Source organism: Hippocampus zosterae, chromosome 9 (assembly GCF_025434085.1).
Source record: "Hippocampus zosterae strain Florida chromosome 9, ASM2543408v3, whole genome shotgun sequence".
NCBI classification, from domain to species: domain Eukaryota; kingdom Metazoa; phylum Chordata; class Actinopteri; order Syngnathiformes; family Syngnathidae; genus Hippocampus; species Hippocampus zosterae.
In genome coordinates this window covers 17249561-17468795 of record NC_067459.1, presented here as the reverse complement: position 1 = coordinate 17468795, position 219235 = coordinate 17249561, and the positions used below count along the sequence as shown (strand labels likewise).

General features: G+C 42.4%; 14 protein-coding genes and 1 long non-coding RNA gene across 37 annotated transcripts; 7 read left to right on the top strand and 8 right to left on the bottom strand.

Annotated features, from left to right (window-relative positions):
- The first annotated feature begins 7843 nt into the window (after window positions 1-7843).
- LOC127608016 (G-protein coupled receptor 61-like) lies at window positions 7844-9516 on the top strand. Its single transcript, XM_052076834.1, has one exon. The coding sequence runs from the start codon at window positions 8069-8071 to the stop codon at window positions 9458-9460; it is 1392 nt and encodes a 463-aa protein (XP_051932794.1). The 5' UTR covers window positions 7844-8068; the 3' UTR covers window positions 9461-9516.
- A 3479-nt stretch (window positions 9517-12995) lies between these two features.
- Window positions 12996-34160, top strand: LOC127608009 (AMP deaminase 2-like). 5 transcript variants are annotated; one of them, XM_052076817.1, is made up of 19 exons: window positions 13077-13228; window positions 14753-14822; window positions 25727-25857; window positions 26612-26742; window positions 27084-27152; window positions 27866-27977; window positions 28049-28235; window positions 28983-29124; window positions 29205-29294; window positions 29448-29577; window positions 29705-29899; window positions 30007-30138; window positions 30827-30990; window positions 31176-31302; window positions 31378-31541; window positions 31632-31752; window positions 32279-32452; window positions 32545-32655; window positions 33288-34160. In XM_052076817.1, exons 1-19 carry the CDS (start codon window positions 13124-13126, stop codon window positions 33501-33503), a joined length of 2571 nt encoding a protein of 856 aa, XP_051932777.1. In that variant the 5' UTR covers window positions 13077-13123; the 3' UTR covers window positions 33504-34160. The 5 variants fall into 5 exon arrangements, with proteins under 5 accessions (XP_051932778.1, XP_051932777.1, XP_051932780.1 ...); XM_052076820.1 differs by lacking the exon at window positions 13077-13228 and adding an exon at window positions 14391-14532; XM_052076818.1 differs by lacking the exon at window positions 27084-27152 and having other exon boundaries at window positions 12996-13228.
- A 1123-nt stretch (window positions 34161-35283) lies between these two features.
- eps8l3a (EPS8-like 3a) lies at window positions 35284-47886 on the bottom strand. 5 transcript variants are annotated; one of them, XM_052076829.1, is made up of 20 exons: window positions 47820-47886; window positions 47638-47727; window positions 45769-45845; window positions 45330-45403; window positions 45187-45251; window positions 43982-44140; window positions 43701-43850; window positions 43011-43051; window positions 42863-42933; window positions 42645-42787; window positions 42415-42520; window positions 42228-42301; window positions 42000-42074; window positions 41256-41401; window positions 40239-40389; window positions 39980-40153; window positions 39781-39900; window positions 39109-39194; window positions 38630-38765; window positions 35284-38524 (listed from the first exon to the last, which is right to left on the bottom strand). In XM_052076829.1, the coding sequence occupies exons 3-20, from the start codon at window positions 45831-45833 to the stop codon at window positions 38513-38515; spliced, it is 1848 nt and encodes a 615-aa protein (XP_051932789.1). In that variant the 5' UTR covers window positions 45834-45845; window positions 47638-47727; window positions 47820-47886; the 3' UTR covers window positions 35284-38512. The 5 variants fall into 5 exon arrangements, with proteins under 5 accessions (XP_051932789.1, XP_051932787.1, XP_051932790.1 ...); XM_052076827.1 differs by lacking the exon at window positions 47638-47727; XM_052076830.1 differs by lacking the exon at window positions 47638-47727 and having other exon boundaries at window positions 39793-39900.
- Window positions 47887-48725: 839 nt separating this feature from the next.
- On the bottom strand, window positions 48726-53889 carry irf6 (interferon regulatory factor 6). The gene is made up of 8 exons (XM_052076833.1): window positions 53676-53889; window positions 53339-53519; window positions 52438-52633; window positions 51893-51991; window positions 51509-51778; window positions 50733-51125; window positions 50493-50611; window positions 48726-49645 (listed from the first exon to the last, which is right to left on the bottom strand). Exons 2-8 carry the CDS (start codon window positions 53510-53512, stop codon window positions 49415-49417), a joined length of 1482 nt encoding a protein of 493 aa, XP_051932793.1. The 5' UTR covers window positions 53513-53519; window positions 53676-53889; the 3' UTR covers window positions 48726-49414.
- Window positions 53890-54529: 640 nt separating this feature from the next.
- On the bottom strand, window positions 54530-77060 carry LOC127608007 (myosin heavy chain, non-muscle-like). Of its 5 annotated transcripts, none has more exons than XM_052076810.1 (4): window positions 76934-77060; window positions 66613-66713; window positions 58173-65838; window positions 54530-55473 (listed from the first exon to the last, which is right to left on the bottom strand). In XM_052076810.1, exon 3 carries the CDS (start codon window positions 64800-64802, stop codon window positions 61755-61757), a length of 3048 nt encoding a protein of 1015 aa, XP_051932770.1. In that variant the 5' UTR covers window positions 64803-65838; window positions 66613-66713; window positions 76934-77060; the 3' UTR covers window positions 54530-55473; window positions 58173-61754. The 5 variants fall into 5 exon arrangements, with proteins under 5 accessions (XP_051932770.1, XP_051932772.1, XP_051932769.1 ...); XM_052076812.1 differs by lacking the exon at window positions 76934-77060 and adding an exon at window positions 68111-68699; XM_052076809.1 differs by lacking the exon at window positions 76934-77060 and adding an exon at window positions 67122-67270.
- LOC127608010 (uncharacterized protein C6orf132) lies at window positions 67161-76879 on the top strand. Of its 3 annotated transcripts, XM_052076823.1 has the most exons (6): window positions 67333-67384; window positions 70417-70505; window positions 71363-71403; window positions 72721-72808; window positions 73317-75369; window positions 75450-76879. In XM_052076823.1, exons 3-6 carry the CDS (start codon window positions 71365-71367, stop codon window positions 75544-75546), a joined length of 2277 nt encoding a protein of 758 aa, XP_051932783.1. In that variant the 5' UTR covers window positions 67333-67384; window positions 70417-70505; window positions 71363-71364; the 3' UTR covers window positions 75547-76879. The 3 variants fall into 3 exon arrangements, with proteins under 3 accessions (XP_051932782.1, XP_051932783.1, XP_051932784.1); XM_052076822.1 differs by lacking the exon at window positions 71363-71403 and having other exon boundaries at window positions 67161-67384; XM_052076824.1 differs by lacking the exons at window positions 67333-67384; window positions 71363-71403; window positions 72721-72808.
- Window positions 77061-77201: 141 nt separating the features above from the next.
- LOC127608017 (methylosome protein 50-like) lies at window positions 77202-80639 on the bottom strand. The gene is made up of 10 exons (XM_052076835.1): window positions 80255-80639; window positions 79589-79774; window positions 79361-79502; window positions 79236-79285; window positions 78726-78796; window positions 78555-78612; window positions 77901-77972; window positions 77709-77817; window positions 77551-77619; window positions 77202-77468 (listed from the first exon to the last, which is right to left on the bottom strand). Exons 1-10 carry the CDS (start codon window positions 80337-80339, stop codon window positions 77324-77326), a joined length of 987 nt encoding a protein of 328 aa, XP_051932795.1. The 5' UTR covers window positions 80340-80639; the 3' UTR covers window positions 77202-77323.
- A 493-nt stretch (window positions 80640-81132) lies between these two features.
- Window positions 81133-95492, top strand: pbrm1 (polybromo 1). Of its 5 annotated transcripts, XM_052076803.1 has the most exons (29): window positions 83699-83848; window positions 83950-84047; window positions 84123-84270; window positions 84671-84820; window positions 85577-85693; window positions 85764-85832; window positions 85933-86031; window positions 86119-86204; window positions 86303-86388; window positions 86495-86711; window positions 87146-87287; window positions 87369-87463; window positions 87541-87820; window positions 87902-88007; window positions 88907-89546; window positions 89625-89836; window positions 90386-90571; window positions 90683-90840; window positions 90933-91202; window positions 91275-91420; window positions 91736-91893; window positions 92001-92184; window positions 92493-92691; window positions 92785-92983; window positions 93068-93220; window positions 93922-94068; window positions 94383-94426; window positions 94735-94939; window positions 95025-95492. In XM_052076803.1, exons 1-29 carry the CDS (start codon window positions 83708-83710, stop codon window positions 95186-95188), a joined length of 4899 nt encoding a protein of 1632 aa, XP_051932763.1. In that variant the 5' UTR covers window positions 83699-83707; the 3' UTR covers window positions 95189-95492. The 5 variants fall into 5 exon arrangements, with proteins under 5 accessions (XP_051932766.1, XP_051932767.1, XP_051932763.1 ...); XM_052076804.1 differs by lacking the exon at window positions 93922-94068 and having other exon boundaries at window positions 93068-93136; XM_052076805.1 differs by lacking the exons at window positions 83699-83848; window positions 83950-84047; window positions 84123-84270; ... (4 more) ...; window positions 86119-86204; window positions 86303-86388 and having other exon boundaries at window positions 86562-86711; window positions 87129-87287.
- Window positions 95493-95706: 214 nt separating this feature from the next.
- cse1l (CSE1 chromosome segregation 1-like (yeast)) lies at window positions 95707-103743 on the top strand. 4 transcript variants are annotated; one of them, XM_052076813.1, is made up of 25 exons: window positions 95710-95804; window positions 97296-97388; window positions 97516-97658; window positions 97746-97847; window positions 97933-98078; window positions 98211-98301; window positions 98408-98515; window positions 98647-98739; window positions 98838-99005; window positions 99079-99208; window positions 99316-99381; window positions 99581-99783; window positions 99880-99964; window positions 100486-100547; window positions 100625-100761; window positions 100849-100952; window positions 101038-101135; window positions 101230-101380; window positions 101498-101706; window positions 101999-102096; window positions 102193-102278; window positions 102416-102497; window positions 102627-102773; window positions 102945-103176; window positions 103248-103743. In XM_052076813.1, the coding sequence occupies exons 1-25, from the start codon at window positions 95747-95749 to the stop codon at window positions 103335-103337; spliced, it is 2982 nt and encodes a 993-aa protein (XP_051932773.1). In that variant the 5' UTR covers window positions 95710-95746; the 3' UTR covers window positions 103338-103743. The 4 variants fall into 4 exon arrangements, with proteins under 4 accessions (XP_051932776.1, XP_051932773.1, XP_051932774.1 ...); XM_052076814.1 differs by having other exon boundaries at window positions 95747-95878; XM_052076815.1 differs by having other exon boundaries at window positions 95757-95878; window positions 97299-97388.
- A 151-nt stretch (window positions 103744-103894) lies between these two features.
- LOC127608018 (retinol dehydrogenase 10-B-like) lies at window positions 103895-106628 on the bottom strand. The gene is made up of 5 exons (XM_052076836.1): window positions 105972-106628; window positions 104998-105096; window positions 104473-104618; window positions 104272-104403; window positions 103895-104170 (listed from the first exon to the last, which is right to left on the bottom strand). The coding sequence occupies exons 1-5, from the start codon at window positions 106419-106421 to the stop codon at window positions 104050-104052; spliced, it is 948 nt and encodes a 315-aa protein (XP_051932796.1). The 5' UTR covers window positions 106422-106628; the 3' UTR covers window positions 103895-104049.
- A 1232-nt stretch (window positions 106629-107860) lies between these two features.
- On the bottom strand, window positions 107861-146646 carry LOC127608012 (potassium voltage-gated channel subfamily B member 1-like). Its single transcript, XM_052076826.1, has 3 exons — window positions 145922-146646; window positions 143377-144031; window positions 107861-115107 (listed from the first exon to the last, which is right to left on the bottom strand). Exons 2-3 carry the CDS (start codon window positions 143926-143928, stop codon window positions 113359-113361), a joined length of 2301 nt encoding a protein of 766 aa, XP_051932786.1. The 5' UTR covers window positions 143929-144031; window positions 145922-146646; the 3' UTR covers window positions 107861-113358.
- Window positions 146647-148288: 1642 nt separating this feature from the next.
- LOC127607369 (prostacyclin synthase-like) lies at window positions 148289-159660 on the bottom strand. Its single transcript, XM_052075600.1, has 10 exons — window positions 159512-159660; window positions 159296-159419; window positions 157055-157230; window positions 156041-156184; window positions 154957-155084; window positions 152805-152986; window positions 151044-151197; window positions 150321-150502; window positions 148666-148817; window positions 148289-148576 (listed from the first exon to the last, which is right to left on the bottom strand). Exons 1-10 carry the CDS (start codon window positions 159577-159579, stop codon window positions 148429-148431), a joined length of 1458 nt encoding a protein of 485 aa, XP_051931560.1. The 5' UTR covers window positions 159580-159660; the 3' UTR covers window positions 148289-148428.
- Window positions 159661-160700: 1040 nt separating this feature from the next.
- Window positions 160701-166857, bottom strand: thumpd3 (THUMP domain containing 3). Its single transcript, XM_052075573.1, has 9 exons — window positions 166669-166857; window positions 166510-166587; window positions 165164-165595; window positions 164100-164230; window positions 163502-163571; window positions 163314-163429; window positions 162167-162271; window positions 161595-161718; window positions 160701-161158 (listed from the first exon to the last, which is right to left on the bottom strand). The coding sequence occupies exons 1-9, from the start codon at window positions 166855-166857 to the stop codon at window positions 160970-160972; spliced, it is 1434 nt and encodes a 477-aa protein (XP_051931533.1). The 3' UTR covers window positions 160701-160969.
- On the top strand, window positions 166725-167622 carry LOC127607358 (uncharacterized). The gene is made up of 2 exons (XR_007964068.1): window positions 166725-166872; window positions 167511-167622. It is a non-coding gene; the product is annotated as an uncharacterized LOC127607358 (long non-coding RNA).
- Window positions 167623-170839: 3217 nt separating this feature from the next.
- srgap3 (SLIT-ROBO Rho GTPase activating protein 3) lies at window positions 170840-218378 on the top strand. 2 transcript variants are annotated; one of them, XM_052074988.1, is made up of 22 exons: window positions 170840-171313; window positions 184873-185068; window positions 193287-193449; window positions 194945-195007; window positions 198324-198509; window positions 200542-200670; window positions 202220-202441; window positions 203203-203304; window positions 203963-204160; window positions 204307-204391; window positions 207003-207030; window positions 208239-208341; window positions 209684-209744; window positions 210305-210382; window positions 210490-210624; window positions 211556-211661; window positions 211843-212070; window positions 212183-212256; window positions 212639-212819; window positions 212917-213066; window positions 213151-213466; window positions 213858-218378. In XM_052074988.1, the coding sequence occupies exons 1-22, from the start codon at window positions 171250-171252 to the stop codon at window positions 214305-214307; spliced, it is 3318 nt and encodes a 1105-aa protein (XP_051930948.1). In that variant the 5' UTR covers window positions 170840-171249; the 3' UTR covers window positions 214308-218378. The 2 variants fall into 2 exon arrangements, with proteins under 2 accessions (XP_051930948.1, XP_051930949.1); XM_052074989.1 differs by lacking the exon at window positions 208239-208341 and adding an exon at window positions 208807-208837 and having other exon boundaries at window positions 170841-171313.
- The last annotated feature ends 857 nt before the right edge of the window (window positions 218379-219235 follow it).

Sequence of the window (219235 nt, the reverse complement as noted above, 5' to 3'; positions counted from 1 at the left end):
TCTTGAAAACAAACAAAAGTAAAACATTCAGGGGCAGGGGTAGGCATAAATCGTGCTGCACCGCCATTACGTTGCAAGCAATGACGTCCGTGTCATGATGAAGACCTTCCTCTTGGCGCATCTGTCGCCACTGGGGTGAAGGCCGCGGCGAGTGTGTGTGTTCACTGCAGCAGCCTTTGCTTGGACGTGATGTGCATGCAGCTATGTGGGATGGATCAGGGTGATCGCAGAATGGCCATGGAGGGGGCTTATTGAAAATGTCAGCTTTATGGTCTCGTCCCCACCGACACACTGACTAATGGTGGCTTGTGTCGTGAAGGGCATCTGGTGTGAAACCTGTGCCGAACACATCATGCGAGCGAGCGACTTGTTGTCAACCCATCACAGGACAAAGCTGCTTCTTCTTCTTAGAAAGCGTTGGTAATAAAGTTATACATGGGCGGTCCGGTGAACCAGTGGTTAGTGCGTCGACCTCACAGTGAAGAGGTCGTGGATTTGATCCCGCTTCCGACCTTCCTGTGTGGAGTTTGCAGGTTCTCCACGGGCCTACGTGGGTTTTTTCCGGGTACTCCGCTTTCCTCCCACATTCCAAAAACATGCATGGCAGGCTGATGGAACACTCTAAATTGTCCCTGAGTGTGAGTGTGAACATGGATGGTTGTTCGTGTCTGTGTGCCCTATGATTAGCTGGCAACCGGTTCAGGGTGTCCCCTGCCTGAAGACGGCTGGGATAGGCTCCAGCACCCGCCGTGATCCTTGCGAGGATAAAGCGGTTCGGAAAATGGATGAATGTGCAGTATGTGGTAACCCATTTCTTGGTAGCTTTAAAGGTCTTGGCTTGGTCCTCTATGAACCCAACGGCGGGTTGACTATTTCACCCAATCTGGGTTTCTAATGACGCCGAAGCTTTTAGAGTGAATGCAAATTTATTGGATGGAGGCTGACGATTGGAGCTCATTAGATTATGCAGGTTACACAAGTGAACGCACGACCTTGACAGGCGCTAACACCTTCGGCATCTCTCACACACTGATGGCGCTGAAATGCTGCTCAGCTTGTTAAAGTGTTATGATCAATACCAAGGTTGAAATCAAAGGCGACTGTAGAAGCACCAAGGAGATATTTGAGCCTGTCGCCAGCCAGAACCCGAGCGGTTGTTAATGTGACAGCCTAACCGCTTGAGTGACTGACGACCGCGAAAGCCCCGCAGTAATTAGAATGGAGGGAAAGTCTCATTATGAGAGTATTGGATGGAAAGCAAGACGCAGCGAGGCAGTCTTTAAATTAAAACATCAAGATGTCTTTCACACAGTTGGAGGATGTTAAGATATTGAAGCAGACTAACAAGTCGACCACCAAGGCACCGCCCAATAATAGTTTAATTAATTGTAGCTATAAATACAATTTTCCAAAGTAAAATGTTTCCATTATTATTATTATTTTTAATTATATAAATTTTTTTTCCAGTCCTTCAGTCCAAATGTTTTCCTACCCCTGTTAGAGTGGAACCCCGTGAAGCTGGAATGTGACTAACTCTACACCCGCACACTTGTTAACGTTAATTTCATCCGTGCTGCATTTGTTGTGCATGACTACATCCAGGATTTTAACTGTTCTCATGCAGTAGGTGTTGTGTTGCAAATGGAATCGAGTGTGTGGAAGGTGATGCATCGCCCACCATTAATAATGGAATGTATTCAGCATCGGGGCATTGATCTTTCTTCCAACTCCCATGGAAGGCATAATGGTTGTCAATATACAGGAGAGTGATTGTGGCTCCACACTCACCACTAAACTGCTTATTTGTGGAACTGTGACTGATGTTTATATGTGCATAAAAGTAGTCATCCCTTCATTTTGTATCTACGGTTGCGATTTGAAGACGTACCGGTGTGTTCGACTGAATGACTGAGTTCATTTAGTCAGCGGCCTTCCAGAAGGACATAACGCCAACAGATGTCTGCTCCGCCCATGAATTATAAACGAGGCGGTCCAAGTGGGTAAAAGTAATATCCAACGTGTTGTCAGGGCTTCTCTCTGGAAGGATTACTCACAACTTGTAAGATCTCTATTCTTGTCAAACATCTTTTTGCCACTCTCTCACCACTTTAAGGGACAGTATTTTGCAGTGTATTGCAAAAATACTGTATACTGACGCAGTACACTTCTACACCACTGTAAACCGCGATTGTTGCAGCTCAAACAGGGTCGATCAAAACTGATCAGTATTATCTCAAATTCATTTGAATAATGAGACACTGAACATATTTTGTCTTAATCCCTGACGATCACGACTGCATGGGTTTGTAGGCGGCTTTATGTTCAGTATAGAGGAAACACTGCCACCATGTGGCGTGTTTGGGGAAGTTCGTTGTTTTATTAGTTATGTTTTCATTTTTAAGTGACTTTCACGTCACTCAAGCTCACCTCAAAGAATAATAATAATATGATTGATAAAAATACAAAAATTAAGCCATTTAGCAAAGTAGTCTAAACCACAAGAACCACAAGAATACAAATCAATGAACAGCATTAGATAATCGACAGATCATTCAATAAGCCTGTTAGGCAGAAACAAATGCTTAATTATCATACACATCAAGTTATCAGTAATGAGAATCTTATTTTACGTGACTTTATGTTATACAATGACGCCATTCTCCGGTTTAGTTAAGTCATGACATTAATGGGGATCATAAACCGCGCGTCATTCGTCACATGTATCATTTGTGACCCTTTCAGCTGTTTCGCTGCATTACAAACCTTCACACTAGAAAGTCACCAAGGCAACTTACATTGCTCTACTCGATCTCCAGCAACACATGTTTACATTTCAACAACCTTTATTATGTGACACGGCTCCCGGTCGTGTTTGTGCGTGCTTTACATTTATCAAATCATAAACAACAGTTATCACGCGAGGTTTCCTTTGGTGCAAAATGATTTCATCAAACAGGCATGTCAATATTATCCCACTCAGGGCGTATCAGGGCTGGCTGTTTGTGTAGGCGTCAATAAATCCGTTTGACTAAATGCTGCAATGGGAATGAGCTGACAAGTGAGTGCAGCTGATATCGGTTCTCCTAGTGATCGGTGGTGGCGGCACTCTGGGGTTCGAGCCGCCGTCCTTTTGCTATTTCCGAGTGTGAATGTGGAGTCTATTTTCACGGTTGCTACGGAAACCATTGTATTTGCGATGACAATGATAGGTGCTCCCAGGCGAGTGAGGAATCCGCTATTTTTGTCATGAGTCAACATTGCACCCCTCGCACTCGCTCACGTGCGGTCACACACACATCCACGCACACACTTGCTCGCTCAAATGAAAACGTGCACGCCAACTGATATTGAAGTAACTGCCCTGTTAATTTGGAAGGGCAGTGATGTCCTGGTGCAGTGATTCAAAATATGCAAAAATTTTGCGTCATGCCTGATCATGCTTTCAACATCTTGTGTTTGACTCTTGAAACGTGTTTTTCCCAGAAAGCATTGACTGAACTTCAAATCTAACTCCAAACGCCTGATGACTTATGAAGAAAGGCACACAGTTTAACATATTGCGTTTACAGCATGTACTGTATGTTGACGCCTCCTTTCCTCATCATTACCTGACATCCTGATACCATGACAACCATTGTAATGACAGTCTACTCTAATGCCGCATGTTGTGTTTTCTGCTGTCTGAGCTGAGTGTGCATGTGTGTGTCTGTGGGGTTACTTGTACGACTGATTAGTCATTTTATAAAGTGTTGAATGTTGAAAAAACAAAAACAAAACACTAAATGCTGTTTTGTTTCTACTGGTCTGGAAATTGTTCGGTTAACAAAACCAAGTGCATGTCGAGTAATTTATTCTGATGTTCTCACTAAATGATGTTATTAATACATGTTTTTTTTGTTACGGTAGTCAGGAAATATGGTTAGCACAATTCCCAGACCGCTAAAAGATATCCACAAAAAATATGTTGGCAAGGACTTTTCATCTCCTTTATTGATTGTGGACGCCCATCCGCATATTTGTGCTTTAGTACAATCACCTATTCACCAATTTATGAAAAAAAAACCCTCATAGCTCTGCAACCTGGCAAAAAAAAAGTTTGAAATGAGTTTTTTTTTTTCGAGGCAATACTGCATGCTTTATGTGTGAATCTCAATATGTTGCAGTGTGTCTTAAGACAACACACAATACTTTTGTAACCACACCAAAGCAGCATCACTTGTCATCTCAACCGAACTCGCATTCAGGCAAATGCTGAAGGAAAAAGTTGAATTCTGCCTGGACATATGCTAACTCACTCCATTCCTGACTCATTCAACCAATCATAAATATAGAATCTAACAGCAATGACGTTAAATTTGTGAATGACAGTCAAGTGGGAGTAGCTAGCTAAAATGGGGTTGCCCATGTCTGTTTCTCGCCTCGAGATCGTCTAACTAGGACTGGATCAAACACAGCATCAAATCCAGTCCGATCTGTCACAATAGCTTAGCAGAACATTGCTAAACCTATTGAGCTGAGTTGTCATTCTGACATTATTCAAATCTGTCTATTAGCAATTTAATTTAATCAGTCAGTGCACGTGAGGTGTTACATGAATGGTTAAGGAGGTGTGAGGGGGTGATTGGCATTAAATGCAAATGGTTGGGCAACCTTACAAATGCAAATAAAATGGAAAAAAAAATATGTTGATAGGAGTCTCGTTGTATCCATAATCGTCCAGATTTCATTGTCCTTCCGTAGACAGCAATGAGATGGACTGTACAGTGTATGGAAAGGATCACCGTGGCAACAGGAGCCCCACTTTGAGAAGCTAAGATGATGGGGGCTGAAGGCTGGCCTCATCACTTCCCAAACCTTCTCTCTAAATCTTGTGGCGGAGGCTGCAGTGATCCATGAAACTGCTCAAATCACTATTGAGTGACAATAATAAACAAACATGGAAGATAGTGAGAAAAGGAAGGATTTCAACATGCAGGAGTACAAATATAGGACTGTTCACATTAACGCCACTGTCAAAAAAATGTGCATTTTTTCCCCTCCAATTCTGCATATGTGAACAACACACTAAGAGTACAATTTTTATTGTATTGGAATCTGTATGTATCTGCATATGTATAGCAAAGTGTAATTTTAATCTATATATGCCAAACCAGTGGTTAGCACGTCGGCTTCACAGTGCAGAGGTACCGGGTTCAATTCCAGCTCCGGCCTCCCTGTGTGGAGTTTGCATGTTCTCCCCGGGCCTGCGTGGGTTTTCTCCGGGTGCTCCGGTTTCCTCCCACATTCCAAAAACATGCATGGCAGGCTGATTGAACACTCTAAATTGTCCCTAGGTGTGAGTGTGAGTGCGAATGGTTGTTCGTTTCCGTGTGCCCTGCAATTGGCTGGCAACCGATTTGGGGTGTCCCCCGCCTACTGCCCGAAGACAGCTGGGATAGGCTCCAGCACCCCCCGCGACCCTAGTGAGGATCGAGCGGCTCAGAAGATGAATGAATGAATGAATGAATATGCCAAACCATATATTTTTAGCCCGTTAGTCCAGTGGTTAGCACGTCGGCTTCACAGTGCGGAGGTACCGGGTTCGATTCCAGCTGCGGCCTCCCTGTGTGGAGTTTGGATGTTCTCCCCGGGCCTGCGTGGGTTTTCTCCGGGTGCTCCGGTTTCCTCCCACATTCCAAAAACATGCGTGGCAGGCTGATTGAACGCTCTAAATTGTCCCTAGGTGTGAGTGTGAGCGTGGATGGTTGTTCGTCTCTGTGTGCCCTGCGATTGGCTGGCAACCGATTCAGGGTGTCCCCCGCCTACTGCCCGAAGACAGCTGGGATAGGCTCCAGCACCCCCCGCGACCCTAGTGAGGATCAAGCGGTTTGGAAAATGGATCGATGGATATATTTTTAGTGGGGTTGTTGGAACATGCAATGAAATGGTACACTCCGATTGTGGTCATGTAATATATACTGTATGGCTTGGCACAGTTAAGGTTTTTGAAAAAAAAATGCAATTCAAATGTTTTGATGGAGCGTTTTTGTTCAAATACTCATCGATCAAAGGGTTACAATACCACAACTATTGACATTCATTTGCCCATCTACGACATTTAGCATTGTGTGTTAGCATTAAGCTAGACGAAGGCAAAGTTGCCCTTGCAATTCAAAACGTGTAATTCTCTTTGTTTTATGTTTAGTTTGACAATTAATTCACCACCTTGAAGCCTCTTTGTAAAGAATTGTTCACATTTGTACTGAAATGAATGGAACTTTTTGATCGATTAAGATTGATCGCAGCGCCTCGGGGTATACTTCAATTTGGAACTCAAGTACTGTAGCCACTTGCACTCACGACGTCGTGTAATATCTGTGCTGTGTTCCTAACAGTTCAAAATGAACGCGACATACACTAGGACCCAGTGGAGAAATGACACAGAGGTCCTCTTCTGCAACCACGGGAAGGAGGAGAGGAGGGGAAGAGAGGAGAGTGGGCTGCCTGCCCTGTGTCTTTGCACGCATTCCCATCAGCATCTATTGGATGGAACCACGTCTGTAGTCAACCAGGATGCGGAAAGCAGAACAAGGGCCGGGAAGACGAGTGAAGGGGGCCGCGTTCCTCGCAGGTGCATGAGGCTGCTTCAGTCCAAGATACACCACATTCTCATCCTTCAACCCCAAAGCAGCAGTGCGAGGAAATATTCTTATTCAGGTACATCATGCTCTCTGCCCCCCCCCCCACCCCACCTCTTATATTATAATGACGAGGGAGGAAAAGAATCAACTTAATGTACGGCGAGAAATGTACCGGTAATGCCTTGCTTTACACATCGGGTGTAATGTATTAATGATTAACATACAAATGAGTGGGTGGTAAGACATGACTAAACCTGGCAGGAGGGTAAATCTGAATTGGGGCACCCTGTTGTTTGATTTAGACTCAAAGTACTAACTGGAGGCAACCATTCAAGGATTAAGTCTTCATTTAATTCCCGGTGTCATAATCAGAAAAGATCCAGGTTATCCCTATGCATCTTTGCGCTCCGTGAGTTTGGAAACAGAATTGTATGGGCATGCAATGGAAAGTCCTTCCAATACACAGAGTACACACTCTTCATTAGGCACTGGATAAGAACATCCGATACGTGAGACGTAGCAAAAGATTCTGCCTTTACCATCATGCCAATGTTCATTTCTGACAATGTTTATTGTTGTGGCTGCAGTCAACAGAGGGCTGTGAAGAATTGCACAGAATACTGCGAGCTGTTCCTAATCATTTGGTTCTTGACCGAGTACATCAAGATCTTAGAAATACTACAGGGATCAGGCAGCCTTGTTAACACATATGTCATTGGATTGTGGTAAGATTGTGGCTAGCTAGTACATAGAATTCTTAGTGGATGAAAATAAAATAAAAATAAAAGATAAAATAAGGCTCCCTATATATGTATGCATGTAAGTTTGAACACACACACACACATACACTTCACAACTGCAAGAGCTTCTCAAAGTGGATCTTTATGATTTTTATGTGGACTGTGTACTGCGGTTTGGGTGTTTAGCCAAAGTGTCCAACGGTATTGCTTCACATGAATTTTCAATTTCTTGTCCAAGAGCCACCGATATAGTTGTGTGTCCTTTGATACATGGTCATCCTTTCGGGTACCTCCTGTATAGGGGCGGGGGGTGGGGGGGGGGGGGGGTGAACAAATGAAAATGTGTGACTCAACTGAGATCGTGTTCTTCATTCTTTCTGCCATTCAGACATTCAAATGAGTTCTCTTGTCATCGTCGGTTCATCTGAGGATTGACTTTGGATGATCGCAGAGAGAGTGAACGGAGCAAACTCACCGCTCACTGTGTTCTCTTTCTTCATGGGTGCTTGTGACATCGGGCAGAAGTGAGGATTTTGTAAATGAAAAAGACTGTTAAAACCTTCCCCGACCATCAGACCAGCATCACAACGACAGGGCGGCTCCCTACCTAATTCCCAAGCCTCTGTCCTGCGGCCGTACTTCCCGGCTTTGAAGCATGGGTGATGGGCCGGTGAGGGACCCTGCCTGCCCGCCTCATCCCACCCTCCGATGGAGCCAGCGTGGAACTCCTCCCTCCTGCCTCCGCAGCTCCTGTCCAACATGTCTACCTCCGTTCTGGCTGAGGGCTGGCCTCCGTCCCAGTGGCTAGCCCTGGCGGCCATGCTGTTCATGGATCTGCTCGCCGTGGTGGGCAACGTGGCCATCATGGCGGTCATCGCCAAAGTCCCGCAGCTCCACAAGTTTGCCTTCGTCTTCCACCTGTGCTTGGTGGACCTGCTGGCCGCCTTGGTGCTAATGCCCCTCGGCATGGTCTCCAGTCGGGCCTTCTTTGGGGAGGCCCTGTGCCGTAGTTACCTCTTCCTTAGCGTGTTCCTGGTCAGCGCCGCCATCCTCTCCATCTCGGTCATTAACGTGGAGCGCTATTATTATATCATCCACCCCATGCGCTACGAGGTGAAGATGACCGTCGGCCTGGTGGCGTCAGTGCTCGTAGGGATATGGATCAAAGCTTTGGCCATGTCCGCTTTGCCGCTGCTCGCCTGGATCCTCCAAGGTGCGAGGACTCCCCTTCTGGAGGGTAGTGGGGGAGGCGGAGACGTCTCATCTCCCCCGGCTCAGGGTCAGAGGCGCTGCTCGCTGCACTGGACGGGGGGCGGCTCGAATCGTTTGGCGTTCATGATCCTCTTCACGCTGCTTTACTTCCTCTGTCCGCTGCTGGTCATTTTCGTCGTATACTGCAACATGTTCAAAGTCGCTCGAGTAGCCGCGATGCACCACGGGCCTTTACCCACTTGGACCGACACGCCGCGGCGCCAGAGATCGGAGTCGCTCAGTAGCCGGTCCACAATGGTTACCAGCTCTGGGACGGAGACCGGGACCGGAAGGGAGACGCCGGCCCGGCCGTTTGGAGGGGGGAAGGCGGCGGCGGTGTTGGCGGCGGTGGGCGGACAATTTCTGTGTTGTTGGCTGCCCTATTTTTCGTTCCACCTGTATTCCGCCCTGGCTGCCAGCTCCCCGACCGCATTGGCATCTCTGGAGGAGGCGGTCACCTGGATCGGTTACTTCTGCTTCACCTCCAACCCCTTCTTCTACGGCTGTCTCAATAGACAGATTCGGGATGAGCTGGGCAAACATCTACCATGCCTGTTTCGTCGAGCGGGGCTCGAAGTGGAGGACAGGCTGCCGAGCCGCGAAGGCTCCATTGAGGAAAATTTCCTCCAGTTTCTTCAGGGCACCGCCTGCAACTTGGAACCTCAGAACTCGCACAGCACCTCCAGTCCGAAGGCGGAGGCCTGCCGCCCCTTGGCTCCGTCTCAAGCGTCTGAGCCCGCACATCCTCTACCTGTTGATTTTCGAATACCCGGACAAATCGCAGAGGACACCTACGAGTTTGCGGATGCTGATCAGGCGAAAAACAACCACATAGATACGGACACTTAACTCGGTTTTTTTCCCCCTCGCAACATTGTAATTGCAGACATCAGGAAAGTTGTTGATGACATTATTATTAACTCATTCAGTACCAGCCAATTCTGGACCAAGTCTGAAAAGACGTTTAACCCTTGGGTCCTTCAAATGAAAAAAACCCTAAGTTACGCATTTTACAATTTTTGTAATGATGTATCTTGTGTTATACAAACATTCTTTTTTTTCTTTCAAACACTCAAAATGTTCAGAGGCATCTGTGCTATCCATTCATATATAGTTTTTATTAGTTCTTCGGGATTTTTTTTCTTTATTTTTTGCAAAAGGAAAAAAAAAAGGTCCCAACCAAGCCCTACTAACCATCCCGACCGGACGTGTTCATGTAAAATGCATTGGTTTGAAGCCTCCTGCAAAAAGGCAAACTAATTTGCGATCCTCTGGCGCCACCTAAAAGTTGCGTAATTGGAATGACCTCAACCCAACAATGTGGCATCTGTCCAAGCAAAAACAAAGCGATTGACGTAAAAATCGCGTGAAATACATGTTTACACATTAGGTTTACGATGCATTCAAAAATATGAATTATAATGGGTCTCTATGGTGCAAATTATGTAAATTGTGAAGATTACGGAATCAAAACCTTTTTTATTATTGCTGCAATGCCTGAGAATTATCAGCCAGTGACGTCATGAAATTTAAGCCATTTTAGAACCCCCCCATACGTTTCAGCTCTCTCGTGTTTTTCCGAATGCCTTTGCCTTTGATTCAAAGACATAATTTTACATTTATCGCAAGCGGTGGACTACGAGGGTTAAAAACGTCTTTGGGAGTGAATGAGTTAAATGAGTGAATACAAGAGATGGATGAAAATATTCTGCCTATCCTCACAAATTAATGTTCACGTTTGATTTTCCCAGTCAGGGAGGTTTGCCCAGCGTAGTCAGTCCTTTGCTTACCGCAAAATTTCCACTGTCAGTATGACGCAGTGCATTTTTTCACCACTGAAAACTACAATCAAAATACGAGCATACTGTTAAATGAATACCTCGCTGACCGTATCCATCAAAACTGAGCATTATCTTGCAAAAGCAGAATTTTTGGAATAGTTCATGAACTTGTTCTCCTTAAAGTCCCTGTAAAGTGAAAATATGTCTTGCAAATTTCACACCACAGATAAGAATGTTAACAAACTGCTGAATTTGAATGATTATAAACATTGTCGAGTTCGCAAAAATGGGAAACAGCAGGCGGATGCGTTCGCAGAGTGCGCTGAAACCACATATCACTCAACTGTTTTTGTTTTGTTTTTTTTGTCAGTCAAATACAACTGCTTGATCTGGAAAACGTGTGTCATGGTAGGGCTTTTCCACACCATGACAACAAGGCGCTCTAAAGCACACACACCAGCATAAAACCTCGTCGACACACTGACTGTTACATCGGATGTATTTCTTTCTTGTCTCTCACACTTCCGCCTTCTCTCCATAACGAGTGCGCACTCACTGCCAACAACGGGGCACTCTAAAGTTGCCACACCGACGGATTATCCAAAGAGAGGATGTATTTTTTTAGGGTTCAGGCATAGATAACTTCACATTGCAATTACGCCAGTTAATCGCTGATGCGAACCAAGGCGCTCAATTTCAACTCATGATCGAAAGGAGGCCGTACTGTGTTAGCCACACCCACCAAAAAAATCTGGAAAACTGAAATTATTTAAAAAAAAACAAACACTGTAGCTCCATGACTGAGTACTACATAGTTCTCAAACTTTGCACATGTTTTCAGCAATTATTTTGAAATGTGGATAAAGCATTTAGAGAAAAAAAAAAACCCTTGACATTCGCTTTACAGGGTCTTTAACTTGCCCGGGTGTACCTAATGTGTAGTTCTCTAGATTGTCTCGCACTTTGCCTCATCGGTTTTCCTCTCTGTTTTTGACAGTGTGTAAAAACAAGGACGTACCGGTAGTTAAACAAAGGAGTTAGAAGTGGATTTAACAGTTTTAAAAGGTTTTCATTCATTGAAATATTTGGGGGAAAAAAACGTTTGGGAGAGTTAGGGGGGGTAGCTGCTTTTGCTAAACATTCAGCTTTGTAAGGTGAATGATGATTTTTTTTTTTTTGGTGAAAATCTTGAAACGCTGGTCTCAAGCTTGATATCAAGCTGCGCTGTTAGGCTTTGATCACCAGCTTTGTCCCAATGGATTATTCATTTTTTGTGCTGTGATCTTCTGCCTTTGGAAATCACAAATGAAGAGTGCAACGCTGTAGTACGAATGGGAGTATTTATTTTGGCTTGAGTTTGACAGTTGGGGCTTTCATTCAGAATAAAGCCTTTCTGAATTCTTGAAATCAGCCTGGCACACATCATGTAAGCTACAGGTTACTGTTTTTTTTATTTTTATTTTTTATCATTTCCTGTCAGCGAGCAGGTTGTGTTATGACTATAAGCTAACTCTTGAACTCATCTGTTTGAGGAAATAGAAATCTGTACTCTCTTGAAGCTCAACATTTGATCCAGGGTGCTTACGTCCCTTTTCCGATTCTTTCACTTGTTCAATTATCTGTTTGGTAGACTTGTACTTGTGCTTTATGTGTACTGCGCTGCTTTACTCATCCTTTTTATTTTACGTTTATCCGTGAGTGTTAAGTACATGTTTTGAAATTGATTGCAAGGGGCCTGAAATGTTTTAACTTGCCGCTGCCTTCTTTTTTGCGAGTCGTGTTGGAGATGATCCTCGCGGAGGAGAAATGTACTGTATATAGCGGTTTCTTTGACTTGCCTCATCAGGTTTTATGTACAAGACAAACCTTGAATATGATAACTACATGCAGAAGTAATCGAAATAGCAGGTTTACTCACGTGGAATACAGGGTTACCATGATATTCTATAGTTTTGGAGTGAGAGAGCTGAAATCAGCTTGATGTTCTTTCACGTATACCCAAGTGGTGAATGATGTGAAGCATTTTCAATTATGGGTTTAGGTTGTTGTTGTTTTTTTTTAATCATCTTTAAAATGAAAGAATGGCTTGCACATGTGTAGAACGTTCACAGCTAAAAGTTCATTGAGGAGCTATGGTTGTAATAAAGAGTTTCTATGTTTTTAAAAGAACACATCAGTGTTCTCATGATTGCACAGGAGGAATGCAGGAGATGACAATCCCGACAGGGTAATTTCTTCTAATGTTCTTATCCTTTTGGACATGATCCGAAAGCCGACTGGAGTTTAGGAAAAGAACCTGGATGGACCAGTTAGATCATAATGTTTGCCTTCTGTGCTCACCTTTCTTCATAGCAACCAAATGACTGTGGAGACTGTGCCACTCCAGCTCTTGAAACTCATCATTCAATATTCTTTGCATGAGGCAGAACCAGGAGTTTGTGATCCACAAGGCCACGACTCCCACGATACAGAGTAGCTTCTCAGACTTGTCACAAACTCAAAAGCAAAAACACAAACAAAAAAACAAAATAAAACTGTAAAGACTTTTCACAGAACGATGCAGCTTCTCTGTTCCAGAATGGAGGATGGTGGAGCGTGGCAATCCTCACACCCCTACGATGGACCTCAGTCAACTCGCCCCCAGATCCGCCAGGATGCGCCATCCCCATGGCAATTATTACCTCGTGACATTTTTCAGTGCCGCTGTGGGTGGTGGGAGGAGCCTGCTCGAATGGGAGTCCTTATCTGTGCGTCTTCTCTGAATATATTACAGACTAAAGCATACAACTCCAGAAATTTCTTTTGGTTATTTTTAAGACGACCTGGGACTCATAGTGTGAGTATTTGTTCAGTTCGTTGATTGACATTGCCACTTCATTTGATTAAACAAAATTGAATCTAATATATAATATTATGCAAACTCCCTTCACACTCTGTGAAAACACCTAACATAAGATCGAGAATCATTTTTAATGTTTAATTTACACTTTGAAAAGATTGAACTGTATTTAAACTGTTGAAAACGCGTCACAGCAGTTGACAAGAAAATAAAAGCGCAGTTGTAGAGAAATGCATGAAAACGATTTGGCGTGGCTCGTACCTGAGGGAAATTATTAGAAAACCTGTTACAGAAAACAAGTATGAACGCGTGCTGCTGTCGTTGTAAAGGGAAAAAGAGTCACGTTTTCAAGTTAGTGGTTTGCAGTGACTGCTTGAAGGAGGGCAAAGGCCATTGAAGCTGAAGTGCTATTATGCGAAAAGACCCTGTAGAGTGCGGGGGCGGATGAGAAGCGTGAAAAGAAGATGAATTTCTTCAGAAATACGATAGGAAAGACATTTCATTGTCTGCAAGCTAATTTAAGAACATAGCGTGGGTATAGTGTAGATCAAGGACGTTTTGGACAGAATTCAGCCATACAGACAGTGTGGAATTTCAGTCCAACAGAATGGACAGTAAGAGTGGCTCCCCTTTCTAGTATACGGATACAGATTGGGTCTGTTTGCACAGTAGAGTTCGACTACATGGAGCATAAGAGTTACAGCTGTGCTTTGTGTTTTTCATTGTTTTGTTTCATATTTATCGTCTACATTTGTAAAAAAAAAAAAAAAAACATTTTACAAGGGAGTGGTTTACAAGAAAAAAACTGATCAGCATTTGTCCTTTTTTTTTTTTTTTAGCTCATCAAAAGGGCACTTTGGACATGAAGGGAAAAAAGTGTCTTGACAGCCACCCATACCACTGCCTGCACTACAGTCTACTTATTTGTTAATAACTGATAGCTTCTCGTTTCAAAGGTTCACGTGGTGTGTAAAAGTGATGGACTTCCGTCTTCAAAGTTACAATGTGGCAGCACGTTATTGCGGCTATTACCTTTTTATTGTTTACATCTCAGGACATTTCTATGAATACACGTGTTCAACATTGTGCTAGAGAAAACGACTATTGCTTTTAATTAAAAAAATCATACTGCTGTATATTAATTCAATCGTGTCTCTAAAAGGGAAGTGAGTCAAGAGGGACGCTGGGGTGCGACGGAAACGATTTGTGGTTTAGTTGGAGTGCACGGCATGCAGCACTCAACAATAAAGACACAATTGCTCCTGTACTAACTACGCAAATGCTGACATTATAAAGCCAAGGTAAAACAACAAACAACGTGCTTATTTGGTGGTACAATAATTAATTAGACAATAACGGTCACGTTGCCATAAGAAAAACTAAAACACCAACAAAGCTAATGTGGGGGCTAGTTAGCTCAGCCATCGGGGTGTATGGCATTTAACTCATTTATACCCGAGCGAATGTTATGCTAAAGTGGTTTAAAAAAACAGTAACTATTGATTCGTCGTGTTTTGACAGGCAACTCAACTTCCTGTTTTAATGAGCTGCTTCCCGAATTCCGATTCATCCGCAACCATGTCGGGTGGTGGTAAGTAACCAATTTCTCATAGTATTGTATTCACCAATTGAGTAATAATATTTTTCGTCCGCATTTCTAATTTGTCTGAGAAATTATTTTTATGGTTTCTGTATTTTAAAATGTCTTTGCTCGGTTGTTTGCATCTTCCAGTATCACGATGTCACGTGACTCCCATACAGAACATTTTCTATACATCCACTTTGTCCTAATTACAAGGTCTTGGGCGATAGTTGAAGATGAAGAGTACAAGTAATGTGCACTCTCATTGTTTGACATGTATTCATGCAGTTGTGCTATTTAATTTTACCCGTACGTAATTATCATGGTAAATAATAGATCAGATAATAATGTTCATTTGAATAGCTGTTGTCCCACCAGCCTGTCTAACCATGGCTAAGGTAACGTATTTGTTTTAGTATTGAATTGTACAAAGTCATTCTTTTGGGTCAGGACGTACTTTTACAAATCAAGCGAATTGTTTGACAACACTGCTTTTGTCAGGTTTTAAGAGATGTGCAGTGTATTATAGCACATGGGGCACAGCGAGCGTGTAGTCGAATTAAGTGTTTTTTTGCTTTTTTACAAAACGTTGGAACTGTGAGTCATACGTGCTTACACGGGGATACCCTGCTGCCTGTATTTTATATTAATTTAAATATACATCCAACGACACAATAAATATTTCTTCAACGCTGATCATTGTCTATGTCCATTAAGGAATTTCACTGCAAGCTGCATAAATAATTGTTGTCACTAGGTGGTGCTGTTGACTGTTCTTGCTTCCGTCCGACTGCAAAAGCAGTTGGCGTTCCAAAATGTACTCAGTTATCATCTTTTTTTTTTTTTGCATCACACACCCATAGATTCTTTATGCTTGTAATAATATGAGAGATGAATATAACAAGAATTTTCATCTTGCTGTAGGAAAATCTTATTAATCTGCATCTATGTATGGTAATCTCAATCACAAATATTTTGAAAGGACAAAATAATAATGTCATAAACATTAGTGTTGCAGTGTACAAGGACTTAATTTGTGTTTAACCCTTGCTGAATGAAATATGAACGGCTAAACAATAAGAATCGCAAATCATGTGGTTGTTTAACATAGTTGCTTGTCACTGTTACTATACTAACAGTGACAAGCAGTCAACCATGACTCAAACAAACTCGTATGTTTGAGTGCCTCCCGTCACTTTCTAAGTGTTTTATTATTTTTTTGTCTGCCTTTTTGCGGTCTGGTTGTGTATCTGTGCTATTTTTAGACCATTGGAGGAAAAAAACTTTTGTCCTTCGCTCACCTTCCTGCTCAGCCCATTTTGTGGCAAGCTGGCTGTCATACAGCTGCACTCTCGCAACCAGTGTCCTCCTGCAGCTGGATCCCTTTACATTAGCTGCTTAAAGGTTATTTTCTGGTTGCTACAGCAACCAAGGAGGATGGCTCTCTGCAGGAGTTGGGCAATCCTTGCTTTTAGAGTTGCTCTTGACCTACGGTTGGCTGGGAGGAGGAGGAGTGAATGCTGCAGAGGACCCTCTCAAAGCCTCGCGTGGGTCCTGCTGCCTGGTTGCCCCAATGTGAGACGGAGCTCATGCGTTGGAGCCGCTCCTCCTCCCTCCCTCCCTCTTCTGGTTTGTGCGCAGCCTTAACTGGCTTTGCTCCACTCGCCGCATGAGTACAGGCAGCAAGATGTCAGCATCTTTCTCTACCAGCGACAGCTCAGGGAAGCCCAAGTCCCCGTTCCGCAAGAGGGCGAGCCTGCAGAGCACCACCAGCACTGGTGAGTGAGGATGAGATGGGGATTCTTTCCAGTGAGAAAAGCTAAATATTTGGCACTGTGAAAAAGGAGCGTGAAGGGAAGAGGCATTGACGTAGGTGGGAGGCTATGCCTTTTTGAAAAAAAGTTTTGTACACACTGAGAAATTAATTTCTTTTTCAAACGAGTTATGCAAAATGCATTATGCTCAGTTTGAATTTTACAAATAGACATTTACAAACGTGGCTCTTGGGTCCACTTGCCGTCCTCTTTGTTATGATGACTCTTATCATTTGGGCATGGCCAGGCGCCATCGTTATCTCCGCTTGCACTTGGGTGCCGCACAACTGTGCAGCCATTTTATCTTGTTGGTTTACCTTTGTCATTTATGTCACCATGAAGAGGTGATGATATTTTCTGTGCACCTTATGGCAAAATACGAGTATGTTTAGATAACGTAGAAATAATAATCACATTTCACTATCCTATAATTCCAGGTTTCTTCCCTAAAATTATGACACAACTTTTATTTCTGGATGTAGAGTACTTGACATGACAATGGACGAATGGTGAGCAAGTCTGCCTCACAGTTCATAAGTTTGGGGATTGAATCACGCTCTCCCTTGTGCTTGTGTTGGGTTTCTCTGAGTCCTCCGGCTTCTTCTAATTTTCCTCACCCCACAAAAGACATGATTCTTCTGTTCATGAAAGGCTTGAATTGTCCAAGTTTAAAATTTAATATACTGTTTTACTTCACTTTATTTGAAAAGAAATTGCATTTAAAACATCCCCTGTACCGTAACTAAAGATTTTAGTGTTGTGACAATTGGCCCTGGGGAGGTTTGGTTCATTAAATGATTTCTTTGAGGATTTTTTAAAGGTTTCACTGTACTGGTTTTTCACCACATCCATAGCAATTAACACAATATTTTGATTGCATGTCTGAGGTGTTGAATATGCTTTTCGATTAGTTAGTACGATGAGATGATTCCTGATCAAGCGGAGGCTTCACTGCCTGCTGGGTGGTTGAGGTAAAGCAGAAACAAAACCAGCAATTCAACTTTGAAGCAATTCCACATTTATATTGATTTCATCGTGGAACCACAGTATAGCAGTAGCAGCATGCTATGACCAAGTGCAAATGTGTTTCTGGAGCTGCTGCTGTAGCTACTATACCATATTTGCTGAGGAAACTCATCTTTGCTGCAGTCATAAATAACTTAGAGGTCTCTGCAGCCATTTTTGTGCTCTCAATTAGTCGCCCGGCTGAACCGACTGAATGCCCGGTCTGTCATGAGAGCTACACACGGACCACCAAAAGTCCTTGTCAATCTTATGGTACTTTTAATGACAAATTAATTGTCTTCCAGAAGCATCTGCTGCCTTGTCTCTTGAGCATCTTGTGTTTGAATTGTTACCAGTATAAAAATAAACTCAACTCTACAGCACCCTTAGCGCAATGTCGATTGATTTGAAACAATTCTCTGATGTGTGTTGATCCCCCCCCCCCCCCCCCATGGAAATGTGGATTAGTTTGTCATTTTCTACATCTGCAGGGGGGTCCATCCCAAAGGACCCTATTGACATCACATGAAGCAGAATATGTAATATAGCACTGTAGCAAAGCAGGCTGGTCTACGTGTTGTGATATAAAGTTGCTATTAAAGCGTCTACCTGAAAGGTGGAATGAATTTCTATCCTCGTCTTGAATTACTGCTTTGCGCTACCATGTAATCTTCAATGATCCCTCCCTTTTTCCATTTCCTTTTTCCACAAACCATTTTACAACAATAGTCTAATGACAACCAAAACAAGATCTGTATTTTTTTAAAAAATGCCTTTCACTAAGATGAATGGTACAGTGTTCAGTGGAGCACAGACAAGGCTGAACATCTGTCCAAGTTTGACTGAAAAAAAACAAGCTGCACACGTAAAATCCTGTGGGTGGCGATAATGTGCGTTAAAATGGGTTCCCACTCCCTGGTGCAACCATATTTTTTGACAGTATCGCCCTCTGCTGGAGATGGTAGGTCACTGTCCCACTTGGTACCTCCTCCAGACTTGGAAGAAAAACTCCACATCGAAATGGATTCTTCCTTGGAGCTGTGCCACCCCTTGACAAAGTTTTATGTGGGACTGGCGATTATGTTTTTTGCATAGTGAGACTACTAAACTAACAGGCTAACTAAAACATTTAACCTACCGGTATGTCAAGGCCGAATTGTTGCTCCAGCTCTTGTGAAAACAGCTGCAAGATGCTCATGCCAAGTGCCAGGTGTACTGTGGCTGTAGGCGACATTGTGTTTGCTCTGAGCCATGTTACCTCAGTGTAATTGTTTTTTTTTAAACAACCCACCTGAGTCGCATGCTGCGAACCTCCACTGATGCTGTCATCAGTCCCAGAAACTATTTGTAGATTTTATGCTGTTTGTTTTCTCCTCAGTCAATAACAAAGAGAACCTCACTGTCGCATGACATGACATACTTGCCATATTGCATATCCAATATGGATTATTGAAATTCAAGTTACGGTTAAGGGTTCGTTGAAGAGACTGTAGTTTTAGTACACTCACCTGTTACTCTTTTTTTCATCGCAAACTCTAATACAATTTCAGTGTCATTTAGATCCTGTCTGTTTGGGGGAAAAAATCTTAAGAGTAGTCTGTTTTTGTGATGAAATGACATCCAAAGACCACTCTGAAAAACGTTTTCAATGAAAAGTTTCGTTGCCATGTTTGCAGCATACTTGGAGTTTGAATGGAAAATCCAATGCCTTTCTGCTGCTACATACAGTATACCTCTTGTGTTGAGGTCTGTCAGTGGTGGGAAAGCGATTTTGGGAGGGCTTCACAAGCCATCACCCCAACAGGTGGGAGAGATAACACAAGGTCAAGCATATCCTCTGCAGGCTTAAATAGCCTCAGCTTGACACATGTTCCCAAAAAAATTTGGACACGGCTTTTTGGCCTGTCTATATATTACCGGATAGCAATTGCTAAGACCCCTTATAATGTCTTTATTCATTTACTTCCCACACAGCATTATAGCGTGTTTGAAAAAAATTCTCCTTGCCGGATTTCAACAAATAGCTGAGGATAGGTTCCCCAAGAAAAAAAAAGGTGAATTTGTGAATAGCGTACCGCGAATAGGCAGTAGTTTATTGTATTTCATTAATTTGAACTCAGGCGAATAAAGCCCAGTGAATCCAGACAATGATGTGAGTTAAAGCGCTAAAGTAGATTTGAAAATAATCTCTTAATAACTAAGTCAAGTGCAAGTACATTTGAGTGCGGCCAGAACAGTATTCTTTTTTTTTTATTGCTTCTACCTTTGGACTGAATGTCACTGTAATGTATTTTCCCTGAGACATGTCATAAAGCATGCCTGCAATATTCGCATATTGTAAAAGTGGCACTGATACGAAACAGACATTTGAAATTGTTTCCTTGGTTATGTACTGTATGATCCTCAGTGTGCATCGGCCCTGCATATGTCTGTGTGCAACATAGCTTGTATTTCTGTGTGATGAGCTGCAGAGAAGATAAGGGCCTTTGGGAACTCATCTGTTGGCTCCAAAGAGTTGGACACAACATGCACGTAAGGAGTCAATGTGTGCTATTTTGTGGTGAATTCACGTGGGAATTTTTGTGCAAGGTTCCAGATTTGCTCCTGACTGCAATGCCTGTTTTTATTCCTTGCACTGGGAAACAAAACGCGCAGCTACTCCCATGTGCCGCTCATTAGCTCTGTGAAAAAGCAAGTCTCGATCTGTTTCTCACCCTTATCCTGCAGTCAGCTTTTGCTAGTACATAGACATCGGTCAGTCACAGTTTATACATATGTTGTGTGTGATACCGGTGAGATGAGATCTCACCTAAGGTCACAAATGGGTTTTATGAGAGATTTGATTGAAATAATATATTTCTATAATTAACCAAAATAGCTGGACCAAACTCCCACTGCTACTCCTGTTGGGTGACAGGCACCCGCGGCTAGTCAAATATTTGTACTCACTAACCTGCTGACATGCAGTGCGCCACCCAACTACGATTGACTGTATGCTATTTTCAATTGCGAGGCATGTGTTAAAACCCTCGCGCCAAGAAATGAATTTCCCTTTAGAATACAGAGAGGTTTTATGTCCTTTTATGAAAAACATGCTTAAATTTCAAATCATCTTAACAAACTAGATAATTTGTGTTTGCGCGCCTGAGTCAACACTGGGTTGGTGCTGATTATGGTTATCCACTATAGACTGTTCATTTGAGTTCACATTATATAAACCGCTGATGGTGTCCTGATAGATTGAAAATGAGCTTCTGAACTGGTTGCTAGCCAATTACAGACAACATGTATACAATCAAGCATTAGGATGAATGAACAATGAATGAAAATCAAGGCAATATAGCACTAGCTTCCCTTTTGGGAAAAAAAACCCAAAACACCACCACCGCTTCAGTTTGGTCAGTTGGTAGGCTTAATATTCATACAGTATTAGTATTCACATCAGAGGAATATTTGGAGTCTTCAATGAATTTAGCATTCATGTTAATCATATATGTGCTCACCCTACTAATAGTAGAGTATGAAAAATATTTAAAACAATAATGAATCTAACGCAGTGAAACATCCTCTGGTGACAAGTGAATCAAAACATGAAAAACAAAAACATCCCAGAGTTATTTTTTTCCTGCAAATATCGCATACTTAAGATTTTTGCCTCCATGTTTGAAATAAAATGCCACGCAATCGTGACGCAACTTTATTAACAAGGAGGAGGGAAAAAAAAGGCCGGAGAGTGGGCGTGGCCACAAGGAAAGGGCCTCCTCCAATATCAAGCACAATGGAGGCTGAGGTGGTTCGTTCCGGTCCCTCCCCGCACCCCCCCCCCCCCCATTTTTTTTGCCCCATGGTATGTTCCAGTCCAGTATTTAAATCCGCTTGCTTAAAGTCTGGGCTGCCAATGCTCTGCAAACCGGTGGAAACCAGGAAGCAGCTGAGAGCCACGCGAGGAGAAAAAGAGAGAAAACGAAAACGAGAGAGAGAGAGAGGGAGAGAGAGGCAGAGGCTCTGCCAGAAAAGAGGGGGGAACCAGCTCAACACCATACTGACAGCACAGCAGCACGAGCCAAAAGGAAAAAGAAGGGACATTGTGAGATCGCGGCGCTAGAGCAGCTTACGCTGTAGAGGGGAGAATATACGGTCTCGTCTCTCGCTCTCTATTTTCTGTCATTCTCTCTTGTGTACCCGGCCAGCGGGGGAGGGTACTCCGACTGTCCCAGGCCTAGTTAAATGTCCCAGCATCCCGCAGGAGATCAGACCGGGCCACTGCGACAGTAACTGTGAAAGCAAGACAGGGCAGAGAGGAGGTATTGTAACTTACACTCATTCACATTCATTCACGATGACTGCTGCGTTGACGTGGAATACTGTGCTACAAGTTTCAACACCTTTATGGCCGGCACCGAAGGTTCTTATCATTCAAGGAAGGTTACACAAGCCCCAGATGATGTGTTGGGAAACTCTTGTTTGTGTGTGGTATGCTGACAGACTGTTTTTCTTATGGGGAAGGACATATGGAAGAAGCGGCTGCGTCATGCATTTTGCCAGGCTGCTCTGTTGCTATGATGCTGATCTTAGCAAAGCTTGATGGGCTTCAGTTTATTGCAGTGGGTGGTCATTCAGGGCATCTGCTATGGTGCTGTTACCCCCCCCCCCCTCCCATTGCACCCCCCTGCCTGGCTTAATCACTTTAGAGCATAATGAGAATACATGCCGCAAGAGTGTGCATTTCGTCAGTTCCTTATTATCTCAATGTCAAGATCAGTCTCATTAGAGATGAGACACATTAGGGGCGGTGTTTTTGTGTGAGCAGCTTGTCTTATGATTTTTGTGTTGTTATTCTGTGATGGCGTATGACAGACTGTGGTCTACTTGTTTCCTCATCGAGGCTGTCACGTTAGCTGAGAAAATGCTTCCTGCCAAACTCCTCTCAGTGGAATCATTGACGTCCTCACTCCTAACAACTTTGAAAACAATAGTTTCACCTGGCAAATGTCATGCATTTGTTTACCTAGAAGATCATGTTCAAGATGAGGACCCAAGTTGGAGGTTTATTCTCATCTTTGGTTGCTAAGGATCATCTGTGTCTATCCTTAGCCTCGAAGTGAACCAAGTGAAATCTGTAAATGGGGGGGGGGGGGGATCAATTATGAAATATATCCCCTGCAATTCCAAACAGTTTTAAATTAAACCGTGCATGTGCAGATTCAACTCTTTCTTTCCTTGTAACAGCTGTCATCTTCAGGGGCACAACATTGACAGCTTAAGCTAAGAATGTTGCTGTACAGTTCGACAATTCACAATAGGAAACAATTGTTCAACTAATATTTGTATGACTGTGTCAATGAGTACGATTACCTTTGCAAAGGAACATTTTCTCGTTATTAAAATGTACCCATGCAGCTCGGTTGTGGCGATAACGCAAGACGCAGTTTTCGCTGAGTAGTAAAATTGCAGAAATCTTGATTAATTAAAAAAAATTCAGGTATTCACACCTACCCTCTGAATATCCATTGTTGAAATGTAACCGAGTTTGTAATTTTTACAGTACCTTGCATAATATTGATTAAATAGATCATAATGATATGTTATGCATATTTGAATGAAATGGGAGAGCAGGCCACGTGAGAGCGCGAGGGTGTGTCACAAATTAACACCTAATGTGTGCCAACGTATGTACGGAACAAAAACATTGTTGTCATGCTTTCTTGCCTTTGCGTGACTGAATCGGTCATAAAAATGCTGTGGGCTTAGATGTCCTAGCATGACCCCGTCACTTCTTTTTTGTGTACTCGGGGTCACAGCCTGCCGGTGACACGGGGCTGAGATCGGCGCAGACGCAACGCTGCAGGGCTTCACGCTCTCAGCACTCGCTGTACTTATCTTGGTCGTTCTTCTCGAAGTGGCCATTAAGCAACATGTCACACTTTTGATAACCGTTGATTGAATCAGTCACCATAAGCCAATCGTGACCCAAAAGCGTGATAAGATTTCTCGTAACGGAATTCCTGTTTCTCTCTCTACACTGTTCTCTGAATCACTTTCATTCTATGTATACGTGCAATCATAGTAAAGTTATTGTCATATTTTGGCTTAACAGTGTGTGACAAAAAACGTAATATGAGCTAGATTGAGACCACTTGCTCATGCTATTGAATGAGAAACTTTAGTAAACAAGTGAACATGAAGCATGAAACCAGTTTTTAGTTGGCTTTGTGTTGGACTCGTAGACTCGATATAAAATGTGGGTTTTTAGCTTGTTTTTTTGTTGTTGTTGTTTTTTTTGGTCAACATTGCTTGAGTAAACGCATGAGAAAAATGCAACTGCCAAAACTGGTTGCCCTGGGCCTCCGAGCTTGAATATTCCAAAGGTTATGCTGGCAGAGCAAAGAGGATGGAGGAGCTTGGAGCATTTTGTTCCAAAATACATTCTCACAAACGACCAATGACATTTTTGAGGTGAGGCGCTTCCTCGACCCTTAGCAACGCATTCACACCAAGAACCAAAGAAATGCCTCACCTTTGCCGTGGCTGGAGCAAAAGAAGGAAACGAAAAACATTCAAGTCACTTGGACCCCTTTGTTGGGGCACCTCAACAAAGGGGTCCAAATGATACTGATGCCAAGGGCATCCCACACGTGTTGTTTACAGACCAGGCGACATCTTTGTCCACACGTAACTTGTCAACTCAAGCATTGAAAAACATCTACTTTAGATTGAGATTTGGACGCCAGTCATTATGATGACCAAAAACAAATTGTTGTTTTTTTGTAGGGCACCTGTTGCTGGGATGCATGTGTGTCGTCCCCTCCCTCTCCCCGGTATAGTCACATGATGCGACCGAGATAAATAGTTTCAGGATTGCTGGATTAAGAGTTATCTGGGGTGGGGAGGCTGGGGGATTAGGGCATGCTAAACTGAGGAGGACTGTGTGTGCGTTGACATGTTTTACGGTGCCTTTGCTCATCATTTCACTTGCAGTGAGTGAACATGTCACTTTCATAGGCTGCATAACAAGCTTGTGTCTCACGATGGAATAAAAACCTCAGGACGAGCTTTTTATTTAGTTTTTATTTTTTGGGGCAAACTTGTTTCTCCCTGAACCATAAAGACAGAAATTGTGCAGCTAGTTGTCTTTCGGCGTGTTTGCATCGGAGTGGAGTGGACGCTGCCATCTGTTTGCAGCAGGTCTCGATAACGGAAAACTCCTCTGTCAACCTCAGGTGCACGTACAACTTAATGCTTTGTGCGGACCTACCCATGAACAAATGTGACATTGAGGACACTTCATATGCACCATTGCAGCGGTTCTTAAACCTCTTGAAGAAGGCTTTTGAGATTCTGCTGAACATTCAACCATGAATTATATTCTCACGTTGATCACTGCCCACTGCGTACAGTCAAATTCAAATGGACGATTGTCGGTTATAAAACAAGGACAAGGAAATTGTGTTGATGTACGTATGAAATATGTGGATGACTCATTTGCGAGAAGGCTGTCGTTTTATGTTTTGTCCTTACTACTTTCAAAATGCCAGCCCAAATATTTTTCACAGTGACTCAAAACAAGACTATAATTTTAGTTTGTTGACGGAGCAGAACACACACTCTGGATTCTTGGGTCTACCACAAGTCTCTCCTATTTGTGTCCAAGACGGTACAGTTGTTTGTTTTGCCTGCTGGGTGAGTTGATGCACAATGTCTCTGTTTCAGCTGTTTCAACTTCAGTCCGAAGTGATTCAAGTGATTGATGTCATTGTTTGGGATTTAGCCATGGTCCGGAACACCCCGCACGTGGCCCGTGTGCATCCACACCACATTAGCCTGTACAGTTTTATTTACAGTCACTGACCAAAACATTGGACACGCAGCTTGCACATTGTCATGTGATCCATCAAAAGCCAGTCTTTACAAAGACGATGCTCCTCGGGTCGCTGTCTGTAGTATCAGTAGTAGTAACAAATGAGGTTTTGGGCTACCGCCTCTAATGTAACCCTTTCAGGGACGGCGATTCCTACAGTGGACATCTTATCATGTTATTAGGGTGCACGAAAGGGTTAAACTCATCAGTGACCAGCGTATCTGGTTTGCCTACAGATCTGTGTGGTGTGTCTGGGTCCAAACCACTCAAGCCCCAACGTTCCCTACCAGGAACCCCCGTCACTCTGAAACACCTCCCGGTTGACCTGCGCACCTCCATGGAAGAGAAGTACAAAGAAATTGCAGAGGTGAGAATGAATCTGCAACGTGTTCGTTCGTGGTTTGATTGGAATTTACAGGGTTCCACGGGTCCTTAAATTTCATAAATATCCATGAAAAAGTTGTAAAATTCTGTTCTTAATTGTCCTTAATTTTCAGGGAAAGTTTCTAAAATCCATAAAAATGTATTTTTATTTGAAAATAAATTGAAGTTTTATATTTTCTAAATGTTTGTTTTTTGAGAACTCAATTTTTTTTCATTTTACAGGTAGGAAAATGAAAATTTGACATGCAGTATGTCAAATAAAGGGTTAGCTGATTGCCCCTAAAAATAAAGATGTGCCCTTCCTTTGGCAGCAATGATTTGAACACTAGCTCGGTGAGATGTGGCTTTCTGTTCAGCCCGCATATTGCTAAGTGAGCATTAAATCCACCGTGAATCCTCTGTTGAATGGAGAAAGGTCCTTAAAAATGGCTAAATTAGCCCTCTAAAGTCCTTAAAAGGCCCATCAATAAAAAGCAAGTGGAAGAGTGGGAACCCTGATTTAAGGCTGTTAGGTTTCTGAGTGGGTTATGCGCTAACATTGCGAAATTCTGCATCTAGATGACACTTGAGCTCCTTGGATCTATACAAAGCTTGGACTCCCTGAACCATTGACTTTGCCAATGATAAATGATTTAGCCTTGGCCGAGGTCTTCGTTCTTGTTTGTTTTTCCGCTCCCAAGCACGAGCCCACATGTTTCCCCACATTGGTGACTTGTGTTTTTGATGCCGACGCCCAGGAGCTGTTCACGCGCAGCATGGCAGAAAGTGAGATGCGCAGCGCCCCCTACGAGTTCCCAGAGGACAGCCCCATCGAGCAGCTGGAGGAGCGCCGGCACAGACTTGAGAGGCAGATCAGCCAGGACATCAAGTGAGGAACTTCAAGCTGACGCGCATAAGTTGTACATTTGCATTCTCCGACAGAGCAGACCCAATAAAAAGTGTTGGCTTTCACTTGCGCTTACTCGCTTGGACACACACAGCACACAAGGAGATGGGTTGCCGCTTTGCAAATCCGCACGACTTAATCTGATGATTTGGGTGATCATGTCTCACCTTGATTCCGTAAATTCTTTAAGCAGTCTCTTGTGTGCGTGTGTAGTGCATATACTGTACCATTGTTCACAGTCTGTTCGTGTGCTTAACCTCAAATCTGCCCCCGCCGCCCTCCCCCCCTACACGCTTCCCTGCGCTGCCGCCTCGCACGCCAAGGCTTGAGCCCGAGATCTTGCTCCGCGCCAAACAGGACTTCCTGAAAATCGACAGTGCCGCAGACCTCGAGTGAGTGTGCGCCGCTTCACGTTGCGATTTTGCTCTTGAGTTTCGACCAATCGGTGAGTTCCTCACCATCGTGGCGCGCGTGTGACAAGAGATCATCCAGGTGGGCTGCGTGAGATCTGCCAATGTTATGTCACTGTGCTGACAATTATTTCCTTGATGCCAAATAATGCTTGCGATGCACGCTAACAATGACATGCTCCTCCACTAGATGGCGGAAAATACACTTAACTTGTTCAGTCATACAACAGATTAACGTTTGTGAGTACATCGGGTGAGAAGAATAATCATAATTTCAGAGTCCAGTATATACTTTTTGCGAAGTTTTGTTTGGTGTGCCGTGAGATTTTTCCAAATGTAAAATTTGCCCGGGTTCAATGAAGGGTGGGAAGAACCGCAATACTGTATATCCAGTAACTTCTGTAAATATTTTTGAGATGTGATATATGTTACTTCTCCTCAGTGTTTGGTTCGTGATTTCCTACGCAGCTCTTTGGCGACATTATGAGTGCAACGCCGTCTTCTTGCCTAAGCTGGGGACTTGAAAGATGCTCCGTGTTCTGGCTGAAAGGCTTCTAGAATAAACTTGGATGGCAAAAGAAAAAGCCCAAACTGCCAGAGATGAATTGAGCCGTTTCCTCATTTTTATGCGGTGGTATGAATCTCCGCTGACCTGATTTGAAACTCACCACTGTCTTCTCTGCCCCCCTATTAAGATTAATGAAGGGGAAGAGTCTTGATGCCGTTGATAATGGCCTTAAGGAGCGGGAAGTGCCAATGGAGAGGGAGTATCAGCGGGTTTCAATATCTGGAGAGGAAAAATGCGGGGTGAGGAAGTCTTCGTAGTTTGTTTCTTGTCTTTTGGGGGGAAAAAATAACAACCGGGAGTGTCTCCTCAGGTGCCCTTCACTGACCTGGTTGATGCTGCCAAGTGTGTGGTGAAGGCTTTGTTCATTCGGGAGAAGTACATCAACAGGTCGTTGCAGTCCTTTTGCAAGACGACAGCTCACGCCTTGCAGGACCTTGGCTTGAAGCTACTGGACTTGGGAATTTATGACAAATTCCCCGAGAACCCCGTCGACGCTGGTATCACATGCATTCAGTTGTGTCACATGCTATAATCCTTTCGTCAAACGCCTTCTAGTTTTGATGACACGGCGGCATTGTTTTGATGTAGCTCCTCATGGGGATTTGGGGTTTTAGGCTTCTCTGAAATGTCAGAAATGATGCCTCCGTGAACAACTGTGTAATTGACTCTCGTAGATCTCGGCATTTCATTCTGAAAATGTGTGCCATCAAGGGAAATATATGAGCATTCCAAATTCAGTCATCTGACCTGATTTCTTCTTTCCTAATCTGGACTCATCGGACCGCATGACCCCTTTTCCTTTTGCTCCAGACTATACAGTTTTTTTTATGCTCCCTAGCAAATTGAAGCTTTTTTTCCCCACATTCATCATCACCGATGGTTTTTGTCCCCTCACCCCTCCCTTTTTTAGGCTACACTGCAGATTTGTGCTGGTTTCAGGGTTCGACAATCTCACATTGTGATCCAATTCTGTATTTCTGTTTAGCATCTTTCAAAACTTTTGGTTTGTTACTGTTCATTTCTGGATCATTTTTAGGGGTTGTTCCGAATCGGGCAGTCTCCTGTGGAGCAAACGGAAATCGATCCCAAATTCAACCATGTTGTTTTGTGCACGATTAGACATTTTGACTCTCCTCCCCGAGGAAGATCTGTGCTGCCGTTTTGAACACAACAGTCAGCAGCTGAGATGATGCAACTTCTCCACTAGATTCTGATGACTATTTTATTCATTTCTTTTTGTACAGATGCTCCTGTCCACCCACCCGTCTCTGAGACGCACCCTTATGACAATCTGGACCCCAAAAGTCTGCCTTCAGATATGGGATATGGTTGCAAGATGATAGATGGAGTCATGCATGTTTATACCAAGAAAACCACCATGGAGAAGTATGCGTCCCGCATATGGATGACTGTGGTTAATCAGTGCCTGTGTCATCTGACTCTGTCCATCATCTCCACATTTACAGAAGTACCCTATTAGACCTGCCGTATCCTGACCTGAAAGAATATATCGCAGACATGAACGTCATGATGGCTCTTATCATTAATGGCCCAGTGTAAGTATCAGTAAAAAAAAAAAACACCCAATTGGTTCAGTTTTCGTCTTTTCTGGTGTCTTTTTATCTCTGCCATGGATTTTTTTTAATCCTCTAGCAGAGGTGGTCCAGACTCTGGGTGACAATAACTTTTTCTTTTGTCTGTTCTAACAGGAAATCTTTTTGCTACCGGCGGCTACAGTATTTAAGCTCCAAATATCAAATGCACATCCTCCTAAATGAGATGAAGGAGCTGGCAGCCCAGAAGAAAGTTCCTCACAGAGACTTTTACAACATACGTAAAGTAAGATCCACCAAACGGTGCTGGCTCAGCGAAAAGAATGCCACTTTTTACGAAAAGCCTGGTGTTTGTTTGTAATTGACCAAATTGCCTTTTGAAGATTGCAAACATGACGTGTGTATCAATGCAGGTAGACACACACATACACGCGTCGTCCTGCATGAACCAGAAGCACCTGCTGCGCTTCATCAAGAGGGCCATGAAAAAATACCCTGGGGAGATTGTTCACATTGAGCATGGCCGAGGTCAAACCCTCAAGGAGGTTTTTGAGACCATGAACCTGACAGCCTTCGACCTGAGCGTCGACACGCTTGATATGCATGCGGTGAGCGATTGCAGCAAGGAGGACCAGATATCAACGCCTCTGAGGATATAGTGATCATAATAAATTGGACTAGCTAACTTGTTTTTTTTTGTTGTTTTTTTTCACAGGACCGCAACACGTTCCATCGTTTTGACAAATTCAATGCCAAATACAACCCCATTGGAGAATCGATCCTCAGAGAGATCTTCATCAAGACTGACAATCATGTTGAGGGGAAATACTTTGCACACATAGTCAAGGTTTGTAAAAAGCATCTTCAGGCCCAATTTACCAAAGGTTTGCTCATGCAAAATTGGCCACAAGCTTGACTGTGCCGCAAGCAGATTTACTGACTGTCTGCCAAAGTGACTTCGCAACAAGCATCAGTTGAGCAGATGACGTCAGTCAACATTCAAATGAGAAGCTTCGAGCTGTTTCTTGCCACTTGTAGCTGAAGGCTGCTGTCAATCTAAGCACGAAACCAGAATAATTAAATAATTGTGTAATTAAAACAATCGCATAGCCTCCAAAATCTTAACGCTCACTTATAATGGAAAACACCATTGGCACACAGGCTAACAATTTGCATCACTCTGACCGTAATGTTATCATTTTAAGCAAGAGATTTCTGAAGACAAAATGTGCAGCACAACAAGCAATATTACTGCTGTACTGAAAATCCCAGAGGAGCTGAGTCACCTTTATATCCATGTCTGTCGTGCACCAAAACCAACATCACAATGATCATTTTAAGAAGAAATTGTGACAAAAACTCTTTTCAACTATATTTCATTATGTCATGTTTTTATTAAGTAATTCAATGTCCGCTAGTTAGGATTCCTGTAAATTAGAATTTCAGGCCCATAGATTTTTGAGTCTTCAAATCTGAATGATAAACCAACAAACGGCTCGAAGGAAGAAAAAAAAAGTGTTCTTATGTTCATGCAGGAGGTGATGTCCGACCTTGAGGAGAGCAAGTACCAGAACTCCGAGCTACGTCTGTCCATCTATGGTCGCTCCAGAGACGAATGGAACAAGCTGGCCCAGTGGGCTGTTAAACACCGGGTGTATTCTGATAACGTGCGCTGGCTTATCCAGGTGCCTCGTCTTTTGTAAGTGACACTTTCATTCCAAAAGAACCCGTTCACAAGTGGCATAGCGACTGCGAAAGTTTGGTGCCGATACCTACTCTGCTTGGCAGGGGTTTGCAGTTTTATTTGTGGACAGCTTCAACCCTTACGTATGTGTGTATTTATTTGTTTGTAAACAAATTCTCACAAGCATTGTCTTCCCACAGCGACGTGTATCGGACAAAGAAGCAACTGGCAAATTTCCAGGAGATGCTCGAGAACATCTTCCTGCCGCTGTTTGAAGCCACCATCAACCCCCAAAGCCATCGCGAGCTGCATCTCTTCCTGGAGCACGTGAGCGTCGATTTTTTTTCACCTTTTCAGCCACGACCTAGCAAGACTTAAATTCCCTTCCCCCCTGCCATACAGGTGGTGGGCTTTGACAGCGTGGATGATGAGTCCAAACCTGAGCACCATATTTTCAATCTGGATAGTCCCCTCCCAGCCAACTGGAGAGAGGAGGACAACCCGCCCTACTCCTACTATCTCTACTACACCTACGCCAACATGACCGTGCTCAACCACCTTCGCAGGTAGCGTTCTGTCCCAATGCTGCAAAAAAAAATATATATATATATTGACATGTCAATCATATATATATTTTTTAAATCTGTCCAAAACAGGAGGCGAGGCTTTCATACGTTTGTGCTGCGACCACACTGTGGGGAGGCTGGGCCAATCCACCACCTGGTGTCAGGGTTCATATTATCAGAGAACATCTCCCATGGTCTGCTGCTCAGAAAGGTCAGCACCGCACTTGCTTATCGTACATCATCAGCTGTTTTCTTTATTTTTAAATTTATATATCTTTTTTTTAATTCAGTACAGTATTTTCATACATTTACTGAAAACACTGTCAATGATTCCCAACCACTATGCCTTGGCACAATACTGTACATTGAGACAATCGTTGTAATTATTATACAATGCCAAAGTGTATTTGAACACTTGAAAATGGGAGTAAAACTATTTTTAAAATGTTTATTTACCTATTGCTGGTGTGTGCAACTTTTGCCCTGCCATAAATGGGGGTTCAAAGTAGTGTACGATGGGGTCCAATTGCTTCATCACCCAAACTGAGTAAAGTGGCCCAAATTAGCCCCATTAAAATCCGCAAAAAATATTATTATTGCTGGGTTTTTGTTTTTTTACGCAATACACAAAAATACTTGCAGGTTTTAGTATTTTATTATAAGAGGTTTTAAATTGGTTAAGCCAAATGTAAGACTCACTTTTATGGTCAAATATGTCTTTGGCATTTTCCCCTCAGGCCCCTGTGCTGCAGTATTTATACTATCTGGCCCAGATCGGCATCGCCATGTCCCCTCTGAGCAACAATAGCCTCTTCCTGAGCTACCACCGCAATCCGCTACCAGAGTACCTGTCAAGAGGCCTCGTGGTATCTCTGTCCACAGACGACCCCCTCCAGTTCCACTTCACCAAGGTCAGCGCGAGGACACTCCATCTAGCGAATCAGGACAGTTTGCGTAGTAGATGGTCAGACGTAACAGGCGATATGTGTGTGTGTGTGTGCAGGAGCCTCTCATGGAGGAATACAGCATTGCGACTCAAGTCTGGAAGCTGAGTTCTTGTGACATGTGCGAGCTGGCAAGAAACAGTGTTCTGATGAGTGGCTTTTCACACAATGTAAACTGCTCTCTTGATTTTTATGCAAGTCATGGCTTTGTTTTACACATCTATAATTGTGCAAAGTAGGGATGTGGCGGAGGCAGTAATGTTGGTCATGCGTTTGGGGACGCTAATTGCCTTCAGTTATTTTTTTCCCCCTCTCCTTCTCGGCACATAAGATTCCTGGGCAAAAAAACGGAGAAAAAGAGCTTTTTGTAAAAACATGCATTTCAAGCACGTGAGGTACCACCGCCACCTACTGGTCCCCTTTTTACATGATTTACAATGCAAACGGCTTATCGTTCATAGATTCAATCAGACCCTCCTCCTCTATGATGCAAAAAAAAAAGACAGAGTACAAGTCCGTCCTTGGTAGGCGGGGCCTAATTTTAAACAGACATACAAGTATGTTTTGTGGAATTAAAGAGTTTGTTTTGTTCTTAAAATAAAGAAAAAACAACAAAGGGGAGGGGTAGTGGAGGGGTAGTGGGAACATAGCTCACCCGTGATGAGACTTTCGAAGAAAATATAAAACAGAAGAGCAATGTTAACATGATTTTTTAAAAATGTTATTTATACTTAACATGATACATGTTTCATCTGTATCAAATAGTCCATAATTTGTTTCATATGAAAATTGTTATCTCCAGGCAAAAAGCTACTGGCTGGGCCCCAACTATTATAAAGAGGGCCCAGAGAGCAACGACATCCGCCGCACCAACCTCCCCGACATCCGGGTGGCGTACCGCAGCGAGACGCTCTCCGAGGAGCTGCAGCTCATCACGCACGCCGTGCGCACCGATGAGCTGGAAACGATCGGCGAGGAGGACACACTGTGCATGGGGCCTGTGCCCGGGTGCCGTTGAGCTCCCCAGTCAAAAGCACACCGGCCAGTCATCCATGTCACGAGACACCCGAGGTTGTCATAAGGAAGTAGTCCCCGCCTGCACACTTCAAACCTTCGTACACATTTCCAGCATCAGGAGGTCAGCTAGGGGGGGTACTGACATCCATCCCTTTCTCCATTCATCCATCCAGCCGCTTGGCCATCTATCCATCCATGTGTAGTCACTGTGATGCATCGTAGGCAGAGTCTTCTATTTTCTTGAATTAAGTCGAACAAGCAAATGTTTGCGTCTCAAAGCACACCGACAAGGCCAATTATTATTCCTTCACGCTTCTGGCAAAAGTCTGCCAACATTCCACTGAGGGAAAGAGAATGAAGGCATTCATTCTTGTGTTCTTTTGGGACTTCAGTACTAAATAAAAACGAGCATATGAGCAGGAGGACGAGAAGAGTTTCTTTACCTCGCTGTGGCCGTGAAGAGGGCTCCCTCTACAGTCATTCCTTATTGGCCTAAAATCCCCCCCCCCCCAAAAAAAAATCCTTTGCATACATCGCACTATCCAAATGCACCAAATGTTACAGTGCCTTGTTCATTCTTCATGCAGCATTGTCTGCATCTAGGATTTTCAGTGCTCAAATGAGCCACCTGGCAACATTCACAAACTAAAGGGGATTATTTTTTTTTATTTATTTTTTTTTGCATGCCTGCATGTTGATTCCATGTGTTTTGTAAGGCAGCATGTCCACCAGCCAGCGTTAGTTTGTATTGAAACGCACTACCGTTTAAAAAGTTTGGGCTCACTTCAAAGATGTTTTGTTTAAAGATAGCCTCTGACAACACATATATTTGAAAAAGCCATTATAAATTGGCTTGATCATACCACCTGCCATGACGTCCGTGAGTCAGATGCTGAGCTGCACTGCATTTGTTCACGGAGTAAACTAACAGCTATGGCATGTAGTTATTGTAGCGGAAAACTCAAACTAAAAATACATGTTTTGTTTTAATTTGCTCGCAGCCTCATTTTGGGTCCTGACCCAAATGAGATTCACTGGTCTTGAAATTATTAATGTGCTTTAAAAAAAACTTGTTCTACAGGAATATAAAGATTTTTCTAAGTGACATCCAAACTTTTTGAATGGTATATTTAGTTTTTCTGTCTGCTCATTGACCGCATATGAGCACACCGTGCTGGGTCACGTTTAGTTCTGTTGCTTGCCTCTTGCAGCGATTCCAACTTGACATGTCACACTTCAAATACTTGTGTGTCACCTGTAGGATGACCTATAACCTCTCACCCAGTCGATAATGTAATTCAGGCCATTAAGCATGTATGTGAAGGATTCAACAGCAAGCCTAGTGATACCTTGAGATACAACTGAGCCGACTTTTTCACATGCATTTAAAACGACCACCTAGCTTTGCCTTGAGTCCGCTTACCTTAATGGTAATAATGCAAAATGCAACTAGGGGCTAACAAATGGTGTCTGTTCGTTATAGAGATATGGTATTTGGAGACAAACTGCATCAGCACAAGTAGAGGCCACAATGCTCACCTATTCTTTATCCTCTGCGAAGAACAACTATTACGACGACAGCTTACCAAGTCACATACAGTAATCGGGAGAGTCTTCTTTGTTTGTGTCTTCGTGGCTGTATTTTGCTGCGTCCTGGTGGCCAAGTCACACACCCCATAAAGAACTGCGCTTAATCATGATGCACAAGCTGTTTGGTTCTGCTCTTTATGACTACATCATTTTACAAGGTACAATGTTCAAGAGTACCATCTTCTTAATTAAAAAGCTTTTTTTTCTGGGTGGGAGGGGTGGAACATTTGGGAAATATAATTTAAGATATGAGAGTTATGATCATGGGCACAGAACTAATTAAATTCAACTCAAGGCACCATTGTACAGTGCTCCCTCACTATTCGCGGGGCATAGGTCCCAAGCCCTGCCCGCACAGTAAGTGATTCCTCTGTTAAAAATGTTTGGTGCCTACAGATGCCACAAGATGGTGACAAAGCACCACTTTTCAATCAGACAGCCCCTTATGTCGATGTAATTTCTTGACACCAACATGTCACAAGATGGCGCCAGAGCAATACTTAAAATATGGCACAAGCAGATAAAGTCCGCATGAATTTGCGAATATGTGGAGGAACACTATACCGAATTTCAATACACTCTGCATCAATAAACAAGCACATATCATCAGACAGCAGGGAAGTTCAATACACCTCAGACAGTATTAATCATTGCTGATGATTATTGCCTTCGCAGAGTGGAAATCTTTCTTGTAGCTTTTAGAAGATGTGAAAGTGAACCAAAAGACGTGACCAGTTTCTCATCACTTTGTTTCCCTCCTTCTTGGCATTGAGCTGCTATGCGAAGCTAATGAGGCGCACTGCAGAGGTGAATCTGCCGCGAAGTATGAGACTGTTGGCCTTATATACAAAGTGTACTTTTAAATGCGTACATTAAGTTTTTTTGTCATCATTAATCTGATTGTTCATGTTCATCATGATTACGTTGCCACTTGGTCATTGTGATTGCTTAACTCTTATTTTTTATGTTGCTTGTTTTATTAGACGGCAGACGGGTTTCCTTGCAATGACAAACAGCCAACGGGATGACAAAAGTACATTTTCCATCATGCATGATTTCTTACCTCCATTGAGATGTCTCCTAATTTAGAATTATTTTTATATAAGTGTTTCCAAACATTTAGTCAGTAAAAGTGTATATTTTACATCAGAAAGTCATGTCCCAAAAAGTCGATAAACACGGTTTAATGATGCAGCTGTTGCCCTCTAGTGGAAGATCATTTAATTGTTTTGCCTGTCACTATACATAGCTCGCAATGAATACTTGAACAAAGACACAGTATTTGCAGTGAATTGATAGTTTTCGGTCCAGTTAGGTACATTTGTATAATTTTCCATTGCACGTCTGATAATCTCTTAAGCACTGGTTGTGAATCGCTGCTTTGAATCAATAAAAAATACTGTACAATATAGAAATAATATACAATTATTTTTTCAAACAATATTTTTAACTCATAAAAGATCTTATTTTGTGGTATCGAATGTAATTTCGGTTCTTTGGTTAGTTTGAAAACCGTCAATTTACCAGTAGGTGGCGACACACATGCATGGTTCATATTTGTGTTCCATTAGGCAACAATTAAATCAGTAATTATACGCGTTGTGGCATTCATTCAAAAATGCCTCTCGAGTTGAAAGTGTTTTAGGCTACTGCAGATTTCACCAATTTTGTAGCTCAAAGAGAAACAAATGTGTTCCAACAAGCCATCCTTCCAGGGTTGACCAACATACAATTTGTATAATCAAAATATAATATAATCAAAAATTTGTATAATCAAACCAGGATTTATCCCCCACCCCCAATAGCAAGAAGTGACAGGGATTGATCAATCATTTTAGACTGTCAGTAAAGAAAAGGTTCTTAAGGTAATGTCAAATTTTAATTTGATTGCCTATTGTCTGACGTATTAGGGGTTGCTACGGTCTGTGCTACGTAGAGTGAGTGGTGTGTTTTCATTTCCCGATCACTACGTAACACAATGTAGCTCGTCCTACCTCAGAATTCCTAATCCTGTAGTTGTCTTGTATTTTTCTCGTCACATTACACGAATCACAGTTTTCGAAAAAGAATTCAGATGTTAAATCCGTAAACCCGTAGTTTGCTAACCAAGTGTTCCGATGCCTTTATTTCTGCCCACTATCAACAACTGCAGTAGGGAAATTATCAGCAAACAATCGATTCGCAAATCTTTGAAGAGAGTTAACATGTTATGTCTGACTGCTTAAAATAAAGCACGTTTCTTCATAATGTACTGTTGTGATTGCTATGTTTTTTTTTTTTATTTCTCGGTTTCTCCGAAGGGGATTTTCATAAAATTGCAATTCTTTTTTTGTCCACCGGATGTCACCTTTTCGCTTTGAAGCGCTAAACAGAGCAGGCTAACGTGTTTTTGGTCTCCTTCCCTGCCAAATAGTTTTGCTCTGACCAAACAAGAAGACAGAAATTGCTCACATGCTTGTCGGTAAGCTTGCTAAAATATCATCCAAATCATTACTAATAATAATTTAAAAATCTACCGTCCATAAGATGAAAGCAGCATCAGGTAAACGCTTCAAAAAGAAGAGAATAGGCAATTCTGAGCAAAATAATACAACTTCATTGTACAAATAGGATTTAGGTTGCATAGTTAGTGCTAATGACAGCATTTAGAGAAGGCCTTGCAAGCCCTGACTGAAGGGAACAGATGGTCGAAAAGTCTTGATGCGTTTCAGGCATCCGTTTGAAACGAAAGCCACAGACACCCACAGGACTCAAGTTGAATAGCAAACATCAGCGATCACGTTGAACGTTGCTAACAATTTTCTGCCATGGGTGTATTGTACAGTGCGAATTTAAAACTGGCATTTACACCTGGAAGATGTGTCAATTAATGGAGTTGGCGTTTGAATACTTTCTCACTCTGAGGTCATATTTTGTTCTGACTGTAGATGAATTAAAAAAAAAAACATGTACAGTATTAGTAAACCCAGAGCAGGACTGTACAATAGTGGTTTGCACATCTGCCTCAAAATTCTAAGATACAGAGTTCGAATCTCAGGTTCAGCCTTTCCCGCTTTTTTCTGGGTATTCGTTTCTTCCGACATTTCAGAAACATGCATGAAGAGTTTAAATTGGTTAAAGTTGTGAATAGTTGTCCAGAGTTAGCTGGGACAGACCCAGTAAACTTAGTGAGGATAAGGGTTGTGCTGGATTTAGAAAAACTATGACGAACCAATAAATATACAGTATTGTTAAATTAATGCCTCTCTGGCAGCGCCAATCAAAAGCTAATGTGATCATCTTTGTAAATGCAACATTTTGAAGTCCGGTGAGAGTATAATAGTCAAGATTTTTAAAGTGAAAAGTGCCAGCGTAAAAATGACAGGTTTGGCTGTTGTGGGCCGCCTCTGGTGATGTTTTCCTCCATGACAACTCGCCAGCTCAGTTTGCAGCCTACGGTTGTGAAGAAAACGGAGAAGAAACAGCGTAATTGTCACACACATAGAATTTGTCTGTCATTCGTCTCCCTGGAAAATGAAGGAACAAGTTGGTACTCACAGCCAGGGCGGCAGAACGGACTGCTTGTAATTGGAAGAACACCCTCCCGCCTTCTTCTGGACACACTGTCTTCAGTTCCTCTCGGGTCATGCTGAGGAGCATGGAGCCGCTCAGCACACCCAAACAGCGCACTGTGCTGCACGCACAGACGAAGAACAAGAATTTATGTTAAAATCAGACGTGTGAGGCAACCAACACGGATTCAAATGCAATGTGTAAGTACAACAGTCCAGCTAAAGCTCTTTAGATTTTACAAAAAAATATGTTGCGCAAAAAAAACCCCCTAAAAAACAAAACATTATGACTCAAGACTAATACTTAAGACATGATCAGTGAAAAAAATTTGTCATTTTGCAAATCAAATTGGAGGCTGTAGTTTAGCATGATGCAGATTAACGATACGTCATATTGACGGTTGCTCTCGTTCGATGTACTGTTAAGTGTCCCTGCAATTGTTGTGAGTGACGGACCGTACTCACATCTTGGTGAAGCCCATGTGTTCAAGCCAGGCTTTCACCTCAGCAGGTTTGGACTTCTTGCCTAAGACAGGAGAGCTTCCGGTTGGCTGAGGAAGGAGAGAGAAGATTCAGTAACACTCTGTTTTGAAGTTTGACCTATAAAAGCTTGCGCGATATGGATTTTACCATGCTTTGTAATTTATAGCTACGTTTCAGGGAGGAAAAAAAAATCCACCTGTTGCTGAACCTAACCCTTAATTCATATGCAGTATATGACTAAATATACTCCTACTGTATTATCTTACTGTTATTATATTCTTATGAAAATCTTAAGAAATGAGGGCAGATTTGGAATGAAGGCAAAGAAATCATCTAGAAAAGTATACTCGTATCTCAGATTTAAAAAATGTCATAAACATTTGTTGACAAGTGTTAGTCAGGTTCCCACACAGATCATGTTTAATAAAAGTGTAACTACTTTGCCGTCAAGCTTAGTCTGTAAACAAACACAGTTCACTCAGTTTCTGGGAACGTCATGTTACATTTAAACAGCAACATGTAATGTCATATATGGCTGCATCGTTCATTCCCTAAAAAGAATCCATGTGGTTCTTGGTTGGTTTAAAATACAGTATAAGATAGCGTAGATAAATTATATAATAAGTGCAAATGTTGTATAAAATTGCAACGTGCCATTGCCGCCACCATGTCATCAGCTTGTTGTTCATTTTCCGTGAGGACGTTGTTGGGTACGAAACCTTCTTCTCCTCTGCTGTTCCTCACTTTCCACCACAGCTTGGACACGTCCAGCAGCTATGGGAATGCACCAAGCATTTTCTCGTTATCATTTCGTCTGAATTTGAGATTTGAAACAGTTGGGACGATGTGGCACCTCCACGACTTCGCCTTTCCTGATGGTCAGCTCTCTGTTGTTCCTGGAGATGAAGTCGTGCATGACGCGCATGCGACGGAGCTTCTTCTCCCGCAACTTGGCCGTGTACCTTACAGGTATTCTTGCAAGCTGTGTTGGTGTTGCAGGTGGCGACGGCATCTTCTTGGTGGTTGTCTACACACGCAAAGCAAATGCCCTCTTGGTCTTTTCTTCAGTATATTTTCCCCATCGACTAAAGAGAGGATGTATGAGGGTGCACCTTGCTGGACGGGGGCCGTTGAACCTCCTGCACCTTCACCGGGGTCTCCGTGGCGGCTGCAGGGGCCTCCCTGACCTCGGGAGGCTGCCAGCCGTCAAAGAATGCCAGAGTGTATGTCGGGATGTCCTCGTCATCCTCGGGCCATTTAGTGCTGTGCCAAAGTAAGAAACACTTTGAAGTGCCAAGATATAGACTGGCTGTTCCATAAGCTACCATTCACTTGCACAATCTACTAACCCTTTTTTTTTAAAGAAAATCATACATCTATGTGAAATAAAGTGAAAATATTGATAAGAAGGGCTGCAACATTTCGACCAGAATAAAATCTGAATTGTATGAAAATTAAATCAAGGACCAACATTAAAATAAGTAAATTCACACTTTTGATATACATCCACTGTAGTTTGCACACCACTGCATAAACGTAAGAATATTCTTAGAAAAAAATGAAAAAGTTGAAGTATGAGGTGGAAAAAGTCACAATGCTTATTCGGATAAAATTGTAATTTTGGAGGCTTGAAAAAATGTACAGCCTGTGTTAAGCAACGCTACCATAGTTAACGGAAACTAACAAAATAACTAAAACTGCAATTGGATAAACAGTTTCATGAACGAAAAAAAAAATTAACGAAAACTGAAACTACATCTTACATCAATACAACTAATTATCACTAGAACAAAAATTAAATCATACATCAGCTTTCAAGGTTTGTTTTTAATGCATATTTCGATGTTAACGTTTGCTTTGTGACCCTTTTTTTTATCTTGCACATGACAATTTATAATTTTTTTTTAACTATATTAAAAAATCTAATAAATCTAATACTAAAACTAATAAAACCTAAACTAAAAAACTAAGCATAAAAAATAAATCAAACCAAAAAAAAACCCCTAACAAACCTGCTCCAAAAATGAATAAACTGAATTCATGAAAAATATCAGGGTAAAATTCTTCAATATGTGGACTTCAAAAATAATCTGGCATTTCGAATACTGTCGGTCAACTACGTCCTCTACCTTGGGATATTCCACGCGTCTCCCAAAGATTGCCACAGCTGGTCCTCCTCCGCGGAGGCCTCCTCGCTCATGAGGCAGATACACTGAGGAGTCAGCAGGGGAGCAACGATGCTCGGAGGCACGTCCTCGGAGCACTGAGCCACAATCTGGTGAGCGCAAGTCGCAAAATGAGGTACGCCCGAGAAGGTTTATAAATATAATTAGAAATGGCCGCTTCTGTAAAAATTGTCATTTGTGTTCAAAATCTGCATGAAGGCGGGTGAGCTGAAATGTTGTGGAATGGATTTGAAATGCAGGAATTATGGATTAGGAGATTTGAGGGCAAGGGGGGTAGTGAGAAAAATCGTGTTATAGGATACGTTTGTAAAATTTCTCGTCATGAAAACGTGGACTCCTGTTTTTGCAGGATTTTGGGGAATATTCAACATTTTGAAGTTATTCAAATCAGTTGATCAATGTTAAGGGGTTATTTCAATTCTGCATTCATTTGAGATTTTCAAGGAAAATGTGCAATTCTTGCAAAATTCGCAATTTTGCCCATTTTGAGGTCAAGAATGATTTGAGAAATGTTGAATGTGCATTTTTCTCCGCTAATGTGTGGATGTCCTTTTTCTCTATTGTTGACCCCCGCATGCGGTTCGGCATGCGCAGGTGCGCATATTCGGCTATTTTTTTTTTCAAAATCTTTCAGGGGGAGTAGTTTAAAATATTTTCTTGTTTGTTTTTCTTTAGAGTGCAACTTACAAATGCTAACGAAGAGAAGAAGCAGTGCACAAATTCGGACACACTGGGGTTATCGATCTTTCCCTTCAGCTCCACCTGTGGACACAGAGACACAATTTCTTTTAGGCATCCAATAAAGAACCCCCCCAAAAAAAGACTTTTTTTCAGTTATTTTTGTTGTTGTTGGGGGTTTTTTTTGTGTGTGGTGAAAGCTGAGATAAATAACGGAATGGTGTCAAGGGCACACACCAGAAGGTTGAAACCACATTTGATCTTCTGGAGGCACTCTTCAAACTCTTCTGTTGGGGGCATGCCGACCATGACTGACAAACAAAACACAACCAAGACGCATTTTAGGCTTCTTTTTATTTTGAATATGCAATGAATCTGTAATTTAAAATGAACACGTGTCATCAAAACGTCTCTGTTCCCAAACCTTTTCCTTTGTTTTTTTTCTTCTTTTTCTTTGCGTTTTTCGCTGCGACGCCGGCCACCTTCCCCATGAAGATCTCAATGTCGTTGATGATATGATTCAAGATGTCCTACAGCGTCGAAACGGAAAGATGATGAACAGTTGTTCAAGTATTGAAAAAACACGGACGTGAGGTTTCACGCCAGAGCTGAGGCGGGGCCCTTGAGTCTCTTTTTTTTTTTTTTTTTACAGACCACGTTTCTGTCCAATTCCGTGTAAGGCCGTCGTGGTGGCAAAGTTTCTTCTCTGATGGAGGCCTCCTCCTCTTCTTCTTCCTCGTGCATCTCTTCCTCCTGGTCATCAACATCCCTCGGAGCTACTACCAGGTCAGTGTCCTCTAAATGGGCGAGCAAAAGCAGATTTATACAAATGCTGTGTCATTATTGTCGGTACAGATTCTGAATAAGCTCACCGTTGTAATCGGGAGGGGCCCACTCTTTGGGTTCAACTTGACTATGACTTTGCGCTTCTTCATGTCTTGCGCTGTTGAGTCAGAAGCGTCGCCATCAATTCAAAGACAAAGAGGGCTCGGCGGATTTTATGATGGTTGTCCCGCCTACCTTAAACGCGCTTGTGAAAGAGCCCTTTGGACGTAATCAGCCTGGAAGCAAGATGTGATATTTTATTATTGGGCTCACGTCATGGTGGCTCACAGTTGCTCTCAAAGTTTGTTTTTTTTTAATTTTATTTACTTGGGGCCCTACCATCTGGATTTTTTTTCAACCAATGTGTATCCCAATAATAGGCAGAAGATAATTCAATAATTGATTCATTGACAATGAAATATGTATCCATTTTCTAATCTGCTTGTCTTCACAAGGGTCACGGGGGTGTTGGAGCCTATTCGAGCTGTCCTCGGGTATTAGGCGGGGGTCACCTTGAACCAGTTGCCAGCCAATCAAAGGGCACACAGAGACGAACAACCATCCGTGCTCACACTCACAGCTCGAGACAATTTAGAGTATTTAATCAGCCTGCTATGCATGTTTTTTGGAATGTGGGAGGAACCTGGAGTACCCGGAGAAAACCCACGCAGGCACGAGGAGAAAACTTCGCACAGGAAGGCCAGAGCCGGAATCGAACCCACGACCTCTGCACTGTGAGGTCGGCGCGCTAACCACTGGACCACCAGGCGGGCAATAATATTTTTTGGCCCCTTAGCGCTTATGACAAGATATGAATTACAGGCGTCCTGGTGCAAGATTTTGAGAATCACTCCGTTAAAGGGTGTTTGGATGGTCTCTTCTCACCCTGACGTCGTCGCAGTGGAACAGGAAGACGCTCATCACGCGTTTCCTGCTGGGTTTGACCATCACCGCTAGGAGCGAGTTGGAAGCCGTCGTGTCCAACACAGCTTTTAGCTCCACGATGTCACACAGATGAATAGACTCCAGCACTTCCTGAGAAAAAGTCCGACATTATTTTTTTTATTATTGTTATTGTTCTTCATTCTCGATTAGCCCCGCCTCCCCCCGTCTATGGCAAACAGGCCCTATTGAACAAGGCATCCACATGAGCGGGTGTCAGCAACCTTGGTCTCGGTGTCGGTGAGCAGCAGATCGGGTCCGTTGACCTCCAGCAGCATGTTCTGGCCCCACACTCGACCCATCTTGTCGAGTAGATTGAGCCTGTCCACACAGTCGGTGAAGCCTCGCAGCTCCTCGCCATCCAGGTCGCATGTGAGTAGATGCTGACATGCAACAACAACAACAGCAGCAGCAGCACATTGTTAACCCCCTCGGACCTTTTTTCGATTTGACTACCCTTCCTCTTTGTGGTTTTTTTTGTTGTTGCTTGTTTTATTGCAGTAGTTTTGAAGCTTTTGACGAGCATCATCAGTTCTTCACTAGTATCAAATCGAGATATTTTTGAATGCTTCAAATTCCAGTTTGCTTGCACAATACACAGGCCAGAGAACTCAAAAGTGATTTTAAGAACTCTCTCTTTTCAGTAGCAGAGTTTTTCTAACAGCCATCAGCAGGAGTGATCACTTTTCGAATTCAAACGTTCAATTGGTGTCATTCATTTGGGCTGGTGGAGTGCATTAAGCCATTAAATGTGTCTTTGGGAAACTAAGAAAACGAGGTGTGCTCGAACAAATCCAGGACTGGAATCCCAAAAGACAGAGTATATTTCAAATCGTAACGACTAACTAAAAGTCCTCCCCTTCAAAGTACTCATGCACTTTCCCATCCTTCTCTGTTATGCCTTCATGAAACCCTGTCAGGATTATTCTCGGATTCGCCGCAGCTCCGTCACTGCCATCTTGATGTTGTCCACACGGAATTAGGTTGAGTGAGTAGGGAGGGTGCAACAACACGGCGATGTTATTCTCAGCCAGGAACTGTCAGATGCTCAAGGCACTCTGAGCAATTGTGAGGTCACGGTGAAGCAGCCTTGAATCGTACCACCACAACTGTTTTCCTCTCCTCGTGCATGAATTGAAACTAACGCCAGTGGATCACTTTGATGACGTGTCGGTCGATCGTCCGCCCCACTCAGAAGGGGGAAAATTCGTAGTTTGGGTTTGAAGTATACCTGCATATCTTTTGTGATGGCAGTCCTGGGATTTTTCTGACACACCTATTTCTTGCAATTGCTCCCTTGTAAATTGGACAAAAATCTTGGACAATTACATGACACTTGCATTAACGCTGCTGTAATAACGGAAATACTGTCAAGGTAGCGATGTGGACACAACGAGACCTTTGAAAATAAGCATAACTCAGACGGTACCTCCACTCTGTAATGGAAATACTTGATGGTGTTGTTCATCGAGGCGGCGTACTCCTTCCGCTGCACTGTTGAGCCGACAACACGGCGGTTCGTGAAACCGATCCGACAATTGCTCAAAAAATGGTACGGTATGGTGACTTAACGGTATATCGACTTTGCGCTGGGCCTCGACATAGATGACACCAGTGAAGACACTTCATCCCTGAACGAGTAGCCACTGTCACAACAAACAAGAGCAAATTACATAACAAAAAGATAAATGGAATACATTTATTTTCACTCCAATTTTTCCTGAGATGAACTCATATATTTTAGATTTTTTTTAAGGCACAGAGACCTGTTTTTCTCAAATCTTGGTCTAAATCTTTTAGTTAGCACTTCTCCTTTGCCGAGGTAATTCATCCACCTCACAGGTGTGGCTTATTAAAACACCGGTTAGACAACAAGATTGTTATGCAAGGCTGCCCGCAATAAAAGGCCTTTCTGAAATAGACGGTTTAGGCACGCATTGCTTTTCTTCAGTGGAGGGAGGGAGAAAAAAAACAAAAACAAATTCAACCATGTCGTGGATGACGAACATACTTGGACTGAATGGATCCTGCATAACTGCTGGTGTCATTCCCCGGCGGACTGTCATTCCGGAACATCCTCGCTCACACCTGCGGTGTCACATGAGTGTCATAAAACAAGGTAACTCGTATAAACTAAAACACTTTACTATACATGGTCGTTTTTTGGGGCTAAAAACGCCTTACTATACATGGTCGTTTTTTGGGGGGGCTAAAAATGCCTTACTATACATGGTCGTTTTTTTCGTCTAAAAACGCCTTACTATACATGGTCATTTTTTTGGGCAAAAAAACGCCTTACTATATATGGTCTTTTTTTCCAGCTAAAAACGCCTTACTATACATGGTCGGTTTTTTGGACTAGAAACGCCTTACTATTCATAGTCGTTTTTTTCGGCTAAAAACGCCTTACTATACATGGTCGTTTTTTTGTTGTTGTTAAAACGCCTTAGTGTTTTTTTTTTCGATTTAAAACACCTCACTATTCGTGGTCGGGTTTTTTTCGGGCTAAAAACGCCTTACTATATGTCGGTTATTTTCGGCCAAAAACACCTTACTATACATGGTCGTTTTTTTTCCGGCTAAAAACGCCTTACGACACATGGTCATTTTTTTCGGCTAAAAATGCCTTTCTATACATGGTCGTTTTTCTCGTCAAAAAACACCTTACTATACATAGTCTTTTTTTTTTTGGGCTAAAAACGCCTTACTATTCATAGTCGGTTTTTTCGGCTAAAAACACCTTACGATACATGGTCTTTTTTTGGGGCTAAAAACGCCTTACGACACATGGTCATTTTTTTCGGCTATAAATGCCTTTCTATACATGGTCGTTTTTTTTCATCAAAAAACGCCTTACTATACATGGTCGTTTTTTTTGTCTAAAAACTCCTTACTATACATGGTGGTTTTTTGAGGCTAAAAATGGCTTACTATACATGGTCGTTTTTTGGGGCTAAAAACGGCTTACTATACATGGTCGTTTTTTGGGGTAAAAATGGCTTACTATACATGGTCGTTTTTTGGGGCTAAAAATGGCTTTCTATACATGGTCGTTTTTTTGGGCTAAAAATGGCTTACTATACATGGTCGTTTTTTGGGCTAAAAACTCCTTACGACACATGGTCATTTTTCTCGGCTAAAAATGGCTTACTATACATGGTCGTTTTTTGGGCTAAAAATGGCTTACTATCCATGGTCGTTTTTTGGGGCTAAAAACGCCTTACTATACATGGTCGTTTTTTGGGGCTAAAAATGCCTTACTACACACAGTCTTTGTTTTCGTCTAAAAACGCCTTACTATTCATAGTCGTTTTTTTCAGCTAAAAACACCTTACGATACATGGTCTTTTTTTTGGGGCTAAAAACGCCTTACGACACATGGTATTTTTTTTCGGCTATAAATGCCTTTCTATACATGGTCGTTTTTTTCGGCTAAAAACGCTTTACTATACATGGTCGTTTTTTTGTTATTGTCAAAACGCCTTACTGTTCACGGTCGTTTTTTTCGGCTCAAAACACCTTACTATTCGTGGTCGGGGTTTTTTTCGGCTAAAAACGCCTTACTAACTATACATGTCGGTTATTTTCGGCCAAAAACACCTTACTATACATGGTCGTTTTTTTCGGCTAAAAACGCCTTGCGACACATGGTCATTTTTTTCAGCTAAAAATGCCTTTATATACATGGTAGTTTTCTTCGTCAAAAAACGCCTTACTATACGTGGTCGTTTTTTGGGCAATAAAAACCTTTTTTAAAAACACCTTACAGAGCTGGGCCAGACCAATTTTGATGACTGGGTAAGAGGTTGTTGAAAGATAATTGGAATGTATATTATTTAAATGAAAAACAAAATGACTACACAATTTACTGAGTTCTTACCTTGTGCGTCAAATCCAATTTCAATGCTCCCTTATGGAATATTTCAAATCCAGCACAAATTCAAGTCATAGTTTGAGTGACCACTTCCGACTACCCCATAAAGACACAAGACAAAGTCCAGCGTGCGTGACACAACGAATGCGAGAAAGAACACAGTTGTGTTTCTCGGTGTGGCATCCTACCTGAGCAAAGGTTATTCGATAGGGAAAAGTCGTGGAGGGACAAATGTTTAATAGTTGCCACCGCGATAAATTTGACAGGTCTGTGTGATTCATTGGGATTACGTGCGTGGAACGTTAAATTCTCAAATCGACACAACAGGGCAAACAATCGCCGCCTACAAGTCAAATACACTCGCAGGTGAACTAAAACACACGTGAAACAGTTTTTGCTTGGCGTTGGATTATATCTTGAAAAATTAATTGTTGCCTTGGTGAAATGAAAACTACAAATGCGGATGACATTTGTGAACGCATTTCTCTTCAAACGCCAAAAGTAAAAAAAAACAACAACAAAAAAACTGTCTGACCGCCCTGAAAACAAAAGCACCGGTCCGTTTATTATGCTGTCACCCACCAGCCAAGGAATCACTCTGTTAAACATTAATTGAAAAATATATCGCCGAGTGATGAAATGCACACTGTTTACAGTCTCGAGTCTACTGTTAACTGACGTGCTTTGGCGAGCATTAGATCCTCATTTTACACACACCCACACGAGGATGTCCAATACAACATTCAGAACAAGAAAAACAATGATTTTGATTTGCCACAAGCAAGAAATTAATAAATTTAAACGTAAATTACCACAAATGTTTGTATGAATGCAGTCACAAAGGGAATGTTTCAAACTGAGTATAATGGATATGCTGTCTATGATTTTATAGAGATTGAATAAAATGAAATTTAAACAGCTCACAAGTGATGAGAAACCGATTTCCTTGAAATGTTGAACCTGAAAATGTTAAAATGTAAAGACGCAGACGTAAACAAGTTTAGAGAGATTCCGGCAACAATTATCAGTCAACTTTCTCACAGTTAAACCAAGGCATTATGATGAAGTGAAAGTAATCCATGACCTCAAAGTAGCTCGTGTGACATTTTTATTTTACATAAAATCAGAGTAAAAGACACCACAAAACACAACTCAGCACCCCCAAGTGCAGGAGCATCCATCTCAAAACAGATCCATGAACCTGAACAATGGTTATTCAAAGATTTGCATACAATTAGTGGATTAAAAATATATGTGTGTATATACACTCACTCTAAATGGCACAATAGATGACAAAACTGAAGCACAGCTCAAAGACGAGCACATTTCTGTCTACATTTGCTCAATGTGACTTCCAAGCATGGTTGAATGGAGGATTTTTGGGGAGGCGTACAAAAGAAAATTCTCCCAATTGTTTAAGTCACAAGCTTGATGTGATGCTTTCAAAGTTGTGTCGTAAAAACGGCAGAATTTGGCTACTTGCTGACATGTTTAGGATACACAGGGCAATCTCTGTAAGTCATTAACTATGCGAAACTATCTTTAGCGGCAAGCAGGACTTTGGCCCGTCCATATCGTGCTCCTGCACACACATACACACACGCTGTACAGAGAAGCAGAGCACGAGAAGCGACTAAAAGTAAAATAAAAACACACCATCGCGAAATTATAGAGAGATAGTGATGGGACTTTTAAATAGGACTTAATGAGTAACGTCTTTGCTAGCAGGATGTGTAATCAAGCTCTAAATTGGACCCGTGCCTGCCGTTGCCCGTCAGGGTGCTCACTGGCCTTGCAGAGTGTGGACGAGGTTCAAGCCCGAGCCAGGAGGCAAAACCCAGCCGTCCTGGCCCTGGTTGGTGTGCAGCAGGCAGTAAAGCTGTTTCAGATGGGTCACTATGTTGTCTTTAATATCGGGGATGGAGATCTGGAGGCGCACGCTTCCGCTGTCAAAGGATCGCGTGTTGTCTCCGGAAAACATTTCCGTGATCATGCGAGCCACCACGGGAATGATCTGCAATGAGATGAACGTTGTCGGTTTAAAACAGGGATGTCAAACTCGTTTTTTTTAAAAAGAGGGGAGTCGATTGGCGGAGGGGGGTTGGGGGTGCAAGAGTACGTTTGTATATACATGCACGTGCGGTAACGGCAACGATCGTGGAAGGTTGGTTGGCTTGAAAATTTGATCTTCAGTTAAATTTAAAAAGTTTTTTGTTTTAAAGTTTAATGGAAAGCAATACAATTGGTCCTCAACAAATGCATGTATAAATATATTTTTTTAAAACAGTGACGCATGTCCTGATGGAGAATTTCATTTGAATTAATATTGGATCGTCTTTTCTTTCTGCCCCCAAAATCCAATATTGGTCGAGCTCTAGTTGAGGAAGCCAAAGGCCAATTCATTCATCGGAGGAATCATTATTCTTCCAGATGACAATAATTCATAATTTGATATGTGACTGGTGTCCTTGGCAAAGGATTATAATCGCTTACAGATGCCACAAGATGGCGGCAGACCAGACTTTTTCTATTAGCTAGGGCCACTTCCGTATAAATGAAGCTCCTACGCTCACAGTTGCATTTAGATGCCAAAGATTAATTTATTTTTTTTATGTCAGGCGGGAATTTGGCCTCAGCACAACAAACAGCAAATGGGTGAGTTTTTCAGCAAATAACAGGATGATGACCACCCCTGCCCCGGGCAAAAATAAAATAAATTTAATTAATTAAATATAATCGGCAAATAAGCAGAGTGGCAAATAGGCGATCAAGACTGCATGTCACACTTGTGATACAGTGGCAATATCTGATCCACGCTTGATATTGTTGCGAGAAGGCTTTCAGAAGAGTTCAATTCTCACCTGAACCATGATAAGTTTCCTCTCCGTTGGCCGTCCATCCGGCCACTCCTCCCCAAAACATAGGCTGATTTCAAATTGCGGGGGATTCGGGGTTTGGCCGCGCTGGTGGGCGATCACACCTACGCGACACATGAAACACTTTCGATTATAGATGAGGCTGCACCATCCAAAAAAGTATTTTCACATTTCGGACTGCGAGAGGATGAAGTACTTTGTACGATGGCTGCAAAGGAAACTCACCACTGAGAAAGGACTCCAGGCAAAACAGTTTGACCTTTGTCTGCCGCTCAATAGGATTTGGCGTGGAGGCATTTGGCGCACAGGGGCCGGACCAATACACCTTGCACTGGCACAGACGGACGGCGTAGATATCGTGGCCGCTCACCTCCAAGATCAGACCTCGGTCCATCACGTCCAGCAGGCGGTTTGTGAAGAGTCTCTGCTTGTCGTTGGTGATGTTCTCCGTGGTGGGGAAGCGCAGCTGTTCCAGGCTGACCGGTCCGAACAGCTCCTCCTGGTTGACCATGGGTCCGAGGTCGCCGTAGAAGAGCCTGCAACCCTGAGGGTTGCTGACGGTGATGGTAGGACACATCTCCCTCCCTCGGTACAGGAACTGCACCTCCAGGTCGGTCACTGAGTGAAAGACGCGTTCCATGTATGTGTGTGAAAAACAATTGTAAATAGCGCTGCGATTCATCCATTTTGGATTTATATTGCACTTAATTGAACTGTGTTTGTTTTTTGTTTTTCTTCTTTCTACCCACATTCTTGCTGCTGGAGGCTGTAAATGTCCCCAGTGTGGGACAAAGAAAGGATATCTTATAAAAATTGACATTTTTACATTGGATGCAAATGTAAGGTGCACTTGTTTTGCTAGTCGGCTTCCCTCTTCTACAGCTCTTGTTGTTGTTGGCACTTGATGAACTACTTTGCCTTCAGGATGCTGCAAGTGGGTGACGGTCACTTGGTGATAATTGTGCACATGCTTCGAGGAAGTCAAATTAGTGCAGACATACTTGGTAGGGAGCTGATCCACATCTCCGGAGAAGCAAATAAAGTGTCGGTAAGAGTAGGCCCCTGCATCGAGGCGTCAGCCAGAGCGGCGGCGGAGGGCATTTCAGCCAGTGGCGTGGGTTGCATCTCCACATCCGCAGGCTCCTGTTTTGGCCAGACTTTAATCGGTTCCTCTTTGGGCCACGCTTTAATAGATTGGGGACAACTTGCAGGCGGCATGGAGGACTCAGAGCCCATAGGAGACCACAAGTTGAGAGGAGGAGGACTTGTGCCTGGTTGGTGAAATGAGACGGCTCTGAGCATCAAACCAAGGTAAAATTTCTCCCTTTCTTTTTTTTGGTCAGTTTAGGGGTGTAATAAAATTTGAAGGTCAATTAAGTTCTCACCATTGGATGGGTATGGAGGGAGAGATTCTGGTGTGTCTGGAATGTCCTCTTCCGCGCCATCTTCCTCACCTGGAGTCCAAGAACCAGCATCCGAAGAACCTGTGGATTATTAACGAATGGCGGTCTTAAAACTATATTACACCACCCATGCATAAGAACCACCCCCACTGTCCAAAAAAAAGCCGTCATCCCCAAGCCATTCTGCCATTTGAACCAACCAGAGGCATGAATGAGGAAAGAAACATGATGAGATGTTCCGTTTAAATTCTGATCTTTTTTTTTTTTTATGTATTCAATGGAAAAAAAATAGTCAGCCGTGGTGTTAACTTTTTGTTCTCTTCCCATACTTCGGGAAATGGTGCTTGGTTCCCATTTATGTCAATTTCATTCTCTCGCCCAATAAGAATTCACAAGAGAGTTGGAACGATAAGTAGAATCACAAAATTGTTACCAATTGCCATCCCAAATTTTCAGTGACCCAAAACTCACAAATATCCAAACACAATAGTACAAGCGTTTGTCAAAAGACTCATTATTTCATTTACCTGGGTTGCTTAAGGGTTGTAGGATGTCACAAACGTCATATATCTTTAAAGGATTCATCGGGACCTCTTTGGTTCCGTCGTAGATGAGGTTGAATTCCCGGCTTTTGTTTAGCGCACATCGGAGCTGAGCTTTCCACTTGGCAGGATCGGGTTCATCAGACCCTTCTTGGAATTTCCCCGTCTCCACAGCCCACGCCTGGAGGAACGTAACAAAATGTTATTTTGTAGTGTCAGGCAGAATGCCATCGACCAAAATCCCTGCATTTCGGAAGTTTAAGGAAAAAATCTTTGCTTGAGTTTCCCATCACACCACCATCCCAAAAATGTTAAAAAAAAAAAAAAAAAAAGGGGAAAAAATCTAACACTGCCATTGATTAAAATGGCATAAACAGGGTCTGAGGTAAAATAATCAATGTTTGCATAATCTCAGCACTTTAAAATCATCAAACTAATTCACTTTCCCAAAACAAAGAGGAAAAGCGTTTCCTCAAGACCAGCAATGCACCCATCCGCCTTGGACACCACCATTACATGTTTACACTTTGTTTTTAAGGTCTAAGAGTTACTTTTTTTAACTGTATTTGTTCACTGCAGTCAGTCGTTGTCGTGCATGTACGACAACGATTGACACACTCTTCGCTCACGCCTACTGCCACAGCAGTCTCCTGTTTGTCTTGTCATGGCAGGACATGTTTTTAAAATCCATCCATTTTTCGAGTCGTTAATAAAAAATTAACATCGAAATGAGATTCAATTAGCATTTAATCGTTAACTTGAGCTAGTTCACATATAGTACATGAAGATTTTGAACTTTTTGTGGTTCGCGGGACGTGGGGGGACCCACACTTTTGACTAATTGAACCTAAAATTTCATGCAAACCCAGTTTTGGTGATCGCTTACCTTGAATATTGTGTCCTCGTCCTCGTGTTGGGGCGTGTGACGCGTGGCGTGCTTCCACGGGATCCTAAAGCGCATGGCGTCACGGTCGATCCACTCCAGGCCGGGATATCTCCCGCTGTCCACCTGGGAGACCAGCCACGGCTTCAGGCGGACACGTCGCGGCGTCACCGCCATGGCGAGACTGCCGCCGCGAAGGTGACGGAGGGGCGGATGGAACTAGGCTCCCAATTAATTCTGCTTCGAACATCGCCCAAGTTTGAATGGCATTTTACGGGGTAGATATAGTGCAGCCAATGCGCGTAAAATGTTCCACTCATGTGGAATAAAATAATCTCACGTACCTGCGCGAACCAGGAAGTCGCCGTTGCCAGTCGGCCTCTGGCCCAAATGAGTTGATTTTTTCCCCACTAAGCGTTTTCTTCTTTCGCTCCTCCAAACCAACCCTAATTGTGTAATTGTCACCAGTAGTATTCTTAATAAACCACTGCTTAAATGTGAAGCTAACAACAAGCCTAAAGTTTGTCCCCGTGAACTCTTCTTTCCTGGTGTTTTTTTTTCTCCCCCCTCCTTTCCTCGGCCTCACCCCGCCCACTTCCCTGAGCCGAAACTCAGGTACGCCGGTGACGTCATACCGATGACACACCTTTTCCTCGATGTCAATCTCATGAGTCGTGCACACTCTGAATATATACGGATTTTATTTTTGTCATTTTATTTTTTTATCTTCTTTGTTACATGTGTACATTGGGGGCGGGGGCTTGTTTTACAGGTCCCTTGACATGTTAATATTTGTTAAAAACTGATTGCTCCCATTTTTGTATGCTCCACATTGTCGCGACCACTCCCCAAATCATTTACATGCCCTCGAAAGTAGTGAATCTCCACTGCCATTACCCGGGGACCCATTTTCTTATTGTTACCAAATCGTGTCCCCTTTTACGGAGGTTAAGAAACATATATTGTATTGAATGGATCAAAACTAAAGTACCGGTACGTAGCCTTTTAAAACATACCACAAGTAGATCTTTTTTTAAAAAAACTTTCAGAGAGCCGTTCAGAGTTCCTTATTAACGAATATGATGAGCCATGTATAAAAATGAATACACGAAATATCAAATCCACAGTTGCAGCCGTCAAGGGCAACAATGCCTTCTCTGATGGCTTAAATACTAACAGAAGCACCGACCTACATTTACATTCGAAATTATTTTATTGGTTACATGAAATTGGATTCATTCATTCCCAAGTGTCATGTGCTGCATGTTTGGTTACATGCCACACTGCAGTATTGCTGGTCAATGAAATTCAAAATTCTACATCTAAAAAGATACAGTAATAAGATTTTTCCTCTCTTAGCTTTATCTTTAGAAACACGGTAAGCGTTATGTTAGAAACCCCGTCAGCATATATTGTACAGTGCAGTCCTTCAGAGTGAAAGACTGAGTGATGACATTCGCTTTCGTATTAATGACCAAAGCAGCTCTTGAACAATAACAGGACACACCCTGAAACTGCAGATTTATAGACAGATGTGTTTCCACCAATCAAGCGTGCCTCTGTTTGTTTGTGTAGTTTCAGCAAAATATGCATGTGTTTCTGTTGCCATTTAATTGTGAATTTGGAATGTTCATGACAGTTTTGCATCTTAACATGGTTGGATGATATGTTTTGTAAATCTATACATGAGAGTGTATCACAATATATAAAACAAGTTCAAGACTGGTAAGAACCCAGATAAACCTCAAGATAATTATTCCCTGGTTACAGAATGCATGCATTATGAAATAAGAGCTTGCTAAAAAAGTCTACGGTATGAAATAAAAATGGCTGAAGTGGAATTCTCCTCACCAAGCAGTTTCTTAGCAACTCCTGAAAAGTACTTCATCTTATTTGTTGGTGTATGACAGCAGTTTCTAGACCCCGTTTGAAGGTCATGGAGTTGGTGTTATCCATAAAATGGAGTCCTAATGGTCAGGGTTAATGAGGATCCATGATATTGGAATTTTGGGTGTTAGCAATCACTTTTCCTTAAATCATCTGAACGACGTGTGAGATGTCCAAACTCTTTGTGAGCATCTTCAGCAGCATCTCGTCATCTTGAACTCCACCCATCAACTCATCATTAGATAGCTCACCTAGGTAAAAAGACAATAAAACCAATGAATTTAAATTTAGTCAACAGTTTTAGCTAAATGGCATAGCAGAGCATGCGACTGGAAAAAAAACACTACTATGCTTACCATCCCCGTTGATATCAATCTTGTCAAATACCATGTTAGTAAACTCCTGTGCTATAATGTCATGAACTCCATTGATTGCATCAATAGACAAGCATGAAACCAAAAAACGTGTTTGGTGGAAGTGTACCACCCTTACCATACTTTAATCGACCAGTAGATGTCACCCAAGTGTCAGTTATACTTCGCACAAGTGAGACAATGTAGCTACTCCGGTCATATCATAAAGTTTGAAGTACGAGCGAAGTTTCTGATGTACTGATTGGATTGACATAGAAAAAAATCTGCCTCAGTGATAACGGGGAATGTCTAGCTCCTGGCTGTGACAGATTTAAACGGCCTGGTCTGAAAAAGCTATTGAAGGTTTCTTTTGTCATCATTCATTATGAATTTTCTGAAAAAAATGGCATAAAAAGCAAAATGAATAATTTTATCAGTGTTAGTATGCAATCATTTTAGGCCACAATGTAGGTCTGAACAGCAACAACCAGTATACAGTCTCGAACAAATATAAATAACACATTTGTCAAGAGAGCGAGCTATTCACAATTCTTGAATGTGCACATAAAATTTATATGAGTGAATTAATAGAATATTTTCTTATATCCAGTGAGTAAATAGCATCCTTGTTGGTTTCACAGAAAAAAAAATCGCAAGATGAGGTATGAATTAACAGCTTTCTCATGTCAAACAGTTAATCAGCAGACTAATGAAGATAAGAGAATAGCCTTATTTAACACAGCTGTCTTAAGATAACACCAGCACCAATTTGCCAGTGTAATATGAAATCACTTTCCAAATTAAACCCCAAGTTTGAAGGCGTTGGCTTTAGAGAAGACGCCGGGGTACTGTACAATACACTTTGAGAAACAAATACAAGCATTTCAGACATTCTGTTTTCATATTTTGGGTGGCATAATGAATTCCTACCGTGGAACTGGATGAACAAGTCTTGATTGTTTCCACTGACTTAAGGCGTGATAGAAGATTGCTGTCGAGCTTTACAGGCTAAAAAGGATACGCTTACCTTTATGTGTATAAGTCCAAATAAATCTTCTATTACATGATCACAATAATATGTTCTGAATTTGAGGGCCTTATAAATGGATTATAAATTAAATAGATATACTAATAATATACAATATGACGATAGAAAAGTATTCATTTTGATTATAAATACAAGTGGAACTACAACTATCTTTGCATCATATTCTTCTAATTGTAAACAGATATAGTAACCCAGTGTGAGCATGAATGGTTGTTCGTCTCCGTGTGCCCTGCGATTGGCTGGCAACCGATTCAGGGTGTCCCCTGCCTACTGCCCGGAGACAGCTGGGATCGGCTCCAGCACCCCCCGCGACCCTAGTGAGGATCAAGCGGTTCGGAAGATGAATGAATGAATGAATATAGTAACCCAGTGTATGAACCTGTTCTGTCAGGCTTAATGTCTGTGGTCAACTCAGTCTGGTCTTAGAAGTCAACAAGTCAACAGTATTTATAGAGCACTTTCAAACAGCCATCGCTGCATACAAAGTGCTGTACATGGAGCGATTTAACATGCACAATAAACAGTAAGACAAATCGGTAATAAAGGCGGTAGAAAGAACCAAACAGTAAAACCAAGAACAAATCTAAGTCATGCTGAGTCGAATGCCAAAGAATACAAGTGAGTTTTGAGGAGGGCTTTGAAGATGGGCAGTGAGGAGGCTTGCCGAATGTCCAGTGGGAGGTCATTCCAGAGAGAGGGACCAGCAACAGAAAAGGCTCGATCCCCTCTGAGCCTCAGTTTAGTTCTTGGTACTTTTAACAAAGTCTGGTCCACAGACCTGAGGCGCCGGGCAGGTGTGTAGGGGCGGATGAGCTCAGAGAGGTAAGGTGGCGCGAGATTATTCAGAGATTTGAAAACAAAGAGGAGGATCTTGAAAATAACTCTAAAATGAATGGGGAGCCAGTGAAGGGATGCCAGAGTAGGAGTTATGTGCTCCCTCTTACGAGTACCAGTCAAGAGGCGAGCAGCGGCATTCTGGACCAGCTGAGGGCGCTTAATGGAGGACTGTCTGACTCCAAAGTAAAGGGCATTGCAGTAATCGAGCCGGGATGTGACAAAGGCATGAATTACTGTCTCAAAGTGTTCATGTGAGAGGAGAGGTTTTATTTTGGCCAGCTGTCTAAGGTGAAAGAAGCTGGATTTAACAATTTGCTGATTGCGTTTGAAATCACTGTCCAGTTTAAGGCCCAAGTTTGAGACTGTTGACTTAAGATAAGGAGACAGGGGGCCCAAGTCTACAGGATGGAATGTACAAGGGCCACTGGGACCAAACAATATCACCTGTCTTCCTTAGCGCTAGTCCTCTTTAGCTAGCAGCTCTACAATAGAAAAAGGTCAAACTGATCCATGTGGTTGGTATCAGAATCAAAAACCCCGATTGTAAGACCTTTAATAATTATGATGAGAAAACCACACAAAAACATGAACCGCAGTGGGTCAAAACCATATCATTAGTTTCCAATCACTTTTATAAATTTGACAGACATTGGTTGAAAAAAAAACACAAAAACAAACGGCAAGTAGCAGTCTCAAGTTCTTTTGCTCATACCTTGCAGCCGTTGTCTCTTTACGAGCGCAGAAAGATGATTGCGCTCACTCTGTCGACGGGGTTTCGATGCTAAATGTTATCTGCCGTTAGTATTTCTTCCATGCGTTCCAACTTGTGTTGAAAGTTAAGAATTGATTGTCCCAATGTGATGAAAAGAGCGGCGTCTCCACGTTTGTCTCTCTGATTTATGTCTTTGGTTTTCATCGTGAACAAGTCATCCTTAAAACAGAGGAGGACAATTCCAGACTCCTCAATTTGGAGCTTGTGATCTTTGAATCCGGTCTTCAGTTGTGTAATATTTTTGGTCAGCAGATCTCCAACAGGTTTATGGGCTCCAAGTTTTACGCTAGCTACCTCATTCGTTTTTAGAATGTTAGCCTCACATTGGCTGTTGCTCAACTTTTCATTTTCCTGCGCTTCAGCAAGACTTTCCACATGATCTTGGGTCTTCTTCAAATCGCCCTGATCTTGCAAGTGAAACAAAGCCGACTCCGAGTCTGTCCTCGATTGAGGACTTTTGACGTTTTCTGTGTCATTGTGCGGTTCAGATTGCCACGAACCAGAAATTGCGGTCTCTGTCTCCTCGGTGTCTTTACGATACCCTATTTTTGTCTTGAACTCGTCATTCTTTGTCTCCATCTCGGCACGCCAAAATTCAAGATGGGCCAACTTTTCTTTTAGATGACTGTTCATCACAGCCATTTTGACCTGTTTTTCTTGAAGTTCCTTCAACTGTGCCCTCAATTCTTCATTCTCCGATTCCATGTTGAGATTTGGGCAGTCACACAAAGTCAAAGTGTGCTTTAAAAGCCTTTTTTGTTCAATATTGGGGTCATTGTTTCGATAAAGAGCTTTCAATGGCACCCTTGTTGTTCCTTTCCTCCCCACCCTGAAATCCACCTGATTTTCACCGACCTGCTCCTTGCGTGTCGTCTCTGCAAGGAGGATATTTTCCATCCGCCTGAGCTCCACTCGACTCTGAAGATCATGTATTGTTTGTTTCAAACTGGTCACGAGAGAGTTGAGCTCATCTATTTCCCCCTTTTGCATTGCTAACAACTGGCATTTACTCGAGATGACAAAATGAACCTGGTCAAGTTGATTCCGATGGTCGTTGACTGCCACCTTGAGCTGGGCAATTTGTTCAGACTGTTGGTCACAGAGGGATGAATGTTCTTCTCGAGCTCTGTCCTTCTCTTTTTTCAATACATTATTCTCCTCCTGAAGTTCACGCACTTTGTTGCCTAAACTTTCATTTTCTGCGCATGCCTTCTCCAGGCGGGATTCGGCATGATCGACCCTGCTCAATAGTTCATCTTGGTCTTGCAATTGACATCTGACCGTCCGAAGTTTTGTTCTCATACAATACATGTCGGCCTGGTCTTTGTCCCTCTGAGTTTCAGCGTGGGTCAAATTAGCCCTTAGGGTCTCAATCATCTCATTCATGATGTTCTCATTTTCTTTCAGAACTCTTACCCGTGCCTGAAGGTTTTCATTTTGTTTCTCGGTCATTTCACCCCACCTCTCGAGCTCGGTCACTTTCATCTTGAGGGACTCGTTCTGTTTAATCAGAATATCTTCATTTTCTTGAAGAAATTTGATGTGCATGCTCAAGTGTGTTTCCATCTTCATACTCCAGGATTCATAATGAACCAATTTTTCACTGAGGAGCTCATTTTGTTGAGTGAATGAGGCGTTGTTTTCTTCGAGGACTTGAACTTGTTTCCTTAACTTTTCATTGTCAGTCTCCACATTCATACTCCAAATTTTAAACAGTCTCATCTTACGGTCATTCACTTCGGTCAGTGCTGCCTTCGTCTGATTGCAATTTTTGACGGTCAGGTCTGCATCTGCCGTTGTGCCCGTGAGAGTCTGAGAATTAAGTTGACTCAAGTCTTCATTCAGGGAAATCTTCTGCTGTGTGTCCTGACTATCCTTAAGTAGAGTCCTGAAGTCCTTTTTCTCCCTTTCCATCGTGGCACTCTGGGATTCGAGATGAGCCAGCTTCTCATCGAGGAGTCTTTTTCGCTCAGTCAGTGTGGACTTTTTTTCCAGATCATTGTAATGGTCCATCAGACAGTCATTTGGTAATTGATGCTCTTTTCCGCACGCCATCATCGCTTGTCCTGAATTCTTATCCTTATCGGCAATTGGAGAAATTGAGACTGCTTCGTGCTCTTGAGAGTTCCGATGTATTCCTTTATATAATAGAAGACATGCAAAGTGGGCTGGTAGCTATCACCTTTATGATGCCAGATAAAAGGAATACAGTTGCTGCTGATGGATAAAAGGACTTTGTAGTATTGTGTCATTAAGGCCCTGCAGGGTGTACTTGGTAAATATTGTGCTTATTGAAATGAAACGTTTGACTGCTGCTTGCCCCCCATACCTTGTCCAGTTTTGGACAATTAAATTGTTACCCAATCTATGCATGTCTAACTAAGCATCCATCCATCCATTTTCCGATCCGCTTCTCCTCACAAGGGTCGCGGGGGTGCTGGAGCCTATTCTGGCCTTCTTTGGGCAGTAGGCGGGGGACAACACCCTGAACCAGTTGCGAGCCAATTGCAGAGCACACGAGACGAACAACCATTCGCGCACAAACACTCACACCGAGGGACAGTTTAGAATGTTCAATCAGCCTGCCATTTTCAGATTCAGAAAACTTTATTTATCTCCGTGGCGCAATTAGAGTTGCCATGCATGTTTTTGGAATGTGGGAGGTAAACGGAGTACCCGGAGAAAACCCACGCAGGCCCGGGGAGAACATGGAAACTCCACAAAGGGATGCCGCAGCTGGAATTGAACCTGGTACTTCTGCACTGTGAGGTGGACGCGGTAACGACTGGACCACCTGGCCGCCCTGTCTAAGCATCACACTTAAATTACCCATTCATTTTCTGATCTGCTTATCCTTACAAGGGTCGCCGGGTGTGCTGGAGCCTATCGCACCTGTCTTCGGGCAGTAGGTGGGGGACACCCTGAACTGGTTGCCAGCCAATCGCAGGGCACACGTAGACAAACAACCATTCGTGCTCACCATCATACCAAGGGACAATTTAGAGGGTTCCATTAACCTGCCACGCATGTTTTCGGAATGTCTGAAGAAAAAACATGCAGGGACAAGGAGAACATGCAAACTCCACACAGGAAGGCCGGAATCGAACCCTACACCGTGAGGCCGACGTGCTAACCAGTCGACCACAGGGCCAATCACTCCACTTATTTGAATCTGAAAAACATACCAACGTCACTATTCAATTGTATAAAAAATGTTTGAGGAAAAACTTGGGCTGATTACAAAAGAATTGTTTAATACAAAGCAAGCAGCTTGTTCAAAACATTTTGGTTTCTACTAACAATTTTAAGACATTAATAAAAAAAATGGCTCCCCATAAGAGTCTCGACATTCTTGTCAGGTTATATACAAAAAAAATGCATTGACAAGACACTAGTTAGTAAACAAGCTCAACAGTATTGTCATCACATGAACCTAAAATCCAGTGCCCTTTAAAGTGAAACAAGTCACATATGACCCAAGCAGCACTTTCCGAAGACAAGGAATTGTTGTCATACAAAGACCTAGCATTTGTGTAACACATCAGATATGTTTGAAGAGTCATCATCAATGGAAAGTACGTTTGAAAACAACAGACCTAGACAAAAGAACACAACCGCGATGACAAGTCCTCGAAAGGAAGATATGTTAAAAACTTTTAAAAGTCCTTTAAAAGGCCAACAGAAAATAGCAAAAAGTCTGCTCGATGCGGACTTCAGGTGCACCGCAACAGGCTCCACCGCACCTGATTTGTTCGCGGGGTCCTCCCGATTTGCAGTCTGAATGAGTTCTAACAGCCTTTGAAGATGGCAATTTTTTTGCTTCAAATTCAAAATGAGAGTCTTCATCTCCTTCGTGACTTCATTTAGCTTTTCCAACTCATCGTCTTTGCTATCGAGGAGAAATCTGGCCTCCTCGACCTGCAGTTCGTTTTCTTTTAACGCCGCCTTCAACTGGGCAATCTGTTGGTTTTGTTGCTCTCGAACGGATTTATGCGCTTCCATCTCGGCGCGAACAATGTCGTGCTGCTTTTTTAAACAGTTCTCCTTTTCTTCAAGCTCCCGCAATTTGTTACTCAACTTTTCCTTCTCGGCCACGTCCTTCTCCATTTGAGATTCTGCGTGATCCATCCTTCCCCGCAGATCACTTTGATCGTGCAGTTGCGACCTGAGCGTCTGAGCTTCCGACCTCAGACGGCTACGCTCGGTTTTGTACTGGTCCAGCTCAGCCATGAGGGTCTCTGTCCTCTGTTTGATTAGTTTCTCGTTTTCTTTGAGATCTTCAACTTGCACTCTTAAATCTCCGTTCTCCGTTTCGAGATCGGCGAGCCTTTCATTGAGCAGGTTGTTCTGCTCGGCGAGCCCGTCCTGGTTTTGGCAAAGCGCTTGGTCTTGCGCCCCCGCATCTCCATTTGCGCCCCAGGATTCCAGATGAGCCAGCTTTTCATTGAGGTGCTCGATCAGCTCTGTCAGTTCCAATTCGTTTTCTTCAAGAGCTTTTATTTGTGTCCTCAGTTCTTCATTTTCTGTTTCCATCTTCAGACTTGGAGAGTCACGCAAAGCCAAGGTGTGTGTTAAAAACCTTTTCGGCTCAGGCAAGCAATTGTCTTTTATTTGCATCCCCACGTCCTTTATCTCAGTCTTCAAACCCGATTGGTTTTCACTGACTGGCCCATGCTCAGATGCTATCTCGGCGAGGCTTCCGCAAATATTATGAGTTAATATTTCATCCATCTGCCTGAGTTCCAGCTGGCCTTTAAGAAAATGCATTTGTTGTTTAAAACTGCTCACGTGAGAGTTCAGCTCTTCTGTGACTTCATTGAGATAAACAATTTTCCTGTTTTGCTTCGCTAACTCGTCATCTTTACTGTAGAGTAAAAATTGAGCCTCCTCCAGTTGGAGTTTATACTCCTGTAAAGTCGCCCTCAGCTGAGCAATTTGCTCACACTGGTGTTCCTGAACACATTTGTTCTTTTCCAACTCAACACGAACAGCGTCATTTTGCTTTTTGACAAAGTTACTCTCGTCCCAGAGCTCACCGAGTTTGACGCTCAGCTTTTCCTTCTCCGCCCACTCCTTCTCCATGAGAGATTCGGCAACATCGATCCTCCTTAATAGTTCCTCTTGATCTTGTAATTGACTCCTGAGCGTTTGCAGTTCTCTCCTCAGACGATGAATCTCGGTCTGATCGTTTTCCCTTTGAAATTTAAAGTGGGACACGTCGGCCATTAGCGTCTCTATCTTCTCACTGAGGCTGTTCTCGTTTTCCTTCAGAGTCTTGACTCGGCTCCGCAGGTTTTCGTTTTGTTTATCTGTCCTCACGTTGCAGATTTCGAGCTGAGACACCTCATCCTTGAGCGCTTCGTTCTGCTTGATCAAAATGTCCTCGTTTTCCTGAAATCCTTTCACTTGTGCCCTCAAGTCGCCAGTCTGCGTCTCCATCTTTGCTCTCTGAGACTGAAGCAGAGCCACCTGATCATTTAGGGACTTCACTCTATCCTGTAGTTGACTGGTGCTTTCTTTAAGGGCTTTAACTTGTCCCTTCAATTCACAATTCTGCGTTTCAATGTTTGCACTCTGAGATTGAGCTCGAGCTAACCCGTCTTTCATGGATCTAATCTCATCGTTGAGACAGTTCTTGTTTTCCTGGAGTGCTTTAACCTGTGCCCTTAGGGCTTCTTTCTCACCTTCCTTCTTTACACTGTTAGTTCCGTCATCCCCTTGCAAGCTTTCCGTCACCAAACCGCCGGACTGAATCAGAGTTTTCTTTGTGTCTTGATGCCATTGTAGTTGCGACCTCAAGTCACTGTTCTCGGTCTCCAGCTTTTTCATTTTCATACTCTGTATTTGAAGCTCAGCCAAAGCATTTTTAAAGGAAGCATTCTGTCGACACAGCGTGTCCTCACTTTCCACAGGATTTTTAGCTTGTGTTTTTTGGTTTGCAATCTGATCTTTGAGGGCCTTAATGTGTTCATCCTGATCGGTAATAGCTCTAATTTGTCCCGTTAGGTCTTGTTTGTTTGCGTCCAAATTGAAATGTTGATATCCAAAATGTGCCCACTCCTGAGTGGCAAGGTTATTCGTCCCGGTAAGTGTCACCTTATCTCCAACTTGCATTCGTAAGCCTTTATTTTCTTCCTCAAGTTGAGCAATATGCGTCCTCATGTTTTCATCGCGTGTTTCCATCTCCATACACCGACATTCAAGCAGAGTCATCTCAAACTTAGCTTTCCCCGATTCCAGGTTCTCCGTGCGAGGTCCATACTGTACCATGTTAAAATTGAAGATCTTACTCTGCTCACTGAGGATTTCTTCTTTTTGTCGACGATTAACAAGCCCCAAGTCTTCTTTTGCCGTCTCCCTCATGAAACTCAAATATTGAAGACGACCCCGCGCTTGGGCCAGCATGTCTTGTTTTTTGGTTTCCGTCTTGATATTCTCAGAGTCCAGATGAGCCAACTCTTCGTTGACGAGCTTTCTTTGCTCAAGCAACATGGTCTTTTTATTTTCCAGATCTTTAACATGTTCCCTGTAATAATCATTGCTGAACAGTTGCCCGTTTATCCAGGACATTCTTCAATCCTTATTTAAAAAGTGGAGATTTGGTACGATCCTCTCATGCTTTGGATGGCTCCTTAACGGATGTCTTTGCAGGTAAAATGGAAAACATCCCAACTGATAAGCGGTACAGAATATGGCTGGCTGGATCCTTAGCAGGTTATCAAAATGCCATGATTCAACATGTTGGCTTAATTTACTCGAAATACAAGTTTCTTTTGACTTTTTGCGTATCATGTTTTGTTGAGTTGTCAAGATAAGAAAAATAAATAACAGTGTATGCAGAATAGCAAATTTCAGCTTTATGACATACTATGACACAGAAGGCGACTGTTGACGGGACACAACGGGTAGTTTGGAGATGTGGCTAAAATTAGTACATCAAAATAACATTACCGGCTTGTGATAATAGAGATGGAGTCATAAGCTCTATTGCAAAGGTGACACGTCGCTGACAGCGACCTAAAGTCATGACATCATCAAAGTTCCTTGAGGTAGGCAGAGAACTCCCCGTTTGGCTTCTTGGGACTAAAATAAGAGCTTAAAAAAAATAAAAATGTATCCTTAAGCCTTGCAGTAAGGAAAATTCCAATCACAGCTGTTAATTTTTGTTTAGTTTCATCCATTTATTCATCCTCTGATCAGTTGATCCTTCGTAGGGTCATGGGCATGCTGGAACCTATTATAGTTGTCTTTTGGTAAGAAGCAGGGTGCACCCTGAACTTAAATTTCTATATTTTGACATCCAAAGCAGGTATTTCATTGCTCATTGTACTGCTGCTGGTTCCACAAATATTTGTCATTTAAAGTTACAATTATCAGGAAATGGCAGCATTTTTGTTGTGTAATGTCACTTAAGCTGTAGTGGTACTTTCGCCTGACTTCAACCTCAGGCAGCATGGTTTCATTTACCATTCAGTGACGTTGTCAATGTCAGTCTGAATGGTTACCTGTTTCCATATGTGCCCTGCGGAACGCCTGGCAACCTGTTCAGGATGGAGTCTGCCGTTCGCCTTAAGTCAACTGGGATGGGCTCCAGCACCGCAGGTCCCTGAACAGGAAAGGCGGTGAAGAAAATGGACGGACGGATGGACAATGGGGTGACTATATTTTGGGGTGGTTGTTCTACCCACGTAGACGCCACCTTGAGCACAGAATTGTATGTTGATTTAGCCACCATATTGGTTGTGAAAAAGCAGCGTGAACGGTGAAGATGTGCCTTTCATCACCTGCTTGGAGATGTACCAACACTATAGACTTCCATTAACCTCCCATGCATGGTTTTGGAAAGTGGGAGAAAACCAGAGACCCAGAGAAAACCCACACAGGCAGGGAGAGAACTTGCAAACTCCACACAGGAAGGCCAGAATCGGAATTGAACCCTACACCTCAGCAATGTGAGGCAGCCTTCCAGCATCTTTTTACTGATGAATCAATTGTCCCTCCACTGCATATGTCCAAACCACATCAGCTGGCCTCAGCTAGTTTGTTTTCAAACCTAGTTTGCTCTCTCTCTCTTGAGCCGCGTCTCCTGTGTTGTGGTCATTGCTACCATCCAACATGGCTCGTCTTACTACTTCTGCAGTGATTGCCATAAATAACTAATATATAATATACAATAACGAATTACATTGATATTAATCACATAACAATGATTCATGAGAATCATCCATTCATTCAATATCCAAACCGCTAACCCTCACGAGTCTTGCAGGCGTGCTGGAGACTATGCCAGATGATGTGTTTTCGAGCCAATCGCGGGGCACCCACAACCCATTCACGCTCACAATCACACTAAACAATTTCGAGCGATCATATATCCTACCGTTCATGTTTTTGGAATGCGAGAAGAAACCAGTGTACCGACCCAGCCACGGAGAGGAGATGCAAAACTGCACACAGGAGGGCACAGAAGTTGTCTTCTTCCTAGGGGGGGTAAAAAAAGTGAGACGCACCGGTAAAATGTGCCACATCCACAATGGCGGACAGACTGACGTATTCCATCAACGGCCCGAGTCTCTGAAGTGATGTTTTTGCAGTTTGTAACTACTACGGCAGTGAGTATCCGATTTTTTTTCGAAGAAGTGTCACAGAGTTAGAGGAAGTCGCTTCCTTGCAGTGCTCGATCTTAAAAAAAGTTGAAACAGCCTTAAGTACTGTAGCGTCGGCTGCACCGCCAAGCGAAAATGTTCGGCTAGCTTTTGAGCAGTGAGTCCGACCACGAAGCAGTGGAGCTGGCAATTAAAATCCGAGATCTCGATAATAGGTGTGTAATTAGACAGACAAATTCGTGCTGGAATGTCGGCGCAAAGAGCCGAGCAGGTTGGGCCTCACCTGTTGTTAGGAATGTAATTTGAGCACGGGAGGCGGAGTTCATGCCATTTGTTTCCACCACTTTCCTCCCAAGTTTGCACCAATTCGCCTGAGTGTGCCGTAGTTGTCCTACGACGGAATCGCGAAGCATCTTATGAAAATGTGTGACTTGTGATCCTCGCACAAAGTAAAGACATTGCTCAAGATGAAGAGGGGAACCTTGGCCTTTTTGGGTCGGAAGGACCAGTCTCTCTTCGACACCAGCATCAAAATGAGGGAAATGGGTGAGTAGATTGCGAGCAGAGCAGGTGCATTGGAGGAAGAAGCATCTAAAGTATTTTCCTCGGAAGGATATGCGACCTTTGTACTTCGTATGTGACACGCACCAGATGAAATCTCGGCAATGAACACGGCATTCATGCGCGTATGCTTCTTGTCCCGCAATCTATGGCTATTTAAACTTCCGAATTGTATTAGACAGAGGGAGCAAAAGTGTAGAAGTACAGTAAACGTCAAATAAACGTAAAAAGACAGTCCTGATTTAACTCTTGTACTTTATTCAAAAATAATTTTACTGTCAATTATAAGGACTAATTTGAACACGTTAAATGATGTTGCTCTTCATTTTAAAACAAGGGCTAGCGTTGGCTTCACCTTGACGATATCAAAACACGCACATTCACATGCTAACTACGTAATAAATGAAAAATAATACAACAATACCATAATAAATATACATTAAGAATATAAAGCAAGAAAGGTGGTTGTATTAATACATTTGTAATAAGTATGTTCCCCGCATGACTTTAATATTGTCCAGCAAATGGACCGAAAACAACAGTTCAAGGTTTTAAATGTATGGAGTGGAAGTAAAAAGATTGGGAAAATAAATAATACAGGAAATATCTGAAAAATCAAATTATGGGCAGTGAAGAAATACTGTTTTTTTTTTTACGTCCTACCACTAATTTAATATCCATGCATCAATTTTCTAATCCACTTATCCTCACAAGGTTCGCGGGCGTGCTGGAGCCTATACCTGCTGGCTTTGGGCAGTAGGTGAAGTACACCCTGAACTGGTTGCCAGCCAATCTCAGGGCACACATAGACATACAACCATTCACACTCACACCTAGGAACAATTTAGAGTGTTCCACTAACCTGCCATGCATGTTTTTGGAATGTGGGAGGAAACTGGAGTACCCGGAGAAAACCCACGCAGGCACGGGAAGAAATTACACATACAGTACATTTGACAATAAATTTTATCCAATCCAATCCAACATGCAAACTCTACCCAGGAAGGCCGCAGCCAGAATTGAACCCTGAACCTCTGCGCTGTGAGGCCAACTTCCTAACCCATCGATCACCGTGCTGCCTAACTTTTATTATACGCTAGGAATTAGGACCTTATTTTTGGTAAGGCAACTGACCAAAGTTTCTTACTTACCCTACCCAGGAACACTCCAGTGGAGTGTCAGGGCTGGGATTTAAACTGCTGACCCTTCGTTCGCTGGATGACCAACTCTACCATCTGAGCCACAGCCATGCTACCTTATTTGTTCTGATATTATGAGACCCACAAAATCCAGCACATTGTGTGGCTAAAACAACGAAGCTAAAAATGGTCCACTAAAAGGTCAGGATGCCAATCTCATTCAGTAACACAGGACCTACAACAACAACACCTAATACGCCCCAGTACGTCACAAATCGCCAAAATTATCTGACCTGAGATGGAATAAAAAGTAATTGTACCGATAGCTAGCTTCGAACCTAGCTAACTACCTAGCTATCAGTATAATTACTTTACTAGCTAGCTTACTAGCTAACTTGAAACCTAGCTAACTACCTAGCTATCAGTACAATTACTAGATAGATAGATGGATAGATGGATAGATGGATAGATGGATAGATGGATAGATGGATAGATGGATGGATGGATGGATGGATGGATGGATGGATGGATGGATGGATGGATGGATGGATGGATGGATGGATGGATGGATGGATGGATGGATGGATGGATAGATAGATAGATAGATAGATAGATAGATAGATCTATAGATAGATAGATCTATAGATAGATAGATCTATAGATAGATAGATAGATAGATAGATAGATAGATAGATAGATAGATAGATAGATAGATAGACAGACTCTGACCTATTCAAACAAATATTTCCAGCCCACTAATGTGGCTATGGTGACATACAGCCATTGTCTAGTAATCATTTACTGTATTATTGCAGCTCGCCTTCTCAAACAGGAAATATCAGTCAATCCATGTTTATGTTACAGGAAAACAAACAATCCCATATGAAGCTGCCATTATTTCCTTACACTGTATTAGATCAATGATTTGTTATGTTCCTGCTTTTAACTTCTGCATAGTGATCTTCAGTTCTCACCACGCAAAGCTACTCGATGAGTTAAAAACCTTTTCATCAGGAAGGTGTGTTTTACAAGCCCTTGGTTAAAACATTACGGCGCGGTCATTTCGTGGTGATTCCCACGTTAGTTCAGTTTTACATTTTCTATGATGATATTTTGTCACGTGTTGAGATTATAGACACTACCTGGTACAGGTATGTGTGTGTGTCTGTCTCTTAAAACAGCATTGTCTTTGGGTGCTATGTGTCTCGCCTAACCTGGCCTCACGAGGAAAGTGTAAAGTCAAATGTTTGGCATAACGAGGCTAAGTGCTTTTGTGCGACATTTCTTCACTTCACGTCTCTTTCTTGTTTGACAAATAGTCTAAAAAAACATTGGAAGAACGTCAGAACACTGAGGTGACTTATCTCCTCCCATCACAACTATTTTATTGCTCCTTCCCGGTTTCGCAACATGATTTATTTTGTTTGTTTTAATGCCAAGTTCCTCTCCAGTTTAACATGATTATTTTTCGTGACATCCTGTATGCTTCTAAAAGCTGCTATATTTCAAACAACCCATCCTAAAAGCATTTCTTGACTTGATGCATTTTTCACAACCGAAAAAATATACATAACTCTCAACACAATCTGCTATCAATGTAAGTTGACATCCATTTGTTAGTATTGCCAAAGGGATGTTCCCCTCAGGAATAATTGAAAAACGATGTGTAATTAATTCCATGATAAGATCAAAATAGGACATGAGCATCAAAATTGATTTAGATTGCTATGCAATTGATTGCTGTCTAATCACAGACCATGCAATGCAATTCTATTATTGCCAACTATGGTCACAACAATACCTGTTGTTAAATTAATACGCTCTCTCCAATATGTCAAATAATATCAGTCTTAAAAAAGATTTGCCCTTCTTGCCCAGATAATGTGGACCTCGTGCTGAACTCGCCAACGTCTTCAGAGTCGGGTATTGCCAGCGTGCGCGCTCGACCCACTGTCAAGCATTACACTGTGAGTATGTCAACCTGCCTTGTTCATACTGTACTGATTGTTTTTGTTTCATGCAACGCTTGCTTTTCTGGAATCTAAAAAGTCTGTTACATAATAAGCTGCGCAGATGCCTTCATTTACAGTAGTGATGTTCAATACCATCGATTTCTGATACAAAACTATGCAAATAAATACACCACGTGTCCAATGAATCTAAATAGCGTATTTCAAATCATCAGACAGAGTAATATTCATTTATTTATCATAAGCTCTGAAGTATGTTGGGGTAGAAGTCAAACACATGTTGGTTTATAATACTGTGACTAAAAATAAATACAAAAAAAATCCGGTTGATATTTCATGAAACAAATAAATGCCACAATAAAGAAATAAGTTTGTTATTACCTAGATTTAAAATTATTCATATAAGGGTTAAAAAGATCATTGCATTGTACTTCTTGTCTCACAAGATTCCCTCAGCTCTCATTAAAAAAGTTCTGGAAGTCTGTTGGCAACTGCATTCTCCGGTCTTTTTAATGTGCAAAACATTTTTTTTAAATGAGCAGTCTACAGTATATGGCTGTTTTACACAAACAAATGCCTCATAATTCACAATGCATGACTAAACACTCCGGTTCACACACCCTGGTGCATGGGTGTGGTGAGTGTTTGCATCTGAGGCATGTTGGATGTGGCGCACCCAGCAGCGCATGGGCAGGAAGAACTTTTGCGTCATGAAAAATTAGAGCACAGCAAAAAGAACACAACAAATGAAACTGAAATGGAACTCTTGCCAACCTTAACAACACACCCTTGCGTTTTTTTTTAATCAATGGCCGCTTTTATATCCAATGTCACGTGTTGTATTTCCTCCAAAGACATGGCAAAGTTTGCTTCAGCAGTGGACAGAACCCGAAAGGTCAGACACAATCCGTTTCTGGCTGGTTGCTGGTCATCCTTTATTTTCATCTGATTTTGGAACACCCCCCCCCCCCAAAAAAAAAAAAAACAATGCCAATTGAAATAACTCCTTCCAGATCCAGACTACAGTATACAGACTGCAAATAACATAGCATTCTAATATTTCTGTCATCCCTGGGCAATGACTGCACTGTGTCGCTCACAACTGCTCTCTTGCACTAACTTCTTCATAAATTATCTTCTTGCCATCACTGCTACCATTCTGTGTACTGGTTCCCATTTCTTTTAGTTTTTTTGCACAGTAACAACATGGTAACCCGAAGTGGATTTTGTATTGTGGCAAACAGTTTTTGTTTTCTGATTATGATTAGTGGCGCTTTGATCAGAGCAGCAAATCGTTCCCCCTTGAGCACAAACAATCATGTTTCTAAGTGACAGCGAGCAAGTTGGCCTTACACTTAGCAATTTGGTGAGCAATAAAAGGCGGACCCTCTTTCTGTGATTCACTGTCTTTTGCAAGCGAGTGAAAGCATGCGAGGTGTGCGCATGTTTTCACTCGAAGACAATGCTCAATGGAAAATATGACTTGAACTGAGGCCTCGTGATACATTTCATATGCACCATGTTCAGGACCACCATCCCCACACATTAAAAGAAAATTGTTAAAATACCATAGTATGGCATAAATGTATGTAAATGTACTGACTGAAAATATGAGCTGTCATAGCGGGTCGGACTAACATCACAAGAAACATGATGAATATGTATCCGAATAGACCAATTCACACATTTGACAGAGTCACAGAAAAACATCACTTATCATCAGGATTTAAAAATAATTCGACTCACCATTGACATTTTTTTTTGTCAACGATAAATTCAGAACATTTCGTCCGAGATTTGTAACGCATGTGCTTGGTCTGTCAGGAAATTTCAAAGCCGTAGATAAAACTCTGAATTGCGTTCTATATCATCCGTCGTGGTGTATGTATGGTGGTGAAGTGAATAATGTGAAGTGAATGTCATGAAACACAGAAAACAGTGGTCCCGTTACCACTTAAAATGCAAAATAAAGACCCTTAATTGCATGAAAGTAATACGGTGAAAAATGCAATATTTTTACGTGGCTATAATACCGTCAGAATCTCACTAATGGGCCATCCCTAATACCGACAATAGAAGGGAATTGAACAATCATCTCGCAAGCACTGGACACGCTAACCTTTTTCCAAGTACACTCAACTCTTAATTATTTCCAGATTAGCATTGCTTTTCAGATAAGGTTGATATTTGCTTTCCCTTCCCCCCAACATAGTCATCCGAGAGTTTTCAAGGGTTTGCTGTTCCAACACCGAGAGTACCGGTCCTCCCCACTATCAGTGGTCCAAAGATCAACGGTGCAAGTGAGTGCCTTTTGCTTAAGGACCTTACACATGTGCTCTGTACCAGTTCGTATTCCACCTCAGGATTTGACTTTTCCTACCGTTGTTTGTGATTCACTGATAGAATCGGTTTGTTTCTAAAGTGCTGCAGTGCAGGTATATGTTGTGCTAGTCTGTTGCTCAGAAGCGATGAATGTGCCACCAACCACATGGCAAGTTTGTTGACAGAATGGGAGTGCCCTTGGACTCCAGTGAATGTCTTTCCTCTTATTTCACATTCCGAAACATTTCTGAATTTACAATCCGCTTTGGTTTGCAATGGTGTAGAACTCCTATCTGATCGTGTCTTGAAAGACGCGGCGGTCTTCTAATCAAACAATTTGAAGAAAGTGGAAACAGAATTAGTTCTCGTGCTCAGTGTTGTTGGTCTATGTCAGGATTGTCAGAACTTGGAAGAAGCAAAATTCTAGAGCTTTAAAATTCTTAAAGTGCTGCTTTTCTGTCTGTCATTCTGTCTTTTCTTTCATAGTGAATGGAGAGCGGTTGTCCTATGGCTTAGAGGAAGAAATATTGGTTCCCCCTCCTCCCTCTATGGCTCCTCCCCCGCCACCGGAGACATTTATCCTCCCTCCACCAGACTTCATGGGTTACCTCAGCAATTTAGAGATGGCTGCCGTTCAGCCTCCCCCAACGGTTGCTCCAAAGCCACCCAAGGAAGAAAAAAATCGCCGAATCACAAAATCCCAACCAATGACCCCACCGAAGCCTCCGTCAACAGGTTCCAATAGCTCTGCATCTTCCACTCCCATTTCAAAACCGTCCCCAGCTAAAGTTCCCAAACATCCAAATTTTGCACCACCGCCTCCCCCCGGTAAAGAGCATCAGAAGACCCACAAGACTCCTCCTCCGAAACCTATTCGCCTCTCATCTATGGCCAACCTCGACTCCCCACCACAAAATCCCGCCCCACCTCCCCCTGTGCAGAATCGTACACAGTCAACCTTCAATCCCCAAAACACAGCGAAGCTTAACAATGTGTCCAACACCTCGATCCTTAAGGGTTATGTGGAACAAGATTCTAGACCCAAGCAGATGTTACTCCTGGAAGATAGTGGGTCCACTTCGCCAGTACAAATGTTGGTCCCCGTCAATGGGAATATCCCCAAGCAGACACCAACCAAACCAATTCGCAAAGACCCACTTAATCACAAAGATAATTTACAAACCATACCAACCAAACCAATTCGCCAAGATGCATTGCACCATAAAGAGAATTTACAAACCGCACAACTCTCACCAACCAAGCCAATTCGCAAAGATCCGCTGCATCACAAAGAGAATTTCCAAAGTACACACCTCTCTCAGGCACCTCTACACGAGCCACCCAAATCAATTCCCTCTGATGGTCTTTATCACAAAGAGAATACACAAAGTATTCCGCCCTCACGCTTACCCTTGCCTGAGGTGAACACAAAGGCTGAGCCAGTAACAATGTCGGTCCAGAATGAAACTGTCAAACCACTTAGGGTGCCATACCAAATACCAAGAAAGCTTCAGACGGGGAACAAAACTCTACTGACTTCTGAGGATATCCAAGGAAAACATGGTCCAAAACCCCCCGCCGGTAAATCGGATCCATTAGTCGGTCATAAATTACACAACAGTGGCGAAAGCAGTGCGGCTCAAGAGGCTCCTGCAGCTTCCCCATTTTCTCTTCTCATGGCGGCTAAGGAAAGGGATAAGAATAAGAGTTTTCAGTCTCATGAAATTGGGAACATGAACAATGACCAGCGCAGAGAAAGCTTTCAGAAAATTAATTCTACTACTCCCCAAACTTTGCCGCCAATGTCGAGAGCCCTCTCAAGCTCTTCTCTCCTTCATCAGGATCACGTACAACCAAGTCCAACGCCCGTCAGTCCCGTGCAGTTTTGGGAAACAAAATCAGCAACCATTCCACGGATTAGTGATGGACCAACATACAGTTTGACAGAATCTTCATCTACAGACATGAGCAACCAACTCGTGCAGAGGAATGATTCCTACATTAAATCTGGAGGGAACAAGGAACACTTAAGTATGCTTTTACTCCCTCCACCTCCAGAATTCGAGGATTGCCAGAGCGTTACGGAGTCCCCTGTTTCCACTAGTCCTCCAAACACCTTCTCGAGAATGACATCACAAACAAGTCTAAACAGTATTCCACTTGGTCAGATTCCACCTTCACTGGTACCCAAAACCTCAAAACACCAATCTCTTAATGCCGGCGTCCAACTGAGGCCGCAGTTCCAGACTAATTCTATGGTAAATCTCGCACAACCGCCAACGCCTCTGTCGCCAAGCCAGTCTACGCTTGTGAGCATCTTACAAAGAAAGATGCTGGAGATGGACCATAAAATGACCGCCACAAATGAGGCAGACCATAACGCCGAAGAGTGGAGCGTCCCACTCTCTGAGGACGTCAGAGTCCCTGTCATCCCAAAGTCCACGTCGCAGGCCAAAAGTGTTTCTATCGTGACCAACCAAACGCCAACCCACCACAAGCAGGATGGCAAAGCGGTGAGAAAATTTCCAGACGTTAACAGGTAAGACCTTGTGTTGTTTCCACTTGGATCACATTTGGATCGATATCCCAGTCTAATTATCACTCTGTTGTACATTCCAGCAATGAACTGCAGTCAAGCCATCAATATGGAATGACGTATCGAATTCGGCCTGGATCCAAACAACCAATTACACTTATTAGAAAAGGGGCATCGTGAGTAAACGTTTTTGGTCTTCCTGTGTTATGTATACGGTCAATTTTGCCCATGACCTGCAAGGGTAGTTTCGTTTCAAGCCACTGTTCAATCAAACCTCTACTTTAATCAGTTCACATTTGTTCTCAGATGTCGTTAGAAGCAAAACAGAGTGATTGTGTTGCACTAAATGCTACCAGAAGTGACCTTGTTAAATCAGAAGGCACTGATAAACGAATATTAGCACTGATGCTAGTGCTAACAAGTTGGTCCAGGCTAGTCGTATAGCTTTTCCAGCGATGCCATGAAAATGACCCTATTCTAATTTTTACAGGATTTCAAAGCTAGTTTACAATTAAGTTCTCAGTATTTGGCACATTGTTGGTCGAGATTAGTAGCAAAAACACGATTTATGGAATAAAAAGTCATGGATAAAAAATTAGCAGAGAACAGGCAAACGGAAATAGAAATAAAGCTTAGTGCCATGCAGCAGTTGACAGCTTGGCATACTTTTATCTAAAACAGCACTGGCTTGACCCAAAATTAGTCTCAAGGCTGGCTGGCATGGTGGGAGTCTGCAAAATCTATTTTTCTGTCATTTCTATGTTGACTATAATCACACGGTACCAATCAACCAATACCCATTGTATATTTTGTAAATGTGTTACTTAAGAGTACTGAAAGAAAAAAAACATTGAAATTGGGAGTTATGTGCTACAGGGTCAGAATGTAACAGTTTTTCTAATGTTCCTAAGCATTAAAGATGAACTTTTAACAATGTGTTCAGGACAAACACAAATGTATAGGCTGGAGCGAGAGCCGCTCACGGGTGATTTGTGAGTTTTTCCCCAAAATTTTTCTTGACAAATGTTCAATGCGACTTTGTTCCTCCCACCGGTTTTGTTGCAGCCAAACACCATACAGTAAATTCACAATTTTTTGGGACATCAGCCATCAGATGTATGTTAATGATTGTTCATGGCAGATTTTTGTCAGAAACCTTGAATGTAAATTTGAATTGCTTAAAGTGAAATTAAGCACATGGCATACAATATACCCAAACTGTAATCTTCATTCACTGTCAAACTATATCATGTAGGGTCTTTCCAATCAGATTGCAATGTGCAGATGTTTGCTTTGTATTATCGCTTATTGTAATCAATGATGGATGTTTTATTTTTATAGTATGCAGTAAAAGCTCAAATGTATTAGTACTGACATGCAGCAATATTATATTTGTACATATATTTATATGGTAAGAGTATGATTGAAGTAGTCATCACCTAAGCAAATTTGATTGACCTATCTCACCAATCTCTATCTGGTTAATAAATTCTAATTGAATTGAAGTCTCAAATTTTGTGTGTGCGTCAAATGGTACCTCGGTTTATTATTTCATGTTTCTACTTACCTACAATCACTTCAGGGTAGGTCAAAAAGGTGAGGAACAAGCAGCACCCTGATAAGGAGTTCCAAATCCGACTGACTCTTGCAAAAGGCTGCTCAGGTGAGAAAAAAAATGTTAAGACGTGATTAGAGAAGCAAAGGGTTTTCACTGCACCATCCCACAATTCAGAATCACGTGCCTTAAATGGTCAAACACTGGAAGGGCTAGTAAACATCTGATGTATCTTTTTCACCACACATTGGTTCATATTCATAACGGAGGCACTCTTGAGTGCAGTAACACTGAAAAGCTTTTATTTTTCCATCATTTATTTTCCAAACATAACAAATAACTTCGAAGGATAATTGAATTTAAAGTTCTACAGAGGCATGAGCTTCGGAAGTGTATTTGGGCCTAAGACGAGTTGGGGGTGCCCCCTGTTGGCTCCACCGTGTGGTGAAGCACAAAGTGATCCCAGCCAACGGTGGTGAGGTTATTGGAGCCTCCGGGAAGCCAGCACACGCCCTTGATGAAGTCTTGGTGGCGTCTATCTCTGAATCTAAAAAAAGGGAAACGGGAAAATAAAAAATTTAACACGGTATATTAGAATCTCAGTAAAGCGGATCTGTGCCAACACTCACGTTTCCTGCAGTTCTGAGTTTAAAACAACTAGGGAGCAATCGTCGCTAATGGAGGCCAGGAAAGATGTGCTGCAATGAAAAGAAAAGAAGTCCGTTAAATACTCATAATTAAAATATGAAAAGAAGCAAACTTAGGAAACAAAAATATTTTGGTGTACCTGTGTGTAGAAAAGGCCAAGCCATTCACTCTGCGGCTGTGGACGCTTGCCACACGAGCTGGCTCTGTCGTGAGGAAATCCTTGACGGTCACTCTGCCGAGCTCGTCGCCTAAGGCACAAGGAATGTGACTTGGGTGTGGCAAAACACATGATTACAAAATTCAGACTTGTGAAAGAATCTGGGCTTGATACCAAAAGCAATGGTGCTTCTGTGCTCAGGGTGCCAGGAGACAGTGGTGGGCAAGCAGTGGGAAGCCTCTAAATCTAATGGGGGGAGGAAATACAGATAGAGTATACTATCATAGAAATTTAAGACCATTGTCACCTGGGGAAAAAAATTAGTTAGAAAATTACAACCAAATGTGTTCAAATACAGTATATATACGGCAAAACCCCATTTACTGCAGGGGAGGCATTCTAATCCTTAGGTGATAACCGTATAATTGAAAAAGAAAAACGTTTGACCTCTGCCACATGCTTTAACCACTTTTCAACTTACTAAAGGAGACTTTTGAAACACCTTATAAACACGTGAACACAAAAATGCTTTACAGCATCAGTGCATTAGATATCTGCCTTAAAGAGCCGGGTGCTTGGAGGAGAGTCATGCGACGCCAGTGAACTGGTTGGAGGTTGGCTCAAGCTCATGAGCTGTGGCCGACAGCATACCCGACATGTCGGTTCATTGCCTTCTTGTTTACAATTTCCCCAGCATTCAATAAATGTGAAGTGCATCTATGACCCTGACTCTTCATTCCCAGGAACGTTAAAGAGTTTCCGCAATATAGCAGGGCAACACTGTATTTCTAACATCAAATGTGCAACAAACTAGCGAGCGTTCCTTACCTATTCTTGTGGCCGGTTTATCTGGTTTCCGTGTGTCCCACATGAGCACACGGCCATCCTAAGAGATGAGATAAGACAAACCTTTGAGGGAATAGCTCTACGTTCCTCTGTATTCTGAAACTGTACATTTTTTAACACAATTTGACTCAGAATTGATAAACAGCATCTTACCTGACCACAGGAGATGAAAAGCGAATCGTCCGTAGGACTGCAGGCAACACAAGTTACCGGTTGTGTGTGCGCTGGAGGATGGACACGGTAAACAACATTCATTTTGTCGTAAACAACAATACAATTAATGGACTTTTTTTTTCATGACGGTTAGTATTTTTGGGCGATTGAGGAAAAAAAAGCAAATGGCTCTTTTTGGTTTTTAAATGTAGAAATAGAAGAGTCACAATAAAACTAGGTTCTCAGCTGTCAACGACTTAACGACTACAACCTGGAAACGTGGATGCTACTTTGTCGAGCTAGTCTTCACACAAATGCATGTTTGAGCTATCAAAATATATTCACTTAAAGATTCCGGCTGCTGGAATACATTCCACTAGGTCCGTCCATATGCTAGCTGCCAAGCCGAATTTAAAACTAATAACATTTATGAACTACACAGCACATTTTGACTTAATGGAGTCTAACTGTAGTGTATTCAACTATAAAAGAACACAATGTTGTCCATACCATTGTATGACGTGACAACCATCTCCTGACTCAGGTCCCACACTTTAATTCTGCAGCCAAACGACAACAAAAATTATTGTAAGAAAAAAAATCTCGCACTGAGAATCCGTTCAACACTTTCTTACCTGCAGTCCATGCTCCCAGTGATGGCACTGTTTGCTGCAGCTACGGTGCTCACAGTGGTGACGATATCATCATGCTCATGCCTGGTGAAACGGTTGACCAGGAGGCGCTCATCCTCAGCAAGTTCCCACAGCTCCAAGGCACCTGTCACAGTCAACCCATCACAGATTAGCTCATAATTCTCAAACAAAAGCATCATCGTTAACATCGTCAACAAGATCTGTTCTTACCTGAATCTGATGCCACAACAACACCCTTTTCTGAAATCCACTTGACGTCCGTTACACCAGTCTCAGTTTGCACGCCAGCTTTGCAGAAGCCCTCGTTGGGGGCCTGCTCAGGGTTGCTGTAGATCCACACTGAGCCCTGCCAACTCCTGCCAGTGAGGCTGGAAGACCCGAGCAACAAGGTGCCATCTGAGAGAGAGAAGATGATGGGAGAAAATCATTGCAGTTACATAAATCCCTTTCATACCAATTAAGTGTAATTTTCTGCCTTCATGCCACAACAATGTGCCACAGCAGAGTGGTTAGGCAATTCAAAGTCTGCGGCGGTTGCTGTATTAGGACAGTCGAGTTGGTTTACAGAGCATAGCTTTCACCCTCACTTAGTGAAAGGTTATGGATCCGGGTTCCGTGTTTATATAAAATGCATACAACAGAAACAAGAATGGGGATGGATTTTCAATCGGTTATTGTTTAAATGCTGAATGCCATATTTGTGAATGGCAGAACGCATTGTAGCAATGATAGTGGTGACAAAGCCTCGGACCATTTCTCTGCCGTACTCGCATTTTAGCTCAGAAACATTTTTAAGTTACATTGCTCTTTATACATGTGATGAGCACAATAAAACAAATTTGCGTGAACTCGTTCACCTTGCCTTTAGTCACCTACCTGCTCTGTACTGCGCTGCGCAGAGATGCTTCTCCATGCATGCTGGCGCATTAGGGGGTATATTCCAAGGATTATCCTTTATCATCGTAGTTTCCAGTCCTGTACCTTTTATCCAAACAATCACAGATGATGTTTGCACCAGTTTGAGATTACCCTCAACAACCAATACTAGTAAGCAATGCGGGCGATCACTAAAAATTGATGAACTTCGTCGGAAGTATCATTTCTAGGACAGAGCATACAGAAAACAGGATACTAAAAGAAAGAATGTTCATACATAAACACTATGCAAAAAAATCTGTGGCTGCTTTTTCTATGAGTGAAAGGAGAACCACGCGGTGGATCTTCTTCGGTGATTCCACTTCCTGTTTTCTTTTGATGGGAGCCTTTGAAATACTGCCATCCTTAGGGCAAATACGGTATGTCATTCAGCTAATGTTAGACGCCAACGACTTTAACCGTTACGAAAAGAACCTTGTTTTGGCTACATTTTTATTTCTCTTCCAATGTATGAATCAACAGAATATTCCTGCTTGTTATACGGCTTTATATTTTTGTGTGCAAAACGAGTGACAGCCGAATTTAACCATCTAAAAAACTGCACAGTATACGATGTTTTTTTTTCCTCCCTGTAAAGTTCACTTTATTTAACAGGAAATGAGTCGCGTGTAGTTTTCTTGCTGTATGATATGTGTCAGAAAGGTTCCAGGAGTGGTGTCACAAAAGTCATATTTCAAAGCCAAATTTAAAACTCCCAAGTTATCCTCTTTAATGTGGGCCGGATGATCAACCAGCACGTCTACAAAGAAATGTGGCATTTGCTTCACTCAGTGCGAGAGAACAGGCGAGTGTTGTGGCAAGATGACAGTTGCTTCCCATTGACAATACGCCTGCTCACAAAGTTCCGAGCATCTGACAGTTCCTGGCCAAGAGGAACATCACCGTGATGGACAAGCCGACTTACTCACCTAACCTGGCTCTATGTGACTTTTCGCCCCCTCGAAATGCTCAAGGAAAAATATTTTAAAGACGTGATTGACATCAAGATAAATGAAGTGCCGTGGATGATACAAGAATCCTCCCTGGAGTGGATGAAGACAGTGAGGTTTGGGAAAGTGCTTTACACTCCAGAACGATTATTTAATAGGGAAAAAAAACTTATAGTTTGCTTTAATCTCAATCTCTTGTGACAACAGTCCAAGCTTGATTGATTGATTGATCGGTCGGTGGGTTGGTTGTGATCTTGGGGACTATTGGGTGGAAATTAAACGTGATCAAAAAAGATTTGATGTTGTCGCCTACATATGTATAATTAGTGGTGTGTGTTGTCTTGTGCTCGTCTAAAAACCACCAGCTTTTGACATTTACCTTATTTTTCGTTGTTTTGTTTTGCTCATGCAGGACGTGAAATATTGTGCCCAGTAATTTTTCCCTTTTCAGTATGAACATTAGAGTAGAAGCATTAGATACAAGGTTAATAAATACAAGAGGACAATTATTTTGTGTGCAGAGGAATTCGTTAGTTTTGTGTGTGTGTGTTTGTGTGCAAATTTAGCAAAACGGCTTCTGGATATAAATTGAGATTCATTTTTACCTTTGACTTTTGTACTAAGGGCTTTTTAAAACCTCGATTTATTTTGAGCAGTTGAATTGATTTATTATTATTATTATTATTATTATTTAACACACATACCTGCGCTTCTTAAGTACAGATGTGAGTACCTATGACGTCTCTGAATTAGAAAGAAACGGTACATTTTAAAGTGCAGTTCCTGAAAAGCTTTTCTTTTGAAGGCAAAATGTGACGGAAGTCATCTTAACGTGAACGCCAACTTCACACTGCTGTCTGCGTATGTAAAATCGATGAGTGATTGGCTGTCTTCTGGGTCAAGATTCTGTGGGTCTTTAAACGCGAAAGGTAAACGCCAACCATGTCAAGTGGTCGAACTCAAATGATGTTCTTATTGCAAAAAGAGCATTCCTTGGTGCAGTTCACGGTGGCTGTGTGACGTTAACTGACACAGTACACGCCTTTGTCTCGGCTTTGGCGTTTTTACATTTTTGAAAGGCTAACCGTTTGAGTGTTTTGCTAATGTTTGTAGTGTTGAGCGCGCCTAGACAGGCACAGGTGCTGCTCAGGTGCGCGGACAGCCGCCATACGTGCAGGCGTGCCGGGGCCTGGAGGGCAGAAAATAAACCTCCATACGCGCAGGGGGATGAACGTCAAGTCATTCTTCAGTGACGGAACTTGAGGAAAAGGAAAAGACAAACTAATTCGCCTGACAACTGCAAATAACAACCGCGGAATTAATATTAAACATAAATTGGATCTTAACGCTGCAAACATGTATATTTGAACATTGCATCATAATATTAACATTTTCAAATGTCAAGGGTTGACGACATAATATATTTTATTGCTGAACCATGATTTGACCAAGCTCAGATAATAACAATATCCCCACGTTTATGTTTACACTCGATAAGTCTTTCTCAATCTACTCCTAACCTACTCTCAAAAAGTTTGGCATTGTTGGCTTTCAGGTGAGATTTCCGGATGAGCCGAAAATGTAATGCCAAGACCAACTGTTGAATGTTCTCATACTATTTGTACAATTTGCTGTTCTGTAAAACAGCTAATCGGTTCAAGTTCACAACAGTTATCATATACATGAATCAATCGATACATATCCGAGGGTGACCCCATCTGTACCTTTCGGTCACTCTTCCAGTCTCTCTGTTGCAATCTGCTGATGACAGGCTGTGACACTCATTCCTTACTAGCCACATCTCTATGAGGACATCCTGTTCGAAGCTTTCTAGTGACGTAGTATTTTTGATTAGTTGCTGGGTTTTGTCTCATGCTGTCATAATGACAAAAACGATTAAATACCAATTTTAATTGAACTCGAAATGTTTTGATGCTTGTGAATTTTGTTGTTCGGCAAACAAAAAGCTACTGAAACAAGTAGGACATGAGCATGAATAAGTTTAGATTGCAGTGCATTTTAGGATTGTCTTCAAATAGCACTAATTTATCCATAGCTTTTTCACAATATTTTATTTTACATTTGAAAAATTGAGCGGCATGCCACCAGATGAAATCGGTCACCCAAAAATAATGTATAACATAATAAAAAAAATATATATATATATCAATTAAAATAATGACATTGATGTCTCAATGTCATAATAAATTACTTACTTGGTGTGAAGTCTGGGCTTGTTTAATTGAACGTCAAGCACTGATTCTGATGTATACAGTAGATGGCAACAGGTGCAAACAGACCTTTGTTGGACCTTCTGGCATTTAGTATAGTGGTTCCCAACCTTTTTCTCATACTATGAGTCTTTCCCCACTCGTTGACGTTTCATTTTAGTGAGGCATGATCATTGTCTTGACATGTGAAATGAACTCATGATTTTACTTGCCCTTTGCTTCAGGGCTTCGTCATGGCCTTGAAAAGAAGAAGGGCGACTTCACCCTCTAGCAGTGTGAGTGGAGGAGATTTTGACGATAGCCATCCTTCATCCCTAATGTCTTCAAGTGGACGAAAGAGGAAAAAGACCTCAAACATCCCAACCGTGGATCCTGTAATTGTCACTTTTTGAATTTTTTTTTTCACAATCTGAATGATGTCATAGCTGATGTCTATATAATAGTCACACGTGAGCATTGATTTGTGGCCTTTCAGATTGCTGTGTGCCATGAACTGTACAACACAGTCAGAGACTACAAGGATGACCAAGGCAGAATGCTGTGCGAGCTGTTCATCAGAGCCCCGAAACGAAGGTGAGCGCAAGGTTGCCGTGTTATTATTTGAATGAACTAACCATGACCCCCATGTCATCCACTTTCCGTTTCAAGGAACCAGCCGGACTATTACCATGTCGTGTCTCAGCCCATTGACATGATGAAGATCCAGCAGAAATTAAAGATGGAGGAATACGATGACGTCGAACAGCTCACCAGTGACTTTCAGCTGCTGTTTCACAATGCCAAAACATATTACAAGGTCAAACCCCATTAGACACAAGTAGTTAGGCCCACTGCTTGAATAATTAATCGGGCTATTTCGGCGAGACGAGTGATTCCCAACAAGTGTGCCACAGCACATGAGTGTTGTGAGTGATCATAGGTAATCATTCTAAAATGATTAACTCCAAATAATCTATTTTTGTTGAGCTATCTATACCAGCGACACATCGAGAAAGGCTGAACATGGATTTAAGACAGTTTGGATCTAACTTTGTGCTAACAGTTGTTAGCCTGACTGTACCCCACTGTACAAAAGCAAGATCCATAAATAACAAAATAAATAATTCCAGGTATGGCCAGGTTTGGAATACATTTGTCCTTGTAATGTAAAATCACTCTTCAGGAAACTCAACGGTAAACTTGTATCTCCTGACCAGTCTGACAGCGCTGAATTCCGGGCGGCCTGCAAACTGTGGGACCTGTACCAACGTACCAAGAATGAATTTGTTCAGCCAGGCGATGACGACGAGGAAGACGAGGCTGGCTACGATGCCCAGGATGTACCCAGCGGGTCGACTGAGGATGAGGTGAGTCGAGTAATAATCATTTGAAGGCAATCATTTGTGTCAGATAATGTCATAAAATTTGGTAAAAACCTGCTGGCTCAAAATGTAAAATATGTCCTGTCGCTTAAACCTCACATACATTTTTCAATGCCTCATCTTGATGGTATTTTTGGAGTGATCCTAGTAGAGACTGAATGCTGTTCGCAGCCGTGTAGTGCCCTACATTTTTCTTGAGTACTTCAAACTTTAGCAATGAGTTCTCCAGAGTAAACAAAATTCCGAATGATTAATTTATGATTAAATAATCGATCATCATGACCATCCTCAATTCATTCGCAGCTGCTATTGTCTTTTTATGGGTATGTAAACCTCACACACAAACATGTCCATGAGTACATGAGATGGAAAGTAATGGGACAAAATTGGACAGATAATGATGAAAGGATTTTCAGAATTTTACAATGGCAAATGAGGTGTCATGTTACATCCATCAATCTTTTTTTTTTTTGTAGCCTCACATGTAAAAATAAAGCTGACCAACCGAGATGAAGCAGCCTTTGCGATTTGAAAATTGCATTTGACTACACTGCGATGTTGAATTGAATCCTATTAAATATTCAACTATAATTTGTACATGTGACTTCTGAACTATGAGCCAGGTGTCCTCGTCAGTCAGCCAACATGGCTCCCCAAATGAAAACATTTTAGGTTCAAATCCATTGAAACTTTTGCTTTTTACATTTCATTGTCGTAAATTGACTATTCGTATCCTGACAGAGTGCGCCGACCTGCTTAAGAGATGTCCTTGAGCATCTCCTCGATGCCGTGGTGACGTATGCTGAGCCCTCTGGTCGCCTGGTCAGCGATCTCTTTCAAAGGCTGCCCTCCAAAGCGGTACAAAACTGTTCAAAGTCATTCTTTCCATCTTAAATGATGGCGATCTAACGTGCAATGTTTTGTTTAGCAATACCCGGATTATTACGCAATCATTAAGGAGCCGATAGATCTGAAACTGATCGCGCAGAAGATTCAGGTATCACGCTTCTGCCTGTCTGCTGCTTCCGATATGCACTTGCCTCTTCTAGGTACAACCCCGAAAGATGTTAATGATCGTTAAATGTATTTGTTTTCAGATGGGCCACTACAGGAGCGTCCTAGCCATGGCTAAAGATATCGATTTATTGGTGAAAAATGCCAAAACTTACAACGAGCCCGGGTCACAGGTCTTTAAGGTGAGTGTGTCGCCGAGACTCTGATGTGCGGCCCATGGACATTCGAATGCAACCGTTTTTAATTTCTTGGATTGCATTTGCGTTCAGGATGCAAACACTATTAAAAAGATTTTTGCACAAAAAAAGTCAGAGATTGAACACGGAGATCCGGTCAAGTCCAGCGTTCGTATCAGGTATGAAACAACAACCAACAATAAGGTGAATTATGTGAAGCAATAATTCATTCTGTATTCCAAGTTCATTTTTATTTTTTAAAAATTTTCAACTCCAGGCATAGGAGGTATGCTCAGGGTGAGCGCCTCTCGGCAATTAGCATGGCTCTGCAATATGAAAGCGACGAGGACGGGATACTTTCCGGTACATGTTTGCATCATATCAAAGCGAACGTACGCATCATTTTCAAGATCGACTCGTATGCAAACAATTGCCGTGATCTGTTTGTTTCTTCCCCGCATTGCTTCAGGGTCTGTTCACTACGACGAAGGCGAGTCCGAGGCGGAGAGTCTGACCACTAACATCGACATGAGTAACCCGATCTTCCAGCTCTATGAAGCCGTCCGCGGCGCCAGGAACAGCCAGGGTCTCCTAATCTCTGAACCTTTCCTGGAGTTGCCCTCCAGGAAGGATTACCCCGACTACTACCAGCAGATCACTCAGCCCTTGTGCCTCCATCAGATCAAGTATGAAATCGGCTGTTACCAATTTTTACAGTTAAAAAAAATAAATTGACCTTGAAGGAATTGGAGTTTAATATTATTAGACATCATTGGGAGAAAAGAAAGTCAGGCTGCCAGTCACCAGAACATGACTTTTATTTGTTTAATTTGACTTGATTTTGGTCCTTGTAAAAATATTCAGAGAAGTAGAGAGTGAACTGACATTCAGAGGGTTTATGCGATTCACGCAGGAACTGTTCAAAACAAAAGTAGAACGTATCCAAATTTAGGCTCCACCCCAATCTGCATATTATTTGGACAGCTCTTCTTCACTGATTCATCATTGGTGTCTCTATTGATTGTACTGTCTACTCCTTAGGTGTCTCATACCACTCCCTTTGCCAGAGAGTAATTCTGTGCCCTCCTTCCCAAATGTGAAAGCCCTTCATTCCCCACAGGAACAAAATAAAGACCAACGAGTACGACAGCGTCGAGCAGATGGACTCCGATCTAACGCTGATGTTTGAGAACGCCAAGCGTTACAATGCTCCCCACTCCTCCATCTATAAGCGCGCGCTTAAATTGCAGCACGTTCAGCAGGTCGATCCGATTTTCCACATTTGGGTGAGTTCAGTTGATGTGAGACTTGTGAAAACTGAAAATCGAATCTGTTCCGACCAGATTAAACGAAAGGAGCTTTTACAGAGAGATGACGACGACGGAGACAGTATGCTTTCCTGTGCCAACTCCGATACCAGTAGTACCAAGAGAAAAAGGTCCTCACTGTCGCTCACCTGCGCGTGCCATTTCAATTTGGCAAGTACACGACGCCTGTTTGTCGCTCTCGTTTCAGTCACAAGAAAAATACCAAGAAAAACCGAATGAAAGCTCTTTTCGCTTCCGTGACCGACGCGCGGGAGGCGGGCACCGGCAGGCGACTGTGTGACCTCTTCATGGTAAAGCCCTCCAAAAAGGACTACCCCGACTACTACAAAGTCATCTTGGAGCCCGTGGACTTGAGGACCATCGAGCATAACATTCGTTCCGACAAGTATCTCAGTGAAGATGCCATGGTGGAGGACATGAAGCTGATGTTTCGCAATGCTCGACACTACAATGAGGAAGGCTCACAAGTTACGAGGGTTTAACACTGACATATTTTTTTATTTATTGATCATTTGTGGCTAAAGTGTGTGTGTGTGTTTTTCCCCCAGGTCTTTAATGATGCCGATGTACTGGAGAAAATAATGACAGACAAACGCAAGGATCTTGGACCAATGACTGATGAGGATGACATGGTGTCCTCAAAGATGAAAATAAGTAGGTGACTTCAAACTTTAAGCGCACTCTGACTTCCAACAAGGCAAATACTGGAGTCTTCTTTTGTACAGCACTAGTGTCGGGTGGGATCCTCTCATTTCCAAAACCATCATTTTTGAGGAGACGACCCCCCCCCTCCCAAAAAAACCCCTATGCTTACTGAGCCTTGTCATGGGAGCGAGCCAGAAATTTCTGAAAATATTCAATGAACTGAATTTGGACCTATAAGCTTTCTGACCAATGCCATTGATATATGAAACATTTCACTAGAGACCACATCTGAATGTATTTTGGATATATATATATTTTTTGGATTGGATTGGATATGACTTTATTGTCAAATGTGCTGTATATGTAACATAATTTCACCAGTGGATCAAAGATGTCATGCTGCTATGTGCACACGTCTGCTACAAGCTAAGCTTGAAAGCAACAAGAAGTTGTAGCATCCATTAACGAAAAAGAGAGATTGGCTCTCTTCTCCTGTCCTATGTAAATCCGCTTCAATTCCAAGCCGCGACTCCCATTTGTATTTGTATTAGTGGTAAACCGTCAGGGACAGCAAGGACTTCTCTGGTAGCCTGAGTACTAACGGAAGCACTGATCTACATTTACAACCTGAATTCTAATATTTACATATATGTAAAAGATATACTTGGCAGCAGTGTGTGCTTTTATGTTGCATTTTTATATCGTATGAATGGTTTGTATAGTTGCAATGTGATAGTGGCGATGACATGTGGCTTAATTCAGATAAGTACACACCGAAGGCCCGAGTAGCAAATGCACATTACGCCACGCTGATTTGTATGAATTGACAATTGGATTTTACCATGTCAAAAAATCTGTAGCTACCAAACACAACGTTCATTCCTTTCAATCAATGTCATTGCTTTCAGGAAAGACAAACATGACCCTGAAGAAATCCAAGTATCTCACACCCTTGCAACAGAAACTGAATGAGTTGTACGAGTCCGTCAAGAACTACACGGATAAGCGTGGCCGTCGCCTCAGCACGATCTTCCTGCGTCTTCCGTCCCGCGCCGAGCTGCCGGATTACTACATAGCGATCAAGAAACCGGTGGACATGGAGAAGATCAAGAGCCACATGTTGGCCAATAAGTATCAGGATGTCGATGCATTGGTAGAGGACTTGGTGCTCATGTTCAACAACGCGTGTACGTACAATGAGCCTGAGTCTCTGATTTACCGGGATGCTCTGATGCTGCACCGGGTGCTGCTGGAGACAAGGCACGCCCTAGAAGGGGGGGAGGACGCCTACGTTCCCGATGTGCCTCGCCTCATCCAGGAGCTCCTCCGCAGCCTCTTTGTCTCGGTGCTTGGCCACCAAGATGATGAGGGGCGGTGCTACAGCGATTCTCTGGCCGAGATCCCGGCCATTGACCCCGCAAACCCAAAGAAGGCCCCACTCAATTTCGAGATAATCAGAAAGAATGTGGAAGGAGGACACTATATGAGGCTGGATGTATTTCAGGACCACATGTTTGAAGTGCTGGAAAAGGCCAGACAGCTAAATAGGTGAGATATCGTCACCCAGTTCGGACCGAAACATGTTACGTGCAGTGAGGATTATTCTTGTGTTATTTGTCATGACAGGACAGACTCTGAAATCTTTGAAGATGCCGTCGAGCTACAGCAGTTCTTCATCAGGATCCGGGATGAGCTATGTAAGAATGGAGAGATTTTGATGTCTCCTGCTCTGAGCTATACATCCAAGCATCTGCACAATGATGTGGACAAAGAGAAGAAACAAAAGCTCCCCAAAGAGATGGAGGAAGACAAAATCAAGAGGGAAGAAGAGAAAATGGGTATTTAACTCGAGACATATTTCAACTTTCTCTACGTTATGTCCGCGTTTCTCAACCTTTATTGAGCCAAAGCACATACTTTATATAATAGAAATATCACAAAATGCAAACTGCCAAACCAAATTGTCACAAAAAATACAGTACAGTGGTACCTCTACTCACGAACGTCTCTTCATACGAAATGTTTATGTTACGAAATGCCTAAGCAGGAAAATTTTGCCTCTTGTTACGAAAGAAATTTCAAGCTACAAAAGGTAGCGAGAACAGCTGCGAGTTTCCCGTATATACAGTCCACTGCAATAATGTTGATCTCCTGCCATCTAGTGGAAGAGCATTTAATTGTTCTGCCTCTTAATTTTACATCGCTGGCATCACTTTATAAACGGATAGATTGTTCGTCGTTAAAAAAAAAAATGCACCGATTAGTTGAAATTGGCTAATTTACTGCAGTACACTACTATGGTAGGGAATCACCGTTTCAAGTCTTTTCTTACCATATCGCCGCACGTATGGCAGCTGTTGTCAAGAGAGCACGCTGTGAATTTCCAGAAGCTGAAAAGCGTGAGGAATCTGTTGGAGGTTCCTGGCAGCTGAGCACGCAGCGCACATACAGCCAAGACTGCAGCTTCAAAGACAGCATGTATTGTGTCGGAGACTACGTGTACGTGGAGCCTGCCAAGCCGAACCTCCAACCTCACATTATCTACATCGAACGCCTGTGGCAAGATGACACCGGTCAGTGCCTGCGAGCTGAAGATGATTCATGCAAGAAAAGCTCTCTCTTTATTTGCACCCGCTGTCCTCTTTATGTGTGCTTGCTTGATTATCGTCCTTCAACCATTTCAGGTGAGAAGTGGCTCTACGGCTGCTGGTTCTACAGGCCAAATGAGACGTTTCATGTCGCTACACGAAAGTTCTTGGAGAAAGAAGTATTCAAGAGCGACTATTACAACAAAGCGCGGATCAGCAAGATTTTAGGCAAATGCGTGGTTATGTTTGTAAAGGTAATCACTCCGTGTGTCACCCGAGCAACTGCTATTTAATGTCTTGATCCCAGTTGACATTTTTTCTTTCTAAATGCGGTGCGGGATTTCAGGAGTACTTCAAACTTTACCCAGAAGGCTTCAGGGCAGAGGATGTGCATGTCTGCGAGTCACGCTACTCTGCCAAGTCCAAGTCCTTCAAGAAGATCAAGTTGTGGACCATGCCCTTGAACTCGGTTCGCTTTATCCCAAGAGAAGTGCCTCTGCCCGTTGTACGGGTAGCGTCTATATTTGCCGCGAAAGAAGAAAAGGACGAGAGAGAAGAGGAACTCAGAGAAATTACAGACGAAACCAAAGTGATAGAATGTAGCAGCATAGACAAGGTAAAAGGACCTTGTCTGTGCTCATAAGTAACATTCACTTGCCTCTTTCAGTCCTCTATTTTATATCTGCAGGAGAGGGAAGATGTTCCACTGGAGATGGCCAACGGGGAAGCGGGATGCCACTACTATGAACAGCTCTGCTACAACAACCTGTGGCTGAAAGTGGGAGACTGCGTCTACATCGGCTCTCATGGACTAGTGCGCCACCGAGTGGGCAGGTGGGGTAAATGCGTCAGTGCGCGTTTAAATGCGATAAACCTCGGAAGCAATTCGGACACGTTTAACTGGAGGTGGGGGTAACACGTATGTGCAAGTCATAAGATGTTTCTAATGTAAACATGCAAGTGGTGTGGCTCAAGTGTAAATCAAGCCAATGCCAAATCCCAAAATGGCCGACTTCAGCCTGAGTAAAATCTAGTCATGTGACTTGAGTTCCCCTCCTCTCAATCTGAATCCATGTAAATCATGAACCGTTGATGCCAGGTACACTAAAAAAAATATCTCCAACAATAAACTTAAAATATGTTGTACAGGATTGAAAAAATGTGGATGCGAGATGGAGCCGGCTACTTTTTTGGTCCAATCTTCATCCATCCCGAGGAAACGGAGCATGAGCCCACTAAAATGTTCTACAAGAAGGAAGTTTTCCTGAGTAACCTTGAAGAGACTTGTCCCATGACCTGCATTATAGGTAACCATCATATCAACCGCCCGCCACACTGTATGAGCAATTCTAATTCATTGAATGAATTATTAATTTCACTGTCGTGCGATTTATGCAAATTTCTTGTCTCACAGGGAAGTGTGTGGTGTCATCCTTCAAAGAGTACCTGTCTTGTCGGCCAACCGAAGTACTTGAAGAGAATGTCTTGCTCTGTGAGAGTCGCTACATAGAAAGTGAGAAGCAAATGAAGCGGTTCAAAGGCCTGAAGCGCTTTTCATCGTCCGGAAAGGTGGTGGAGGATGAAATCTACTATTTTAGGTAAGACCACAGATTGAATACTTCATGGGATACGTTTGAATTGTCAGCTATCAATCTTCACAGAGAAACATGTTCAAGGGTGCTTGATATCTTAATTTGGGTCAAATTGCTTGTCCCTCTTCTGTGTTGACAACATTTTTAGTCAAATGGTGCAGTCGAAATTTTCCCTTAGGTTTGCATTATGCTGTTCAACAAGCCTTGATCATAGAGTCTCCTTTCATTTAGCAATAATTATTCCATATAATTGTGTTCTGTTCTGTTCTGAGTCTTATATGAATGTATTGGCCTCTCTATTTTTCCTCGCACAGGAAGCTTATAGTTCCTCAAAAAGAGCCGTCACCTTTGCTGGACAGGAAAATTGAGGAACTGGAAGCTAAATTTGCCGATATGACGGATGAGGAGCTGGAGGAGCTTGGGGATGATGACAGCGAGCTTGATCATTCTCTTCCTCGGATGCATTCTTCCATGTGTGGTGACATGGATATCATGACTTACACTCCCCCACAGGTCAGGCCTGTTACTTAAACATGTCAGAGAAGGACTTAGCTGTTACTTTGTGGCCATTTTTTAAAAGAGATTTTCTCTCCTATGCTTGCACAGTCAACCAAATCTCTAAAGGGTCTTTCCAAGAAAGAGGGCTCAAAGCGGAAGATCAATATGAGCGGCTACATCCTGTTCAGCAGTGAGATGCGGGCCGTCATTAAAGCACGCCACCCAAACTACTCCTTTGGCGAGCTAAGCCGCCTCGTTGGCACAGAGTGGCGGAACCTGGAAAGCTCTAGGAAAGCAGAATATGAAGGTGAAGAGGGCCATGACGAAATGTGTTCATTGATTGGGAAAATGTATCAAAGGAAATGTCACATTTGCATTTGATGCGTTGCAGAGCGAGCGGCTAAAGTGGCTGAGCAGCAGGAGCGCGACAGGACCCAGTACATGACATCCCCTCGAGCAGGTACCCCAATAGGGGCACTGATAGGAGTGGTGCCTGCTCCAACACCCATGGGGATGCTAAATCCCTGCTTGACGCCTGTGTCAGGTAACCCCTCAGAGTTACAGATGGATTCCCAGTGTACTGTTGAGGGCTGGAATAACAAGCTTCCCTGCTTGATTTACTCACGTCTTATTACATCAGCATGTTTGTTTTGTAAAATGTTGTCACACATTAAAAAAAAAATTGCCAAGCCAAACCATTTACTGGAGAGCTACATGCTCCACAGCTTTACTTATATATAGCGCATTTCATACAAAAAAGGGTCCAAGGACTGACCCTTGAGGGACCCCACATGTCATGACCATTCCATCAGATTCAAAATTTCCAATGGTCTCAACATAACTACTGTGCTACTGTCAGGTTGCGGTTTGAACAAACACGACAAAGTGATTTCTTTTTGAAAACCGCCAACTCCCTCTTTAAGGTACAAAATAACGATATTAACATAAAAACAACGGGCTGCTCTTAGGCCAATTCTGCATCCCTCTGCAGAGGTTTGTGATTGCTTAATGTGTTTTTTTCTAATGTCCTGCACACAAAATAACAATAACAAACCCATGGGAGTGGCAAGAAGGGCTTCAAAGTAGTGCTCGTGTGTGACTACCCAAACCCCGTGACATTTATTTCGCATTCACAGGAAAGAATACATGACTGCATATTGACTAACATGTAATGCATGCTTGTAGGGATGCATGATTAACCAATGCATGTTGCTGTGCTTTGTGTTGCTGCTCTTCATTCTTAAGAAGCTATGATGGGTGCATGTAGGTCAGCAGTGATACCCCAAGGAATGGTTAGTAAGGCTAGCATACCACCACATCTCATGGGGGAGCATTTACACCCCCGGCATCCTCTTCTCATTAAGCCTGGGATCCCTGGAATGGCATATTTTGGTAAGAGTGCTGTCAAGCCACCCTGTCTACCCCACAGTTGCTTCCTGTCTGCCAATCTGACTTGCTGGAGGGGCTACCTGTACCAATAGGCTGTGACCTTTATTTAAAGACTCCCGGCTGATTACAGGATGTGTCATTTACTCAAAGCAGAGCATATTTTGATTACCCCAATCTTAATACAAGGAAATGAATTGAGTAAGCATTATATATATTCATAATTGGAATTCCAGACATTTCCAGTGTTGCTCCAATGACATTGATTGAATTGCAGTAATGGGTTTTGTGAGTCCCTGTCTTTTTATTGAATATCTCAGGCATCAACGGTATCGGTGAAATTGGAGCAGGGAATGGATCTCAGGTAATGACTAATCTCTGAATGTAATATTGATTTCACATCATACTCCAATTTTGCTGAAATGAGTAAAGAAAGAAGGCTTTGTTTCAAGGGTGTGAAGGTCCAAAGTAAAAAAGTAGTCAAGACAAAAATATTAAATGTTACGTTAAATTGAATTCTTCTATCCTGTCTTCACCCCGACTTACTCATAGAGGCAAACAATATTCACATGCTTATTTACAAGCAGCATCGCGATAGGTTCAACATGCAAATGTGATCGTGGTAGTGATGAAATATTGTCTGTCCTCATTTGTTCATTGTATTCGTTTGAGATGAGTCCTGGGCAACCGGCTCCACCGCCATACACAGGACAAGGCCAGATGGGGCAGGCTGCCCTTCAACAGCCCTCCACCCCGTTGTTTGTGTCCCCTCCAGCCAAGTCCCAGAGGCTCCTCCACTCCGATGCTTACCTAAGCTACATAGAGGGTCTCACATCTGAATCATCTACTGTGAGCAAGTGGGACCAAACATTTTCAAGTCAGTCTTTTTACACGTTTACGTAAAACCATTTATAAATCGTGGAACTGAGTTGTTCTTGTTGACTGTGTTTTTTGTGTTTTAGTTAAAAAACAAGATGTGCGCCTGACAAAAGAGCAGGAAAGTAGACTGCCGTCTCACTGGCTGAAGAGTAAAGGAGCCCACAAAACAATGGCCGATGCACTTTGGCGACTGCGCGACCTGATGCTAAGGGATTCAGTGAATATTCGCTACACACACAACCTGTAGCGTGGTCATAATCTGAGCCTCTGTTCCCAGACCTGTAAAACAGGGGTGGGGTTATGCTCACTAAAAGTATGAACGTTGTGTTGTTATGATTAAAGAGATGTGCTTATGGGAACAGAGGTTGCTAATTGAAGCAGTTTTTCATTTAACATTTCCAATGTACTGTTCCAAGTGCAATATTGTCCTAACCGTCATTCTGTGATGAATGCCTTTGTGCTTTCATAAATGTAAAGCGTTACATTTGTCTTGTTTTCATTTCATGTTCGCTTCATTGAAGTGTATTAAAAACAATGTTGCCTGGTTGTGATGAAGTTGCAAGTTTTATTTGAATCAAATTCAAGGTGCATACTTATAATTCTAATTTGTGTCAACAGCGACATTTTTGTTTCACTAATGATGAATGTGGGAATTTGTTTCTCGGAGAGTCAATGTCATTACAGCTTCCGGTGATACTTTATATCATTTTAAGTCAAGAAACTTTTTGTGCTATCATCTTGATCTGGAGGAATCGTTCATTGTGCGCTAGGGGCGTCGCTTGCCACCGTGGTTTGACATGTGCGCATGCGCAATAGTGTGACCGCGCAGTTCTTTTTGCTCCAGACGTTTGAAAGCTGGCACGGTGAGCACGAACGTGCAGTCTGTGTGTTTGATCGACCGCTGCATCTCGCACTGACAAAAAGAGTCACTGTGACGGTAAGGCTGCATATTTCATTTCAGTAGGGACTGAGACTTCCAAAACACACACGGTGGTCGTCACTGGGATAAAAGGCGTGTCGCTGAGGAATGGGCTAACTTTATCCCGGCATTAGCAAGTTAGCGCTTTGGCTAGCCGTGATTCTATTTACAGGTGCTGACACTCCACGCTGCTTCAAAATTTTGTCTCGCGTCTCTGGGGGAGCTGTTCTAACATTACAAACCAAATTGGATGTAGTTTAAAAGATTAACAGGATTACACCACAGTGTGCAAAAAAAGAGCAGGTCCCTTTTGCAGTTTAGTTCATACTTGGACGTCAAACTGATCTGGAGTCAGCAGGGCGAGCTGAGTGACTGCATCAGTGTAGCATGTTGCTAGGTTAGCTGCTACCGAGCTACTCTGGGCTAAGCTCAATGTTTGAATGATAAGTAGTACAGAATCGATGTTTAAGGGTCAAAAGTACTGCACAACTTTGACCTGATCACTCGTCTAGTTGAGACGTGTTGTTTATTTCGGTTAAACTCGATCCGTAACGTTGAAGTGAATTAGCTTTGCCCATAGACGTGTAGCCAAATTCTCATTGATACTTTCTGCATTGTAACATGCATATGCTGTGCACCAATCCATTTTCTATCTTGCGGTTGAGCTGGAAGCCATCCCAGTTGTACACTCTGGACTAGTGGCCAGCAAATAGCCGGGCAGATGTCAACAAGCATTCACATTTACACCAATGAGTAGTTTGGAGTCCTCAGTTACACTATCTCCGACGCCTGAGAAAGAAAAGCAGTCCCCTGTATTTACACTGCACACAAAGACAGCTATACATGCTTACAATCACATCTTCGACCATTTAGAGTCTTCAATCTGGCTTAATTGACCTTTTGCCATCCCTGGTCAATTTCAGTGCACATAGAAACGGCTTTTCACAGCTAAGGACAACCCAAAGTTGTCAATCCAGCTGCACACCAAGTATTGCAGGCAATTTCGCCCAAACTGTCGCCAGGTGTGTGGGGTTTTGTACCAGTGGCCTACCATCGACATTTAGTTTTGCTGCAATTTGAAGTTTGAATCGCAGTTGAAGAGCTTTGCAATGTCTTATCAAAAGTGCTACGTTAAACCACATGAGCTTTCATATCAAATTGATGTTTCCGGGGACATTGTGAGATCCAGCCAGCTGCCACCAACCAGTACCAATATGATCCAAAAAGTATGTTTTGTGTTTTACATATTTTGACAAACCCTCAAAATATCCACACACACCTTTATTTTTCCCATGTTCCTTATTTTTGTATTGTATACTATATTTGCTTCATCCTTGACAATTGTGACATGTTTTATGTGGCTCCATAAAAAGCGCAGTGCATTTTATACTGTATTGTGCATGCAGTGACTCATTCGTGGTCTTCCCCTTCCCAGTAGCAACCATGGAACTGAATGATGCTAACCTACAAACCCTCACAGAGTTCCTCAGAAAAACGCTGAACCCAGACCCGACCGTCCGACGTCCAGGTAAGACGCCAAGACTGGTAAAAACACATATTTAATACTTAACGTGAATACATATTTCCTTTTTTTTTTTGTTACACTCAATGGGAATGACTCCTAACACCGGCTTTATACTTTTTCTCCGTCATAGCTGAAAAGTTTCTTGAATCCGTTGAAGGAAACCAGAACTACCCAATACTACTCCTCACGTTGCTCGAAAAGTCCCAAGACAATGTTATTCGTGTCTGCGCTGCTGTTACGTTCAAAAACTACATCAAAAGGAACTGGCGCATTGTGAGTTTAGACACCTGCATTGATTATTTTGTCATTGGTGGTGTCTGTGATGAAAGCTATCATTTATTGTATGAAATGTCTCTCAAGGTTGAAGATGAACCAAACAAAATTTCAGAACAAGACAGAACAACCGTCAAAGCAAACATTGTCAATTTGATGCTTAGTAGTCCGGAACAGATTCAGAAACAGGTAAGCCATCGCAATGTGTTGTGAGGAGTTTCATTTCTTCTTTTCTGTTTTCCAAGAAGGCTTCCGTTGTTTTCGTCTTTTTCAGCTGAGCGACGCCATTAGCATCATCGGACGGGAAGACTTCCCTCAGAAGTGGCCTGACCTTCTGACAGAGATGGTGACCCGGTTCCAAAGTGGAGACTTCCATATTATCAACGGAGTGCTGCGCACTGCACACTCTCTCTTTAAGAGGTAGAGCTCATTCCTGTCGCGTGCAGACTGGCATTCGGATCCTGTGCCGTTAGCAAAATCTCATTGCATCTGTCACTCCTCTTTCTACCGAAAAGTTTTTTTTTTCTTGACCTATTGGTTTATCCTTCCCAGGTATCGTCATGAATTTAAGTCAAATGAGCTTTGGTTGGAGATCAAATTAGTTCTCGAAACATTTGCCTTACCTCTGACGGAGTTGTTCAAGGTTTGTCGAAACTTATTATTATTGTTCGCATTCCGGCAAAGCGTTTGCACTTTTGAAACCATCATTGTCCGTATGCCCCGTTAAATGCTGTTCTTTCTGATTGCAGGCCACTATTGAGTTGTGTCAGACTCATGCTACCGATGTCAATGCCTTGAAAGTGCTCTTCTCCTCACTCACACTCATCTCCAAGCTTTTCTACAGTCTTAACTTTCAGGTCTGTTCTGTACATTAGCATATAACATGAAAATAAAAATTAAAGAAAGGCCAGAAATCAGCTGTCACCCAGAACCATCGTTCTGTGCTTTCTTACTCTTGAGGCTGCTCCAAATTCTGTTATTTCCACAGGACCTTCCTGAATTTTTCGAAGATAACATGGAAACCTGGATGACCAATTTCCATGCGCTTCTGACTCTGGATAATAAACTTTTGCAAACAGATGTAAGTATGTGACAAGATCAAACGTTCTGGAAGCTCAAATGCGTATTTTCATCCCTGTAGAGGAGACTTAAAGTGTCTTGTCGTTTTCGGTTTCATAGGATGAGGAGGAAGCGGGTCTCCTGGAGCTCCTCAAGTCACAGATCTGTGACAACGCTGCCCTTTATGCTCAGAAGTATGATGAAGAGTTCCAGCCGTACCTTCCTCGCTTTGTAACTGCCATCTGGAACCTTCTAGTTTCGACCGGCCAGGAAGTTAAATATGACCTGGTAAGTTTGCATGGTGTTACGTTTTCATGCTTGGCGTCAAGGGTGGCATTTGACCCATTCCGTTTTGTCGCAGCTCGTGAGCAATGCCATCCAGTTTTTGGCCTCGGTGTGCGAACGGCCGCACTACAAAAATCTCTTTGAGGATCAGAATACGCTCACTAGCATTTGCGAGAAGGTCATTGTGCCCAACATGGAGTTCAGAAGTAAGTGAGGGATTTATTTGTAGTCTTTGATGCTATGCGGAAATGAGCTCGAATTCCAATGCGCTCTTGGATTTCTTGTGACTCACGACGCTACTATACTTGATTAGGCGCGGACGAGGAGGCTTTTGAAGACAACTCTGAAGAATACATCCGGAGGGACCTTGAAGGCTCTGGTAATGTCGGATGATTTATTCAACTGTTTGAAATTCAAAATAGATTCATTTTTCATTGCCAAGTGTTATTTTTACTGCTAATTAACCTGCGTTCAAGTAATGATGCTAGATGAAAAAAAACAAAAACGCAATGCCTTGTTCGGGATATTTCTCATTTTGTGTTCTATATTATCCATGCGTGGCCTTCGTCTCTTCTCAGACATTGACACTCGCCGTCGGGCGGCTTGTGACTTGGTAAGGGGTCTGTGTAAGTTTTTCGAGGGCCCGGTCACTGCCATCTTCTCGGGATATGTCAACTCGATGCTGGCCGAGTACGCAAAGAACCCCGGCGCCAACTGGAAGCACAAAGATGCCGCCATCTATTTAGTCACGTCACTGGCATCCAAAGCTCAGACACAGAAGGTATTGCTGATAGTTTTGTTCAGACGATCTCGACCGGTCGCGTTTGCATCATCGACCTTTATTTATTTAATTTTATTTCTCCACCCCCCCCCCCAGCACGGAATAACTCAAGCCAATGAATTGGTGAATTTGACCGAGTTTTTTGTGAATCACATTCTCACAGACCTCAAATCCCCGAATGGTAAGACGTCTCCTCACTTTGCACTTGTATGTAAATACCGGTACATCCACGATGTGGCAAATGTCTGCAAGCATCAGTTAGGTCACACGAATACATTTTTGCAGCAGCTTTTCCCGCACACTGTTTCAGAAATCATGCTCAAACTAATCTGCAACGAGCGATAGGTTTTTATAAACAAACAATGGGAAATACTGGAGGTCGGTAACCCGTGGCCTCATGCGGCTCTTTAGCGCCGCCCTAGTGGCTGCCTTTGTAGCCAACTTGGTCATTTTCATAGTAGGCTAATATGGCTAATATCGATACATACAGCATGTGTTGACTTCATTATAAGGCTTTTAATTTTTTGCGGCTGCGGACATGTTTGTTTTTTGTTTTTGTTCTGGTCCAATACGGCTCTTTTAACGTTTTTGGGTTGCCGACCCCGGGTATATACAAAATGACGTGGTCAAAACGCAATTATCGTGTAAGGACTGTATGTCTTTTGACATGAATATCCAAGGCTCTTGATATTATCGTTGCAGTTAATGAGTTCCCAGTCTTGAAGGCAGATGCCATCAAGTACGTGATGATCTTCCGAAGCCAGGTATGCCGAAACTCGAGCAGTCCCCATGGCATGCGCGTATCCCGATGCCGAGCAACTCACTTGGGCTTCCCTTTCAGCTTCCGAAGGAGCAACTGCTGCAGGCTGTTCCGCTCTTGATCACCCACTTGCAGGCAGAGAGCACCGTGGAACACACGTATGCTGCGCACGCTTTGGAGAGGCTGTTTACTATGAGGGGGCCAAAAAATGCAACGCTGTGAGTGTTGAGCTGCAACTCATGTAATCTCCCATGTCCCGATATAATGGTCACGTCTCCTCTTTTTTTTGACTTCTTGTTTCTCAGCATCACTCCTGTGGAGATGGCTCCTTTTACTGAGATGCTCCTCACCAACCTGTTCAAGGCGATGGCACATCCTGGTTCATCCGAAAATGAATACATCATGAAAGGTGTGCTCGCCGTTGTCCGCTATATACGCTCACCAGGCAAGCATCTGCACATTTATTTGACGTTGCTTTTTTTTTTCTTCCCAAGCCATCATGCGCAGCTTCTCACTTCTCCAGGAATCCATCGTTCCTTACATTCCCACTCTCATCGATCAGCTCACTCAGAAGCTTCTTTTAGTCAGCAAGGTAACCCTGCACTCACTCGCTGTTAAGAGACTTGCGCAAAAATGCTCGTTCGTATTTGGAAATATGATGGAGTCTTCTGATTTGTCCCTCTCAGAACCCCAGCAAGCCTCACTTTAACCACTACCTGTTTGAGTCTCTCTGCCTGTCTGTCCGGATCACCTGCAAGGCTAACCCCGCCACCGTTGGCAGTTTCGAGGAAGCTCTCTTCCCAGTTTTCACGGAGATCCTCCAGAACGATGTCCAGGGTGCGTTTCCGCCATCCAAGTTTTTTGTTACCCAGATAACATCTTTGCAGACATACAGTTACCGTTGGCCGACTGAGGCGCGTGAGTTCATCTCCACTTTTCGACTTTGTTTTGCAGAGTTTCTGCCGTACGTATTCCAGGTGATGTCTCTCCTCCTGGAGATGCATTCCAACTCGATTCCCTCTTCCTACATGGCTCTATTCCCTCACCTGCTGCAGCCTGTTTTGTGGGAGCGCACGGGCAACATCCCGCCTCTGGTGCGCCTGCTTCAGGCCTACATGGAAAAAGGAGGAGCCACTATTGCTGCATCTGCTGCTGATAAAATAGTACGTGATATGGCAGTTTTGTACACAAGATAATGTCGCACTTGGTTACAATGTTTTACATTTGTCCTCAAAAAGAAAAAAGAAAAAAACAAAACACAAAATTAAAATTTTTTGTACTCTCCATCATCTAGTGAAGAGCATTTGCTTCTTACTAAACACTGTGATGAGCACCCTGATAGCGAAGCATTTGTATATATCTTATACCTATCATAAGTGTGTACTTAATGTTTTGAGCGCATAAATCAGTTCTTCGAGGCACTTAAATGTAGTTGACTCGATGTTTTCTCGTCAGCCTGGACTGCTTGGTGTTTTCCAAAAACTTATTGCCTCCAAGGCCAACGACCACCAAGGATTCTACCTTCTCAACAGCATTATCGAGCACATGCCCCCGTAAGTCGGCTCTCGTCTCAGCCCCTTTTGCACTTTGAGTGGTGACGACTCTGCTCGAACCGGCCATGATGTTTTACTTTCTGTTGTTTTTGCCAGAGAATCCCTCACTCAGTACAGGAAACAAATCTTCATTCTGCTCTTCCAGAGACTGCAAAGCTCCAAAACCACCAAGTTCATCAAGAGTGAGTACAGTCATTTCGCTTCACCTCATGAACCTTCCAAAGCGTCGTCAGCCTCGTCATGTCAATGAACGCAGCAGTTGATCAACCATCCTAAATGATTTTTTTCTTTTTCCTTTTTTTTCTTCTTATACTCACAGGTTTCTTGGTATTTGTCAACCTGTATTGTGTCAAGTACGGCGCTATTGCGCTTCAGGAGATTTTTGACAGCATCCAGCCCAAGTATGTCTCATTCGAACAAGTCACCATTACAATAACCTCTACTCAGCTTTTGATTAAAAATGGAATCTTAATCGGTGTCATTCAACGTATTGTGTCCCAAATTAGCTAAATCTCGTCTGTTTTGGACAGAATGTTTGGCATGGTCTTGGAGAAAATCTTTATTCCGGAGGTTCAGAAAGTGTCTGGAACAGTTGAGAAAAAGATCTGTGCTGTTGGAATCACAAAGGTCCTCACTGAATGTCCCGCCATGATGGACACGGAGTACACTAAGCTCTGGTAAGCGGTCAGCCCCTTTCGCGTTTACCTACCGTATTTATTTTAGTCCAAGTGTGTGCGGCGTTTTATGAAATAAATGGCTGGAGGATTACTCCTTGCTGATACTCTGGTTCTTACAAAATGACATTCCTGAAATGGCCAACCTAGTTAACAGATTATGTGTTGGGTCAGGCCCCCGCTGCTCCAGGCCCTCATTGGTCTCTTTGAGCTGCCCGAAGACGACAGCATCCCGGACGACGAGCATTTCATCGACATTGAAGAAACGCCCGGCTATCAGACTGCTTTCTCACAGCTGGCCTTTGCTGGGAAGAAGGAGCACGACCCTATCGGAGATGCTGTCAGCAACCCGAAAATATTGTTGGCCCATTCGCTCCACAAGCTTTCGACGGCCTGTCCGGGAAGGGTATGTTCATTGTGGAGGGCGAAACGTTTACGTTGAGGCTTCTGTAATTGATTGTTCATTTTTGGGTGCAGGTTCCATCAATGCTGAGTAGCAGTCTGAACGCCGACGCCCTCCGGTTCCTGCAGGCTTATTTACAGGGAGCCAATGTGCAACTGGTCTGAAAGACAATGCTGTTCGGTTGAAAAGGACGCCGTAATCTTTACACACTTGACCATCAAATCGTGGAATTCCCCCACAGGTAATCATACACATCTTTGGGTTTTCTCCGATTGCGATGATTTGTTTTTAAGTGTTTTAAAGACATGACCAAACGCTAGCCTAACACATGCGATTTTGCTTTCGAACTCTTGCGTTTGTCATGAGGCCAAAAGTCCATCAATCAACACCCCCCTCCCCGCTTTGGCAAAAGAAATGGAACAATTGATTTTGAGTTGGCTCTTTGTATGTTTTGAATTTTGTGTTGCATGTTTCCTGTAGCTTTATTCATGTTTAGTCTGTTTTGACACTGTTTATCATGTGAATAAAAAAAAGAGGCACTTGTATAGATTTGTCATGGCCTCCGCATCACTTGGTTGTCCTACCTTGGGTCTCTTCATCATATTCTCAAATGTGAATTATCATTTTATGTTCTTATATGTTGGGCTGCTCGAAGTCGGACATACTCAATTGCATTTTGCTGACTTTTCAAATTTGTTCGTTGTATATACTAGGCCAAAAATGGAAACCGCACGATTGTTGTTTTATTGCTGTCACGTTCTGAGATGTCATGTAAAAAATAGCTAGTTCTCACTTAAAATTTGTTGTAATCATACATTCCATTACAGCAAAAATAAGAAAAAGAAATTAAATAGTGTAGACACAACAAAGGTAGTCTCATGATGATTTGACATGGCCGTTGCATGTCCTCTGTTCAACGTTCTTGATGAAGGGCAGCATACATTTGTCTCCTCCCATGAAGCGATACGTGGCAAGGTTTGCGTCCCATGGTAATAAACTACGGAGGAAGAGAGTACAACACCATAAGTTGCCGTCGTGATCCCAAGGCGGTTATATTCAGCTGTCGAGGAATTAGTGTGAAAAATGAGCTGCACTTACGCTCGTGTCAAAAATGGGATGTACATAAGGCGAGGGATGCAGATCATTTGCTGTTCTGCCAAAATGGCTGTCATGGACTGCTGAACGGTGTACAGAGGCTCCAGAGGTGGGATTAGACTGCGAAGCTCCTTCCTGAAAATCCAAATGTATTTATAGAACTGTATCACCTTGAAAATAAAATCATCTCCTCTTGAATTTCACCTTATTTCGCAGCCTGCGAACATCCCTGTGTCCACGATGTAAGGACAAACTAGCGTGGTTTTAATTCCATCCAGATCCTCTGCCAGCAACTCATGGGTCAGTGACTCGTGGAAACCGACCGCCCCAAATTTACTGGCACAGTAATCCTGCAGAAAGTGTGTCAATGTCTTAAGGCAGTCCTGGTCATCGGTATCGTATTAAAAATGAAAACAATTGTGGGGCACCATCCATTTAGCTATGATTCATTAACCGTCTTCGTACGAATCACTGCTCTCTAAGAAATAACTTCCACCGCCTGATAAATTAAATTGAAATTGTGCATTGTATCTAAAAGGTAAATAACTACAACTGAACTGCGCTTAAATGTAATAACTGGGTTAAAAAAATGTCTTGACACCAATATGTACAGCTTGAACCTTTTTAAGTCTGTGACTCATGTACCACGAGGGCGATCCTGTGTAGTGCTACTTAACCACACTTTGAGAACGCCTACTTTTGAGAAGTCTTGAAACTCTTTTGTCTTACCTCCACACATGCGGTGCTGAAGAGGCCAAGGGCACTGGCAACGGTTACTATGTGACCGTGGTTCTTTGCTTTCATCTGAGGCAAGAAGGCCTTGGTCATCTGAGTTAGAAAGAAAATGTTACTCTTGTCGTGTGGTTTGAGTATTGCACTTAAGGTGTTCTGTGCAGTTTTGCTTATACCTTAGTGAACATGGTGTGTGTGAGGGATAACATATTAAACATGTCTCTTGCATGTCACGAGATTGTGCTGGAGTGCCTAATGTTATGATCGCTAAATCCCATTATGTGTGTTGTGCCGTTACAATGAGCTTTCATATTTTAGCACAAGACCGGAGCTGTAAGCGGATCATCGTTAGATTCACATGCTTTAACTGGATGTTTTGGTGAGCACCAGCGCCCCATAGAAAAGGTGGGCAACGTATACACGGCCCTTCGCATTTGAGCACAAGGATTTGCTCAGCCTCGCTGTACAGGAAACTGCCTCCTATCCACAATGATCATTAAGGCCTCACGGGGGATATGTTGGAGCGCCTGCTTCCTTCACACTCTAGTGCACAAATACCAACTGAATAGATGTTACATAACTCATGTCAAGCGAGTAGATGGTTCATATGGTTTCCCCAGCATGGACCCACATAAGAATGATGCATGTAGGTAGGTTTCTCATGTCAAAAAATAAATACAAAAAATAAACCAGACATACCTAAAAACTACTTAAGTACAGTAATGGCGTATTTATACCTCGTTTTGTCACACCACTGGTATTACAGTATATACAGGTAACTGATTGTATACTGACGCACATTGCAGAGACTGTACTTGGTTACTTGTACCTTTATAACATTTTAATTTTACTTGAAAAACGTTGTCAAGTTACATTTGACATAAATAGTTATATATTATGGTTTGGCAAAGTACGTTCGCCCACTCTGCTCGCAAGTATCGGGCTATTTGTGTGGCCGGGTCGAAACTCACCCAGAACAAAGCGTGGCAGTTGACGAGCAGGGTGCGTTCCAAAAGCTCGTCGGGGCATTCGAGTAGCCTCCTGCCGGCCACCACGCCCGCGTTGTTGACCAGCATGGACACGTCCCCGACCTCCGTCCTCACCCGCCCCGCCGTCTCGTAGATGCTCTCCCGCCGGGACAGGTCCACCGTGTAGGCGTGCACCTTGACACCCAGCTCCCGGGCCAGCTGGGCGGTGCGCTCGTTGGCGGCCGCGTTGCAATCCCACAGAACCAGGCGGGCGCCCTCTTTGGCGAACTCCAGGGCGAATAGGCGACCCAGGGCACCCCCGGCCCCGGTGATCAGGCATAGCTCCCCTTCGATGCTCTTGAGCCTGGGCCGCAGGAACGTCTGCACCACGGCGGCCAGGATGGCGTAGGTCAGGTCGATGAGCATCAGTAGCAGGTCGACGATGATGATCATGGTGCTGCCACCAGGGACAACTTTGTCGTGTGGCGTGGTACCGAAAGGATAGACGTTTTATATAACCGGATTAGGATTTAGCCAGACGCTTGGCGGCACCAATAGGTCAAGCTTTTTTGTCTGATGTCAGAAAGTGAGTGACGAACCCGTGAGCGTTCATAACTCTATTCAGTCGAAGAATTATGATTTGCGCAGTAGAAAACGTTGCAATTCCGAAACACCGACCCCCGTTATTCGCGGGATCAGGGACTGGGCCGGGCTGTGAATAGCGAAAATCCATGTATAGTTGACCGCCATTATAAGTGTTTTTGTTTTTTAGGGGGACGGGTCCGCTCGCGGGAAATGCACGGGTTGTGGGTTCCACACTCAACTCACAAATACAGAAAAAGTGAGATTTGTTAGATTTGTTGTGTTCTTTCAGTCTGCTCTAATACAGTACACACACAGGAAGTATGCTAATGGAAATTTCCCCAAATCCCACAAGTGTTGTCATGTTAGTGATACATACCAAATAAAATGTATCTTTTCCCATGACTTTACATCTCAAGCCATTTGCCTACATTGTGGTATATTGGGGAAAAATGTAACATTTCAACAACTACTGTATTATCCTTGACTTTAAATTTTAAAATGTCTTATCGATCAATTTGTGGCGTATATGTAATAATATCAATATATATGAATAATATGTCAAACATTTGTATCGTTTCACAGTCAAAACGGGCTTCTGAGGGAAACTGCAACTACCTTGTGGCCTGAGACAATTTTTACACAAGCAATCATTATGTGTGCTTTCCATGTCTGTTTTGTAAAACGTTTGGAGTTATGAGTTATGAATGATCAATGATGTAAAGCGGATTATCCCTCCCAGACTAAATATGTTAAGGTGATAAACGTTTTAGCACGTGGACACAAATCCCAAATATTTAGAATTTTTCTCATGAACACTTAGGAAAATGTGTACTTTTGTCATGAACAACAACCATAACCAGCAGTTAAGACCGTATGTTACCTCAGCGTGTTTGTGTAATCGAAGTCTATAGTTGTGACTTGAGTCGACAGTGTTCTTTAAAAAAAAGTGGGTCATGATGGGCACAACAATTCAAAATAGCTGTGAGAAAATCAGGATCATAACCCTTATTCTTATTCAACACATTGTCAAGTGAACAATTACTGTAACTATTTTTAAATGGTTAACTTAATTGTGTTTGTTTATCCACCCATCCATCCAATCGCGAAAGGTTTCATAACATGGGTGCGTTCGCATGTGGGACCACAAGAGAGTGCTATTGTTTTAGATTTACACTCACAAGCGGCACCCTTGACCATATGTCACTTTTTTGTGATCACATGCATTTTGAGAAGCTCACTTTTTAATTCCTTCCTTTAAAAAAACATGAAAATAGCTTTTGTGACAGAGTAAGATTCGTGAGACCCAGGCTGGTGTATCTCCTTTATTAATCAGTCATATAAAGAGACAATTGCTTCAAAATTGCTCACAATCAGATCATCTAGGACATGGGTGTCCAAAGTCGGTCCTCAAGGGCCGCTGTCCTGCCTGTTTTCTAGCTCTTCAAGGAGCAACACACCTGATTCGGATGATCAGCTCATCAGCCAGCTCTGAAGCTGCATTAGAACGATCCTGATCATTTGATTCAGGTGCGTTCCAAGGAGCAACGCACCTGAATCAAATGATCAGGATGATCTAATGCTGCTTCAGAGCTGGCTGATGAGCTGAGCATCTGAATCAGGTGTGTTGCATCCGGGAGAGCTGGAAAACAGGCAGGAGTGTAGCCCTCCAGGCCCGGAGCTGGACATGCCTGATCTAGGACTACATCTCCGACTATATTTACAAGGTAATTTTGTCAAACATCGCTACATGCCTCGAATTCGAACGTCGAAGATAACACTCTACAAAGTAAACCGAGTGCTACAATGCTTGTAAAACACACACACACACACACTCAAACGATTTTGTCAGACACAAACATGGTCCAAAACCTACGAACCCCTCAATTTACACAAACATGGTCAGTACAGCGATACACAATAAGGAGCTTGAAGAGGTTAGTGTCCTCCCTGAAGCAGAAGAAGGGTAATATTGGTTCTATTGGAACATGTGCTTGGATTTAGCCTCAACCTCTTGTGTGGCATGTTGTGCTTTGAGATTAAGTTACGACAGTCTTTTAGCTTTCAGTCAGTAAAAATACATTTTAAAAAATCGACTATAGGTAGCGCTCAAAAACAGGACGAAAGGGTAAACAAATGAGCAAGGACATTGGAAATTAATCCATATGAGAACGAATTAATCATTTAAGTAGATTATGTGTTGTTTAAAATAAATTCTGTTAGACTCTTGTCCACACAGATTTATCAACATGTACAGTTTGTGTGACTGTGGTGAATACGAATGAAACTTTAGTCTTTGGCACTACAGCCCTTTCTCATTACGACCACTTTCTCTGCTTGACGTGTGGACCAAACGAGTGGGACACCAATTTATTACTCCTACAGGAAGTGAATGAGGAAGACAAATATCGCCCTATGCAGCCACAGTGGATATAAAACGTCTTCACACCCCTGTTGAAATGCCATTTTTTGGGACAACATTTGATTCATAATTTAAAAACGTTTGCGGGATCATGTGGAGACTGTTGTCATCTTTATGTTCAAATACCAAACTTGACTATTCACTGTTTTTGGACTCTTTCTGAAATACCCCGTCTTGTGTATAAATTTAGTTTTGGCGCCACCTTGTGGCATCTTTGTGCACCCGGAATTATCCAGCCTTTCACCGCTGACTTCGGGCAGGAGGCAGACTATACCCAGAACTGGTCGCCAGCCAGTCACAGGGCACATATAGAGACAAACGACCATTCACACTGTCACTGAGTGGGAATCGATGCCGCGCGGCCCACACACAACTCAGGCAAGTGGACCTACCAAATCAGCGACCCCACAAGGAACTACAGTATGTTGATATAGGGACACTGTCTAATAAAAAAGTGCTTTGGCGCCATTTTGCGGTATCTCTCGTCACTGATAAACTTTCATCAGTGACGTGCCATTTACACGACTCTTGGCGGGACTCCACCTTGATCGCCAACTAGAGTGTTGTCACGTAAACGTTCCATACATTTCACGAGGTAAATGAAAGATGGGTCCGACCAAGGCCTTTGTCTCATTATGTGCAGCGATCTCCTATGTGCAGTTCATGGCTGAGCTGCCACAAATCTCCTTCATCAGTGACAGCTTGTATCATTTCCCGTGGGTTCAATAGTTCGCCGAGTTAGAAAGTTCGTTCCATGGAATTCCACGACACCCTTCGTCTAAAGACACTGGTGTAAACCAGCCCCCTCTGCCGTCCCAGACCATCCAGTTGCATGCCTGCCATGATATTTATAGAACGAACACGCATCCTCATAAAGGATGTCTCAACCCAGAGGCAATTTTTGCATTGCCATTCTGCACAGAGGACCCAAGCGGGTTTTGAACATGAAAAATAGAGTGCATGAGTGCTGTGCGTATTATTGAGCTATACTTCACACTGGCGGTACGTTGGCCTGCGTCTTTGTTTCCAAAAGAGCAGAAGAAATGCAAGCGATGTCCTAGTGATTCAAAGAAGACTTCACTGCACTCATCACGGACTTCAGTCGTAATCAGGCTGACGGCTCGCCTTGCTCCAGTCGCATTCAAATTTCACCGTCAGTACCTCTACGCAGTGAGGTAAATATTTAGAGTTTGTGGCTGAATATGCTGTGGTCATTCTTGATTGGTTACTTAAGATGATGACCTGTTTTGGATCAGATGTCTTATCCAATGTAACGTCATTGGTCCGAAAATTATATTCTGTTTGACTACCAGTGATGTATCTTTATCCAGCTAGACCAGAACATGAAAGACCCTGTAAAGTGAATTCTGAGGTTTCCTTTCCAAATGGCTCACAGCTTAAATCATTTCTAAAGACTGAGAACTATGTAGTATTAAGTAATTAAACAGTTCACCCAACCCAGAGAGGGATGGGGGCATATAAAACAAAAATCTGACGTGGCACCTTTGTTCTGGTGTGTGGCTGTTTTAGAGCGCCTTGTTGTCGCGGTGTGGAAAAGCCCTGTTCAGGTGGATATATTCCAGCTACTGGAGGCTTTATCTTTTCATGTCTCAAACATGTATTTGTTTATGTGTAGGCCTAAGGCGCTAGAGTCTAGCTCTAGCACCTACTAGCAGCTAGACAAAGTAGCATCCGTTTTGCTAGGTCATAGTGGTGTTTGCTGATATTTGAGTGGGGCGTGGTTTTAAGAGACAGGCTGCCAGAATCTGAGAGGAGAGAGTACGGCATGCTTTTTCCCAAATTTGAAGCTTGATTTTATATACGCGGTCATTTTTTTTAATCATTTAAATTTGGCAGTTTCTTAACAAAATTCTTTTATTTCTTTATTTTAAATGCTCTTCAAATTGATTGCAGAAGGTACAATGACTTGGTGTATCCATCATTATTTACATAGGTACTGTATGTACAGTATATTATTTTGCTTTGGTGGTGTTGGAGGTCTTCGTCACTGCCAATTAGATAGACTCTTGCTCGCATCAATAGTGAGCCACCCAGTCGCCATGGAAACAGTGATTGTCCACTTTAGAGTGTGTTTGTGATTGGAGCCACTTTCATTTTACTGTGTAAATGTTAAAACGCTAGTCAAGGCTACTCATTGAAGTCACTGGAAATTCCATATCGGATTTTAAAAAATCATTATTACTGTGTTGATAATAACAGCATGCTATTTTCTTTATGGTAGTGATTACCGACTGGGAGAAATCACATTATTTCTACTGCTTTACCCCTACTGCACGGAGCATAGAGTTTTATGAGGTGCCGTCCGGCACACAATGCAGCAATACCTCTCACACACCTGACTGAAACATACACATGCCCGAATATTTTTATATTCACATGCACAACTTCAAGGCGCTCAACAGCAATTTTAGTAATGTGTGGAAATGGTAATTGGGAATTATGTCCCCGATGGCCACTCATCTATTTGGCCTTAACTTAGCAAATTGGTTGCGTGCCATAGAAAAGACTAAGTACTGTACAGTATATGTGACGGGTAGCTATGAACTTTAAAAAAAATTGAAAATAAAACATCTTTCAGATTCCGAAATGAATACAAGGGAAGTAATGTAAGTTATTTATCCTTTCTGTTTGGGCCGGTACTAAATGACTCATGGACCGGTATCGGTCCGCTGCCCAGGGGTTGGGGACCACTGCTCTAATATATTTATTTCACTGATTTTGCGGCAAATAAATGAGCTCCCTGAAGTAAATCGTACCTTTATTCTACTGGATGTTGCAGACAAAGTCATCACCTTCAATGAGCTATCAGAGAGTAGTCTTTGGTTCTTCGTATTGCACAAAGGATAAAGGGAGAGACGTTTACACAAGGACACATAAGCAAACATTACAAAGGTATCTACTGTTTACTATCATCTGATCGATGCAAGTCCAAAAGAATGCATTTCATACACCGAAATGCACAACTATGAGTTTAGGACAGTATATCTAAGAGTCATTTTTTTTTTTAATAAAATCTCTTAAAAATATAAATTTTCTTTTCCTTGTACAATAAACAGGTATTGAATGTACTATCATACTTTTTTTTAAAGTAATACATTGTACAATATCCCCACAAAACGATTTCAGCATCGACTATCCAGCTAAAAAGTGGTGCCCTGCGTGAACGCGTACAGTTTTTCTCACGCTAAGGTGCCGTCTTTTCGGGGATAAGGGGTGTCAAGAGGCCTTGCCATTTTTCTAAATGTGCAAAACAAGTACAAACACAAACGGACAGAAGCACTCCTAAGGAACACAACTTGAGAGACCGAGAGCGGACATAACAGTAGGTACATTGTTTATGAAAGATAATTATTGCACACACTCATTTGCGTTGCATCTGTTCAACTTGTAGAGAGTCCCAAACTCTGGACAACATCAACTAAGGCCAGTTTTTGAGGAAAGAGGCGAACAGTGGCAAACTATACATCGGAACCAAAGTAATGCCACAATCAATCATTTCTAGAACGTCATATTTGTCATATTTCCCCAACGGTAGAAATCTGGGTCACTGTTCAATGATAAGTATGTCAAAATAATATACACAATTAATCCCCAAATGTTTAATATGTTTTAAAAAATTGCGATAAGATTCAAATGTATTTGATGAATGTGAAACTTGTAATTGTAGAGGACACTTAAAAAGTAACAAAAGACTGGTGGCCGTGCTACAGATATGTATGAAAATAATCAGCATTTTTTTCTCCATATTTTGAAATGATTCATATTTTGAGCAAACAATCTTCTGCCAAAATCCCAGCACAATCTAGAGCATTCCAATCAATTATACATTGAGAGTAAAAATGTTCACAAGGGCATTGCTTGTCTATTAGCACGTTCTCAGGAAAAATGTAGCAGAATAATGACAGAAAACGTTATGCACTGTTCCATTTGAGCTTTCATATGCAGACAAAGATAATACACAAAGAAAAGTTTCACAACTCACACTATATGCTGCAGTGATAATGTTTTTGCAGAGGATAAAGAATATATGCCTGTTGCTTCACCTTTTGTGGCCTGTTATAACGTTGTGACTATCAATGCCATTCGTTTACACGTCCGTCGAGTTTTGCTTTTCGTACAAAATCCTTCTAAATTCTTGTACAAAGACGGTGGCTCGGAGCTAAATGAACAAATGTAGAAGTAAGCAGAACATAAACGACATTCACATCATCCACAAGTCTTTTCACAGGATATGTTGTGCTCTCTCTTTCGACGACTCCTTCACATGTTTGAAATATCAGTCATTTGATAATTATTATTTTTAAAATCAGAGTTCACTGCACTTCTCCATTGTCTTGTTTCTGTGTGCACTCACTTGAGTCACATTTACGTTTTTGAATGACTCTTGTCTCCCTGAAGTGGCTGTACTTCAGCCAAGTGGTTCTCCTGTCCATCTCGCATCCACGCGCGATGACTGCCCAGCTTCCTCTGGAAGCCCTCCATGTGGTTGGCTCCCTTACAGCCAAACCTGGGACTGGCTCTGTCCAGGAGTCTCTGCGCCGGGCTGATGACCGATGCGTCGTGCAGGTGCTCCTCCTCGTCCGTGTCGGCGTCGATGAACTGGTGGATGGAAGCGTCGTGGAATGTGAAGATGTGTGGAGGTAAGTTCTCCGGACTCTTGCTGGGCGTCCTGCTGCTCGCAGTAGTATAGACGGACACCTCCGGGCTCTGGACTGAAGAGCCATCGGAGAGCACCCCAACCCCCGAATCCCGCCCTCCTCTGAAGGTCACCCTGACTGATGGGCCCTTGATTGGATTGCCACAATGGAGATCATTGGAGCCCCTTCCGCTCAGGGGTGTGGCACTGCCTTCATTCTCATTCTCCAAGGTGGGTTCCAGGCTCGGATTTGTGCTGACCCTGCCGAGAATATTGAAACGAGAGCTTTCGGGGAAATCGGTGGCGCAGCTGATGAAGCTGTCGATACTGGACATGCTCCTCACATCCGTTACGGCTCCCATCTCGAATTCCGCTCGGTGACGCCCGGCTTTAGACGGCACCTTTTCCTTGCTGTTGAGGTCGGGTTGCGACTGAGTCTTGGCCATGATGTCGTACATTTCCTCCAGAGTCTGAGCACTGAGATGTTGAGGGCTTCCCGAAGGCTTGGCTTGCTCCCGGTGACACAATTCCAGGCGGTGCTTGGCACTGCTGGGACTCGTTTCCGACTTGACTTGGGGTTTCCCTTTCTGCGGGCTATGAGATACATGATTCACAAGGACCTTCTTTCCCACTTTGTCATCCTTTTTTTCCACCATGATGTCCATGAGCTCTACGCTGCGGCCAAAGGCGTCCTTCATGTTCATGGAGATAATGCTGCCATTTCTCTTTGCCCTCTCCAGGGCCTCCCTCCTTTTGATGGCTTTTTCCTGCCTCTTTTGTTCTTTGTAGAACTCGGAGAAGTTGTTGACAATGATGGGGATCGGCAGGGCAATCACCAACACGCCCGCAATGCAGCATAACCCTCCTACTATCTTTCCCAGTAACGTTTTGGGATAAATATCTCCATATCCCACCGTGGTCATCGTAATCGTAGCCCACCAGAAGGAGGCCGGGATACTTTTGAACTTGGTGTCCTCTTCGTCCTTCTCGGCAAAGAACACCAGGCTGGAGAAGATCATAATACCCATGGCCAGGAAAAGGATCAGCAGGCCCAGCTCATTGTAGCTCCTGCGGAGGGTGAAGCCCAGTGACTGAAGCCCCGTGGAGTGCCGAGCCAGCTTCAAAATACGCAGGATGCGCATGATCCGGAAAATCTGCACCACGCGTCGGACGTTCTGGAACTGCAGCACGCTCTTGTTGGATTCCGTCAGGAAGATGGTGACGTAGTAGGGCAGGATGGCCAGCAGGTCGATGATGTTCAGGGGGCCCTTGAAGAACTTCCATTTGTTGGGGGAAGAGAGGAAGCGCAACAGGTACTCCATGGTGAACCAGGCGATGCAGATGGCCTCGACGTGGGCCAACTGAGGGTTGTCTGTGGGTTGACCAAACTCATCCGTGTCCTGCAGCTCTGGCAGCGTGTTCAGGGACAAGGCGATGGTGGACAGCACAATGAAGAGGATGGAGATGATGGCCAGAATCTGGAAGTAATGACACACACACAACACAAACAAATCAACGGGGAAAGAAGCCATATTCATTCCTTTTGTTCCATCAAGGACCCTGTTGGCTCATAATATAATTCGATTAGATCACATCGGAGCTGCACCGTGCCACAGCAGTTTGCAAATTTGCCTCACAGTTCAGAGGTACATTGACTTTGCGTGATCTCACTGGCATTCACATAATAAAAGTACTAGTTTAACAAAATGCTATTTTAACCCTTTCAGGGTTGCTACAGTGGACTGCTGATCAAGTTATCAGGTTACTGGGTGCAAGAAAAGGGTTAAAAAAGACTCTTCTTAATAAGCTGTTAATGTATTGGTGGATGACACTAAATAGTGCATCTGTGTTTTGGCAACTCCTAATTTTCAAGTAAACTGATCCTTTTCACTAGAGAATGAAAGTCACATGACCTTAGTCGGGGGCCATAATTGGTTCCTTGGACATAGACCCTTTTTGGTGTAACTAAGGCCCCTTCAAATTCTAAACTTCAAGTTTTTTAGTGTCAATGTACAGGTACGTCAAGGTTTACTTGCAAGTTAAGGTATTGTCATGTTAATATTAAATAATTTTGTATCTCTATTTTTTAATCTTAGTAAAGCATCAGCTGCTTTATTCATATTTCAAGTTATTTACACTTCAGGAAGCCTTTGTTGCTTTTGGAAAAAAATATATTTTCTTTTATCAGGTTGACAGATCTGATGAAATGTCTGCATTCAAATGTCATATTTGGCACCGCACACAAAATGCAAGGTCATAATAAAAAAAATGGGTTAAAAAAAACATCTCAGCTGTTACCTGCCATCTGTGTTGCGTTCAGCTCGTCCTTCTCAAAACCTTGAACCAGCGCTCTACAAGCTTACATTTTCAAAGCCAAATCATCAACACGAAACAAACAAGTATTGTCGAGCCAAGTTGCGCATCATGTCTGATAATAAACTCCTTGCCTCGTGTACAATTCACCGAGGGCATGGGCAAAGAATAGGAATCTAGGAGGGCCCAGGGATGTACTATAAAACGGTACGTGTGAGCTACGATAGTTAACAGATTGCAAAAGTGTGTGTGTGTGTGTGTGTGTGCGCGCGTGCCGGTAAGGGTAGATCCCGGGAGGTTAGTTGATCGAAAAGTAGATCTTCGGTCCTAAAAGTTTGGGCACCCCTGATATACAGAATAACATCACTCCTTCTTGTGTGACGTACATGTTGAAATGATGACAATACATGATGTACTCGTGTGGGTCTTGGAGGAATCAACTTTCAAATTTAGATCTTGAGCTGAAAAGGTTTGGGAAAATGTATTTCCAAAATGTTTCAAGAACGAGTCGTGGAAACCTTTTCAGTCATCATTGTTTGGATCTAATCTCCTGAGGACAATGGGGTACGGTCACAGCGCCAGAGGTTAAGCAGGTTATAGAGGCAATGTATGCCACGCCCATTAGTCCTCAATCTGTGAAATCCAGTACAAGGTCACTGGTTTGCTGCGATGGGCGGGATTTTTTCCGCTCATTAACACTCACACACTTTAATGAAACTTGACAGGTGAATCCTTTTGCACCCACCTTGTCCTTTGCAGGGAGTGGGCCTAAAAACAGGGGCATACCTTGCGGAATTGGGTAAAGACGCATGGAACTCAAATAGCCATCAAAGGGCCAGGGCAGCATTTAAATTCGAGCAGGACATTGACTGAAAATAGTTCGCTTTGGCTCCCAAGAGAAAGAGTGATGGATGAAAAGGCTCACATTTGAGTCATTAGAAGTGGCTCTCTCGGCACTGAATAATCGCACCCAATGGAATAAAACAAGTCAATGTGACACATTAACAGCATCCCGAAAGGTGACAGGCCAGACTCGGAGTCATCACTGTGGGCAATATGTGCTGCTATAGAAATCCAAACCCTGAAAATCCCTAAAGAATACACATGGAGTATTTCTAATTGAGAAACAACCACAACAAACAACCGAGCCACCTCCCCCACTCCCCCAATATGGGCTGCGTAGTGTATCGCTCGCTCACCCACATCGGCTTTCATCAAGCTGAATGCACAGACCAGGCCGTCAAGCTAATTAATCACGCTGACTACAAATGACAACTGCAAAACTGAACAGAGGCGTGTTTTGTGCAGAGAGAAGACCGAGCATGACGGGCGACAAAACACCTGAACATTCAACCTTTTCCATCCCCGCCCGCTTTGTTCCCCCCATGCTGGCAGGAGATGTGATAGAGATGTGATGACAGCCGTGAGATGCAGATAGAGACCAGACTCAACGTGACGTCTAATGTTCTGAAAAAGTGGGAATGAGGCACACCCTGCACTTTGCCTTAGTTGTGAATATTCTCAGTGAGGCAATAGCATCTGTGTGCGATTGTTGGCATCCGTGTGAATGAGGAAATAGCTTTTCATTCACCACATACGTCAATACAAACTCTGACTTTGCTAAGATGATCGTGCTCACTTTTGATGAGTTGATATCGCTATTGTCGCTATATCTTCAATGCCCTACTGATTTAAGAGATTTGTTTCTAAATCCTAAAGGGCTGCGCAACGAATGGGCGGTGACTCGAATTGACACGTGAAGTGACTGTTAAAAACGAACGCTGAATATGAATTTTCAGAGTGGGAATCAATCGTCTCATGCTGTTGACACCCATAAATGTCAGAATGTTTAGCTGGCTCATGAAAACTGGATTAAAACTGTTCAATAGTTTGCCAATAAATCCCACCTAGCTAGTGTATCGATGGCTTTATCGTTACATTGCTGTTGGCCTCTCACGCTGTCCTGGCACGAATGGAGTTTGCAGGTTGGGGCATTCGACCGGAGAGACGAACCATCCCAGGTTAGCTTAGCACTAGCTAGCTGCTACGACAGAAGACGGATAAAACTTCCAAAAGCAAAAAAAAAAAAAAACAAACAAACAAAAACACACGCATACCCCCTGGGTTCTGCCGTTGGCTAGAATGCGCCAAGGAATCCCATAGGTAAAAATAAATTATTTTAGATGAAAAGAGCACATCTTTCCATAGGAACTTTGAGCAAGGTACGGACACGTCATTGTCCAACATCTTACCTGATTTTTCATTTGCAAGAAACCTTCACGATGAGAAAAAAAAAACTAAACACAATTGTGTGTGCTCTTACAGTGTGTGGTGTACTCGAAATGACCAACACAGCACACATGAAGCATTTTGACCCCTTTAACTTGTGGATTTGTAGTACTCCATCTTCCATGACATCATCCATCCATCTCTTTCCTGCAGTGCTTGAGGGTCAATTAGGTTCACAGGTGTGCTGTGGCCTATTCGTGCTGACTTTGCAGACGCGGTGGACACACTGGACTGGTTGCCAACCAACCGCGGGGCATAAAGAGACAAACATTCACATTCATATACATTTGGGGACAATTTAGAGTCTTCATTGAACTTAACATTCATGTTTTTGGGACGAGGATAGGAAGACTGGGTGAGAAAACCCACGCAAGCACAGGGCCCTTGTCGAGATTCGAACCACAAATCTGAGAAGAGTAAGGCAAATACCGAAGTCCATCAGGCAAGCGTGTCTCGTGTCACTTAGCTAGTTGGCTAACGAATTAGATTTTGATGATGACCTCTTCAGACACAGGGAGAGCCTGCCTTGCTTCCTGTTTGCATAAAATGTGGTTAGATCTCCCGCCGATGCTAATAATAAACGACAAACACACAGCAACGTTCCCGCCCGTGCTAATTTATCCGGACGGAGCTAAGCATTGCCCTGGTGGCTGTGGAGAGTTAATATTTAATGTCCTCCCACCAGATATCGTGTCCTGGAAAAAAGGTGTAAAGAGCAGGCCTTGTGTTCTCTTTGCTTTTATTACACATGTGTGATGGAAAAAGAGTCGGACAAACGAGGAGAGGATAATATGCAGAGAACACGGCAGGATGACACCTCACGTTAGGATCCACATTTTCTCATTCTCCATTTTCCCTTTTTGTCATTCAACAGCAGTCCAGTGACTCTCAAGCTGGTTTGATAAAGAAGACGCTAATCACCGTCGAACGTGTAGCAAAGTACGAAAATGGCAGATAACCTTTCCAAAGAATAACCTCTCCTCCTCCATCTCACCTTCCTCGTCGGCTTTCATACGCCATCAAGAGCCCTCTCTGAAGGTTCATTTGTGTAAGGTGTCCGCTCGCCACTGTAAATTATAATTTGGCGTGGCATGGCCTGTTCTGGCCGACAGAGCAACTCATTGGTTGGCCACACTTCTATTCATTAGGAAGTATTGCGACTTCAACGTTTGTGCCTTAATTATTGTGAAAAATGCTGAACCCGATTCTCTTCACTCATAAGATTTGTTGCTTTGGGTCTTCAATGCTCATGCAGAGTTGGGTAAAAGAGTTTTGGTTTCTTTGGCTCCACGGTAATTGACATGAATTTTTGCTGCTCACCAAGATTCATGACAGCATGGAAAAGTAAAATGTCGTGTTTTGTGGATTCCTCAGATTGCAAGAAAGTCGGAGTATTTCACAAAATAAGTCTTTTGAGCCCACATTTGCATTTTTCCAAGGCTTGGTCATGTTTGGAGACGATCAGTGTATATGCATGAGTACGGAGAAAAAAAAAGCATTTGAAGGGCAATTTTCAGGGGGCGTGTAGTACTGAAGAGCCTTTTATTGTCAAGAAATGAAGGTCTGTGTAGCTTCTCAGTCATCCAATCCACGTTGGTGCGCAAATGTTGAAGCGAGGCCACTTGCAAGGCTGCACAATCCTAATTTCAGCATCAAATTCTCGAGTGCCGTGCTTTTTTGTGATTAATATTTATGAATATGTGCTTTACACTCTGAGGAATGAAGTCAAGTGTCGAATGATCTCACAAATGGTATAACAAACTGAAGGATCACATCGTTATGTGTTCTTGTCTTGGCTCATTCCGTTGTGATTAAAATTACCGAGGCGCCTTGTGTTTTAGTCTCGCGGCTAACAAACAAAACTTTGATGAAACTATAATGTCCTTGGTGGAGGTAATTATAATCAAGAGCAAAATAAACCAGCACATTAGTCTGCATTTCTGTGGCAGCTGCTGTTTTTCAGAACAATTTCCGCCTGCAAAATTCTGCTCTACTTAATTCAAACTTTTATCAAGATCAGCACTAAGTTTTACAGTTTTTATCGCATGAAATATTAGTTTGATATATTTATAGTTTTCCCTTAGGTGATTGTGAGAAATGAACAGAAATTAATAATCAAAGAAGGTGACTCAGATTGTGTTGTTGAGATAAAGCCAACCAAAGATTGCACACGCGTAAACAACACATTGACAACGGTGCCGCAAGATGACGAACAAAGACAAATCTTATTGTTGCCTTTTGGGTTTTCCATTGCGTCACGCCGCGAGAAACGCTGATTCATGTCTGCTCTGGAGTCACACTTTGCGCAATCAATGAAAGGATGAAATCACTTTGTGGCTCGCCTACTTTATTTTCTGTTGAGTGCAAGGTGGCGTGTCTAAGCCCCTTATTGTGCCACATCTTTTTGTGCTCTACCAATAAACGGCTGACCTTTTTCCCAGTGGGAAGGCTGACTGCTTGAGAGGGAGTTCCCCTTCAGGAAAATTGTGTTTTTCTTTTTTTAAGACAGCAGCAGGAAGCACAGATGGAATTACGCCACCGGTACACAACAGGCTTCGCCTGATAAAATGGTAGTTGCCGTTTGATCACACACCTCCGCCTGGAGTTCTAATCTCCTTCTTGGAAAGTTCCACTCAAAGCCGACGGTGCAATAAAATGCAACCAACTCAGTTTTGTTTTTCTATAATGCCGCAACAAGATTAAGGATGGTATTATCCCGTCACGCAAAATGTAACCCTCACGGCAAGGACTATTATCCCAAATGCATTATTATTTTGACGAATTGGCAGGACACCGAAAAGAATGTGCTGTTAAGTCCAAAATTATTCATACCTTTGGCCAAATGGTATTTGTTTGGGTAGCTTCTGGCTGGAAATGATGCAAAATACTGCAAGATGCTTCACTGAATGAAGGAAGAAAATGGATTCATATAACTTATGGATATATTTGGATTTGGATAGGCGAGAGTGTCAAGGATTTTGTTTTTCTTTGACTCGAGGTGCCAGGTAATCACGAGCAGAGCATTCATTTCTGATAGGGGGGTAAAAGGATGGGAGTTTTTATGATTTATTATAACCACATAATGGGCAATAAGCTGTGAACAACATACAAAGAAGAAATAAAGGAAATGTTGAAATGAGTACAGTGATATAATGGTCATAGAAGTCTTTTTTTAACCCTTTCATACACCAATAATGACACCCTGTAACCTGATAAGCTGTCCACTGGAGTAACCGCTGTCCCTGAAAGGGTTAAGGCTCCCCAATACGCCTGAAGAGCAATACAGTATCATTTTCCGATTTCATTTTTTGAATCGCTCCAGAAACTTTACCATCAGTTTCCAACCTGAAGACACAGTGTTCTTCAGCATGTCCCTAATAGACAAGCGCTCCAGTGACCCACACAGATGCACCCTCTTCCTCTTCACTGGCATCATTTTCACCTTGGCCGACACACCTTTCTGTCCCGCACACAACTATGGGGCAATGTCATCCTCGTGTGCCTCAAGAGGTGACGATGAGATGAAGGAGATGGATGACTGAACTGCAGGCTGCGCACACCATGAGGTGCCTCTTACAAGTGTGAAGGGGGGTGTTAAAACGATGAGGTGTGTGTATGATTTTGTGAGGATGCTGTGAATCTAAAAATATTCTGTGAAAAGAACCTTAGATGAGTTTCGATCAGTGATTCCAAACCATTGTGAGGGAAATAATTTACTACTTAATAGAGCCAGACCGATGAATTAACCTGCCCATATTCGGCTTTTTGAAAATATTAATAAAATGCAGAGTATTTCTATCTCTAACAAAATATTGTGCATAATAAAAAAATACACAACCTGGGTGATCGTATAGTAACTATATAAAGTAGAAAAAATAAATAAAACAGTCAAAAACAAAAAAAGAAAAATAATCACTGTTATTTACAAGATGTCATTAAACACATCACACGCAACAGAAACCGCAGGGCAATGAACAATTATGGCGGCCGCGACGAACTACGAACTCACACCAGTTACACAAGCGACTACATGAAAAAAGACACGAACAATTATGTGCAACAAAAATGAAATGAGACGAACATTAGCTGCAACACATTATGGTGGCAGCGTTGGTGAAGTCGCATTGGGTCTCTGACATTACTGCACAACAAACAAGCACTTGCTGATTGCTATCAACTCAATGTGTAAAAACTCTCAACAAAACGTATTTTAAATAACAACACACAAAGCAATGTGGGCTTGTAACAAATCAGAGAACTAATTTAGAACACCACAAAGCAGAAAAGTAAAACCGAATAAATATTCTTAGAAAATTGATAATTAGTGCAGACCATCAACGAGATGCGACTCACGTTTTTGGTCTGCCTGAGGCTACGGCGGGAAGCAGGTGCCATACGGTGCATTGCTGCGTCACTTCCGTCATAATTTAATAACCTTTATTCGTTACTCCGTTACGCATATATGTGTATATATATGTTGCTAAAGTTTATATCATGCTTAAAGGGCATCTTGCATAAATCATGTTTTGCCAGTAACTTCACTCATTATGTTCCTTATCGCATACATTTATGATCTAAATCTCAAGCTAATTTCACCAGTTCATTCTTTCGGTATACTTCTCCTTCGTAAACATACGATATGACAACGTATTGTAAAAAAAAAAAAAACAATCAATTGGTTATTGGATTATTTTTCCTGCCAAATATTGGAATTGGAATTTAAAAAAAAAAGAAATCCATATCGGCTGAGCCCTGCTAAAAATGTACTGTGTCTTTGTTCATCTAAGTGTCATCTTGCAGCTGTCTTGTTGCTATGGCCTTTGGTCTCAGCCTGGAAGCGACAGGAGTGTTGGAAACCAGGGAAGCGCAAGTGATGAGTCACCATTAAATCTGTCCAAATTGCAGCATTTGGCAGCGTTCTGCTTGGAAATCTTTCACGATTCATTTTTAATTGAGCCCAGTTTTGTTTATGAAGCCGCAAATGACAACAACAGCAGGACCAACAAATCTCAGATGAGTAAGCGCAGTGGCCAGAAAAAGTCCCCAACAGGAAGACGCTTTGAGAGAATGATGAGTCAGGATGGCCATCTGCCTTTGATTTCTAATACGGTTCACTTTGCACAGGTTCCCACTCTACATATGTATATACATGTGTGACTGTATCAGCCTTATAATAGTCTAAAAGTATAATCGTGGATTTTTCATTATAGTTAGCTTTTATTTTGTTTTGACTTTTGTTTTTTTAATCAGTTTGGTTTAATTTGCTTTTAAAGCAGCTTTGTTAGCTTTTATTTTTTATTTTTGAAAATGCGTCACTTTAGTTTTTATTCATTGTAGTTTTCATATATTAGATCATTATTTTAATATATGGAGTATTTGTCAGATCGCACAGTATTTATTTTAAACTTGACATACAAAGTATTGTTTCATACAGGAATTTTAAAAAACTGTTTAATGTTTTGTCTTTTGTACGGACATATAGCAATACCAAAATAAATACATTAAAAAAACTTCCCATATGATATTAATTTATGAAGACAACAATCATAACCAATCATATTTCAGATAGCTTGTGTTGCCAAGTAAACTGAACTTGCTCGGGGCCTTCAGATGAAACCGAGCAAGCACCTGCCCTGCAATAGCCAATCAGATCACGAGTCTGCGTACCAGGGCCATCTTGAACGGCTTCCGTCGACACTGGACGTGCACGTTCGGTGATTGGATTAGGACCTGCTAGAGGGAGCTGTTGCTGCATTTTGACCCAAAATGGCCGAAGGAGAAGACGTTGATCTGATTGCAGGACTACTTTCCACACAATTTTCAAGACGGACCTTCCACTGGATTTACCAATTTAAGTTGTTTTACCAAGGCAGCAAGGAAACGTCAAAGCACGCCTGGGCACTTACAAGCTACGGTGCGTTTAAAAACGTTTGGGGACACTCGCGTAGATCTGCAGCTCAGTGAACAGGCACTACATTGGTGAGTAAATGAATTTTATTTTACATTTCTTCTTGTTATTTTATTTTGTTAGTATTAATGGTCACGAAATAAAATGACAAAGATACAAAAATGTATCAAATAAATCAGCTCACCTGCAATTTATAATGGTGCATTGTAGTCAGCTTCGTGCACTAAAATTCGTTCAATCTCAGCTGCTCAACATTTTCAGTTATTTGCTGTTGTGTAGCCTATTCTCAAAATGCAAATGATCTGTTAATTTTATTTTCAAATAGTTTGTTTTGTTATTGTGTGGTTGGTGTCTTATATGAAACTGCGACATTGAGCAATTTATTGGACAGACTTGTTTATGATCACACAGCGTAATTTGGGTGGCATTTTATTTAGTATTTTTAAAATCTTTTTATTTTTGACAATATCTGTAAATTTAGTTTCCTGCTCTTAATTGTGAATGCATACTTGACTTGATACACTGCCTTGGTATGTATATGTGTTCAACCTTAGAGGTACCACATGATGTTCACATGTTGATGGAAAGTAGGCCTGTTAAGATTATTACTATTTGTCCAAATACTCATATTAATAATAATCATCATCATTGCACAAGTGGAGAAACAGCCGGCTTTAGGGTGCACAACTACCAGAAATTCGATCTTTCATCATTTCCAGTTTAATTTCAGTGAGGTAACAGAATAGAAAGTTAACAAGAGCGCTCAAAGTTTACAGACAACAAAGTTCACGACCGCAGTGAGAGAAAGTGATTTTCGATAATCACTGATTGAGTGGGCGCTGTAACTCAAGACTATATTGCCCAATGAAAGGTGGTTCGGTTTTCTTACAAATGCGGGGCTGCTGTTTACACGGGTCACCTCATCACATGCTGCCAAGCTGAAGTTCTGTAGCAACAAGAGGCATCATGCGGCTCCGGTGTCTGCTGACGGCTAATTAACGTTCACACAATTCGTCTCCGTTGGTGCGGCTGCTTTGCTGTTTATCATAAAGAGCACAGATGTCACGTGCTTTCCTGTGACAAGATGAAATGTCCACGGCGCAGAGACAGCTACGTGAGCAGGCCGGGACGCGCGTAATGGAAGAAGCGCGCCTCACACTGTGATAGCAAGGTGAGGTTATCTTTGGCGCAATCGCCATGAATATGAATCAGCTCTCACTTGACAGATTAAAGAAGTCCGCATAGGCAGGGAACTCGAATCACATGGCTTGACTCGAGTCGAAATTAAGTCTCCAATTGGTAGAAGACTTACTGGGGAGTTGAAATTGGTGACCAGGTTATCAAATTGGTGACCAGGTTATCAGTTTAGCTGCGATTCCAAATAATACAATTTTGAAGACCAACATTTTCTAATAAAAATAAGCAATAGCTTTCAAACCACATTGGGCCTTTTCCTCGACTTTGGTTCAGAAATGGCCATAAATGCAGTGGCAATTAATTACATAATACGAAGAGGCAATTAGCAAGCTTATACAGATCACATTAGTTACCGGTAAGTTGGCCTGCTCAATGTCAAGCTGGTACAACACAACAAACAGTGCAGCTCAACTTCCGTTCAGGAGATGATCTCATTGCTAGCCATATGTAACAAAAAATAATCATTAAAAAAAGGCTAGCCGTATGCAATGAATACATAAATAAAATAAAATAAAAATATGCAACTTTGTTATTCAACCTCTCCTGGGATCATCTGATGGAGTCAAAGTAAAATAAATAAAACATTTTTTATTATTCTTTATTTTGGGGGGTGGGGCAGTAATTCACCCTGTTCAAACCAATTGTTAATTTCATCACAAAGTCATAACATTCTCGCAAAAGAAATGACTATTGATGATATGACTGGCTTTGTGCTCATTACTACTGTGTTGTGTTATAGACAAGTCAAATGAACTGAACTGGTCTCAGCATGCTGAGACCCGCCACACTCACTGTCGCTATGACAACCAATTCACCATGTTGTAGTTACAGTTCTGTCTTAATGAGGGTCTGACAGTGTCCATTCTGCATCTCTTCTTTCTCTCCTGCTAATGCTTCACATTAGTGTGTGTGTGTGTGTGTGTTTGTGTTTGTTGAATGCTCCTGTATTAAGCAATGATTAGAGACCAGTGAGGCACCCGCAGCCAGATGGTGATGAACTGCACTCCAATCAGAGCTTTCTAACGAGCAGTCGCAACATGCAAGAACAAAAGTGGTCGCTCTAAAAGCTTTCCGCTGCGTCTCCTCTGCAGAGAGGCAGACGGCAAATAATTTAGGATCATTTGTTTGAAAAAAATAAAATAAAATAGCAGAGGTATCAACCACTCAGACATACAAGCCAACAAAATTGTCGGCTGCGTTTTTTATGCTTTCAATTTCTCTTTCAACAGACTGTAAGTCGCAGGTGTGTAATTTATGAAATAAAACTCCATCACAAATATAAATGCTAGTGAAACAAAATAGGTCAACAGAATGGAGTGAATCCATCTTCGTGGTTGCTTCCACTTGTTGGTTGGCAGAATTAAATATTGACTGCCAAAAGGCCAGTGACTGAAAATCTGTGACAAACATGTGGAACATGTGTTATGGTCCGTCGCTGGTCCCTGTGGGGCACTTGCCCTTTGCCCTTCATGCAGTCATCGCTGATCAGAGTCAAAAGAAAATAGCCAAGAACATAACGTCTTTCCTGCCTCGCTTCACTATTTCTTGGCATGGTGAATATAGTACACGAGTCAAATCCACTGTAGGAATATCCCTTTCCATACGAACACGTACTATGTCGAGTGTAAAATGAAACCATCTATTTATTATCTTGCTGAAGTAAAAAAAAAAACAAACAAAAAAATAAAAAACTGCTGTGTTCTCAAGCCCACTCCTGAATGATTCAGTAGGAGTGGAAGGGCAGGCCGAGGAACCCGCCTGACCACCGAGGACATCTTCTCTCATGTGTGTGTGTGCGTGCGCATGTGTGAGAGTACATTGTGTCTTCACCATCAATGTCACACCACTGTATCGCTGCACGTCCAGATCATTGCTGCACAAGTGAGTGGCCGGCCCTGGAGGCCACTGCACTCTGAGGAAGCCCGCGTGGTGAAGTGAGGTCACTGATGCACAATGCAGAGAGACACAGCATAGCGATGAATGTATGCAGCTGAGGTGCAGAGCCACACAAAGACATAATAGAGTGATTTTCTTTTCATGACACACCTCAATGAAACAGTATTTTCGCCCAAATAACTTCCAATGAAATGCGCACGTAAGACAAGAGCAGGTGAGAGGGATCTGACCTTTAAAGACGGCCGATCATTGTGAGCTGGCAGGAACACAAATCAAAAGCAAAATGGTGCAGGCTGAACTCACTAAAACGTATATGACGCCTCAAATTTGAGTGGACATTTTGATATGGACTAAGTCACTGACCATACGCTGTCTGTAACGATGCATGGACACGATGACAGAGTGTCACATTTTCTTTTCTAAAATGCTGTCCACTGCAGTACACATGGGAACATTACCACACACAATATGACTGAATGATGGCCTTATTTTGAAGGTGATGTGAAATCTAACAAACAAATCGTATTTTCCCCAAAGAACTTTTTGACCGTAATTCTGAAAGGTACGTTTGGTGCAAGGAAGCAAGAAAAATAAAATGTCAGAAAAGCCTACTAGAACACCTGCAATGTATTTGGGGGGTGAACCAGAGGCATAATAAATGGTAGCAGGTGTGTGCTGGCTCCCATTTTACTTGAATTTGAACGTGATTGGTGAATTCAGAACACAGCCAAATTGTGCTTATAAAAGTGAGGGCGCATATGTTGGCATAAATAACACAAACAAAGAGAGGTTCACATGTTACATATAAGCCAGCATACATAACATGCACCCTTCTCATGGGGAGGCTGCGGTGTAGCACAGCTGATAGTTTCCATGGCAATGGGAGGTTGTTTAGCATTTGCCAACGAAGTGCAGCAGCAAAGCATTCACAGAAACGGGGCACAGGCAGTTACAGAAGGCGGTGACAAGTGAAGCACTCGCAGAGGAGATACCGTGGTGACACACACACACACACACACTCGCACGAACACTCGTCGGTGCAATTTCCTCTAGCTTCAGGGAGCCAATTTAGCATTTGGACTTGTCAGTTTCTAAATGTCTCGTCTGTCAAATTGCCTCCTATTCTCTGTTTGAGGCCCACTTTTACCCCTTTTACAGTCGAATAACCCGGTTTAGGTTTTTTTTATTTTTGACACCTTGGAGCATAGTAGCAGGGGAAGACTTGAAAAGTACTTTCATGTAACTTAGTCCAGTTTGAACTATAAATACTGCACTTCAGTTTTATCTTTTGTTTTGAATTTTGGATTGTTTCTGATGGCTCACACACACACACAGTGTCTTTTATTGGAGAGATGCACACCGCTTACAAGCACAAACTGATGGAAATGGCATGATTAATATGGATTTGATTTCATGATGAAATAATGGATACACAGGCAGTTTCACTGTTAGTAAATGGGGATTTCCACAACACTAAATAACAACTGAGACTTAAAGAGCTTTTGATATTTAAAAAAATGCTTTGTCAGCATTCGGCGTGACAGGTTGGGTGGTTGAAAGATGAATAAAAAATTTATTGGCAGATGAACAGAGTGCGCCCACTCTGCAGTCTTTTCCAGCTAAAGTGCTGAGCTCCAGTGTGGAATGATCAAACATGCCAGTTGTATAAAGTGGGAATGACACCGGCAGTAATTTGCAGGTGGAACAAAACCCTAAATTACCTCAGGGGAGAGTTGAACAGTCGGACATAATCATCTGCGTCCGGAAAAAGAAGCAGCGAGAAGGACATTTGCTCTTAGAAGAATTTAATATAGTGCAATTTCATTGTGCCAGGGCTAAATATACAGTTGTCTAATAATAATAATGAGTCAGTTTGCCAAGCATCACATGCAAGTACAGAAGCCGCCATGATGAGAACCATAGAAACAATGAAACACATGCCAGGCTGTGCACAGTGCTTCTATCCATTCATCCATACACTGTAAACCGGCTGACAGTTAAGCACGTCTGCAGCCAATCGCTGCCATACATGGACACACTCACCACATTGGAATACATGCCACGAGAACCTTGCTCGAGACCACAATGTTCTCCTCAAGCCGACATGTGGCCATAAAAAAACAAACCGCCCTACCCCCCAAAAAATTTTATATACAGTATATGATCTGGAGAAATAATCCAAGCAATCCTGTTGATTTTAACTTTTCTCAAATAGCGGACTTACCCTAAAGAGATTCCGGATATGACTGGGAACAATCATATGTTTTTATGACCAGGAGAAAAAAAAAATCCAAATAATTCTATTCATCTACTTTGCTGCACCTGCAAATGGGACTGTACTTTCTCAAATACGTCGTGGATTCCACTCAAACAGGTGCCTTACCCCTAATAGGTAACTGATGCTCTCCACAATGAAGAGGCCATGCTTAAGTGTGTCATGACCAGGAAAAAGCATCCAAGAAATTCCTCAATTCTGAAACATGCCTTATCACTAACAAACTGCAGAGAGTCTCTATCAACAAGAAGCCAAATTATGAAAATAAATTAAACAGTGTGTACTCTTGTTTGTAGCTAAATTACCATTTCAGATCCTAAATAGTTTCACAATGAGCTTCTTTTCATGTTGGCCCTACAATAATTCAACGTTGATTTGTTGAGCCACTGAGCGGCCCCTGCGCTCATTTTTCCGAAAAGAAGCAGTGTGAGCGCTTTTTGGTGCTGTTTATTTTCTTGTGACTAATCCTTCTCTCCCGTAAGCAAGTACATCTGCTGTCCTTCCTCGTGATAAATTGAAGAGCAGCAGAGAGAGAGAAATGTTCTTTCCCCACATTGAGCCTCAGCAGCATGATATGTGCCTGCGCCTTGCTGTTCTGCTGCTGCAACCCCACATGTGGATGTCAGAGCTGGCACACTAATCAAAGGAGATTTCTGCTCAATAATCCCACCGCTTGTGTGGCCTCCTGTATTGTAACACTCCATTCTCCCAAGTAGGAAACACGCATGTCTGTAGAAACTTTCAAATCTCAATTAGAGAATCATTCTGACACGCTAACATTTGGTTAAGCCACAAATGATATGCCACTAGTCTTTTTCCGTGCATTACATCTGGATTTTGGCCTGTTTTCCTGCCACTTCTCCTCTTTTTTCTTTGGTGGTATGCCATGCGATTTTGCTTGTATCAAATAAAGGTTGCCAAATATTGACCGCATGACCAGTAAGTCGATATCTATGTTCAAATCTGTCAACAAAAGATGAACTAACATTGACCATTAGCATTTTGTGTACCATTTATTCAAGGTGAGCTATGACGCAACAATTTCCATAACCACTTTTCAATTTAAATCCAAGTGTGTGAAATCGTAAATAGAAGGAATAAATGAAGATCCCTACAGACTTGGCCCCGCTTTATTGAGAGAGGCAATATTCCCAAGCGATAGCGCCCGAGGATTTCTGTCTGGTACTGAATGTGATCCATGCTGAATCTTGATTGAAAGATAGTAATGAGCAAATGTCCCAGCTGTCAAAGGCCTGTCGTGCTTCAAACCAACTGAGATCATCAAAAAGGCTTACATTCTGTTGGACAAATGCTCTGAATTGGACAAGGAACTTATCTTTGTTAGTTATCTTTCACACGCATGCAGAAGCAACCTACTCCCATGGCAGGCATGTCAAGAGAGCTGTCAAGCTGTTTTCTCATGAGACCATTGCACGGCTACCCTTCCCAAACTATCCCACCTGAGATGCCTACAGAGGCACGTGTGTGTGGACGCGAGAGAGTCAAATTTCCCACAGACTGAGAAGTTACCCTTTCAATGTGCATCATTGAGCTCACTTTACAAACGATCCGGTCTCAGATTGTGTTCCCACGCTGAAAGACGGAGCTCGAGAAGCTGACGTCATCACACGAACCGATATGAATCGATGATACCTTTTCAGCAGCTTTAAATGCCTCTTTACTATTATTCTCCTCTACTGGTGCCCGCTTAGAGTAAAGCCAACATACCTATTATCTCAGTGGCCTATATCTCAAAGCAGACAGAGGAAAGGTGACGCGCTGACGTCTGGTGGGCGGTGGCAAAGCGGAAATGAGAGCAGCGGGAGGCCTTTGACAGGGGGAGAAGAGATGCTCCTGTCTGGAGATTAGTGTGAACTTGATTGAAATTCTCTCAATCTCACTCGCTCTGCGCTGTCAGAACTGTTAGTGCCACAGTATGGCACTTGATTAGGTACACCTGCACAATCCACAGAGATCCAGTAGAAGTGTTGTATCCCCAAAAAATCTGAGTAAGAATAGCACTGAGTGGAATCTAGACCTCTGCCATGTGGAGTGCTATATTCTCTTTTAGTAGTTTGAGAGTGAGCACCCTAGCAAAAAAATAAAATAAAGCAAGAGATCAAAGTTAGCTGCTACACAAAAAACATTGCATACAAGGACACTTGAGATACAATTTTAATTCATTCCATTTACTGCAAATCATCGTTGCCCAATGCAATGAATGCAAATGCCAATAATCCGTTCCAGCCCTACCCACCCCACCGAAAAAAAACAACAACAATAAGGAATGTAGCACTCCTAACATATTGTACTTTATAAAGTGGCAACATAGCTGAGTTAAAAATGCAGAGTCAACATGAACTACAAGCCAGAAGAAACGTAAACAAATCAAGTTAAAATTGTTATATTTTTGTTGATTGAAGCAAATTCTGACAACCCAGAAGAGCTTCTCTTTTCCCCTACTTTACGTCTCACTCATACTGGATATACTGTACGATTCTTTTTATCCATGTCGAGGATATTATCTATTCTCATTTTGAGCCAAGCGGTCTACTTAATTCGCAGCTGCAGCTGATGTGTAACATTTCTGCTGACTCTTTGGTGGTAAAATGTGTGCTTCTGAGAAACTTCAGAAGTCCATTTGCTGCGTTCCATCAAGAGAAGTGCAAATGGCCGTTAGATGAAAGCTCAGCAGCACTTCAGGAACAACGGAAGCAACCCCGGGAAGAACTTTTTAGCTATACTGAACACTACTCTCTAACCGCAGGCCTAAAATGCCGCATAGATGCCAAGACATTATGTACGCCTGCTTAATGCAGTACTGAAGTTGTGTTATTAAATGTGTCCTTTATGAAAATGATTTAGTGAAGTATTGATATCACTGGAGAGTGCACTCGATCATACCGAAAATCATTTTGATAACATTTTGAACAGAAGTAATTGTTTTGTTTTTTTACCTCATGGCCAAAAACCATGTTTTTGTGCTGGGATATTTTGGCTACCTCATTTAGCGCCACGAGCGGCTCAAAATATTACTCATTCAAAAAAGGTTCTGGTAGTCATAAAGGATTCATTAAATTCCATCAAAATTAATTTGTCTATTTAAGAATGGCAGGGGAGAACGAGGGTGGGCGTAATAGGCTGTATGTTTGAAAGACAGCTAGAAGCAGGGTAGGAAAAGGCCAGTGTTTGTGTGTGTACACGGGTGAGAAATTGTATTTATTTTTAGAAGGCCCATGGGGAAGAAGTGTTAAGGTAGGGAGTCTGTTTGAACTGCACTTTGTGCCACAATAAGGTGCCTCAGTGGGATGAGCAACATCCTCATCAGCATGGCCAGCTTCATGTCTCATTAAAACAACTTGGCTTCACGGTGAGATTTGAACAGTTTTCCTCCAAAACTCATCAATAATTCACACAATGACAAGAGCGTTCAGTGGACTGCCAAGGCCAAAGAACAATGCCGCATAGTGGTGGATTCCTCCCTTGTAGCTTGGCGGCTAGTGCTAGACTTTATGCAAGAGAAACTGAGCATCCCCAAACTTGATTTTTCTTTCTAAATACATTTAACAAATTCTACTTCAACTCATCTTATTCAATACTGAAGAACTATTCATTAGTTTTGCTCTTGTCTGTAAAAATTGTTGCAGTTTTCACTAAACGCTGTAATTTAAGATAATGCATACTATAGATGCCACAAGATGGTGACAGAGCACAACTTTTGTCTAAATGTTCCTCCTCGACTCAGTTCAAAGTAGTTCTTTGAGACCAAGATGGCATAAGGTGTCATAAAGCACTATTTGTTATATATGACGGGGTGAAATTTGTCTCAAATACGTGAGAATAGGTTTCGCTAGCGTGCGAATTTATGTAACACATACCACGGGCGTTTCACTGCAAACAAACATACAAGCCTCTTGCTTTGTGTTTGTCTTTTCATGCTCTGTCACCATTGATCGACTCACTTTGGCCAAGTTATTCACTTCTTTGGGGAGTCGAAGTCGTGGGCGGACAGGTTGATGCAGAAATCAAACTGAACTCCCCAGTGGTGCTTCCTCTGTATAATTCCTCTCTTTTAGCCCCGCGAACGGCGGCCTGCTTTTTTTTTTTCCCTGAGCTGATGACTAGAGGTGAGGAGACCGGAAGAAGGAAGCTCTAACCTCCCTCCCACTGAAACGGCAAGCGCACGCCATGTAGACCATAGCGTATGTGATGCCACCATCGCTCAAGTGACTCAAGGCGCTATATTGGCAACTAGCGTAACGCGACGCTTGGTTTGATTGAGGCCGTCTAGCGTGTCTGATGTGTGGCGTTGAATGAACGTACTTGTCGGCTGTTCGTCCGTAGGACTTCAGGTATTAGGTTCTGGATCAAGTTCGGAAGGTAATTACTGCTCGGTCTGACGGCTAGCGCGTTCATGTGAATGGGGACACTTAATCAAAGAGCAGCGTTTGTTAAAGCATATCTTCGTATGAAGGGACGTTCATAAGTAGAGGTACCACTGTATAATTTTTTTTGGTTTCATTTTTACACTACTGCAATAGTTCCATGGCCATGGTCATTTTTGGACCAAAATGGATACATTTCGGTTTGGTCGTGCAGAGTATGAGTTTTCAAATGTAAAATAAGTGTTGTGACTCATGAATGTTGGGAAACACAAGTGCATACAGACTGAGACAAGAAGCAAGTGTTTGAGTGAGTGAGTAGTTCCTGTCTGTCATCCATCGAGACATTTCAATTGAAGTGAGCACATCGTTCCGAGAGAGGATGTTGCCAGGACGAAGGGCAAGTGGAGGCAGCTCCGGTGTCTTCTCCCAGACACACAACCCCCCACACCCCCCCCAAAAAAATGAAACACCACCACTCTTTGACTTTCCCAGTGGCAGAATTCATGTGTGAGGCAATGCCTTGGCTGAGTAAACATGTTCAAGCTTTTGTTCTGTCATTGACTGATGACAAGCTCCTGTCCAAGTTTTGGGAAGGACTCCAAAGAATGTCACACAGTCACTCAGTGAAAGATTTGGAATGGGTGGACTGCAATAGAACGTCTTTGTGAAAATGAACTTTTCAACCTCAGACTGCAGAGTGACGCAAACATTCCTTATCGTGCAATCGCTTTTGCGGACCGGGTGGAAACCCCCGCTTTCCACTGACCACTTGTCACCCTACATCTCCCTGAGTGATGCTCTATCCCTGACGGGCCAGGCTAAATAATGAATGAAGTTGCACAGCGCAGCGCAGCAGCCGTGGCTTTCGTCCCCTCGTCTTATTTGACACCTTCACCTTTTTAAATGCCAGCCGCCTGAACTCACAGGCGCAACAACGTGTGTGCACGAGAGGTAAAGTCAGATAAGACATCCCGCTCAAAGTAAAGCACGGCTTTCTTGTCTGTCAAAAACAGACATTTGCTGGGAAAGGTATGCTTTTCCGCCTGTGTGTGTGTGTGTGTGGGGGGGGGGGGTTGTCCTAGCTGCCTCATATGATAAGGTATTGTATTGTTTATACATCACCACTCTCCATAGGAAGCGCGGAACAAACGCAGGTTCAGACGGGTAACAGTTGCCAAATTGTAGCTCGTACAATAATGCTCCAAATACAGCTTCTTTAAAAGTCATTCAGAGGGCAAGGATATTTGCGAGCTTGTAATGACTTGGGAGTGAGAGGTCACCAGCCATTTGTAGAAACCAACCAACCAACAACAATTACACTGCAATCTACACTTTAAAAAAAAAAAATATGGTCGTCGTAGGACGACGGATGATCAAGACTGCTGCCAACAAAGTAATCGACGTAACTGTGTCATCTTCCAGAGTAGCACTTGATGGTGTGTGTGGGTGTGTTTATTGATGTGCAGTCGCTCTTCCTGAAGTGACTTTCCATTCGTGTGTTTCTTCACGCTGATCAAACGCCATCAAAGGCATGCTTGCAATCAATAATGCTAATGTCTCTGGTTAGTGCACAGCTCCATTAGCCTGCGCGTTTGCCAATACGCACTGCTGATTGCTTTCAGTTGCAGCCACACAACTATGATGAGAAGAAAAGCAGGGCTAAAAAAAAAGGCTGCCCTTAAATTCCACAATGTGGAAAGACGAGTGCTTGACACAACGTATTTTGGGTTTACGCTGCAGCTGGCCTAAAATTTAAAGCGTTGGGAATTACCCAATTCTTTTTGTGTGTCTCTCAATGGTCACTCTCTGGATTCGATCTTAATTATATTTTTAAAGCAAATGTATAATTATTGATATAATCCATTCATACATCCATCGTTCCATTTTCAAATCAGTTTATCCTCACAAGGGTTGCAGGATGTGCTGGAGCCTATCCCAGCTGTTTTCAGGCATTAGGCGTGGTAAACCCGGAACTGGTTGCCAGCCAATCGCAGGGCACACTTTGATGGACAACCATCCGCGCTCACACTCACACCTAGGGACAAATTTAGTGTTTAATCAGCCTGTCGTGCATGTTTTTGGAATGTGGGAAGAAACTGGAGTACCCGGAGAAAACCCACGCAGGGACGGGGAGAACATGCAAACTCCACACAGGAAGGCCGAAGCCAAAATCGAACCCACGACCTCTGCACTGTGCTGCCGAGATGTTAACATGTTGACCACCGGGCCACCCATTATTATTATCCATCCATTTTCTGATCCACTTAATCCTCATAAGGGTCGCGGGGCATGCCGGAGCCTATCCCAGCCGTCTTCAGGCAATAGGCGGGAGCCACCCTGAACCGGTTGCCAGCCAATCGCAGGGCACAAACATCCACGCTTACACTCACACGTCGAGACAATTCAGAGTGTTCAATCAGCCTGCCATGCATGATTTTGGAATGTGGGAGGAAACCAGAGTACCCAGAGAAAACCCACGCAGGGATGGGGAGAACATGCAAATTCCACACAGGAAGGCCGAAGCCGGAATCGAACCATTGACCTCTGCACCGTGAGGCCGATGTGCTAACCAGTCCCCCACAGGCTGCCCATAATTATTATTAGTACTCATAGTAGTAGTAGTAATAGTAGTTATAATTAATTTTCCCCTTGTCCACCATGGTCATTTTATGAAATGCTCATCCCTCCCGCGGAGAGGTGAAATATCGACGAGTTTACTTGAGTTATAAGACAAGGAGAAGGAGAAAGAGAAAGAGCGAGGCCTCACGTCTTACTTTTCACAACTGTGTAAATAAAGGTGGCTGGGCGAAACACATGGCCCAGCCACCAGGCTGGGAGTCGGTGGTACGCCATTGATTGATGCTATTTCAAGGCACGCGATGGTGTCGCCCGGCAACCCGCTCACAAAGCACACCCTGTTGGCTTGTCCCATGCTTTCTTATTAACAGTGGAAGCTAGCGAGAGGAAGCGCTTTGCTGTATTACTCACGGCCACAGAGACTGTGCAGTTACACTGGGATCTCTGTGACACAGCCCTACATGAGATGGTGCTCATGTTTGAAGTCACACATCCGAGAGGCACGCTAATGGCCTTACCAATTGATGCCTTCGCCATTGATTTCTCCCCCCATTCTTGTCAAAAAGGGTTCACGCACCCAAAGGGCCTCACGGACCGAACGGGCAGCAACAAACAGCACGCAGTGTTTTTTTTTTCAAACACATCTCAGACTACACAATGTACAAAGTGCTCAAAGTGCAGTCAATCGGGCATATATGATGTGCGGTGAGAAGTGCAGGAAACTGCCCTGCAGTCTTGGCTGACTCGCTGATGGGAGAAGCTTCTCAGGCAATTAGCAGAACGAGCCTGGCTAACGTGAAGAATGCCAGTTTTTAGAGCTTGCGATCTTGTTCCAGTCCAAAGATTGTGAGGTGAAAGGGGAGCGCTGTTAGGCTTCCAGGAGACATGAATTGTTAATCCTTCAAAAAAAGTTCCAAAAGTCTCACTAAACTCTACTTTAGATTTTGCAACAAAGTGCAATTAAGACACAAGGATTTGTTTCTAAATATATTATGCTCGAAAACATGCAAAGACAGAGACCTCAATTCATTCATTTTCCACACATTCAATATTTTTTCATCAGTTCAGTTTTCCTGATTTTTTTGGGGGTGTGGCAAAGACGGAACAAAATATGTCACTAAGTATGAGTCGAACCTCCCCCACTACATAAGAACTTGAGCTTCTTTGTTCGCATCAGCAGTTAACATGAAGTCAAAACTTGTATTCATGATTTCTATAATTGCAACATCACAGTGGTGGTATTAAGAAGCGGATTCAGATCCAGGAATCAAAAGCACGGCTTGCACCTAAAGTCATTACAGGCAGCACAACTGACTGATGTTAGGTTATACCAGGCACTCTTCTATCTTTCATTCAGATGACTATTCACCAATCATGACAGGAAGCGCCTCTGATAGTGGTGATGTGAGTAATTTCTTCGGTGACCACAATACAGGACATGTCGATCATGACTGGAAACAAAAATTGGTGGCTATTTTGAATTCATGTGCAGTCATTGAAACGGTAATCCATGGCTTTGTTACATCTCGGCTGGATTAGTGTCATGCACTCTTTTTGGGAGTCAGACAGTCCTCCCTCAAGCGTGTTCAGTTGGTCCGAAATGCTGCAGCTTGGCTCTGAACTGAAGCTCGTAGGAGGGAGCACATACCACCTATTCTGACCTCCTTTCAAGACGCTACAAGGACGAAGTTGATCAAGCTTTTGTTAAACGATAGGCAAGTCTCTTCTCTGTCCATGTTTAAAAGACATTTTTAACCTTTGGTTTTTGAGTCAGCATGCGACGCTGCGTTTAAAAAAAAAAGTTTAATTGTGTTTATTTGTTTATATGGGATTCATTTATTGTTTTAACTTTCTTTGTTTTAATATGTCCGATTTTGACTTTTTGTACAGCACTTTCTATGCAACTGTGGTTGTTTTAAAGTGCTCTGTAAACAAAATTGAGTTGAGTCATTGGCTGGACAACATGACAGTCATTGCAGGGAAAGAAAAAAACGAAGGGTAGATGATAGTAGTCTTTCAGCGAGCTATGATTAGCTGGGCTATACGTCACTTACTTCAGGCACCACCACAGACCACACATTCTTCATGCAAGTAAAAGTCAATCGTTTACAGGTCATTCATTACCTCAGTTCCAATTTATTTGTTTGGATGTGTTGTGTTTTTTACAAACAAATATGAGTGCATAAAAGACATCTATCAGGAAGACTGAGTGAACTTGAGTGGCTATGGCTATAAGTTCAAAAGTTCAAGAAATAGTCGATCATTTGACCGCAGGACATTTGTTGTTCTTACTCAAAGGCTCTAAGTGTATTCAGACTTCCAACGAAACTTGATCACCCTCACATGCGTACCAAGTGTTCTTTGTCATGAATAACACAGTGAACAGCTAACACAGCAGAGTAATGTTCTTTTCCGTTCAGTGTCCGATGGAGAAAAATGCCCATTCGGAGCCTGTACTTGCATCCAGAAGTGAGTTTTGGGATGGTGTTCGTTTCGAGGGAGCAATCAAACAAGACATGCTCAGTCCCAAGGATTCCGTATCTGTCTCACCGCTCAGAAATAAAGTAATAATATCAGACACTTAGCATGTACAGTACCGCATCAACAAGATGATCTTTTATTGATGCAGTGATTACCTGCAAGTTTTCTTGAGGCCCATATTGTTTGTTGAATTATTTAGCGGGCGGGTCCACGGTGGATCAGCAAACTCAAGTGGGCGTAAAACGATTCAATAACGCCTCAACACTTCAAAGCTGGAAGTCATGCGACCATGCACGTTGTCCTTTGATGCTGCTTTGGTGTGAGAATGGCACGTCTAAGCGAGAGCGCTTCTGTCAGTTTATATACTGTGCTGTATCGGTTTGAGGAGACACGTGGGATTACATACATTCTGCATCGCACAGTCCTTCTCTTCCTGGCATTAAGTGAGGCCTTATTAATGGGCAATTAAAATTTCATCAGCGCTGAAAAATAAATGAGGCAGAATCAGTGCTTGGGAACAAGCCGTTTCAACATTGCAACACTTCAATTAAATAATATCACCTTTATGGGCCACTGGGTCACCTCAGTTTAACAGTTTTTTTAATCCTAACTGGAAAATAAAATCTGAGACCATGGCCCCACTCGGCTCATTAAGCATGTCATGAGCTACATGAACTGCGGATTCACAATGCAAACATTTCTATGAAACAAGACAAAGAATATTCGGTCACGCTCCCTGGCTTTTTGTTAGAAATCTTTGTGAATGGCAGCAGTGCAAATATGCCAGCATGTATTTACTTGGGTAGTGCCACTGGAATCGAGCTAGTTTTGAAAAGACACCTGAGCAAAGCAATAAGAGAGACCCAATTATGAGGAACAATACACTGATACAAAAGACTGAAAGCACTTTCACTGGAACAAAATTATTTATGAATGAATATATGGAGTTTATATACAGATACACACACTGTACGCATCAATGAATAATCTACCTCCACGAGGTAAACTTTCATTGTCTTCTCCTTCAGACTAAAAGCTGAAATGACAAGTGGTCATTGCTGTCAAACCTGTAAATTGAGGGGTTTGTAGTTTTAGAATGGATGGCACTACGTTAAGAATGGGCAAAAGGACAGATGGATATCGTTTGAACACAGCTTTATTTGACAACGTCCGTGCCGCAGTACGAATGAAAACACTACCTCCGGCAACTCGGAACAAACACTTCCTGCTTTCCTTCAGCCAATCAGACGCTAGCAACATAAAAATGTTTAAGCAATTATTAAACAGAATATAATACAGGTACCCTTAACGTGAGAGAATATAATGCTCAAACATAAAATGATAATAATTAATAATTTAACATAAGCGTACAAACTGTTGTCTGTCTTTTTCACTCAAAAATCTCCAAACAGGCTTCACAGTTAGCATCTCACTATTAGCACTCTCCTTGGCAAAGCAAGCTAACTCGTGTTCATGTCGTGTCATTTCACTAAACTGACACAAAACACCTGTGCTAATAATTACAAGTCTGCTCTGTAACTAAAATTGAAAACCTCTCCGGGGAGATCTGAGGAACAGCAAGTGTCTCTGATGTAATCTGATCTATTTAAGAAATCATAATTAGGAGCTATTCAAGGTCAGGGATGGAGCAGGTTATCTGGCTAGATGAGCTGGATAAATTATGCAGGAAGCTCAGTCCGCGGAGGTGTTTGAAGCTTCCTTTCGTCTTGTTTTGACCACGGTGTCTTGTTTCGGGAATGCTGAGAAGCCCCGCTGCCTTGTCGATATGTTTCAAAATGCGGTGCAGCCAATGATACACCTTCCAACTACCAATCCAAGTTAGACTGTTTAAAAAATAAATAAAATAAATCAAACGCTGACAGCTGACTCGAGGTGTATTGCGCTGAATAAATAAAAACCTTCCTTGGTAAGACTCCCTGCTGAATGTGGAATACAGTAATGAAAAGGCCAACGTCTGTGAACATCCATACTCCCCGAGCCGCCGATGTACTTGTAATCTGCAGCGGGGTATCGTAATGAATCCACATTTAATTGAAAACTGCTTCATATACTCGATTAAGCATAACCGTGTCCATTGAGCCCCAGTGAATCGCTGCAAAGCGTGGGCCGAGAGCGTGTTAATGAGCAGGATGATTGAATAGGGGATAGGAAGGAAGTCGGCGTAATGAAGACATGCGCGTCTATAAATACGTGACATTCAATTAAACAAAAGGTGTCAGTCGCTGCATCGTCAAATGTGATGACAAAACAAGCGTTCATTAATAACACAGAGAGTTGAGAGCACACATGTTGCTAACAAATCCAATAATGAAAAATGATTTTAAAAAAGCTGTTTTACATTCATCTTTAAAAAAAGCACCATTAATAAAAGAGTTTTAATTGACTTCCAAAAGGGGAAGAGAGGCAAGCTGTCTTGCCCTCCCAGGAAAGGACTGCTGGTGGACATTATTGATGATGTTTAGCACAAAATTAGTTCCCAAAGCCCATTTTAAACCGAATAAGTTGCGCCTAGAGGAACATTTTTCACTTTTGAGTGAACCATTTCTTCTTTTTTCTCATTACTTTTCCCTCCTGCAGCTCAAAGGAACAGATGAAAAGCACCAATTGGGGCAAAAGGAATGTCAGACTGTTCGTCAAACCGCAGAGATTTATAGCCTGCAGATGTAAACTGAAATACGCCCCCCCCCCCTTTTTTGTCTTAACATTAGACACCTTCATTTCACAAGACGGAAAATCATCCCTCTCACTAGCCACTTCATTGGATACATCTAATGACATCCCATATACGAAATGATGGCCATTTCCTTGAGGAAGTTACAGAGAGCTCTAATTGCCCCACAGGGATAAATAACGTTTTCTGAATCTGAATCTGAAGAGAAAGTTAATGATCAATATATCAAGTAGACCATTTTGCAGGCCTCGTCCTCCATGGAAACAAAATACAAAGAGTGCGGGTTTGTTGTTCTTGTGTCCACAAACAGTATGGAGCGAACATTTTAGCAAGGATCAAATTCATTGTAGCATGAAAAAAAGGTTTTAGTCACAAACACAGAGCCATTGTCGTTTACTTTCCGAGCTCTGGGGGATCCCATTTGAGAATATTTGCGTTTTGATGAACACAAGTGAAAGGGGAAGAAACCATCCATTAAAAAAAACAAAAACGAAAAAACATAAAAATGATATGTATCCACCATTGTAGAAGCCAATTTTGCTGTTATAGTCACGGAGTGCAGTGCGAAAAGGGACAGAGCTACGCTCATTTCAGGCAACCACTGTTTTCTGGAACCTAAAAGTATCCCTTGGGTTATATTTACTCATTCTTTCTAGCAGCTAAAGCGCTCGAGTTATTCTGCCTGTCCATTTTGAATGGAGCAGGAAACTAACCGGAAGCTAATTGGCTGATCATTGGCAAGAGTGGAAGTGCTTCAGAGTGCCAGTGCATGTAGTCCCTAGATGCCTCCATAAAAAGCTTTACAATCGCTATTAGATGCATCAAGAACTACTTGTGCCTCCAAAAAAAAAAAAAAAAGCTCATCAACTGATTTCAACATAGTTTCTCTGAGCCAAGATGACACAAGATGGTGGCAAAACGCGCGTCTAAATTAAGCTCCTCTAGTCATTTCAATATGGTTTCTCAGCAAAAAAAAAAAAAAAAGCAATTGGTAACGCATGAACATCCAGGGTTTCACTTGACATGAAAAGTGCAATTCTCATGACGATGCTATACAGTTCTACACTATTGCAAACTACCGCGACAACAATAACACTGTGGATCTTGATAGCGCTGTCGTAATAAATTATTATTATTAGTTAGCTGAAGAATACATTTTAAAATTATGCTCCTGGTCTTTAAATCACCGAATGACTTAGATTCGGAATACATAAAAGAAATACTCTTGGAATGTAAATCGGGTTGGGTTTCTGAGGTCAGCAGACACAGGTCAATTTGTGGAGACGAGAGTTCAAAGCAAACACGGTGCATGAGCATTTAGCTGTTATGCTGCACGCAAATGGAATAAAATGCTAACTGAACTGAAGTTAGCCCCAAGTGTAACTGCTTTTAAATCCAGGTTAAAAACTATGCTTTTTTTCTCCCCAGTACCTTATGATTTGGGTCTTTCAGAGCATTTCCATAATGAACTTTTTTCCAAAATTATGCTCTTGCACTGCATGTTCTTTTAATAATTTTACTCAACAACTTTTTACTACTCTCCTTAATTTTAAAATGTCTTAAATTCTTCTATTTTTTTAAATGTCTTCAGTTCATTGGCCTTTAAATGCTGTTTTGTAACTGTGTGAAGCACATTGAGTTAACTTGTGCATGAAATGCGCGATAGAAAAGAAAGCTGCCTTGCCTTGCCGCACAAAAGTGGCATGTGTTGTGTGTGGTTGACCGCGACTGTACCTTAGCAGCAAAGGATGAGCTAGGCTTCTCCAGGAGGTCCCAAAGTTTCTTCCTCTTCTCCGAACAGCACGTGGTGGTAAACTCCTCGCCTTCCCGCTCTCTCATGTTCTCGGCCTCTCGTTTGAGCTCCTCGTTCATCTGCTCTTTCTTTTGGTGGTACCGGGCCTGGCAGCAGGATTCCAGGTAGATCTCGTCGATGCCCCAAAAGTCCAGCTCTTGGCTGAAGGACAGGGCGCACATCTCCTCCATCATGTGCAGCTTCCCCGTGCGGTAAAAGTTCAAAATAGACGTGAAGGCGCCAGGATGTCTGTCAAAAAAGTATTCGTTGCTGTCCAAGCTGTAGTCGTCGCAGATCTCCATGATGGAGTCGTGGGTGTTGCAGTCCCGCAGCTTGCCAAGTCTCGTGCGGGGCAGGCGGTCCAGTGTCCTCCACAGGACTTCGTGGAGGAGGCCCCCGACATTGAGCCTCACCCGGCGGGTGTGCTTGCTTCGGATGATGTCCACTGCGTCCGGCGGCTGCGCTCCGGACGACCTTGTCGCCACTTTGATCATCTTCGTTCGAGTCGCTCAGTCAGTGCCAAAGACGGGACGGTGGGGGTTAAGAAGACATGGTCCTCTGGGTGACCTCATCAGGGTCTGCACACTCTTGCCGTGGCTGCAACAACAACAATCGAGTGAAAAACGAGCTACATTGTGGTTCTTGTACTGAGCACTGAAGTTCAGCTCTTCTTTTTGTGGGGGACTCTACATGGAATTCCTTCACACTCCTCTATGTCCAAAAAAAGTATTCGGGTTCCCAGTGGTCTTGTCATCCTCGCCTTCAAGTTACACCTCCACAAGGCCACAGTGTTCAAGACAGGCCCAGAGCGCAGTGTGTCCCTTCGACTGATATAAATAGCTAACTTGGCTTCCCCGAGTAAAAGAGTTGGCACTTACGTTTGTTTTCCTTCTTCTATTTGGCCCTGCTCATTGAACATAAGGACAGAGAAAATGACACTAAGGAGGTTAAGAATACATGTATTAAGACTAACAAAAAAAAATAAAAATAAAATTCTGAATACCAAAATGAGGCGAAAAAGGTCCCCAACTAAACTCCGGTAATTGGTGACCCTACGGAGTGGACAAAATATATACCGCAGTCCTGTTGTATGAGTTGCTGCTCATTGTGTATGAAAGTAAGTTACAGTCTGTACATTTTGCATTAATGGTTTGCATGAAGATAGTTCATGATTAAAGTATGGTGAACTATACAATTTTATATACAAACTGTGAGGAAACAAATAACAGCTTGAGGCAAGAACGTTTTGCCTCTTACTTGGAGAAACGAGCGAGCTCATCTTTTCGCTTCCTCAAAGCGGATCCCATTTCTTAATAGTGAGAGAGTGACAACAGTTGCTGAGGAATAACTTTAAAACTGCTTTAAAAAATAAGTGTATGTGTTTTAATGTTTTTTTTTAATTCTACGTTTTCTCTATATCACGGATTTTAACCCATGGCCGGTGGGCCTGGCATAGAAAAGCGGATTTGCGGCACCTGCGACAGTGTCCTACAGCGGAAATGTCAAGAGGTTTATCCACTCATCAGGGAACAGAATAGATATATTAATCTGCTTTAGGAGGCACAGACGCTCTTCTTGCTGACAAGGGTGGACGCGGGGGATCCTTAGTTAGTTTAGTTGGACTCGCTTGTTAATGTGACCATTATTAATGGACACTTACACCACCTAATTAGATGCACAACGGGAGCTATCCGATACATTAAACATTCAGCCTGTACACACATAATAGCACAATCTATCATTTGTAGTTTAACAATGTTTATTGCAGTTTGCAGTGGTGTAATCAATATGCAGTACCTGTATTAATTGTTACAGGGTTTGGCTTTCTGTCTCGGAGGACTTTTTAGGCAACAAACTTTTATGGCCTGTGTTATGCAGGTTCTCCCTTTTCAGTGTGGACACATAAGTGATTGACAGCAACGTGGAGTTTTTTTTTTTTTGCATCAAGTCTCCTGAATCTTGCTCGGCGCATCAAATTTTCATCACTTGTGGTGGAAATCAAGTTGATACTTTTTTAAAAATATGCAATTTTGCCCATGTTTCAAGAATTTAGGGACACCATGTCATATATCTGTCATGTATGTACATGAGGGTCCACAAATATTATTTTATTATTATTACCTCTGATTATTTCCAGATAAAAAATAATCACAATAATAAAACTCCCATCAGTGCAACTGTACATATTTTAACCATATGATTTGTGTCATTGCCAACATATACGTTTACTGTATTAATTAAGTTCATTTTTGATCAAGTAGCATTGCATTTTCGGACAGTTTGTGAGCTGTCCAGTGCTGATCACTCTGCCGCTGTCTGGTGCTGAAATTATGCCTTTTTATAAAGAAAAATATTTTTTAAAAATCATCGCAGTTTTGACAAGGACTTCAGCATCCATCGATTCAAGTGGTGATAATGTGCTGTCATCAGAAAGTTGAGCATGCAGGAACACTTAACAAACAAGCGAGGCAAGAAAAGTGTTCGTACGTGTCTCCCGTGCAGCCCGGGTCATGCCGTGGACGTGCGGCGGCTTCATTTCAATCAGACGCGCGTGTCAAGGTGGAGAACTCGTCCGGATCTTCTGCGCTTGGCACGGATGTGATGAAGACATCATAAGCAGCGTGGAGACATGGGAATGTTGCCTCGTTCTTCCCTCTCTCTCTCTCTCTTTTCTTCCTCGTCAGCCGTCCTCCCCCAGGTGGGAATCAACAAGTCGAGCCGTGGAATACTTTGGATTTGGTTCGGGGGCTCCCCTCCTCGCAGTGTGCTGTATCCAGCTGGACGCCGTGTGGGAGTGTGGACTGCTCCCGCTGCCAGGCTTTCCTTCTCTCGAGCTCCTCCAGCTCACTTTAACCCTCGCTCTGCCAGACGGCTTCAGCAGCAAAGCCACTCCGTGGTGCGAGACCAGGTTGGGCACCCCAGGCCACCAGATGGCGCTGTTTATACAGAGCAGTGATTCAGGCGTGAAATTGATTCTTCATGTAAAATTGTCCTACACTGTTATTTTTTTTCCTCACTGGCTGCTCGGTCATTATGGGAGCTTTTTCGCTGTGCAACAGGGGAGTCTGACACACAGTGGGACTTGCATATATGAGGTTTACGCTGGCATATCAAATAACAAGTCACGTTTGAAATGAATAGAAATGCTGTTGTCTGCTCCTGCACCGCATTGTGCTGTCTGGTCTGCTTGCCTTGGCCATCAAGCACAGTATATTCTACATCTCTGTATAGAGATGTGGAGTTGAAAGATGGATAGACGGTAAGCAAATGACCTACATAATTGTTCCCATGTTAAACAAATGGAATTAAATTAGTACATTTAGCTTGTTTTTATGGGTTAAGCTAAAAAGAAATATAGAAAATAGATGACTTCTTTATTCTCAAAATAGTACAGATTGTACTTTTCTGGTAGATTTCAGCAACACAAACACCACTACGTTTAGCCACTCCTTTATGTTGTTTTTGTGTATTCGACGTTTTCATGCAATATTCATCGGCACGTGGCCTCACAATGCGTATTACATGGTACAAAGTGTCGCAACTGTCAGGAAGTGATCAACAGCTTCCCGGGGTCATCTAGTGTACAAATCTAAACTTTCCACTCACTCTCCAAACAGTGGGCAAGTGTGTCACTGTGACAGATGTGTGCTGCAGTGTTTAAAGTACACAGAGTACACATGAATTATTGCAAGTTAACATAAAGTAACATGTTTTATAAATTACGCAATGTTGGGAGACGTAATTTGGATACATACAGTTTAGGCGTCGGAGAACATCCCTGGTTGAGACGGAATGAAAGGGTAGCAATCTTCCGCTCAATAAACGTACGCATACACGCACAGACCATTAATAGTTAAAACAGAATGCTACAGCGGGGATTTGGTAAATTTAAATCATTTGGAAGAGTTGAAGCGACAAGGGTTTTTTATTCTATATGCGACAGAGAACCTTCTACTCGTTTGTCCAGTTTTGGGTGAAGTCACTAGCAAACCCGACCTAAAATATTCTTTGAATAACAATCATAGCAAAGGGTGGTTGAGGAGTGGTAAAAAGATCCCAGAAAAAGAACCCAACCGCCAGAAATGTGAAAACATATTGCAAAATAGAAAATATAAAAATAAATCTGAGAATATGCGACTCCACAGGTCTTTCTTTTTTTGGGTATTGATTTTGGTTTTGAATTTGATCAGTGTCTCAATGTTAGAGGCTGAAATACAGTTTTACACAGTTTTAAAATGTCATGTGAAAAGGCTCAACTCAGTGACGTGGGTCGGCGGTAGAATAATTTATGAGGGGTTGGCACTATCCTCCCCCATAATGCTGACACTGCAGGAAATACAGTATGACTAGAATTGAGTTGAATGAATAAAATGTGGAGAATGGCATAGAGCACTGATATCAAACTGAAGGCCCAGGGGCCAGATCCGGCCCGACACATCATTTTATGTGGCCCGCGAATCATGTGTGTCAACTTCCATGAACCATGCTAAAATATGTACCCAAACGTCAAATTATCATGTGTAATAAATAACGTTGAGATTTCATTATAATTTTGTTACCCTGTCCACACTCACTCAAACAATAGTTGAACAAACTATTATAATTGATTTGACTGATTTCAAAACTAGTAATCCATCAAATTGCTGTGTACAGGTAATAATATATAAACATTTATTTAGTTTGACTGTCGTAACGGCCCTCCGAGAGAAGACGTAACCCCAAAGTGGCCCGCGACAAAAATAAGTTTGACACCTCAGCCGTCGGGAATCATTCCAGATTGGAAAATTAAGTTCCTGCTACCTAAATCAAAAATTGCTCTCCTCGCCAAACCGATGCAAAAGACAAAACACACTATTTCACATGTATTAATTTATTTTTAAATAGAAAAATAAATATAAAATATAAAAGTATGAAGGGAATTTTGACACATTAAACTGTACATAGTGCACCTACGCTAACATGCACATACGGATTTGTGTTGGGACTGCAAAGGCCTAGTGCGTCTTCCTGGCTTTCATGCGCACAAACAAGTCTCCTTTTGGTTGGAGCATCCCGAATCCATAACGGCTGGTGTTTATCTCCGGCATGTGAGCGTTTATGTCACACAATTCCAAATCCATATCCAACACCAAGTACACAAACCTGAATAGGAGATAGAGAAAAGACAAAGTGGGCGCCAGACTCCGATAACGGGAGGTTTTGAGGCACTGCGCTGATTCCGACACACTCACTGTCTGATGGTATTGATGGCAAACTGCTTTCCCACACAGCCATTGGTCCCTGCTCCCCACGGCATGGTGTAATATTTCAGCCTTCTGCCTCCTTTGTAAAAATCCCTTTTCGCCGATCCATCTTTATTCAGGAAGCGGTCAAACTGGAACTTCTGCAAAACACATTTACAGAGCTGTGATGAGTCGGATTTGTTGACACAAATCCCCTTCAACTCTGTGTCAGTGAAAGTTTTAAAGTGACCTAGCGATGTCCTTCCCACGCTAATTAGCGGTGATTTTGTTTCACTGCCAAACCAATTCCTCAGAGGCACGCAGCTGACCTCTTATTGGAGGGGGAAAAAAACGGTCCGATTTGTGTGGGAGTTTATCCCACCTCCCCGATACAAAAGTTCATGTCCTCCCAATTGGTTTAAAGACAATGAAGTAATTCCCCGCCTGTTCGCGGCTTGTTATTTGTGAATTAATCTATTAATATGTTCTCCGCTATTTGCAAAAAAAAGAAAAAAAAATCACGTCAATGCATTTTGGGTGCTCTTCTGATAACATTAAAATGGCAACAAAGCCCTGCCCAAACAGGAATTGGTGTGAAAGGAAGTACTTTGGTGTGACTCTGTAAATGAAATACGATCATCGCCATGTCCCAAAGCAAATCTCTTTCAAGATGATGTCGGCGACGTGAGGTTCGTGACTGGTGAGGCACTGACTCCTCTGGAGTCGGATACAAAAATATGAACCAAAAATACATTAGCCTCTATTTATATGATATTATTACACTAATTTTTTTGGGGAGTGCGGCGATCAATCTGCTTCCGATTGTGATCATCGATTTTCATAGAAAATGGCCTCTCGATCACCAAAACCTGCCGATTGTTCTGTTGAAAACTGGTTCAATGGTAACTATTCCCAAATTTTACTTGTGAAACACTCATCTTCCTCTTTTGCTGATGCAACACATCCTACTCGTACTTGATAAAATTAATGATTAATTCAGAGAGAAACCGGTTCTCCTTGAGACCTTCGAAACGGGAGTTTCGGGACACATAAATCCTGAATCACAAGACAATGTCCACAATAGATTAAAACTACCGAAAGTAGAAACACCTCGAGTCTTCAATCTTAGATTGGCAAGCAGAACAAAGTCATTTGGACAGTTGCATGCTTCGCGTACTTTGTCCTGATGTTGGAATTGATGTTGTGTTCATGTTTACTTAGTTTTCAAGGTGACTGATGACTGTTCAAGATATCTGATGGTGCCACTCGGCAAATCAAGTGAAGAACCCGTTTGAAATTGTCTCGCCTGTGGCTGATAAATCTCGACATAGAAAATCTTTGGCCTCGATTTGTTTGTAAACACGACATTCTTTCCTCTCGCTACTCCGTGTCGATGTACCCGGGTCAAATCATTGGTAAGATCTTTATTTTAAAAGGTAATACGATACGAATTTGAAATGATAGCATACTATTTTTGGTGGTATAGTTTGTGGTATACAGTATTCATGTGGGAAACTGCAAACATTTTTCGGAGGCGTAAATTACTCGCGGTTTTCTGCGATTCACAGTAGGGGCTCGGTCTCTATCCCATGTAACTAGCGGTAGTCTGTCAGCAACGGTTTAGCTGCAATGGGGAGAATTACACGAGCAACAGGATCACTCACCTGCGGCTCAGTGTAAATCTCAGGGTCCATTTGAGGGCTGGTGAACGGGAACAAGCACACTCGGTCTCCCTTTCGCAGTTGGTACTGTTGACCATTTGCCATTTGAATGGTTTTCTCCTGGACTACCTCTCTGGTGATGAAGGGGGCAGCAGTGAGTCTGAGGGTCTCCTCCAAGGCACTGTCTAGGGAGGAGAGAAAGAGGAGTTACGACTGAGTGCGATTTCCTTTTTCAACGTGGCTCTATTCTTTGTAGTATAAAGAATTTTGTGTATTTTACTTCAGGCACATTTTTGGACAGCTATAGGTCCTTGAGAAGATTGAACCAAAGTGTGGACTTCATATCCTTTCTGCATTTTTGATAGCGATAGTCGACAGAAAGATGCCAGGTAGTAAAATGCAGACAGAATAAGTCATTCTATATCATTGTTGCATTTGCGAACTATATATTGGAAAACCATGACAATGTGATCATACATCACAATCATATCAGCTATTTTAATGGGTCCAAAGCTAAGGAGGATAACTGCTTTAGTGCTTTTTTTGTTGTTGGTTTTTTTGGGGGGGCACTATTCCCAATGTATGTATGCAACATAATTTATTGCTGATTATTTTGCTGACCCCAAGCTAAGGCTCATGCACCTCAGTTTGAGCGGCCACTGGTAAAGAGGATAACCTCAGTGTTCACCAACAGTGAACTCAAAGTCTGTGTCGCCTTCAACTCACCGAAGACCGGAGTGTTTCCACGGTAGTGGAGAAGGGAAGCATCTGTTGTTTCCATCTGGGAAATCTGCTTGAACTCACTCCTCACCGCACTCAACGCCTTAGGATTTGTCAACAAGAATCCCAAAAGCCAAAAGGCGGCGGGACCGACGTTACCCTGCGAGCAAACAGAAAGAGGACAGTGACCACGCTGTACTATTTGTCTCACTCTGCGGTTGCATAGCGACAGCGCAGGTGCTTGTTTGGCAAAGGCAAACAGGAGCACAATGTGACATGCAACAATGAAGGGAAGAACCTTCAATCAAAACACACCTCTTGTCCTTCTTTAGAGAGTCTCCTCGCTTGATAGTCTTATTTTGGCAAGTACAGAAACGATTTATTTAAGTAAACAAGGAAAAAATCATTTGAAAGTTGATGGTGCCTACCAGCTATCTGCAATCATTTGGACAAAAGTATTTCAAGTAGCGCAATGAAGACAAGATGAAAAGACCAAAAAATGTGACTGAATTTCTAATACTAATGAACAAAAGCCTATTCTCGGGAACTACGTGCTTACGAGGAATACACTATTTCTGGTGTGCAAATGGTCTTCATGATTAAAATAACATGTCCTAATGAAGCCCACAAACGCCTGAATCGCTCAAGTGTGACTCGGTGTCACTTCAAAGTTGTGATTCAAAAGTGGGAAATAAAAGCGATGAATGCAGAATAAAATGATGAGTAAGTTGCCGATGGGGGGCCAAGTTGACATCTGACCAACACATTGAATACAAAGGTCTCCAGCAGACCTGGAGGCGAGACGGAATGACTCAGAATGGAGTTTGCAATGAATGTGAGTGGAACGAGCATCCAAAGTGGCGATCACCCAAGCTCAATTTTATTTTCAAATGATATATTTTAATTTCAACGTTAAAAACGTGTTGTTATAATAATTCAGGTGTAAAAATGACCCTCGGATTAGTTTATCTTGGGTGAGCGGGGACAATCTGTCTATAAATGTTTTGTAAAGCGCTTTGTTACAGCTGCCGCTGTTGTGAAAGCGCTATATAAATCAGCATGTATTGTATTGTATTGTATAAAAGCAGTGCGGGGGACTTAAAAGTACAAATACTTAAGTTACTGTATATCAGGTATGTGTACTCTGTGTACTGTATTTAGTTTTCTGACGACTTTTTTACATGTACCCCTTACATTTGAAAACAAAGCTCTGGACTTCCTACTCCTTGATTTGTCAAATAATTACGTTTTGTCATTTTCTTTGATGCTCTTGGTTTAAAAACAAACAAACCAACAAAAAAGTTTTTTTTTCTTCCCAGCAAATGCACTCTGTAAGTTAATGAAAGTAGAATTATTTTGTGACCTGTTTTTTCTCTTGAACAATATGAAAAGTTATCAAAACGGCTATTCTACATACATGAACTGAGAGCCAAAATCCTTTATTTCAGCACATTTTTGTAAGTACTTTCTAAAATCCAATTTTTACTTATAATTTAGGACAGGAGTTGAATCATCACCGAGTCGTGTACACCAGAGTCGTCTTCTTACACAGGTAACTGTACTTTTACTTAAATACAAGGGTCAGTGTTAGTGACTCCTTTGGCCACTTCTGAATAAAAGAAGAAAGAGAACAGTGCCCTCATGTGGAGAGAAGCGCAGTATTGCAATTCAAGTTCAAAGAGAGTTCATTTGATAAAGCAACTTTGCCTCATCTCGATCAGGCTTTCAATGCTTTCAATAACATCTTCGTCCTGAGGTCACGCTCACCTGAGTGGCCCAAAGTTGCAGCAGTAGCGCCCGTTTCTGCATCTCCTCGTCCGCTCCCTCCCGTTGCAGAAGTCGCCGATAGGCGTAAATCCACGCGTTTGACCCCGACTCCTCCGTCTGACCCGCCGGCGCTAAAAGCTCCCACAATCTGTTACGAGCACTCTCGACTGTCCTCTTCTCCTCTGGAAAAAAATGCAATATATGATGAGTTTGAACATCAGCAATTTAAAAAAAAATAAAAAAATAAAACGAGATTGTCATCAGCAGAGGTTAAGAGGTGACAGATATGTCCGTAACGATGGTTATGTGTAATAATATTATAACTGCAGATGTCACTGTGAAGCTGACTACGTCATATTGAAAGCAAACATTGACACGGCACTGAGCAAATAAAGTATAGTGATCATGTCGAGGCAGGCTAGGCAGAAAGATGATACAAATGTGAATCATATCAGGTTTCAAAATAACATTTTTACACTCCCACCCCACCCTGCATATTCATACTGTCCAGAAGTGGATTTCAATTATGTTTTGTTGTTGTTTTATGTTGAGAGGGAAGAAATGTTATCTGTGCTGTATGTTTCACATACGTACAGCGCATTTGACAATAAAGTGGTATTCAATTCAAATTCAATTCAATATCACACAAGAGTTCATTTATGTCGGTGTGACAAATCAAAAAGTAAAACAGTCATGAAACACACTGGGGGAATGTGAGGGCCAATTATCTTATCATGTGACCATTTTTGATTGAGTAATACACTTCTTTCACTTCTGAGTGCATTTATCCTCACTGTGATTTCATGTGATAGATGAAATCAGCTCATCAGCTAACTGTGTGAGCTCAGTAAACAATGTGACATCAAAGCAGCAGGAAAGCTTGCAAAGACCTGCCAGTGATTACAACAAAGAACAAAACAAGAATGATCTCAAAATCATCTCTCTGTCGTGGCCCACATTTTCTTAACGGCACTTTTGTTCCCATCACAGAAGTCTTTGTTTAAAAAAAAAAAAAAAGCATTTCATCATAATTCATTGGACTAAACAAAACTTTTTTTTAATGGACTAAACAAAACTTTTTTTTAATGTAGAGTGGTGCCTGAGATAGACGTGACCCCAGGTACGAGTTTTAAAGAAATCAGCTGCTGTTGGATGATTTATTATTACTATTTTTTTTTTGCTTGGACTTAAGAACAACAAGTAAGTAACCCTTTATGCTAAAAAAATACAATGCAAGCGGCATATAAAAGCGAACGAATAGCATCAATTTTGCAGTGTTCAGCCTTCACGCAATGGTTATTTGAACACAAACGGTGGGGCAACATGTGTAAACAGACAATGTAACATTCACAGGAATATATTCTCTATCTGCCGAAAAAAAAATTACACGACTCTTTCTGCAACTTACTAATTCACTTATGAAATGCTTTGAGTTGCTATGTCTGAATTATACTGCCCCTGGGTGGCAACAGCGCACACACAAGAAGAAGCAATATAATGCCTGTTGTAGTGAAGCAAAAAAATGTGGCAAAAACTGTTTAATTCTTGACATTCTATTTCATCATATCATTTCTGTATGCTTTTGCGATTATCGTACTTATCTTCTTAAAAATGAATTCATGGCATTTTCATTCATTTCAATCAGGAAATATGATTTGAGAAACGAATGTTTGAAGTTACCAACTTGGCCATGAAATGATTGTTTTTTTAGGGGTTTTTTTCTCCATACAATCTATACCTTCAGTGTACATAATTAATGGACTGATATGTTTATGTAATTGTCATCCTCCACGGATGTAAAAAGAAAAAATAAAACCTTTTCACCAAAGCATACATTCAGTAAAACACACATCCACACACACGCCTTAATTAACTCCTTGAGTTATTGTTCAAATGACTTGAAGTTATCGTCATTATAAATCTCTCTCTTAAATTGATCTAATTGTTGTGTCTGATGCGTGTCGATGAGCAACTACTACACAGCATGTCATCACTATGGAAACCGCAAAACAAGTGCAGCGATGATATCAAGGCGGCAGAGTGGAGGGAAGAGGTGAATAAGCGCATAAGCGATGAGTCATAGCAATAAGTGGAGCAGACGGCACCTCCCGTTAGCCGCTTAATTGTCAGGGTTCAGTTAACGAGTCGTTACCTGGCTTCAAGCTTCTTCTTGCCACCTTGGTTAAAAGGTTGTCAAACCTGCGGTACTCATCATAGACGCTGGCAGGATCAGCGCTGTTATTGTTCTGTTCTCCTCCAAAGAGTGTCAGGTAACCCGCCCTGCACATGAAAGAGTGGCGACATGAAGACATCGTGTGTTGTTCAACTTCAGGTGTTTTTCCATTCGCCCACATAATTCGTTATACGGGGGTGGGGGGTGTCCCGGCGCTTACACACATCTGGACACGTCTCAGACGGCTGGCGGCCTGACGTCACATGTCTCATTGCTGGCCTTGTTTTGCTTACTTTTATCGCAAAAGTTCCATTTTCATGCAGGCGAGCGGAAAGGAGTCTTCAAACAAGTTCCCGAAAGAGTGGGGTCATCCGAAGTTTATCTTTGGCTGTTTACAAACAAAGCAACACCGGCTCGTACGTAAGCAGCAGGAGCTAAATGAATAAAGTGACTTCAGAGATTTGTTTGTATTGCACATGTTTGAACGTAATTGCGAAAAACCTGCAAGGACTGAGAACTAAGTAGTACTCAGTTGTGCAACTATAGCATGAAACAGTTTTTTTACCATTTCATTTTCCCGTTTTGGGCGCGGCGTAAACGGGACCAAGTGAGGAAAGCAAGACTTCATAGCGATATAGTGGACCAGGACTCCGAGCTGGTGTTTAGAGCGCCTCATTGTCGGCTGTGAGTATGTGCATGGCAAATGGAAGAAGGCGGGAGAAACGAAAATGTGTGCCAATTATTTTAATCAATCAAATTTGGGCAGGACCAGTTCAGGGTGCCCCCCTTCCCCCTCCCCCCACACTGCCCGAAGACAGCTGGGATAGGCTCCAGCATGCACTCGACCCCAGTGAGGTCAATCGCATCGGATAATGGATGGATGGATGGATGCAATTTGCTCAGGGTTGTTTATAGCACTCGTCTCCGTGGTACAAAACATCAATTTTGCCTTTACAGAAATTTCAGGGCTTCCCCCTTTAGTTTTCTGGCGAAAGATTCTTTTGTCATAGCGAGACATGGGCGGGTGTGTGCGTGTGGGAAGGTGAAAAAAAATAGGACTGACTTGAAGAGAACTCCGTATGAGAAGTCGAAGAGTTCCGTCTGTTTCCAGTATTTCTGGTTCGGAGGAATCTCGGCTTTCAACAAGGCCTCCAGGTGTCTGCTCATGGTGCCGTTTAGTGCGGCCAAATTAATTCCCAGGAAGTGCCTACATACGTTCGAAGGGAGGAAAATCTGGTTAACTGCTGAGCCAAAATGAGAACTTCCTGATTGATGGAGTTGTGACATGTACTCTGTGTCATAATAATTCATCTAAGCCTATTGACTTGGCCATACTAATTTCCGCCCAGATCATGCAACATGGGGGATTTATTTTTGCACATTTCGACACGACGATCGATTGAAAGAAAAGCGGCACGCCTTCAAAAGTATTCAATCAGCGTAAAATCCCCCACCCCTGAGACTATGTCACGGTTCATCTTTCGTGCCCTTGTCATGTGGAAGATTTATAGCCACCCACCAGTAATATTCTCAGATTTCTGTAGTCCTCCGCGTGGCAGACTGACCTTTGCGGGGGAGGGGATTCTCCAAATTAAGTCATTCGTAAACATCGGCTATGACGTTGGAAAACAATGACAACTATTTCTTAGCAATTTTCTGACACGTCACAAACCAAACCAGGAACAGGTTTGTGCATTTTCTGCCCTGACATTTTGAAGAGGGATTGAAATTTATTCTAATCCGATTCATTGTTTTTTTTCCCATCATCAGGTAAAATGTGTTAAAAGTATTTGGCGAGGAGTAAATTTGCATGTTTTATTTTTTTTTAATACCCCTAATTTTCCTCTACTGTAGGGTGGGGATGGAATTAATCCCACACCATCAACGGTCGTTCACTGTAATTCATGTTTACACCAGGTGAGCAAGCAAAAGTGAAACCAGAAGGTCTAAAAATAGTTGTCCTTCGTTTTAACCACACAGCCAGAGTGTTTATAAGGAACAAAATGATTGCAAACATGAACACCTGGCATGACCTCAGGCACTTGGGAGGAGGAGGAGTGAGGAGACAAGGGCGTACCGTTTCATCAGCGCTTTTGTGTGAGCGGGTTGATGATGCGGTAGGCGCAGCATGAAAATCCTCTCCATGAGCACGTCTGCATAGCCCTGAAAGTCCAGCGAGTCGCTGTCGTTGATCACACAGTCGTACGCGTGAGGATCCAGCAGCACGGTCACGTAGCGGCCGACGACACGCACCTGGACACACAATTATTTCTTGCTGAGACGCAAAGATGCAAATACGTGAAGCTACGATGTCATTCCCGAGTACACGATGAGGACAGAAGTAATTGTGAGGCGACTAAGCATTTGGATGTTTTTCAGTCGGGCTGAGCGATTTTCAAAAATAATCGAATTGAGATTTTCCCCCCTCCCTCAATATTGTGATGTAATATGCGATTAGTGTATAATACTAGAGTCACAATATAAGTCGAATGTCAGTTTACATCAGGGGTGCCCATTAGGTAGATCCTGATCTACCGGTAGATCTAAGACAGGTCCCAAGTAGATCCGAGGAGTGTCAAGAAGAAAAAAAACAAACAACCATTTGTGTGTCTTTGTACATGTTAGTAATATATTTTTTGTGTTAATATACACTGCACACTATTCATCTTGTCAGTCTCATTTTCACTAAAAAAAAACATTTAAAAAATAAAATAAAGCAGGTAAATCTTAAATTTGTCTGTGTGTGTGCGTGCGCGCGCCGGTAAGGGTAGATCCCGTGAGGTTAGTTGATCGAAAAGTAGATCTTCAATCCAAAAAGTTTGGGCACCCCTGGTTTACATCAATGATCTAAACAAACCTGTGGCTTTATCAGTTCAACTTTTCATGTTTCGCGAAACAAGATGTAAACATGTGGACTGTACTTCCGAAGCACTGAACTCATCTAGAGCAGGGGTCACCAACCTTTTAGAGAGTGGTGACTACTTCAGGTGTCCTGATTGTGTGAAGGGCTACCAAATTGATACACATCTGAAATAACATTTGTACAAATGACATTTAATAATATTAGACTGTGTTATTTTTAATACTTAATGATTTTAATTTTCAGGCTCTGAACATCTTATAGATGTCTCACAATACTGCCTGTGTTTGCATTTTTAAATCAGAATTTGTACTAGCAAATCACAATCCTAGGACTGGCGGGCTATTGGTGTGGTCCTTACGGGCTACCTGGTGCCCGCCGTTGGTGACCCGTGATCAAGAGACTATTGACATGCTGTTTAATTTTATTGTATTCAGTAATTAGATTCATTCCTCTTTAATGGGTATATTTATGGAAATAGCCTTGACATTGTGTAGGCACTGTTTATATACACACAACTCATAAGCGGTAAGCAAAAATATTCGACTGCTGTCATCATGACACAGTGCTATTGTACTCTGCGGTAATTACAACTACAACCGTGAACAGAGGAATAATTACGACAATGTTGATAACAACTGAACTGTTGTTGGATACGGCGCTTGTATTGCGTTGGTTGTGTGTACAGTGTATTTTGCTATTTTAGTTTACAGTGAGTGAAGCCACAAATTGTGTTCAACAACAAAAACACATACTTTTTGTAATTCAAAACACATACTTTTTGTTGTTTTTTTTTTTGCTGCGAACACAGAACCTGGACATGTTATTCATTTATTGGGAAGTTGGGATTTGTACCCAAAGGAACTCTCCGTTTGAATTTTTAACGCTCTTTTGGAATATATTTGTCCATCTTAAAAGATGTTCATTTACACACGTGAGATAGTCATACCTGTTAACTCATACGGTTTAGCCATAGTTCATACGGATTTTGTGGTGAATCTTACGTATATGGCCGTATCGCACAAATCATACATTCGGAAAATTTCCGGGGTTTTTTTCTCCCCTAACAGGTAGTTCCGTTTGCTTTTGCCCAGAATGATGCTAGTCTACTCGAATGCTTTCATTTCCAAAGTAAATATGAATGGATGCTGTAACTTCGAGTCGATGGGTCAGCATTTGGAGTTAGTGAAAAAAGTAACGTAGGAATACAACTCTGAACACAATAATGCCACGAAGTAGAATGATGCTTAGACATTAACAATAAATATCATGGAAAATTTCGTGGGTTTTTTTTCTGCCGTTATTTTGCCATATAAAATGCTTTGGTATGTTAGAAGTTTTTTTTTTGCTCATTTATAAGGATTTTTTTGGGTAGTTTATACAGGTTGTCGCTCCGAAAAGTTGACAGGTATGGATAGTAGAAGAAACTGCAAAGTTCTCAGTGGCTTATCTACTCACTGTAAAAATGTCGCCATGCTTCTGCTTCATTCGATTCAAGAACTTGGCTGCATCTTTTCCGAATTCAATTGCGTGACCAAGCCACGGGATAGCGCCTTTGTCAAGTGGTGGATCCCTCTCCGACCTGAAGCACAAAGTCAAATCGAATCTGAGCCCTGCGCCATCAGATAAAAGCAAATTAGGTTCTTTAGATAGACATCTGAAAAAAACGCCAACCTGGATCTGTGCGTGGCGAGAAAGTAGAGCAGCACGACTTGAACCAGTAGGAAGACAGTGAAGATCATCTCGTGTGGAAGTTGCCCTTGACGTGGTCGAGCGTGTATGTGCTCGTGCCGCTCCCGTCACTTGCTTTAAAAAGGCACTTGCCGAACTTCCTCCTAAACGTCACGACCTCGCGTCACAATCCAAAGAATCAGGCCGGTCCGACTGCGTCACCCAACACTTGTTGCTACAACAAATTGATCAGACGATCAGCAAAAGCCTATTTGGAGTTATTCGGTAGCACTTGAAACGGTGGCAGTTGTGTGCTGACTCCGATGGAACTAACAGGAGCTTGAGCAGGATCGGTTGATTCTGAACACAGCCGTATTTAGTTTTTTTCAACCAGTTATTTTTACTCAACCCCACAATAATATTCAGTTCAATTGAGTAGCACAAACTGTAGGGGATACCCCCCAACCCCCCAACCCCCTTAATGTGGATTAAGGGGGTTGGGGGGGGGGATTAAAAAACATCTTTTTTTTTTGGTCACAAAAATCTGGCATTTGAACAAAGGTGTGTAGGAACCTCGCCTATGATGAAGCTTTATCATGCAACTGTCGAGAGCACTTTTGTACTTACGTTAAAAAAACAATCTGGAATTTTTGCTATAAAATGATGAAAAATCTGTACAGGCAAAACATGTTTTTTAGCTGCTGCAAAAAAATCCACAGCTCAAAAGGAAGTGCATTCCAAAGTTTGGGGGCAATGGACTATAACGCTACATAGCAAAATGGGCCTGGATGGTTAACATACCTGCTTTACAGTTCTGAGGTTCAAGAGTTTGAATCTCAGCTTTGTGTTTTGTTTTGCAGTTTTTGTGCTTTGTGCCGCATGGATAATTTCAGCTCCCTCACACATTCCAAAAAACACGTATGTTAGATTCATATCACATACATTGAAGTGTCAGTCGAAATTGTGTCAGTCATTACTACATGCAAATCTTGATTTACAATTCCACAGTGTGTTCTTCTTTCCTGGTTCAAATAAGTTTAATCATTTACTGCATCACATTGAACATGCACTGAAAGTCAAGAGTATGGACACAATGGAGTGCTCTTGAATGAGAAACTGAGAGGAAACCGTTGACTAGTAGTGTACAACTTGGACTCTTCCCATGACAGCGTCTTTTAAAAAAAAAAAAAAAAACATTTATTGATGAAACCTTAACTTGCTGCCTAACAGTAAATGTGCACTCGTGGGCCACTTCAGTAGGTACACCTGCACACTATTGAGAACCAATTTCTCACAGTTCAGAAGTCAACAAAGGCTTTCCTTTTTGTTTGCCTGTTTACAAAAAAACAAGATTTGGCCACATCATATGAAAACTGAAAAAAAAAAGGTTAAAATTAGCAAAGAAAATCTTACGGTATGCTCATCCAACATATGTTGGATAGTGTAAGGCAAAACCGTAACCTAACAACGCTGGCTGTCATCCTGATCTCCTTGTGGGCGCGTCGAGTCTTGTGATTCATAGATGTCTTCGGGAGTTTGGCCAAATAAGGTGCTGGTCCGCCTGAGCAGGAACACTCCAGCGTGTAAACCACCGACATTGACCCAAACAGTGTGCTGCTTCCTCCACAATCCCCCCATTCTGGAGAGAGCCTGCAGAGCATATAAATCCACGTCACGGATACATCTTTCGTTCCGTCGTCAAAGACACGGCGTCACCAACGGAGTGTGAATGATTTATGTTTCAGAAGCGAATTAAACCCGCGTCAACACACCACCTGAGGTGCGAGCGCTTCCCCGGGAAAGGCTGCGCTTGCCTCCAGAGGACCGTTCAGGTGTCGTCGTGGCAAAGACAGATGGATGTGCCTCGATCTATGCCGCGAGCTCACACTGCGGTAAAATTCGCCAGAAGAGTTCATTTGCATTTCCTTTCATCACATTCTGATTCACAGATCGGTCACTCCCTTGATGATGCCATCAAGTTTAAGGGATGCAAACATGAATGAACCCACAGCCTCTCTAATTTGGTCTTTATGTGGAAGTCATATTTGCGTGCAAGCATCACGACTCGCCATGACAAAGAAAATACCTTGGAAAAACATTTCTTGTCCTGTGTCAACAGCACAGCCTTCCCAGAGGCCGGCCTGCACACGCGTGCCATTTCTCTCAGGCAGGACGGGTAAAGGTCCCAGTTCTTCTTCCTGGAGCCCATCCTTCAAAAGTACACATCTTGTTAACCTTTGTACATAGTTAGAGTTGCCTTTCAAATTCCGGCAGTTCACGTGGAAAAATGCTGGGTTGTTTTCCTAACGCACTCACTGTGTGGATTTTGAGCAGATTGAATTACTTCTTATCAAGTTTGGGTTTCTTATTTTGACCCAGATTGGGTTGAGGATTGGATTTGGGTGGGTTGAAGGGCTGAAGCTAGTCACCATTTTGGACACGAATAAAATTATATTATAAATTATTCAGAACCACAGCTATCCTGATAATCCGCGTCTTGTAGTTTTTACCCCTTGTTGGATCAAAATCTTGAGCCTAACATGCGCTGGGTATAAATAACCCAACAATGACCTAACGCTGGGTTGGCTCTTTCATTCCATTTGGGTTACTTTTAACCTGGCTGTTTTAAAACTTAGTATGTGCGCCTTGATTTTCTACCTCTTCCCAAAGGGCATGTCCGTGATGATGATATCAACTGAGCTGGACCTCATTGGTAAACTGCACAAATCCCAGCGGACCGTGTCAATCGGCAGCCCGGGTGCACTGCAAACAAAGGCATAAACGATTGTTAAGCGCTTTCAAGATCAAGTTTCAAACTCACAAGCTGTGGATAATAACTTATTTAGTCAACTCAAATAAAAAATGTCCTGCACTGAGTGCTATGAATAAGCAATAAATACATAATTACTTTGCAACACCCGTGGGAGAGGAAGTGAAACGCGAGTCCTCATTTCACCTTGAAAATCCAGCCTCGGAGGTATTTCACACGCCCAGTCATTAGCAGGATCATTAACTCCAGAGGCTGACACGTTTGCAAGCAGCCTTTTACCACTAAACATGTCCACTGGTTTGTGAAAGTCAAATTTGCCAATTCAATTCAACAAACTAAAAGTGGGGCGGGGCCCGGTAGTCCAGTGGTTAAGACGTCGGCTTCACAGTGCAGAGGTTCGATTCCAGCTCCGGCCTCCCTGTGTGGAGTTTGCATGTTCTCCCCGGGCCTGCGTGGGTTTTCTCCGGGTGCTCCGGTTTCCTGTGTGCCCTGTGATTGGCTGGCAACCGATTCAGGGTGTCCCCCGCCTACTGCCCGGAGACAGCTGGGATGGGCTCCAGCACCCCCCGTGACCGGAGTGAGGATCACGCGGTTCGGAAGATGAATGAAACTAAAGGTGCTATTACAGCATGCCCCGGGACTCGGACTACTAATGTTGCTTTAATTGGCACAGTCTGAGACCATGATTATATTAAGAGTAACATGTATGACTTACCATTGCTTTACCATTACTGCGAAATCAAATATGAATTTAGTGTGTGAGAGAATGAATGAATGAATGCATTTTTACGAATGGATGGGCTGGCTCTTAGACAGTTGGTACTTTTTGCATTTGATTATAACATACCGGCATACAATGTGAATAAAGTTTGCGGTCTGCAGCTAGGCAACTCAGTGACCTTGATATTAGCATGTCTGCCTCACAGTCTAGACAGGAGGAACTGGTTCAGGATTTCCTGTGTGGGGTTTGGATGTTGTCTCTGTGCTTGCGGGGGTTCCATCCATCAGGTTTAAATTAATGTGAATGATGCTCACCTGCCCTTGTCCGCCTTCCTTTTCTGTAGGTGACACACATTATTGACCGTGCGGTTTACGGCCATATCATTGTTGTCCCCAGAAAGGTAAAAGGACGCTGGAAATTCTAAGGCCCCCTGGTGACAGTTAAATGCAAGCCATCAGTTCCCTTACTTTATTTATTTTCTTTCTCTGAGCTGAGTTCTTACCTCCAAAGGTATTGCACCAGTTCCGCACATTGGATCAAGTACAATATCGGAAGGCTGAGGTTTTGACAACCTGTCAACACATAATCAGATATGAACACAAACGACAAAATGGATGCCTTGAGGCAACTCACAAAAATCACGCGCCACTCCACCCTAAATACATGCATGTACATGTGCTTTACAAGCTCTGTTATAGTACACACACTTTCTTCTGTAAATGCAACGTTAGATCAAAATAAACTAGGTAATGCCTTTGTGAAAGAACGTTTACGCGGAATAGGTTAAGTAAGCCACTGCCGTCAAGCTGGCAGTGAGTACAAAGCCAACTTCCACCATCTTGCGGCGTCAAAATGAACTGCTTGGAAATAAATTGCATCATTTGTCACAAATTTTTAATTCGTGGGTTTGAACCTTACACAAATCCCCAAATAAATGCATTTTTTTCACGTTCTTATCTATAGTCATGAAGCCAATTACATTTGGTGTTATACTCAATACAACATAGCCCAACTTAAAATGACGACAACCCCCCCCTTTTCATTAGACTCACGACGCAATATAGATGAAACCAATCTAATTAAAGAGAGTCCGATTGTACCTGAGCATGCCGTAGCACAAGGTGGACCGCAGGGTGGTGGGTCCAAAATGGCTGATATTTCTTTTGTGAAGACTTTCTTCAGTGAGTGCGATGCCAATCACCACCTCGCTATTGTGTATATTTAATAAGACCTAACAGAGTTGGGAAAATAGAAAAGCTGTGACAAAAATCCTGCCGAACGCTTTGACTGACGCATACAGTTACTCATTTAACAATAGTCTGCTTATTGTAGTTGTAGTTAGCAGTGGTGGGGAAATGACTCCGCATGACACGGAGAGCTGATTTCTCATATTTTGCTCGCCGCATGCGACTCAATAATGTTGCTAAAATATTATCAACAGCTCTCCGAATGACGAGACCAAATCACTTCCGTCCCACTTTGAGCTCCTTCGTAGCTCAGCATTCCCAGGTACTGTAGGATAAAGAAGAAAAAACTGATATTTGAATGCAATGATGCCAGGACATTTTTTGTGACCGTACCGTAATATTAATACATACTATCGGATATAACTTTCTATGGTTTATGTCCATTTTTTGAGTGAGAAGCTATAAATATTTTGACGGCGTATCGTAGATGTGAATGTGTTTGAAAAATATTATTTATTTAAAAGAAAAACCATGTGGTGTGAGTGATGTGGTGTGACAGGCACAACGATGAAATTATTTTCCAAGAGATTGCAGAAGCTACAATTAACCCGCGTGTCCCTATTTTAGTCCAGTCGGCATCCTTTTTTGTTGTATGGTGAGCTGTGGGATTTTTTTTTTTTGTTTACATGTAAAATATATGTGTCTGTGGAAAAACGTTTGGAAACACAGTATTAGAGCAGAGGCCAACAGTTAGAGGCTCACGATATTTTGTTAAACTGGTGACTATAAAATAATGGAACCTAAGTGAGTGAGCCTTGAAGGTCAAATCAAAACATCCGTCTTTTCTTCCCACGTAAGGCAAATATTTGCTTTCCGATTTCACCCCTCCAGCTAAGTAATTTGAGCAGGCAGGCCTGTTTTTGCTTACTAAAAGGGTATTCGCTATGTGTCGGTCCACTCGGAACAAATCTGCTTACCTCAATGTCAAACTTAGTCATGTCTGCTTTCCACTGGAAGAACTCCTGCACCGCCCCACCAAAATCTCTGGCCGCCTCATTGGAGGAAAAGCTATGCTTGTCACCAGCTCGGTTGCAAGTCACGCGGAACTTCATGATTTTAGCTCCGGGTGCTGCTTCTTCAGAGTCCTGCGTGTTGGTGGTCTCAGTGTCAGTTGCCTCCTCGGTCTTGTTTAGGCCATCAGCGAGAGGCGCTTCCTCAGCTTGCCCCTGAGATTCAGCGCAAGCCACGGTTGCGTCTCCAACCTCATTGCTGGGTTTGCCGTTGGCGCCATTGGCTCCTTTGCGTTGGACTTTTCTCTTTTTGAAAGTGCGGTTTAGTTTCCACACCTCCAAGGCGTTAGTCCATGGGAGCTTGGAGGCAAGCTGCTGCAGCTCTGCCAATGTCTCCTCCTGGATAAAACATGTGCAGACCTTAACAGAAGTACCTGTATAGAATAAATAGGGTGTAGGCAAAACTATTTATTCAAAGATGTAATAAACTACATTATTTTAAGCAAATGGGAGAAATTAATGTTTGTGGTATGGATATAGCCAGTGGCTAAAATTTATGTTAAACTGAGCGTGTTTCACTCCTCATATTAAATTTGATTTCTTCCCCCCCTACTTTAGCTACCTTCCCTCTCCAACATAATTCCTTGGCACAAAGATGCCGTCAATGCACTCGTTTTAAATTACGTGAAACTTTGTCACCATCTTGTGGCATTTCATGGTGCTTCAAAAAGCGTATAAGAACAGTGAAACATTTCTCTTTTTTTGTTTTGGATCCAAAAGGGTAGCACTGTATCTAAGTATGTCAAATGAGGCTTAATGTTTTTCCCTTAAATAGTCTATGGTGGCCTGGTAGTCCAGTGGTTAGCACGTCGGCTTCACAGTGCAAAGGTACCGGGTTCGATTCCAGCTCCGGCCTCCCTGTGTGGAGTTTGCATGTTCTACCTGGGCCTGCTTGGGTTTTCCCCGGGTGCTCCGGTTTCCTCCCACATTCCAAAAACATGCGTGGCAGGCTGATTGAACACTCTAAATTGTCCCTAGGTGTGAGTGTGAGCGCGGATGGTTGTTCGTCTTTGTGTGCCCTGCGATTGGCTGGCAACCGATTCAGGGCGTCCCCCGCCTAGTGCCCGGAGACAGCTGGGATAGGCTCCAGCACCCCCCGCGACCCTCGTGAGGATCAAGCGGTACGGAAGATGAATGAATATTCTAATTCTCTCCCAAATATAAGCGAAAAAGACTTGACACAGATATCAATTTAATACTTTTTTCAGTATTATGATTATTAAGGTTGTACGTTGGAGGCATGTGACCATTACCTTAGATTCTTTAAATTCATACTGATCATAGTCCTCTACAACCACAAACAGGTTGTCCACAGACCTCAGTAGGTGAACCTAAAGGGACAATTGATTAAGAGTTAACCAACAGAGGCATAACAAACAACAGAATTATTCCCCACCCAGCATGCGTCTCACCTGGAAGAGTTTGTCAGTAGTAATGGTGAAGTAAATACGACCACGGTCTTTGCTTATACGCGCTTCAACGCCGATTTTCTCGTGAACCTCCTCGGCAGCGGTATATTCGAACCCTGTAGGTACCGTCGCTCCAATGGTGACGCTAATGATAGACTCGACCTCAACAGACTCTTCTTCCGGGGAGATCATGTCCGTGGGTCTCCTGTCACAAAACATCTGGCTCACGAAGGTGGAAAATGATGATGATCATTTGACTGCACGAAGGTATTCATCCGTTGGTGTGTGTGTCACCACAAGCCTGTAAAAATACTAATCACTACTTTTTTTAAAGGCACAACAATGTGCGCGGTTGGTATTTATTTATCCGTTCTAATGTGTTTCGATGTGAAGTTTAGTGTGTCTATCAATTTAAATGTGTTTCAAACGTGTGGGAGGTGTAAAACTGGTCAGATTGATTTGGTTTCAGTACATATGGACCACGACCCAATATTTAATCTGTACTTCGTATTGTCGGGTTATATTTTCACTACGGATCGATAATTACACTTTACGGTTAGCAATAAGATAAGATATCCTTTATTCGTCCCACACTGGGGAAATTTACAGCCTCCAGCAGCAAGAGTGTACGTAGAAAGAAATTACATTAAATTAAATTAAAGAATAGATTACAATGTTACTGAACTACAATGCATTTTTCATTGCACATGTTAGATTAACTTGCTAATGCTAGTTTTGAGACGCTAGAAGGAAGTTATCACGGGCAAATTGGGACGCCGGTTCAATTAAATAATGCGCTGATTCCACCAATAAGTGTGTCAATGCAATTAATTTACCGTTGTGAGTCGTCAATCCTGAAAGCAATCTTTAAAACGTGTTGCAGATAAAGCTTGCCAAATTGACGTAGTCGTGCACGAAAAGACGTGTTTGCGTGTTGCTATTATTCACAGGAATAAAGCATACTTCCGGTAAAAGACCTTCAAATTGCACATAGACTGTTACAAAACTAAATAATGATTGTAGTTGTGTGAATATTATCCGGACTTGAAAGAAATAAATGAATGTACTCACATGATATGAGTTTAAGATAATGTTGTTTTGTAAATGGAAAAATTAATTGCCCCAAAATATATGTTATTCTGTAAATCCAAAAAGCAAGCAGGAAGTGTGGGGTCAAACTGGCCGTGAAGTAATTTGAATTTGTTTCTGTGTGAATTCACGCTAGGCAATCGATAGAGGGCGGCAGAATATAATTCTTGATTCTTGCCATCCTAAAAAGTTTCCAGTATAGTGCTTACGGTAATTTAAGTCAAAGGCCAATTCAAATGTTGGAAGGGGCTACAATTTTTCATCAGTTCGACTGGGGAGCCACATTGAACTTCGCACATCCTAACCAGATGCATGATAAAAATGCAATTTCATATATGGACAAAATACTGTACTTGCAAAATATGTGCTCTTAATTTATTTCATTTTTGATTAAATGTTTGTAAATGTTGTTTGATGTTTTTGCATGGAAAAACATTCACCATCAACATTCACCATCAAACAACGTAATAACCACATACAGTATTTCTTGTGTGTGTAAAAGGCTCTTTAACATAAAAATTACCATTCAAGCATGGCATAAAACCGCTGAACAAGAAGCCAGTATTTGTACATTTTTCCCCACAATAATCTTTACATTATGACTGATGTACAGTATAATGATTATGATGATACAGTTCCACCCAAATGCTTCCTCTATGTGATGTCCTCTCAGTTTTCCTATTTTACAAGAATGCGAATTTGTAGGTCCCATGCATAGTTTCCAAGATGCACTTTAAATGAAAGTCAAAAATCATATTTTACTTTTTGCATCACCCTCATATCCAAACATTCTCCAACTTTTATTTGAGGTCATCATCATCATTCTCTCCAACTGTTTAGTATGAAATCTGAGTGGGTGTGTGAGTGGGTGTGTGTCGATACGAAAGAATGAAAAGTTCTGAGCAGCAGATGGCTGGCGCGTGCTCCATAAACATTGAGCGTTTAATGAACACAGTTTCAGAAGCAACATTTTTCAAGAAGAATTTGGAAAGACCTCATGTTTCATTGCTTATTGCACGTGGTAAAACATCAAATATTGATTCAGGTGTTCACATGGTCAAGTAGAAGATTCAGTTACAGTGATATGTGGCCACTCCGGTAGTGTTTACACAAGAGCCAGCTCCATGAGAGCATTTGAGTGATGACAGTATAAATCAGAGTCAAGGTAGCATCACAGACAGCAATGGCGGTTGTCAGCTCCTTGTGGATCCTTGTCTTGCGCTCGGATCAGTTCTTACAAAAGATGTTGACGCAACGTCCACTGGCATTTTAGCCTTTAGGCTTATTTCGTCCAATGTCATGCATTTTCCACTCATCTGTGTCGCATCAACATCTGAAGGGGGGTTCACAATACAAACACTCATCCATTTCACAACAAAATTGGGTATGGTGGGTCAGCATTATTTTCTCACTGTTAAAACAGCACAGCGGTTTGCATCTTTGCTGCGCAGTGACTGGTTTGGGTCTGGGAGGCGACCGTCATATGTGGAGTTTGCGTGTTTATGACAGCTTCATGACAGCTTCATTGTAGACGAGAGGGGAAAAAAATGATATATGCTAAGTTATTGTACTTTGCCATTTGCAATCTATTATTTCACTTTCACAGAGTGGACAAAGCCAGTTTCCACACTTATTTATTTAGAAAGGAGGAGGTAACGGGATCTCACAAAGGTTTTTTTTGTGCAATAAAAGTAAAGTCACAGCTTTCCAGTCTTCTCTCCTGAGATTCCTGGAGAGAAAGAAAGGGGTGAGTGAGTAACAGAAGGCTTGTGGGAGGAATCAACATATTCTTTGCTGACTTCTTCGATGTAAACACAAAATTCATGAGCCACACTCTGGCTGTTTTTGTGGCTTTCTAGTAGGCTGAACAAGTGTCTGCTCCCTCTGAATGACTCCCCTGGAACGTGCAGCTGATGCGTGAAGCCCCTAAACCAGGGGGGTCCAAACTCGATCCTCAAGGGCCGTCAAGTCCTACCCGTCTTTCATCACTTCCGGCTGCAATACACCTGATTTAAATGATCAGGATCGTTATCATGCTTCTTCATAGCTTGCTGCTGGACCGCAGCTGCCTGTGGCCTAAACCATTGACCACATTGTGGTTGCTTTGTTAATTGGCATTGTTCCAGTTCTTGATGCTCAACATGGCTGGAGGAATAGAAACATTTTTTTTCAGTAGAGTTAAAAAAAAAATCCATGTTATGGGTTTAAATCGGCCCCAGCTTTCTTGTGTGGAGTTTGCAAGTTCTTCCTGTGCCTGTGTGCGTGCGTGCATTTTCTCTCGGTACTTCAGTTTCCTCCCACGTTACGAACACATGCCGGGTGGGTTAATTGATCACTCTTAATTGTCCCAAGGTGTGACTGTGACTGAATGGTTGTTTGTCTATGTGTGCCCTGTAATTGGCTGGCAACCAACCAAGTCAGTTTTTTTTTTTACACAATGTCATAATGTGTAAAAACAACAACAACAACAAAAAACACCAACGTTGATTTAAAAGAATAGTGCAGTTATTATTTTATATTTGTGTCTATTTTAAATTCATCCACGATTAACAAACAAGGGAATTAGTGGTTATTCACCATTCACCTTACTCAAGTAATTATTTGGAGGAATAATTTTTGCTTGAGTCATATTCTAAAGCACAGGTGTCAAAGTCAAGGCCCAGGGGCCAGATCAGGCCCCCCACATCATTTTATGTGGCCCGCGGGAGCAAATCATGTGTCGACTATCATGATTCTTGCTGACATCTGTACCAAAATGTCAAATTGTCATGCGTAATAAATAACGTTGAGATTTTGCACCGGCCCTCCGAGGGAAGTCGTAACTCCGAAATGGCCGCGACAAAAAATGAGTTTGACACCCCAGTCAGTACTCTGACTTGAGTTTAATTTTTGCCTTGTCTGCCCACCTTGATGAGTATCCCTTCACATTGATCAGATTGCATGATGATCTTATTCATTGTATTTAAAATGGAGGCGTGGGTAGGTCGACAGGTATGAGGTTACTGATTGTGCCTAGACTGGCATGTGCGTGCGCGCGTGGACGTGCTTCCCTCTGACCACGTGACTCTCTCTCTCTCTCTCTCTCTCTCTCATTTTCAAATTGGCCGCAGTTCAATCAGACAGCCCAGAGGCGTAGGATCGTTGTAGGCTTCTTCACACACAGGGAACACTAAGCTGACTCCCCACCATTTCTTTCCTCTCCCCCAGGCTAACATGTCCACTTTCGAGCTCCTTTGTGGCTTTTGTTTCTCCCTCTGACTCCTCTGCCCACCTCCCCGTCGCTGCTGGATTAAATCAAAAAGAGAGCGAGCGTGAGAGAGCAATGCAACATCGGACCCGAGTGCTCTCCCCTTACTGATTGCAACGATTGTCCCCCAAGCGCAAGCCGCTTTTGTTCAGCGAGGAAACGTCGCAAAGGTCTGCATCCACTGCGAGAAGCGCGGAGCCACTGGAGCTCTCGACTTGGAGGCTCTCGGCCATATAACCAGGAGAACCATGTCCTCATCCAGGTTCAAGAAAGATAAAGAGATCATCGCGGACTACGAGACCCAAGTGAAAGGTGAGCGCGCGTTCGTGAGTGTCACGTTCATTCACGTTGACGAAAACGCACACACCTAACCTAACAATATTTGGCTTGGACTTTTTTTTTTAATGGTTGTCATTACTTTTACGTGAAAGCATTAAACCGTGAAAAGCAGTGACAAGACCAACAGATCTCAAAACCTGAAAATGCTTTGCACTCACGCGCGAATGCACGTTCTGGTGCATTCATCCAAAGGCAGTTGGATTTTTGTGGTGGATGATGACAGTGTGGTTCGCAACCTGCCTCTGCACGCTCGTGTTGCTGGGTAAAAATCCTGTGTGGAATAAGTGGAGGGCGGCTGCATGGCTGCACCTTCTTCACCATATCTTGGGGATGCTGATTGAAGGATTGTTCATAGTGAATGAAATGTGACTCATACATTTTTATTTCATGAGAGGTGTCAATGGTTTTGGGTGGGTCAGGCTGAGGAATAACCCAACTCTGATCACGTTTTGACACGTTTAGACATAATTGATGATACTGAGTTGTTATCCTTTACATTGACAACATGCACTGATTTTTCCTGAAGGATGTTTTGGTGAGTGAGCTCACTCGGAATCAGAATTAGGGGTCATCTGATTAAGATGATAAGGGGACACAACTTGTGATTGTGTATTATACACAAACAAAGCAGACGCATAATTGTGATCGAAGCCGTTTATTGTATTGCATTGCCACATGGAAACCATTTGAGACACCTGTAATCTATTGGACAGCACTTAAATCTTTATAGACCAATTAGAGGTGCTAAAAAAAACCTGATAGCAATTGATTGCTATACTGACTTGAACAATGGAGGGGGGCCACAATTTTTTTCTGAGTCCACACGACAAAGCATGTGCACATTTTTTTTTTCATTGAAAACGTGCAGAATAGTATCGCAAAAACATCTTAATGCAGAAAAAAAACAATCCAATTTGGGCTCAAAATGAACTGAAGAGCGAAACAACTTTAAGTGCAAGAAATCATTTTGTGCACATGTTCACGAAACTCACTCAAGTTTGTCCTGCAGGTCATTAAATGAATAAGATAGCTCACTCACGTTATAATGCAGTGAAATTCATCCCCTCATTACCCCTGTGCATCAGCACGAGTCCCACCATACATCCCCAAAAGCCGCTGGTTGAAATAAGATACCATATTTGTTTGTCAAATTATTAAATGTTGAATATACCGACGGGGATCCCAATTTTGTAACTCTTCAAACGAACTGTCATCGGTTCCTGTGGGGAGGGAAAAAAAATCGTTGCCTGTGTACTATTGAGACTGGTGTTGTAGTAGCAATTTAGGTTGAAATCTTTCATGACTGATACTGCCCCCAAGTAAACTGGACAGATAGGTTCGTGTTTAAATTTGGAAAATGTATACTCTGCTTCCTATTTTACCGAAAAGACACAATTTTCTTGACTTAATTTAATCCTGGCCTCTTGTTCTCTGATATAGAAGTGGAGGCTTGGGAATGGATGCACTTTTGAGACTGCCATCTATTGCCGAACATTGATATTACAGCTTAAAACCGCTTCACTTCATTAAGCATTTGTAAAAATTTTACAAAAATTAATCCAGGGCCACACTGCATGTGTGGGCTACCAATTCTCCATCTCTGATAGAGACAAAAGTAAAAAAGACTCAATTTTCCTACCCACTGCTTTACCCTGAGCCTGTTGTGATCATTCTGACATCAGTGATTCAGCTCAGATTCCACCGTACCGGTAATGTAACTCTTTTGTTTTCGTCCCAAGCCCCGTCTTGCCCGTTTTGCATTAGCACGGGTTCTTGAATGACACAAGGAAGAGGGATGCTAATTTATGGATAATTTGTTATTCACCGCTCGTGCGTTGTATCGACTGCAGTCATGGAGGGCTCTCCACCTCCTCACAACAATGGCCTCGTTTGAGATGAACCAGCCAGTCAGTAAGCGCTAATGAGATTCACATTGGAAATTGTACCAGTCGTATTGTGACTTATGGCCTAATGGTTCATGTAGACACGCCAGAAGGGGCCCTTGTCATCCCAGTGTCATTGATTGGGTCGTTCCAAGATCATGAGGTTGCTTTATTATGTATGAGGCCTAATAAGTGAGCGACATGAACAACAACAACAGCAAAAAAATCAGTAGTGCAGAATAGCAAAGCAGAATGTGGCAAGTGCCAAGAGAAGTGAAGACCACGAAGTGAACTTCATTCATATAATTGTAAAGCGCAACAAAACGGCAAAGTCAAAGCCTCCTCCGCTTTAATCGAGCCATTCAAGCTGCCACATCAGCCATTTCCATTTCAATAGCGAGGCTGGTTAACTGTGACTGGCTTGGAATGCCGTGCGCTTAGAGCACTGTGGAGCTCTGCTCGCTTTACATTTTAGTGGCTTGCTCTTGAGCTGCACACACTTCCTCTAATTTGCTGGCGTCAAACTCAAGGCTTCCTGACCTCTGAAAGCTTGCTATGATTTTTTTCCCCCCTAAATTAGCCATGAAATTATAAAAATCAAATGCGGAATGATGGGCTGATTATTCGAGTTTATAAAAAGGGATAAGCAGTGTCACTGCCTCATACTTGTGTGGATGGATGTTTACGCCCCCTTTATCCCAGTCAAATGTCCCTTCAAAATGCTGTGAGTGCCCCCTCGCAGGTGAGTGCATGCCCCCTGCATGCCCGCTGACACATAATCAATGAAATACTGAGCTATCAATTAATGATGAATTGATGATGTTCTTCCATATCTCAATCTGGACCCCTTGCTCCGCCATTGTATTCATATTACAAATTTCAAATCAGCATACAACATTTTTATTAGGTACTGTATATGCAGGTACATCACAATGACTCCAAATCCTCTCTCTCTCTCTCTTTCTCCACATATATATAAAATATATATATTTTTAAATTTTAGCATGAGCAGGCTTATCGATTCAGTTTGCCATTTTTCTCGTGACTACTGCCATTAAAATGGAGCACTCATTTGTTTGATTAGAGTGCACTCAAATTTGGCTCCGGTCAGGTTTCCTAGCACACATTACCTCTGGGAGTAGTATCTGTCTTTTTTTTTCATCCATTCTAACCATTTTTAAACAATGTTAGACTAAAAGTTATTTTGCAAGTTTTCATACAGGAGTCAAACAGCTTCTTTGATCCGGAAAATAAATGAAAGCTCACTGATGCTTTAGTCTTGAGATTACACACACACACACACACACACACACACACACACACACACACACACACGCACACACGCACACACACACACACACACACACGCGCAAGGTGTTTCTGACAAGGAAGCATGTTTTGACACTTTTACAGTTCTGCGTGACTTCCTCGCTGGGAACTGCTTTGTCTCCATGGAAGCCAGAGAAATCATTTGGTGTCACTTTTAGGAATCCTTTAGTCCTCCAAGCAAAGCCATGATAAAGACTATATTCAAAACTTTTTTTATTTTTTTTATTGCCTCGGTTTGCAATTCACGGAGCAACACCATCCTGGCCTATCTTTGCATTTGGATATTTTACAGGGAAATTAACCTTTCACTTGCACAATGGTGAGCTGAGGCTTGAATGAGTTCCTCTATTAAGTGAACGGTTCACTGTGTTCACAAGGCACTGAGAGTAAGTTAGTGTGGACAGCCCGTGGTCACTTTGCAGACGGCATGCGGAGATGTCGTCTCGAGTCTGTTGTGTTGACATTACTGCACAGCTGATGCAGGGTCTCTAGATGGGAGCAGGGCGGTGAAAACATGCTTGCTCCATAAAACCATGTAGCAACCACGTAAAGACAATAGGGGTGTTCACACAGCAACATTTGCTCCGGTGCTGCGCCGGGGCTGCCCCAGCGCTGTGGTGGACCAGATTCTTTTTGCTGTGATCGAAAAAAAGTCTCTGACTTCATATCGAGTTAGTTCGCCTACCTGGCAATTAAAATAGCGACACAAGAGGCCATACATGCCAGCTGCCAAGATATCCTACTGTAATGTGCTTATTATTTTGTCATTTCGGGGACAATGCTGAATGGACTGTCTGTTATTACTGGACGTGCTTTCCAAAACAAGTGATTCCATGTCCAGGCATCTTGCCATCACACTGACCCAGCTTGACCCGAAAGAGTTGGGCCCACAGCTAACCGAATGACGTGGATGAACCTGACTGACCTAACATACATCTACACACACATGCGCGTGTGTGCTTTGTGACGGCCACTCGAATCCCAATTTGCTTCGCAACCGATTCGTGTGCATTGTGCAGTCCTACTGCAAACAATTTGTTGGAAACGACCTTGTGATACAATTTGGTATTTTGGATAGGCCGTTGGACTCCATTTACCTGCAATTTAAATTTTGAAGTGCACAAAAACTAGATGTCGATGAGAGGCCCATCCATCCATCCATCCATTTTTGATCCGCTTTATCCTCACAAGGGGCATGCTGGAGCCTATCCCAGCCGCCTTCGGGCAGTAGGCGGGGGACACCCTGAACCGGTTGCCAGCAAATCACAGAACACACAGCGACGAGCACACACATCTATGGGCAATTTTGAGTTTTCAATCAGCCTGCCACACATGTTTTTGGAATGTGGGAGGAAACCGGAGTACCCGGAGAAAACCCGCGCAGGCACGGGGAGAACATGCAAACTCCACACAGGAAGGCCGGAGCCAGGATCGATCCCACGACCTCTGCTCTGTGAGGCCGACGCGCCAACCAGTCAATCACCGGACCGCCCCCGACGATAGGCCACCCATCAAAACTAGTTGCAGAACACTCCCTTTTGTGCATTCATTCAGGCGCATTGCGTTGTGTCTTTCAGTGTGAAGCAGGCCTGTGATGGAGGCAGCTGCCGCTATTTAACTGGCTGTTTGTCCCACACATAATTAGGCTTTTCAGTGAATGACAAAGATTACTGTAGCTTTTCACACAGCCTCAATCGTCTTTGGGGTTGTGTTGTGTTGGCATTCATAAAGTAGAGAAGTGTCAATTTAACACAGAAGTGGTGTCACTCGCTTTCTATTTTTGGGTGCCAGTTGGTTCATGTTCACACTTTCACATAAACACATTCGGTTGTTTACGTTGGGCTCATTCATCGAACGCTGTCCCAAGAAACATTTCATTCCTTCAACATGATGTCTGTTGTGTCAAAAGAGTTTCGTTCACATCAAAAGAAAGGGCGGATTTTCCTGCTTAACTCCTATTTGCATTTGTGCTGACTCCCACTTTAAATCAACTTGAAAAAGAGCCATTTTGGAGGTCGTCGATAACACATCAAACGGGGACACTGTACAAAAATAACTCTCCAATGACTTTGAAAGTCTCTTTGTAATTAGTGAAGTTCAGGCTCTTCGGTAAGGTTTGGGACCTGTGAGCGTTAATATGAAGTGGGAGCCTCCTCCTCAGTACTCTTTAGGATAATTAAAATAGCGCAGCTTATTTTCAGCTTGCAAAAATATCTTTTAGCCACCTCTCAGGGTGAAAATGGAACCATGCAGACTTAATTCAAATATGTATTAAGGAGCACCAGAGACTAATGTGTTGACGTTTTATCCAATTAAAAGCTTACCGGTCTTCTTATGATGAATAAACTGCCTGTTCAATTCTCACTGAAATTGCAAACAAATTTACCCCAAAGTCGTCATTTCTGATCTAGCGCAGTCAAATCACACATTTTCAATCCTTACAACCAATAAAACAATCAATCAAACATTTTATAAAAACAACCAGCTTTAATATACACATTTTTAATTGTTTCATTAGACTAAGTGGGAAATTCAACAGATGCTGTCCTTATCGCTAGCATTAGCCTAGCGACCGGATGGTTACACTTGTAGCCAGTAGTCATTCAGATGCGCGTTGAGTTGAATTTCACTGCAGTATTCTGATGCCTTACCTTTATGGTTTCTGTTTTTTCTAAGAGTTCCCTTTTCCTAATAAGGTTTGGTTATTAACAGCAAGTGTACTATCGAATTTAACAAATGCTAGCTTAACCAAACCCAAATTTCAGCGCCTTTGTTATTTGATGCAGACTTTGTCCATAATTATGGTCCTAGTATGTGAAAACAATACTTTAGATACATTTTTAAATGTTCAATGAAGTAATACCACTTCCTCTTCAGCCTCTGGTTGTGTATCCGCAGTGAAATGCCGCACACACCCTAAGAGTTGACACGGGACAGGTCAGTACAAGTCTACAAAAATGAATTCCTTCGACTTGGCTTTAACTCTTTAGGGCGGATGTGTTCTTGTGTGCTGATCTTTTCCTTTGTTTTTTTTTCATGCGCTTCTGCCAGAAATCTTATATCACACTGACCTGGCAACATGGCTGCTCACAGAAGGGAATTCAATTAAATCATGTTTGTTTACAACTAAGTTGCAACCAGGCAGGTTGCAGTTGCTCTTAAATGGAACATTTTATGGACAATTGATCAAGTTGTGACAAATGAAGTGGCAGGAGTCCTATAAATTGTTTTATTGAAGCTGTTAAATTCCAGACCAAATATACCTCATGGTTTCCATTTCACTAAACAAGGTTATTTGTAGTTTTCAGAATAGTTTTAGTCAGCAAGAGGGTTAGATTTTTACAGTTGATTACTGAAATGGCCTGTTAATTAGGGACCTGCTGATTACTGTCAACCATTTGCAGTTATCTAATGGGGTTGCTTCAATTTACAATACTTCATTTTCTTCTGTTTTTAATTTGGTGTTCAAGGGGAAGTAGTTGCTTTTTGCTGCGCATATAAGTTACCTCATAGGCTTCATATTTCTACTCACTTTTCCCTCTCTCTCTCACACACGTGACGTTTCAGCTCATGCTGCCGCCTCTCCTCGTAAGACACACTCCATCTCTTCTCCAACAAGATGCTCTCGAGGGGACTGGTGTACACCCATGTTACCATGGAGACATGTACCCCGGCCCTTAGTGAGCTGCGTTCTGGATACAGCAGTGATGGTCACTTCAGGGCGTGTTCCGGGTTGTGGCTAACTCTCGGGCTTCCCTGAAGCATCGGGCTCATATAACGTGCTAACGCGCTGACGTTTCCGACGATAAAAGCGTCCGAGAAAAAATCAATGTGAGACAACCCGAGTGGAAAATCGAGGCAAATTCTTTTGCACCTGCAACATGAAGCTGAACAGGCTGAATTGTAAAACTGCAAGGCTTTTTTTTAAAGGTTGATCCAGCGTAAGGATGTATGAGCAATGGCCACGGACGAGCTGACATGATGCTGACCTCTTGTCACCCGTTAATTTGCTCTCGGCTCGTCTTATCATTGAGAGCGGGAACAGGCGCGATGGAGTGACGACGTGTACGCCTTTGTGAATCCAACATGGCCTTTATCATCGCGGGATGAAAAACAGACCAGAGAAGTAGAAGATTAGCTCAAAGACTCGCTATTATCAGATTGGTGAGAAGAGGCACAGAAAGTGAATTAAAGGCCTAGATAAAGGTTGCTCTTGTATGCGTGGCATACTTTTCATGTGTATTTAGCTCCGCAGTGTAAAGCTCAGATAGCTGAGTTGAGAATTAAAATTGTGAATTTGGCTGAGAGTCGCTTGTCTCTCATGTGCATGTGTCTTCATATTCTGTGCATTTTTGAAGGGTTTCCTCAAAATAATGCAGTAGGATTTCATAAACCTGCAGTGGAACGACAAAGGTCAAACACCTCCGTTTGAATGTCAAAGCTTAATCTTATTATAAAACACAACGGTACCTATACTTGCGAACGTCTCTTCATATGACATTTTCAAGTTACGAAACGCCTCAACAGGAATATATTGCCACTTGTTACGAAAGAAATTTCAAGATACAAAAGTTAAAACTACAGTCTGAGCTGCTACTCGCAGCTCCCGAGTTTCCTGAATGCATCATATTTAGAGCTGCTCTGCCATTGGCTATTACCGAGCATCATCCTGGAATCCCATTGGCTAAGAGGGACCTCTACTGAATGTGTCCATGCGTGTAGATAGGTAGATATGTGTCTATGCAGCGTCCTTGTCATTCGTTTTACGTAATGTGAATCACCCAGAAAAAGTGTTCACCAGTCGGGCGATCGTTCGCGATGGACATTTTTAAAGGATTGTCGAAAGTTCAGTTCAGGATCAGTTCTTTACCAAACGCCAGGCAAAAACCACTTCTGAGAGAGAACATGAACTAAAGAGGGCAAAAAAACGACGAGGATGCAGTTAAAAGTTAAATGAGCATTATTATTATTTTTTCTTTGTTTTTTACATTATGCACAATTCTCATTGATTGTGCATTGATCTAATTGTGACATGTATTTGTTACATATTTCGATGCGTTCTTATGGTTTAGGAAACATTTTTGTCTGAATTTGGGGGTGGGAACAAATTCGGGCATTTGCATGGAAAATGTGTCTCTACTTACAAAATGTTCTAGTTAAAATTTTTCTTCCAGAACCAATTAATTTCATAAGTAGAGGTACCACTGTAATGGGAATATAATTAATGAAATAATTCCAGTTCAAATTGTTACCTTCTTCATAGTATCAACAGGTTGAATTACGTGCATTTTCCCATTCTTAACTGCTATAAAAATACGTGTATTCGTCGAGCAATACTAGATTGAGCTTGTGTTTGGTGGCAAAGGCGAGCAGTAGTGCTGACAGCTATCGGACAACTGAAAAAAATGTATTTCATCGATGAGTCGTTGAACGTTGAAAACTCTCAAGTCGTTTCACGCCAAATACAAACCGTAACGTGACGCGCAATTCTTCATGGCCTAAGCATGCCTGGAATTGTCAGTCAGACTTTGAATTGTAGACAACTCTCCATTGATACATGTTGCTATTATCGATGCAGCCCTTTTTTTCTTCTCATAAATATTGTTAAAATACATATTTGCAGGGGAGGCCACTTTCCCTCTGCTTTAATTCAGTTCCATTTGATTCAACAGTCGAGTTGACTCGTCTGTGATTACAAGAAGCCATTTGCCTGCGCTGATTATTTGAGTGCAGTACTTCTGCTTTGCCTCATCTGAAGCATCGTTGAATCATTGTTGATGTTTGACAGTATCATATTGTCAGTATCTCCACAATAAAAAAAAAGCGACTCACTTCCATTGCTACTGAACTGCCTTCACTAGTTTTATGATGATAAGCAGATCATTTAAGCATTTTATCATTTCGGCTGGCATTCAAAGGAGAAAAATCAAAAGACTTCAAACACAAAACTGTTCTATGGCGCGGACAGCATTTGCTCAAAAGTCGACCGCGTTGTGATGCAGCTGCCAATGCGGGGTTCTTGTCCTTGAAGGTCAAAGGTCAAATCGTTGATCCATCCTGCCTTTGTTTCCAGAGGTCTTCCGGTTGTGTGAGGGGACCAATGTCCATCTCATGTCTCATTTCCTGTCTCGAAAACGCTGTCAAGGAAACAATGTTGTGGAGCAGCTGTTCAACAGAGAGATCTGCAATCAGTTGATTGAAACAGCTTTTCGGCATGAACGACTGAGCTCCGTTCCACTGAGAGGCGTTTACAATGTAATTTTTAAAATTCTCTTGCAAGTCTATTCAGTGATTTTTTTTTTTGAGACAGCTCTTGCAGTCACTCACTCAGATCTGATACCATACAAAATATTCAGGTGTAGCCGAATGTTGCGACACGAAGCACGATTCATGCCATCACTTCAACTTGCAATGGATTTATTGTTTCATAAAACAATCGCAGACGTTAAACAAACATTTGAGTTTTTCTGTCCTAACCACAACGTAGTTCAGCCAACTTCCAGCCTCACCAGTCTCACCCCGAGCTCCCCCGCAACCGCCCCCGCCATTCCCCACCAAACAGTTAGCAGATGGCTCCAGTACTCTCTCTGGAATGACCTCCCACTGAACATTCGGCAAGCCTTCTCGCTGCCCATCTTCAAATCCATCCTCAAAACTCACTTGTATTCTTTGGCATTCGACTCAGCATGACTTAGATTTGTTCTTGGTTTTACTGTTTGGTGCTTTCTACCGCCTTTATTACCGATTTGTCTTACTGTTTATTGTGCATGTTAAATTGCTCCATGTACAGCACTTTGTATGCAGCGATGGCTGTTTGAAAGTGCTCTAGAAATACTGTTGACTTGACTTGACTTGACTCCATCTCTAAACAGAAAAACAGCACACTGCAGGTGTGTTGCACAGCAGGCAGTTTAACTTTCAATGTTTGATGTTTGCCCAAATTCAATGCGGCCTCCTTTGAATAAGCCGTTTACGTTTCGCGTAAACTCAAACGTTAATTCATGAATTAGCAAGTTTGATTGTTTTTGTTTTTTCTTATTTTCCCAGAGAAGCTGTGGGTAGTTAGAGTTAATCTGCGTTTATATTGAATCAACGTTTGGCCTCACTACGTTATTTAAATAAACAACGGCTAACAAATTCTTTGTCTTCTTCACTTTAACTGCTGACATTCATTCTCGTCATTATTGTAAACCACACTTTAGGGACAACCAGCGAGCATTCGTCACTTTGTAGAAACCGCAACAAAGATCTGGGAATCATTCTACACAGTGGCTGAGGATTTTTAACACACTTTTCATGTGGGTGACCTATTTTTCCAAGCTTGTGCTGCAGCTGGTCGTTCAGATTTCCCTTTTTTTTTTTTATTGTTGCAGCCTGATTTCTGGTGTCTTCCCCTTCACTCACCCACACCACTGTCACATTTTCCTTTTCGCCTTGCTTGCTGTGATTTGCCTTTTAGAGGGCAATAGGGCACTTGTGGGAATAGGAGGCATTCCCGGGAAGCTATGAAGATGCGTGCCTGTGCTCTCTCATCCAGGAGTTGGGCACGCTTTGAAAACCCTGCAAAGCTGTGAAGGGAAATGGACCCCCCCCCCCCCCTGCATTAAAGGGAGGGCTGGGACGCTGGTTAACCGCAGGGTCGAAGCAGGCTGCTCCGATTTGAAAATCACAGGCAGAGAGGGGAAGGCTCCTTTGCACAACATCACTGCTGCGCTTCCAAATCACAAGCTTCCTCGGGGCCTGCGTTTATCCACAAGGAGGGCTTGGCTGACCAAAATGACACCCTCAGCAGCGTGGAAACGTCGCCTGTGTCACCGCTGCCGTGCCACTCGCCAATCAGCAACTCGTCCTGTTGGCTGAGAAAATGCAGAGGTGCATGAACATCGTTAAAGACGCCATTAGATGAGTTGCTTTAGCGAATGCTATTAAGTGTCCTTTTAAGTCATATTCCACAAATGCGACGCTAATGCCAGTAAACTCGTTGTGGTGCATCGAGTGTATCATTGTGGAATGATTCGACTTGTCCTTTCAAACTCACCTAAACTTCTTAAAAGATACTTTTCAGTCTTCCATAGCAACGGTTCTCACTCGCTTACACATTTCTCGAATTACTTTCCAAGCGTGCTTGCTTGAAGCTTCTTATTTAACAGTTAAAACTGTAAAACTGAAACACAAAATGTTCAACCAAACCATATAATTTCTAAAATCCATTGAAAGTCTGCTAGCTTAATGCTAACATGTTAATAGCATTGAGCATAGCTGTTATGGTCAATGTAAAGCTTCAAACCACAACTTTAAAAGACAGAACTTACAAAAAAAGCAGACAACAATACTGTCAGGTCTGCTCTGTGGGTATAACGATTCGCATGGGGATCTTCTCTGCCTTTTCGTCGTGAACTTAATGACGCCGCATCAATTCCAGCAGACATTAGTTATTTCCGGCATGTTGTGGCTCAAAAAGTTACTACAATGAATGTGCTCAACTCAAAATTCAGAGTGACCTGAATACTGCAAAGATCCACCCAAAGCTCTTAATTTATTGGACCGCAAACCATGAACCGCAATAGAACACGGCTTCATCGTTTTAACACACATTTTTGTGATCTCCCGCTTTGTAGTGGCACATCACAGCGAGTGTTAGAATGTGTGTTCCTTGGAGATTTTCTTTTCACACGAAATGTTATGGCATGTTGACAGAAACTACAAACGCGCGTCCTGATTTTTAATCCTTTACTCTGGTTGCAGGAAAAACCCAGGGGGATGCAAAAAGCATAGGCTTGCAGCAAAATCTCAGAAGCCTCATTTGGTTCAGCAGCAAGCTGACGTGGGTTTATGTGATAGTAAAGCACTGATATTTAATCCAATAAAATACTGGAGTTTTGGGATCTCTCCTCGCGGTCATCTTGGTTCGAGGCGGTGCTTTTGTTCTGCAAAATGGACCTTTCTCTCTTTCTGGGGTGGGATCGGTGATTGCGGCTGATGACAGCTCTACAAAGCGGAGTCGGGTTTCTCTGGTGGGTTCCCACTGGCATAAGTAGCTGCAGCCTGCTTGCCAGCATCAGGTTGCTCTTGAGGATAAATTTTATTCCACTAGCCGTGGAGCACATGCAATTCTCATTACACCCTCCTCACACATGTTAAATGAGTAGACTTTCTTTTATGTTCAATTATGCATGGGAAGATATTTTATAGCCTGTATTATTGCTTAAAATGAGAGGTTTTGTCCAACTTATACAGTATATTATATGCAAACAGTGTACCGTACTTATCACACGCTTTACATTTGTAATTTGAAAGGACTATTTCATGTGTTTATTGTGTTTAGAAGATGCGATAAACTGAATTATTAGTAGCTGGGCTCTTGGGGGTCATATCCAGCCATCCATTTTCTATGCCATTTATCATCATCAGGGTTGCGGGAGAGGGAGTCTCGGGTCGTAGCTCATCGCACAGAGCAAACAGCCATCCGCACTCATATTCAGACCAATGGACAATTTAGTGTCTTCGATGAACGTAACGTGCATGTTTTGGGAACGTGGGAGGGAGTGCATTCAACTCCACGTAGGAAAGCCGAAGAGGAGATTTGAACCCCCTTAACTGTGGGGCAGTGTTTGCTATATATTGTGTAACAGCTGCTGCTTCTTTCTTTGTCTTGGTACTCCTTACTGAAAGTTATTTTCCTTTGGGGCCTAGAAGAGTAGAGGCAACTCTTTTAAAGGGGAAGTCAAACCCAAGGTTTTCTTGACAATAATATGTTTTAATCGCCTCCACTAGTCTAAAGATGGCATTGTGATGAATATTACGATTGTTGAATATGAGTTAAGCAGCAAAATCCACTCATTTTTAGCCATCACATGGGGGCGGCCATTTTGCCACGTTTTGTCGACTGAAAATGACCTCATAGTTACTCAGAGCTCAGGTGATGATGAACCACGGCTCACCGGTTTTCTGAAGCTGAGACATGATTAGTCATTTCCTGAGCACTGAGCAACTGCGATGTCATTTTCAATTGACGGCAAGTGGCAAAATGGCCGCCTCCTGACACGGAGAAGAACGGGTTGGTTTTACTGCTTAATTCATATTCTACAAACGCGGTATTAATCAGAATGACGTGTTTAGACTATTGGTGCTACAGAAAGCACATTATTGTTCAGAAAATTTTCTAAAGAGATTTGCTGTAGACGTCTCATTGAACAACATCCTGAAACTCATGAATGAGCATCGAGGAGAGACTTCCAGAGAAGTGAACTGGAATGAAGGAACTGAAAATTAGCTTCAGGATGCAAGATGACTCTTGTGCTTTTTGTTTTTCTTGGACAGAAATCCGTAACCAGTTGGTGGAGCAGTTCAAATGCTTGGAGCAACAATCGGAATCCCGCATCCAGTTGCTGCAGGACCTGCAGGAGTTTTTCCGTCGCAAGGCAGAAATCGAACTGGAATATTCCCGCAGTTTAGACAAACTCTCCGAGAGGTTTTCCTCCAAAATCCGCAGCTCCCGGGAACACCAGCAGTTCAAGTACGTCCCCCGTCACTTTTCCACCTCTGTCCTTGGTGGGCCTGTCCTCCTCTGAACCGCAGCACTTATGGCTCTGCCTCGTTTGATTACAGTGCAGAAAACATAATCTTAAATCATGTTCATGTTCCAAACTGGAATATCTGTTATAATAACCAACATCTTTAAAAGGTTAGCTCGCCGGGGCGTAGTAAGCAGGACACGGCTCATTAAAGAAGCTACGGGCGAACAACAAATTTGCTGGGCTCACTATGCTTTAGTTCAGCACTTGACATTGCACAGAAAGGCATTTCACTCGTGGTTGTATCAAACCACATTCTCCATCTAAATATGCAACAGATGCTCCACATTAGAAGTTGTGAATTGATTTTCCAGAAGTACTAAAGAGAGTCCCAATCAACTGATCATGTTATTTATTCAAGATAATGGCTTACTGCCTGCACAGAAAGCACACTAATGATGATGATGTTGTGTCATATGTCTTGGTAATGAAAAATTCTGAGAGACTAGCATTCGAACTACTGCTGTTGGGAACTAAGAATAATTTTATCGTAGTCTGTGATTCCCTTTATTGTGGCAGGATGTAGAGGCATCTGGTAAGACTTTGCTGGTGGTCCCAAGACTTGTGGTTGTCAGCGTATCTAAGTAAATCAAGTTTTGCTGGACCACTTTTATCGTACATACAGTATGTCATCGCCCTCTTTAAAATAACAGCCAATGTCACATTTTGACCACAAAAAAAAGACAAGAATGATTAAAGCCATTATTGTATGAAGGTCACAATAGAGTTCATATGCACAGATGCCCTTTGGGATACAGCCACACATTTTTAATATTCCATTATTCCATTTTTTATTTTATTTTATTTTTTTAAATAGGGTCACAATTGAGCGAGAGACCATTCCACTTGACTTTGGCTGAGAGATGGGCTACGCCCTGGATTGCCAATGGGAATGTGAACACTCAGTCACATTCACACCTATGAGCAATTTAGAGTCATCCGTTAACTGAGCGTGCATCTTTTTTTATTTTTTTACCTGAAGAATACCGCAAGCACAAGTAGCGCTTGCCAACAGGAGTGCCCAAACTGAGATTCTCACCCACCCAGAACCTCTTGAATGTTAGGCAAAAAGTGGCAACCACGATTCAAACTTGCCGCACAACCAATTTCATGTGGCAAGCAGTCGATTAAAAATTGGTGCAAATGTGAATGTAAATGCGGTTTGAGAATCCTTTTTTTTGTTTCTTTTCATCTTTTCAACATTTGTGGCATTGAGAGCCATATGACAGGAACTATACATATGTTATTGTACTGTAAGTGATTTATGCTCCAGTAGTGACATTCTAGTTTGAGGCAATGTAATGAGCATTTGCCCTCGCTGGCAAGTCATAACTCTTCGAATACCTTCAATCAGATTGCTCTCATGTAATATCTTATCAGGGGCCTATTTGCATGGTGTCAGGGGATTACTATGTCATTATATGAGAGGCTGTGTGATTTATTTACCAGTAATGTAGTCCTCATTCCATTTATTTTATTGCCATTTAAGATGTGCAGACGGAGCTCTCCGCATGCCCTTTGCATTTCTTTTACCGTGTCTGTGTTAAAAAAAAAGGAATATAACTGCATTGAACAGCAATGTCGCTGCAAAGGAATCTTGTGAAAAATGAGACTTGTGGGTGTGTTGGTCTTGAAAATCCTGATGAAAAGTCTTCTCGCAGGGAGCCCTAGCAACACATTGACACACGACTCACGCAGGGCATGAAATTAAGCTCTGCCGCTCCCAGAATCAAACACCTCAGGGCACGTCGGCGCGCTTCTCTCTGAAATCTGGAGCAGTAACCCAGCAGAGATCTGGCAACCCGAACCGGCGCCAACCCGTCATTTCACTCCGACCCTTGATCATGGTGGTAGGAAATAAGTCAGCACTGCAACCTGAACGCTGCCATCTTGACTCGTTTTAAGTGTGAACACCTCCAACGGTGTCAGCGTGACATTTCCTGAGAAAATAATTATTTTTAGTCCGTGTTGCATCTGTCAGGCTTTGTGTAAGGAGACTGCTGCGTGACAAAGAAAACTAATAAATATAGCTCTGTGGAGGCACAGAAGTGAGTCCATATTAACCCTTTCAGGGACAGCGGTTACTGCAGTGGTCAGCTTACTATGTTATCAGGTTACAGAGTGCATGAAATAGTTAACTCATTCAGTACCAGCCAATTCTGGACCAAGTCTGAAAAGACGTTTAAAAACGTCTTTGGGAGTGAATGAGTTAATTTTCTACATACTCCTTCACCACTAACCTATTGGCAAGGAAACTAACAGGAAGATCAAAGTGTGTTTGATTCTGTACATACAGTATATAGTGGAGTGAGGCGAGACTCAGAATTGTGTTAGTTCATGTAAGATGCGAGGAGTCATTCACTGCCACTGACAGATCCTGAAGTTCAAAAAGAACCATTTTCATTGGGCTGGCATTGAATGAAATAAGGGAGATCTGGCTGACTACAAAATGAAATGTAAAAGCAGAAACAGTCCAATAATGTGGACGCGTGTTGACAAAATAGCAAATTATTGTATGGCTTCTGTTACATGAAAAATAACACGCTGCATGGAAACTACATCCACTTTGCCTTCTTGGTTTCCATTCAATTTTCTGTCGGCCAGGATAGCATTCAAAAGCTAAAGTTTTCCCCTCGAGAAGTGTGAATTCAAACTGTGCATGACCGACCTGCTTTAAAGGACAAGGGGAAGACTGTTCGATTCCTCCTGAATATGATTTTGTTGCATTCTTGGCGGTCTTTCTTTGTGAAGTTGGCGTCGAATTTGTGTGCATTGAAGCAGGGCAACTGTTTGACTGGATAATTGAATCCAGATGTTGCAGCAGGTTACATTCCGGCATCTTAAGAATCTCCTCTCGGTTGACACAACTCCGCTGGCGCAACCTGACTGGCTTAACCTTTCCGCTGTGCAATGGGATCGTAGCCAAAGAACAATGTGGCAGTGGACATGACACAGGAAGAAAGAGATCAATCCACACAAACAACCTCTTGTGGGATAAAACAGTACTTGTGTAAGAGTTGAAATAAATGTTCATGTACGACTGGTGATGCCTGCATGGCACTCAATTGGCATCACCAATCGACACTGGCTTACTGTCATCCAATTGTTACGTTTGAGTAATCATACAGGTTGGAAATGTGCGTTGAGCATTTACATAAATAGACCCAAACCGCCCGTTCAACCACACTAAAGCCCTGCAAATGTTTTGCGAGAAATGCTCCCACTACAGGGGTTATTTCCGTGTGTCTATCTTAAACGTTATGGTCGGCTTTCTCATTAGAGGGAATATAGGAGAAGCTTGGACATATTTCTTGAGTTTCCTTCAAAATACAGGACATGTTTCAAACAACAGCTGGGAAAATGTTGCTGCTTCCCCATCCTTCAAATCTACTTGTGCTTGAGTTTTCTTTTCTTTTTTACGTTTTAACGCGTCCATGAGCTGCACTTTGAAGCCGGATACGGTTACAACTGTGAGGGGCTGAACACGCAATAGGCACACACACAGCATAAATCGAATGAAAGTCGGCTAGTGAACACGTTACTATTCAACAGGCCAGGGGTATAGATGTTAAGACACCGAAGATCTGTTTTAAATTTTGAAAAATGATTTCATATCAGCTTGAAGCCATCCCCAAACATCCCAATCAATATCATAACAACTAGAAATTGCAATTCACGCAGATCATTGCATGTGAACGCCGTCGCTAAACCGAACAAAAATAATTTACAGCGTGAAGGATAACGTTGAAGCCATCTGACTGACTGCAAAACAATTGCTTTGATCTTCCATGGATGCCACGAGCTGATCATTGCCACATTTGTGGCCGCTGCGTCCACGATCATGCCTTTCATCTATTTCGATATAACTGGGATTTGGGCTCACTCCAATCAGCCCATCAAAGATGTGTGATGCTATTAAATGTTTTATTAAGCGGAAGAAGAAAAGTAGACTATTTTTGTCAGATTGCCTCATGTGTAACCGGCCCCACGGCGCACACGCACACACATTCAGCATGTTAAGCGGATAATGGATGGATATGCTGCCACCGCAGTTGCTGCTAATAGGAATTAAACGCTGGAATCATTAAGACTGAGCACAGAAAGTCACAATAAAAGATAACAACTTGGTGTGTGCACTCCTGGCACCAGGCGGAAGGGCAATCACAAATGCTGTTAATAAGATGACATGCCCCAAATGTATTTTGTGTAATTAGGTTGATGGTGAACCACGTAAACACCAAATAGGCCCGTGAAGAAAAAAATTGTTGACATAAAGCCACCAAACAGAATGCAGTGGTACCTCTACTTACGAACGTCTATTCATATAAAATTGTTAAGTTTTGAAACGCCTCAACAGGTAAATATTGCCTCTTGTTGTGACAGAAATGTCAAGATACAAAAGGTAAAACAGTATGGGCTGCTACTCGCAGCTCCGAGTTTCCTGAACGCAACATACTTATAGCTACTCTGTCATTGGCTATTACCGAGCATCAACCTGGCATCCCATTGGCTAAGAGGGGCCTCTACCGAATGTGTCTGTGTGTAGATGGATATGTGTGTCGATGTAGCGTCCTCGTCATTCACCGAGGAGGTGTTCCGATTGTTTTACATAAATATGAATCACACACAAAAATGTTCACAATGCACAACTCTCATTTATTGTGCAATGATCTAATTGTTACAAGTATTGTTACATATTTTGATGCATATTTTTTTGCTTTAGGAAAAACTTTTGTCTGGATTTTGGGGGAGTTTGGAACGAATTAGGGCATTTACATGGAAAACGTGTCTCTACTTACAAAATGTTCTTATTCAGAAATTTCTTCCAGAACCAATTCATTTCGTAAGTAGAGGTACCACTGTACTAGAGCTATTAGTTACTCTTATATCATGAAAGTTAATTCTTGTTTATTCTTTGCTGCCATATATTTGGGGGTTTCACAGGTCGCCTGGAGTGTATATACTGCAGGACAGAAGTATTTGGACACCTAAAATTTTCAACCTATGACCACTACGTGGCCTTTTGGTGTTCAGATCCTGATCCTGAAAGCCTGGTTCACAGGCAGCAGTCAATAGGTTGCCCTTATCCCAATGCATAGTGCAGCTGGTGGAAATCAGCATGTCATACATCAATAGATTAGTCGCGTCACCATATGTAGCTTTTGCAGTTCAATGCCGAAGCTGCCGCTCCTGCTTGTATGCAGCGTCGCATTAGCAAACATTGGCAATCTTCATCCACAAGCAAAACTGCAGCATGAGCCGCAAAATGGTAAAAGGAAAATGAATATGCGACGCGCACCCATGTACCATTTTTGCCTTTTGAAACAGTTTGCCTCTTGCTGTCTGGGTTGTTTGGTCGATACGCGGCAGGCAGACAGTGTGTAGAGGATTAAGAGCCCTCGGCAAACAGTCTTGTTTGGTTTGATAGCTACACATTGGCTTCTGAGAATCCTGGCTGGGAGAACGTCACAGGATTTGGGTGATTAAGATGATGGCATTCAAGCATAAAGCGTGGTTGTTGTACCCCAATATGAACATTATGGTGGCGTCTTGCAGTGGGCTGATCATTGAATCGAATTTTTCTACCTTAAGCCACACTGCATTGTATTTGTTCTTTTTTCGGAGAGGAGAAATAAAAAAACACACACACACACACACACACAAGGGGTTCTCCATGATAAGGATATATGTATAAATACCCATGATGCAATGCCATTTCATAAAAATCCCACCCGCTACTCTGTAGAGAACATCAACCTCTTTACTGGGCCAATTGGAAGAAGAGTTGTAAAAAGAGGGTCTTTGATGTCAGATAGAAAAGAACTATTAAGAGGTTGAAATATTTCCAGAGATGTGGGTCACGCACAAGTCTAATTAGCGGCCGCCTGCTACTGTGAAATGAGGGCAGTTTGCAAGGAAAAAAAACCATCTTGTGTCCTCTTGTTGCTGTGACTCTGACATTGCCTGCTATTAATTTGAATAAAATTGCGCTTGTAGGTGGCAGTGGTGTGCAAGTACTTTGCTTTGTGTGTGTCCGCGTGTCTGTGTCTGAGGTAGATAAAAAAAAAAGAATCAGGAGGCTGACTGTGCTTTCGGACGTGATTAGGACAAATTGACCACTTTTAAGGATTAGCAGAATTTAGAGGCGCTTGGTTCCCAAACAGTACAGGAGATTTTTAGACGTTTAGGCAGTTTGGTAACTCAGGTGGGATCACTACAAAAAGACAGATGATTAAGATGTAGAAATAGGCCATCCCAGAAGAGGGAATCACAAAGTGCTCTACTTCAGATTCGATTTTGCTCGTAAATCCATACTTAGGAATTGGTTAATTGAAATTCATTTTGTATATTTAAAATATATTTGGAAAAAAAATCTCCTCTTTGCATGGCACAGGTTGTGATTCCTGTTTCAATACAAGATTATGCCAACGTATTGTATAATCTAAATGTTGATATACTTTGGAGTATTGGGTGACGCTACACACTTGCAGTCTCTACAGGAACTCTGGTTTTGGACCTAAGATGACGGAACTAAACAATTTATCAATACAATAAAGTGTTTTTATCGGTTTAACGTAGTGTTTGCTTGTTGATGATCCTTGTTAAGGAAGAAAGAACTCTACACGTGGCCATCCACACTCGGTGGCAGTGTGAATAAGAATGCTTGCCCATCTCTTTATGTAACCTGAGATTGACTGGAAAACCAATCCAGGTCCTCTACCTTTCACCCAAGGTCAGCTGGGACAGGCTCCAGCTAACCTGCAAGGATAATTGCTATCAAAAATGGATGGATACCTTTATCCAGAACCTCACTAACATCTGTTGGGTTCTTTCTTTTTAATGTTCCACCCTCCAGTTTGTGAACCTTGGTTTCATAGCTTTTAACTAATCCTACCTACGTAACAAGCTAGCTGGCTAACTCACTCCAATGAAAACAATAACTCTGGGGGCTCGAGCATGACACTCACGTTAATATTGTTGATACGGTTGTGTGAGTTACTCTCTGATTTCCAGCACTTGTAGCTGGATATCAGCCTCATAAAGCATTAGCGTCAATGATTAGCATTAGCGTCATCTCCGGGGGCTCCGCTTTGAAGTTGTTGCGACTGCGTAGTGTAAGCAACCCGCTACACAAATCCCCCACCATCAAAACACTGTGGTCCTGCTTTGCTCTCATTTCCTCCTCTGTTTCTTTTTTTTTTTCTGGTCCTGAGAGTGGATTGATTGATGAATGCGCAGACAGAATCAAGAACAGGGGGGCAACGGCTTTGGAAGCATACCATATGTGTCTATGTAGTTATCTAGCGGTGTATATGCAATGCTCTTTGGATTTGAAAGCACTCTTGCCGGCATGCGCTTAAAGTCATTATGCGGCAAAGTAGGCCCTTGCATCATTCTACATTTAACCAGTTGATGTCTACCTAGTGTTTAATGTAGAATGATTTGGATGGAGTGAAGATACTGTTGGCAATGAGAGAGGGATGGAATGAATGAATGAACGCCGAAAAAAAGGAAGGAGATTGAGTGCTTGTTGTTTTATTCAACTGAAGATTAAGTATTGTAAGTCGTGTTCTTTTAAAAATATCACTTCCTCTGCAAAGCATATTTTCCGTACTTCTTTTTTTTGTGACTGGTAAATGAAGTAAAGCGGGCATATTTTGGGAAATTCACTTTTAAGTAGTTGTTTACAAATCTGGGAAATTCACTTTACGGTAGTTGTTATCAAATCCCGGTGTTCTGGCGTGCTTGCCACCAAGTGTGAAATTACATGAGCTGTTTTGTCAACAAGCCTTTCACAAAGATTATGACAAACCCAGGCCGGCTAATTTACATAATAGCACCTCCAAACTGATTTTCTACACTAGTGATTTGGCAGTTTAGCTGGGCGAAATTGAGATGTTTTCGGTTCATGTAAGCACCAGTGGACTACACAGAAAGTCCACTGGTGCATTGCGTTTTATGTTTTATAATATTTTGATTTCCCAGTAATGCTTAAGATGATTGTTGCTGCTTATTTGTCATGGGAGACAAATGTTTAACCTTTCCTGCAACCTGCGTAATGATGAGCATGTCATAAAAATGTAAAACATTAAAAAAAAAAAGAAACAACAACAGCAAGCAAATATCCACATCCTAATGGCTTGTTTTCATGTTTTTTAGGAAAGACCAGCACCTGTTGTCCTCTGTGAACTGCTGGTACCTGGTGCTGAACCAGACCAGACGTGAGAGTCGTGACCACGCCACCCTCAGTGACATCTACACCAACAACGTCATTCTGCGCTTGGCCCAGATAAGCGAGGATGTCATCCGTCTTTTCAAGAAGGTCAGTTGATGCTGAATTCGTCTGCGGTCAAGCCTCAGGTTTCACTCTGAGAATAGCGTAGAATAGCGCTATTTAGGTTTTTTTTTTTTTTCTCGCAGTGGGGCAATTCCAGGTGCTTTGCGATTATGATGCCTTCATAATGCTCCTTTGGTACATGATCGGAACATATTTCACCTCTTGGCCTAGATTAGCCAGCATTTACAGACGGATCAGTGTTGGCTTTGCCGGGAACTAAATCCGCCGTGTTATTTCTGACGCAAAGATGACCTCCATGCAGTTACTTTATTTGGCTGCTTCGATTGACGTTGGTGTTCACTTGGGATGCAAATATTCCCATTACCGGTAATTGTTCGGATGAAAATTTCCTCTCTTGAAAGGATATCCCCCCACCCCCCCTATTGAGTTGTAGCTTATAGGTCATTAACAAACATCAAGGAAATGGAATATAAATGTCTTCACTAAGGGCTTTGCAATACAGACTGTTAGACTAAATGTGTGGTTTGGTGAGGTCTGAATTCTGGATGTGGGAGTTTTTGTAGAAGTGCAGTGTTAACGGAGAGGTTGACTTGTATTTATGCCAAAGGTTACCCCTTTGGCATGGGTGGGACGTGTCTATAACCTGGCAAGTCTCCACACTGCTTCAACTGAAACTAGTTACCCCAGAAAATGGGAAATCTTTTTCCTTCTGACCTTTATGGTCAAATAGAGCCAATCTGACAATGACAACTATTTGAGGTGTGGTATTTCGTCTACTCTACAAAGACTGGACAATGTGGATGCATTTCTGTCGTATAACAAATAAGGCGGATCGTTCCAAAACAATTCCCGTTCTTACAGCATGTTGCATCACATTTGTTCATTGCACTGCCTGAACCCTCGCTGCCCCCCCGGAGCCTGTGCAGTCTGCAGTACATGCTGCAGTCTGTCTCACTTCAGAGCCACTGATGCGCACTGATGCCATTCACCAGCCACCCAAGCCGTTGTGGGACTTTGAGGCATATATCGCATCTAGTTTGATGCTTCTTTGCGATGGGACTTAATGCAAAAACAAACAAACCGTTTGTACCCACCACCACCTTATTTTTGTAAACACGATAGAAATTCACTTATACCCCCATTTTTTTTGAGGGGGGCATGTTTTATGTATTACATACAAATGAACAATCGCACAAATTGAACAAATCCACTAGATTCTACTTCGCTAACGTCAATATTAGGTACTCTGAGAGCCAATAAAAGTGTATCAATGGACCGTTTTGGGGTTTACGGTGAACTGCATCACGCAGCATCTCCGCAGCTTTTTGTAGTGCAAGTCATTAGATTGTGCAAGTGTACGCTGCTAGGAAATTCGACTTCAGGTGGACAACACACTGAAATTCCAAAGATGAAATTATATTTTTACGGTAAATGTGTCTTTTTTTTAGATGTTGGAGTTAAAATATATTCAATAATTTGTGACCTCTAAAGGGCGACTTGATGTTTTGTTGTCTTTCAGAGCAAGGACATTGGCATCCAAATGCACGAGGAGCTGGTGAAGGTGACCAATGAACTCTATACTGTAAGTACAGGATTGAGCGCTTATTTTATCGCAGCTTGCATCGCGTCCTTTCATTCCTTTCCTTTCTAGTTTTAATTGTTAGTTGTAATATCTGTTTGACCTTAACATAAATGTGAATGCTCTGAACCTTCATGTTCCAGACTAAAAAAAAGTGTCAATGTGTGTATTCATGGCACTGTTTTGATGATGATAATGTGAAAAATAGGATGAGCAATAAAACGGGGTGGTATTTTCTTGCCTCAAATGTGCTGCTTTAGATTCATGGTTTGTCTGTGTGGATTAATACCCGACGGTGTCATTTTGTCATACAGCGCAACATTTTGTTTTTATCTGCAAACTGCACCTGCATTGGGAGCTTGCGGGCGAAAAAATGGATTACGCGAAGTGCATTTTTTTTTTCCATTGACAATGCACTTTTATTTCAGCCCTCCCTGCTGCGTTGTTGTCTCGCATACTACATCTTCTTTTCTCAGCACTGTCACATAAATCCATTTCAAGGTGTTGGTATTTTCTTTATGAGCCTTTTCTGCAAACCACTTTCTCTTTCGTGTTTTGGGATCTGTCACCAAGAAGGCGTAAACTGAATGCCGTTCTTCTATTCAGCCTAGTGCTGAGCAAATTTATTAGACCATTCAGGCTCACAAAGTGCTCTCATGCAGGCTCGATTAAGTCCGGTGTGCTCTAATTGTTTTTCCATTTTGAACAGGAATGAGAAATTTCTAACTTGAATTTCCCTTCAATATATTAAAATTAAATATAGTTGAATCAAACCTTTGAATGATAGTCAATGGGTCAAATTTTGATTGAAAAGGGGGCGTGCTGTGGATATACTTTGCAGTGTTCAATCGTACCAATATGTTTTCTAAATGCATCAGTTTAAACTGAAACCAAGTAACATTTTTAACTGTGATATGAAGGTAAAAATAGGTTTACCACTTTTTAAAAGACGTTAACACCTGGATGGATGGATGGATGGAGAATACAAAGGTGATACTGTGTGCTTCTTCTCGCTCACTCATTTTATTTTATTCTTATTTCTTAACTCAAGTGCACGCAAAAAATGTTACCACTATTGTAGTGACCGGTAAGTCTCGAGCCATAGAAAAAGCAAAACACAGACTCAGAATTGAGCTTGCTGAACTGTAGCCGCCTGTGACATCATGCAGAATGGCAATCACAACTCTGGAGGCGTAATTCCGAATGCCATGACCTCAGGTGCATTCAACTTCTGTGCTTATGCTGTATTTAATAGGAACGCATTTTTATTGGAGTTGAACTCATTTTTTCCCCAACTGCAACCTTGTTAGTGTTTTTCTTTCCCTTATAAATGGCCAAATCAATAGCCGCTTAGTAACACATGGTGATTTTTCTTCTAATGGTTTTCATTGGCAGCCAAGAAAACTGTGAAATCCCCGCCTCCCAAGCCAGACATGGAAGGTCGTGAGCAAAAAAACATATTTCTAGTCTGCCAAACCTTGAATTGAGGAAAGTGCAAAAAGGCCTGAAAATCCCCCGTTGATATTTTCAGCAACATGACTCAGGAAGATGCAACGATTCTCAGCTTCGGCTCGTGTTAATATCCGGCTATGCAGACTTAATATCCCCAGTGAGATCAATAAAGCTGATCTCATCTTCGTGAAGGACCACCTGCTGTCTGTTGGCTACGCCCTTGTTTCTCTTATTAATAGCAACACTGATTTAGAAACTCTCAGATGGAGAGTTCTGTTTCCTTCATTGCCTCGGTCTGTCATTCATGCTTTTATTGACTTTTTCATTCATCAGCGGCAGGATTTCCTCACATTTTTGAGAATGTGCACTTAGAGATCCAAATCCGCCCCCCCCCCCCCGCCACATAATAATACAGTACATGCAAGAGTTATGTCATAATATGCTGTTTAATGGGCACAACATTAGTTACACTAATGAAACGCATGTCTTCATTAGTGCTGTAGGTGAGCTGGAGTCTACCCCTGGACTAAAGTCGAGGTACTCCTTGGACCGGTCGCCAGTCAATCACAGGTCACATGTTGACAAACACTCCTTCGCTCTAAAATTCACACCTGTGTACAATTTAGAACCCTCACGGTCATAAACATGGGAAAGGCAACTGCTCTGTTATCATTCGTGTTAGCTAATGTTAGCTTAATGTTGGGCTATTTTTCTTGATTTAAAAACACATAGCTCAAAAAACTGTGTAGGTTTTGGTGGAGCTGCAACAGAATATTGACGTTTAAGTTACAACAATTTAAACCTGTTTAGCACATTAACCCGCTAAACATAAAATCACACTAGCCAACCTCTGTATTCATTTAACAATATGTTTGCATGGCTTTGTGTCCTTCTGAAAATGAACCTTTTTTTTTTTTGCCCACACATTTTCTCCCCAATATTTACCTTCCAGTTGTTTGTCCCTCTGTTGTTGCTAACCCACTGCCCCACGACCTTCCTTGAGTGTGGTTGTCTTTCATGTAGCGGCACACAATGATGGTCCTAAATAGAGCTTCTTCAAAGGCAACATTGGAAAATATTATCACAGGGGTTTGACTCAAAAGCAGTTCTTGAGATGAAAGTTCTTATAGTGTCACTGTTTATGTTGACTGTTCAACATCCTGGGATGTTTAAAAAAAAGATGGAAAAAAAATCTAATTACTTTCAGGATGTTAAAAGACACCACTCACATCTGGGTGACACTTTACAAGAGTAAGAAAGACGCATATGGTTCCATTTAACAAGAACACAGGGGACTTTTTTTTCAGGCCTTCTGCCATGACAAACCTGAGGTCACCTAGTAAAATTAAAGTGGTAGTAGGCAGGATGAAGAGAGAGAGAGAGAGAATAAAAAAGAAGATTCTGAAAGCACAATGAGGAGGGGGAGGCGAGGATGGCTCGGCTTCCTGTGTTCTGTTGAGAAATTCCATGCGTGGTGACATGCTATATCTTTTGCCTTGAATGATCCACCAGGCCACCGTGAAAGAGCAAAGCAGCATTTGGAAAGAACTGAAGAATGTGGAAGAAAACATCTCTCAGAGGCTTATTTTGTTCTATAAATTAGACTGACTGGGCTATTTTTTTAAAAAGTGCCTTCTCATTCGAGTGGAGAAGAACTCCAGCATTCCATTTTCAAGTCAAGCCAGCCTCACATTGAAAACAAAGTCTCTTTATGGATATAAAAAGAGCACACTAAGTAACAGGTGGCCCATTTTTTGACCTTTCAGCATCCCCCCAAAGCTTGATAATTGAATGTGTCCAATTTGAAAACGATACGAGCATGCCGATGATGGCAGCCGTGGTTTGAACTTTGGCATATCCTCCACAGGTGATGAAGACATATCACATGTACCACACGGAGAGCATCAACGCCGAGAGCAAACTGAAGGACGCAGAGAAACAGGAGGAGAAGCAGTTCAGCAAGTCGGGGGATCTCAACGTGAACCTCCTTCGGCATGAAGACCGCCAGTCCCGACGCAGCTCTGTTAGGAAGATCGAGAAGATGAAAGAGAAGGTGGGTATTTATTGCAGATCTTAATCCTGTCATGGTTCCAGAACACGGTTAATATAGTTAACAAAAGGTTAATTAACTAAAACTACGCTTGGGAAAACATTTACCTTCATGAAATAAAATAAAAAGGACAAAAATGAAAACCAACTGAAACTACACCTTATGTTTGTAGAACCAACAACAACTAACTATAATAATAGTGAAAATGTCTTTCGTTTTTTTTTTTTTTGTCTTCTTCAATCAAAATTATACTTCAGCTGTTGGTCTTCATTTTAAATATATTTGTTGTAATGCTGTACGTCCTTGCCAAAGAATGAAGATCTGGGAGTTCACTTTATTAAAGAATACTTAGTGACCTTTTTTCTCCCACCCTTCACTGGACAAGTACTGCACATATTTTTTGAATATCAAAACTAATAAAAACGAATTTAAAATAAAGCATTTTTGAAAAAACAACAACCCCCAAACTATTAAAGAATAACAAACCTGCCCTAAAAACTAATTAACATGAACAGAATAAAAAAAATACAAAAGTCAAGATGAAATAAAAACAAAGGGAGATAAATTCAAGTCACAAATATCGTAGGACGGTTGATTATTTAAGCGCTTGTGTGGTCGAATTAAAGAAAGGGGTGGGGCTTATATGCAGCGTAGGTGATATGCGCGCCGCTGCTTTTTGAGGCATTTGATTGTTCCTCTGAATGCATGTGTACACAGGAAATCAAAACGGGCAAACCAACAGAGATTACATCATAACGTCCTTGGCAGAGGTAACAAAAAATATATATACGACAGCCACAAACAGCGGCAAACTCGGCTCGTGCACTCAAAAATTCTCTGAGGAGACTGCGGAACTCCAGGCTAATAGGCGAGCCCAGTTCGCATTCGACTGCTGCAGAGCGAGATGACTTTCAACAGTTTTCGCTCAGGAGCTTCCTCTGGAATTTCCTCATGCAAATGAAATTCCCTTCATATCAGGTGCAGGAAATCAAAAGGCTCAGAGGATGACAGTGTTTCTGATTTATATGGGAATGGCGCTGGCTTGGGAATTGAGCACTTTTTATAACGCCGTGCAGCAGTGAACGTTCCTCCCCACTCGTCCCGCTTTTCAAAGCAATTGATGTTGTCTCTGCCTCACACTTTGAGGTGGAAATAGCCTTCTTACGTGGTACTGCTGAAATTCGCATCCCGCAGGCTATAGGCGTCATAGAGCAAAAAAGTGCACATGGTCTGAGAGGAAGCTAAGTCGGGACAAGAAAAAGGATTTTAACAGTTCCATGCAATTACATTTTGCTAGTTAAAAAAAATGGCAGGTGCAGTCACAGGCCATTTGATTAGGTATACCGCCCAATCAACCTATCCTATTTCCACGTGTCCTCATCTGGGTTGCGGGTGACTTGGAGCTTATCTCGGCTGACTTTGCAGAAACAGGCTACACCCCGCGCTGGTCACCAGCCAATTGCAGCCATTCATGCTCGCAATTTAGAGTCTTCAATTAGCCTTATATGCACATATACGAAAATACAATATATATATGATATAATATAGAACCTATGCAAACACAGGGAGAATATGTCAAAGCCATTCGGTACCGCATAAAATTTAATATTGTTGTTGTACCTCCATCACGATCGGATTGTTCTCCATATTTACTCAAATTGTTCCCCCAGTCATGCATCTTGATATTGTTACCGATATTTGTCGAGGCATAAATTGTGCTACAGCTCTCATTAGATGCATTACGCCCGCTGAGCGCACCGGCTGATAAAGTCTCAGCCTTTTTTGTCAGCATCGTGCAGTCACCAGAGTGCTGAGAAACACACTCATGACTAAACACAAGCCTGTCCGCCCCGCTTAACACATTACTAATGTGGATGCATCTTCCCTGGAGTGTTTTCCAAATTTGTCGCTACCATCTCTGCCTCTTGGAGGGTCCCAGGGCTACAGCCGCTTCAGTACACACACACACACACACACACACACACACACACACACATCTGTTTGATTTAACCACTGATGTATTTTTCCTCTTTAGAGGCAAGCCAAGTACTCAGAGAATAAGCTGAAGTGCACCAAAGCTCGCAACGACTATTTGTTGAACCTGGCAGCAACAAACGCGGTGGTGGCCAAATATTACATCCACGATGTCGCCGATATGATCGACGTAAGTATGCAACATGTGGTTGTTTATGTGGTTTGACTGCAGTGTGTCGCGCACTCACAAACTTGAGGGTCACATTGCATTCGTTTCCTTGTCTCCACAATTTGTGTTCAACACCAAGTTTTAAGTCATACACTTGAATAAAGCCTCGTGAAGAATGAAAATGAATGCATTTACTCGACATCATTGGACTATGGATAATCCACTGCACCCTTTCCTAATTTTAGTCCACCAAATGTCAACACGGTCGAGAGTATCGACACGCTATGTTAACCAGCCGCCGTAGACTGATTCCATTGGATTTCCTTTACTCTGTGCGGTTGGAATCAGTGGATGTGACTAATCTTCTCTCTGAATGTTGTAGTCGGAGTGTCATATTGAGGATGCGCATCCATCTATTTTTCTGTACCGCTGTTCTCGTTAGGCTTGCACCCCGGACTGGTCGCCAGTCAACTGCATTGCACATACTTAATGTATCAGTGCTTCTCAACCTTTATACAGTGGATTTCTTTTTAATCAATACACACAGTATATTTGTTTTTGAAGGGGTGGAGGGTTGGTTAAATCTAAATGACATATTCAATTTTTTTTCCTCTCAATGCATTTGAATGGGCGTCAGTTATTTTTGCTATTTATGGGCCATTTACGTCATGTTTTGTATTCAATCATTAACTCATTCACTCCCAAAGACGTTTTTAAACGTCTTTTCAGACTTGGTCCAAAATTGGCTGGTACTGAAAGAGTTAAGTATAATATCACACGTCGTCTGGGAGAAAGATGACTATTTTCTCGACACCAGTGAAAAAATATCTGTCAAGGGGGCTGTTCCAAATTTGAAAGACTCGCCACCCCGTTCATTGCAAACGATTCTTCTCTTATTTCTTTGTGATTTAATGTTCTGACTGGTGTTTCCCTGAGGCCACCATATGGCACTACATCAGGAGCGGTTTGGAGTCAGACACCATGTCATTAAATTCGTCTGCATGCAGTGATGCGTAACAGGAAATGCATTTCATATCACTCCTCTGCTGTTTATGATAGATAAATGTTAACCGGTTGTATAGAAATACTGATTTGTGGCTATTCCAGTCTCTTGGTCTTGTTCTGCTCGGTTGGATCAATTGTCTGGACACTGAACGGCATAACAAATCCTTTCTGAGCTGCGTGGAATTGGGATTGTAAAGACGTCTAGTTTGACTGCCACTTGCAGGGCAGAGAAAGAAAAGGGTTTGACTTCTCAGCACACGTCAAAAGTTAACGTTTGCCCAGCAAGAAGTCCGCTCTGTCACTCTGCATCGGCATCAGTAATGATTCCTTAATAGTGTGTTTACTCTCCATGTTGCTTTGGTGTGTCAGTATGAGCTTGTATAGGGAACACTGCTCAGCGTGATAAAGCTCTGTAGTTATCTCTGGTGTCCTACTGTAGGCTAACTCCAATCAGGATGTGAGCTCTTGTTTTGGAAGATCATCGTTGAACATGATGTTCTGACGTCATTTCTGATATGGTTGATATTGTTTTTTTCCTGAAAATGTGTCTGAAATTTCTTCACAGTGCTGCGACCTGGGATACCACGCTAGCTTGGCGCGGACCTTTCGGACCTACTTGTCAGCAGAGTACAACCTGGAGACGTCTCGCCACGAGGGACTCGATGTCATCGAGAATGCGGTGGACAATTTGGACTCTCGCAGCGACAAGCACAAGCTCATGGATATGCATAACCAAGTGTTCTGCCCTCCAATGCGCTTCGAGTACCTGCCGCACATGGGAGACGAGGTGAGATGATCACCGTGCTCGGCGTATCCCCAATTAGTCGGATTTAGCAGAAAAACATACTTTTTGTGACATTTTGATCTGGTTTGCCGCGAGATTTCTGTAATATGTCTTGACTCAATTACGCCTTACAAAAAAAAAAATGCTCAACTGGTGCAGCGCCGTGCTGTGATGATCTAATTGGAGAGATGGTGGCGCAGTGATTTCAAAATGACAACAGAAACAGATTTGGGCAAAGTTGTTCAGTGAAAACAGCAGAGGAAAGAAAAAAGTGAGTAAATGGGACACGCAATCATTAATGTGACGTCTCAGTAGCCTGAGCTGTGGGACACTCAACATTAGACAAATGACGGTAAATAAAATGATGGAGGGGGATCGGCACCACTTGTTGCAGGTGATTGAAAAATTATTTTTGCATTGTTAAAATATATCACTTGCATTCCATTCCCCCCTAGTTGTTATAAGCCACAAATAAATATTACAGAGCTGACTCCCACTTTATGCGCAAACCGGTGGGAAAATGCACCAGGCTACTTCCTGTTTGCCTACTGCCATCCATCCTGCACTTTCCTGCACCCAACCCCGCAGTGAGTGCAGCAAAAACCCGGGTTGCGTGTAAGCGCCTTAAATCGAAAGTAATTTGGGGGATCGTGATGCTTAAAATAGGAAACCGATGTCATGAAGGCATATGGTTGTAAATGAATGAGAATGGATACTGTAGGTTGGTGACTAGGCTTACTAATGCGTCTTCTTCCTCTTCTTAGGTGTGCCAGGTGAGCGCCCAGCAACCCGTCCAGACTGAGCTCTTGATGCGCTACCACCAACTACAGTCCCGCTTGGCTACACTGAAGATTGAGAATGAAGAGGTGAGGATTTACGGGGGCTTTGTGTGCGTCCGCCAGCTCCCCACTGATGGAGAAAGGTCTGGCGGCTGTTCCCTGGAGCAACGGCGCATGGCCACATCACCATCTGTCCTCATTGCAATTACTCTACGCTGACCCCCTCCATCACCCCCCTCCCCCCCCCCCCCCGGCCCCCCACCATTGTGGCGGCTGAGAATTTATTCAGTGCCTTGTCACTGTGCCAGTGTCGTTTTCTGTATGAAAGTATGTCATGTTGATGAAGAGAGGGCGTTCTCATCAAAGAGCGGCAGACACAAAGGTGCAAATGGAGGTGATAATAAGTTGTGTTCCTGTGCCAATTGCTGCTGCCTCTCCTCCCCCGCCGTGTCTTCCGTTATCTGCAATAATGGATGGGCCGTGCCATTACTCGAAATGAGCTTTATCAATCTATGCCCCGTTCAAAAATACGGATGCATTTGCACTCATCCGTTTTAGCCGTTCCCTCCTTTATTCAGACGTGACTTGCTTTTCATTTCCCTGCAAATTATATTTTATCTCAACTTAGAATAAAAGGTCACTTATTATTCCGTCAGTGCTTTTTTTTTTCTCCTCCTCAAATGCTAAATAGACGTTGCTTGAATTGACATCTGCTTTCCTGTTCAACGCTCCCTTTTCGGTGCAGGTGAGGAAAACCTTGGACGCTACCATGCAAACTCTGCAAGACATGCTGACGGTGGAGGATTTTGACGTGTCCGACGCATTCCAACATAGCCGCTCCACTGAATCCATCAAGTCCCTGGCCTCCGAGTCCTACATGAGCAAGATGAATGTAGCAAAAAGGAGAGCCAACCAACAGGAGACTGAAATGTTCTACCTCTCGGTGAATTCGTCTAATTCCTGTATTAACAGCAGATTTCAATTAGACACCAAAGAGAATCTAAATGATCCTGGTTGCTTATTGAATAATTTCCGTGGGTTGGATTAGAGACGCCGCTCACTCGTTGTCATCTTAATGTTTCTCTTTAGAAATTCAAGGAGTACCTGAATGGCAGCAACCTCATCATTAAGCTGCAGGCCAAGCATGACTTACTCAAGCAGACCCTTGGCGAAGGTAAGATCCTCACCTTGCATCGCCCTCTTGTAAACGTGACCCTCACTAGTCCCGTAATCGCTGCCTTCGGGGTTAGAGCAGATGCAGGTCTTATCTAATAATGGACTGCAGGGAATTCGATTTGAAAAAGAGAATGAAAGCAGCAGGAAAGAACACGGGACTGATGTGTTTAGCCATATTGAAGTCACTTTATTTGATTAAAAACTGTTGTGGCCTACTCTTCCATTCTATTTATGTTTATTTTGGTTTGGGTTTTGATTCCTTTTTTGCCATATGGAGGGAGACAGTTGACCAGTCAATGGACTATATTGTAGCTAGCAGTCACCTTAGGTGCTATACCAGAGTGGTTGTTACCCCAAGGATGAGTGCCCAAAAGCAGTACATTGTGGATTGATTGTTTTAGTACTGAAATAGGTACTGAAAGTCCATTTTTCTTGCCGGTTAAGCCCACAAAGGGGTTTTAAAGAGAGAGAAAGAGATTGGTTCTTTTTGCACCTCCTCCTCCCATGTGTGCCCTGCTCACCTCAGCCGTGAACATTTTACGCCTAATCAATCAGAAGGTCCATCTTCATCTCTGCAGCTGCTCCTGCATCAAGATCTTTCCTAATAGACCGACACATGAGACAGCTGGGGATACATTTACTTATTCTGTCCTTCTGGCGTTTGAACTATGCTGCAAACAACCATCCCTCAGATTATACAGCAGTTCTCATCCATCTTTGGGCAGATTTGCATTTGTTTACCTCTGTGGCGGAACAGCAGACAGCACACGAAGGCGGCATATGGCGTCTCCAGGTACCGCCCGTGTTTAATTATTCAAGTGCTCAATTAGGACTGTGCTGTGCTCATTAGTTTGCCGCTTCTTGTCCAAATTATCGCATCTGTGGGGCAGTGTGCATGCATGTCACGGGCCACGAGACGAAACTGCGTGCCGCAGGGTGCCGAATAATAACATCATGTCATGCACTCATACTAGCTGGTACCTAAAAAGTCCGCATTCTTTTTTTGTACGGTTTGCACTCTCACTGTAGCCTTTTTTTTTTGGTCACTTTAATGAGGTCCTATACAAAATTTGGCTTTGCAAAATAATAGCATTCAGTTGTGATTCATGCCGTCAGAGAGGTGCTAAATGACATGCATTGTGCATGCGTAGAGTGGGGCATTGAGTTACAAGTGACTGGACGTTTGACTTTTTGGAGTTGCGAGTAAAAATTTAAGATCGGAGCACCATATGGTGCCAGTGAACTCGATTCGCTTCACGACAAGCGGTCATTTGTCAGAATGTGAACAATTGTTCAAAAAAGAGGCTTTGAGCTCTTTCATGCCACTTCCTGGTGAAATTTACTGTCAAACAAAACATCAAACAAAGAGAATATAAAGTAGATCCGATCTGGTTAAATAAGCTAAGCAAGCTAACTTGCTGTGCCCAATGTCAATGTCAAAACTGAATGAAAAGAAGCAGAAATAAGAATAAATATGATAGGTTCTGACCCTTTTAACATAAATTATTTCCCTTGCGCATTTACGGCCCCATTCAGAAATACTGTCCCTCCATTATGATTTTTATACAGGGTTTTACACACTTTTAGTTCAAAAAAGTTTCTTTTATGTTCACCATTACACCGAACTACATGTGTACTGTATACGCGTATGATGACATGTTGTAGGTCATTTTTAAAACCCTGAAAGAGGACCGCCTCCCTCACTGTCCTTGCATCATGAGAGTAATGGCTTGTAGTGTTTTGATACTATGAGGTATTTTTTTCATGTTTGTAAACGTCAGTGGACATCGTGAATATTCAAGCTCCGTGGATTGAATCGGTATCCGGGCGATAATCAAAAATATTCCATCAGATTGTGTAGGTGAACTGAGGGCGTATGCATCATTTTAAGGACTCATCTGAGGTTTGAAGTGTCTCAATCTGCGGTTGGTCAACCAGGGATAGACGCAATAATATTCAGTCTGGTGTCTGGGAAACTCTCTGTTTGGCCCCATATGTCACAATGATGCATCGAGAAGTGGCTTAGCTCTTGCTGTGATTATCCATTGTGGCTCGTAAAGAGAAAATGTTGAAGTGCTTTGGCGCCATTGTTGCTTTTGTTGCGCGCGGACTCCCTTCCATCTGACATATGCTCGGTTCAAGAGAGCCCACCAGGTTGGAGGTGCAAATCAATTGTGGTCTTTTGTGTCTTTTTTTTTCCCTTTCTTTTTTTTTGTGCGTGGTGTTTTAATAAGGGCCTGAATACAACATTTATAGGTTTGTTAAAGCAGAGTCTTATTGTGATCTTGTAAGTGATGTGTTTTTGGGAGAGAGACACACGTGGCATCAAATATAAGGTTTTGTCTGATCTTCGTGCGACAACAAAAGGCTCAGTGAAGCAGCACAGTCATTGTTCATGTCAGTGCTGGCGGACCCCCCCCCCCTCCCACGCCCCCTCCTCTTGCCATATCCTCCAGGTCCCCTGAGGCGTTATCGTCTATTGCTCAATAGCATTGTCCAACCGATGGCGCTTTTGGTGCTTCATTTGTCCTTCCCAGGCCGGTCTGTTTAATCTATTCACTTCCAGCACTAATATAAAACATTTCCCTTTCTGTGTGTCTTTTCCTCAGGGGAAAGAGCTGAATGTGGAACCACGAGGTAAGTTCAGATTAGTTTTCAAAACATCTGTTTATTTCATCTATCCCAGAGATTTAGAGTATTCAGTGCTGCTGCCAGAGTGAAAAGAAAAACAAATTGTATTTTGATTTTTTTTTTATAGCCTTATAAGGTTTTCTATAATCAAGTGACACATTATTAGGTACACTTGCACCTAAGCCGAATAAAAAAGTTCTGCTTAACAGTACATTTATTATTGTGATTTGCTGTAGTGTACAGCTACACCGCATCATCCTGTGAGGTGTTTTTAATATTTTTCTCCTCATGTGATTCAATATGGTTCAATTTTCTACCGGAATATTAGAAAAAAAGCGCTGCATGATGTGTTGCACACCCACATCTGAAACATTAAACATCTCCATAACGTTCATCTTGTCTCCTATTTAGAATCGTTTTTAGAATTTGTTTCTTCGGGCAAATGATGTTGTTTTCTTTTGATACAGAGAGAGAAACTGTTTGACCTTGCTGACACTTTTGGCTGTCACTCCAGCCTTCGTCAGAGCTGTCATCACTTTCTGATGTGACCGGTCTAAAAAAACAGCTAAGGCTCAGGAAACCTTCAAAATAAAGTTCTTCCACCAACCTCAGTGCAAAGCGCTGATGAGCGAACTATTATATATAATTTAACATTATTCCATTAGTCACCCTGCATAATTTTTGACATGTTATATTGTGCAGTTGTACCAAATATGAATTTTATATGATATCTCATTCAGAATATTTTAAACAAGGTTGTGTCAAAATAAATGAGCCCCCCCCCCCCCCCCACACACACAGCAAAAGCTATATTTTGGTCACATTTTTTAAATATAATAAAACAATAAGGAATGCCTTTTTTAGTGTTCGTGATTTTTAGTGGAATTCCTTAAATATTATTGGTTTGATCAGTAATCTCTGTTTTTGCAAAATCACCAATTCTGAATAGTCGATTCTTGCCTCATTTAAACTGTACACACACACACAGAATCAGAATCAGAATCAGAATCAGAATCAGAATCAGTGGTCACGAAGTCCACACACAAACAGTTGAAAATGAATGAGTATTTAAGTACCCGATAAATGGTTTTTGTTGTCTTCTCAAACGTGAACACCACTGGAACTGCATTTTTCATCCCAGAATTGAAATATTCCGGATTATTTTGAGCTTTCTAAATATGGCGGTGATATTCCTTTTGTCCTTCGTTTCCTAGGCCCCCCACCCTTCCCCCTAAACCTCAGAAAATGCGGAAGCCTAGACCGCGCTCCGTCTATAACCATAAGCTGTTTAACGGCAATTTGGAGACCTTCGTCAAGGTACCCCCATGTGGTTTGTAGCGTATGCCTGAGCAGTCCCTGTGGTTCCTAAACGGGGGAGGTGGCTCCAGCCTCTCATCTTCCTGCTCTTCCTCATTTTGGCCTTTTGTTCCCCACCCTTGCCGCGGCCCTTCGTCATGACGTAACCTTTGCTTAACCTCCAATCCTCTTCCTCCCTTCTGGGGCGCTGCCGGTGCAGGCGGAACGGCAGTCGGTTGTCTCTTTATTCACACATAATTTACTGTCTCTGACTCACAAATCCAGCCACTTATTTGGGTGAAAGGGAGACATCTTGCTTTGTCCCTCACTGCACGTGTGGCTTCCCCCCTGTTGTTTCACTCCTTGTGCTTCGCCTCTTTTAACCTCGCGAGGAGTTCGTTCCTCATGTCGCTTGTCTAACTATTTGCTTCTTTGCCCCCTCCTTTCTCTGCTATACCCTACTGTGCTACGCTGCCTTTTTCCTAGAGGGAGACGGAATGCCCGTGCTCGCATCCAGGTACCTCTCTGAGAATACGCACTCGCTGGCCACCTCATTAGATGCACCTCCATTGGGCTGCAAAATTTTAGCCAAACAGAGCAAAGATCATGTTCATATTTGTCAATGATGTGTTAATTATGTGTTGGTTGGAAATGTCCTTCATAATGTAGACAGATGTTTGACTAAAGTTAAAATAAAATGAGATTTTGCTGTTAGTTACATACAATAACGATTTTGATAACTCAAAACATAGCTTCACCAACATTATCAACTGACTAACAAAAAAATGCTAATTTTAACTAACGATAACCGCAAAAAATGGACCTGACTTGCATATGTTGGAGGATTTTTTTTCAATTGGGCCGAGATTTTTAAATGCCAGAAAGTTGTATTTTTTTTTAGGCTGTACGAAGACAACATATTTGGTACATATAATTCTAACATCAGACAACTGGGGAATATTTTGCTTTGTTGTTCATCCTTCCTAGTTACCGTAATGTCCCTCCAACTTTGTCTCCACTGCTGCCTGTGTATATTCCAACTTTCTTTATACCTTCTTTGCATTGTTTCATCAAGTGCAGAAATCTGAAAACAATAAGTACAGCAAGTATTTGGACTTTGTTACTTTTCCACCACTAAAGACAGACAATCAATATATGTGCACATGTACGGATAACAGATCAATACATACTATAGGAAGTGATTTCAGTACTGCAACATTGTAGGAATTTCTAATGCTGTGGCCAATGAGAATATTAAATCTAATTTCCTAATTGGAATTCCCAACCTGCTGCTGCTTCAGATGGCTTAGATGGAGATGTCCATATTAAAAATCGAGTACAATCTATTTTCCTCTTATTTCAGGATTCAGGCCAACCAATTCCACTTGTGGTGGAGAGCTGTGTCAGATACATCAACCTCTACGGTAAGGCTCACATTAGGCTGTCTCCCAAGGCGGAAAAAAAAACAACTGTCATGAAATACAAACCTCAGCCTCTGAAGTGTGTTTGTGAACGATTGCATGAAGCTTTGCAAATAGCTGCGGGCGCACAAACTTGACCTGCTCCTCGGGGATTTGACAAGCTTGCAACAAGAGGGACCCCCCCCCCCCCCCCAACGCACACACACAAACACACACACACAACACTGTTTTGATAGCCCCCGACCCATGCCCCACAGCGTGAGCTCTGTTGTCAAGCAACCTTCCTCACTCGCTACGTCCCCTGCCTTCTTATAGCTCCACCCCGTCTACATTCACATCTGTCTTCAGCTCATTGCTAGAGCCTGCAGGCCTATACCGAGAATCTGGACCTAATGAAACTCCAGAAAACTGATTAGTAACCCTCTAACTGGAAGCACATGTTGGCGCCTCACAGTGGGGCCCCCTCCTGGAGAAAAAAAACAAACCCAGAACAAAACATCTTCCTTTATGACTAGATTACATTGCCCACTTCATGTTGTCTATCTGCAATGTATTCCTTTCAGGCCTGCAGCAGCAAGGCATCTTCCGAGTGCCTGGATCGCAGGTGGAAGTGAACGATATTAAAAATTCATTTGAAAGAGGTGAGTCGCTTCTTGTCATCCTGTCACCTTTGATTCGCTTCAAAGCTAAATGGTTCTATATCCCACTGAATGTCACCGCTGAATGCTTATTTGTGATTATTCACCAGGAGAAGATCCCTTAATAGACGACCACGACGAACATGATATCAATTCAGTGGCAGGAGTGTTAAAGCTGTACTTCCGAGGCCTGGAGAACTCCCTCTTCCCAAAGGAGCGTTTCCTAGACTTCATCTCAACCATCAGTGAGTCACCAAGCATTCAAAGCCGTAACGTTGTGTACGTGTGTGCATGTCTGGATCTCTGTGATTTTGTATATGTGTGCAAACAAAACAGTCAAAACGGAAAAACATAGTTTTTTTTTAGATTCACAGTTGATGCGAATACGAGAGTAGTCCACACACATGGAAGCAATCTGAACTCCAGTGCCCCCGGTGTAATACTTAGCAGAGAGCCAGTAGAAATAAAGAGGAGTGATAAATGGGCATGATGGGCTGTAAGGCAGTATGGTGCATCTCTTAAAATGCAGGATAACTTAACTGCCTAACTGAAATGGAGTGTCGCTCAGTATAAACAGTAATGCCAGATGGTGTTTACCGTTATGTGAGTGCAAATGTATCGTTTGTATTAGTATTAAAAGTAATCAAATGTTGGATAGAAAAACACTAGCATGGAGCTAAAAGAGGTAATCAGCTCATTAGTCATTATCATAAAGTGCACGAAAAATCATGTCATCTGTGGTTTTGGAACTGTAGGGTGACGGTTCAATTGGCAAACACAATATGGAGAAAAAAAATCAAATACAGTGCTCTGGCATATTTGCATCAGTTACTCTGGATGTTTTCTATCCGTAGCAGGGCTCTGTCTCTAGCCCACTATAGTTGTTGGATGGATGCTACAGTGCTTTCTAACTCCTGCCAAGGTGCCCTTGATCTGATTCTTTATGTGGTGTGCGACATAAAAAAGAATAGCTACAGTAGATTGTAAGTTGAATTTCCACTGAAAAGATTAAAATGTACCGGTAATTTTCAAAAATTGAAGCAGCACTGCTCTGACAGTGTCCGTTAAAATTGAGCATGACTAACTGAATGTAACGTAATCCTGTACTAAATGTCCTTTGCACGGATAATACAAATCTCACCATTCCACCATTGTTTATTTCCATCCGTATTTCAGAGTTGGAGTCGGGAGCAGAGAGAGCGCATCACATCCAGCAGATTGTTGTGACGCTGCCTCGGACCGTCATCGTTGTCATGAGATACCTTTTTGCTTTTCTCAATCAGTGAGTTTCTTCTTCTTATTTTACAGTTTTTAAACGTTCAGTTGTACCTAACCAGTACCAAACGACAGCAATTAAAACAACCTGAGTATTGGGAATAAAATTGTCTCCAATTTGCCTGACATATGTTTTGTAAATTTGTTTTCAGTTTTGTTTGTATACTAAGAATGCCTTTCTGCTTCAGTCTCTCCCAGTATAGCGATGAGAACATGATGGATCCATACAACTTGGCCATCTGCTTTGGTCCCACGCTGATGCCAATTCCCGACAGTCAGGACCCGGTGTCATGTCAGGCGCACGTGAACGAGGTCATCAAGACTATCATTATACACAATGAAGTCATCTTTCCCAGTCTACGTGAACTAGACGGCCCAGTCTATGAAAAGTGCATGACCGGCGGTGAGGAATACTGGTGAGTGAACTATTTTTAACACTGAATTTTAATCTCTCCCCAAATATATACACATTTACTTTTAGAAATACCAAATCAGTTTAGCATTGAATTTCTTTGTGTTCCACTGCAGTGACAGTCCTCACAGTGAGCCAGGAACTCTTGATGAAGCTGACAATGGAACTGAACCTCACACAAGTGATGAAGGTCAGCAACATCAGACTACGTCATCTTCGTTATCATTTAAACTACTTGAGAACAGTCACTTGCCCCACATTTGCCCATTTGTTTGAATGTACTAATTTACTGTAAGTAAGTGATGGAGGTGTTTTGCTTAATTTGCTGACCTAGAAAATTTCCTGTACTTAACTGAAGGTTCTGACTGGGTTTTGGTCATCTTTGCTGAGATGGTGATGACATTACTTAAGCATTACTGACCTCTACTGGTTGCCGTAGCAAATTGCATTGATCTGTGAACATTGACGCAAAGACAAAAAACGAAATTCAGCTCGATTGGCGTCTTCATAACACTTGTTGGACGATATTTTGTTTTATTTTTCTTGTATTTTTTTTTATAAATTATTTTCAGAGGTTGAACAAATCGAGGCCATCGCTAAATTTGATTACGTGGGCCGCAGCCCAAGAGAGCTGTCATTCAAGAAGGGAGCATCTCTGCTTCTCTATCACCGGGCATCCGAAGACTGGTGGGAGGGCCGACACAACGGCCTGGATGGCCTGATCCCTCATCAATACATTGTAGTGCAAGACGTGTAAGTAACTTTTTTGATTCAGCCATTGCTCTACCTAGTGTTTTTTTTTTTTAATATAACTCAGCCCATCCTGACAACCGTGCTGCTATTCTCACAGGGATGATGCCTTCTCAGACAGCCTCAGTCAAAAAGCAGATAGTGAAGCCAGCAGTGGGCCACAACTGGATGAAAAAAGCTCCACCAACAATGACGGTCCCTCACCATGTGAGCAATCACCCGATTACGGCTTTGGAGGCGTCATGGGCAGGTCAGTAAAATTAACCAAAAATCAAAGTAAAATGAACTCTTCTTAAGCAGTCGTGGTTTTCCATGCGATATATGTGCGGTCCAGGGTCCGATTGCGTTCCGACGGAGCGGCGATTCCTCGCCATCGCAGCGGTACAGACACTCAGAGTCCAACCCGAGTTCCTGACACGCCCCCGCGGGCCGCTGCCTGTCCCGGCAGTCCCCACAAGATGTCCGTCAACAAGGCGCGGATGGAAAGCCCAGAAAAAAGGCGACTGGGGACCTTCGGTAGTGCAGGAAGTATAAACTATCCAGAAAGGAAGGCCTATCCTGATGGCCATCCACTGAGGCCGATGTCAGGGGCCACTCGCCATAGTAGCCTTGGGGACAACAAGTCACTTGAAGCTGAGGCTCTGGCTGAGGTGAGACTGACATGTCAATTAGCGCCTGTGCTATTTCCTGTCAGGTTATGTTCTGCGCAATCACGTGACAATTTGGTAATATGAGACCTCAAGCGCTAGTTTTATTGGCGTGACACTTTGAATCTTCACCGAGGCTGCCAATAATTCTGAACTGTTGTGATTCCTGCACTCTTCATCTGATTTTGGATTTAAATATCCTCAAATAAATGTGAAAGTGTGCAGGTTTAGAGCCAAAAAGACCATCATGACCATGACCCAATATGTATGGTATTTTGAGCATAAAAAAGTACATAAAATGAAAATGTTCCAAATCGACAAATTGGTCCATTTTGTACTGAGACCATTACAGTGCATAGCGTTATACTCTACGTCTGTTCTTGCCCTCAACCAGGACATCGAGAAGACCATGAACACGGCGCTCCATGAGCTTCACGAGCTGGAGCGACAGAACTCTGCCAAGCAGGCTCCCGATGTGGTCCTGGACACCCTGGAGCCAATGAAGAACCCAGTGAGCTCCGAGCCCGGCAGCCCTTTGCACACCATCATGATCCGTGACCCAGATGCGGCCATGCGCCGGAGCAACAGTTCCACCTCGGAGATGATGACCACCTTTAAGCCGGCGCTCTCGGCGCGGCTCGCCGCTGGCGCTCAACTGCGCCCGCCGCCCATGAGGCCGGTACGCCCCGTTCCCACCCAGCACCGCTCAAGCAGCTCCAGTTCTTCTGGGGTGGGCAGCCCAGCTGTAACACCCACTGATAAAATGTTTCCCAGTAACAACACGGCAGCCGGGCCCGGCATCAACGTGTCCACCGATGGTGCTGACAAATCTGGTACCATGTAGCGAAGGTTCAATAATAGGTCTGGAAATGAGACTGCAACTCCTGATTATTATTATTTTTTTTTTCGTTACTGATTTAATCTGTGGATCAGAAAGTAGAGCTGAGGGGTGGGCAAAATTCCCTGCAGCTCAGGGAGATCACAGTCTAAAAGGCAAAATCACCTCATTAAAGAGTAGATGATGAATGAACACTCCGGATCCAAAAGGAACAGAGGTAATGTTGGGTTATTTATAGACGGTGCATTGGATTGAAGATTTCAATCAGCAGGTTGAGTTAAGTCGAGTCTGGTTGATAGTTACCACTACTGATGTGGTACAAAATAATAAAACATAATTTTCTTCTATCAGGGTTCGCCACAGTCACTCTCATGCCATATTTGGTAGTTTTCACTCCTGGTGCCTCTCCGGCACATGTAGCTTACCCATTTTCCGTTGTTAAATGCTACTTTCAGTTGATCTACTTCAACTTCAGTCTATAAATCTGTCCAAAATGGCGACCAGCTTCAGCTCTTCAGCCCTCTCAAAACCAATCCTCAATCTAGTGTCCTGGGTCCAAATAATGGACCCAACCTTGGGTAAAAGTACCCCAATTTGCTCAAAATTCACACTCACCAGTGAGTGGGTTGGAAAAACAAGGCGGAATTTATAGTGTGATACTGTAAACAATGCAATACAATACAATACAATACAATACATGCTGATTTATATAGCGCTTTCACAACAGCGGCAGCTGTAACAAAGCGCTTTACAAAACAGTTAACATAAAGTAAAATAATAAACACAACACATAACATAAAACACGGACAGTCGTGCAGTCCGAACCACTTTTCCATCCCACGCTTTGTTGTTTGAAGCAGTTTGAGATGAAAGAGGAGAGAATCAAAGTGTCCTTTAACCAGTGGATCAGAGATGTCATGCTCAAAAAGTGCACACGTTGGCTACAAGCTAAGTTTCAAAGTCAACAAGAAGCTGTAGGATCCATTGACGAAAAAAGAGATTGGTTCACTTCTCCTGTCCCATGGAAATCCATATCACCGGAACAGAATTCCCGTTTCCACCATGAACTTCAGCTCGACAGATGCCATGTCTGCGCTTCATGCGGTAATGTTTATTGGGGACACATGGGGGGTATCATAACGGAGGACAAAATCGACACTTTGAGGTCCAGTGTTCATTGTTGTGTTTGAGAAGATAAAACAGCTTTTTTTTTTTTTTTTGCTGGATGCCCTTCAAGAAAAACAGTTGCAGATGAATTTCCCGTAAAACGGCTTGTTGCCGCTGACGTCGTTTGGCTTTCCAAACGCTCCGGCAAATGTGCGGTAAAGCGATGCATTTATCTCTGTTTTCTGCCTGACTTCATTCATATCTGTCGGAAGCTCCTGTCGTGAAGGGTTGTCATGGTGACACGGGTGGGGGCGGGAGAAGGCTGCACAGGTGGAATAGCGTCAACCTAACCACAGTACATGTGTGCAGACATTATGCATATGTATCACTTTTTACCTCAAGCTCAATTTACTAAATCTGCGTCCGTGGAGTCCGTTGATGGACTTCCCAGTGCTGCTTGAATGCATCATTTGGACTAATGAGGACATCAAGGCACACTGGGGGGTAGAGGGGGGAAAATGCGACAATGTGCTTGTTAACCGGTGGAAGCATCGTGCTGTGCTGTAACAGCACACGTCAAAACTGTCACAGTGTCTGTCATGTGCGCCCTGCATATGACGGACACAAGTAATGAATCTACTAATTGCTTTAGTAAATACAGTTGGTTTTTTTTTTTCTTTGTAAATGTTTTGAATTTGTCTCGACCTAATACTGAAAAGGGAGATGATGGACATGAAGGGTACTTGAAAATATCTCAACCAAACAACTCGGTACAAAACAAACATATTCTCTTGCTTTGTGAAATCATCTACCCCGCTGTCGTGTGTGCTGTGAATCCAGTTGCTCAGTGTACGATACTAAGTTGAATCGATTCACACTTATATTCTTGATCAAAAAAATATCGGGAAAAAAACTTGAATCATTTCAGAGTAGCACGGTGTCATCAACATCTGCTTAAATTAGGAGATTGGGGTTCGAACGTGGGCTCTGGCCTTCCTGTGTGGAGTTGGATTCTTCTCCCCCGTGCTTGCGTAGGGATTTCTCCATCTGCTCCGGCTTCCGTCGTCATCATATAAACATGAAAGTTAGGTTCATTGAAAACTAAGTTGTCCAGAGGTGTGAATGGCTGACGACCAGTTCAGGGTGTAATCTGCTTGTTGCCCAAATTCAGCTGGCATAGGCTCCCGCTCACACGTACGAGTGAGGAAGGGTCGCACAAAAAAATGGATGGATGAACTGTCTCATGTTCTACAAAGCATTTTAAGTTGAAAATGATCCATATACAAAAGATTGCTAAAATGGAGGCCGGGCGTCACACTGTCAGTTAAGTTCAGTTCATTAACAATGTCAAGTTTTGAGTGCAGCAGCATTTGTTAAATCAATTGTTCTGCTCTAATTTTGTTAAGAGTGTAACGACTTTGATCGATAACAACTCTGGAGTCGGCATCTGCTTTCTGTTGTAATGTAATGTAATTGTTGAAATGCTTTTATGATTGGCTGCATTAGGGCAAACTTTTCACTCAAAACATTTCAATTAGACTTTGGCTGATATTGACCAATTAATCCACTTGTAGCAAGTAGCGCACATATAAAAATGTATGATACTCAAGCATGCAAACCAGGCACTTTCTCAGTGTAAAATGTTCTTTTATTTCCTGCCATGTACTGCCAAAAAATAGGCAGCACTGTGTGGTTTGCATGTTCTCCCCGTGCCTGTGTGGGTTTTCTCCGGGTACTCCGGTATCTTCCCACATTCCAAAAACATGCATGACAGGCTGATTGGGTACTCTAAATTGTCCCTAGGTGTGTTTGTGAGCACGGATGGTTGTCTGTCTATGTGTGCCCTGCAATTGGCTGGCAACCAGTTCAAGGTGCCCCCCCCCACTACCCGAGGACAGCTCGAATAGGCTCCAACACGCCCGCGACCCTTGTGAGGATAAAAATGGATGGATGGATAATGTCAAAAATAGACCATCCTCAGCTTTCTGTTATGCTGGCCACCTGCGCTCTCTGCTGGTTGCTGATGGTACTGTCTCGTCACGCAGCACAGCCAGTTCAGCTCAACTTGTAAAAAGATATACTTCAGTTATGTATGCCTTTGTCACACAAGACCTTTGCACCAATTAAATTGTATGTACAAAATATGAGAATGTTCATAAGAGAACGTGAAAAATACGATCATGTTAGACTGTTTTATTTATACAGTAATGTACAAATAGAGCCGGACATCTCGAGTGCCTTTTGTGCACCGCATTGATTTTTTTTTCTTTTTCTTTTTTTACTTTTGTATTACAATTTGTGTAAACGTGTAAACACGTTGTCTATTAGTTGTCATATTTATTATGAATGTTCCTTTTGTATGATTACTCTTTATTGCTGTTTTTGCAATAATTTGTCCAGGGTCATTCTGAACTGCTTTTCTGTGCTGGGTGAGTGATAAAAAGTAAATTTAAAAACCACTATGCACCTAATCTACTGGTTGCCAAATTCAGTAGAGTCTTCTCAGAATATTTATTGCATCTTGTTGTTTTCCCTGTGACGTGTCTGTGCTGTGCCTGAGCCATAAATTCCTCTTTTCTCTCTCTTCTAGTACAAAGCAAAGGCGTTGCAGTATTGCTGGCAAACGCACAAATGAGGGATACTACTTGTAGAGCTTAAAAGGCACTTACTTCCTCTGTGTTTTTCCTCCATGGGATGTAAAAAGTCTCTCCTGAAACGGTTGCTGAGCAGGTGCGATAATAGGATTAAAAACAAGAACCACGAAAAAAAAAAACTAGGAAAAAAAATACATTGCTGTAAGATAGACGACTGTGCCTGTCTTGTTGTGATGATGGAATGTGAGTTGTTGTCAATCTTCTTTTATTGTTCGTCTAGTGGTGTGTGTCTTGGTTAATTAGAAGCCTGTGATATACCTTACCACAAAGTGGATGTTGAAAAGATGTGCATCCGAATAAAATCATTACTGCTCAATATTTATTGTAATTATTTCATATGCTTCGAAATACAATGTACGGTATGTTGATGAACGTTTCCACAAGAAGGTCCAATCCAAGCTACCGGTATATCTAAAAATATAACTGCCAGGTCAAACGTAACCCAGCACTGGGTCCAAATGGGACAAAATCAACAGTTCTTAAGAATGTTTCATTAGATTTACTTCAACTTCAGAACATAAACATAACCATCTCAACCTTGGGTAAAAGCTACCCAATCTGATCAAGATCCACAGCTACCCAGTGAATGGGTTAGGAAAACAATCCAATATTTTTAAGTGTTTATAAAAAAAGATTTATGACAATAGGTTTGTGATTTGATGTATGGCAGAGAGGTGTTACTTTAAAGCTGCAGTCAAGTCAAAATGTTCTTCACTAGTTTAAATACGGTATACGGATTAATACTATTTTATGGAATTTGGATTAGGCAGAAAAATCCTGTCGTTTTTATCCATTTTACGAGACTGCCGGTTTGCCTTGTTTAGCCACTTGCTGTCGACTGAAAATAACATCCCAATGCCTTAGGACTGAGCTTGCGAACGTCACGGCTAACCTGTTTTCTGGGTTTGGCCATGTGACCTTCAAAAAATATACTTAATCCTGCAGGAAACGATATCCCCCCCCCCCCCCCCTCCTCCTCCCCCATTGTTAATGTGCTATAATCTACTGTGGAGAGAAATGACCGAATAAGTTTGGACTTCATACCGGAATTGGTAAGTGTATGTTTTTCTTCAGGCAGTTTTCATAATGCCAGTCTATTTTTCGTTAGTTGTTTGCAGTTCTTATTGTGGCCACATGGTGGCAATGAGGCATAAATGCTAAACTGCAAGGAAG

Coding starts and splice junctions, on each gene's coding strand:
- eps8l3a (XM_052076829.1), bottom strand. CDS start 45,833: ATGTTCCGGAATGACAGTCCGCCGGGGAATGACACCAGCAGTTATGCA. Junction 42,521..42,644: donor CGGAATTGGACAGAAACGTG/GTCTGTAAAAAA, acceptor TCGACGCTGTAG/GACATCTTGAATCATATCAT. Junction 41,402..41,999: donor TCTTCTCTTCGTTAGCATTT/GTAAGTTGCACT, acceptor TGCGCTCACCAG/ATTGTGGCTCAGTGCTCCGA.
- LOC127608007 (XM_052076810.1), bottom strand. CDS start 64,802: ATGTCCTGGATAAACGGGCAACTGTTCAGCAATGATTATTACAGGGAA.
- pbrm1 (XM_052076803.1), top strand. CDS start 83,708: ATGGCCTTGAAAAGAAGAAGGGCGACTTCACCCTCTAGCAGTGTGAGT. Junction 86,712..87,145: donor TTGTGCCTCCATCAGATCAA/GTATGAAATCGG, acceptor CATTCCCCACAG/GAACAAAATAAAGACCAACG. Junction 88,008..88,906: donor GTCCTCAAAGATGAAAATAA/GTAGGTGACTTC, acceptor CATTGCTTTCAG/GAAAGACAAACATGACCCTG.
- LOC127608018 (XM_052076836.1), bottom strand. CDS start 106,421: ATGATCATCATCGTCGACCTGCTACTGATGCTCATCGACCTGACCTAC. Junction 105,097..105,971: donor ACTGCCACGCTTTGTTCTGG/GTGAGTTTCGAC, acceptor TTTCTAACTCAG/ATGACCAAGGCCTTCTTGCC. Junction 104,171..104,271: donor ATCCCATTTTTGACACGAGC/GTAAGTGCAGCT, acceptor CTTCCTCCGTAG/TTTATTACCATGGGACGCAA.
- srgap3 (XM_052074988.1), top strand. CDS start 171,250: ATGTCCTCATCCAGGTTCAAGAAAGATAAAGAGATCATCGCGGACTAC. Junction 200,671..202,219: donor ATGTCGCCGATATGATCGAC/GTAAGTATGCAA, acceptor ATTTCTTCACAG/TGCTGCGACCTGGGATACCA. Junction 212,820..212,916: donor TACATTGTAGTGCAAGACGT/GTAAGTAACTTT, acceptor CTATTCTCACAG/GGATGATGCCTTCTCAGACA.
- irf6 (XM_052076833.1), bottom strand. CDS start 53,512: ATGGCGGTGACGCCGCGACGTGTCCGCCTGAAGCCGTGGCTGGTCTCC. Junction 51,126..51,508: donor GTGGATCAGCTCCCTACCAA/GTATGTCTGCAC, acceptor TCTTTCACTCAG/TGACCGACCTGGAGGTGCAG. Junction 49,646..50,492: donor GGAAACTTATCATGGTTCAG/GTGAGAATTGAA, acceptor ATCTCATTGCAG/ATCATTCCCGTGGTGGCTCG.
- LOC127608016 (XM_052076834.1), top strand. CDS start 8,069: ATGGAGCCAGCGTGGAACTCCTCCCTCCTGCCTCCGCAGCTCCTGTCC.
- LOC127607369 (XM_052075600.1), bottom strand. CDS start 159,579: ATGATCTTCACTGTCTTCCTACTGGTTCAAGTCGTGCTGCTCTACTTT. Junction 157,231..159,295: donor AGCATGGCGACATTTTTACA/GTGAGTAGATAA, acceptor TTGTGTGTCCAG/GTGCGTGTCGTCGGCCGCTA. Junction 152,987..154,956: donor AAGAAGAAGCTTGAAGCCAG/GTAACGACTCGT, acceptor ATTTTTTTCCAG/AGGAGAAGAGGACAGTCGAG.
- thumpd3 (XM_052075573.1), bottom strand. CDS start 166,857: ATGATCTCCCCGGAAGAAGAGTCTGTTGAGGTCGAGTCTATCATTAGC. Junction 164,231..165,163: donor TGACTAAGTTTGACATTGAG/GTAAGCAGATTT, acceptor CAACTCTGTTAG/GTCTTATTAAATATACACAA. Junction 161,159..161,594: donor ACAAGAAATGTTTTTCCAAG/GTATTTTCTTTG, acceptor TATGCTCTGCAG/GCTCTCTCCAGAATGGGGGG.
- LOC127608017 (XM_052076835.1), bottom strand. CDS start 80,339: ATGATAAAGGATAATCCTTGGAATATACCCCCTAATGCGCCAGCATGC. Junction 79,775..80,254: donor CGCAGCGCAGTACAGAGCAG/GTAGGTGACTAA, acceptor TCTCTCTCTCAG/ATGGCACCTTGTTGCTCGGG. Junction 78,797..79,235: donor GGTTGTCACGTCATACAATG/GTATGGACAACA, acceptor TCCATCCTCCAG/CGCACACACAACCGGTAACT.
- LOC127608009 (XM_052076817.1), top strand. CDS start 13,124: ATGGGAGTCCTTATCTGTGCGTCTTCTCTGAATATATTACAGACTAAA. Junction 27,978..28,048: donor CTGGAGAGGAAAAATGCGGG/GTGAGGAAGTCT, acceptor GTGTCTCCTCAG/GTGCCCTTCACTGACCTGGT. Junction 32,453..32,544: donor TCCAGTTCCACTTCACCAAG/GTCAGCGCGAGG, acceptor GTGTGTGTGCAG/GAGCCTCTCATGGAGGAATA.
- LOC127608010 (XM_052076822.1), top strand. CDS start 67,306: ATGAAGAGGGGAACCTTGGCCTTTTTGGGTCGGAAGGACCAGTCTCTC. Junction 67,385..70,416: donor CATCAAAATGAGGGAAATGG/GTGAGTAGATTG, acceptor CTTCTTGCCCAG/ATAATGTGGACCTCGTGCTG. Junction 75,370..75,449: donor AAATTTCCAGACGTTAACAG/GTAAGACCTTGT, acceptor TGTACATTCCAG/CAATGAACTGCAGTCAAGCC.
- cse1l (XM_052076813.1), top strand. CDS start 95,747: ATGCGCAATAGTGTGACCGCGCAGTTCTTTTTGCTCCAGACGTTTGAA. Junction 95,805..97,295: donor GACGTTTGAAAGCTGGCACG/GTGAGCACGAAC, acceptor TCCCCTTCCCAG/TAGCAACCATGGAACTGAAT. Junction 99,784..99,879: donor CCAAAGCTCAGACACAGAAG/GTATTGCTGATA, acceptor CCCCCCCCCCAG/CACGGAATAACTCAAGCCAA.
- LOC127608012 (XM_052076826.1), bottom strand. CDS start 143,928: ATGATCAAAGTGGCGACAAGGTCGTCCGGAGCGCAGCCGCCGGACGCA. Junction 115,108..143,376: donor GCTCATCCTTTGCTGCTAAG/GTACAGTCGCGG, acceptor CATTACTTCCAG/ATTCTGGCCATCATCTCCAT.